Below are 288,358 nucleotides of genomic sequence, written 5' to 3'. Positions count from 1 at the left end.
TTTTATCTAAATGTTCACTAGCATGCAATGTGTTAAATATATTTCAGTATGTATTTTTAAAAAGTTGGCAGATGCTGAAATTTGGTTCAGAATAGAAAAGAAAAATATCTTGGTAGTCAGCTGTACAAAGTTAATAGACCAAATTATAGCCTCATTTAAGCTATTATAAATCCATAGCCACTGCTAGTGAATTTAAATTTAGACTAAGCTTAATGACAGGAAAATTTGGGTAATACAGCAAGGGGAGATGCAGTTCACATGCTAATCAACAGAGCAGGGAGATTTTGACAACTGCTGGTTACATGAAGATGATATCTATACAAGGCTGGAGCTGTGGCAGGACAGGCCATTAACACACAATCCAAAGTATCTGCACATCTCCAGCTATTGAAACTTTACTCCAGACTTCTGAAGTGGGAAGGAATCCTGTGAGTATGCTCGGACTGTGAGTTGTTGATATCCCCCTCCTACTCCCTTCTTCCCTAGGTCCTATATTACAGTAGCCCAACAGTCAGAATTCAGAAAGCTTGGTGTCACCTTCCCAGAACATAACATTTTAAATTCAGATCTCCATCTTTTTCCATCAGCTTTATTTATATACTTTTCCCCATTTTAATGATGGAGGATGAACTGCTAGGGAGTGCTTTGTGGGAGCTTAGGGTATAGGCAAAAGAGGTGGATATCGTCCTTGTGAAATAATGAGGAAATGGGCACCAATTCCAGAAGAAAAAAACTGGTGATGAAGCTAGGAATATCTCCTGTACATTTAGATCAAGAATGCAATTTACCAGCATTTCATTCTAAAGATGATCTTTTCAGAAATTTTTTGACAAACAATTTTTTTAACATTTTGATATTTTCTTTTAAACAAAACTGCATAGATGTGGTGCTTAGGGACATGGTTTAGTGGTTGTACCTGGCTGTGCTAGGTTAATGGTTGGATTTGATTACCTTAAAGGTATTTTTCAACCAAACCAATTCTACAATCCTATAATCAGGCAAATGATTGGGGGTTGGGTTTTTTTTTCAGATTTCTCTGCTCAGTTTTCAGTATTTATACATTTGCAAAATTTGATTTAGCAATATTTTAAAACTTTATTTTTCCTTTCAAAACAGCTTGTTTAAAAATGTAAACTTTCTATGAAAAGAAAGGGATCAATATCAGCCATCAGAGAGAGATAACTTCATGGTCACATTTCTGGGCAGGTACAATTTTTGAATCATCCAAACTGTCCTGAAAAAAAAGAAACTATCTCTCACTCATATTCCTACAGCCAAAGTGCTGGCTAACTTTCTATCTAGTCTTTACTATAACTTCTCTACGCTACAAAGATGATTAAGGACCTGGAACGTCTCCCCTATGAGGAAAGGCTGAGTAAGTTGGGACTGTTAAGCCTAGAGAAAAGAAGGCTAAGGAGGGATCATATTAATGTTTATAATTATCTGAAGCAGGGGATGCAGGGGGAAATGGCCAGCCCCTTTTCAGTGGTCTGTAGAGACAGGACAAGGGGCAATGGCTGCAAGTTAGAGCACAGGAAGTTCCACACCAACATGAGGAAGAACTTTTTCACAGTGAGGGTGACAGAGCCCTGGGACAGGCTGCCCAGGGAGGTGGTGGAGTCTCCTTCTCTGTAGATATTCAAGACTCGTCTGGACGTCTATCTGTGCAATATGAGCTAAGGAACCTGCTTTGGCAGGGGGGTTGGACTCGATGATCTCTGAAGGTCCCTTCCAACCCCTATGATTCTATGATTCTATGATTTAGCAGCTAATTCTATCAAATACATGTTTCTTAGTTTTGTCATTGCAGATTTGAACACCTTCTTCACAGAAAAGGGAAAGCATGAAAATAATGGTAATCTGTGGAATAGTTGTATCAGACATGTATAATCATATCTGATCTAATACAAGAGGCATAGCTAGCAATTCAAAAATCTCATTTAAATTGTAAGGACATTGATATTCCCTCATGTGGATTTTATTAATTTTCTATAATGCTTTTTGTCAGTTCAACAGGCACAATACAAAAACACATCAATCTTTTTCCTGTTCTTTTCTGTCAGGTGAGTTCACAAGCTCATTTTCAGATGGAGCAGGTGGGTGTACATACACTGTGTAAACAACACATCCTTGGCAAGGCTGTGCATTGCCATTATCTCTTCTAGACACCAGACAGAGAGGAAAACCAACTCCTGCTTCTCTTAGTGCCAGACACCTGTTCATTTTTCTTCCATTGCATCTGCTTCACCTTCTGCTGCTCTATCAATTGCTCTTGGGCTGTGGCATAATTCTCTTCAACAGGAACCATTCCAAAGGGTAAGGAATTTCTCTAGGTTTTTGATCAAATGTAGCTGTGTCATAAAAATGATCTTCTACTAAGGTGTCACCATACGAAGATGCCCAGGGAGAAAAACCTTGCTGATTTTCTAAAAGCTGCACTGTTCATCATATAGTAAGAAATCAGAACCCCAAGCCACACAGAGGACTGAGAATACATTCCACTAATACCTAAAGGTAAACATTTGTGAAAAAATATTATGGCTTTCATAAACTATTTAAAAATCCATGTAGGGAAAAACTTCTAACTGTACAACAAGAAAAAGACCCATAGGACAGCTAGAGTAAAGTATCTGATTTAAGTAACATTAAAACTGTGACAACTGTTATAACACAGTTCTTAACAAATTATTCCATCAGCTCTATAGAGGAAAGAACTTTTGTGCAATAAAATGGAAATTTTATCATGTTTGTGTTTTTGCAATGCAATGAAATACTCTTTAAAATGTAACTATTTTTAATCTCCTTTTATGGGTACTTGTGGTAGTGCAGCTGTTAGATTGATAACTTTTTTAAAAACTGGCTGTTGTTTGATGTTTTCCTTTCAGGAAAAAAAAATCTTCCAGCTTATTTTTTCTGATTTAAATTTGCCTAAGTATATTGAAGCCCTCTATAGAAAAAGAAAAAAAAAAAAAAGCAAAAACATACCCACACAAAACCCAAACCCAAAAAAACCAAACAAAAAATACAGTATCAGTATAAAACAGCAATCTAGAGTAACTGGACTGACTCATTCCTGTGTTTTCTTTCCATCCCTTTGGTTTTCTCTTGTTTTCCCAAAGCACCTTCTGTCTGCAGTCTAGGCAGACAGGAGGAGGGGGAAGTTTACTGCTAGTTGTGAGGTGGGCACAGGGTAGCTAGGCATAGCAGGGTAGGGGGTGGATTCAGTAAATTAACAATGAGGAGTAGAGAAATAGAGCAAAGCAAAATGAAACAAGACAGAAAAAACAGCCCAAATACTTTGGGGTGTAACTATTCTTATTTATAAAACAATCTTCTTTCCTTTCTTATATGCATATCGAACAGAGAAAAAATATTTCTGAAGGTAAAATCTATATTGCTTGTGAAGCATTAGATGAATTATGAGTTATGAATGTAATAACAATAAGCAAGCTCATAAAAGTTCAGCACAGGCCTTATACAATGTTCAGAAAGTAAACAAGCCTTATAGGATGGTTATGAGTGATGCAATATTTAAAGATAAAGAGTCTGAATTAAAGTTGTAAAGCACCCTTACTTTTGGCATTACTGGAGTTTAGGAATTTAGGATTTTTGACAATTCAAACTTCATAATGTTCTTTTAACAGACTCCATGGGGTTTTATACAATACTTAGCAGCTCTAGAATCTCTGGAAATTATTTGATTAACATTGTGCAATCAAATTCTTAAAACCAAAGGACGGTAAAAAATCCTAGACAATAAAAAGAAATAAAGCTTGGCCTTCATTACAGCAATTTTTATTTTTAGAGAAAGTTTAACATTTTCAATAAAATAAGAATATCCCCTGATATTAGCCATAAAAATTAAAATTTAATTGAAGCTCTGATTTCCATTATATTCAGAACTTGATTGACTAAGGCTGAGCAACCTAATCTGTTAGTTCTGCTTTAAAACCAGAGATTGAAACAGATGAACTAGATAATTCTTTCTATGATCTGTGAATAGATTTTTTCCAAAGCAAGCGGATTGAACACAGTCACTATTTCTAAATATACCTAAGTAGTGAAGACCAACATTATAACATTTTTATTAGACACCTAAAGTGTTCTTTGCATTGGTGGTTTTATAGGTCTTGAAGATAAAGACAGATTTTTACATAATTAGTTCATAATTATGAAAAGTATCTTTACTAGAGCAGGTTGACATCACACCACAGTGACATAACTTTGTTCTTTCATTTGACCAAAAATAGATGAGAAGGAAACTACTGTGTCTACTGGAAGTAGCTTTCAGTGTCTCTTCTACTGGGATACAAAACCATCTCACTCAGTAACCAAACAGTTGGGGACAACCTGACAGAGAACAGAGATGGCAGAAAACCAGCAAAGAAACAGGTGAGATTGATCATTATATCACCTTATTTTGTTTTTTTCCTCTGGCCAAGTGCAAACTGGTGGGCTACTTTAAATATATTCTGCTTTGCATCATTTCTCCACTACGATGTAATTATGAGTTACATTCATTTTCTTCCCTTTCCATTGCCCACAAGAGACTAGGAATACCTGACTGTGAGGACTGAGCCAGTCAGCCTGTGTCTCCATTACCAAATAGAGAGGCTGAAAATAAGCAGACTTGCAGAGCAAAACACTTGGTGCTTGAGGACTCAATGTCCGTGCTATAAAAGTTTTAGGGGATTCTACTTCAGAATACCTCTGACCCTGTAAACTGAATGCTTGTTAGCAGTTGCATCGCTCTCAGAGCACCCTGAGATCAGACCTTCCCATTTCATTTCATCCAAAAAGACACCCAGTTCATGTGCTCAGAAACCACTCACGGATGTGACACAAAGCACAGTGAGCAGAGATGATCAGGACATCATTCAGAAGTACGTCCATACTCTGAACTAAACCGCTAACACAGATGCAAACAGAAACTATGCAAGCATCATTAGTATGGAACTAAGCCCAAGTAACAGCCTCTACAATCAGGAAGCTTTATTAGCACAGGTTCTGGCTCAGTTCTATGCTGATCACATCCACCTGGCTTCTGGCCAGCACAAAGTGCAGGTGGAGGTCACTTGCCTCTGTTTACGAAGTACTATATATGCATTACCTAAGTATGCTTTTGTCCTTCATATGGTACAATTATGTTTATTGCATTACTGAATGAAAATTTTGCTAGAGTTTAATGTTGCCTAGAGGATGACGATTCAATTTAACAACAACTGTAGAAGGTTTAAATGTATTTGTTTTTCTGCATTACAATTAAATTTGTTTAAACATCTGTTTTCAGTTTGAGAAGAGGAGGTAGAAGATCTAAATGATACAGATTGTTTGAGTGAGTTAAATCAGGAATATGGATGTCAAAGGTCCCTGTTCTCCTCTATGGAGAGCTGCCTTGCTGACAAGCCAAAGACTTTTCTTCAATTTCACCCTTCTGCACTTCAACCATATATGTTAAGCAGACAGCAGTGTGTGGGATTTGTCATTTCTCTCTAAACTCCAAAATTTAGAATGGATGACCTTTAAAGGTCCCTTCCAACCTAGCACATTCTATATTAATTTTATTTATTTCATTTGTAAATGTTAAATAGCATTGACAACCATAGCTGTTTCAATGAAATTAGTTTGTTGTAAATTGGCCCAGTCAGTTATAAAAGAAGCCACCTGTAACAAGCAACCTACTGTTTTAATGCATTGCCCCAAACTATCTCCAAAGAGCTGAAGTACAGTGCTGCTCTATCTTCATTAACAGAGAACATATGTTGGCAGCCAATTTTTTTGTAGCTCCCTTGAGTGGTTCTGTAAGTCAGATTTCACTGATAATTGCTTTAATAAAATCTATTTTAACATAAAGGGCTTGATTACAGAGGTGGCCTACATTTTTCTATGTTCTGCCCTATGCAGGCAAATATCTGTACAGGCACTCTCTACACCAATGGGACTGCCTTCCTGTTTAAACAGATGCTTAAGTGCTTTATTGGGTCAAGGTCCAAAGTGTAGGTATATAGGTAAAATACTTTAAACATGTTTAACTTCTATGTGCAAGTGGAAGAAGGAATGATTACCTGAATTTTCAAAGAATGACCATGGTCATGTCCATGGTCTAAACATACCTATAGATAGAGTCTACTCTTCAAGCCTGATGCAACTTCTCAGTCCTGCATATTAATGTATTGGTCTGGCTGAGATGGAGATCATTTTACCCATAACAGCCCCCATAGCACTGTGCCAGTAGCAAGCAAGGCGTTGGTAACACACTGGGGTTTTGGCTACTGAGGAGCAGTGCTGGCACACATTACAGCTGTTTCTCAAACATTACCCACCACCCGTAGGCTGGGGATGAGCAAGACTTTGGGAGAGGAAACAGCTAGGACAGCTGAACCAAACTGACCAGAGGGCCATTCTACACTATAAGATGACTTCTCAGCAATAGAAGTTAAGATAAAGGAGGCAGGAAGGGAGGGATTAATTATTTGCAACATTCATCTTCCAGAGAAACTGCTACGCATACTGCAGCCCTGACTCCCAGGAAGTGTTTATTCTCTACTTCCCTGCTGATGGGAAGTAGAGAATAAATATTTTTCTTTTCTTTTGCTTCCACCAGTGAGCTTTGCTTTTGCCTTATTAAACTGCCTTTATGCTCACCCATGAGTTTTTTCATCGTAGTTTCTCTCCCCCAACCCTGCTGAGGAAGGAAGTTACAGAGAAGCTGGGTGGGCACCTGGAATCCAGCGAAGATCAACCCACCACAATTCACCATCTTTTTATACAGCAGGTCTGTAGCTAGAAAAATTTAAATGAACTCTGAGCTTCTGATATGCCAGTAACATGAGAATTAACTGTCCCCACATAAACAGACGTAAACTTCATTCATGATTTTATTCCCTTCTTCTCCCCACAACATGGCACGGGGAGGGGCAGGGAATGGGGGGTGGGGTTCTGGTCAATTCCTCATATGCTGCTTTCCTCCCCCAGATCTTAACACTCCTACTGTGTCCGTTCCCTCCCCACCCCCCGGCCCCCCAAATCCCTCCCTTCATTGCAGACTTTATTTTAATCATAAATTCACTCCCTTCTTCCCCCCCGCCATGGCAGTGCAGAGAGGGGCAGGGAATGGGGAATGGAGATTTTCAGTCCGTTCCTCCCGAGTTGTTTTCCTTCTTAGGTGTGTGGGGGGGCATTCCACACACACACACACACACCCGTTCCCCTGTGGAACTGCGGGGTCCCACCCATGGGAGACAGTCCTCCACGAACTCCTCCAGTGTGAGTCCTCTCTACCGGGGAGCCATCTCCTCACCACATGCCTCAGCATGTCTTCCTTCCATGGGGTGCTGACCTTCAGGCCCAAACTCCTCCGGCCTGGTCCCCCACAGAGTCAGAAGTACCCCAGCAAACCTACTGTGGCATGGATCAATCTCTTCACAGGTTGTAGATGTCTCTGCTCCCCATCCTTATCCATTGGCTGCGAGGGGACACCCGCTCTACCACGGTCTTCTCCGTGGGCTGCAGGGGAATCTCTCTCTCTGGCACCCATAGTGCCTCATTCTTCCCCCCTTCTCACCTTTGGGCCTGGCCTTGGTGTCGGCACAGGTTGTTACATCTTCTCACTCCCTTCTCTGGTGGCAACATGTATTCTTTTTTGTGATTCAACATACTGCTGGAGCTTTATTGTCTTTTGGTGGGGCAGTCATAAAGAAACACCCAATGCATCCTCTCCAATATCCTGTTGGTTGCCTGGGGGAGGAACACACACACTGTGCCTTACAATCCACAAACCACATGAGCAGAATGAAGATTTGACAGAAGAGAATCCTCCTTCCGGATACCAATAAAACAGTATTTTACAAACTTCTTTCCTCCAAAAGTGTTTTAAAACCACATACACTTAACATAAAGAGGTTTGTTCTAGAAGCGAGCCTTCTTTTACTTAGGCTTTCTTTTCATAGTTAAAAAGTATAAATAGCTCATTTTTGTTATTGCTTACTTCCCACCCCCGTTGTTCACAGGTCACTGCTTTTCCCCTCTTTCTCCTCTCCTCTCCTTTCCTCTCGCGATGTACTCTCTCCCAGCCAAATAAGGCTAAATAACCTGTTCCATGCCGAGCAAACCCTTTGGCAAGCATATTGTTGGCCTGTAATTTGTTCAAAAGTGGTGGATTGCTGAGGCCCTTTCAAGCAAGCTGCATGAAAATCTTCACAAATGAGCCTATGCCATTAGTAACAAGAGCCCTAAGGGAGCCATTGTAGTGACTGAACGTATATTATGGATCTCTCTCTGTAATTTAATTCTGGAACTGGGAATCTTAGGTAGCATATGAAGAGCTGAAGAACTGCCCCACCACCCCCGCCTCTCTTGCTCACACACACAGAAGGAAATCAATGGGAGAAATGTCCTTGCAGTACTGAATACAAATGCACGTTGGCATTTATGAAAACTTGTGCTCCCTGTGGGGATGAAGAACGTGGCTTAGAGGAAATTAGAACAGCCTGACACTGGTGCAGTCTCCCACCCCGCAATACAGGTCATGATTGACAGGGCCCTTGTAAATAGAGAATTCAAGAAGGAGGAGGCTTTTAAAATTACATATAAGATGATTGAAATGACATTTAAAATGCCAATTTAAGCAAGAATGCATTTTCTGAATTATTCACTTCATAATGTGCCTTTGCATCTCTGCTGCATTTCCAGGACATTCATTATAAGCCTCATCCACTGGCTCATTTAAGGAAATCTGCCGAAGTGGGGTATTTAATATATATAATGGATTTGCATACATAAGAACAGCCTCTCTACAAAGTACTGAATTGCACAACAAATTTACATTAATATTGGATTAAATCTTTGCAGAATGCTTTTATATATAAATACAGCTGGCATATAAAGCCAAGTGCACAACCACAAGATAAAAGAGAAAACGTTATTCCATATACCTATAAAACTAACCTGCATAACTTCTCACCGTTGAAATCACATGCTTCCCAAACTATGCAATGATAGCAGAAACAAGAGATTAATTCCACCAAAGATGTCAGATATTCTTTGTGAGAAAGTTAATCTCTCCTGGACTGACAACATTTTTTGTTTGTGGTAATTACAGTCAGAGGTAATAAAACCAATTTCGATTTGTGGTAGAGATCAGTTATCTCAGTCATAAGAACAAAAATAATCCTGCACCCACATTTGCATAGAACACAATGACTCAGTATCAAATTTGCAGGGCATATGTTACAGCTTTCATATCAGTTGTGTGTCAAAAGGTGTTTTTTCAACCTGGTGTGCAGGGATTTAGAATTCCAATGTATCTAACTTGGACTATAGATTTCTCTTCATTTGTCCCACTGGACAACCACTTGCTTAGGGGATGCAGTTCAGAACTATAGCAATATGAAAGCTAATGATACTGTTTGGAATAATTTACTTATTAGTAGGATTAACTTTTCTTTTTAAATAATTTTGTTGACTATATTACCCCTTGATAAGGCAGATTTTGGAAGGATTTTTTGTTAAACTGGAACTCTGTTTTATGCTGGAATTACACAGCAAAGGAATTTGTGGTTTTTAATACAGTGAGACTAGGAGGTGTCCCAGTAAACTCATGTCTTTCCCTCTGCAGAATTCATGTAGTCTTTAGCATTGTATGTCATGAATAATGTGAGGCAGTTCCAATTTAGGTAATTTTTGGTAATATTTAAAATTATTTAGAGGAAATAAAACATGTTCCAAAAACATTGTTTGCAAAATTTGAATGTAGCCCAAAAGAACATTCTTAGAGATACCATGTAGCTGGCAGGGCTTCACAGCATTTGGTCTGATCCCTCAATCCCTGTGATATAATCTGGACTGCAAGATCCTCCAGAGTTTCTTTTCTGACCTTCTCTCTCTTCTTCTTGATATAACTGGCATATTCTGCTGCACAGCTGCCACTGCTCTGATTCCCCATAGCAGGCTGACACTTGCACAGTGTATAGAAAACAGAGGAAAGGCACTGAAATGCGATGAGCCTGACAGCTTCAGAAGGAACAGCCAAAGAGCATGATTGGAGAGGTTCTTGCCATCTACATCAGGCAAGCATTTTGGAAGCAAAGGCAAGGGGCAGACAGAAGCTGTCATCTTATACACACAGACTTTTGAGATTAGTAACTCATTTGCTTGCTGTTTGCAGTTTAAAAGCTCTTCATGTCAAGTTTTGACAGTACTTTTGAAAGTACTTTCCAAATCACTTCCCTATTTCAGCCTTTTTATCCTCCTCACTAGAGTGAAAGGGAATATCTGATCCCTATAAAGTAAACAAAGACATTGAGTAAAGAGATCCACTTAAGATATGCAAAGAGTGACTTCCCACTAAGACAAGGTTAGCAAAACTCTCTTGTGTTTGGTTTGAAGGACTTTTCACTTTAGTGGGTGTCTTTTGACCAGGATCAAGAATGCTGTCTGGTATTAAGTCTAATCACTGACAATAGATAAATCATCAACTGGATATGTTATCGCTAGCATCTGGAAAAAACTCATTTTTTACTTGGTAATACTCCAATTTTCATTAATTTAATCTTATTTCATTATAAACATATCTAATGAAAGTCATAATTAAAGCACAACTATCATATTACAACATTTAGAATAATATATTACTAATAATTAGAAGATTGTTGTAATTATTTGTTTTACTATTCTTTCTTTTGCTGTACTGTACACATTCTTCCTAGGGATTTTTACAGATTATTTTATTGATTAGTCTTTTAATATAAATTTGTGACCACATGCGCAGATTAAGATCAGAGCTTTCTCATGATAAACACACTATGAACAAATGTGAAAATTTAATTCTCTTCTCAAAGGGAAGGGTGTATAGTCATAGGTAAGTAATGGAGAAAGAATAATAATTGAATAGACATATGCATATTTTTCCATATAATTTTATTTTTAAGTTCATAAAATAAATATCAACTCTTTACTTTGGTCTTCTAGACAGTATTTGTCAGCTGATGTATTTTCTTACATGGGTATTTTTATCAGGGCAGATCATCAACTTTCAGAATAACAGTAGAGCTTTTGCTTTATTTTGTATGGCATTTATCCAGTTACAATTTTCTAAATTAAATTCAGTTCTGAGAAAAATAGCATTGGTACAATGAGTTGGTCCTACAAACAGCAGATTGGAAAGTGTAGACACACTGTAAATCAAGAATTTGTACCTTGTTTTTCTAATTATTTTTGGAGCAAAAGTCTGATTTTTACATTTTGTTGCAAGTAAATTTGCAAAGTGCTAGAAAGGTTAGATCACACACTTTCCACTTTTCATGGAAAGAAAATGTGGGACAGGTACATGTATTAACTAGCCTAGAATTGCTCTGAGGCAGAGAATGATCAGTAAGGGGTGCTAACAACAGGAAGAAGATCTGAAAGTAGCAGGTCTAAAAAAATGTGCTATAGCTGAAGCCTTATGTATAACAAGTAAGATAATAGAAGAGTACAGCATTAGAAAAAAAGAAAAAGGGGGTACATGTCAAAAGTTTGGGCAGAATTGAAATCAGTGAGTGGAATTAAATTCCATATAAATTGTTTATAATGCAAACAATCTCTGGGTGTCAAACTGATGGAGCCGGGCAACTCCGTATATATATAGCAAAATATCAAAAAACAGGAAGAATGAAATCTAAATAATAAGCATGATGGTAGAAGAGTTTTGACTGTCACCCTGGATCTGACAGAAGCAAACATCTAGGCCAAGTACTAAGTGAAAAGGGATTTGGAACTGTGAGAAAGAATATATGCATCTAATCTAGTCTAGACTTAGAAAGATCTTACTAAACAGGATTAGTCTACTTGAAGATCTTGTTGATAATACCCAAAATGGCCCATGTGAACATATAAAAAGGCATGAAAGTGGCATAAAGTTACTTTTGTACTCAGTTATGTTTTTAGGGTATTTCCCACTAAAGTATAGATGTGGGAATTACAGTACAACTGTAAACTTTAAATTACAGCATATTATTACATTACTTGCAGGAATACTGAGCTGCTATCCAGTGAGACCTGGACAGGCTGGAGAGCTGGGCAGTAAGAAACCAGATGAGGTTTAATAAAAGCAAGTAAAGAGTCTTGCACCTGGGAAGGAATAACTGCTTGTATCAGTACAGGCTGGGGGTGACCTGTTGGAGAGAAGCTCTGTGGAGAAGTACCTGAGGATCCTCGTGGACAACAGGTTGGCCATGAGCCAGAAATATGCCCTGGTGTCTAAGAGGGACAATGGGATCTGGGGGTCCCTCAAAAAGACCATTGCCAGCAGGTCAAAGGAGGTGATCCTCCCCCTCTACTCTGCCATGGTCAGGCCCCACCTAGAGTATTATGTCCAGTTCTGGGATCCCTGATATAAAAAAGATAGGGATCTCCTGGAGAGAGTCAAGAGAAGGGCTAAGATGATTAAAAGCCTGCAGCATCTCCCCTACGAGGACAGGCTGAAAGAACTAGGGCTGTTCAGCCTTGAGAAAAGAAGACTGAGAAGGGATCTTATTGTTTATAATTATCTCAACTGTGGGACACAGGGGAAAATAACCAGCTTCTTTTCTATGGTCTGTGGAAACAGGGCAAGGGGCAATGGCTGCAAGTTGGAGCACAGGAAGTTCCGCACCAACATGCGGAAGAACTTGTTCCCACTGAGGGTGACAGAGCACTGGGACAGGCTGCCGAGGGGCGTTGTGGAATCTCTTTCTCTGGAGATATTCAAGACCCATCTGGATGCCTACCTGTGTGATATGTCCTAGGGATCCTGCTTTGGCAGGGGGGTTGGACCCGATGATCTCTTGAGGTCCCTTACAATCCCTATGATTCTGTGATTTTGTGATTCTGAGATTCTTCTGTGTTCTTAAGAAATGATCATTGCTATGCTCATTCTTCACTGCACTAAGAAATAATATAACCTAGAATGTCCTAAACTGTGATTCTTTTAGATCATTAAAAAAGTCATCAGATTTTGGATAAATACTATAACTTAATTTTCATTTGAAGTGTTTGGGCAAAATCTGTGAAGCTTTTATCTATTCCATCTCATTGCTAGTTAAAGTATTCATTCTATGATATTTAGAAAAGACAACAAATTTGCTTAGTACACTTGTTAGTCAGATTTTAGTAATTGACTGTTTTATTGATTTTCTTGCCTTCTGCTTTGCCCTTAGGTGGCTAGTTTCTGAAAAACTGGACAGTCTGAGGAATTCTTTTTCCTTTCCCTTATGCATCAGCTAATGTATCTTTTCTGGATTTAGCTTTTCTTTTCTTTTTTTTTTTTTTTTTTTTTTTTTTGCAGTAGAAGAGAGTTGTGTCTGAAATTTGTTCATCTTTTTTTTTGTTTTAAATTCTTTTGTAGAAAAATATACTTTCATAAGTATAGATACTTACATATTTTCATAGCTTCAAGCTGAAAAGGGTGGGTTTAGATTAGATGCCAGGAAGAAATTCTTCCCTGTGAGGGTGGTGAGGCACTGAAACAGGTTGCCCAGAGAAGCTGTGGCTGCCCCCTCCCTGGCGGTGTTCAAGGCCAGGTTGGATGAGACTTTGGGCAACCTGGGCCAGTGGAGGGTGTTCCTGCCCTTTCCAGGGGGGGCTGGAACAGGATGATCTTTGAGGTCTTTTCCAACCCAAACTGTTCTGTGATTATATGACCCTAAGTACACAGAAATAGTCTGTCCCTGACAGTGACCAGTTGTCAAAGACCATGAGAAAAAAGTGAACAAGAAATGTGCAGTTTATCTCCTCATTTGTGAGGAGGCATCATATCTGTATGGTAGGGAATATTTATCTACTATTTTGTGTAACCATTCTTTTAATCCATCCAGATTTTATCAATGATTTCCCTAGGATAACTTCCTAACTTTTTTTTTAAAACCTACTAAGAAGTCCAGCTGAAGCCCTTTATTTCTTGAATCGTTCCCTTTCTTAATCTTCTCTGTGCTCCTCCCTGTATTAGAACCTGTTTCATATTCCCCTCAGCTATCTGTTAAAACTGAAGATGATAGGTCAGTTAAACTCTCTTCTTGCATTAAATCAGTGACATCATTTGATTACCTTTGCTGTCTTTCCTTTCACCTTTTGCAAGTTGACTCCTATTTTGAATCAGGGGAACTGTATTTCAACTGTGCTGAGGATACTTGAAAGCTTATGGTACAGTTATGTTTTCAATTATGTTCTCTAATTTTTCCATACTAATCCTTAATGTATTCTCCTATTTTCTGAATACGGAAATGGAGGTTTTTCCATGTTCATTCTTCTTCCCAAATTTACATTGATTTTAAGTGAAATTTCATTGCCTGTTATTCTTCACAGGAGAAGTTGTAGGAAGTTAAACTTTCTGTTCATGTATGCACTGATTGAAAAGCCATCTGGAAGTAAAGGAGGGGCAGAATCTTCATTACTTGTACAGGGTTCTTGAATCAAGATCTGAAGTAGCAGTCATTAAATATATCTAGACTGTTGGACCAGATCTTCCGAACATTCATCTTAATATCTCAAGTAAAATCCGTGCTCAGTCAACACAGGCTAAGCTGTTGTTTAAGTCACAGATTAGCAAATTGGATGATATGGATCCAGAAGATCATAGAAAGAGATTCCACTTCTATAGTTTCATGCATACAGAAATGTAGTAATGTGCAGCATGGTGTCCTCCAAAGATGTAAGAAGATGTATTTAATTTTAGACCACTCCAAGGCCCCAGTTTCAAATAGTCTCTTTTGTTCATAGTATTTTGTGTTTATTTTTAAGGCCACCTGTGAAATATATTTGAACCCATGCAAAAGGTACTGAAATCACTGAGACTGTAAATGATATAGAATCACACCCTTATTTTCTAATACAACAATCAGGTACTCTATCAGGTCTACACAATGTGAAGCTCAGGCTGACTCCTCTCATCCTGCAGTACTCCAACTCTGCAAGTCAGATTGTATTGAATCCAGAAAATAGGACTGCCATGGAGAATACAAAAGGTGAGACAAAAAATTGCAGTACTGCCAAAGATAAGAAAAATATATCCTTATATAAAAATATGTGTTTATGTAGGTATAATATATTTTTATATACATAGGGAGTAGCTACAGAATTGCTGCCAGAAATGGCTGCAAACCAACAATATTGAAAAAGTTACTTTATTAAGGAACATATGATTGGCACTCACTTTTTAAAGTTAAATTCTGATTGGTGTCCTTTTGCTAGCTTCACTGCCACCAATTGATTTCAAATAAAGCAACAACCTAAAAATACCATTTTTTCATTTTGTTTCCAAGCAATTTGCTCCTTGCTGCTCAAACTTCTACATTGCAACTCTGCCAGATCTTTCCATAGGTTTCTGAATCTCAGAAGAGTTCCTTAATTCTCAGCTAATCTTGCTTACATGTCTCACAGGTGTTGTAGCCTCATTTATCTTCCCTTTCACTGAAGCAGAGCAACCAGGAACTGTCACACCCACCAATAAATCTAGCCATAATTATGTTTAAAAAACTGGAACATAACTTCTTACCTAGGAAGAATCTTGGTCCTTTCCTTTTCTGCTTTTCTTCTCCCCCCTCCTCTTTCTGCTAACTTCTCTCCCTTTGGAAAAATTACAGACAAGAATCTCCAGAAAACATTATGAAGATGAGCAACATGTCATTTCTCCTTCAAAACCCACAGATCTCTCAGAAGGTTTGCAATGAAGTTTAAACCTACTTATGCCTGTGATTAGAAATTAGAGATTAATAAGGATTGACGTGAACATTTCACAAAGAATCTGTAATTATAGCTGCACAAATGAACAGGGAAAAAATACAAAGGAACTATGATGCCACTCAGACCTCTCCTTTTTTATAAAATTAATGAAATGTTTCCAATTTCATTTTCTGGGCTAATCAGAAAAGTATTCTGCTGGAAAGAAAGCAAATGATGGCAAATATGCAGGATTTCTAATACAATATTTGCATTTTGACAGTCACACGGTCTCCATTCTGATTGTGTGCATTTTTTTCATTTTTATATAGTTTGGATCAAAAGGAGATGTTATTAAACATGAAAAGGCCAAAATGTATGAATAATAGCCACTTAATCAATGCAAATCATTAAGTTAACAGAGGCAGAGCAACCTTGATAAGTTTTTGATATAGATACAGAGGAAAAGACTCTATGTATATATGACATAAATAATCTTTTATTTCTGGGTATATCTTAATACTCATTGTCCTTCACAAGACTTTCGTCAGAATTTAATCTGCTATAGTTGTTTGACCTCACACATTTACCACACAGTATCCCAGCAGTAACCTTCAATGTCAATACAAATGACTCTACATCACTACCCCCCAGATGTCCATTGACTGCAATGACAAGATGGCAATAAGGACTATCAACAATAAATAGCATTTTTCCTTTATACTCACTGATTACAAAGTGAATAACAATAGGCAAAGCTCTCAAATTCTGTAAAAATTAAAAATACCTACCCTAAGTCATGATAAAAGCTTGTCCAAGCCTGTTTCTGACAAAAGATCTCAAAATCCCAAACCCTAATAATCATGGGAAAAAATCCTGATGGACATTGGAACCTTTCACATTTATGTGATATTTTAAATCTCAAGCCACCTACCTTGAATATACTGTTATAAAAACATTTCAGGGATTTCATCTGCAAAATAAAGGGATTAAAAAAGAATTCAGTGAATGGCTTGAAATTATGAATAGTTTTGTATATTTGGCAGCAACTGCTATAGAAACTCTAAGCAGAAATTCTACGATCTTTAATGAATAATCTTTTATCCTTTAGAAAACTATTGTGTAGACAGGTACAGATTCACTTGGTGAGGCTGTGAGAGCATGTCTTCCTGATGTTCTGTATTACAGCAAATGACAATTTTATTACTGATGGCAGTGGGTATTCAACCAAGTTCACACTGGAGACAGAAAGAGAATTACATGCACTTTAAGAAGCCTCAGCATTACATCTATAGTATTTTATATGGCATTATGTTTATTTTTACTGATTAAATGAAAAAACCCTATTATTTACAATACACCGATGTTCATACATTCTATTTTGTATGCACTACGTAATAAGTACCTTTAAAAATTATTACGATCTTCTTTAGTACCTTTAAAAGACTGCCATTTTCAGATTTTGTATTGTTTTGTTAGCTCATTTTTATGTACACCTATAAAAAGAATTGTGGTTGGAAAATACAACTTGAAATCACTGGAATATTTGAGTAGTGATAAAAATTTACTGCTGGGTACCAAACTATCTATACTGCTTACTGCAGGCCACTGAAATTAATAATTTAATGGCTTATGGTTAATAAAGTATTGGTATCGTTAAGAGACAAATTATTGCCAAAAGAAAAATGATTTGTCTTACAAACATAGCTCATGTAATAGTTTACATATTAGGTAGGGCAAAAACCTATTCAGTCCCAAAAGACTTCCACCTTAATATATCTTTTCCCTCAGGATAACTGTGAATGCATTTTGAGCCATTCCTACATGTCTTTTTCAAAATAACAACAAAATTTTTATTATTTTATAGTGCCAGAAGGAATTCTTATTTTGATTGTATGTATATATTAAACCAGCTTTTTTTTTTAATGTTTATGAGAATTACCTTTTTGATAGCATAGCACAATCTTTAACCAAAGTTACATGGGCAACCTCCTTGGCTGTGCTACATCTTTTCTCTTTTCCTCTTCAGGATTTTTTTCTTCCTTGCTTCCTTCACATTTCTTCAGCTCTTCTGACACAGTCCTCAAGTATGTCCTCTGTGGCAGTAGTTTATGTTGTATATGTAGTCTAGACATACTGACTCATATATAGATATTGTACTTATTTATATATTTCCCATAATTCTTCTTTCTTCCATTTCTCTTTCACCCTTTGAGGATTTCAGCCTCTCCGTAGTTCTGACATCTGCTGACAGCTGCTTCAGAGTACCCCTGTCTGTCCTGCTCCCTGGCTAGGGTGCAACAGGCTGCCAGGCTCTGCCCTACTGCCCCTGGAGGGAACCCCACAGTCCCCTGCTCCTGGGTGCAGGGAGCAGCCATTTCCCACTGAACCCTGACACCAAATTTGGACTAGAAATCTTCTGTAGCAATGGCTTCACCTCCACTCCTTTACCACACACTTCAACCTGTCGTACTGGGGGAATCATACTCAGGGGTCCTTGTACCAGACAGGGTATCCACACCAAAAGGTGCCTGGAAGCCTTGGGGCAGCAACACTGGTAATGCATGCCAATCACATATATGTATGGGCATATATATCACACATATATACCTATCTAGACACACTGCTTATCTAATAGAACTATATATATAAAAACTGTATCAATTATGCCATGCTACCTAACTTTAATTTTAATCTGATTTATATTGATGCCATATGGATACACACATGCTAAATAAAAAATAAGGAGAGACAATAAAATGACAGCAAATGAGGCAAAACAAGTATGGACTACAGTATTTGGTCCATAAAAAGGAGAATCTGCCAGACCTTGTCAATATTCATTTAAGAAATCCTGTAGCAGGCCGTGTCAGAAACTCACTGCATCGAACAAGTCTGTGAGTAGGCTTAGCAGTCCATCCATGCGCTCTACACTGCAGGATCGATAGGCAATGAATGCTTACAAAGTGACACTACCAGCAAGGGAAGTATTTGTACTAATGAAGAGCAGAGGGGGTGTAGGCAAGGAAATAGGCATACTTGTTACTCCATTTAAGTTTAAAATTCTTAAAGGAGCTCAGTAGGCCTGGACTGTTACAGTATGGCAAATATTAGGTATAAGAGCGTAAGAATAATTTAGTAAGTGCTAAAGAAGAAACTTAAATGCTTGTGCATTCTGGAGTTCATTCCTGTGCTTTTTCATCAAGAGAGATTTTTACTTTTAACAGCTTTTCTTATTTTTGAAATAACACCTTTTTTTAAGCCTTATCTGGGGACTCTATTCTGGCATAAGCTCTGATTAGGTTTGAGACTACACAGACGTGCAATAAAAAGGACAATGCCTGTACAAAAACCACAACAACCTTAACAAACTGAACCCAATAAAAAGTGCTTCAACAACATAAGTGCCCAGGCAATCATCTGCAAGTGACTGTTACCTAGAAAGTAATATAACCTATCTTACTCGCTTGTGCTTGTTATATATTTATTCTATCAAAGCAAATTGTTAAAGCTCCTTTACTGTAAAACTGTGGTGAATAAGAGCATCACGGAGCTGAGCAGCTACTCTGTGGCACAGTTGCTGAAGAGACCCAGAGAAAAGTGAGTCTCCACCCTTACCCTGTAATGTAAATGAAAAAAGGATCTGAGAACCCTTGTACAGACACCCTGTGTGATTAATTAGTTACTGATTTGAATGGACATCTTGGCGTGTGACTCACTACCAGGCCTGGGGTTGTACTTCACTCCTGAGGTCATCTGCATTTCTTTTCTGTGGAACCTGACTGTGCATTTTCCATCTGTGTGTCCTGCTGCTCTAAGGCTGCATTAGCAGTATTTCAATATCTGCAGAAAAAGGCTATATGCTCATAGATTGGAGATGACTTTCATCTAGAATAAACTAATCTGTGGAAAATGTTATGGAGGATTGACCAGAAATATTCAGCCACTTTTTCAGGCAGAACTGGCATATATTTGTAATGATTTATTTTAATTCAGTAATGGATATTTCCCTTCATTCTTAGCAGAACCTGTTTGTCTGTTTGCTTGTTTTTGCAGGTGATAATGCCAGATCAAAGAGCTAGTACCATCTAAGTGATTTTCAAGGTGAACACCAACTTCATTAAAATTCCTGGAAGTTAAGTTTATGCAGCTTTTATGCTCAGTGCATTCCTGTTGAAGGTGTTTACTATTTTGCACCCACTAAGAAAGTGACCTTGGTTAACTATCTCTGCAATTTTCTTATCTTGGTCATTTGACATTTGCTTTTTCTGTGTGGCTAAAACTGTGAACTTAGAGAAGAATTGACATCAGTTCCAAAACCCTGTTTTTCTCCACAGGAAATCTTGTACAGGGTTCTCATGTTCAAACTGGATAAAAGCACTGTCATTTAAGTAATGGGCAGTACATTTCTTTTAGTGGAAAATACTTTGGGTGCCTATTGCCTTGGGAAACAAGCAGAGAAGCCACAACCAAGAATCAAACAATACTGCTGTGAAGAAGAATATGTTTTGTGCTTCCTTTTTTCTTTCTAAAGGCTACCAGAGAGATGAAGTTTTTGGCAAATAATTGACGTCAGTCTTAACAAGATCTGTGAGATTTTAATGCAAGACCATTACGTCATTAAAGATTTGAAGTACAACAGTTAACGATCAAGTTCTCCATTATTTCCTCAAAAAAAAGCTAGAAAAATGAGCAGAAAAAAAAATCCTTAAAACAAAAAGACCCTTTAGAAACCAGATTCTAATAAATATTGCAAAAAAATTCATTAAAAAGTGAGTCATTAGCAAACATTAGTGCTTTTTTTTTTGTATTTTCTAAGGTACAAAACCTGCAATTGATGTTCATACGGATCCTGCAGAAACAGGAGGATATGAGATGAGAGGATTTCTAAAACTGATATATGAATGACATCTGTAAGACCATATTAAGACACATTAGAGGTAAAAATTTGGCATACCTCTATATTCTCAGCAAAAGGATAATGGCTTATGTCAACACAATTTAATGTGTAGCTTTACTCAATTTAAAGAATACAAGGTAGATTCATAGTAGTTGCTTCTGATTTAATCTTCTATGGTAGCAGGGAAAGAATATGTATTTTTCCTTAAACCAGCCAAAGAGGAAAATCAGCTAGTAAGGAGTGCTTCTTTGTCTACACTGAACTTTGGACTATAACAATGAGTTACTCAAGCTAGCTGGATTATATATGTTTCAGTTAAACTCTGGGCTTTGTAAAATAGTCTACAGAGAGCTTCACACTATTTAGTTTACTGCACTTCACTGCATTGTATATCTTGAGTCAAGCAACATAGATAGTAGACAAAGATTTATGACAGATTTTCTGTGTAGCCTTCAGCAAGTCTTTTGTAGTTTGAAGGAAAAAAACCCACCTTCTTACTTCTTGTGACATAAAAAAATACAATCTAAACTGGTAGATATTGTTTTAACAGTTTAGCAACAATAATTAGATATAGTGGTATATTTATTTATCTATACAAACTTGCAATGCACTCTTCAAATGTGAATGGTGCGGCTCATTAGTTTGTTTGCCTTGCATTCGCTCTTTCTGACAACTGCAGATGTTTTGTTATTTTGTAATTGTGACTGCATAAATTTGCAAACATAAAACCCACTCAGTTTTTGACAACTGTTTATTTGTGAGTTATCAAATGTACAGATTTCTAGCTTTGCAGTTCAGCTTGTAACAGCTTAAATGATTCTGGGACATTTGCTTTTGTGAATCATACCCTTAGCAAAACCTGTGTTACATCAAAGGCTACCACACAAAATTACCTGATGAGGGTAGGAGTTGCAGGTTGTGCTTGTAGATAAGGTTGTGAAAATGTTCCTAATGCTTTGAAGTGCTCTGATGAGCCTCATTTAATACATAACCAAAATCTACAATTTTTGGAGTGGCTGCTGTAGACCTGGAGAAAAAGCGGCATCGATTCTGTAGCACTCTGTGGGGCATAGTTAAACCTGGTGTGTATCTGTGAGCCATGGTGGTGTGTTTTGCTACACTGATATGGTCCCACTGGGACGTAATTTTAATTACCAGATAACTTTAACGTAAAGCAAAAGAGTGATGAGAAGAAATTCATTACCCACCCATTCATTACCCATCTCTGTCTTGTTTAGTGATAGTGGCCAGGAGTTAAAAGCTTTCTTTATCTATATTTCTTTACCTCATATATAACATATTTTAGTATTTTTATTTTTGTTATTTCTAGACATATTGCTTTATATCTATAGAATCATATTTTAGACTACCATCATATCCCCTTTTAATTTAACTAAGGATTTATTAAGTATTGATCTTTACTTTTTGCTCTACCTATGTGTCCTGTTGAATCATCCTTAGCTGCTGTATGTCAAAGTTTAGACATAGAATATGTGCTAGGTAGCTAACACATTAAGGGGGGAAAGGGAGATGGGGATGGGAACCCAAACAACTCCAAAATAAAATTATTTAATATTAAGATGTGACTTTCGCAGACTTAAAAAAGGAAGATATTTGAGCCTGATCCAACTTGGGCCTTGTTCAACATTCAGATGTGACTCTGTAACATCAATTTGAAAAAGCCATTTGGAGTGAAATTCATGAATACGTATTCCAGAAATGTTTTTTTCCTGAACGATATGCAGGCCATACTCACAAAGAGGGCCACACATAAAAGAGCAGTGATTAAAAACATTAAAGATGTGGAAGTTTCTTATGAAAGAACTGAATATTTCACATAAAGAAAGCCAGAGCTTGATGAAATACCTTTTTTTTCCTTGTATCTTTATTCATTCATGTGGCATAAAATTAAGAACAAAAGGGACTTCTTGATTAATGACCTCTGCTAATCATTCCAGTAGAATACACAGAGACATTTCTTATTTGATTCCACTACCAAATTAAGTTTGCGTTAATCATAAATGTCACTTGCACACAAATCACACATAAATATTCAGTGTGATCTATATTTTATCAGTTATAACAGAATGCTTGGCAGCCAGAGTGGGTTTAAACAAGCAATTAGTGAATAAGTTATTAAACATTTTAAACAAATGTGATGCATGAAACCCAAATTAGAAGAGTTCAAAGAAATTTAACAGTGTCTTGATTACACAGGTGCCTGAGCTGGAGGCAGATTTGCCACATATGAAAAAAAGGAATATGCATTAGACCTTAACATGCCACAGAATTTTCTTTCCTTACTTTTCTTTTAATGTCTTTGATAAAGACTAGAAAACTTTTCTTGACAAATCCCACAAAAGCAATTTCTGAGAGTCTTTTCTTTAGATTTGAATTTTATTTCTTTTCTTATTGACTTCTCTTCCACATTGCTCTAAATTACCAAATTTTAATTCCTGTTTCTGACCTTACAAGTTCATAGAAAAGTAGTGTAAAATTGTCCATAGAAATCCTTTTAACAGGATTTATATTTATACACATATATATATGTATAATATATATATTAAAAGCTGCTTCCAAGTTAAGTTACCAAGGCACACTGTAAACAAGGGAGTTCTTTTTTTCATATTCTGACAACCATGGGGTAATGCTTTATACTTTTATCAGTGTTATTGTATGTAGATTCCCAAAAAGGCTTCATAGAAATCTGTTGCTACATAGTGTGAGCAGGGGCTACAAATCTTGGTGTTCTCTCAGTTACCAGACCAAACTTCAGAAAAATGGGCATTGATAGAAATTGACTTTAGGAGAAAACAAGAGGTTGTCATGTAGCATCTCAACCCTGAAGCCTTCAACTCTATATGGAATGGATGATCAGGTGTCTAATCTGGAGATTGTACACATTTTAAACCTGAGAGGCTTTGAGTGCTGAAGGAGGTACTATATATCACTTCTATGTATGTGTATGCAAAGGATATTTATGAGAGAAGTTGCATTGTTTGTTGGATGTCAGGGTCTTACTGACTTAAAGAAAGATATTAAGACTTACAAAAAGTGTGGATGGAAAAATGGCAATTGCATCTATTAAGGTAAACTGTCACATATGGTTAAGGCTTTTCTTCAATTCTCAGTTAATTTCTCTAAAATTGATACTAACCTCAGCCTAGGGCTGTTCCTGGGGATTAATTATTGACTGGGGTTATAGCCCAAAGCATAGCTTTGAGCTATCAGCTCCTCCCAGGCATTCATTAATCTCCTGGCACTGCCCCAATGTGTGTTGCTTAATTAACATTAGAATAAATATGATAGTTTAGACCTATTTCAGTATCAGAATTGAGTAAAGCTGTCTCCTTTCACCTTCTGTCTTCTGGTAGATTTGTAGTTTTGCAAAAACCAAAAGTCTACAAGTGGTATTTGCTTCATATTTGCATTTAGGTAATTAGTTTCTAACAGTTTATAGGTTCTTCAGACCTCTGAGTAATCAGAAATAGGATTCTGGGATGCAACATCCCTGCTCTTATGATTGTCCCTATAGTATGTGGTGAGGACAATCTTTATATTTCTTATCAATTAAGGAAAATGTAAAAACAGTCTCACATCTGACAATATTCCATGCTTAAAATGAAGAGGTAATCAGCAGTGCAAATGAACATGTGGGAAGCAAGTTGGTTTTCAGCTCTGAAACGAAATTAGTTCTGTAGCCCAATTACTTGGTCAAATCGAATTGGCTGAATTTCTTGGTAAACCACTTCTCTAATATTTAATTTTAAATTTCCTTTTAAATCTCCTATTTTTGAAAAGCATGTTCATTTATAAACTAAATTAAAACTTTACTGCTTCCTTCCTTGGCTATTAAAATCATTTACAGAAAGTGAATGGGTGAATAGTTAAACTTTCAGTTGTGACTAATTGAATCTAGAGCTCAGCTAAGAGGATGTGATAGCATTGAAAAATATCGACTGGGGAAGAGCACTAGGACAGAATTGTGATTCACAAAACTGGTCTAGACAGATTTTTGCCAGTTTAACTCTTTCTGGATTGTGCCTATCTTAGCACTGTTATCTGATAGCCTTAACATATTCATTCATTCTTATTTCTGTTATTGTTATTATTGCACAGTATCTCAGAGCTCAGTTTATGAGTTGGGAGCACTAGCATGCCAGACACTCACCAGTACGGAAAAGAAGATTCTTCCTGCTAAGATGAGCTAAGACACACAAACCAATACAAGGGAATACTGAAGAGATAGTAGCCCATAAAATACTTGATGGTTTAACTAATATCAATGTTTGTTAGGCAGCATTATAAATTCAATTGCTAAAGTAGAGATTGGACAAAAGGTCATTAATTGTCCCTTTGAATACAGAGGCAAGGATAACATGAAAGAAATAGTAAGATGTTTGATAAATTAATGGAAAAAAATATAATCACTGCTTGAACATTTGTTGGTTTATTGCAGCATTTGTTCAGTTCTAATGCTAATACAAATTCAGAATGTCCATGAAGGAATTCTCAAGCATAACTGGGAGCTAGCAGAAGGGTTTGTTAGTCTCTTCTTACACATTAGTATTGTACATGGTTCATGGTTTGTTATGTACACTGGAAGAACATAATTGATGTTTCTCCTGTCAACAGACCTTGAAAACTGTCTCGATAAGGATGTGGATAATAAAACTAATAATAGCAAATAATAATTCATTCAAATTTCCCTTCATTTATCAGATCAACATTATGAAATTAAATTCCAAGTAATTGTCTCCTGCATCTACTTATCTTGAAGACTTGCTTGTTTGCTTGTTATTTAAGCTATAAAATTTTACCTCTCCTACAAATCTTGCTTAATTTAAAAAAAGAAAATGTTAGTGATCATTAAACTAAAATTTATCTCATATAATATTACCTTCTAGTTTGGGACAAAATTATTATTAAGCATCTATCGATAACAGAAAGAAAGCAAAATTTTACAGGGGCATTTCATGGATCTCTTCTCATATTTGTAATTTTACAATAAATAAATCCTCAAAGACTGGCTATTATATAGGTACAACCTGCAGAGGACATTGCATATGTTTCTACAGTGACCATGCATATTCTTCTGTTGAAGGTTTTTGGTTTCCAATGTTTCTCCTGCATTAGCAGACCAGACATATAAAATATATAGTCATTCTGAGCTATCGTGCCAAACTGAAAGTTTTTGCATGCAAAAACTTAGTTCTTGGAAGAATACACAAGTAGTTTGTAACATCATATCTAGAAATTGTTCTAACAAAACTATTGTGAATTAGAAAAATAGGAGTACGAAAACCCATGGTAGTCTCAAATAATTATGAATACCTAAGGGTCCTGTTCTTTTTCCATGGAAGCTATTTTGCTATAATTGTATCTGACTGGCATAGAATTAAAAACCCAAATCAAACTAATAGATTAACTGATAGACTGTATTAAGAATATTGTATTGCAGCACTACAGTGAACAAGTAGTTGCATTAGTTCTGACTGATACATCTAAATTATTAGTTTTAAATAATCAGATTATTTCTTTTTGACTGAAGCAATATTCTCATGTGTGTTGGGAGCTATGTTGGGACCCAAAGAGAAATATTGAAAAACATACCTTGGCTTATCTGAATACTCTGAAGTGCTATTACATGTGAATTCCAAGAAACATTTAACTTGCGTTTCAATACGATTATTATATTCAAAGTTAAAGACTAAGAAGGCGGCGTTTTGGAGGAATAGATAACTCTCTAACTCACAAAACATTTCCATATGTAGCTGTATCTCCAAATTTTCAGAGCCAAATTATGTACATTCCCAGATTGTCGCTGAAAGCAAGATCCCTACCCTTCCCAGTCAAGGCAGGTTTGGCAGAAAACAGAAACCCTCCTGTAGATGTTTTAGCAGAATAAAGAGCAAAACAAAAGGAAGCAAGACAGTGAATACATAATCCTGAAATAAATAAATGTGACACAGAAGAAACAATGTACAGTTTTTCCTCACTTCTTAAACTGATGATCTTCATTGTTTTTCAATAGTTTTTGCAATACATTTTATGGATGTCACTTACACAAATCTTGTGGAGCTAATCTGGATAGAGTTATTACTAAGCTTTTTTGGCCTTCAGGCATCTTAGTCTTGGCAGTCTCCTGCTGTTTGCTATCAATGTTCAACCTGCATTACTTCTGTAGCCCTCAAGAAGAACTTTTTAGTATTAAATATTGTGCCTTTTTATTCTATTTTCAAAGGTTTTTAATTTAATTTTATCTAGTTAAGCTGTACTGTAAGTGGTTGATACCACAACTTTCCTTGTCTCAGATGGTTTCTTTTTGTGTGTAATAGAGCATCACCCACAGCAACACTGTAGCTGACATTTGTTAATATTTCCATATTAAACTCCTATATTCAGTATTTAATAACACAGCTGCAAAAATGCAAAAAAGCTGGCATTGAGGATGAATCAATGGGGAAAAAGAGACTGATAGTTTCTCTGAAAATAGATTATTTCCAGTGCCATGCTGCAGGTTTTCTGAATGCCCTTTTTGCTTAAATGCATCTGGGAAAGTTTACATCCAAATTCTCCCTTGAGCTTTATGAGTACTACAGATCCTTTTTTTTTTTTTCTTTTTCATTGTACAGAAATTCTAAATCATATTTAATGTTTGTGGAAGACATTATGCATATATTTTGTTTCCCAAGTGGAATGAAAAATGATCAGACATGCTAATGACAAATACATAATTTAGAATATTAGCCTTCACAGCTTTATACAGCAATTAAATCTTAGAATTAGGTGTTCTACTTGTATCTAGAACACACATACATGCACGGATGGTGATGTGCATTAAAGAGTTAGGATTTGTCAAAGGTAGCTGTGTCACAGAAGCTTAGAAACATAAATGAACTTTTTTAATAGAGGAAAACACTGGCATCTCAGAATCCATGGGAGTAACATTTATCAAACGCTGACTTTTCACTGCTGAATTCTTGTGATATTGAATATGTTCCAGTAAAGAGAACCAAAAAATAAACAAGGTGGAAATAAAAGAAGACCAGAACTTTTTTATAATTTATCTACCCTGACCTACTTGTTTTGGAATGCGAGTCTTAAGGAGGCACTGATAAATGTATTCCTTCTTTTTTCATATCTGATTAGAAGTTTATGTTTGCATCAGCTTTTTGTGGGGATAAATAATGTTTTATAATTTAATGTTTTAATTAAAATGGGAATGTAAACTTAATTAAAGTCCAGATTGATAGGTAATAGGCTTCAAAACAAAGATAGGTAAATAAATTACGTTACTTTATACCAAAACCAGAAGCCACTGAGATAGTTTCTTTCCATCCATGCCTTCACCTCTTTGTCTGTAAGATGTTTTGAGGTAAGACTTTTTACATGTCATACAAGAAATTAAGTTTCCAGATTCACTTTTGGAGATGAATAAAAAAGAGTGCTACAAGAGACTTCATTTTAGTGCTTTCATTTTAAATTTTTAAGTGAAGACCTAACACTATTTAGACAAGTGAAACAACCATTGAATAACACTGTTTTCAGATCCAAAAGAACTTATTAATTAATTTGGTGGCTGTTTGGTGTTTAAGGAGTCATGAAACAGAATTAGAGGCAGGTGACCATTCCAAATGAAAACTGAGAGACTTCAAACTTCAGTTCTTGTCAACTAGACCTTATGTTTCTCGTATTTTTAAGGTTGAAACACTGAAGATTTGACTACACTCCAGTGAAGTTATCTTTGATAAAAATTGGGTATTGATCTCACCAAAACATTCTCTCCAACAGTTTATTTGTTTTACGGTGATTACACACAGCAAATGTACTCTGCAGATGATAAGGAAGTTTATAAGAATAAATGCTTGGTCTTTATGTTGGAATCTTTTAGAATATCACAAACTGGCTTCACAGTTTAGCTAAATCAGTTCATAGCAGGCAGTTACACTGAGAACCAACTCAAATCTTTTCAAGTTTTCTGTCGGAAAACAAGTCAGTCCCACAAAGCTCTGCAATAAAAGTAAGGTGTTAAAGAGCCTCAGGTCCAGTTTGCATGAAGGAGCAGCTTTTGTGTCATTTTCACTTGAGACCAAAATTGTTGACATGTGAACTATGGAGCTGTATTTTACCAGTTTTAGCTATAGAACAAATTCTAGAGGTGCAGCCTGCTGGATTAAATCAATGCTAGTTATACTTTGCATTTTTTCAAACATCAGGCTATGAAACAAAGCAAAGTTTAGTAAGGTAAAACTACTGACAGGTTTCCAAAGAGCTACAGGAAAAAAAATATAATTCAAGTACAAAAACATTATTCTGGGATATAAATGAAATATCACCTGATTTTATCTGAACACAGAGTCAGGGAAAATCCAAATGCAGTGAATGAATTTTCAAATTTACAAGGTCTCAGACAAGTCAACATAAATAGATTGTGATAGGAAATACCTAAGAATTAAATTTCAAATTTAGTTTTTGATAACCCCAGATGTTTTTGTATAGGGCTGGTAGACTGCTGCAGACTTATAGTAAAAGAAAGCATTTCTTTCTTTTGAATGAATTCTTCAACCACTAGGAACTGTAAGTCGAGTTCTGAAATGAGAACAGAGACCATTACACAGTTGCTAGTGTTAAGCATTTTTTTTTAAAGATGAAGAATAAAAGAAAGAAAGAAATGTAAACAGTGCCAAGGCTTCTGTCCTATTTGTGCAAAACGGTGGAACTGAGCTGCCAGCTAATGATGTTTCCTCTTCTTAAGAACATTATATTTTGTAAGCTGCTTCCTTTATGGAGACTTGAAGCAACTACACTTCACTGAAACAAACCATTTTTTTATTAGAATTGTGAATACATTGCACAATCTAACTAGTATTTTATTGCTTTTTCAAGATATTTTCAGTTTAAGTTTTTGAGGTTTTAGCTATTTAATCACACTTCATAAAAGGTTAAATTGTTATCTAATTTCAAAATAATAAAAGGGAAAACAAAAAAATTAAATATATTGACATGAATAATTTTTAGATTTTTTTTGTTTGTTTATTTTATCAATTGGGTGTAACGTGGGGATTTCACTGTTGTTATTTGATTCTATTAGTTTACAATTCCAACCAAATTTTGGTAAAGAAACTATTCCTCCAAGGTTGTTCATATATATATATGTCTTTATACTACAAAGCAACTAAAAAATTGAATGACCAGCCATTAAAAAAAAATTAGTTTATTCTGAAAATGTCAGAGCAGTAGACTTTGACATTAGTGAATTAATATTTCCACCCATATGTTTCTTTCAAACAACATTCTGGTATGCTGGCATTCACAGACTGTTTTGTTTATGATGTGATCACAGACTCTCATCCAATATGCTTCCATCAAAGTGGCACTGCCTGGATTCATTCCAGATTCAGCTGTTTCAGCAGAGAAGCAGCCCCTACAGGGGCCCTGAGTAGGGTCGCAGCTAAGTGCCAAGCCTTTGCCCAAAGGATAGTGAAGTGTGATTTTGATCCAACTTCTGCATGAACTTGGAAGAAATTGGACGTGTGATTGACTTAGTGGGTTTCCTGTGATCCACCATGGGATTCCTCTTCATGTCATTTCCTAAATCTTTGATGTAAGTAACATAGGGCCAGCTCCAATCTGTGATTTTGCAGATATACTTGATTTCTAATGTCAGAATGAAGTCACACAGCTTGAAAAGATGAGTTCATTTCAAATTCACACTTTTCTCTTAAGAAACTGAAAAATGTTTGTACAAATAACAACTTGGACTGGTGCTTCATGTGCATTGAATGTGTTTGTATTTAATTTTTTTTAAGCTACTAATAAAGTGTGTTTGAAACAAGGGTGAGTCAAAGGATGACATCTGAAAAGCACAATACTGCTAACAGCCTATCAGGAACTTAGCTATAAGACAGCTCTGGAAGCAAAAGCAAAGCTGCCAATATTATCTGGAGAGTCAGCCAAGAAGCCAGATGCTACCAAAAAAAAAAAAATCCTCCACTATTTGGCATTTTGGGGTCTCATGGGTGCCATTGAAAAACAAAAAGATCCAGTGTACTTTATAAACAATATGGTAGGCCTCAATTGCCTCTACAGTTCTTAAGGAAAATTTCATGCTAAAGAGTGATAGTGTCAAAAAGCCCAAAAGAATCACACCTGGTAGTGTATGAAAAGGATGTGAAAGACAAAGGCAGTATTCCAATTCATCTTTCTTGTTACATTAAATTTGGGAATCGGAGAAATTCAGGTGTAGCTCAGGATCCTGGGGTGGGGAATGAACCAAGCTAAGAGCAGAATTTCATTATATCTGGCCTCCAGCATTAGTTTTTCAATCAACTTGCCACTGTGTGACTCTGATACATTTAAAAGGCAGAGAATTACTTAGCAAAGGGTCCTGCAAAGAAAACAAATTTTATCGATTTTATTTACCTTTTATTTAGTGCTGAGAGATAAGACCAGGACTGGATATACTTCTAATAAAAGATTCATAAGATTGATCTTGATTTGTGTTATTTATCTATTTCCTCAAATTTTGTTCCACCTTTATTTTAAGGATTGATTGGAGTAATGCATATGTCCTGTTTAATTTTGAATTGAATTAATAGCTTCAGTAAATTCCCTGTGCTTTTTCTCTAGATATTTTTTTTTAATTAATATCAATGTATTCTTAAAGAGCTGATGTATTGTGTTTTAGAGGCAAAATTTGTCTGGAAGTAATAGCAGAAATTACCACAGAGGTGTTTTTAAACTTTATTTAAATTTATAGTGCTTGCCTTGGCAAAAAGTCAAATAGAAAAATATAATGTATAGGCAATTATCATAAATATCTTTGACTATTGACATTACGTTGAAAGAACACTTGGGAGGTTTGAATGAGTTCAGATAAAACAAGTGAGTTTCTAAGTCTGCAAGACTCACTATCCCATTTTTTTTAACATATTTTGGAACACTATGCCTCCTAGCATCATCTTTGTTCTTGAGGGGCTAATGGAATTTTTCCATTTGTTTTGTGTGAAGATAGCCCAGTTTCATTTGACTACATTATTTGAAAATAATAATGATAGTTTAGCAAAGATTATTTTAATAAGCTTTTAATATTTTCCATGTAATATTCATTCATTAAATGCAGTGAAGTTCTTTGAGTTTTAGACAGATGATGAACTGAATTGACTAGAACTGGATACAATGAGAGACCAAATATCTTTTCTTTGTTGTGTTGCATAAAAACACATTTCAAAAGCCAAATATTCTCTTTTAACAAACTGTTCTTCCTGGATAACTACTGGATTCCTCAGAACACCAGTGTTAGAGTGCAGACCAGATTTCCAGCTACCAAAGTGTAAGATATTGAAAGAAGCAATGATGTTTTGAAGGAGAGAGTCCTTAATTGTCAGAAAAGATTTCCCCCAAACCTCCCCCACCCACATAAGACTTACTCATTGGGGTTTATTACAGTAAAATCACATCTTAAATAATGCTGCATTTTAAAAGGATATAAATCCTCTGATAATTAGGAAAGATTCTGGAATGTTTATTTATTCACAATGCATTCACTTTTTTCTCCAGGCAAGAGTTTCCTGCCCATCTCAGCAACTAAAATGGTCATTTCATTATCACGAACACCAAGAGGGCCTTTTCTGGATCCTCATGTTTTCAAAGTGTTAACTTCAGAGACGAGAAAATCTGGGGAAGGAAGAAAAATCCTCATCCCTCTTAAAATAACAAGGTAAATCCCAGTGTTGCACAATATTTTTCCAGTTTTTCTCTTTCTGTCATCTAAAATGACTGAAATTAAATAATGCTGAGATCAATTTCAGTAGGGAGGTGTGAATCCAGAAACTGAGTTTACAGGTAGCAGGAAAAACTGCTACGGAAAATTGTAGCACATCCCACTGTGAGTAATGACTTGCACAAAATATGTTCAGTTACAGTTGAACATCAGCCAGTTACAATTTAACTCTCTTCATGACATTGGCAGCATTCTCTTTCTCATTCCATTCTCTTTACTTTGAAAGAAATCGTATGATTTGACAGTCTTTTCATGAACTGCACAATTCTGCAATAATGCAAAACCAAGCTCCAAGCATACATTTCTGGTTTAACTTGCTAATACTGTTAAACCAGAGCTGGCACTACTAAAATCTCTCCTTTAGATAGATGATTTAGTGTGATTGCAGACACTTAATGGCAGGCCCAAAATTAAGGAAACGAGTAAGTCAGTAAGGTGTCTACACTGGTCCAGAATATGTCTCACGGTGTTTCAAAATAATGTTCATGTGTGGGAAACACAGGTAATTTTGACTCTAATTTTACTTAGCTGTGAGAAAACAGAAGATGGTGCATTGGTTGAATTTTTGGAATTTACAACACTGGGATATGTTATGTATGCCACTGTTCATCTTAAAAGGTGATTTTACTTTCTGAGGGATTGTCTTTCAATAAAGTGATTCAATTCCAGCACAGCAATGCTACGTTTCTTCCAAAAATTTCTAATTCTAACATTTCAGTCAAGAGCATCCTTAAGTGTCCACTCAACAGTCAAGACCTATGAAGAGCCACTGTGATACTGTTTCCCCTTGTCAGAAGTTGCAACTTCTCTGAATGGTACATAGAAATGGTCAAGAACAGAAGGATAGCATCTCTTTGCTGCACAGTGAGCCACTGACACAATAAAGAACAGGCAAAGGAAAAAGAAGTGGTCTGCTACAGATGTGGAATTACATTCTGCTTGGAAGAAAGAAGGAACAATTAAGATTTCCAGGTTTCTATTCAATACCTGATGTTGTGAAAGACTTTATGATTGATCACATCATGGAAGAGTGGTAAAGAATTGGTCCAAAAAATGACAGTAAGAAAGGAGAAATAAGAATTTATTACTTGTGCCTTCAGAATCAGACAGTCTGCCCTACAAAGGGGAGAAAATGCTGACTTGTTAACTGCAGCAAGCAGATTGACCACACTTCAGAATTTCAGGTGAAGTAATGATTTGTTCTCCATGGTTATTTTGGGTTTGATTTGTTTTGTTTTGTTTTATTTTGTTTCTTTTAAAACACAGAGGTTTCGTGACTTTAAAAGCTAGCTTAGCATAATTTATCTTGACTTTGTGATTCCCATGAAAATTATAGCTCAACACAGCATTTGTTGTACCCGTAACAATGCTGTTGACAGTGTCAAAGAATGAACAGGTAAGGTGTGGAAAACACTCTTGACAGCATTTTGGTTATAGAGTTTTATCAATGTTAGCATACTTAGAAAAAGAAAAAAACCCAACAGTATGAGTAAAGAAAGAATTTGCAAATCCTGGATCAGTGCTTAGCATTAACCAGACTCTGCTTTAAAGACACATTCTCTGTGCTTTACTGTTGGTTGAAATGAGTGGCGAGGGCAGGAAGATTGAGCAGGGTGTGGAATTTTACTTAAGCAAATAAATAAATAAGTATCTAAGAGTGCAGAATCTAAGGAGATGGCTACTGCATAAGAGTTTGGTTTAACAGTATCTTTGAAGAAGCATTGCTTTCCTGAACTGACTGTATATATTTAGAATACCACAGCATTTTAATATTCTCTGAGATTGAAGAAAACAGGCTTATTTCAAGTTCTGGAGTATTAGAAAAGTGTCTATGACCAACATGAGAAAACAGTTTCTTCATGCTTTTCAATGTTCAAAACATATTGAAATGTAAAAATCCAATAATTTAATTGCAATAACAAACTCACTGATGTGTGTTTATCTTTCTTTTGCACACAGGGATTTACTAAAAATCACCTTATGGAAAAGTAGTTGTATGTGCTAAAATCCAAACTCAATGGAGCACTACACATAAAAGTTATTAAAATCAAATGGTTGCCTAAAACTTTAAATTCAAACTCAGAGCACCAGCTAATCCAAAAGGAAATTAAGTGAAATGCCCCTCTGGGAAATGGTGAAATTAGTGCACTCACTCAGGAAGAAAGTTAAATCGTGAACCAAACTAAAAACAATGAAATTCATTAGAAAATATGTATTTTCACAACATGTACACATATATCTGTGCACATGCAAATATCAAACCATTAAATACTCAAATTGCTTAATTACTGCAAAAGAATACACTTTTAGAAATCATGTGAGCACCTTCTAGCTTCTTTTTTATTAACTTGTCGAAATTCAAAGACAAATAGCTCCTTCAAATTTTTATTTATTGGTATTTTCTCATTGTACAAAATACAAATGTCAAACCTTTAACAGAACAATCGTATTACCAATATATAATTCTGATTCATGTTTTCTAAGCCCAAGGTCAACTGTTAGGAAAAATCATCCTGCCTCTGACAACCTTTGTAGATCTCACACTCCATCAAAGGCACTTTGGTAATTTATAAGACATGATGATTAGCCCATAATTTCTCCATAAAATTTGAGACCAAATCAAATCTTCACAATGTTTGTTATTGCTCTCAAAGAGGCATAAACAATAGGTGGATTTTAACAGAAATAACTTGATACAGATAAGCAAATACATTGCTATAATGAAATTTGTAGACTTCCTGACCATCTGTGGGTGGCATCCATCAATGTTTTCAGTAGCTGTGGAAACTAGGCTGTGTACCAACAGGTTTTGGATTCCTATAAATATGACTAGACCTTAGGTGTGTGTGTCACCTAAACAGCTATCAGCTACATACATCCTCCTTCACATCTGATTCTTCACCTGAGAGCTTATTTGGTTTTCATAGCAAAATCAGATGATCTAAAGAATAATATCCCTCACCCTACAAGTCATTTTTACTCCTATTTTCTTAGCCTATCATAGGTGTAACAGCATTACATTTAGCAGTGATGGTATTATTCAGGATGAGTGGGCACCTCTCAAAATGCATGCTTCACTCCAGCGATAGGGAGTGGGATACGTATATACTTTTTCTTCTTCAGATAAGCATATTTAATAAACTAGTCTTATTTTATCTATTAAGAAAGAATGCCTTCATTCTCCTAAAACAGTTTTTACCTTCCGTACACATTTTGTTCTATGAAAATGTGCTAAAAATTTTACCAACAAGTAAAGGCAGTGCGCAAATTTTAAGACATTGTCTTTTTAAAGGGACTTGTTAAATATCAGTACTTGAAAAGTCCTGCAAAGTACATTTAATGTATCCAATAAAATCAGTTTTGTACAACATGTTATTGAGTAATTAGTGCTTAAACCAGAAGTTCTACTTGTTATTAGTCATCTTGATGCTCAGATTGCATAAGCTAAATTGATTGCTTAAGGAACCACAAATAGCATAATCACAAATTTTATAGTTTTATGTAGGATGTTACGAAAAAAATTGCCTCATTGTCTTCAATGTGAAACAAGATTACTTTTCCCTAAGCAATGCAGTAGAAGGTACATAAAACCAAGTATGTGAAATCATTGGTTCCCTAATGCCACTGTTCTCAGTAGAGATAATTGCTTCATTCAGTCCATAAATTCTCTTGCTTGTTTGCATTTGTAGCTCTCCTACAGAACCTCACTCCACTGATCTAATGTTTGATGTTGGTTCAGCTCTGTTATTTCTGATTGAATTATAGCAAGTTGGCAGGAGTTAAAGATGGATCCAATAGCATTATTACTGGCTTTTGCACAGAGATCAATCAAGATCCAACAGGATTTCAGTAATTTATTTTCTCATTTATAATGTCTTAATATTGCCTCACTCTTTCTGAGGGCTTTTCTAATTTCTCCTTATTTCATAAATGAAATTTCCTACATTTTTCTACCTATGCATATTTATTTCTTCTCAAGAGACAGAATATATTATTTGTGAAGGCAGCGATAGATAAAAATTGGAAGAATCAGTCATTTATTGTTGTATTTAAGAAGTCACAATCATATCACTGTCCTGAAATGAAAGAAATCCAAAGGCAGAAAGAACTTCAGACATGTTATATGTAAAATTATGATTGCCACCCATTCATCTAACAGGTATTTAATCACCATCTGCTTTAGCAACAGGTCTAATGCTTACTTGTAATCAATCAACTATATATGTTTAATTTTTAACATCAAAGTGGTTAATATTAATAAATTGAAATAATTCTTCTTTGACTTACTACTAAGAAGAATATATATACCAGCTACTTAGAATTTTGGAGGCCACCTATAAGTTCAGATTTTTCTTTTTTTTCTTCTACACTGCTGATGCATTTCTCAAGACCAAACAATAATTTTTATATTAAAAAATTACTTATTTGCTTTCACTAAGCCTTTTTTCCCCAACTTTTCAGAAGATTGACTAATAATCCTGTTTGCTTTTTTGCAATCAAGCTGTCATCAAAATAATAGTTATTATTAATTTATTTTTTAAAATTCCATAATCAATTGAACTGTTTACAGCTTATTATAACTTCTATCTATCAAAACCCGTTATCAGCTTAGAACAAACTTTTCAGCAATCTCCTGTTATGCTGAGGCTGTGTCAGGTTCAGTACACTTCACCTTTTTACTGACTTACAGCATACATATATCAAATTTTTGACCTTTGAGATCACTCTACATTGAAAAAACCCACTTTAATTTTCACCATGTTTGTGTCACAGAGAATTTTTGAGGCCATTTGGCACATAATGGAATAAAATGGTCATAGTATCCCCCTCTTTTATCTTCTTAATTTCTTTTCTGGGAAAAAAAAAAATATTTAGGAACATACATAAACCCAATTTGAACTATCAACTATTTTTGCAACTCTGTTCTAAATAAATTATATTTGGAGGTCTTTTTCAATGGTAAAACAGATCCAAAATTAGTAAAAGCCTTTTAACTTAAGATCTACAGTCTAGTAAACACTCCTTTTTTTATTTTATTCCCCACCCCTCCAATGAACAGTACTTTGTTAATTTAAGGTGTCTTCTGACTTGCTTTGTTTCCAAAGATTACTCAGTTTCTCTCACTATAACAAGCATACAAATTCTTATTTGTACATTTCAGAGTGTCCGGGATGTTATTATCCCTACATTGCTTTTCATAATTTCATTAATATTAATTCAATATAGTGGGTTTTTACCTTTTTTTTTCATTTTGCATTTGATAAATGGTGGTATTCACCTAAACTGCAGGGCTCATAATTCAAAGACATGGCTTTTGAGAAGGGCTTCATCAAAGTCAAGTATCTAGTCCAATGTATCATAGGTGTAGGCATTTGTGATTTTTCTTGTAAGCTTTCTCTTTGCTACTCTATGTCACAGAGTAACCTGTCCTATGGAAGTACAGGAAGAAGCACTTTCCCAAGCAGTGTTAACTTTGACAAGCTTGCAATTAGCCAGACAGTTTTCTTTGGACAATGAAATATACAGGTCTAGCTGCATTTCTGAGGAATAATAATAATAATAATGATGATGATGTCACTTGCATTACTGAAGAGTACCTGAATGTGAAAAAAAAACAAGCGTTGAACTCCTGATTTACGAGATGTCATATTTTTGTTAAGTTGAAATATTTTGTTACTAATATTAATCTGAATTCAATATTTATCTGGATCAAAGTTCAAAAAGGATAAAAAATCCTCTACAAAAGCTGAATAAACTGTGCTAGGTTAAACAAAAATATTACATTTAATTCAAATTGGTTTGGATTTTTTTAATTAAAATATCTTGTATTTTTTTCCCACTCAGAAAATATAGTACTGCTTAGATTTCTTTTATTTTTTCAATAGTCATGGAACTAAGAAAAGAATTATTTGAAAATCTTTACAATCCATTTTTTTATCTTCGGACCTAAAAGTAGGTGGTTACTATCTAGAATTGAAAGTGACATAGAGAGCTGACAATATTTTTTAAATTGGATGCTGATCCTTCACTTACTGGGTATTCATGTGACATTACAGCAGGTCAAAGGAGGTGATCCTCCCCCTCTACTCTGCCCTGGTCAGGCCCCACCTGGAGTATTGTGTCCAGTTCTGGGCTCTCTGATATAAAAAAGACAGGGATCTCCTGGAGAGTCCAGTGAAGGGCTACAAAGATGATTAAAGGACTGGACCATCTCCCCGATGAGGAAAGGCTGAGTGAGCTGGGACTGTTCAGCCTAGAGAAGACTGAGAGGGGATCTTATTAATGTTTATAAATATCTCAAGTGTGGGACACAGGGGAAAATAGCCAGCCTCTTTTCTATGGTCTGTGGAGACAGGACAAGGGGCAATGGCTGCAAGCTGCAGCATAGGAAGTTCCGCACCAACATGCGGAAGAACTTTTTCCCAGTGAGGGTGACAGAGCACTGGGACAGGCTGCCCGGGGAGGTTGTGGAGTCTCTTTCTCTGGAGATATTCAAGACCTGTCTGGATGCCTACCTGTGCAACCTGTCCTGGGGAACCTGCTTTGGCGGGGGGGTTGGACCTGATGATCTCTTGAGGTCCCTTACAACCCCCACGGTTCTGTGATTCTATGATTTCATCATAGACTATTTCTTTGGTTTTGATCAACTTCTACATCAGCAAGTAGTATCTCCAACTTTCTACATCTATATTTGTTCCTTTATATATATAATATATATATATTGTTTCTATCTAATCCAAATTATAATTATTTTATTATTTTGAAAAAATAAATATCGAAACCAGAATTTTTTGGGGGGAAATAAATCATAACCAAACTAACAGAGTCTGGGAATCTTTCAGAACCTCTCAAATCAAAAAGGTAAAGGTTTTTTTTAAACTCTTCTGAGAAAGGCTATGACATGCAGTCAAGAAGTAACAGTAACTCCATTAGTGGTGGCTTCTTTTAAAAATGAGTATAGTATGTAATGGTTTCCTTTCTATACAGCGCCATCTTTAGAGTAATATATCATCTCAGCAGCATCTTTTGATGATGTATTACTCAAATACATCATCAGCCTGAACAGCATTTCAAATGATTTATAAGCCTAGTAAATCATTAGAGTGAGGCACATTGATGATGTATTATTCAAAGATAGTGCCATATGGGTAAGAAGGCTTTAAAAGTATAGTCAACAATAACAGAACAAAGCATAAAGCACAAGTAAATTCATACCATGCAGGAGGCAGCTGTCCTGAGCTTGCAAAAGAGTCTTAATTCCAAATGAGTCCCAGCAATGGTGTAACTTCTCACATAACTCAATCTGAACCACTGGGTAATGTACAAGTAGTAATTCTAAATAAGAGATGCACATGAGAAGACTCCCAAGAAGGATCTCAATGGGCAATGGGATCCTGGCACTTACCCTTACTGAAATTTATGCAGGGAAATGTGGACTTAGACATCTTACATACCCGCCTGCAATAGAGGAAAGAGGGAAAGTGCGTCTGTGCACAAGAGTGGGTGGGTAGGAGTGTGTGGAGAGAGTAATAATGAGCTGGTTTCTGTTGATTTAGTACATAGTTCTGGGTCATCCCTTTTAACTGCACCAGAATCAGCACACTACAAATTTTCTCACCTCTGCTTGTGGTTACATGAATGGGGCAAATCCTTTCAGCACATAGCACAATAGAAGAGTGAAAAAAAAAAAGGCCATAAGAATTTGATGGTAGCCAGGAAAACTAGAAGTAACTGTAATAACACATTTTGTAGCCTTTTATTTCTTGCTATTGTAAATTACTTCCTACCCTACAATAGGCAGACAATATGGATCTAGTTCTCTTACAAAAAATGCTGTCAAGGAAAGAAAAATGAGGAAGCTTAGTATGACTAACACTGACATTTTAGTTACACATGAAGGCAGCAGTTTCAGTATGCACAGAAATGCCCTATTAGGTGTTTCATAACTTCTCTAAATAAAATATACCCTATCCAATTATGTTCTTCAGATCCCCTAGGGGCCTTGAAGTTGCTTTCAAGTATTTGAGAAGAGGGAGCATAAAACCTGAGAAAAAGATATAGGTGCCAGGATATTTATGTACAATTATCTTAACTGCATTTCTAATGGGATTTTTCTGTAATAATTAGATGATACACTGTACAAATTTTAGCGTCATTGCTTCTGGACTAACAACTTCTGTGTATTATTATTAAAATGTTAAAATATTAAAGTATTATTGAAATTACTAGTAAATAAGGTATAGTCCTTTCTGCCCATAAGATTTGTAGTGCAACAAGGTGCACATGGGCAGAGAGTCTTAAAAAAAGAAAATAGATGTTGAGGCAGTGTCGTAGATTTGCGTAGCTGGCTGCTGAGAGAGAGACCAGGGGCTGCAGAAAATGGCTGCTGGAACGCTCTGCTGGCCCCCCAAAAATGTAAATATCAGGCAATTCAAGGCCAAAGTTGTGGCTAGAGATAATCATAGTGCCTCTGAGAATCACATATAGGAGAAAAAATACCGGAAGAAGCTGCATTTTGCCACCGGAGAAGGGAGCAAGAAGATGTAACGATCTGTGCAGACACCAAGGCCGGAGAAGGGTCAGGGAAGAGGTGCCCCAAGTGCCAGAGAGAAAGATGCCCCTGCAGCCCGTGGAGAAACCCATGGAAAAGGCCAAGACCCCACCTGCAGCCCGTGGAGGGGCTCCACACTGAATGGAGCAGGTGGAGACATAGAGAAGACGAGGTGACCCTACATTGGAAAAAGCACCTGCCAGCACTTGCAGACATGAGGAGAATCAGAGACACAGAGGTGAGAGAGAGATATTTGCACCGGTACAGGTTTGCTGGGGGGAGGCTTGGAATCCCGTGGAGGACTGGGACTGAAAGACACTCTGATAAAGAGATAAAGCCCTGTGGGAAAGGATTCGCATTGGAGAAGTTCGTGGAGGACTGTCTCCTGTGGGTGAGACCCCACAGTGCAGCAGGGGGAGGGTGTGGAATGAAAGCCCCCCCAGGCGAGAAGGAAACCAACTTGCAAGGGACTGGCCGAAGCCCCCATCTCCCAGTCTCTGCCCCCTTGTGCTGTGATCGGGGGGAAGAAGGGAGTGAAATCATGACTAGAGTGAAGTCTGCTAAGAGGGGAGCGGGGTGGGGGTGGAGAGGTTAGAGGTGTTTTAAGATCTGGAAAAGGAAAACAGCTCATGAAGAAGTATCTGAGAACCCCATTTTTTTCACAGTCCCTTCCCCCCTGTACTGCGAGCAGGGGGACGAAGGGAGCAAATTTCTCACTAAAGTCTGCTTAGAATGGAGGGGTTGGGGGGGGACGTGTTTTAAGATCTGGTTGCATTTGTTTTAAGGTCTGGTCACTCTCCTGACTCCGGTTTTACTGTTCTTTGTAGTGTAGTGTAATGAATTAGGTAGTTTCTCTCTTCTTCACTTTGTGTTGAGTCTGTTTTGCCCATGTCATTGCTGACAGAATGATCTCTCCCTGTCCTTATTTTGGTTCCTGAGCCTCTTAACTTAGTTGGACAGTTTCTCCCCTGTCCAACTAAGAAGGGAAGTAATAGACTGGCTTTGGTGGGCGTCTGCCCTCCAGCCTGGGCTAAACCACCACAGTCTTATCCCGGACGAGCCCCCATTCCACCCCTCGCCTCTGCAAATCAGATATATGAGAATCCAGAAATTCTCTACAATTATTACACTACCCAGCTATGTTCAGTCTGTTCTGCCCATTCCCTCATCCAAGTAGTCCTTATCTCAAATTCCTCCAGCCCCATGTTGGGCACCAAAAAGGACTTTAGAGAAAAAAAATATATGAAACTGTTGATACACAATGCAGTTTCTCACTGAACCACACAACTCAGGCTGTGCAGCCCAGATCCATCCCAGGACCGGACCGTCCCTGAAAAACAACACGTCCTGGAGCTGCCTGCTCCTCCTCCCACCCATCCCCCTTTATACTGACCATGATGTAGTTGGCATGGAATACCCCCTTGGCCAGTTTGGGTCACCTGTCCTGGCTTCGTCCCCTCCTTTCTCATTAGTAGGGAAATATGAAGAACTGAAAAAGTCCTTGACTGCTTGGCAACAACTAAAAACATCAGGGTGTTATCAGCACTGTTCTCATCCTAACACCCAAATACAGCATTCCATCTGCTGCTAGAAAAGAAATTAACTCCATCCTGAAAGAAACCAGGACAGGCAGTTGTACAGACAACAAGCAGCAGGCACACTTTACAGAGCCCATGTTAGAAAATGCTTTTCCAGAGGGGCAAAGACATATTTGCAAGCATTAAAAGCTACAGTAAAATTATCGTCAGTGGGATCTCAGTTTAGTTTAATTTTTTTCCTCTCTCTGATGTTACCTTTTTTAATCCATTAATCAGTGACACTATAGATATCTCTCTCAACATATTTGCTTGTCCAACTATACATATTATATGTAAAATAGGCTTAAGTATGTCTTCAACACACCAGAATTTGTGAGCAAGTGACGCATAGTACATAATTGTGCATTTCTGTCTAGGAAATCTTGGAAAGAAATACAAACTCTTACCAAATACATTGGTAGGTCAAAGTCATGGTTGTAATATGACATTTTGCAGGTGTGTTCTCAGACTGAAAGGAGAAAAGAATAGGAAAAAAACTGGATAATATGGGTTTCAAGCACATTATGTACCACCTGAGCAAATAGTGAATGCAGGCATCTTCCAAAGTAATAGAAATTTCCAAATCAAAGCTTAGCTGTGCCAGATATTTAATTTCCCCAAGCCAGATATTCAAAGTTTATTTTAGGAAAACCTTGTTATTCAAGGTTTATTTTAGGAAAAAATGTTTTCTCATGGGATCTGTTTCCTAAAACTACTCTAGCTTCTTCTTGTGATATTTCTTTTCTCACTCCAAAACTCCCAGCTAATTCAAAATTGCATTAATGGAATTTTATGAGATAACATCCAAAGCTATTTAAGTACTCATTAGTATGACTAATGTATTGATTTAAAATATGTTACCATATGAAAATGTGGCCGGTATTTAATTATTAAAGCTAATTAAGAAAAAAGTGTAGGTTTTTGTTGAACCTTGTTTTTATTTCATATGTGACATAAGGAAACAGTTAAAACATGAAATAATTGAAGAACAAGTATCTATTTTGCCTTCTGAACATGAAAAACTCTATTAAGAGTCCTATTTTGGTTTAGAAAGAAGAGTGAAATAAAGATATAACCTAATATCAATCCATACTTTTCCTGTTTTGTTTGAGTTTATTGAATCAAAATAATTTGATTCTTCTATTCACGGCACAGCAGGAATCCACCTGCTTTTCTGAAAATCTAATGGTTTTATTTGCTTTGCAATAGCAGCACCCTTCAGCACCATTACATTGTGTCATTATATAACTAACTATGCTTTAAACTATATTAGTCCCAGACCTAGAATTTGAAATCATTTGGTTTTTCTGGAGCTGCTCACATTCTGAGTTAGAAAACCTGACTCCTTATAAATACCGAGGCTCTATGACAAATCTGGGCATATATCTGTGTTTAAATATGAGTTGTTCTTTAAACTTAAAGAAGATAATTTATATCTCTAGTCTCAATGTCTATCTTGTTCACCTCTCTTTGATAGACCTAATGGAAATATAAGTGTTATTTCTACCTTCAAAGTTTTTCAGTCTTCTGCAGATATTCAGAGATAAGAGACCAGGGCACACTGTTGACTCATATTCAACACATCATCAACCCAAACATCCATATCACTTTCATCAGGGCTGCTCTCCAGCCTCTCATCCACCAATTAGTATGTATAACCAGGATTTCCCTGTCCCAGGTGGAGACTCTGGCACTTGTTAAATTTCTGTACACTAGTTTCATACATTTGCAATTGTCACAGTCCAAAAAACAGGTGAACACTGAGGCTGTTGTTAAAAAGAAAAAAATGGTACCGGAGAACATCAGACCAAAGAGCCAAAGACCAACTCTTTCAAAATAAATGGCTGACTAATGCATGAAACAAACTGCTGCTATGAATGTAAAAAACAAACAAACATGAGGAACAGCCAATGCAGAGCTGTCAAGAAGTCATGTTCATTAAACTGGACTGTTTCATTCCCAGTAAGTAAGGAATCATGAAGCAGTAGTTACATTTCTTGATTTTCATAAGACTTCTGTTTTACTTAGAAGGCACTATTTGCTATAACATTGTTACAGGTAAATTGACAAGACAGCCTAGATGAAACTATACTAAGATGAGGAAGAAACATGCTAGTGAATGGCAGTCACAGAATACAGTGTTTTACTGTCAAAAGTGCATTGGAAGATACATCTGAAAGTGTCAGTAGGTTTTTGCAAGGACATGTCCTGGGTTTGATGTTATCCCATAATTGCATATATAATGTGTGCATATTACATTATTTTTATCATTATTAGAAGACAGCATTAGCCAGGCAGGAATAAATATCATTTTTAAGGACAGGAGTGGATTTGGAATGTTACAAAAAATAAAAGAACATGAGCAAAACAAGTAAAAAAATATGTCAGTTCATTATAAACAGCAACCAAATATAAATTGGTTAAACACCTGTACTGCAGGATGCAGGGATTATAAGAAATCACAGACTGAGCATGAGTCAGACTGTCTTACAGTGCTGTGAAAGGGCAGACGTTACACAGTAAAACATTAAAGAGTTTATAACTCTTTAAAAGCACAATTTTCACGTTTGGGTTTAGAAGTCCAGGTTCCCAAGCCCCTAGACTGAAAGCAAGAGCTAATGGATATTTGCCAACATAGAGTATATTTTGTGATTTAAATATATCATACTTAATGCAAATATAACTTACAGCTGATCTGCAGATAAACAATGTATTGAGTACTGTGTATATCAGTAGCTGTCAAGTACAAGCTGTATCCATGGTATTCTGAATTCTGATGGCAGCCTATTCTGTAAGACACAGAATGTAATCCTTCAATTGTAAGGGCTCAGCTGGAGTACTTACACTCAAATTTTGGCAGTAATTCTCATAATCAATTGTAGGGAAGTGAAAGAATTAGTGGAGTAACAGCAATATTCATAATCTCAGAAAGCATCCCTTAAAAGGAAAATGTTAAACACTTTGAGTTTTGTCTAGAGACGACAATACTGATGGGAGACAGCAGTCTTCAAATAAGTGAAAGATGTTATGCAAAGAACTTGTCTACTATGCATAGAAGAAGACTTAATGGTCTTCAGTGTTACCAAGGGGGATTTAAGTTATACATGAAAAAAAAAAAATCCTAATGGGAAGGACAGAAAAGTTGTAAAATAGGTTGCCTAGGGGGATATTACAATCTCTATCATTAGCCAAATAATTATTGGGAATAATTTAAATATAGTTGATCCTACCCTGAGGCAAGTTAACAGACAAAATGCTCCCTTCAGGTCCCATCTAGTACTTTCTGAGGCTGTGTTTCTCTCTACTTCCCACAATATGTACACTACACATTTTTTGTTTGCCCTACTATGACTTCTGAAATTTGATCACGCTCTGAGCCTTATTTATCCCTTTTTCACAACAAGGCTTATCATAAAATTCAAATACACTGTTAAAAAAGTTATCTTTGCAAACCTATAGCTTCATTTCAGCACAGGCAAAAAAAAAAAAAAAAATAAAAAAGGAATCATATTATTACTCCCTATACTCTGTTAACTGTGAAGGAAGAGAGAGACATTTGCAATGTTTTTCTTCTTGTCCAGAAATGAAAAATACCGAACTGCACAGGGAAGTGCACATGGTTGGTGCACTGATTTGCTGGTGTTCTCTGATAGCTTTCACTGTGCAGGGTGTATTATCTTTCTGCACCTTTAAAAAGACCAGTTCTACCTAAAGCAGCAGTCAATACCTTTAGTGAACTGCATCCTTCTTAATTTCCTGAGTTTACCACATTTTCAATATGACGTTTACCAATGTGCTGATTTAACCAGGCATGATATCTTGTATTACTAATGCATGACAGTGAAGCACTGCTAAAAGACATGCAAAACCATTTTTAATACCCTTTTTAAAAAAGTATTATTTTTGTTACCTTAAGCAATTCATATACACCTTGTTAGTAAAGAGGATCAGAGGAACAGTCATCCTTACTTTTCCACTCATTGATAGTCCTCCCTTTCAGTTTTTTTAAAAAATTAAATCCTTAAGAACATCTTTATCCAAAATTTCTGGAAAAGATGAGAAAATGTCTGATTCATTCAAACTGTCTCTGAGTAGATGACAGAAGATATCTGGACAATAAGAAAAATTTATGTCTTGTAAGATGAAGGACAAAGTAGTATGCATTAAGGCTACGATTGTAACATTGACCGTATATTCAATTTGTTTTAAGCTACTCAAGAGACTCTTCTTTGAAAACATTTTGTGTGCACTTTTGGATCTGTTAACATATATTTGAATAGAAGATTATATTTTTGCCTAAACTTTCAGATTTTCAGATTTTAAAAGGAGATTTTGCCACAAACTTCAGCAATATCATGTGTTTGGGGGTATGGTTTGTGTTTTACAAGAGCTAATGCTTCTTCTTCTTAAAAATTCATATATAGAGATTATAAACTTTTGAGGGATTAATTTGATGAACCTTCTTTTTAGAAGATGCTTTGCAACTTTACAGAGCTCTGATAGAATTCTTCTAGAATTTGCCTAATGAAGAGAAACAAGGTGGTGAAAGGAAATTGTCCCATTTTAATATTTTCTAATGCTTTAATTTTTCAGTTAAAATTTTTACTTTTTGCTCTGAAGTTTTTATTTTAAACTTGACAAACTTCTTAAATAGAAAGCGACAAAAATCTTTCAATTAGTACCCAGAAAAAATAATCAACAAAAGGATTATAAGAAAATATCATTATAATACATCCTCTTTCCTTGAAAGTTTGACTTTCTGCTTGACTCATGCACTTGGAGTGGATGCAACAAGTTTTAAGAATGAAAAGGTGAAAATGTCTGTAACATTAAACTACACTAAAACCCAAAATGTTTTAGAATCACATTATAAAACATCATATTTGCTTCTGATCTTTTCCAGGTATTAACATGGGATATCATGTGTATAGACAGATGAAAAAATTAAGAGAATAAACAATTTCACTGAAATGTGAGAGAAGATGAAGTTCAGGGGTTAAGCTGCCTTCAGGAGTGTTGACAGAGATGATGAGAGTTTTCATAAATTAAGGCAGGTTATTTATCATAGAAATTTTAGTGAGCCAAGAATAAAGATAACTGAGTTTAGAAACATGAACTATAATACAAGTAGGAATTACTTTTGAATTTTTTGATGAATGGCAATAAGTATTAACATATTATTTTGAAAAGAGTCATTTTTATTATAAATTATATATGTTTTAATGTACCTTGTCACTTTGAGATATTTTCTGTCAGATTATTATTTGGCTTTTCTTTGGGTTTATTTTTCCATAATCTCAGTATGATTTTTATGATATTATGACAAACTGTAGCGTCTAGTGATGAGTAACTTCTTCTAATTTGTCTGTAAAGTCTCATGAATAACTCTGATGTTAATGAAAGCATAATTATTCATAATAATAAATACCTGAACTAACTCAGGACCTGGTCTAAAGGATACTGTAGATGATTGGATAGAAAAACGATTGGATGGACAAAGACTTCTGCCTCAGAGGATAAAAATAAGGGAACAGGTTCATGAACCTGAAATTAACATAAAATATCAGCACTGATGAGGTAAATATTGCAGGATGATTTAGTAGATTGAGTTTTAAGGAAACTGGGAAATACTTCCAGACCTGCACTGACCAGCTGTTCTTTTTTATCAAATGTAGTTCAGAGGGACTCTGTTACGCAACCCAGTGTATAATTGAATGAGCTCCTATTCCCTTACACTGAACACATGAGCTTTTCCTACTGATAGACAGTTTTATGCACAAATAAATCTTGAGTTTATTCTTTCATTAATACCACCTTTGCCTCGGTTTTCCAGATCTGAGTCATCGAATCTGTAGCATTACCTCCACGCCTTTCTTGAAAAAAATTAGGCTTCAATGGACCATTACACTTTGAAATGTAATCACCGTGGTAGGGAGCATGGAGGTTTTTTGCAGAAGAAAATTATTCTCTGTGGTCTACTTCGGTAGTTCAACCATATAAGTTCCATGGTTTTAATAAATAAGGATGATTCTGTGGTCAAGAGAGAGACGTGGTCTTAATTCCTACTTGTTCCAAGGACTTGCCACCTTGGGCAACACTTTTTCTAACTTTTACATATATATATATATATATATATATGTAAAATGTGTCATTATCGTTTTTCTAATATAGGGGACAGAGAGGATATAATGATATCGTCAGTGTTATTTCCATAATGGCTGCTTTGGGGTCTTTGGAGAAGACAGATTCCAACATTTTCGGACCTATGTGTGCATGTCTTGGGATATACAGTTATATCAGAGTTTAAAAACCCATCCTTATGCTCTTTAAACTTCTCTCAGCAGAGGAATTCTGCTTCTTTAACAGAAAGTTTATTCTCACAGGTTATCTGACTTTGTTTCTGAAAACTCATTCCTTCTCATACCTCACTGAATACTGTTTCTTTCTTTCTGACATGCTTCTTTCATTCAAGCATAGATTGCTTTTTAGTAATGTGCCACAAAAGGCTCATTACCACTGAAGAGCGAGAGTTTTCATTTTACAGTCCCATATTATGGCACACTTTTCCCATTCCCATCTGCTCATGTAAATCTCCTGATAAATTAATATCTCTGCCAGAGAAAAGTTATTTACTTGATCTTTTGGTTAAGTAATTGTTGCCTCATTGAATAATTTCCATTGTGTTCTCTCACAAACAGTATTTTTCATGATGCCTGACTTGCTATTAATTACAGAAGGGCTTCCAGGTGTCTGTGTCAACTTAAGTACTGGTTTAAAAACAGAGACTGTTTTATATACCAAGATGAGAGGTTCTCTCTGTGGAGGTTAAAAGGAGCTTCTGTTTAAGACGCTTTAATGCCTTGGTAATGTACAGATAGCACTTTTCAGCGAGATAACCAAGTTGGAGAAGCTGCTTCTTTCTTTTAACTGACCTAGAAAGAACCCAAATGTACAGGAAAATGTGCATTTAATCAGCTAGCAGTATTTCTCCTGTCAGGATGGAGTGTGACTGGCAAGGAGAAACTTGATTACAAAGAAAACCTGTAATTCATATAAGGTACTAAAGAGCACTAAGGCGTATGGTACTTGCAGCAGAAATCCTGGACTCTCAGGAAAAGTTATATAAAAAACCCAGCAGATTTGATAGCAATGCACTGTGATGATGTGTCATTCAGAACTATTGTTGTGTCTGCCATCAATGAAACCCTAGAAACAGAGAATTTGTAATCAAAAATAAATAAAAAAAGAGAAGAAAGAAAAGATATTAAAGCCCTAGAAAGTCCAATGCAAAACCTAAGTAGTTCATCTATTTCAGAAATAAATATTCTGTTTTAGTCCTGGATTTTAACTTTTTTAATTCAGTTCATTTAGCTGGTAAGACTGTTCCTTTTTTTTTAATGATTTCTTCATTCACAATGCTAATACATTAAACACTTCCCAAACTCTTGTTAACTACTCTTCCAGAGGTTTTATAGAATTACTGAAGTACAGCTGAATATCAGAATAGGAATTCTGGCTGTGTCAGCTTTTGACTAGAGTATGTGAAGTTAGCCTGTCGAGATTTTGATGAGAAAGAATAAATATATATTAACATCCAACTGCATTCTAAAAATATCAGGTTAGAGGTTAATAGATAGTGTTTTCAAAATTACTCTGAAAGATAATATACCTATGCAGTGAATTGAAGATCAGAAAAGCATTACAGATTCACTTTGTGTAAAATCTAGCAACATACTGTGTCTGCAAATTAATGAATGTTTAACCAAGATGAGTTACAGAGGCGCTCTTATGTAAGTCAAAAATGACAGTCAGATTTCTACCAAATGAATTCATTATGGTCAATGAATGAATAGCTAATGAATTTGGAATTGAGGATCTCTTACATTAAAGGTAATCCATAGGGAAATATACAAAGAAAGTCTTGCAGAGATTTTACTCAAAATGCAAATCAAATGAAAAAGGACAAGTAGGCTAAGCAGGCAAAATGCACTGCTAATCCCTTGAGAGGCAGTGCTAGATATAACAAAAGGAAAAGAAGAGTCTTTGGAATTATTTGGTACATAAACAGCAGAACAGGATAGCCTGTCTTTAGCGAAAGTGAGAAGGGGAAGACAGGGAACAACTGATCCCTTTTGATTGCAAGATATGAGGAAGTATCAAATAACCTGTCAGCTTTGGGTTTAGCAAAGATTAAATATAAGTAAAAGATCTGTGACCTGGCTTTCAAAGGTCAAAGTTTAACATTGGGAATCCAGCAAGATTATGTTTTTAGGAGTTCTATAGCTGTGTTTGTTCAGACTGACTGACGGTGAAGGAGATGAAGAATTCCATTTTTATCTTGAGTACTGCTATGAAGATTAAAAAGCAGGACTTCCCTTTAAATTGAGACTATGACAAACCATTTAGGTAAGCTGTTCAGATCTGCCAGTCTGTGAGAAATAATTTCCTGAATAAGTAAAGTACCGAGCAATTGTGATAGGTGCACTCATGAAAAGAGAGAAGAGATTAAACTCATATTAAATATTTAAGACAAAGGAAAAATCCTCCCCAGGAAAAAAAATTAAAAAAAAAGAAACCCCACACACAAAAATTGCATTAAATTTTATATGAGCTCACACAACCACACACGATGGAAAAGGCAGAAAATAAACCAAATGCAGCGGCTTTACATGATCCCAACTAGATCTTCCTTCACTGAAAAGTGCAAATATCTCAGTACTGACCAATTCAATTCAGGGCTCAGTAGAAACAATAGTTTCTAAACGTAGTAGATACTGATTATTTAGAGATAAAAGATTTTACTACAGCATGTTAAATTTAATATCTCAAAACTCTTTGTTTAAAGAAAAAATAAACACAACATACTATTTAAACATTAAGGTTTCTTAAATCAGAGCATGATATTCGAATCTATAGGTAAAAAAACCCAAACCCAAACAACAACTAAAAAAGCCCCAACCAAACAAAACCAACAACCAAAAATCATGCCAAACTAAAGTTGTTTGAAATCTCATGTGGAGGAATATTATAAAGTATTTACTTTTATTTTGTTTCACAGGAATGTAGGACTAAAAAGGAGCTCTCAAGTAGTAGCTACCTCTTCACAAATGTAAAAAGCTCCCTGATAAAACTAGAAAAGCAGTTTCCATTGCTTCAAGTTGTAGTAGAATTAGAAGACCATTGATCTGTTTATTAAAAACCTTCTCTTATCCTTTGGCTAAAGTTTATTTGAGATTTCTTTGTTTCCAGTTGCTGTTACACCAGCACCATCTTTTGGAATACATTTCTGGGGAAAAATAGAAAAATGCATGCCTTTCAGATTAGAGAACAGGGTTTAAAAAAATTCCTCTACTGAGTATTTAAAAACAAAACAAAACAAAACATAGAATGAAGAAGAAATATCCCATAGGTGTAGGTCAATTTAGAAAAGGTAAAATGACTACACGAAGAGTAGTGAAGGAAGTGAAGGTGCCCATAATAATTAGCTAGGTGGCATTAAATGGTTAAATTTAAAATACTATCAGACACTTTTAACAAGTAGTGTAATTGAATTTTAAAGTTTCAGTTTCCTTTTTCTCTTATTAAAACAAATTACAGCTTTCGCCATACCTTTTCATGTCTCTGGAAACAACAGTCATAATTTTCATCTTTTTCTGCCTGAGAACCTCAAACAATAACGGAATACCCAACAACAATGCTCATCCATTGTAGGAGTCTCAGATGACTGTGATGATGGCTGTGACATTTCTTGGACTGAAATTCATTACATTGCCACAACAGTTCAATAAATCAAAAGAAACTTGTAGACCCCAAAGGGTAGAGGAGGTTCTTTTGAATACTGTTCCAGCTGTACTCTATGCATTAGAGCCAAAGGTCAAGGTTTTCCCTCCCCCCACTCAAATGGTAAAACTTGAGGTGTCATTTGAAATGAGCAATGAAAAGCTACAAGCTGTGAGAATGCAGCAAGACACCATACAAATAGACTTAGAGGGCACAGGAAAAAAGTACTTCGAGATACTTTAGCTCTGGAAAAGCTCCAGCTGAAAACAGAGGCTACTTTGTGACTCACTATATAAAATATAAAATCCATCCTAGACTTTACAATGGATCCAGCTGTTCAGAAGTCTGCAGAAAGCATTCCCTGGAAATCACATCATTTTTCAAGTTTGGTATATTGTGCCACGTTTCATCTATAAGGAAACTCAGAGCTGTTAAGATGCCAAAAACGCCAGGTGTATTTAGGTCTTTAAGGAATAGAGCATGTTTGCACTGAAATTGTCGATTCCTCTCTGCATTTAAAATCTCCAGAAATGCTTTATTTCAAAACACAATTGAAAGAAAATAAGCAAAGATAAGTACACCTGGAGCCAAATCCAAACTGTCTTTCTTGAAGTTGAATGAAGCTTGTTGCACTTCATATATTTTGATCATACTGATTTCAAGAGCTGAAATTTTTAGTCTGATTTTGACATACACCTCTAAATTTTCCAATACCAGTTGAATTTACCTGAATAATCCATCAGTTTGGCACAGTTAAGAATATGTAAAACAAAGAGTTTTTGGGATATTGGCTCCTGGGAACTGTAAAAACATATTGCAGACTTATCCCAGAAAGAGCTCTTGGAGACTTTTGCTTCCTAAGTATAGCAGTCATCTGTTAATATAAAGACTGAAATTTTTAGGGACCTAAGGAGTTATCCAAATTTATACAGACCTTTAAGACAGCTATCCATCCTTTACTGTTCTATCAAGTACATTCCACAGAAAATAAAAAAGGTGGTAGAACTTCCTAAATATAGACTTGTAAGGCTTATTCTGACATAGCCTCCCTAGTCCTGTATTTGGAAACTACTAACCCATCATAGAGCTTTTAAAAAAAAAAGAAGTAAAAACAAGCCTGAGGCAAACATCTTCCAAAAAAAAAAAAAATAGAAATCCCCACATATGATCAAAACTTGACAAAGATATAAGCAACCTCTTACAAAATTTTGTAATGGTGTTGGTCAATATTAATTATATTTGTTGCTATCAGCCTCATTTATAATTAACAATATTCCACTCTGTTTTTCAAATGCATATTTTTCCCACATTTATCTAAAATGAGTCGTATAGGAATAAAAATAGACCAACATTCTTAAAGCAGGTTGATAGACGAGGGCAGATGTCTTGGTATTTCCCAAAACTGAAAGACTTTTGACAAGCAAGGAAAACTTGCTCAGCAGCCTCTACTGGTTTTCTAAATTGACCTCTAGGACTGTTCTGAAAAGCACACAATCTTTAGAAGTTTAGAAAGGATTATGGAGGAATAAAAATACTTTTTCTGAACTAGCCTTGGGGGCGTGAAAAAGAACCCTACATGTGCATAATAGGTAAGACATAAGTTGCTATATTATCTATTCAACTACTCAAAAAACAAGAATCATGAAGATAGTTATCTGAACCTTGCTTTTAAGAAAGGTACAAAACTTTTGTTGTATCTCATGACATTTTTGTTCCCTCACCTCTCCAGCCTTTCTAAACCTTCCTGAATACCAGCCCTAGCCTCCGGAGGCTCCCTCCCAGTCACGAATCACCTGTACATTTGCCAAGGGTGAATTCCATCCCGTCATCCAGGTTAACAGGGAGGTGAAACAGTATTGGCTTCTACACTGACTACTGAGGAAAGGCAGTGGTAAACAGTTATCAACTTGACTTAATACTGATAAATTTCAGATAAGGACTTTTCAGGAACACAGCAACTACTTAGGAAACCATCTTCAACAGGTTGCTGAAGAGAAATTCTGTGTCCCAACCTACACGAACATGTGCACTGACAATCTGATTTTACACACATTGTTTCATTTTATTGCAGAACTAGGGCCCTGAAATAAGCTCTCTATTGGTGTGTGGCAAGCGTACTAGCCCCATTTTTTCTTTAATCCATACCTTCTGTTCCTGCCTGAGTATTTTTAAACCATAGCAACTAGATCTAACACTGAAACTATATTTTATGGATAAATACAATATAAGTTACTCTGTCAAAACTCTACCATGGATAGACTCCTCTATATATCCTATCTTTAATTATCTGGAAAGACTGGTGGGCTAAAGAGACTCCCCTACACAGAGTTAGCCTGACGTGTGGTACATATTTGCCATTTGCCAACTCATTCATGACTATGTATATGTACAGTAGTTGTCTGATGTACAGGATTTTTTATTCTACAATATGTGAATAAAAGCTATAACATATAAGGTAATACTCAGCTCTCTTTTGCAAAGGATTAAGGAATTGGGTGGGATCTAAGTCACTATGCTATAATTATATTTAACTTTTCTCTCCATTTCTTGTTCAAGGCTAAATCTAGAACTGCAATGTGTGATTAAAAAAAATTTCATTGGAATGAACTCAGTTTTGAAACTTGCAATTAGATGCTTATATGCATATCATATGTTTGTCCATCACTGGTTGCTTTCGAAATTCAATTAATGGTTGTAGTTGAATGGTTGATCTTCTTTGCATTACAATTGTCTGAAACTTTAATTATGCTTTATCATCTCACCTTCAAGGAAGGCATAAATCATCTGTACAGTATGTTGCATAAAAATTATGCTGATAACTTGATATTTAAGAGGACTCAGGACAGCCTTTACTGTAATGTCACTTAAAACACATAACTGAAATGCAGTAAAATTTGTGTTTCTAAGAAATTTTGTGACATCATCACAAATTGTAATGATGTGATTATACATCATATACTGGAGTCATGATTACATTCTAATTATGCAAAGAGAAGTATTTATACTAAAACAGGCAATTAGATGTAATTACACTAATGCTGTAAACATGCAAGAATTAACTGAAATTGATTTGAAAAGGAATTAGGGAAATGTATACAAATAAACCATTTGACAGAAAAAAAAAAAAAAAAAGCAAACCTCTCTGTTAAGTGTTGTCTTAATCATGTATTAGGAACATTATTCAAGGAAATGTCCCAAGGTCTGTTTTCGTCTCAGAGCACCTACTAAATGCAGCTATTCTCTGCTCCTCAAGGAGAAAGAGAGATTACTGTTTTTCCCCAGATCTTTTCAGCCAGGTGGAGAAGGAACCTCTTAAGAATGCTCTCCAAAAGAAGTATCTGTGGCTATCTATGTAGTTATTACATAGTGCAACTAAAAGATGCTCATGTTGTTCATATTTTCCCCCAAATAACTAAGATTTATTACCTACAGGTACCTGGAATGTAATTTCTTACTTACTTGGTCAATATTTACTTTCTAGCCTGGCAACATTCTTATTCTCAGATCTCTGTTTATATCCTTTGTTCCTTGTTAAACAGAGGGCACTATAGATAAATCAAAATTATGTTTTAAGGAAATCCTAGTCTTGACCACCACACCCATAAAATTACCTTGGGATCTGTAGTAAACCTAGCAGAACTTTCTTCTATTTTACCTGAAAATTCATAAATGTTTTCAAGACAATTTGTGTCAATCAGTTTGGACCAATGTGTGTATGAGAAATGCTTATTAAGAAAGAAAAGTGTCATAGTTTTGTGTAGCTGGCTGCTGATAGAGAGACTGGGGGCTGCAGAAAATGGCTGCTGGAATGCTCTGCCAGCCCCAAAAATGTAAACATCAGGCAATTCAATGCTAAAGTCGCAGCTAGAGATAATCATAGAGACTCTGAGAATCACATATAGGAGAAAAAACATGGAAGCATCTGCATTTTGCCACTGGAAAAGGAAGGGAGAAGATGTAACGATCTGAGCAGACACCAAGGCCGGAGAAGGGTCAGGGAAGAGGTGCCCCAAGTGCCAGAGAGAAAGATGCCCCTGCAGCCCGTGGAGAAACCCATGGAAAAGGCCAAGACCCCACCTGCAGCCCGTGGAGGGGCTCCACACTGAATGGAGCAGGTGGAGACATAGAGAAGACGAGGTGACCCTACATTGGAAAAAGCCCCTGCCAGCACTTGCAGACATGAGGAGAATCAGAGACACAGAGGTGAGAGAGAAATACTTGCATTGGAACGGGTTTTCTGGGGGGAGGCTTGGAATTCCGTGGAGGACTGGGACTGAGAGACACTCTGATAAAGAGATAAAGCCCTGTGGGAAAGGATTCGCGTTGGAGAAGTTCGTGGAGGACTGTCTCCTGTGGGTGAGACCCCACAGTGCAGCAGGGGGAGGGTGTGGAATGAAAGCCCCCCCAGCCGAGAAGGAAACCAACTTGCAAGGGACTGGCCGAAGCCCCCATCTCCCAGTCTCTGCCCCCTTGTGCTGTGATCGGGGGGAAGAAGGGAGTGAAATCATGACTAGAGTGAAGTCTGCTAAGAGCGGAGCGGGGTGGGGGTGGAGAGGTTAGAGGTGTTTTAAGATCTGGAAAAGGAAAACAGCTCATGAAGAAGTATCTGAGAACCCCATTTTTTTCACAGTCCCTTCCCCCCTGTACTGCGAGCAGGGGGACGAAGGGAGCACAATTCTGACTAAAGTCTGCTTAGAATGGAGGGGTTGGGGGGGGAAGTGTTTTAAGATCTGGTTGCATTTGTTTTAAGGTCTGGTCACTCTCCTGACTCCGGTTTTACTGTTCTTTGTAGTGTAGTGTAATGAATTAGGTAGTTTCTCTCTTCTTCACTTTGTGTTGAGTCTGTTTTGCCCATGTCATTGCTGACAGAATGATCTCTCCCTGTCCTTATTTTGGTTCCTGAGCCTCTTAACTTAGTTGGACAGTTTCTCCCCTGTCCAACTAAGAAGGGAAGTAATAGACTGACTTTGGTGGGCATCTGCCCTCCAGCCAGGGCTAAAACACCACACAAAGGAATGCTTAGCTTCATAAAAAGAGTCTATGAACAGAGTAAATGGTATGTCAGCAGATTATTTAGGGTTTCCCAACTATGGGTAGATATGGCAATCATTCTAAAGTAAACAAGTACATAAGCACCTATGTGAGTATGGCTGAAAACATTGTCTATATATGTGTGTATACATCTATATGTACACGTATCTTTCATTCATATGTACGTGGACAATCAGAAAAGTCCTATTAAGCAAGTGGCCAATTTCTCTCTCAATTATAAAAATTTCATCCCTGAATTTTCACAGAATATGCTGCTTACAATAGAAATATTGCAAAGAAAATACTGTTTACTATGATTCTCCTAGGTGAACATCATCTCTGTCACCCTTCTGCACTTCTGTCAGGTCTAGGCACAATGAAATGCTCTTAAATGTTATAGAATATTACAGGGAAAAAAATCTTAATGCTTTTCCAGTTTTACTTTATTCTAAATACAGAAAAAGGTTATGAAGTCATGACATGATCATCAATTCAAAACCACTTCTAAATCTCAGCATGAACCTTTATCAGGCATAAGTCTACAAAACTGTGATTGCATTTGTCTTTGAAAAGTGTAACACAAAGAGACGTGATCTCTCAGCAGAGTTTTCAGATCTTGACCAGGCAAGGCTTTCTGACACAAAATTGAAAACTTATGTTGCTAGTTCATCCCTAATCTCTTTCACTGTCTTACTGTTTGTCAAACCTGAGAAACAGCAAATGCACTATGATAGATAGATGGCTAACCCCTCTTCTGCACCTTTGTATTTCTCTTGTAAGCCTCTACTGCATCACACTGCCTTACGGCTCATAGCTGTACTACAATGTTTATTCTGGATAAATACTTTGCTAAATCCCATGGAAGAAAAAAGGGTTTGTTTTTAAGTCAAAGGTTTTCTCCAATACTAAAATGCAACACTCTGTACACCAGCAAATTGATATGCACAGAAATGTAATAACATCTGTTGCAATGAGTAGCTGAACTTTGCTCAGTAAGAGTTGTTGAACATTAGAAGTCCAGTTTTTTAAGGAAACTGTCTATTCATTGCCCATATATGAAACCTTTTCTCTCTATCCACCTCTGAGCATAGTAAACAATTTCAATGAAATCTGAAAATGGAAAAGAAATTACAAAACTAATTAAATTAAATTATCTCAAAAGTTCTGTCAGCTCGGCTAACACAAGAATCAAAACTTGTCTCCTTACTCCAAAAAAAAGGCAGCTAAACATCCTCTTTTGAATATTCAACTTGGGAACCATGAGTTGGTTAACAGTTATCAATTATTCTCAGAATAAATGCCTTCTATACTTCCCTTAAAAATAAAGAAGAGGAAGGCTAAGCGGCAAAAGACTTGAATCTATAGAAAGCCAGGGCACTTCAGTTCCTGTAGTGTTTCAGTACTGCTTGTGATTCTTGTTATTGAAGTTACTGTCACCTGTAACTTTCCCTTTTCATGGAATTCTCGAGTTTCAATGGTCAGATATACAAATCTATATCTTCAGGGTAATGTTTCAATTCCAGAGCAATACATTTTCTGCATGCATTACAGAGTTTGAAGTCTACAGTTGAAACATTACAGACTGAAGTTTAAAGGTGTAAATTAAGACACAGTGGTGGGTTGTGCTGGCTGGATACCAGGTGCCCACCAAACTGCTCTATCACTCCCCTCCTCAGCTGGAGAGAGAGTCAGAAAATGTTAGAAAAAAAACTCATAGGTCAAGACAAAGGAAGGTTAATAAGGTAAAATCGAAGGTCTTGTGTGGAGCAAAGGAAACACAGAACATTTATTCTCTACTTCCCATCAGCAAGTGACGTCCTGTGGTGGCAAGCAGGCCTTCAGTGTGTGTGGTGGTTGCTCTAGAAGGCAAATGTTGCAAATAATTAACGTCTGCCCATCCTATCTCCCCCCACTTTCCTTCTCCTTTCTCTCAGCTTTTATTGCTGAGCAGACTTCTTATGGTGTGAAATATTCTTTTGGTCAGTTTGTCCTGTCTGGGTCCTCTCCCAAGGTCTAGCCCACTACCGTTTTACTGGTGGGGGTAATGTTGGATAGACAGCTGCGATGTGTGCCAGCACTACTCAGCAATAGCCACAAAACCTGTGTATTATAAACACCTTGCTCGCTACTGGCACACAGCACAGTGCTATGGGGGCCGCTATAGGGAAAATTAACTGCATCTCAGCCAGACCCAGTACAGATACATAAGGGAATATACAGCATGAAAGACAAGTTCCAACCCTTTCACAAACCTCATAAAAGTGACATAGGTCAAACTTATACAGATATATATTTTTATTATTATTATTTATCTATTGACTTTCAATTTGTTACATTAAAATAATTAAAAAAAGGATTCTTATCAACTTGGCTTTATTAACTACCACCAACAGAATTATATGCTCGTGAGAAGTCATTCCCTAGGAGAGGAAAAGAGCAAATATTTCCTAACAGTTCTTTTTATTTAAATCACTTTCATTTAGGAATAATACTTAGTAGTAGACAAATGAAAAGCAATTGTGATAGCAGAAGCTAAAGACAAAGATAATTACTGCATAAGTGTAAGTGGGTTTGAATTTGAAATAACTCTTTCTTCTTACTTTAAATCTGAAAATGTTCTACCACAAAGGTTTTGTTTTCAGTGAAATATATGGCCAGATTATGGGGAGACAAATAATATTTTATGGGAAATCAAGGATGCATGGAGAAGGAACAAAAAAGGTGCAGTGTTTTTCCATATATGCCTCTTCTTCATGGAGCCAGTAGTGCTGAAAGGAATTGACAAGCCTGTGACTCAGGCAAACTAACAGGCTGGACAGTCATTCCTCATTCCAGACTAACTCATATTTCTATGATGATGCAATGTTAAGATTGTGATATAGACTGACAAAAGAATATACTTTAAAAGTTAAGGTTAGAATCCATCCCTAATCAATCAGATTCATACAGTCAGAACTTAGTGCTGCCTTCTGACCTCCAAGTACAGGTCACAGTATAACTGTTAAAATAAATAATTTAATCCATAAGGGAGTGTCAAATCACTGTTCTTTTTCTTAGCTGGATGAGAGTTCTCATTTTGCTCTTTATTTTATATCTTGGCTTCAGTTACCTGGTTTGTCAATTTCAGCCTAAGTTGCTGTAGGGAGGGCTTTGTGTCCTTTCGTTTATAAATGACATATATGCCTCTGCCTTGCTAAGACAGATATAAAATTGACACTACAATAACAACAGTGAGGGACAAAACTGAGGGTATACAAGGTTACGTCATACTACAAATGGATGTCAACAGTTCTGGATGAAGTTCTTGTTCTGGTATGTTCCCCTTCTTTTCTAGTCTTTTCACAGTCAATATCCCAAAAAGATTTAATTACAAAATGATTGAGCAGAAAGCAGTTGCTTTCTTTAGGCTTTATAGAGGTTAGGTCTAGTGTATGGGGACATATCCTGTAGAATTCTTTACTACTTGCAATGTTGGCAATCTTCCAACCACTAAGGAATTTGGTAGCAGGATGTTGCCAGGAAGTAAGGTATGGAAAGAAAATGGCAACTCCATTTGCATGTGGGAACATAGTGTGAACCAATAGCTGACCTGTTGGAAGGGTTTTCTGGGAGGTTAGATAAGTTAGTCTTCAATTTTGGATGACTGAGACCACAGATTACCTCTAGTGAGTGCCAGCTTGTTCACTACTGTATTTTTACGACTTCTGTGCTGGTAATGTTTTTGTGGAATGCAATTAAAACTTTATAATTTTTCAGCATTTCTTATGAGGTAACTTATGAGGATTCCTTCTGTCATGCCTAGTGTATGACATTCTCAGTCTCAGTTTTACTTCTCAGACATTGAGGGACCCAAAGTCTAACTTTGGGTCCTGACGGGTGTTAAGAAGTGAAGAGCTACAACACAGCATTTTGTCATCTTTCTCCCTTTATGAGCTGAGATCAGCTGTTTAAATGTGGTTGCAATTATTTTTTTTCTTTTTTTTTTCTACCAAAACATATTGGTTACAGGGCAACCCTCTCTTTCAACATCTATTCGGCATATTACTCATATATTCAAATTTTCCTGCTCACTCAGCATGTTATAGCTCATTACAATATACTAAATATTCTTCTGGAGTGAGCACGAGGGTTTCACAGGCTTCAAGTCTGCTGGTTTCAGCTACAAATGATTCTAAAACCAAGTCTTTTCATTTTCACAACTGTGATTTCACGTGTGGTTTCTCTTATGTGTAGTTATGCTCTGTTCTCTCAATGAAAAGATGAAGTGGAAAAATAAAGGTTCGCTACATCATGCTTTATATAGTATGTATGTCTCAAGTTCTATTGAATGAGGTAATCTCCATGCAAAGCATCATTACTCAGTTGAGATAATCAACATTCAAGATGGCAGAATGACCATTTTTATTCAATCTTTAGAGCAGTATGCGAACAACAAATCAAACAAATTTTTCACCTATGTTTGGTTTCATGTCATAAGACAAGCTTTGTGTCCATGTAGTCCTTCCTTCTTCTTCTATGTTTTAGCTAAACTATTTGCCAGTTATGACTAATTTTTTTTTTTTTTTTTTTTAAAGGAGATGTGGTCTGAAAAGTAAGTTCTCATAAATAGCATGGAAATCAAAAATTTTCAAGCAGATGAGAACTAATTTTTTTGTTGAAATAGCAGGTAAATCTTTGCTTCTGAGTAGTTGTAGATTGAAAAATCTGCTTGGAAAGAGCTAGCTGGCCAAGCACCACAGACAGATGGCCTATCTAGTTAACATGAGTCACTCAAGCTGCAGTACACAGTACCTCTTTCTTATATGTCTAAGCCAGGTGTCACAGAGAAGCTGTTACCACAGAACACTATGTAGACCTGAAATTGAAGGATTTTCATGTTCATTATTTTTCTTATACATTGAATGGTTTTATATATTAAGTCTCCCATGTAATGTTAATATAGATGTGGATTCAACACTGGCTACTTGCAGGTATTAATTACTATGCAAGTATATTAAAACATACAAGGTGTAAACTACTAGGGGCAGAATCATGTAATGTTTTTTTCTGGAATAAAAATAATTTTCTTCATAGTAGCTAGTACTGGGCTATGTTTTGGATTTGAGAGGAAAACAGTGTTGATAACATACAGATGTTTTAGTTACTGCTAGGCAGATCTCACACAGCATCAAGGCCTTTTTTCTTGTCATACCACCCCATGCCACCAATTCAAACTTCCCTCCTTCATATGCCAGCTTTTATTGCTCCCCTATGAGGAATGGCTGAGTAAGTTGGGACTCTTCAGCCTTGAGAAGACTAAGGGGGGACCTAATTAAAGTCTATAATTATCTTAAGCAGGGGATGCAGGGGGAATCAGCCAGCCCCTTTTCAGTGGTCTGTGGAGACAGGACAAGGGGCAATGGCTGCAAGTTGGAGCACAGGAAGTTCCGCACCAACATGCGGAAGAACTTTTTCACAGTGAGGGTGACAGAGCCCTGGGACAGGCTGCCCAGGGAGGTGGTGGAGTCTCCATCTCTGGAGATATTCAAGACCCGTCTGGACGCCTATCTGAGTGATATGTCCTAGGGGGCTGCTTTGGCAGAGGGGTTGAACCCGATGATCTCTTGAGGTCCCTTCCAACCCCTACAATTCTATGATTCTATGACATTGTATGGAATATACTTTGAGTCAGCTGTCTCAGGTATGTACCTTTCCAAATTCTTGTGCGCCCCTAAACTACTGCTGGGGTGGTGTTAGAAATCCTCTTCAGTGACAAATACATAATTTTATTAGATTAGACACAGTAACAAAAAATACACAAACCTGGGAATCTCTCTTTTGCATACAAGAGAGTAGGATTGCACAGATATGCTCATATATACGTACAGTGATTTTTTTAAATGTAAGACATACTGTAAAAGAGAGATCTGTGAAAATCACAGAATAGCAGAAAAGCTAAATTGCATCCATTTTTGCTTATCAGTTCAGATAATTTCTCCACTAAGATATAGGCTGTAGCAATGAGGTTACAAGGCATAAAAATCAGTCCAAGAATGCTAGCTGTGGTCAAATGATTTACTCATCAGCATTAGAGTACATATGCAAAGCTTTTGGCCATTGTGTTCCCAGCTGGCAGCTACGACTAACATCTGGGCCATTAACATCAGAATTAGTAATCTAGATAATTGTTCCTTCTATCACTTCCAGCTAATACTGGACTCCAATTAGTGCTCTTCCAAGCCCACCTGCAAAAATATCTAACAGATTCAAATATCCAAATGTTACAGTTTGTGGAAGGTTACACAAACAGAAAATAAGATCACAGTTACTTGGGATATTCTGTAGGTTCTGGATATAGGAATCATTCCTTCCATTAAGTCTTTAGCAAATGACTATGGTGATTATTTCCTTAGAGACAGAGCTTAAACAATTTTATCAGACAAAACTTTCCTGTGTGCAGGCCTGCAGGTAAAACCAGAATTTCTTAAAAAGGAACAACTAAAACATAGCAGTTGGATGACTTCCCTCTCCAAGAACCACTTCTACTGTGACAACTGGCACTTAAACAGTGAATGCAGAAACCAGGGATAAGTGATTATTTATATACTGCTTTGCTTTTATTTAGCTAACAGCAACAAAAAAATCTTAAAAGTCACAGGTGACATAGTCAAGAGGACATTGCCTACAAAATTGTCTCTTGCAAATGAACCCATCAGTGCTAAACCCCCTGCCCACTTGCTATCCTTTTTAAGCTCATTTCATTATTAACATGTTTAGTTTTGAACTAAATATAAACATACTGGAAGCACAGTTATTAATTTTATAGCACTGCAGGGCCTAGAGCCTTCATTTCTCTTAGAAATAGTTAGTAATTAAAATGCCAGTGTGGTGCCATAGCTGTAGCTCTAACACATCAGTGGCACCACTGCCTGGCTCTTCTCTGAAAGCATTTACTCAGGTAAGATAGTTGTCTACATTAAAGCTGAAATGGACTTTGCTTTTTTATTTATTTATTTGAGGAATTCAATGTTAAACCCCATATATGTGGAGGAGTGAATAAAAGTATTTACTTCCAGAAGGTTCTGTTGTCTGTACTTGTTCTAACTTTGGATTTTGAAACCATATTCTTCCAACCTTCATCTCCTTTTGTTTTTTAAAATTTTGTCTTCATTATACCTGAATCACTTAAGCATCAAGAGAAAGCAGGTCCCCTTTCAGATGTGTCTTACAGTGCACCTAGATTTCATTTTGGTTGACCAGTAGGATGAATAAGACCGAGCTGTGAACGATGGATAAAATTTATTGGATGTTTCATGATTTTCTGTTAACTTTTAGATATCCTGTGTTAACCATGATATCAATGTTTTCCTATGCTTACCAAGCAATTAATGAACTCAAAGCAAGCTTAAGGGCATGTGGGAGATGTAGATCAGGACTGAATAAACTTAATAACACTTTTTTTCTTTGATATTTTTGTTTAAGAGAGATTCTTTATTATCTCTCTCTCCTCCACTTCAACACAATTTGAAAGGTTCCCAGTTGCATAAGGCTCAGACAATTACATGAAAGCTGCAAAGTAATTTGGTTTCACCTAAATAGTGGAGCTACATAACATGTCTCTCCCTCTGAAATAACAAGATACTTACTCTTTGAACTTGAGACTTGAGTGAAGCAGAACATCATGCTGAGAATTTGAATTCCTGTAATTTGATTTCAGAACAGTACATTCATTTCATTTGCAAGTGTACAGAAGAGAGAACGCTGCAGTCAATTATGGTCAGATGAGTAGGAATTTGTTTCGACTGGTGAGATAAACTGTGTGATGATGCCAATATGCATGAGAGACATGTACAGTACATGTCGCCAGATGTGGCAGAAAAAAGAAGAAAAAAACCCCACAAAACAGAAACAAATTCTATGTAGGAAAACAAATGCACCTCTCATAGAGGAGTCCTGATTTAGACATTCTATGATCTGTTATTCAATGGGATAAGGAAACTCCCACTATTTAGAAAAATCAAATTTCTGTAAACTACTAGTGAAGGTGTCAGAAAACAGGAAGATTTTTTTTCTTTGTTAAAAACTCTTTGTGCTCCTTAACAGGGAAAACATCTTTTTTTCCAACTTGTCAATCAAAGCATTTAGGACTTTAAACTGGTAGACAAATTTAAATGGCCTCATGTTTCTTTATTTTCACAAATTCACATATTTAATATAGTTTTTGTTCTTTTATTGATGATAGAAATGTATTATTACAAACAACAACATAACAGTAAGAAATAAATTTCCAACTGAGATAAATGGATGGAGCTTTACCAAATCCTTTGTTACTACACTGATTTACCAGTTGTTAACCTGGCTTTTTATACAGACAGTATAAAAGCAAGGCAAAAGAATTTCTATAAGAAGGTCAAGTACTTTAACTAATAACTGGCTTCTCACTAGCTTGCTTCACTACTTTGGCACACAGATTCCCAGGGGAATCAGGGCCCTATCTTTCTGAGCAAAATTATTTTGCAGGCGGACAATGCAGCATCTCTTAACACTAATTGACTGGTGCTATAATCAGTCAAATTATAGCATGAATTGTATTAATGCTAATTACAGTGGAGAAAGATGATTTTGTGCCAATAGTACAAGATTGAGAGTTAAAGAGATTCACATGCTTTTCCATCTTTGCCACTGATTTTCTGTGTATCCTTGGGCAAGTCATATAAGTTCCGTTTATCATACATTATGTTTTGTAAACTTATTTACCAAAATTTTTCATCTCCCATTTTGCTGCTTCAAAGGACCAGTGTGAGACTAATTCATTGGCAGCACTTAGAAAGTATACCACAAAACTTACAGGATTATTTTTCTTCATAAGGATGTCGCACCTATGGACCACTATACATGAGAAATAAGGGCCATCTATCAGTTAGTCTATCAACAAAAACTTCTTATTACAGAGGATATGTTAGTGTTGTCTATGTTTCTTTCTCTAGAAAGATATAAAGTGAATTACCCGAACTTTGAAACGTTAAAAAAATATTGAAAGGGAAGAGGAAGGGAAAGACAGATTAATGTTCTCTGTGTTTGTGTACTTGATAGGTTGATATCTCTCATACATCAAAATATGCCATCTCCTTGCACCAACCATTTACATTCTCCAATTTTTACAAGTAGAGTATGTCTCACTTTTATATAAATACCAGGATATGAAAGTGAAGGCTTCCTGAATTCTTCTTAATTCAGCCACATCCTAGTAAGTGCCATAATTTTATCCTGTTTATTAAACCACTACTTGATTTCCGTAAGCAGTTTTTCCCTTTTGTTTTAAGGGGAAGGAAAGACTGGGGCAAGCCCAACTATAGAGCAGCAATTAATTTTTAGTAGCCTTTTTTGTTGAATTCCCTAGCTGCTGAGGACATTCTTTGTGTTTCTATAGAATATAAATTAGAATTGATATTTTATTGCAGAGAGTGCATAGCAAAAATTTTACCCTCTTTATAAGGGCCCATATGTGATAGGATGCAACAGCTTCATTACATTATACTTGGTGAGCAGGAGAAGAATACTAGTGTCCCTTGGAAATGAGGTGCAAATCTCAACAGAACACCACCTGAAAATGTCAGGAACAGATGAAAATTTGAACTGCTGACTTCAGACACCTTGCTTATTTTTGGTCTGGTAATCCTTTATTTTTATTAACTGTTGAATCACTATAGACATCTAAAAAGAATTATAAACAAGTAATGGCTTAAGCTTTTCAAATATGTCTCATTGTGTGTTAAAATCCAGAGAAATTTTAATTCTTCAGTGCAGGATCATTCTTGATAAATAGCTGAACTGTCATATAAAAGAGAACATCATTCCTAATATTACAAATAGTATCTTATACCACAGGGAATTGCCACGTGAACCCTGAGAAAAAAGTAATTTTTAAATAATCTCTTTCTCTAGTATGGTATTATTCTGGCCTGAATCATGTAGTTACTTAATGATGATGTCCATGTAAATATGAGAGTTGGCTTTGAAAATTCACAGAGTGGAATGGCATTTGTTCACCATGTTCAAGATAAATTTGACATGTTAACATATAGAGTATAGTTATTTTTCTTTGAAAACTGTTCTTCCACTTGAAGATTTAATGGATGCAATAGCAGTAAGAGTTTTAAGTATAGAACCATAGACTCATAGAACGGTTTGGGTTGGAAGGGACTTTAAATTTCACCTAGTTCCAACCCCTCCATGAGCACTTTCCACTAGACCAGCTTGTTCTAAAAGAATTCAATCTCTATTTTGCTAGGAATGTTCTCCAAAACAAGATATTTCAGCATAACAAGAAAACATTTGAAAGATATAAGCAAATACACATAATTAATAAGACACTAACCCCCCTAAATAATTATGGTGAAAATAGGCTTGAAGATACAATTGCAAAAGCATAAACTGTCAGATTTGACATACTTTCTGCAAAAAGCAAGCAAAAAGAGCAACAACTACATTTTAGCTATTTCTAATTTTCCAAAATATGTGTCTTTTTGACAAAGTGTTTCTTTGCCTGGCTTCCATTTCAAAGCAAATATGCTTCAGAAGTGTGTGAGAGATATGGCTTTACAGTTTTTTAGATCATTAATAAAAAAGGTCAAAGTATTCAGCCTTCAAAATTTCTGTTTCTGGAGGACATAACAAAATACTTTCTGAATTCCTGGAATTGCAACTTAATATGGACAATTCTGTAAAAAAAGACATAATCTGTTAAATTTTAGAAATCTGAATACAAAATGAAAAGGGTGTGTGAATATGAAACACATTAAGCTCATTCTGGTAAAACCCATTCAGTTATTCTCTTGCTATGTGAGTCCTTTTTGTGCTATTACTCCTACAAGTGGACCTACATGTTTCTAGGTTAATTGGCAATGTAACACAATAGTAACCACAGCTAACTACTGCTAGTCATATACGAAAACATTCAAAAAAGGATGAGTTAATACACACTTTCTCCTTCTCCTTCAGCTTAGAAACACTAAATCTCACATATTTCCTAACAGCATGTGAAGTTCTGAATTCCTTGATTTTGTAAGTCAACAAAGTTTTGGTTTGGTCTCTGATGGGTTTGGTCAAAATATGATCAGATTCGGATGCATATTCTGAATTTAATTAAATCTTTTGCTGCTCTTTAAGTACTATGGACAAATTTTGGTCTGTTTTGTTCCTTATATATATATATATATCTATGTCAAAGACAGAGTAAGTTAGGTACTGATTTTACCTGCTCAGCATCCTCAAGAGCATGAATGTTCTTTAAAGTTTGAAAATTTCTTCACATGTCTTAAATTGTTCTCTCCAAATACTACTGTCCTTTACTTAGGATGAGGAACATGGAATTATCCCGTTTTGGGTTTGATCTTATAAGTATTTAATTGCCAAATATCTTGATCTGTTATTGTACTGATATTTGACTTTTCCAATTTAACTTTTTCTGTTGGGTTTTTTGGAAGGATCATCCATCACGATGATGGTGGAACAAGTGATTATGTTGATTATTGTTATGCACTAAAGAATAGAAAATATGAGAAAGCTTCTTCTGTGTCTCCCAGAAGTTGGTCAAAATCATAACAGAAGAAGGAGGACACCACCTGATACAGGAAAATTTTTTTAAATGCAAAATGGGGGAGATAGTGAAAATTCATCTTGAAGTTAACTGGGATGTGATTGAACTTTTTAGTTGCAAGTACAGTCTCAAACATTATATGTTTGTAATCAGAAATGTAATGGAAAAATATTTAGCCGTTGCGGTGCCTCAGCTAAATTACTGCATTTCTGTCATTAGAGATGCACTTAATTTCAGCAGAACACCCATGTATCTGATTGGTTTTTCTATGTGTAAAGAAACCAGTAATGGCAGTAGGTAGAAACAGTGCTTGAGAGGCAAGATACAGTCTCTTAAAAGAAAAAGAAAAATAAAAGCAACAGCAGAGATTGCAATCTGTCAAACAGGGCCAACCAATACATTAAAATTCTCATTTGTCCATATTCAAGATCAGAAGCTGTTTATACAACTAGCAAGAGATTCAAAGAGCTAGTGTCAAGCACCATCCAAAAATATAAGGAGGGAAATAGGACTCTGAACATCATCAGCATTCAAATAGCAAAACCACAGGCTTTTTAGTTCAGGCTCTCAGCAGGCTCAGTACAGCTGCCTGTTCAGTCTGGCACTTAGTTGTATTAGAATCTGAGGCCATGATCGATTCAAGGTATATGGTTCATTTCACTGTGTTGCAAGGTATTTACAACAAAAGCCCTTCACTGCTGCATTTCTCTGTTCTGTAAGTTAATGCACATGTATGTGTACTTGCCATATGTGACTGGCTGAGAAGTATTTTTCCAATTAAGTGTGAAACATAACAAAGAAAAAATAACTTTAATGCAAAAGGAGAAGTTATGGGGAAGAGGTGGCTGCGATGGTGCCTGTCTTCTCTATCTTTGATGATACTATATACTTGAACACCTCATTCTGGAAGTACTTTTTGTCTGAATCACTGATATTTATTATAAAGTTTCATATTATTAAAAGTCAGGGATTTTTTCACAGACCATGTGAAGTACCAGTATTCACAACCTTTTCTTTCTTAATTTCTGCCTCATCCATCCACACCAATTAAATGATACTATGGCACTTTGACTCAGTAATACTTTATTACATCTGAAGGAATAAATCGATCCCTACAAACTGTATTTTAGTCAATAAAAATGAGGAACACTCCAGCACAAATGGTCTGGAAAAATGTTGTCTTAATCCAAAGCCAAACTAATTAGAAGAATAATGCTATTAAATATTACTGTAGGTCTTTCAGTTTTCATTCAATTATCTTTGCTCTTTAATAAGAGTTTGTCCTATTTGTGTTTTGTTTGTTTTTTTTTTCCTGGAGCAAAGGAAGAAAAAACTCAATCACTACTCTAAATACTAAATTATCTTGAAATCCATTTCCAAATCAAGTTGTCCACTGGCTCTTCATACAGATGAAGTTTCCAAACTTAGAGTGACCTCTATCTAATTAGTAAAGGTAGCATTATTCCTTCTCTATTTGGAAATGTTCACTCTGACAATTAAAAGAGCACATCTTCCTTCTGTTAATACCACTGCCCTTAATTAGGAGTTCTGATGCTTTTCAAAAGAGATCAGACAACAGCCCATCTGTTTAGGCAGAGGTTTATTTAACATTGCATATGTAAGATCTGGATAACTACAGTCATATGATTACCAAAGAACAATCACCTTAGTCAAATAGCTCCAGTGTCCTTGAGTGACTTCAGGTGACTAGGTTCCTTTTTCATAGTCTCCTGTCTACTTCAGGAAGATCCAAAGCCTTTATGTAGTATTTCTTTATTCATAACTGCCATTGTATATGTTAGTGCCTGTTAGCTAACTAATTACTGATCTTGCTTGCTAATTAAGTTAAACATAGGCCTAGGGTTAAGCTATGAAAAGTTAATCACTAAACCAAAACTTTATGAAAAGTAAAAGCCTGTTTTTCTACCCTTTATTTGACATACCAACAGGAGGAGCAACAGTTATATCACTTCATTATTCTGCATATGTGTTGCTTTGATACAAGCTTTCAGTACTGTACTTCCAATGGCTGAGATGATACACAGAAACAATATATCATCTGTGACTCATACACAGCCTTTGAATTAAAATTAATTTTCTAGAACAGAACAGTGTACTATATTTGTTAAAAAAAAAAAGGGAGGGAGAAAAAGGACAGTTATCCATTTATCAAGTGTGATTACACCAACAGAGATACTGTGTGCATCAAGCAGCAAAAGAGGAAATGGAGGCTAGAGAGTAGATGACCCCAGAGTAGGGGTGGCTTTATTTCGGAAGTTTTTTCTGCCTTCAAAAAGCCCAAGCCATAGCACAGCAACATACTTTCCAAGTTTGTTTATGAAGTAATCCCTAACAAGTTAATATTTATATTTAAGAATCATGTATTAGAAGACTGTCTCTGAAAGCTGAACTTGAATTATATCTATGGGTTGTTGTGGTAGTTCAGCCCCAAGCAGTGGTTGAGCACCACACACTAATCACTCAGTCCCAGAGGAGAAACAGACAGAGCCCACATGGGCTTGGATAGGGACAATTACTGACAAGCACCACAAGACCAAAAACCCAGGACAAAGTGCACACACCCGGTGACAACACAGAGTACTTTACTAGCCCAACAAGACAATAACACTGAGAACTGCACCAACAGGAGAACCAACCCAACACCCCAGCCACACTCAGAATAACCTGAAGGCACCCAGAAGGGCCCCTCCCCAGCTAGCCCCTTTTATGGGGGAATGATTTCAGGAGGTGTGGAAAACAGCCTGGGCTGGCTGCTTGAGGAGGTTAACTCTGGCTTGGCAGGACCCAGGACAGTTGGTTAGCAGCATAGTTTACTTTTCACATTTTGGCTAATGTGAGTATTGATCTAATATTCTCATTAAACAACATTTATCTTAAAATACAATATTATACCTTTAGAATGTATAATGATATGAATGCTAAGAATGGACAGACTTATGTGCAAAGGACAACAACATCTTTCCATATGCATGATTCTAACTCCATGAATTTTTAATTAATTAGACCATCAAAGCTCAATGCCTGGAATTAGAAACAGGCCATTTTTATTAATGCAAACAAACTCCTTCTGTCTTTGGAAAACAATCCTATAAGGACCAAACTGTGTAAACACACACTTCTGCTCCTCCAGATTTTGGCTTAATTAACTTTTCCCCCTGCTCTTCACTGATAATTACCCTCAGTTCCCTTTATGGAAACAAGAGGTCTCTGCAAATTGTAGTTCAGGATTGTAGGACCATTATGATTGTATTTTAACAATTTTTGACACTAGCAACAACAACAAAAAAGTGCAAATTCTTTTAGATGGACAATCCAGGTTTACTCATTTTCTATTATCTTTGCATTTATGTTTGCTTTCTTACTTGTATTTGTTTTCCAATTGCCTTCCCATTTACATGTGTATAATCCAGATGACTCCTGGTAGGCTTTGAGGAACTATTTTGTGCTATAAGTAGATATATGACAATGTGGAGTTATCTAAGATTTCAGTATCTTAAAGAGCAAGTCTTCATTCTGTTTCATCACAGGGGCCAAAAACCAACTGTACTAATAAAAATGAGGGTGACATCATGGGTCCAGAATAAATAGTGTAGAGTAGAGGAAATTGGTCCTGTCCAGAAATGTGCATATCAAAAACACAGCCCTACAGTCAGCAACCTCATGACACTTGCGGAGGACTTATTTGCTAAAGGATCAATAGATATAAATCCCCAAATCATATAAAAAAGTGAATTAAAAATTTCGGTGTTCAGCCATTGTCAGAGTATGTCTCCATGCAGGTAGATATGGGATTTTAGAACCCCTTAAACCACAATAAGAACCACATTCCTCTTACTTTAGTCAGAACAAATTTAAACTGACCTATGTTGTCACTACTCTTTAATTTTCTGTTTTCTAAAATGATAACCTACTGAAATAGAGGAAAAACTGTCAACCAATACCTATGTCCTTTGATGGAGTTAGAGCAAGAAAGTTGGTCTCCAGTTCCTAGACTTCAGTCAAGGAGCAGAATTTAAGTCCTTTCACAGCGGACTGCAAATGCTTCAGCAATGTCCATCACTGCTGACTCCTGACACCCTTGTATCTTGTCAAACATCCTCTGAAGTTACCAACTAGAATGTTTAACTGCAGGAACAAAAGGGCAACTATGAAACTATAGAGACAGAAATAAGAACTGATATGTTTAAAGATAAATGAAACAAAAGTACTCACAACAAAGCCTGTGTGCATGATTTTTTTGTTGTTGTAATATAACAAAAGAAGAATTTCTATACTGTAGTCAAGTGCTATTAATATCTATGAGAGTTTGGATAGAATTAATACTTCAAAAAGCCTCTCAGGATATAATCACACTGCAGGCCTCACACAGTGGAGCTTTAAATGAGTGATGTCCACATACTGTATGTCAGTCTGCAGTGTAGACATAACCTCGGTCTGTTTATACACTCAGACTCTATACAATGTTCACCAGTTGTGGTGTCTCTCTTGTCACTGTTGCTTCAGATTCCATTTTCCTTTACACAGCAGTGTCCATTTACTGTAATATTTGTGTTCTTCTATTATCAAATGCATTAATCCCATATTACAAATAAATGCAGTGCTCAAAGTGATGCGTGAAAGCATTGCTAAGAGAAATCTTTCATTAATAACTTGCTTACACTGTGCATTTCAGTTCCCTGGCTTCTTTTCAGGGTGATCCTAATATCAAGAAGCTACATCCTGCCTCCTGTTACAGAGGTAGTTCCCTTCTGCTCCTCTATATTTCTTCCCTCCTAATAGTGATTACATTCTCTTCCAATTACCTCAGTACAAGCTTAAAAAGACATCATGATTTTATCTCCTTTGGAATGAGCTACATTGAAAAGCATGAAAAAGAAACCTATAGTGACAACACTAGGTGTTTCTGTGAAGCTTTTTTTGTGAAACATTTTCACTTTTAGCAGAGCGAAATCCCAGCCATTTAAACCTACCTATTTTTCCCCTATTTATTTTTAGAACAAGTGAAGATAAGGAATTGCTTTGCAAATGAAGTCTTATTACAAAACTAATCTCCATCTTATTCAGAAAGAGCATAAAAAGAGAAAAAGGTAATACTGCAAAGTAGGGAAAGAAGCAGGGAGACTCCAAACATAGATGCATCTCACGCATCTTTTGTGTTTGAAAGATTTTTATTAACTCTAATGTAGGCTTAGAAATGTTTAAGCAAGTCAGCATTTCCTCCATTAAGGATTAGCAAAGGGCAAGCGCGAATGAGGGGCTTTTCAGCCAGATTGAATACATTTGGTTTGCCCTGCTTCTTGTCACAGTCATAGGACATCACACCATATTTTGCTAATAGATTTTCTGCTCTTCAAAAGTTATACACATATTACTTTCCTCTGAGGTACTTGCTAATTGAGGATGATCAGTTTTACTGAAATTACCATCTTATTTTCCTTTGACTACAATGCAGAATTTGATTCCTGAATACTTTCATGTGTTTCTTCCGAAGGCTTTTATCTATTTGATTTGACTGTTTTCTCTCTTCAGATCCATTTACAGAGTGTAAAATAGTACACTTAACTCTGGGAAGATCCAGGCCCATCCAACATGTCCATCACTGCTTTATTGAGGTTTTTTTTAATTCCAGCCCCTCCAGAAACAATTCAGAGTGAACACAGTCTAATGTAAGACCTCAGCTGAAATTGCATGCTTCTTTGGTACAAGTTGCTAATTGTGTAGGTCAAATCCATGCCATCTCTTTCTACATAGCTGCCTTAAAAATTCCTTAAGATATTTTCGTATTAATTCCTGTGCTGTAAATCAGGCAGACATAACTTTGCTAACATGTATCTTTTCTCTCACGCAAAAACTTCTCCAATACAAAAATTCTGTGTGTTTGATTCTTATGTGGATGGATACATTCTGACAGAATTTATAAATTACAAAAAAAAAGAATGGAAATCAGGTGTAAACATAAAAATTAGTATTCACATGTACACATATGTATGGATATAGATGTGTATATATATGTATATACAATCAAATTTATGTTTATGGTATATGACATCTCAGAAGACAGAGTTTCTCACACACTAACAATATATTTGAAATGGTGTAGCTCCATTCCAACCTAATGCAGGCAATTCAGAATCTGAGAAACTACTTTACCTTATATTTGATCATTACTTACTTTAAAATATTTATGGCCTTTTTTTTTTCCTTCTACATGTAAACCTCTTTACCTTAGAATGGGACCATCAGTTTGCTTACAGAATAATAACTAAATCTTAAGAGTGCTTATTAACAATACTGTTTTCTGAATGTAAACTGACAAATTAAAACTTCTATTTATAAGATCCCTTACTGTTCCCTGATGTGTATGTAGGGATGTGTGATCTCTCATCCCAGTGTACAGAATAGAAAAGTAAAGAAAAATAATCATTAAAACTGCTTTTGATCAATTCTGTCCTTGGAGGAGAACTAGAAATAGATTTGCTCACTTTCCTGACAGTATCCCTATGCAGCTATACGTAGTAACATTTTATTTATTGCACTTGCACTGTTACTTACTTGTGCAGTGATATTATCTACTAATTTTGAGCACCTCAGGATACATTTGGCTTCCCAAAATACCTTTATTTGTTGTAGTAAATAGATCTTGCTGGCTATCTGTGCTTATTGTGAGCTGTCTTTTTTTTTTTTTTTTACTTTGTTAATTTCTGTTCCTTCAGTATCATCATTAATTTAAATATAGGAAACAGAGAAGGATGAGGGTTTGCAAGTGATACAACTAAATAACTGAAATACATCATACACCACCAACCACACCATATGCTACAACTGGGTACACAGGATTACAAATTGTCATGGCAATATGGGCAATAACCCATATAGACAAAACCATGTTTAAGACTTCCATGGTAACTCCTGTTTATCCTTTCTAATTCCTGCTGGCAAAATGCTTTCAACTTCTTAGCTCAGGCACTTTTAACTGAATGTGCAGAGTCTCAGTATGATGTACAAGATATCCTTACTGCTTATGCATTTTGAAGTGGACTGTGAAGCTTATGTATAAGGTGGGTAATAGTTTTAAACTAATGCTTTAGTCAACTAGTCAACTAATCAACTACTTTCCAACTGTATGAGTAAATAATGAACAAAGTGCAAAATAGATAATTCCAGGTAATCAGTGCAGATTTTACCAATCCCCTGCAACAATGGAAGCTCTGAGCATTTTCATCATGAATGGGGAAACAATCAAACTAATAAGCTGTGACCTAGTGAGGGTCCACAGAGTGTGTGACACTAGCAGCACCATCATCCAGGAGCATTTTCCATACACCAGAAGTCCTTAAGCCAGATTCTGTAGATGACCAAACTATCAACCACTCCAAAGAGTTGTGAATTTGGGCCAGGGAACAGAAAAAATGCTGAATATAAACTGAGTGGAAAGAAGGGCAGGAGCTGCTTGTCAGATTTCAATGGTGGATCTGAAAATCATTCTTGTCTACTTAAATCCTTCGTTTTTTAAATTCAACTCCTATAGAGATTAATTTCACATAAGGTACCTCTAGAAAGAGTACATGCATATTAAGCCTAAAACACTGAAAACTGAGAAGAGATATTACTGCTTCTTATAAATGAACAAAAAGCCCCTAAAAACAAGAAAAGAATATTCTTCCAAGTAAAAATGAAATATTGACGAAGAAAAAATGAGTACCAGCTTTCATACTAACATTCAGATGGTGCCATATAATACTGTGAAACTTTTTCAGCAGTGGGGATTTGTAACTAAGAGAACAGTGCAAGAGCTGCTGGCACCAGTCTAATTACAGTGCTGAGTAATTAAGATTCAGACAGAGAAGGGAGTATATTTCAGTCAAACTGTAATAGTGAGATTTTTGGGGGATAACATAGGTTACTCCAAAAATCTTGTTTCCTGAGTTAGGCAAGCAAAGACTTGTTTACAGTAGCTGGGGAAAAAAATGGCCTAAACTGTTATCCCTATTTCCTAAGAAAGCTTAAATGCATGACTACACTTAGCAAATCCTTTTATATTGGCCTCATTTTTTTCCAAATCTGTTATAATAATGTTTGACAATGAGCTACAGTTAGTGGACAAGAGTTTGAACCTTTTGCAATGAAATGTAGTTCAAGCATATCATTCTTTGTTCCCTTACCTCCTATCCAAAACGCTGCTTGAAGAAGACGTCAAAGCAAGGAACTATAGGACTAATCTAGACTTTAATATAGATTTATGTCTGTTAAATTATGGAACAGTATCAAGAAAACATCTATAAAGGTATTTTACTGAAAGAGAACAGGACTGTCCGAAGTGAGATAACGACATTGTGGAGCTGCAATAAGCAAATGATGAAAAAACCCAAATGTTTCAGTGCGGGTCAGGTCTGAGCCACTGCAACATTGGCACTGCTTCTGCCATTTTGATCAAACAGTAACAAATCATGTAACTTCTGACTGCTGAAATAAAGACAATCTCCATGCTTTTGCCACAGAGTATGACAACCAATGGCCACTTGTTTGTGAGCAAGATTCTTGGTACCAGTAAAATGGTCCCTGCCCTATCTGTACTGGACTGCATAGACTCAGTTGTGAGTATTTCTGAGAGCTAAGCATGGCCTTGTTGAGACTTGGACAGGGGGACACCCAAGAAAATTTAGGTATCAAAAGGACAAGCCAGGGAATCATGACAAGTCTAGATGGTAAAAATCAAGCAAACTGTATTTGATCCGCCTTGTTGCTACCAATGGAGAAAATGAAAGAATTATCCCACCAGACAGAATGCATCAAGAATGTCAGCCAAGGTGTTTTCAGTACATCTGAGGGTAGCGGTGAATCTTGTTGTTGTTTGATCTTACCCAAAGCCCCAGCTCACTGTCTTTGTAACAAGAGAGGAGCCCCAGGAAATACCCTTGGACAATGCGCAGGCAGCCCACTGGGTTTTGAGAATCTGAGCAAAGCATGCTCCATGGGAGCTGACATGCACTGGTTTTATCTACATAAAGTAGCCTGTCTGGCCTCAAAATATGCAATGAAAATCATTTGAGCAATAATCTGTCCTGCATAGATTTCTGCATCAGTAACCTGCCACAAGAATAATTTTGATTTATCCATCTGAATCAGCACAAAGACCAAATGTGAAAACAATTTAGACAAAAATTCTTCTATTTAAGTTCAAAGATTTAAGTGATGTTCCTTGCATGAAATATATTCATGCAAAGGCTTTACATGCATATCATATATATTTGTGTATGTACATAACAGCATTATGGAATGCATTTTCCCATGGTACTAACCTTTGTTACAGTCATTTCTGTAGATTTCAAAATTGTAGAACATTAAATGCCAGACTCCTGGTGTTCATGTTTTTGTAATTTGTTGTCTTAGGCCAATTCTCTCAACTTCTTCCTGCTTTGTTTTGTTTATAAATCTCTAAGGTAAACTGTTAACTTCAGGTTTTGATTGGAGGTGGTTGGGGAGTCATTGTTAATATAGAAATCATTAGAAAGCCCAATTATGGTCCATTACTCATTTTTAGCACATACATTTTCTGATTTCTGATCACAGAGGGTTTGTAAAAAGAGAATAAAAGACCTTTGAATAGGTTCCTTGGTGGTACATTGTAAACTTCAATTATTTGTTCCCAGAAACTTTTTTTTTTTCTAACAGAGAAGTGAAATCTCTTTTAAATGGAGCATGATTCAGAAACCCCTACTAGAAAGGTATTAAACATTCTTTCATTAATAACAGTAATCTGGAATCCCAGAGTGCACTGTCACTTTAAAATGTAGATCTAAAGAAGTATTTTTTTCCCTGCAGTCCATCATTAAGTTGAAGTCATTTTATAGTTGCAATGTTGTAGCCATCACCTCTTCCTGAGAGGGAGGAGGACAACATGCTGCTAATGCACAGCTGTCACTCACAAACCTGCCTGCAAAGCAATTGGCCAAAACCATTAGTCTGTAATACTCAAAATTTTCTTCCCCTGTGATTTTCAATAGAATTGCTTTTTTTGGCTTCCAAAATACAGTGACCCACTACAACCAATTCATGGTATAACCATGGCATGAAGAGGAAACCAGTCAATTCTCTTTCTGAGAGAGAAAAGCAATTTTTTTTTCACCTCAACTTTTCCTCTATCACACACAGAGACTGGTGGGTTCTCTCCCATACTTTATGACTTTTGACAGTCACTGATCACAGAGGGAAGAGCCTGATAACAGTTTTTCTCTCTCCAAAAATGGTAGTTTGCTCAGGCAGGCAAAAGTTCACAGAGAAGCTGGCAGGCTCCTTATGCTTTGCAATCATAGTTTATAAAGTACAATCACCCAACGTACTCAAAAAAGCTTAACTTCCCCCCCTCAGAATACAGTCCTAGTTCTGAGACTCACAGGGCTTCTTTTTTCCTTATCAAAATGATTGTACATTTCACCAGTGGCAGAGAGTGTAAGGGAGAGCAAGATGATAGGAGGCCTGTCAGCTGATATGTTGACATTGTTGTATACATGTTTGCAACAGACTTGTTCTTATTTGAAAGCCATTTTAGATCTTTGCTAAATTCGACCCCTAAAGATATTGGGTTTGCAAGAAGCAACACACCTGTGATCACCCTCCCACACACACATCCACATCCACACTCTTGTAAAATATCTTATGAAAATCCTTATGCTCTGTACCACTTTCTTTTCTGTGCATCTCAATTTCTAGCTTCAGTGAAGACAGAGTGAGGGGAGAAAGAGAATGAGAATGGAAAGTGGGGGTGGGGTCAGCTTTAGTTTAAAATGCAGACAAATCTGCCTTTTCTGCTTGATGGCCTGTAACATTTCCATGTAGTCTACTTTGCATGGCAGAATAGCTACTAGTAATAGAATTTCTCACAGTGGAGGTTAATTACTTTTCAGCTACAGCAAAATAAATTTCCTGTCAAGCCCAGTGACAGGAATATGCCACTGTCACCACTTTTACCTGCAGTTTTAATTCACTGTTAATATTTGACACCAGCTTGCATTCAGAGGGCTGAACTGAACAGTAGGATTTCCCAAAGGAATAGGACAAACTGGGAGTAGTGTAGCATCAAGATATGCGGAAAAGAGTACCCTTTGCCTCTCCCTCAGTGCAACGCAATGATTAACTGATGTGTCTCTCACTTTAAAGAAGAGAATCTTGCACTTGGTGAAATAAAAATGACATGATAAGGTGCACCTTAAAATACAGGACAGGAGAATGAGGTAGCATATCTGGTCTAACCTTATGCTAAGCAAACCAACATAACAAACCACACCCTTTCTCTTTTCAGCTATTCTGGGATTTAAAAGTCCATTTTTTAGCCTGATAATTTTGTTGTAAATTATAAACTCTATACGTGAGATGGCAAACCTTGTGTGGTAGTGAAGGCTAGAACTCATTTCTGCCAACTGCCTTCATATTCTTCAAATTTGTTCTCATATTTCTTTGTCATTAATGAAACCACTCCAGCTACAGAGAGAATAACGCCATTTATCAAGTGTTGCTGAGGTATGCTTTTTCCTACTCTAATCTTTAGGTAAGTCCTGTGTGAAGGTTACATTAGTAATCTTTAAGGACCCAGAGAAAGTAGGCCTAGAGCTTCCCAATCTCCACCCAGGCTGGTTAGACCAGAAAGGAAACTCCTTGACTCATATGGCTTCCCTAGTCAAAAATCTTATTTTTCAATATATGAGTGATTTTCATGATTCTGAGGAACTCAACATTCTCCTAAATTTGCCTGATTGTGCATCTGGGACTAACAAAGTGGGAAGTTTATTATGTGGCTTATTATTGCACTACTCAGGAAACAGAAGGGAAATAGTGTCTTGCCTTTTACCAAAATTAAAACCAGAATGTAGAAGATGAACTATTAGGAGTTTCATTATGCAGACCTTTTTCCCTGTAGAAGTAGTGTCAGTTGTTTCTCACACCTTGATCTTACTCTTCAGAAGGTGGCCAGTTGAACATGTAAGGCATGGGAGAGCTGTGGGGAGATGGAGGATTAGGTTGGTGGAAACAGTGCAGGGTTTCACTGTGTTGAATTGACAGTGCTCAGTCCTTCCCACAATCATCATAGCCTGTGATGTGCCATTCTTTGACTGACAAGGGCAAGTAGTTCAATAGAAATATCATGGGAGCTTGCATGCATGAGTGTTTTGTGAGCAAAAAGTATATTGGCAATGCTGACAATTTAAAAGATTTCCCAAAGCAAAGAACAGTCAGAATGGAGTTTTCATCAATGCTGATTTCACGATTTCTTTGTTTCAACTGAACTGTCTGAATTTCTACACCACCAAGTCCAAATAGGAGAGCACTAGGGTGAGTTTTAAAAGTTGAGGATCTTATTCAGAAGGATGGCTCCTGATGAAAGAAGTGGATTGAGATAGACTTGGGGAGTGCTTACTGTGCTTAGTAACTGGGTCTCTGATAACACTGCAGACAGTTTACAGAAAAAAAATGGAAGATGAAATCTGGTTCCCTGATTCACTTTAAGAACTGAAAAAGATAGGTCATGGCTTCTCATGTTTGAAATATTTCATTTTAGCTGCAAAGATTAATTATAATCAAGGAGGCATTAGATTCAATTTATTTTATTTTTGTTTAAGGGGCTGGACTCAAATTTCTGTTTGTTTTTTTTTTTAAACCACAGGAGGCATCAGATTTTCCCAGATTTTTAAAAACCCCTAAAATCCTGTCTGTAGTTAGAACAATTGGGCCTACTGAAATTCCCGTTCTTTTAGAGCATCAGGCTCAATTCTGATGGTTAAAGCAGAGATGAACTTTTGGCTTAGAAATGAAGCTGGCCCAGAAGGGTGCTATTCAGCACGGTTTGAATTTCTGATTCACTTTCTGAGCTATTTGAAACTGCTTTATGTTGCTTGACTCATATTATTCACCTCCGTGAAAATCTGTATTAGTGAAATGTCAGCTCCTTTGCGGTAGCATATGGGGCTTTTTAAGGTGTCTGTAGGTTCAACGATATTAAAACAGGCACTTTTCTCTCAGAAAAAAGTTCTTATGGTACAGCTCACAAAAAAGCCCCAGGCAGCACAGTGCAGCTCGTATCTACACCGCTAAAATGTTCCCACCAATGTTATTCATCATTTTAGAATGTGTCCATATATATTTGAGTTTTCCCTTAAATACCTCTTGACAACTCCTAAAATGATGAAGGATTCTTAATCTGCATTTTGTGCTCCTTCCTTTACCTTTTGCTGTCAATCATTGCTGTTAGCTTTTGTACAGAAACAAAAAATCAGTGCTGATGTTCCAGTGCCTATATGGCTTGTAACCTCTTTTCTTGCTTTTGAAACTTTTATGAAGCCTTAAACAGAAAACTACAATATTACATAGAAAACAAGCAACATGTCCAGATAAGCTCTTGAGAAATCAAGTCTTAACTGTGGAAATACACTGAATTCCATGTAAAGTAAAACAGAAGTTGTGTGAGCGTCCTACAGATGTAGGTATGTGATTTTCTTACTAGCTATTTTCATTTTCCTCCTTAAGCTTCCTCCACAGCAAGTGTTCAAAGTAGGAAACTACTAGAGAAAGATGTCATCTCAACTTGTATTGTAGTAAGTTAAATCTTATCTTACCTGGAAGATCAAGCACAGCTTCCCAAGAGATCCTGCTGTTGTTGAAAATAATTGCCTATGGCTAAAGTAATGTGTTATGAAATCATTTAAATGCGTCATGTGGTCACCTAAACAGCAGTGCAATTTACATACGTGCTTTCGTATTTAGTTATTCCCACAATTTTTAAATTAAGAAAACAGCTAATACATGCAATATCTGTAAAAGAATGAGGAGGGGGCACTACATAACTTGTTTGCCACACTGGGCATTTAAAATCAACAAATACATAGCTGTTTGTTTAAGAACAGAGAAAATAACAGAGACAGAGAATTAGCTTTGGCACATGTTCTATAGCTGTGGGACTATGAAGATTCAAAGGTAAGAAAAATAGGCAGTTTTAGCTTAGAAAGATTCTCCCAAAAAACAGTGGTTTATTTTCTTTTTTTTTTCCATTTTCTTTCATTTCACATATTCTGATTTCTCGCATCTAATATATCATGCTACAAAATTATTAACAAGAAACACTATCTTCTAATCTTGGCCATCTCAAAAACATTAGCAAAGGATGCCATTTATCATCATATTTCTTATTAAAGCTTGGAAGAAAGAGCACACAGCAGTACATCTTGGAAGTCATAGCTGTGAAGAAAAGCACTTTCTGCTATTTTCTCACCGATTGTGGCTAATGTTAAAATAATTACTGGTAAAGGGTCTCCCTGCTGTTTGATTGCAAAGTTTCACAGTTCCAATGTCTTCAGGTTCTTCCCTATTTAAAACTTTAGTTGCCTTAGTTCAGGCTATTTTATGTATCTCTGCATGTTTTCAAAATCCCTTAACACCTCGAGCTCCCTGTCAGGGACTTGGCAAAATCGAAGTCTTAGAGAACACATTGTGAAGGATTCTGTGCATTCCAGTGATATTTTTTTTCTTTCTTTTAATAAAAAGGGGGAGTGGTATAGTGTGGGGGTGTTGGTTAGTGTTGATTGAAAATAAAACAGAAATGTGCTGGCTGTGGACTTCATTCGTTGTGGTGTTTCACCACAATAATCCTTACTGGGAGCACTCTGGGAGTAACACTACTTCAGCAAAGGACAGACGAAGTCCTATTTTAGAACAACCTGTATCCACTCGTTTCTGATTCTCAGAATGTTTTCCATTGTACCATGAGGTTTATTTTTTCTTTCCACCTCACTGTATTTGGATTCTTTATCTTAAAACCAGGGAGCTTTTCAAGTTGCTTACCAAAATTAATTAAGTAAATAAAGCCACAGTAATAATATTGTGTGAATGACTATGTGAAGTCTAAAAGGGTGTTTGTAATTCTAAGAATCATGCAAAGGCAGCATCAAGATTCATATATGTTTAGTTAAGGCATGTGATGCAAATACATTTCTCACTCCAAAACTGTGTCCTATGCTGGGGATCATCGTACACAACACCGCTGCTGGATGTTTCCTTATTGAGGGCACTGCTGCTGTGACCCTGCAGCTTCTCACAGGAATTTCTGCTGAAAGAGGACACATTTATAAAACCCCTTCACCTTCCCTCACTCTCTAAATCTGTAGCCATTGGTAAGCCTTAGTCACAAATTGTGTGTGTCTAGCCAAGGTTACCATTGTTTATTTCAATGGGAAAAATGGCACTTTCCTGTCACTGCCTGATACTTTCACATGCAAATTCTTAGCATTTTTAACTGCACCCATGTCGACAGTCATGTACTTTGCAGCAGCTGCTGTTATTTCTAGGTAAAATACCACCACCTATAGAATGCAATCAGCACTCCTGATATAATGCAAAGTGGAAATATAAAGATGGTCGATTATTTTGTGTTAAGTCCAACCATTTCATACTATCATCTGTCTTTTTTCATCACCTCCAATGTGATATCCTGGAATGGAGTTCCTGACACGTAATAGAAAGCTCTGGTGAAAACATTAATATGTTCCCTAGTTCAAGCAGTCCATGTTGTCTCAGAAGTAAATGGAAAGTCTCTCGACCTTTTCATTTACTTCTGAGACAACAGGCTTGAGAGGAAATATTTTGCCAGCTGTTTTAGGTTTAAATTACAATGCCATGATTGGTTTCATTTCTGGGTGACCCATAGCAACCATTACTTGAAACCACAAGAACAGTTCATGCTGCATTTAAAACTCTTCTAGGTTAAAGTACAAACGCTGTAATTTATCTGACATAATTTTTTTTTACAACAATCAAATTCACTGCTTTGAAAAATCCTGTTATTCCCTCCAGTGTCTCCCTCTTTTCAATACATAATTACTTAGGTGCTTGCCACTAAAATATCAGTTTCTGTATCTGGTAAGAGATTAATCACTGCACTGAGATTATTCATGTCATGTACATGCAATCAGTAGCCAGAATAGTATCCTCACTGCAAATGTGTCTTAGGCAAATACAGAGATCAACACGACTGAATTAACTTTGGTCTAATACAGTGGACTTAATTTATTCCAATTTTAATAATACCCATCAAGTGACATGGGTATCTAATTACTGATACTATTGTCTGTAAAGGAATCTGTCTGAATCTGATTTAGGAGCACATCAAACTGAATCTTATATTTCTTCCATTTTCCTGTGTAGATGGGACCACCTATATCTGTGTAACAGTTAAATGAAAGATGAAATAATTATAATGAATTGCCCCAGAAACAGATGTTTAACTATCTTCTGTACCTATGTTGAATCTGTTGTGATTTAACCTGGTAGGCAGCTAAAACAACTAAACAGCTGTTTGCTCACTCCATCCCCTGCAGTGGGATGGGAGAGAATTGAAAAGAAGAAGGTGAAACTCACAGGTCAAGATAACGACAGTTTAATTGGACAGAAAAGGAAAATTGCAAATAATAAAAGCAATAGCGATGATAATAACACGACTATACAAAAAAAGCGTGATGCACAGCACAATTGCTCACCATCTATTCTATATTGAGCGTGACGTCATATGGTATGGAATATCCCTTTGACCAATTTGGGTCAACTGTCCTGGCCATGTCTGATCCCAGCTTCTTGGGCATCTCCTTGCTTCTCACTGGGGATATGAGAAGCTAAAAATTCCTTGACTGCTTGGCAACAACTAAAATATTCCTCTGTTATCAACGTTATTCTCACACTAAATCCAAACCATAGCACTACACCTACTACTAAAAGGAAATTAACACTATCTCAGTTGAAACCTGTACAGAATCCTAATGGGTGTTTTCCCTGGAGCAAACTTTTTCTCCTTCCATTGAAATAGGCAGCGTCTGCTCCTGCAGCTGAGGGCCAGTGACATGGCAAAGCTTGATGGCTGAATTTCCCTCCCCACAAGAGAAGATGACTTTTTCTGTATTGCCAGTGGGGGTCATCCTTTGGCCTGTACTCTTTCTCAAATTACACCCAGGCACTGAAAACTGGGTTTCCAAGATATGTTTTAACAGTTGCAGAAGATCCTATGCTGGTGCTCAAGCTTGCACACAGACCTTGTCTAGTTTGCTAGTGCAGACACAGCCAACCAAGCCCCACTTACCATCCTCTGTAAGGCAAAGGCAGACAGTAGGTAGTATGAAAGAAGAGAAACAGAGAAGCAGGGAAAATTTCCTTCTAAAGTGCATTTAGTGCTACATTGTCTAGGTAAGAGGAAATAAACTATCATAGGCCACCATTACATCACCACACCCTTAAACTTTAGCTTGAAACAAAGAAAGTGATTGGATTAACCCTCTGCTGGGTTAAAAACTGGATGGATGGCCGGGCCCAAAGGGTGGTGGCAAATGGAAAAAAATCCAGCTGGAAGCCAGACACAAGTGACATTCCCAGGGTTCAGTCCTGTGTCCAGTCTTGTTCAATATCTTTGTCAATTACTTCGATGAAAGGGTTGAATGCTCCCTCAGTAAGTTTGCAGATGACACTAAGCTGGGAGGAAATGTTGATCTGCTTGAGGGTAGGGAGGCTCTTCAGAGGGATCTGAACAGACTGGACGAATGGGCTGAGACCAATGGGATGAGGTTTATCAATGCCAAGTGTAGAGTGCTGCACATGGGACATAGCAACCCCATGCAGCGCAAGCCTGGGGGAGACCGGCTGGAGAGCTGTCAGGCAGACAAGGACCTGGGGGTGTAAGGTGACTGCTGACTGAATACGAGCCAGCAGTGTGCCGAGGTGGCCAGGAAGGCCAATGGCATCCTGGCTTGTATCAAAAATAGTGTGGCCAGTACATGTAGGGAAGCGGTTGTGCCCCTTTACTCAGCATGTTTAAGCCACACCTCAGGTACTGTGTCCAGTTCTGGGCTCAGAACTGAGGACACAGAAGAAGGACATTGAGGTCCTCAAGCAAGTTCAGAGAAGGGCAACCAGGCTGGTGAAGGGGCTGGAGGGAAAACCCTATGAGGAGTGGCTGAGGGAGCTGGGGATGTTTAGCCTGGAGAAGAGGAGGCTGAGGGAGACCGTATCACCACCTACAACTACCTGAAAGGAGTCTGTAGAGAGGTGGGCAATGGTCTCTTCAGCCAGGTGAGAGGAGATAGGACAAGGGGAAATGGCACTAAGCTGTGCCAGTGCAGGTTCAGATTAGATGTTAAGAAAAAAAAATTTACTGAAAGAGTTGTCAGGGCCTGGAACAGGCTGCCCAGGATGGCAATTGAGTCACCATCCCTGGATGTGTTTAAAAAAAGGGTAGATCAGGTACTTAGGGATGTGGTTTAGCAAAGGATGAGAATGTTTGGACTTGATCTTAAAGCTCTTTTCCAACCTTGAAATTCTGTGATTCTGTGATTCCTGTCATAAAATGTTCCATGACAGAGGATCACAGGAATAATTTGACAACAAAGGGAGAAAAAGTAGTTCTAAAACCAAAACTAATACTGATACATCTTCTTGTATAACATATTAACTGATGTCAAAAAGCATAGCTTGACATCAGAGTATGTGTTAAATGCTGGTTTTAATTTATTAAAAAGTGTTTAATTTATTAATGTGCACTTTCTGGGTTTTTTTTCATTAAATACTTTATGCTTACACAGTACACTACTTGTTCCAGATAAACTCTGGCTAATATGTCCACCATTTCTTACCACTTACATGGAATTTTGTGAATATCCTAGAGAACTCACTCCCAATTTGCAGTGCTGTATGTCTCTAAATACCATTCAGTATAATCGACTATGGTGTAATATTACATGTCAAAGCCAAGATCTGTCAGGTATAATTTGTTCTTTTTCTGAAATTTAGATGTCTGTTTAGTTAAATAGAGATTGTCCATTTCAAGCAATGCTCCCATCGTAGGACACAAAGCTAATGTCAGCTCTTGCCAAAGAAGAAAAAGGTTTAAGAATGACATCAAAAAGGAATTGATCAGCAAACCTCAACATAATTTCTCTCATCACATCAGCTGCCACAGCCTAACTGTCCTAATACAAGCCACTTGACAAAGTCTACCACTGCAGTTACAGCGATATTTATAGCTGCACTGTTTATGCCTCTAGAGTTAGAGCTGCATCAGCACTTTAATTATAAACCTTATTTTGCAAAGATTTACTACTAAGCAACAACAAAAAAAAATCACCCTCAGCTGCAAGTTTGGATGTGAAGTGCTCTCAAGTCTACATGTGTAATTTGCATTTAGGTTGTGACAGGCCACATTCGGTGCCTGCTGAAAACTGAAGGTAATGGAAAAAGTAAAAACCTATAACATATGTATAATTATTGACATTGTTCAATGTGAATAAAGAATTTTGCATGGAAAAAAATATTTTTTCTTATGCTTTTGATTCTAATGTTGTAATGATTTTTCTTAGCAACAATCTTGATTTAATATTATTGGCATAGCTGAAATGCAAGTATATTAAAAGATTTGTTAATCTACAATAGCAGCTAGATACCACACTATAAACATTTACCATAACTATCAGTATAAAAATCACATCTCCAGATCACCTATTGCTCAGAACTGTGCATTTCAGGACTGAATATTTCAGTAGTTTTCTTTCTGTTTATTTTTTTCCCTACTTTTTACCATCTGGAGACATTTACAGACAGAAACATCCTAATATTTGATCTTCTAACTATATTTACAACACTGAGGAACTGATCTATTCAAGAGAAGACAAGATCTTTCATTATTTCATTCTCTTCAGTGTTCCATGAAGCATTACAAAACCTTCTGAAAAGCATAAACACAAATAGACACAAATGTAAATGAATAAACAAAAGAACATGAATAGACATACCTCTTTTGAATGATCTGCCATGTGTTTATAGCAGAACTGTCTGAATTATTCATTAAAATCATTTATTTGGTTAATTCTGACATTTCTTTTCAATGTAATCCCCCTGAATTTCCCCCTTTTCTGGAAATCAAATAGCTGTAAATCATTAAATGATATTTAAAAGGTTCTCTAAATTATATTTTCTTGTAATTGTTTAGTGCTGGCTGAGCCTAGAAGTTGTAGGCTTTGTTCACCTAGTCATCTATAGATAAAATTACTGTCCATTGAAACACTACTGAAAGCATACATGCATATGCTTTCACATTAAATGTTTTATAAAATAAAATAGAATTTGGATTAATATTTATGTTATTTTTGTGAGGAATTGGGACTGATGAAACTGGGTTTTTTTGATGAGCCTCATACATACTGCGAGATGTAATCAAGTACAACTCAAGTAATGAATGAAGCAGGTCTCTGAAATTTCTGAACAGCATGATTCTGCTCAATTACATAAGACAAGATCATTTGTTCACAAACTACATGTGAAAGTAGACTCTATCTACTTTACTGACAAGCATTTTCCCTTGCCAGTTCCCATATTGCCTCCTAATGTGGTGCCTCTATGCACAGATACCTAAACAACAGAAATTTATATTATCATGTTCCCAAGATAATCAAAACCATTATGAGTACCTCACAAAATATGAGCTTACTGCCAGGGCATCAAAGACACTTAAAAGCACCAAATCTCTTCAGAAATGATCTTGATCACTTTCCTCTAAGATTGTATTTGCAATCCCTTTTGCTGGGATATGTGGCTCACTGGAATTTGCCAGAAACTCACCTTAAGTAAATGAAAACCATTAAAATAAATATATTTTTTATATGTTAATTGTCTTGCAGATTTTGTTTCAACAATTTTCTCTGTGATATTTTAGCATAAAAATAGGTTAGTTGGAGTTTCATTAGCATAGCTTCTAGAGAACACACGGACTCCTGTCCTAAACCAGAATTGCATCCAAGTGCATGCAGCTGAGTCAGTGGAAAGATTCATATCTAGCATTCATGTGATGCCCATTCATTGGCATGATTGGAAAATATTTTTTCCTTTCTCTCTCCCCCTTTAAAGTAACAAAATTTTCCAAGTAAAAAGAAATATTAAAAAATCTAAGCTTAAAATACTAGGTGGTTGCACAGTTGGTGCAAGACCTTTAGGTTGACACAGATTCCTTTAGTCACTGCATATCTTTCCTTCATGTTGGTATGGCTCCAAGCTTCAGCTTTGAGTTTCAGATCTTGTGCCACTTAGGATAACAGCATTAAAGTTATTTGGTTGAAGGTCCATTTGTTTCTCTATAATTTTTTCTAATACTGCATGCAAAGAAATATTTCCAGTGTACCTGACAGGATACTTCAAAGACAAATGGTCACATAGAATGGTTAAAAGAAAGTGAAAGAGCAGTATGCAAAACAGCTATTCACAAAGGGTAAAGTAGTTGAATTGAAAACACTGAAGGCTATTGAATCACTATGGTAATGGATTGTCATTGCTATCAACAAATTATACACTGATCTACTTGTCTAAAACAGTGAGTTTGCAATACTTAATCAGCAATACTGAAGAACACTAATCATCACCTCAATCCAAATTATGTTTCAGAAAATTTCTCTTTAAAAGAACTTCTCCACAAGCGGATGAAATTATAAAACTACAACTTTCATTTGGTTCTTTATATTTAAAACAGAGAATCTATAACTTCTTCGGTACTCCATTCACAATACAACATTGGTAAGACAGTTGTGGTTTGATTTAGCCACTATGTGTATGGCAGAATATTTTTGAAGTTAGAATAGTCCACAGACAAGAAATTAATAATAAAAAATTACACTGGTAACTGCTTAAAACATCAGGTTTTAAAATTCTATGGAGGATCATAAAAAAGGAATTATAAGGATTGTCTCCATTTCAGGACATTTCCAAGCGGTCAGTTTCCATACTGAACTCCCCATGGCTCTCTGGCGGTAAAAGGGATACATGGAAGTACCAGACTGAGACATAGCACTGGGAGCTGGCATAATTTTACCTCTTAAGGATTTTAAGTATTAAAAGTGGCATCCTAAACCAGTATGACCCCTTTTGATCTTCATCTTAGAGCTCACGAACAGAATATCCTTTAAAACACAAAATTCTAGCAGGATGCTCCAGTTGAACAAAGGTCTTTAATACCTTCTTTTAGGGGAAGATGATGTGAAAAAAAAAGGTCAGGAAAAGACTAATCATTCAGGTCAGTGAAGCTGGTAGGCTGGAGGGTGCACACTACCACTAACGTCATCCAGCTTTCTGGACACTGTACACTGTGCTCCCCTTAGACATAAACTTTTCCCAGTTCTGCAAAGACCTGGCCAGGCTCCCCAACTTGAACACACCCATAGTGAAATGGCTGGTTAAGTGCTTGGTAGCAAACTGCAAATTAGGCCCTTGTTCTTAACAGGTGGCCAGTGAGAGACTGGTTTATAATTACTGTAACTGTGATTAACCCTACATTGGAAAAATGAAAAACCAATTGCCTTTATCCTGTGTTATGACAACAGCTAACTATTTGCTTTGCGTGTGTATATTGATTGCTTACAAGTCATTTTGTTACCCAAAAACCCACACCATACCTTTGGACAGTGTCACTGGACAGGTACAGATGTGAAAACCTGATTTTGGGGTTACCTGAGGGATCCAATGACAGAGCTTCTGCACAGAGGTATAGAAGAGCCTGACTTCACATGGGCCCTAGAAGCCCTGCAGCATAAACTCCATCACTCCATGTGCAGAAAACCATTCTCCCTGCTGCCCACTACAGCTGTGTGATTTGTAGACTGTACAAGATGCTCGGGGTTGATTTCTGGTTTGACAAGCTCCAAAGAGCTCTAGCATTTTAACTTCCCAAGAACAGGGTGGTTACAAACATAGGATTTCTGATTTAGATACACTTAAGTAATAACTTTATTACACAGCTTATTAACTACTCATTAAAATCTATCAGTTTTAACTGTGTTACTTTAGTTTTCCTCCTGAAGAAAAAGGGGTGATTGCTGAAAACTCAGGATATCAGACCTCTGTGTACCATAATTGGTAATTCCACACTTTTCATGTCACAGTGAAATAGTGCATTTATGGTAACTTTCTGCCATGTCACACTTACAAGGCAGAAAATCATACTCCCGATGCAAGGTAGTCACCCATAATTCAGTTTATGCTAATAAAGATGCTAAAATATATATTATTGTAATGTAACAAAACAATAATATAAAAGGGGATTTTTAAATTGTTTCCATAACTATTGTTCCTTAATTGAATTTTAAATAAATTTTATTTAGCCATGGGATTCATGAATGGTAAGTACATCCCAGCACTTAAAATTAAATATGTTTTGCAAAATTAAATGCTTTGCAGAAGGAGGATGGTAGTGTTTTATTAGAAATGTGCATGCTTATGAGTGCCATAATGCATTTTTTTCCTATACTCAAACTAAGTCTTTAATTTTTCAAAAAATTTCAGAGTTTAGAGGTGGATTTTATTTTTTACCTTCTTATAAATCCTCAGTCAGAATGGTCTTCAACATGTAAGGTAACTGTTATTGACATATGCTGTAGGCTTTGACAAGTAAAATGATGAGATCTTAAGTAACAGATATATTCTCTCTGAAGAGCAGTTTTTAGGGTTTGGCTATCTTCCAAGAAAAAATCATATAGCATCGTTAAACAATGATACTGACATCTGCCTCTCACACAAAGCCAAGGGAATCTCGTAAAAGTCACAGCACTAACTGGCAGGGTAACTGATTAAGACAAGTCTGCTACATACTGTACTGCACGCAATAGTATCCTGGGCGAGGTGAAACAAAACCAGAAAATTTTACCTTTCAGCCATGTGCACACAGATGTGCCAGTTTCAGTAAGGGATTCTGTGATTCTGTGATTCTGGATGAACACTAGTCTTTAGCTGAACCTGAGTGCATTCCATTACAGTGGCAAAAGGAATTTTTAAGAATTTTTCATATGAATCATAGAATCATAGAATCATAGGGGTTGGAAGGGACCTCAAGAGATCATCGAGTCCAACCCCCCTGCCAAAGCTGCTCCCTAGCTCATATTGCACAGATAGGCGTCCAGACGGGTCTTGAATATCTCCAGAGAAGGAGACTCCACCACCTCCCTGGGCAGCCTGTCCCAGGGCTCTGTCACCCTCACTGTGAAAAAGTTCTTCCACATGGTTGGTGTGCAAGTTCCTATGCTGCAACTTGCTGCCATTGCCCCTTGTCCTGTCTCCACAGACCACTGAAAAGGGGCTGGCCATTTCCCCCTGCATCCCATACTTTAAATGTTTATAAACATTAATAAGGTCCCCCCTCAGTCTTCTTTTCTCTAGACTGAACAGTCCCAGCTCACTCAGCCTTTCCTCATAGGGGAGATGCTCCAGGCCCTTAATCATCTTTGCAGCCCTTCTCTGGACTCTCTTCAGGAGATCCCTGTCTTTTTTATACCAGGGAGCCCAGAACTGGACACAATACTCCAGGTGGGGCCTGACCAGGGCAGAGTAGAGGGGGAGGATCACCTCCTTTGACCTGCTGGCCACACTGCTCCTGATGCACCCAGGATCCCATCGGCTCTCTTAGCCACCAGGGCACACTGCTGGCTCATGGCCAATCTGTCATCAACCAGGACCCCCAGGTCCTTCTCCACAGAGCTCCTCTCCAGCAGGTCATCCCCCAGCCTGTACTGATACAAGCAATTATTCCTTCCCAGGTGCAAGACTCTACACTTGCTTTTGTTGAATCTCATCTGGTTTCTCCCTGTCCAGCTTTCCAGCCTTTCCAGGTATCGCTGGATGGCAGCGCAGTGTTCCTGCGTGTCAGCCACCCCTCCCAGCTTTGTATCATCAGTGTATTTCCTATTCCTTCATCAAGGTTGTCAATGAAGATATTAAACAGAACTGGACCCAACACCGAGCCCTGGGGAACACTCCAGTCAGATTCTGCTGCACTGATCACGACTTTCTGAGCTCGGTCCACCTCACTGTCCACTCATCTATCCCATGCTCTCTCAGCTTTGCTATCAGGATGTCATGGGAGACAGTATTGAAAGCCTTGCTGAAGTCAAGGTAGATGACATCCACTGCTCTCCCTTCATCCACCCAGCAGGTGATGAGATCATAGAAGGCTATGAGATTGGCCGAGCACGATCTCCCCTTGGTGAATCCATGCTGACTACTCCTCATGACCTTCTTCTCTTCCAGTTGCTTGGAGATGGCATCCAGAAGAAGCTGTTCCATCGCCTTTTCAGGGACAGAAGTGAGGCTGACTGGCCTATAGTTGCTGGGATCCTCCTTCTTACCCTTTTTAAAGACCGGAGTGACAGTGGCTATTCTCCCATCCTCAGGCACTTCTGTTCTCCAAGACCTATTGAAGATGATAGAGAGCGACTCAGCAATCACTTCCGCCAGCTCCCTCATGACACATGGATGCATCCCATCCAGGCCCATGGATTTGTGTGTGTTAATCCCTTTGAGAAGCTCTAATCCCTTTGAGGACCACCCCCACCTCAACCAGAGAGAAGCTCTTCATTTCCCAAACTCTATTACTTTCTTCCAGTGTCTGTGGGTCCCAAGGGGCCTTTGAAGTAAAGACAGTGAAGTAAAGAACTGATGGTTTTCTTTTCTAACATGTTTGGCAATTAAATGCAAAGTTCCATGACATTTACATGACTTGATGTAAAAAAAAAAAAAAATAAATAAGGTTTCTGGGGTTTTTTTTAAATTTTGTGGTGTGATCTAAACTTTTCTGCTTCAGATTTCTAGTGAATTAAAAATACAAAATAAAACTCATGGAAAACTAACCACTTGGGTGAGGAGTGGGCAGAGTAAGGCACAGAGACTTCCCAACCTCTGATTTTCGAAATCTTCCTCAGCTTCAGAGGCCTAACAACTATCATTCCCCCTGATGCTTTACATTAGTTTAAGTTCTATAGCATCATCTGTGTCTTACACTGGTATAGGTAGGAACAGCTTCAGGTCAGGCAAGTATAAATAGTGTATGTCAGGCACTGCCTTGTCTGTAGCAAGCCACCCGGAGGGAGATGATGAGTTGTAGTAAGGGTTTCATCCTGCTTATATTGAAATGGATGACTTGGCATGCCCTTTTACCACACAACTAGGAATACCCAGTTGTTAAGCCTTGCACAAAGATAATAAATCTGACCATGCCTTTTGATCAGTCACTTTTAATCAGAGGAACAGAGCAAGTCTTGCATCTCATCACACTCTCAATCATGTCAAGGTACTTTTCTACATAGAGAGAATGATACAATCTTAAACCTCTCTTCTGCCTGTAACCAACAGATAATATTCAGAGGCATAAAAGGTCCCAGATACAGAATAGTCCACAGTATTGTTCACTATTCTTCCCTATCCTTTCTTTATTCTATCCTGAATGATCCAAAAGTTCAAATTCTAGAAGCAGTAGAACCTCAATATTTTAGTTTTAAAACAAATGCCTATTGTACAATTTCCATTGTCCCAGTGGTAATGCAAAATAATAATAGCGTGAGAATTTTGAAGAAAAATGTTTATATCTTTTAATCTCCAAATATTTTATGAGTTTCCATGCTGTAAGGCAAACTGCATTTGTAAGAAAAGTCTCTGAAGATGCATGTGCACTTCTTTCTACTAACACTGAAAATCACTTATGAATTGTTTATATTACTATAGCAATAGAAAGCAGCATGGAACCCTCTGAAAAGGGAAGAAACAGCCCTGTCCCTGAGGACAGCACTGTTTGAAAAGAATTTTTTATTACATACAGTAGACTCTTTTACAGAGACAGAAAGGATTTGGCAGACTTGGAGAGATTTTTGGAAGAAGAGGAAAAGTTTGGCTTAATAAAGCCCAGAGTATTAAATACTTTAGTATTGTTTTCATCAGTATGGGGCCTTTTCATATTAACTGCTTCAACTAAGCAAATATTGTTCTGCAGACACATATTTTTGTACTAGTTATTTTAATTATATAGTCTGCTGGAAATGTAGGCTGAGGCTGGCAGTTCCGTGTGCCAACTTGTTTGTTTTTGTAATTCTGTATTTTATAAGAGAATAAAACAAAGATATGGGCTTCTAAGCATTAGTTTGCATGACTCACCAGGCACAGTGCGATTTGTAGCAGTCTGGGAGGCTTGACACTGTTAATAAGAATGGTAGTTCAAACAGTAGGGATTAAAAAAACATTTTGCTTTGAGAAAAATCACAGAAGCATTTGCAAGTTTGGGTTTTTTAAGTGTTGATCATCAGCATTTTCCCATTACTTAAAGATGGAAAGGCAGAGCAGGACTCATGCAGCAGAACATAAAAAAAACCCCAAACTATCTGTCCCAATTGGAGAAGTTATTTATAGGGAAGGTGGTATGCCTCCAGCCTGCCTAAACCCAGAGTACAATTACAATAAATCTATGGACAGAATTATTTTAGAGATAAAGACAATAGCCATAACAGCAGCATTTTCTGTGTTCTTTGACTGAAACAGAGAAAATCAGCCCTTAACTATCAGCACTTGCTGAAGTCTGTGGTGAGATGAGGAAAAGACAAGACTGCTGCTGAATCCATTTGCTAGATGACAGCAACAAGCTTTAAGAAACAGGTCTACGGTGTCTGTCTTTAGGGCATTAATATCAGTTCCAGTTCTATCATGTTAACATAGGTTTTTTTAGTGTATTGTGCAATTTCCAGTAAATATTTTCACGAACACGAAGTCATGAACTTCCTCTGCTACTGCTCTCCCATTTTTTAAAAAATGGATGCAAAATGAAAAACCATCCTTCCAAACAAGTGAGCTTAGCTGATCTTAGAGCAAGAGTTACAGGAGGAGTTGAGAAATCATTAAAAAGGTCACTTAATTTCCAAAGAAGCTCTCTCATTTAGCATTTTAAATTTGCTACATTCTAAAAATGTAAGTTGATGAATTTTTAAAGTAACCGCTTTATACACAACACTTTATTGATTTCAGTTGGACTGACAGCAAAAAGATAGACCTGTATTCTGAAAGATGTTAGTCAATGAATGGATTTCACTTACTTGAAGGTTTAGTCGTGCTTACTCTCTTTCAACTCCTGAGGAAAACCTGGATTGGATTATGTTTTCAGGCATACACTGTGTGAGCAAAGGAAAAGAAATATAAATATATCTGAAAACAGGGATCAACTGTAAGGTTTCCAATAGTTCAGAATGAGAGATAAATACATGGAGCTATAAAAAAATAATAGTTTGGGTGAAGCTACAAATCTGCCATATTCACATAATGTGCATTTTAAGGGTGTAATAATATATGGTGAATGAATTTACTAATGATGCATGTTCTCTGCAATTCTACTATTTACTACAAAAGGTATAATTCAGCATTTTTCAATAGGGCCAAATTCTCTATGCTCAGAAATGCCGTATTGATTTCAGTGCCATAGGAATTAGTAAAGCAAGATTGGTCAGCTATCAAAGTGTATTACAGCTAAATGGAAGGGAAAACTAAAAAGTGAATTTTTAAATGAAGAAAAATGGTAGATTCAGTGATTAAGGAAAATTAGCTGAAGATTTACTTTGTATTATTCTATTTGGGCAAATAACTGTTCTTTGATACTAGAAACAAGAATGGGCCTATTCAGGGTTTTAGATTTCCGTCTTATTTTGGAGGCTTCGGTTTCCAGGTTTTTGCACATACATTTTTTCATTGTGGAGGAATTAATTTATTGCTTAGTAGGCATTTCTGGAAGACAACTGGAAAATAGATCTTATAGTGTTTCTTGGTCTTCAGCAACTAGGGAATACTCCTGATCTTCACAGATGCAACAGAGAATGGATCCTGGTTATATTTTGAATGAACCAGGAACAGCATATTGCCTACTGGAGTTTTGAGGAATAAATAAAAGTAATGAAAATAAAAGGTTAACCTAAATTTTGGAATGATTAGAACTTTAAGGCAAAATCTTAAAAAGACTTCCTCAGGCATCTCAGAGCTTCAGAGGAAGTGCATAGGTGAATTTACTGTAAAAAATGAAGAAGAGTTCTACACAGAGCAATTATTCTTTCTGGATTTCAAGTTTACTGAACTGAAGATACTCCTTCCTGTTTCTCTTCAAAAGACTGCCTGGCCCTCAAACAGAATCACTTCTGAAATATGCAAGCTCAAACAAGAGCACTTCAGTTTTGATAAACCAAAACCTTTCATTAAACCTCTAGAATTCTAAGAAAGTACTATTCCTGAAAAAACAAATACTATTTCTGAAGTCACATAGGAGTCCCCAGTTTCAGAGATCTCTCTACATATCTTCTTGAGCAATCAAAATCTATTAAATGCCAGCAGTTAGAAAATTTGGATTTGATGGAAATTTCAATCCCTGTCTCATAGAAGCAAGCAACACAATCTGCTAAATGGATGCAGACTCCCAACAGAAGACTAAAATATGCATTGTTATCCTTTCAGATGTTTACCTTCTCCCAGTAAGGATTCACAAATAGTCCATTCATGTCAGTTGCATTAAATTTTTTTCTCATTCATCTGCCAAAGACATCAAGTCATAGTATACCAATTTCACCCATGTAATGTGACAGGTCTTAAACAACATGATGATCACCAGTTTCCCTCCCTTTGCCTTACTTTTGGCAAAGTGCTCAGTCCTGCTTTTTTTAACCTATATAGCAGCTCATTAATGAGTATTCTAGCGCTTTTGGCTTTGTTATCTGTAATGTACTAACACTGACATTTTTACATCTCTTTGGCATAAAAGGTCAAAAGTATCAGTCTTCCTTGCTGGGAAGAAAAGTGGAATTAAATTAACTGAAAACTGCTAATTGGAAAGAGATTCTCTTTTCTGAATACGTCTCTCCTCATTTGAACAGAATAGCTATGTTTGTGTGGCAAGGTAATCCAAGAGTAAAAATTATCTCTGAAAGCAAGAACAATTATGATGTTAGGAATTCTGGTCCATTTCAAAATGTCCTCTGACTGGACAAAAGGATAAGCCTGATCTTTTCCTTTTGAGACTCATTCTTTGTGCAAGCTATTATTCAATATAAGTAGCTACAGAAACATTTTTATTGACTAATTCAAATTTTTAGAAACTACAAAAAAATAAAACATGATAGAAATAATGCTCTGGGTGTCTACCTTCTTCTTCTTCTTCTTCTTCTTTTATTATTATTAATTTACTTTCACCAAATCTCAGAGTAATGTGACATAAGCATACCTATGCATCTGATTCTGCTGCCTGACAAGGCAACTTCTCAAAGGAGTATTTTTCTGTATGCAATAGTTAGGTAAAGGAAACCAAGAGGAAATATTTTAACATAGTAAATTCAATGTTACTTCTACAATCTCTGGGAAGACTTGTTTGACGCAGTTCATGATAGCTGGATTATTTGATCATAACTTTATGAATAATATCGAAGGTAATAGTATGAAGCTGTCAAGACTGAAAGAAGAAGTGCTGTCAGGTGATAAAACAGCATTGCTCACACACAGGACTACACCTTCTCTTCTTCAGCAGGTCTTTCTCTTTTCAAATAACTGTAAAGTAAAAATATAACACTGATGCACTGCACCTCAGTTTGACATAATGAGAGAAAGCAGTTCTGTGCACAAGATTTAGATGTAATTTCCTGATGCAAATTCAGACTTCCATTATTGCCAGCTTGCATGTTAAATTCAGCACCAGAATATTACTTATGGCATCTACAGAGACATGCAAAAATTTCTGATTTGAAGTGGTTTTAGTTCTCTTTCAGCTTTTGTACTCTACCTAATAATCTCCTTCTAGGTTAGTTCTTAAGAAAAATGTTGTTCACCTAACTAAAACAGTAGTAAAATAATTGCTCCTGTATGAACTTTAGAAGAAAAATAACATGAGCCCATGGCTTCTACACAAGTGTTGACAATAAATAATCACATCAAACAAGATTTTCTCTTGTTTGTTGGAACAATTACAGTAAATTCTGATGTGCATTACTTTCAAAATTATAAAAGGTGTTTAATTAGGCATAATTTCAATTGAAACCAAGAGCCAGAATATGTATTCTATGTTTACTACATATATATATCTACATATGTGCATAGATATATATGTAGAAGACATGTCTATCTATGTAGAATATATCTATCTACCCATGTATAAAGCTACACATATATAGATAGATCTGTACATATACATACATCAGTCTTTAAGAACCGTAACTTCACCTTACATACATATGAACCATTCATAAGGTAAACACTTTGGGTTTTGTTTGTCCCAGTGTCTAGGAAAAAGTGGTTTATGTGCACATTTATTATCAGATCAGCTTGGTTTCCAACTCAGTCCATTGGGTAAAAAGAGCTAGGTTACAAGTTTGTCCTAAAGCTTTCAGAACTAATATCTAAACATGTCAAGAAGTCTTGAGCAATTTTCTTCATGTAAGCATAACAGGTGTTGATGTTATTAAACATAATTCACATTATATAGCACAATGGATGTTCAGCCAGATGTTATTACAAATAATAGACAAAGGCTGTACTACTAATTGCCATTTCTAATGGCACAAAACATTCCAGTAGCTGCACATTTTTTATGTCACTTTGCTTGATGACTGTGTGATCTATTATTTGGTCCCAGACCTTGAATATAAAACAAATTATAGATTCCCCTTTCCTATTCAGGACAAACATTGCTTTTAGGTTTTGTCTTGCTTTTTCTCTGCACAATTTTTTGACACATGGACTTTCATTTTTAAAGATATGGGTATCTTCTATTGCTATGTCTTGGCCCTAATCTGGAATCCTCATCCACCAGGGAAAGTGCTTCTATGACCATTCCCAAGGAAAAGTGTTGCAGCCTGCAAGCAGAGTGGCACAACTTTAGGACACGAAAAGCTTAACACACTGGTGCAACCGAGGCAGGGACATTCATAGTTTACTGCAGTAAACTGTACGAGTTACAGCAAAAAAACAAACATCTGAGAAAGAGGGAAATAGAATTTACTCAGAGGTGACATGGATAGTATGAACCTATACTCAAGTGTAAACTCCCTTAGCTGTATGACTTATGGTTCTTTTTGTTAAATGATACACGGTTTAAACTTGTTCACTCTACCATACCCTGCTTGTGTCCATTCATGTTTAGGTAAATGAAAGTTACTGTTATACCAGCAAAAATAATCATGTTAAAAGCATTGTAAGCTCACTCACTCTTGACCAGTTTTTCTAAAATAAGCAATCAAGTGTCGGGATTTTTAAATCTTTGGGGTTTTCCTCTGAAGATGATTCAGAAAACATGTTATTATACTACAGTCCTGAGATACAGAATTTGAAGTTCAGTGTGAATTCACAGAGTAGGGACTAGAAATCACTCCTGGTTTTCTAGCCAAGAAGCATGAGAAGCTTTCAGAGCTAGTATTTTCATTTCAACAACTTCTTAGGGAAAAAAAGTTATTTGGGGTGCCTCAAGACCCAGTCTGCAACTCAAAAAATTCATGATTGTAGTCAAAGAAATGTTGCAGCAATTCAATCCATTTCTAATCACAACACTTTGCTTTCCAGACTGTAACATGAATTGGAAAATTAACTGGATTTTAACTTTTTTTAAAACAGATAGTTACTGTGAAAAGCAAGAACTAAAGAATTCACTTAATACCAAGAAAGCATCTAAAAAAAGATTACCATATTTATCAGAAAAATCTCTGTCCTCTCTCTCTCTCTTTCTCTCTCTCTTACATCCCCCTGAAAATAGTGGTTCCAGACTCTTTTCATCAAGTGGCCTGACTTTTTACAACATTAGTAATATTGTAGCATGGTAATTACAGTCTTGTGGCCATGTGAAAAAGGTTCTTTAGATCCTGACTAAAAAGAGTAAAAAAATATGCTTTGCTTTGCTCCTCTTACTGTCTCATCATCCTCCTACTAACCATCTGACAGTGTACACTGTGGGAGTATAATATGAGACGTATGCAGTGGTTCCTTTGTATACTTGCATTAGGTTAAGAATGTTTGCATTTACTTTCTTTCCCAGTACAGAAAAGAGGTGGTACATTTTTTTTAATTTCCTACCCCCCACTTTCCCCTGTAATGTTATAGCTAGTGATACACTAGTGGGAGCTCAGGACATGCATTACAGTCATTGTTATTGGATGTTTCCTAGTTGTATTGTCTAGGAATTTGTAGGAGTATATGTTATCTCACTTCTCCTCTGTATTTCGAGTACAGGAGTAGATGTAATTTTATTATGCACAGAGATTTTTGCTGATGGTACTTCTATAAACTGAAGGTTGACTGACAACTCAAATGCTTTCTGTCTATGATTCTACAGTATCATTTTTTTGCAGGTTTATGTCATACTTTTATTGGCATTCTGCAAAGGCCAAGAAGAACTATTTTTAGAACATTACTCAGTTAGAAAATCTAAAAATAACTCCAAAGATTTGTTGTGATTGAAAGACAATGACAATGTATTGTTTGTATAAATGTGTTGCTTGGAGATAGTTTCTAATTTCAATAGTGTTCAAACATACATTCTGACATCTGTTCTGGTTAAAGGGGGGCTGGACTAAATGACCTTTAAAGGTCCCTTCCAACCTGACACATTCTATGATTCTATGATCTCTTCAACTTCTATAATCATCAAATGTAGACACTGGTTCATGAGATTGAAGTTTTTGATCAACAGTCTTGATACTTTTAGTTACCGTGTGCAGGTGAGTCTCACAGTCTCACTTGTCAGTAGTCAGACACTCAGACACTTTAGAGATAGCAGAGAGCACAAGGCTGCTTCACCACTCTGGAAAAGGGATCGAGCTATGCTTCCTCAGAATCAATGCACTCAGGTTTGAAGATAAGGCAGCAAAGACATAAAACTCTCTAACCAAGACTTAAAAAAATCCTTTTTTTTTTTTTATTGACTCTGTTTCCATTCTGCAGAACAGCATCCCTGTGAGACCCTTGAGTATCTACATGAATGGATGTAACTGTGACTTCCTCTGCCAAAACTACTGTACTGAAAGTAACCCCTCAAAGCAGTCCATACAAAGATGTATGCAAGTGTTGCTGCTTCTCTGTCTCTTTTGTGAAGTATTATTCCATTGCTAAGACAGTCTTTGCCTGAAATGGACAAGTCACGTTTGAAGTAACAGAGGTATAAATGGCAAGATAAGGGAAAAAGAATAGAGTAGCTCTGCTCACTACCTCAAAAAGATGAAGAAATTTTGTCTTCAGAAATTCTTTCATGGCAAAGGGAATTCTGTTTGATTCAGGGCTTCTGTGACATTCCTCATCCATCATGCTCCACAATCAGCCAGATCAAGACAAAGAAGTAATCACAATGACTAGTGATTGGGGGAAATATTGCTGAAATAGAGAAATCCAATGCAGGAATTGGAGTGTGTAAAGTTGAAATAGAGGAGGAAACAGTAGTGTGTACATTACATCATTTGTCTTTTACTGTTTGTTTGTTTCTTTATTTTATTTTATTTTAATTCTATTTTATTTTACTTTCAGCTATATCTCTTCTATTTTTGCTCAAGCCTTTCAGTCATTCATAACAGTCTCAAACAGATGCACAGAACAATAATGTGACAGTAAAATCTTACATGCATGATTCATTTTATGTTTTCAATTTTTAGATGAACTCTGATGTATTTACAGAAAATATGGCACACATCTTGTCAAGAGGTATAGAAATGCATTATGTTTTGCTTAAATAAGGATTATACACGGACTTTACAATTTGCCATCTCATTTCACAACAGTATTTAAAGTCAATATTAGGGAATATCTTTTAATAAGAACATGAGAGAAAGAAAGAAATTAATGGGTTACATTGTGTTGTTGGTTATTCCTCTGCAACATTATTTTCTCCTGGTATGTATTTGAAACAGAAATTGAAAGTGAAATTGATATATGCCTTTAACAATAGAATCACTTAGAGCTGGCTGAATAGCAATCTCATTTGTGAGTTAAAGGGCTGAGTTAGATTTCCTGTGACTTCTGTGGTCATGCCCTGAATGATTTGAAAGATTGGAGATGTACATACAATACACTGGTGAAAATGTTCGTTAGCATCAAAGATTTTACTGGCATCACTAGAAAAACAGAAGGGCCACGCTGGATGAGACCAAGGTTAGTCTATCTCAGTAGCTTTCCTTTAACCACAAGAATAAGCATATTTCTAGAGAAGCATAAAAATTAACTAAACAAATATGATACTTTTCTCTACTACACTTTGAATTCTAATTTTCATTGAATTCTAATATTTTGTGATTGGGGTTTTTTTTTGTTTCTTTTACACGTTTCAAGATCCTGAAGGATTCCAGGACCTCATCTTATCTCTCCTTGAATCTCTAGCATGCAATACTTCCTTTCACAGGGTATTTCACAGCTCAGCCTGTAAAGGTAAAAGAACCTCTTTATTCTGTTTGGGTTTTTTTAGAGTTTGTCTGGTTGGTTGCTTGCTTTTGTTCGTTTGCTTGTTTTTAACCTGATTCCTATTAACTTCATTTGGCATTCCTAGGTCTTTTAGCGGAAGGTAAGATTACCAGTTGTGATTATTTTTCACCAAACTGTATATGTGCCAGTTATTTTTCAAATATACAGTTTGGGTAGATAATCATACAACACTAGTAAACAGTGACCAGAGGACTAAGTTCCTCCAAATACTTTGCTTACTCTCTTGTAGGCAATCTTGAACAATCAATACTTTTTAAGAGGGACATAACTGTTTCATACATAGCTTGTGGAAGAAGATGACAAACATTTGTAAAAATCTTTTCAAATGTTTCAGATAAGTTCAACAATAAATCATGATGAGCCCTCACAACAACTTCTTACTGGCCTCAATGAGAATATGTGGAGAAAAAGTGAGAGAAAAAGGAAAGGGATTTAGTCACATCTCTTCATGTTCCTCAATCTTGAACCTTTGTCTTATTGTTGCATGGGTCTGTCACTAACTGTTGCCAATTAAAATAGACCTGAATATCTAGAACAGAAAAAAGCCAAGGTTCAAATGTTAATTAAACAATAGCAAAATACAAACAGTTTAAAAAATATAGATGGTGCATTTTCAGGCATTTTCCTCAAACTGAAAACAATTCTATGCTAATTTTTTCAGAAAGACTGAAAACTAACCAGAGGATTCAGAGATTTCTGATGACTTTAAAGCAAACCTAGTAACTCCAAAATCATGAACAGAATTTGCAATTATTTGAAAAACAAAGAAAAAATTAGAACACTTTTATTTCTTATATTATGGTTTATTGAATAAACCCACGTGCCACATCAAAAATGTAATATTGATAGTAATTACTACAACCCAGAGATAAGAAAGGAAAACCAATCTGCCATGTCAGGGTGGATAGTGTTCTCTGAAAATACAACAGGAATCTAATTCTAGAAATCTTCCGAGAACACAATGAATGTATCAGTAAGGACAATACACTTTTTTACCTCTTTGGAAGAATAAAAAGATATTGTATTCATATTTAAAAGGAATAATGAAATTATTTTTATTGGTATTTAAGGAAAAGTTTCAAGCACTGAATACTGAGACGTATAAGCAACCATTTGTATCTGTGAATGTGCAAACAATATGATAAATAATAGATAAAAGGTAAATGGAAAATATAACCCTCAAATTATGTCATGAAACAATACCTGTCCATTGCTGTTTGAATGGTAGATCACAATGTGAATAAATAAATGAAAAACAGTTAATTAAGATGTTTCTGGAGAATGGATATGTTTGGCTAATCCTTTGTCATGTCACAGATTGTTAAAATGTTTCTCTCTTCAAGAAATAATGGCATATAATTTTGGTGTCTATTTGGGGAGGAAGGAGTGACTCTTCCTGAAAACCGAGCAGGATGATCCCTTGATCTCTAGCTACCTCCTCATTTTCATCTTGCATTGCCAGCAAAATGCCAGCTGCAAAACCTATTTTGCATCTAGTTGTGATTTCAGAATTAAATGCAATGCAATTAGTTCCTTTTATATGTTTGGTAATCTTGTTAAGACAACTCATTAGGTATCTTGGCAATTGGAAATTACTAGGTTTCAGAACATGTGCATTTCCTTTGTGAATACCAATTATTCCTAAATGAGGCAATTGTTCTTAAAGGAAAAGGAAAAAGTGAGTCGCAAAAAGTTTTCTGAGTGTGTATATTGGCCTGACCTTTAAAAAACTTAATCTGGATCTTATTGCATTGTCCATAAAACTCTAGATATGTATAAATAATGCAGTGCTTTGTTGGGGTATTTTTCTATCTAATCATGTCATAACCTTGGAAAATAATACACAATATTTTTACGAGAAACATATATTTTCAGCATTGAAAAGTAATAATAACTTGTAATAATTGATAAGTGATGTAGGTAGGATTTTTTTAATCCTATTATTTAAACAGGCACATACTGTTATGTTCGTTAAATATAAATTCATGCAGTTTGTAAGAGAATACAATAATGCAAACCAATTAATAGCAAGTAGTTACAGCTGCAAAAATTGGACTATACAATATTTTTAATATTCAAATAAATTCTTAATTTCCAGTCTCAGGAAACATCAGTGCATTGTTTCCAGAGAATTCATATTTCCAAACCTTTTCTTACAGCCAAGAAACTAGGAACAAGTTGAGATTCTATCAGCTACCCCAAAGATTCAAGGTCTATGTTAAGTACTCTGTTTTACATATACATTAGTGCTGGCTTCTCTAAAAATAGAGGCTTTCTGCACTAAGAAAAGAAACAGGCTTAAAAACATTTAGAAGAATTAACATGTTCAGCAAATGTAGTTGGAAACCAGGAAATTTGAGAATTTCAAAATGTATTTTAAGTTACAGGGTTAATAGAAAGCCAATAATATTAACAAAGAATAAAATTGTAATTTTTAAACTTTAAGATATTTTAAGGATCATTACATTATGAAATAATGAAATAAAGACAGAGGAAGGATGGTGATTGAGGAGCAAGAGTTCTAGAGACATGAGTTTAAATCACACCAGACCATATAACAGTTTTCCTTTCAAGGGAAAATCTTGCTGTGAATCTATGATGATTCCATTAAGCCTGTATCATTAATGATGTAGAAACACAATCTAAAAGCCAACATTAAAAAAAAAAGACAGATATTTTAAGAATATTACTTTTAGAAATGCAAGTTCAGAATTTTCTGGTTATCAGTGTGAACCGTGACCAGCAATCTTCCAGAATAACTAAAAATGTAAGACAGAAAATAATGCACAGCCATAATGCTTGTTAACACAGAAGCCATGGATACAAAAAGTGAATGCTTCTCAAGAAAGGCGCACCAAGAGAACTTTATTTTTGTGATTCAAATACCCCATCAGCAATTTAGTTTTGATGCCTCCAAGACTTACTCTCACTTTTTTTCAGGACACCTTTTTTATATTCTATGCAGCATGTGAATATGAGAAAAATGTATATGGTTTTGAAGCAACTAACTTCTTTCCTATTTTTTTCACTTCTGACCTGCAACACCTTCTTCTGCACAGGCCTCATCTCATTTGTCTTTTTGACTTTATCTTCTCAACACTATGATCTTGAAAAATGCCTTTATTGCCATAGGCATACTGTATCCACCTGACCAGCAGTAGCCTAACTGTCTCTCTGGGCAGCCTGTTCCAGTGTTTCTCCATACTTATCATAAAAAAAAATAAAAATCTTCCTTATATCTAGCCTGAATCTACCTTCTTTTAGTTTAAAACCATTACCCCTTCTCCTATTGCTATAAATCTCAGGTTTATTCAGAACAGATGGGCTCCAATTCATCCATGCTTTGTCTCCACTGCATCCATGCTTTGTCTCCACCGCTGTCAGAGTAGTCACAGAGGGGAAACAAGGAGAATGGGAGGAAGAATGAGAAAGACTGGAGCAACTATCCTACCACACTACCTGTTTGACACAGAATATACTTGTTCTAGCAGCAAATGGAGACTCAGAAGATGGGCAAGGATGGAGGTTTGTGACTTCTTGAAGAAGGTGAATGGCTTCTTCCCCGCCTGCAGAGCTGTAAATCCAGAATAGGTGAAGTATGAAGATAACACCAAATTAGGAAGTGGTCAACATGCTCGAACACAGGGCTGCCACCCAGACAGACCTACACAGGCTGGAGGAATAGTTCAATGAAAGCTTGATTAAAATGGACAAGTACAGAGCCTTTCACCTAGGACAGAAGATCCCCTTGGAATGATACAGGCTAGAGGCTGCCTGGCTGGGGAGCTGCTCTGCTTTAAGGGTCTGGTAGGACTGGCAGAGAGCTGAACACAAGCCCACAGTGAGACCTTGCAGCACAGTAGGCCACCAGTGTCTTCTGTTTTATTGAGAGAAGCTCAGCAAACATCTTGAGAGGAATGACTATCCCCTACTATTCAATACTCATTAGGCAACAATTGAATACTGTGTTCATTTTTCAGACTCCAAATACATGATAGTCATCAATGAACTGGAGCAAATTCAGGGGAAGGCCACCAAGACGGTCAGGAGCTGGAGCAGTTGCCCTGTGAGGAAAGGCTGAGCGAACTGGGACTGAAGAGATGGCTTGGGGGGATTTGAACTATTTCATGATGCTAAGTATTAATTACATATTTATCTAAAACTCTCAACTGACTAAATCTGATTTAACAGACTTAGCCCAGTATCCATTTTCTATATGTCTTCCACTCACTATTAATTTTAGACTTGGGGCTAGAAATTGAAATATTAATTTCAGAAGTTTGTTCATATTGGCTCTGGAAAGCAGTACTTTACCCTGGCACCCAAAGATTTCTATGCTTTTCAACTAGTGGGAGAATCACAATCTGTTCTGCTTGCCATCTACTCTATAAAAGATTTTAAGTGTTCCAAATTCATGGCTTTCTAGCATCCAGGATTTGAGTCTGAGGAAATAGCAGTAGCACTATGAGTTCTCCAGAAGGTTAATGTATCAATGTATTGATAACCTTGCTAAGAATAGAATAAATAAATACTCCAAAAATGTGTCTTTCATATTTTACCCAAAGCAATGGGTCCATATTTTGCATTTACTTTCAGTTTCCCTGCTATTTAGATTGAAGTATGATATGCTTGCAGATGACCAAGCACAAGCATTTTAAAATTTTATCTCTAGGGAGAACAGTAAGATTTACCATTTTTTTCCTGTGTCATATATGTTTGTTATTTTAAACTATCCAGTCTGAATTCATTATGGCCGAAGCAGCACTGTTCTTTCCTTGATGACAGAAGTAAAATATCTAATCCCTTTTTTGATACATGACAGGAAGTAAAAGCCATAAAACTCTAAGATCAAAAGTAATCAGAATTGTCACTGAAGGATATGCTAATAAGACACTGCAATGTAGTACAAGCTTACATAGCAAAAATTATATATGTGAACTCGGTTCTTCCATTCTCTTTTGCTACTTAACCCGCACTCTATTTTCTCCTCACAGAGCTTTTGAGAATCACTACAAACCTATCACGACCGCAAAGCCATTTTCACAAACATCTATGAAAGAAACAAACTTTTTGAATATGGGAAATATGTGATTCTGTAAGAAAAAGATTTGGAATTTGGAAGCTACTTGGAATCACAGAATCATTAGGTTGTAAAAGACCTTTAAGATCATGGAGTCCTGGAATTTAGGTTAGGAGTTTAGGAATTTAGGTCAGATTTCACAATCTTAACGAAGGCAGATGGAGCCCTTATCAAAAGTTATAGTCCCCATTGTCAAATCAAGCTGGATTTTTATATTTAAGCAGATACAACAACAAATATAGAATCATAGAATCATAGAATGGTCTGGGTTGCAAGGGACCCCAAGGATCATAGAGCTCCAACCCCCCTGCCATAGGCAGGGACACCAACCTCCAGGCCTGGATCTACACAAGGCTGCCCAGGGCCCCATCCAACCTGGCCTTGAACACCTCCAGGGACGGGGAATCCACTACCTCTCTGGGCAGCCTGTTCCAGCACCTCACCACTCTTTCTGTAAAAAACTTCCGCCTAATATCTAATCTAAACCTTCCCTCCTTTAGCTTTAGTCCATTCCCCCTTGTCCTGCCATTATCTGCTCTTTTAAAAAGTCGAATCCCCTCCTGCCTATAAGCTCTCTTCAGGTACTGGAAGGCTGCAATGAGGTCCCCCCGCAGCCTTCTCTTCTCCAGGCTGAACAAGCCCAGTTCCCTCATGTTGTTTATTTGCATATAAAGGAAGTTTGGCTATATTATAGTACTTTCCATAAATGCTTAAATGGAAAACCATGCATTCAGATGGCCAGACATTGTAGTCCTAGTGTCATGTAGCTTTACAGCTTTTAAAAGGGCTGATATGCAGTCACTGCCCTCTTACAGACAGTCAACAAATCTTGGTAGATGACTGATCTTTCACAGATGTACAATAGAAATGACATAATGTGGCTTTTAAGCCTAGCTTCTTAAGATTTTTTGAAGTTTCTTTCATAAAGCCTTTTTTTGTCATTGATTAAACAGTGTTAATATGAATTACTGTGATGAAGGTAGTAGCCTGCAGTGGTTACAGTGCTGCTCTAGAACAAATCTAATGGTACTCAGTCACATATGGGTGGCAGAAGAATTAAATCCATAAAAATGAACATGTTACAGAAAATGTTTCACAAAAATCTATATATCATTTAAAGTTTTTAAATGACATAAACTAAAAAAAAACCTTGCTTTTTTTTTTTTAAATCACTATGACAAGAATATACCATAAGAAGGAATCAATTTCAGTATTTTGAACAGGGTTTTTTGAATTTCTCTTTTCAAAGGTTCATAAAAAAACCTTGAAAAGTTTTCAACAAAGTGAAACCTTTCTATTCATAGTTGTGCTGATGAAATTTTGCTTGGTCTCAAGCTTCATAGATCAGTGGGATGCATGGCCTATGCCCACTGTGTTTGAAGACAGTGCTGAGGATAAGGTTCGCTTATCTTCCCTTTGTATTGCAGAAAAAGGCATCTGCATGCTTTCACCCTCCATGTGCCAAAACACGTCTCCCACACATTTGCTCATCTCCTGCTGGAAATGGCAAAGTAAAAAAGAAGTAGGGAGAAGACGGAGCAAAGCTTTCACAGAACCGCTCTGGAAGGCGGCACTCCTTTGTGGTACAGACATATCCAAAAATTTGTGATGATGTAATGGCAGGATCAAGTTCTAGCTGTGCTGCTGAAGGTAGAGATTAATTTATGGTCTATCATTTTGAATTGTCTGTGGTACTGGCTGCTTTTGTTCTCAAGTGTGCCTGCTTCTGCCAGAACAAGATTTACAGTAATAAAAACTATACACACACCTCCCAATAAGGTGCTCATAAAGCCTCTAATTAAGTCATTACTACTCTGCCACTTTTGGTAGTCTATGGCTTGCTGTTTTAATATTGTAAGCTTTGTTTTTGTCAGTGACTCTCCCCACAGCCACACGTATCCATGTCAAAAAAATTATCATTAATGCAGTTTGTCTCTCTTGAGTGTCCTTTGCAAGGCTGGATCTGAGAAAAAACAGGAAAGATTCTTGTGCCAATCTAATTGACCTGAATGCCTCATGCACTACTGGCTGTTTAGATCACTTCATGATGCTACTAGAGTTAAAAATAATGTCTGAGAAAATGACACGCAAGTATTAAATTAACTGGTAATTTTTTGAAAGTTATGTAAGGTAGGTTGTATGCAGCTCTACCCACTATGCTCCACTGACTTTTAATATGGAATGGCTTTTTTTTCTGGCAAAAATTATGTGCTCCCCCTGCAGTGAAACGATCCTCTCAGTGTAGAATCAGATAAAATAATAAGTATGATGCTCATAAACTTTGTGCTAACTATAGTTCTGAAATTTGCATCTATACCTTGTCATATACATTAATGTTATTAAATGTGCCTAGTAAGCTAAACTTTTTTTTATATAATTAACAAATAATTTATTGGCATTGATTTTTGTAGCTTGGTTTTTGAATTCCTTATCAGTATTGAGCAGATGGGACATAACTAGGAAAAATTATATTTTAAACATGCTTACTATATTTGAATTATATTTGAAAAATTTTGTTCATTGAAGCATTTAAAAATACAATTTAACTTCCAGATGAAGCTTCAAAGTTAAGGTATTTTTCTCTTTAGGACAATGATATTTAAATGATGTCTATAGCACATAAGAAGAAATAGGAAACAAAAACTATAAAAAATAAAACAGTGTTTTAGAAAAAGCTCTACTTAACATGTCATTTTGCAATGAAATATTTGATTGATTCTCTATTCAGTATTTAGCAAATCCTTTTCTAATACCAGCCTTAACCATATTGTATGAGGAATGATTTTTTATTGAAAATTTGGATTACAACACAGCAATACAGTCTGGCCATTGCAATTTGTATTCTTAAAGAATAATCTTTCCATATTTAACATCCTTCTGTAGCCTTTGCTATTGAGTTGGGGGAGGGCAGATTCAAATTTTCTGCATAATATACTTTTGTGAAAAAAATCATGTGTAAGTAGGAAGTGGAACAAGAAGAATTGAATCAGAGGTTAAGGATGGGAACTGCTGGACATAAGCCCACCCAGGAGATGTCTGTGTAAGTGTGACTGAGGTGTTATATTATAACTAACTTCCAGATATTTGTCTTTTAAGAACCTATTCTGTTTATTCGTAAATCTTCAGAGAAAATTGTTCTTCACTGAAGAAGAAAACAAGCCCTTGAACATGAGTGTAAATAGTAAAATGAGATTACTGGGACACCTGTGATATGTTTTACAGCACAAACCATATGTTCCCCCACCCTGAATCTTGAATTCACCCTATGGCCTGATGGCTAAACTGCAAGCTGCTTTGTATTCTCCAGAATTCTCCTATGTTTACTGAACCGAGTATCTGTATATGGATTTGCTGCTTTCTGAGAGGCAAGTGCTACACAACATATTTAGTTTCTCTCTCCTTTAGTCTCTTTTGTTGTTTCTTGAAATGTAAAGCTAAGCTCTCAAGGTCCCATTCATCATTGTCGCACAGTGCTGCAGCTGATCACAACTCTGTCTCACAGATCTGAACTGTGACCAAATCAAAGTTAGAGTGTTTCAAACGTTGCATCAGTGTAAATGACCAGAAAAGGAAAAATGAATTGTGATTTGGTAGGATGAAAATGATATAAAAACATAATGCAAAATAAAAGCAAGGGGAAGGGGGAATGAAGGAGTAATTTCTCTCTGAGGAGAAATGCCTATGTTCTCAGGCAATCAGATCCTGAAATCTCTACTTTGGCAAGGATGGAAATGGAAGTCATAGCAAAAACTTGAGCTAGAGAAAGTGACAAGTTCTCAAGAAACCCAGAAGAAATCCAATTAGATGGAGGAAGAGAAAAATTAAATCACAGCAGTTTATTTAATTATTTCTTTATAAAATGCATTTTCTATCTCTAATTTACATTTATTTTCCTTAGAGAGTATTGATAATAGCTAAGGTTTGATAAAGGAGCCCAGAGGACTGTTAAAAGTAGAAATTTATTTACATTTGTATATTTATAAGCTTATAAACTTTTTGGAAGCAAGTAAGTAATACAGAGAGCTACTTAATTCAATGATTTTCTTAATGTTGAAGCACTCGTCTTTTTCTTTCTGTTTCCCCCTTCTTTGCGACTTTGAGACTTGCCTCCTCTTAAAGTAGGCCTTAAGCATGTACAAAGAGCCCTCCAGCCATTCAGAGTTTTTGTTTTCTTTTTTTTTTTTAACCTTCTGGTAGTTCCTTAGCATTCAAAGGTCCAAATCAAAGGATCCAGGTGGGAATGCTGAGTGACAAATCCTTGTGTGTAAATGTATTATCTTTCTGCATAAGAAATGCTGCATTTGTTAATGCGAAGAAAGACAGCATTAGTCCAGAGGTCAGCAGGCAGCTAACCAGTCTGCAGCTGGATGTATACCAGCTTTTTGATCTTAAAACTTCAGTTGTGTATATAGTGGGGAAAGATTTGTTATGATTTGTAGCATCATGATCACTTGCTGAAGAGATTTCAATGAGTTACCAGGAGGACTACCAATGACTTGCATTAGGGTTTAAGTGCCCTTGTTATTCATTCAAGGAGGGGTTTCTCTGTCAATGTTTCAACATGCTCAGCTGAAAGGACAAATCATTTGTGGACTGCCTGACCCACATGCATTGCTACTGAGGGAAAAAATTCCATGTTACATTATCGGACGCTATGTCTCAATAAAGCCACAGTACAAAATAACTTCCAAAGGACTTCTGTCTTTAGTGATGGGAAAACATGTGTTCCAGGACCCTCCCAAGATGTGATTCTTCCCCATAAACAAAGCCTTCAGACTGCTGTGCCACTGCAGTTCTATTTATTTTCAAACAATTCAGATTTCACAGATGCTGGAACAGTTTGTGGTAGAGAGGGGAGATTTGAGACAATGTCTGGATGTCATTTCATAGCAAAACTCCTGCTTCCTTTCTTTCTTAGAGAGCCTTAAGGACTGCAATGGTGAATACTTGAGAGGTTAAGAGAAAGCCCAATTTTTATGTATAGAGCTAATTAGAGGAATGAAAGGAGCAGGCTACTACACAGCACCAGATTTGTTTGTTCTTTTGGAGAAAATGAAGCACCAGCAAGGTTGTTTTAAAAGAAGGGTGGACAGCACTACTGACTCTTCACAAGTGATCAGCAAGGCAAAGCAGACATAAAGGAGAGCAATAGAGACCCTCCTTTAGCAGCTTTTTCAGCTGCTGCTGAAATGCTGAAAAAATGGAGCTGAGTAGAGCGGTGTCTGAGTTACACAGGAATATTCAAGTGTTTTGCTAGACGTGGTAGATAATTCAGAAACTGTTTCTTTGGCACCTTTTGGAAATAAATTCAATAGGCTTTATTCAGGCAAGCACTCCAAGTCTAATATACAGACATCAAAAATAGTACCATAACATAGGGTAGTCTTTATCTCTTTAAAATAATTTGAAGAGTAAAAAGCAAGAAAGAAACAGTGCATTTTTATATAGCTTTAAGAAAGTGGTATGCAGTTGAAAAGATTAGCTGGCATGTTCTGACAATGCTAGCTGACTGCTAGTAGGTTCTTACTACAGGTTCAGCAGTTTGGTGAGCCCCTATTTAGTGATAAATGGGCATCAGGGAGATTTGCTGAGGTGTACCATAGGCAAATGGAGTATATCCCTTCTGAGTAATTTTCAGATCAGAAGTAATCTGCAAGCCACAGATCAATCAACAGATCCCAATTCCCTTAAAAAAGTTACAGTTGAAAACTAGCTAAAAAATATTTTTTTAAAAAAATCTAATGAAAAGTTGAAAGTCACACACCACGGTTCAGCCACACATGCGGTGAGACACACATGCGGGGAAAAAGTTTCTTACGGTTCAGCTGTTCATGTTCCACTGGCAGATACTTATCACTTCTTTTTTATGGTTTACTACACAGTGACTCAACTCAGAACAGCATTTGACTCAAAATTTGGATGAAAGATTAGACTCTAACCAAATAAAACTTCCCTCTAAAGACACAGTTTACAGGTGCAGTGTCCATGCAGAAGCCTGTCTGCCACACATTTTTCTGGACCAACATAAAATCTCTTTTCTGTCAGAGGTTTCAACTTTTGTGTTGCCCTTTAAGCCACTCCTGTAAGGCCACCTTTTTTTTCCTCCATTCCTCATAAAGTATTATTTAATTATTAAAATTAAAATATAAATTTTAAACCACTCTTTTATGTACTTTGCATGTTATAGCAGCTTTTGGAGATGCCAGCCCAGTGGCCTCAAAATGTTTGCAAACCAAACAGATAACTGAAAACAGAGCAATTACAAATTCAGGCAATAATCCTTATTTGAATGCTTGTTTTAAATAGTTTAGACTGAATTTTCTGTTGTCATGAACAAGATATTAATTAATGTGTTAGAGGTGTCCTAGAAACCAAAGTTCTGTTCATCTAGGCCTTAAGAAACTTCTTTGTCCTTTTGCCTCAGTGTCTTTCTTGAAGTGTAATGAGTTAGCAAATGTCAGAGTAGACAGAATCAGGGAATCTCAGTCAGCAGCTTCTAAATCAAGAACTAATTAAAGAATTTAGAATGGAGCTTATTTGCATGTGCAAATTTCAGGTGCTGCACATGTATATGGGCTGTTTCAAAATACTTTAAGCAGCAGTCACTGAGGTTGCAATCAATGAACAGTGAATCTTCTACTATTCCCATAATATCTACAAGTCTAAAATCTAATTCTAATTCTAAAAAAAGTCTTCCTTATTAAAGATGCCCATGAAAAAAACATCTTACAGTTTTCACAAATTTATTATTTTTAGAATGCGGGTTGTTACTTCTATAAGAGACCAAGACAATAAAATATTTTTTCTTCTCTGAGGTTCACATAATCTTATAATACTTTTTGTGATTTTTCTGTAATTTGAATAATTTATTAGATTAGGTGCAATTATATTTGACATCACCGAAGTCAGTTAATGGAATTGCTCTTTTTCAGTTAGTCTACAGACAACACAAACCCCAGTCTGATCCATATTAAATACAAATATAAAAAAGGTGTCCTGTAACAGCAGCCCATCTATCATTGATAGAGAGGAAAGAACTTGATACATCTTTCATTGTTTGTTGAATATCTCATAACTTTTTTTACTTCCTTGCTCTAGCTCTCTAGAGTATTTTCTTTAAACATGCCATGTATCCCTTCCTCCATGTGTTCAAGAACTAACCTCCACCCTTCCACTTCCTACTTATTCCCACACACTTAACTTCCTGAGGCAAGCATCCCTTGTCCCTGCATTCATCCTTCTCCAGCAACAGTTACAGAAAGTTCAGTCCCTCCCTTTGCTACTACAGCACCTGTAGGGAAAGTTTTGTGTGTATTTTTGAGAAAAGAACATCAAAGGGAAAAAAAATAAAGAAAAAGAAGAGAAGTATCTTTTATTGAAAATAGTAATTAAAAAAAATTGTAATTTTTAAATGGCATGTTCCATTCTAGAGATCCCAGATGGAATGTCAAAGGACATTTTTCATTTAACATCAACTTACATTTTTAAAAAAGAATGGATTTGTTTCCAAAGAATCAATTAAATAGTTGTAAATGAAGTTCGCTATTCACCACTCCTGTCACCCTTGTTAATGGCCAATTTAGCAACAAACAAGAACCAGAGAACAACATTTCTGTCTTGCAGCCTTTTTCTAGATCACATATTGGCACGACCCATGCACTAAACTTGTCAGTCACCACTCACAATCAGACAATCAAGTTCTCAACACAGTTTTCATTCTCTGTCTCAACCTTGTTAGACAGCTCTAAACCCTTTTCTTTAAACTATGTCTTTGACAGATTAAGATCATGTACCTGATACATGCACAAACTGCACTGGTTTTCGCCAGCTACAGAGGAAGATACTGAAGTCCAAGGTTGATTTCTTGTAGAGAGTTTTTCAAGCATCTGCTTTTATGATAAGAAAGCATTATGTTCTTTCTGTTTGTGAGAACAATGTAATAAATCTCATACACTCAATCTATTCATTTACTAACACTTTCATGTTCCTACTTTAATAGATTACAAGATTGCTGAGTGAATATACATTTGTGCATTGTCAGCATTTCATAAGATTTTTAAGATATTGTGATGCTTAACATGTTTTCCTTTATATTATTTTTTAAAAAATTAAATTACACTCTTTATCCAATGTTTCAAAAGACATAACTTGCTATGGTGCTAGAGCTATCATTTTTCTAATTAACAAAGACCTGAGACTTTTATATAGAATAGCTTTGTAATATAGCTTATGCTTTAACATATTTCATTATTTCATTGATAATACATAAAGCAATATCTCCTTAGATAAGATAATATTCACATTGATGTTGTTAAATGTTATAGACAGAATCCTCCTTCTGGATACACTTTCCAGGAAATTATGCAGTCTCAAGCACAGCATTATCCCTTCCAAAACAGATATTGTAATTCAAGCCATACAATTTTTTTTCACAAATACTTTATTTACTAAAGATATTATTTTAACAACTGCAAAATGATTTGTGAATTTTAGCCAAAGACACCAGACAATCTCAAGTAATTTTTAAGGTCTAGGCATGAAGAGTATTTATTGCCTTTTGTCTAGCAAAGATGTCATTACCATGCCTCCCAGGAGGCTGCAGCCAGCATCTCAGCTCTCACCTGAGAGAGGGTGAAACTTCTTGCTGACCAAAACTAGGATACTAGGATCATCTCAGTTGTGGTGCTCTCTCTGTCCTGCCAATGACATTCCACTTTGTATAAATAATTCAGTATTCACTGGAAAGCTTGTTCTACATGCATATCCTACATACCTTGTCCCATATGCACGTCCTATATTGCTGGACAGGATATTGTTCTCCATAGTGTGGCTTTCTCTGTTTCTTGCTGATTCAGTGCATAAATAGTTAAAAAAACTGGAACAACAATTGAGATGAGGAAAGCTTTTTTTTATTAAATGGGAAAACAGTTGTTTTCTGAGCTTGCCCAGCTTCCAGTGTTTCACGTATACTTAAAAGCAATGGTAATAGTTCCCTCAGCAAGAAGCTGTTTCTGTTCCCTCAGAATATAGTGTACCATACAGTACTCTGGCTGTGTAGGTTAAAATGCTTTCAAATGGCAAACAAAAGCCTGAGTATAGATGCCTTACATTTAGGTGGATATACTAAACATTGGGCTTTTCCTAGATAAAAGAAGAATATTACCTTTCCCAAACTTTTATATACTTACCCCTACCTTTATTTTGCTTATTCATCAAGTGTACTGAAAATATTTTATTCCTCTTTGATTTTAAATTCATGTTTCTTTGAATTTTATTTTCAATTTAGTCTCTACAAACCAAAATGTTTTTATTTAGGATTGATCTGAACCCATTCCTTATTTTGAATCATACTTTCCAACATATACTCCTTAGTTTTGTTAGAAGTTTTAGACATCTGCCCTCAGTTCTCTTTGGCCCATCAGTTTCCTTCATCCTTCAGACCTGACATATAGTTAATCTTTCATGCTGCACCAGGTGTAACTCTAAGTCTTGTTTTTGGCTTTCCCTGACCATAATAACTATCTCTGTTCCCCACACATGACTCCAGCCTTGCTTTAATCATTGAGTCTAGCCATCCACAAACTATTCTTGTTTCCTCAAAGCTTTAGTTCTATCTCCAACAAAGTGAGAAAAAGATCAGTATCTCTGTCTATTCTAAGGGAATGTGAACAGAGTTAGAATTCAGTTTGGGTTCAGGAATGCAGTGCACTCTGCCACTTTTAATTAAGGCGTATAACATCTTCCTGTAGTTTAATTTCTAGTTCATTTTCCCTTTAGGTTCCTGACTCAACTACTTACTGTGATAACCAAATGATGATAATGGGAACACATCTTGCCACATTCTCTTTCAAAGCCAGGGAGTAGTAGCAGGAATAATCTTTTTGTGATAATGTTCACGGTGACAAAATTTTAGCCAAGAGGTGTCTTGTTTGCTGGAGTTTCAGCAAATTAGGAAACCAAAGACAATAAATGACCAATACTAAAATCCTAATATTTACATTCAGACAGGTTTACTGCTTATTATCATGGTCATTAACTCTAATGAACATTAAATGTACTGAACATCAAATTTAAAAAAAATATTTCTGAGAGGTCTTTATATAGAGGATTAGAGTTAACATTAGAAATGAACAGAGTTTGTGAGATCATGGTTTATTTAATTAAATAAAGTGGTTTGCCACACCAGGAGGTTCTGATGAGGGGTAACTACACAAACAACCGAGTCATACAGTTCTCAATGGGAAAAAAAGAGATTCAAAACAATGGTTGGAAACAAGATTTCAAGGCCTGTGTTGAAGAAACAGTGCTGAAAAGCAGTCAGTGGCTATGTCCTCCAATAGCTTGGTGGAAACATTTCTCATATACTTTTATAGTCTCTTTTTCTTCCTTCTTCTTTCAAGGTTCTGGCTATGTGCCTGTGTCTGCTCTGATAGCCAGCATCCCCCTGGGATCTGTGGGGTGCTCACAGCAGTCTTGGCAAAAGGGCCTGGACAGCCACAGCTGCTGAGACGGGAACCCAAGTGTGCATTGCACATCTCAACAGGACACCCAAAACTCTCCAAGAGTGTTTGCCCAGAACCGATCATGTTAAAGAGGAAGATGGCCACCAGCCAGATTAAACCAGGGAACTGCCAAGAGGGTGCTTTTTTTTTTTTAACAGAGGAGGCAGATTGAAAGGATAAAATAAGTTAAAAAATGTGTGACAGTGAATAAAAACCTTACAGTAGAAACAGCAGCAGTCAACGCCAGGCTTGCCAACTCTGGAGGTCTCACCATAAGAAGGACATGGTCCTCTTGGAGTGGATCCAAAGGGGAGCCATGAGGGTGATCAAAGGGATGGAGCACCTCTCCTATGAAGACAGGCTGAGAGAACTGAGCTTGTTCAGCCTGGAGAAGAGAAGGCTCAGGAGAGACCTTATAGCAGCCTTCCAGTACCTGAAAGGGACCTACCGGAAAGCTTGCAAGGTCATCCAGCAATACAATGAGGGGCAATGGTTTTAAACTAGAGCAGAGTAGGTTTTCATTAGACATTAGGAAGAAGGTCTTTACTATGAGGGTGGTGAAATACTGGAACAGGTTGCCCGGAGACGTGGTTGGAGGCCCTATCCATGGAGACATTCAAGGTTAGGCTCCTCTCTCGTGGATGTGATGAACAGTCTGTGGAATGGATGTGGTGCAATGCACAGGGACCTGCCACGGATGTGCCAGAATAAACCTGTCTGATTGTGGGTTAGCAGCTGTGGGGAACAGCATAGATACAGTTAAAAGGAGGGGTGGGTGCCTTGGAGGGGACATGGTTGTCACCCATGTTTTCTCAGGGGTGGAGGGCATTTGACTCTGGGGAGTGGGAGGGTAATGCAGTTAGAACCTTCTTGGATCAAACACAGAAAGCTGTTCAGAAATGTGCAGATGTAAATTAATATTTAGTGTCTGGTATTGTGTTTTATCTGTTGAGTTCTTGGTATTAATTCTGAAAGCACAGATCGCTAATTGATGGTTAATTACATGTTGCTAACAAATCAAATCACTTTTATTCGACAGATGGACCACTCTGTGGATAAGGAACTGGTTGGATGGTTGCATTCAAAGAGCTCTGGTCAACAACTCAATGTCCATGTGGAGGTCTGTGTTGTGGTATTCCTCAGGGGTCAGTACTGGGATCAGCATTATTCAATGTCTTTGTCAGTGACATGGGCAGTAGGATCGAGTTCACCCTCAGCAAGTTTGCTGATGACACCTAATTGTGTGGTTAGGTGAACATGCTGGAGAGAAGGGATGCCATCTGGAGGGACCATGACAGGCTGGAGAGATGGGCCAATGCAAACTGCACAGAATTCAACAAGGCCAAGTGTAAGCTCCTGCATGTGGGTCAGCGCAATCCCAAGCACAACTACAGGCTTGGCAGAGGATGGGTTGAAAGCAGGCCTGAGGAGAAGGACTTGGGATGCTGACAAGCCCAACATGAGCTGGCAGTGTGTGCTATCAGTTCAGAAAGCCAACCATGTCCTGTGCTGCATCAAGAACAGCGTGGCCAGCAGGTCAAGGGAGGTGATTCTGCCCCTTTACTCTGTTCTTGTGAGACCCCCCCACCTGGAGTACTGCATCCAGCTCTGGGGTCCCCAGTACAGAAAAGAAGTACAGCTGTTGGAGTGAGTCCAGAGGAGGGCCACAAAGATGATCAAGGGGCTGGAACACCTCTCCTATGAAGACAGGCTAAGAGTTGGACTTGTTCAGTCCGGAGAAATGAAGGCTCCAGGGTCACCTAATTGCAGCATACCAATACTTAAAGGGGTCATACAGGAAAGTGGGAGAGGGACTGTTCACCAAGGAGTGTAGTGATAGAACAAGGAGTAATGGCTTTAATCTGAAAGACTCATTAGTTTAGATGTTAGGAAGAAATTCTTTGATGTAAGAGTGGTGAGGCACTGGCACAGGCTGCCCAGAAAGGTTGTGGAAGCCCCATCCCTGGAGGCGTTTGAGGGCAGGTTAGATAGCACTTTGGGCAACATGGTCTAGTGAGGGTGTCCCTGCCCATGGCATTCTATGATTCTATGATTTGATTCATGAAAGGATAAAGGATAGAAAGCAGGGCAGGGAGAAGATTTCCATTATATAGGCATTAATACAGATACTTCTTTTTGCTAGGGATTTCTCAATGCATCTAACAGTTTCATGTAACAACTGTATAATTTCCTATTAATTTGGGGGGGAGGGATGATTTGGGGAGAAATACTTCACATCCATGAAAGGTCACTCACTTATAGCTTGACAAATATGTTATTCCCAGTCTGCCGAAATATGAATACAGTAAAGAAAATGATACCTTTACCACGTTATTGTAAAAAACCTCATTCAAAGATTGTATTCATCATTTCTGTATTTTTTTTGTGAACTATTCAGCTAATTGAGCTGAGGTATTCTTTGGTCAATGTTTTCTGTGGGAATTCTCGAGGAGCTGAGAAAGAGGGAAAAAAAAAGATTAAATTTTGCCACAGCAAAAACGGCTCATAAGTGTTTTACGCATCAAAAACAGAGAATTACTTGCCTACACCATATTTTTCTGTCACATGAACCCCCGGTCCAATAACAAGAAACCAGAATCCTCATTATATTATGGAAACAAAGTATGAGTCTATGGGCTAGTGGCAAAAATCTGAAAAGATTGGGGTTTTTCTCTCCTTTTTTTTTCTGCATTTCATCCTGTAATTAGTTAAAATCCATTTATAATAAGGGATTGAGCCCCTGACAGTGGCTAGCCAATGATATCTGCATTACAGTTAAACAGCCTCAATTGCTGACAGAGTGGTACAGGTGAAGGTGCTTGTGTTTTGTTGATGATGCATATTTTCAACTTTTCGAGGGAGCAGTAGAATCACTTTCAGATCAGCAGTGCAAGAAATAGGAAAAAGTATTTAGATACAGCAAAATATTTGTGAGGAAAGTTTTTCCTATCATTATCTAAAGATAAGATATATGTATTATGGGGGCTTTTGAGGGCATCAATATTCTTACAGCTTTAATATTTTTAAATCACAGGCACACTTATTTTTTTCTTCTAAAATTATTTGCACCCCAAATTAAGTCATTTAGATGTCATGGGACCTGACACAAATACACAACTGCTACTTAGATGTTTAAATTAGCTAAATTGAGCCTGAAGTTAATTGCACTTGCAAATTGCTTGCCCAGTAAAGGCCACTTTGACAACCCTGCTACATGTAATATTTGCACGTACATAACATCCAGTATTCACACTTCTTCCTAATTCATCCCTACAACATATGCATCCATACCCATTCGTCCATACCAGCTCTGTAGTTATACAAATGATCGTGTTCCTGCCTCTGCCTCTTTTGCTTTTCCACAATCTAGTAGAAATTACTACACGATTTTCAAGATAATTATTATACATCATCTTTCCAACTTCTGCAGTTCTTGAGTGAGCACTGTAGCTATTTATACAAATTTCCATTTCATCCAAGCAAAATATTGTCGATCACATCTCCCGTTTTATGATACTATACTGTAACAACAGAAACAATGTATTATTAAATACAAGATAGAATGCCATCATCTTGACGTACTAAAGTATTATGGTGGGTAGGAAATGGTTAAAATCACACAGTTACACTGTATACAGAGTAATATTTATTACTTTTTACCAAAGTTAAGTTTTGAAAGCCAATTTCTAATCTATGTATGTATGAACTTCAAGAAAATAACATTCTTCCTGGAAAAAAGTTTCATCAGATTCAGAAATAATTCTATCATAATTATAATTCCTCATGAAATGCAGGACTAAATAACGAAATGTAGTTACATGCTACCAAATTTTTTGTTATAGAAAGGAGCATCTTTTTGCATTGTAATGTCTCTTTTTATAGCTGTTCTATGGTTTTCTGTTGATAATCACCATATTGTTAAATATACATTGAACAGCTAGAGCTGTTGATTTTAAAAACTATGTCAAGATTATTATGAAGGGTCCCAAGATACTAAGTTTTCACCATGAAAAATTAAATTGATGCTGTTGAAGACTGATGACAGCCTGGTGATCTCAGAGTTTGGGGGATTTCTTCTTTTTCTTTAGTTTTTCTCTCTTTAATTGGTTATCCCAAGGCAGAAGAAGACAGAATGACCCAATTCGAAAAAATGAGTTGTAATCACTAGGGAATTTTTTTTTTTTAAGACACATTTCAGGAGATAGTCTGAAATCCTGATGGAAATAACAGTGAATAGCTCATCAGCCTCCAGGAGGATGTATCTGAAACATTTTCTGAGACAAAGACAAATCAGGTATGTGAAAACTTGCACTGAGCTGACATACCTGCTAGGCAAAATGTCTGTTATCGCTAACTGTAAAGTTTCAATTCTGAACTTCATGTACTTGATGTAGGAGTTTAGGGGGTTTGAGATGTAAAACGGATCTGAGGTTCCTAATCTTTAAGATTAGGAAATAGGTTGAAAAGACATCTTGTTCATACAGTGATAACACAGAAATGTGCTGTTTCCTACTACAGGCTTGATCCTGAAGAAACCCTCAGATGGAAGTAGGTGATACCGCTACTGTCAAAGTAGGAACCAGGAATCAATAGCAAAGTTCATCTTAGCAAAGTTCATCTTGATATATCTAGATAAACAGACAGAAGAGATGAACATAAATCCTTTCTCTGGGTATCTATTTATATCCAGGATTCCAACCCTAAAGATTAAATAATTTGTAATATGAGAAATCTCACAAGTTACATCAGGATTTCTTTTCTAACCTTAAGAGTTACTATTATATTACCTAATGTTTACAACATTGTTGGAGTTTTGTTTGTTGGAGGGTTTCTTTGGTAGTTTGGGGTTTATTTTGTTGTTGTTTTGTTTTGTTTTGTTGTGGGTTTTTTTCTGGAGTCTAATTCTACAAGAAAACAAAAAGAAATTTGGCAGTTTAGTGTGCTGCTTGGTCATTTTTGTATTTTATTAAAATTTTAAAAAAGCACATCTATGCTTCGCAACAGCAGTTGATAACAAGGAGTACCAGTCATTAGGCTAAAAGACGATGAGCAGAAATTTTAATAGATACTGTAAATTAATTTCAATCCTTTATTTAACTTTGTAATTTACTAAATTGACACTGGCTATGTTGCTAATGGTTAATTATAAACTACCTGTTGACATTTGCACAGACCTCAAAATATCAAATACAGACAGTTCTATGGGAGCATTCACATAGTTTAGTTACCAGGTTACATAATATGACTATACTGTCTCTGCTTCCTGATAAGGCAAACTTTGAGGTTCTGAATATCTTTCCAAAGGTTTTTCCAATTATCCATACACAGAGCCCAGGGAAAGTAGCTCCCTAAGCATGTCACGTGAAAAATGTGAACCGTATAGGCTGAAAGAACTAGGGCTGTTCAGCCTTGAGAAAAGAAGGTTAAGAGGGGATCTTATTAATGTTTATAAATATCTTAAGTGTTGGACACAGGAGGAAATGGCCAGCCTCTTTTCAATGGTCTGCAGAGACAGGACAAGGGGCAATGACTGCAAGTTGGAGCACAGGAAGTTCCACACCAATATGTGGAAGAACTTTTTCACAGTAAGGGTGACAAAGCACTGGGACAGGCTGTCCAGGGCGGTTGTGGAGTCTCCTTCTCTGGAGATATTGAAGATCTATCTGGATGCCTACCTGTGCGATCTGTCCTAGGGAACCTGCTCTGGCAGGGGGATTGGACCCAATGATCTCTCGAGGTCCCTTCAAACCCCCTATGATTCTGAGATCCTCAGAAGGTCATCCTGGTTCTTGGAAGTCATCACTCCTGCTGGTAGTAAAAGGGCAGTGACTATATGTGAGGAGAACATCATTCACATAACAGTGAAGAAAGCCAATTTCTGCCAACAGACAGGAATAACCAGTCTTGAGGTTTCTCCCAACCAGTACTTGGATAATGGATGTACCCAGCAGCAAGTCAGAGCAACAGGACTTTTCAGAGAGACAGATACTGCCACAACATGTTCTAAACTGAAGACCTGAAATACAGTGGTTTAACTGCATTTAGAATATCACACAAGGATAATATCTGTTATGGGTTACCTAACATTTCTAGATGGATAAGTTTTTTTTTCATTAATTTGTATCTTTCCCTAACTGTAGAAAGCTCTATGTTATACTACAGTTACGCAGTATGAGTGAGATTAATGTCATCTGCCATGAGCCATCAAAGTCAGAACTCCAGCTATCTATGGCTTACCTGGATAGACAATGAAAAGAGACAAGCCCTTGCACAAGCTTATCTGGCCCGTAAAATATATCTTAGTTGCCTAGAGATTCCTCCAGAGCTATCTCTGTTGATATTATCACGCATCAATGTTAACTTTGTTCCTAAATGACTAATCTGGTCAGTATGACAAATACAGGAGTATATGGTAGTTTCCTCTTCACTGCTATCATAATAAACATACCCAGATACACTGTGGACAACTAGGACCTGGGCTGAAGTACAGAAAATTTTCCTCTGTTAATATCATTGAACTGCCCATTACCACTCCAGATGAAATGAGATTGAAAGCCCAAGCCTATTAAATGGCAGCGCTACCATTGAAGTCCCTAAGTCCTTCCTCTGCATGGCAGCTCTTGTGTTTTCCTAATCATGTTTCTTAGCATCTGCTATCCAAATATGCTAAATCACACAAGCACTTTAGCCTTTATATAGTACTATATAAGCAATTGGACAAACAACCCTGTCTTTTTCTAATCATGAAAATCCTTTCAAATTCCTTTCTTCCTTCCTCTCTACAAAGAGGACCTGATCCAAATAAACAGAATAGCTGTGTTTTATATTTGTGAATTGTCTCATCAATTTTGTTTTATATTGCTCTAGTCTATGAATATTGTCACATAATTACATATCATTACGTTGTTGCTACCCTTTTTCTTATGCATCTGTGCATTTTGAAGTGCAAGTTTCATGTTTCATTTATTTTTCTATCTTCTCCTTTCAATATTTTTAAAATCACTGTGAGTTTTTTGAGGGCTGCTCTGAGCTCTCTGATTTTTTACTACGCAGCTGATTCAGCAATTAACTTTGCTTCCACACTGTTTTAGCTTCCTGTTGAACCATTTACAACTGAAATAGCACAAGACGTTCAGTCCAAGACAGCTAGCACAGCAACTTCTACTCAAAGTAAAACTGGTTTTCTCTTTCCTTTTCTTCTTTTCTTTTCTTTTCTTTTCTTTTCTTTTCTTTTCTTTTCTTTTCTTTTCTTTTCTTTTCTTTTCTTTTCTTTTCTTTTCTTTTCTTTTCTTTTCTTTTCTTTTCTTTTCTTTTCTTTTCTTTTCTTTTCTTTTCTTTTCTTTTTTCTTTTCTTTTCTTTTCTTTTCTTTTCTTTCCTTTCCTTTCCTTTCCTTTCCTTTCCTTTCCTTTCCTTTCCTTTCCTTTCCTTTCCTTTCCTTTCCTTTCCTTTCCTTTCCTTTCCTTTCCTTTCCTTTCCTTTCCTTCCCTTCCCTTCCCTTCCCTTCCCTTCCCTTCCCTTCCCTTCCCTTCCCTTCCCTTCCCTTCCCTTCCCTTCCCTTCCCTTCCCTTCCCTTCCCTTCCCTTCCCTTCCCTTCCCTTCCCTTCCCTTCCCTTCCCTTCCCTTCCCTTCCCTTCCCTTCCCTTCCCTTCCCTTCCCTTCCCTTCCCTTCCCTTCCCTTCCCTTCCCTTCCCTTCCCTTCCCTTCCCTTCCCTTCCCTTCCCTTCCCTTCCCTTCCCTTCCCTTCCCTTCCCTTCCCTTCCCTTCCCTTCTTCTCTTTTTTTTTTCTTAGTCCTAAAATTACATCTTGTTTGGTTTCTTGGGTTTTGGGGGTTTTGGTTTTTTCATTTAATTTCAAAATGTGCAATTTCTCATTTTATACAATCAATCAGCACATTTTCCCTGAGCAACATCTAACAGAAATGTATCTTACGAAAGAGTAGGGAAAGAAGGAAGGCACTTTGGGGAGTTCTTGATATAATTACACAGTCTTTTATAAAATTAATAGAGGAGCTAATTTAGGTAAGACTTAAAGGTCCTGAATTTTGAGTTTTGATTTCAGGGACAGCTCCACCCTCAAATGTCTGCGTTAGAGTTTTAACATAATAGGCTGGAGCCAGCACTAATGCAGCTTATAACTTCCTGCTGAACATGTGAATTTCAGGCCTTTCCCAACATTGTACTTCAACTATGTCAACAAGACATAGCCATGATCCTTACCTATGACACCTGTCTCTCTACCACACCAACAGTACCATAAGAGGCCGTACATTGGTACAGCATATATTTCAGGGTGGTTTTTTCATTGGCATTTTATTGAAACAATACTTTTTTTGAAGTGATAAACAAAATAAATAATAATATCAAGCTAATAGAATGCAGGTATGTGTTTCAGGCAGCTGTTAAAATTCCTGTTTCTCTGGGGGGACTTGCTGATGTTAGCAGAAGTAGAGACAGTGGAACTACAACAATATGCAATTCCTTCAGCACATTTGCATGTATTTTCAGAATGGCCAATATCCTTTGAGGAGATTTGAATTGCAGCTGGATGGTATTAGATTAAAAAATATTCAAATATACTACAGAAAAAAAGCTAAAGTAACAGACAAACCTGGGTGCTGAGGGGAAAAGAATATGACTGCCTTTTGTTGTCCACATATTAGAAAATATTCAGAGCTTTATTCTGCGTTTATTATTCTGCATAATCTTTTATTATTATTCTCAATTATATCTTAGAATTGTGAAATAGAGAAAGTTCTTCTAGCACCTTATAAAATCCCTGGGGTTTTTTTTTCCTTTGTTGATATGAGATGAAGTTTACTGTGTGCTTTTCTCTAAGCTTGGTAGGGTACTGCAGCTTTACTAGTCCTGTAACACATGGAGGTGCAGCCTCCAGCCTCCCCTAAACTTCTTTTTCATCCAGCATGAGTTTCTGGTGCTCCCCAACACAGTAAGATCTGCTAAATCCAAAAGAAATCTTTACATGAAGAGAATGCTTCTTAGAGCTGCTTGTAGCGCTGAAATACTGTTGGTCTGAGATGATATAATGGATATATCAATAAAGGGATCTGTGGCATTATGCCTGTCTCTGATACACTCCCATCTATTTGAATCATCCCAATACGGGGCAGAGGAAGAAGAGGGAGTGACAGGTTGTTGAAATGGGATGGATACTGCAGCTGCAGCTCCTTCCTTCCCACATGCCTAGTTTCACTGACTGATAACAATGACAGGAGAATGGCTCTAGCTACATATATATCATTTGTTTAAGGTAAAAATGTAATCCCAAATCACACTAAGTTACTCCAAATGTCACTGTGAGTAGGAAAAATATAAAAATAGGTGCCACAGAAAATCAGCAATGATCTGGAAGGAGGCAACAAAAAAAATACATTGCTACACAAGCTCTGGAAAAGGCTTGGAGGGATACAGAATCTGTAGCAAAAGTTAGGCTGCTAAAATACCTGTAACACTTCAGTGAACAGTGCAGTACAGAGCAGGTGAAAACAGAAAAAATCTTAATGCATACAGAATCAAAGGGAATGACTGGACGCAACATCTAATGTTTTCTAATAAGGTGAAAAATTAGTAGTCCTTGTTGGGGAGTTGTTTTTTATTCTCATGACAATATCAAGCAAAACATAATGATGACATTTGTTCATACTGCTGGACATATTATCAGAATGGCTAGCTTTTTTTTTTTTCCTTTTTCTCTGTCTTCACCATTTTGAATGAAGAATTTGAACAAGTGTTTCCATTTATGTCTGGTAAGTACTATTTCACATGGAGCATTTTTCCCCTGCTTTGTAATTCACCCACATCAAACTAAAAATACAATAAAGGCATGCTGTTCTTTTAAATCACATTGTGAGGCTGGGATAACTCCCATTGCCATTTTCTCTTTAACACAAGTAATTATACTCTTCAACTGCCCTTTGACTCTCTGTGGACCAAGGGCAGTCCTGCGTGGAAATGAACTTAATTAATTCTGTTCACTGGAGTGGAGTCTCTTAACCATGGTGAGGCAGCTTGTTTCCATAGGTTTATATCATTAGCTGTAAGCAGTTAGATCTATCTTTCCTTTCTAGGTTGCTCCTGTTAGCTCTCATATCTTGTTTTTGCAAATGGCATGTTTGGTATGTAGAATGAGTCCAAAACTTCATGCAGAACCAAGTGTGACCCCACAAGGAAACAGAAAGATTTTGCAGGCAAAAAAACTCAGATTTTTTTGAATCAACATATGCAAATGATAAAAACCAGGGCCTGAGGCACAAGTTTTAGCAAAGCACCAAAGCACATGTTTATTTAAGCATGTAATTAAGACTAGCTATTTCCTTTTCAGAGTGTTTCACTGAAGAATGAAATTGTACTTCATTAAGTTACTTGTGAATGCACAAAGATGTGAATTATTTACAACAAATAGTATTAGCTAAGGACAGAAATTAAAGAAAACCCACAACAGACACACACACACACAAAAGTTGTTTTGACACTGAAAAATACAATTATAATATTCAAGCTAGATCTACTGATATAATCTGATACCATATAGATGTGGCTATATGGTTTTAATATGTATTAATTATCCCCCTTCACAAAAGGATGGGGATCAATTCACCCTTGTCTGTATATCCTTGATAGTTAGTTTCAGGTTTTCTAATTGAAAACTGGAATTGAACCTTTTATTTTCTGTACAACATATAATACAGTACATATATATGCATATGTATACATATATATTATATATATAATTATATGCAATACAGGGACCATAATGTACATGCTGGTCACAGAGCATAGCGCACTCATAAAAAATGTCTGGCATTAACTTATTTACTTTCCAAAGATCAGAGAAAACATTTAAATTAGTCTTCCTTGTCAAACAACAGGGCTACTTCTGCTGCTAAAAAAATTGACAGGTTTTAATTTTCCTTTTATTTTTTTTTAATTTTTCATCAGGTTCTATTTTTTCCCAGAAACAAATACTAGATGTGATACCACCAATAGGAATCATAGTAGGAAAGTCCCCAAGAAAAGGTACAGAATACATTGCCTAGTCTTTCAGTAGTGTCTAAAATCATGAAATACTTTTAGAATTCAGAATAAGTCGGGTCATTTTCACATTTCCTCATGCCTAGCTGCACTTTGGGATTCAGAGAGGAAGAGGAAACATAAATCCCAATTTAAAGCATGAGCAGTTGCTCTCATAGTATTTCAAATCCAGCCAGAACTAGAAAGTATTGGAGATCCCCTCGGGGAAGCCTGTTCTCAGGAGACTTCAGTCAAGTTTTGAGCCAGTTACAGCTGGGTATCTGCATGTTTTTTAGGATTACCTGAAAGGTATCAAACCTGCTCAGGTCCCCTATCTAATATACAATTTCATTTGGGTAATAACTTTCTGATTTCTCCAGCTATACTCTGTGGGACTTTAAAAGAAATAGGACTTAGTCTGCTGGATTTTTTACTGCATATCCATATGCATGAAGTGCGTTTAGGTGGAAAAGCCATCATGCAGATTATGACAGCCTAGTAGGCTATATAACTCAGTTATGTTAGGATAGGTGGTCCTCAGTTCCAGCTATAATCAAACTTCTGTTCTATTGCAGAGCAATTAACGAAACAGAGATACACACACACACACACACAAAAATCTGCTAAATTAGTCATTTAATAGAAAGGTTTCTTATGAAAGCTTTTTTTAGCTGAAAAGCCAACTTTCAGTACTGTCCATTTAAGTCAAGGACAGTGAAAAGCAAGTAGCATTCAATACAGGAATTCAAGCTTCAAAGGGTTATTCTGAATTGGTTCACTGACAGAGAATTATCCAAGCAAAGGTCAGGCACTCATTAAACCTTATCTGAAGCCAAAGTTATATGTTATGGTTTATTGCCTCAAGTACCAATTAATAAAGAATTAAAGAAATGAAAAACCAGTGATTCATACCTTTGCCGGGAGAACACTTATACTTCAGCATAATGCTAAAATATTAATAGTCATTTTAGTCATGTAGTATTTTATTAGGCACTTAACTCTGTAGGTTTTATCAAAAGATATATGACATTCATTTTTAACAAAATGCTGAGGAGATTTGGGGAACATTTACTCAAAATCTAATAAAGTAGATTTGAGAGATATTTTCAAATGGAAGCCTTAAACACGGGCATCAATTATTAATGAAGAAAAAATGCTTAATAATAGGGGTCTGGGTAGAGGCCATAAAGAAGTGTTGAAATATCACTGTGATATCAAGGGCAATTGTCTTCTAAGGAAGCTGCAACAGAAAACATTAAGTGCTGTGGCAGTGTACAAGACCACTAATGCATTTTGCTCACAAGAGGACTTCTAGCAGCCTTATTTTTGTCATCACAGGCATTTCATTAGTTTGACACAGTCTAGACATTTCTCAGTGTTCAGAGAGTTAAATGCTTTACACACACTTGCCTGCAAAACTGTCTTCAAAATACTCTTATTTCTTATTATTTTCACCAGTAGCATATGCTCCAAACCACCTAAGGCTCTGAACTAATGCCCTTTAGCATGCTAAACTGAAAATATGTTTGCACCTGCAGATGCCAACAAGGTTGCATCTGTCACAGAGCGCTTTCCATTGTCCTTGTTATCTGTCACATTAAGAGCTGGAAAACACAAGTCGCTGGTGATTCTGAATGAAATAAAAGCGGTAAAACTAATGTCCAACCAGAGACAGAAAGTTGAGAGTGCAGATAATCTCCTAGGTCAAATAACAATAACAATAAATGCCTGGCCTTGGCATAAACAGAACAAATCTGTGTAGAAAAATAAATTCTGATAACCGAGTCTTCGAGCCTATGCACGAGTAATCTTGACTACTTAGTCTGGTAACAGTGCTGTTAGACATCTTAAAATTATTCTTCTCTCTGTTTTCCCAAGGAGAGAGTTTTTCATCACTGTAGTGATAGCTGAGCTCATCATGGAAAAGTTTATCATCTGCTATTCCACATCTTTAAACACCTCACGTAGAGTCAACCACCGTTGCCTCTTTCTTCTGCTCCTCTGTGAGGCACACAGCCCTTTGCAAAATATTCTGCACATTTCCATGAGCATTTGACTATTTCTTGCTTGGTCTGCTATATCCCTCTAGTAATTACCTAAGGAGATTTGAGTGACCAACTTTCTGAAATGCCTTACATTCTTTTCTTGCATATTCCATACAGGAATTCTTCTACAGGACAAATTACATGAATCAAATTATGCAGATCCTTGAGGTCAGCATGGGAATTTTCAAACAGCTTTAAATCAGGTTTCTGAATTTTATTTAGATGGAGCTTATTGTTCTGTATATTGCAATTGTTGCACTGGAGAAAGCATATTTTTTAAATAATAAAAATAATAAAGTATTACATAACTCAGATTCAGTGTACTTTTTTGTAGGTAAGATCTCAGAATATGTTACAAAATACTGTGATTCTGCTTCTATTCCTGAAACACATTAATTGGTTCCTGCACTCAGACTGTGACTCCTTGTCTAAGTATTCTGTAGGCAGAATAGGTCTGCGGCAAATCTGGAGTCACCTGTCCAGGTGAGAATTGACGAACTTCAGCTGATCCAATACAGAGTTCAGACTAATTAGCCAGCGTATTACAGTTGCTTGCTTTGTATTGCCCAAGGTGTAGAGGTTTGACAATGTTTCACAACAAAGTTAAATTACAAAATTGAAAGTATGCTGTATTACAGTGCTTAAAAGCCGAGTGAGATACATGCCTGTTTCACACAACTACATACTGATACGCTGGAGTACAACTTTCTGTTGCTGTACTTGGGAGCTGAGAGTCCGGGAGCAGGGAAAGGAGAATGAGAGGGATCTTTGTTGGATATATATACTAACCCCTGTGTTTAGCCTGTGGAGAGATTCATGGGGCCAAGGACCAGACGAGACGGTTATATAAACTCATCTGACCTGTAACAAAGACCACGGGAATCCCTACATCAATCCTATACTAAGCCCTAAAATCTCTTCCTGAGCTAGAAAGCATTATTTCAACAGATAAGCAGGGTTGGTTTGGAGCTCAGTGATGGGGACCTCTGCATACCTCTGCATAGCTGCCCCTTGCTGTTAAAAAAAGCACACATGATTTTCCATTTGAGTCTGTCCAGCTTCAGTTGCTGAATTTTGCTCTATTGCTTGCTGCTAGACTATTGACATCAGCTTTATAAATACTATGTCTGTATAATCTCAACAGCCTCTGCAGGCAAGGCCAAGAGCAACTTACACATTTGGGGGCAAAAACTGGAATAAAATTTCTCTTTTCAACAATTCCTGCAAGCTGGGGCTCATCACATGTAGCTGAGTTGTTTCCATCCCTGTTTTCCTAAGAAGGAGAAGGCACAGAGACATATTTACTTTTTCAGGCACTAGGTACAGTTGGTTCCTTGAGAAAGCTTGTCTTTATTTTTTTGTAGGAAATTAAAAAGGTTTACTGGTCTCTTGAGGTTTGTATTTTTATAGATTTCAAACAATAGGAAACAAATGTGCCTTTAAAGAGAGAAACTAATTGTTATAAATTAACCTCTGAAGTATGTTTAAATATTTCTCTTTCAATTTGTGCAATAAGGGAACAATTTAAAAGGTATAGCAGGGTGCCTGCCACTTCTGTCCTCTGTAGGAGGAAAATGCATAGTAGCATATGCCAAGCCTTATTCTCTTCCAAATGCTAACATGAGCGGATGTCAAATCAAATCTCTCACAGAAACAGAAACGCAGCTGCAGGTATTATGTTTGTCAAAACCCTTCTGCTAATGATCTTCCAGTTTCTGTGTCTGTGTTTAATTTATTTCCTCAAAATAATTAACAGAACTTTGCAACCCAAGACATGGTGGGGATGTGTGCATCTATGTGTATGCATACATGCCTACATGCAGACATCTTTTAATCCCCTTATTATAGTATTTGACTATTTTCCAAAAGTGTCTTCACTGAGAAGAAAAAAAAATAGGAAAAAAATGCATATGATCCTTGATTTTTTTAAATGTGTTTCTGTCTTCTTTGTGTATATAGAGACATACCTAAGGAAGGAGAGAAAAAAAAGAGAAGTTAATATTGTTATAACCTGGTCTCTGTAATAGGTCTTATTTCACACCATTTCCAACTGTATGCAATTCAGTATGCTGTAGTGTGACCTCCAGGAAGGTACACATCAGAATGGTGATTTTTTATATTCTCTTTTCCTTCTGGCTTGTATTTACTAAAACCCTAGGTTTTATTCCACGATTGTTTATAGAAACCTATCCAACAAATACTTTTTTCGTCAGACTATTCTGTTAATATATAAAGGAATGCATTTTATCTGATTTACAAAATAGAAACCTGTGGAGCTGAAACCACTGAACACAGATGCATTTACCTTCTGGACTTCTCTGATTAAATCCTAAAAAGGGAACTCAAAAGTGCTATATGGTTTCAGAGTTCCTCTCTGAAGACAAAGGAATCCCTGACCAACAATTTAAACTTGGATATTTAGCACCAGGTATTTGCAACAGCGACAACTGGATTTTTGTTCTTGTGCCTCATTCGTATATAATTCCCTGCACATTCAGAGGATTACACACTGTTTATGCATCATGCAATCTCACTGAGTCCTGTTTCTTTACAGTACTTACTCCTGCTGCTAAAAGGAAAATAGGCTCTAACAATCCTCTTTTGGTGCCAAAGCTGCTGCTACTGAATGAACACATCCTGCCTGCAGTAGTCTGATTGATCCCTGCGATCCCTGTATCCAACAGGAGTTCAAAAGAATTCTGCTGCTCAAAGGAATAAAATTGGTATTCGTTTAAGATTTACTGGCAAACTAAAGCTCCTTCATGTAACAGCAGATGCTGTTCTGCTTTTTAACTACACAGCACACCAAAGTGACACTGAACAAGTTCAAACTTTGGATGGCCTTGACAGCACACTACACCTTAAGACTGGCATTTCCTGGCTCAGAATCCTCCTTAGCTCATGAGCAATAGCTAATGTCACTGAACTTAGCCACAGCTTGCAGCTCCGCTTTGAGGCAGGACACGTATACTTGGGACACATTCAAAATAATGAATTCTAAATAATCTAGCACATGGCAGCTCTTTGCACAGTTACTGTTGAGGCCACCTTTTGCAGCTTGTCAAACCCCATTGCCTTTAAAAGCTCCGTCCTGCTGTTATGAAGTACAATTCATACATCCATATATCCCCTTGCAGTGCTTGGTAGGCTAAAAAGATAGGCTTTAATAGATTGCTTTGAAGAGCAGAGAAAGGAAAGGTTTTCCTATAACAAAGACCTTTGTAGGCAATACACGAAGCCTGGGATTGTAACCAACCTTGAGACAAATAAGGGGTTAGAGCAGAGGGACATCACTTTTATAGCTTACTTTATAAAAGAATCTGATGCTCCACCCATGCATTAAAACGCTTCACCTTCTCTTTTTTAATTGTTTCTTTTCTCAACAGAAAAGGGACTACAAAATATTTTATTTGCTATGACGGTCAAAAATACTTCAAGGCTGCAAGATCAAATATTTGCGAATTTAAACCTATCTGTTACTGAAATCTTTTGACCCTGTATTGGTGGTGTTACTAGTTTTATGTAACACCCTTCCACAGGCTATATTAGCTGAAATCAGGTGTTATTCTTACAGCATAATCAAGGCTGATTTTATTTTAAAAGGAGCGCTACATCACTAACCCAATGACCCACATGTCATTTATATCTGCATTTATATCTGTCCATATATGACATATTGAACTGTAATCAGCCCAAACATAGACCCTATTAGCACATTGGTTAGTTCTACCCAGGTACTCTCTGGTGAATTTTGAACCTTCAGAAGCCCAAGCAGACAGAAAAGATTATTGGTGTCATGAAGTTTCCTCTGCAGAGAACATTTCATTGTTATTTAAGCAGAAGGATGACTTTGGGATATTCAGGCCAGGCTAATTTAGAACAGAAATGGAAAATTGCTTAGGAAAGCATTGTCTTTTTATTCATAGAAAGGTAAAACATGATTTATATTTTTTCATTATTCCATTCCAGGCAATACCACAAAGCTCACTGCTTTCCTCCATCATTTACTACGCAGTCACAGGTGCACTTGCCCCATGTTCCATACAGCTTGGATGCAGTAATGGTGTATTATTTTCTCATTCCCCATAGGAAAGCTGATGATCATGATGTCCACTAAGACACATATCTAAATAGTTTCTAATTAAATAGTATATATTACTCAACAGATTCTTTTTTGCAAGTCTGTTAGATTTAAAAAAACTTTCAGATTCACAGATGATGTCTTTTCAAGTTCTTCCACAGCACTCTTCAATGATTTCTCTAGATTGATTGATGCCTACTGAATTTTTCTGGGAATTAATCAGTTACCTTTGCAAAAGTGTTTTCATCTAGTCACTAGTTCTCAACAAGACATGCTGGACCAAGGTCATTAATGCTTTTGTATTTGTAATAGTAGGGCAAAAAACTAAAGTCTAATTTCTGTATCTCCTCCCACTGTTATACTGAACATTTCTATTAATTGAGAGAAAGTGGAGAAATTTGCCTCAGTTTTGGTGGAAGATACCCCTGCTTTGGAAAAAGCTAAAATAACCCTTCACTGATGATTTATAATAATAAACACTCCATTTATTAGAACATAAATTAGTAAAAAGGGAGGTCAGAAGCATTAGATGCACATTTCCAAGAGAAAAAATGAGTCACAGAGAAAATAAAAGAATTATTTAAATCTAGTGACACTTCTGGGACTATATTTCAAGCTTCCAGATTTTATCTACTAGCCACTGAAGTCCTGTGTACTAAGATTGGGGAACTGCAGGCTGAAGTCTTGAATCTGCCAGTGATTTTCTGTAGAATGTAAGACATTGCGTGTCCGTTGTGATTGCCTCAAAAGTTTTTAGAATGTATTTGAATCTGTGAAATAGCCAGAAAAGCAAAAATTTGTGTTTTGGTCAAAAGTCAAAGAAGAGTTAGGGGTTCTGACCTCCTAAACAATAGTTTGATGTCTTAAAGTCTCTCTTGCAATGTCAAACTAAGTTCGAGTCTCCTCACAAATGGACTTTAACGTGGAGTGTGTATTTCTGAAGGGAATATGATAATCAAGAGGCTGTAGAAAGAAGTTTTCTTCATTTCTTAGAGCTATTCATATAGAAGAAGCCTATCCGTTGTTCATTGGGCCTATTAAAATAAAAGAATGACAAGAGACTGGTGTTCCTGGTACTCATGTCCTGGTACCAATCTTGCTATTGGTGAATATGGATATAATAAAGACATGGTCTGAGACAAAACCAGAACAACTCACTTCTTTCCCCTAACACGCTTTCACAGTATTCAGCCTCATTAAGGATGAGTAACCTAACTTAAGGATGAGAACCCTACACTAGCTTCAGTGAAAAACAAGATTTGGGCTATCTGAATCCATTGTGCAACTGCTGCCTGTGTCAAGCCTTTTGTTTCTACTGCTTTGAACTTTAAAACGTGAATCTCCAAATCGAAACTCTAGGCAAAAGCTCACTTGCACATCCCTAAAGCAATAGAGTAATCTTTCAGATATCCACTTTTCATCAGGGAGACTTTATTTAAACAAACACAGGGATCTTGTGTAGGATATCTAGCTTTCCTGACAATTTCTAATGTTAATGTTTATAATTAGCAACAATAGTTTACTGCTTACAATCTGTTGCCCCAACCACTTTGGAAGTATTGGAAGTAGTTGTCCCTTGCTGAATGTGAAGCATAAGGACTGGGATAATATACAAAAAGGTACATTGTGGCAACATAAAGGCGATGCTGAAGAAAATTTATTTTTCCACTCTATCAAATAGGTTATAGAGTATTTTATAGCACATCATAAAACTGTATTCCAGCAAAAGACAGTTACCCCACTCCTCAAGACTGGCATTAAAAAAAAGACTTTAGTCCAGTTCTATCTCCATAAATTACTTCAGTATCATGAAAGTCCTGTACGTCAACCCAGTAAAAGTACATTTGGCCTTGCAAACTTGGGAGGGGGGAAGTGTGAAAGTTGAAAAATGATAGATCATTTTTTAAAAGAACCCTGCATTTCTGATTTCAGAAGAAGCTGCTGACTGATGGGGATATCATCACTGACCAATAGTCATGGAGCTTTCAAAGTGTCCTCTGATAGGAACAAGTCTGGAGATGCTGAATGGGTCATTAAAAACGTGTTTCTCCAAGTCTAACTTGCCTTTGCAGGTCCTACAGCAGTTCTGGGAAGGTCACCACCGTACAACACACTGCACTCCCACTTTCCCTCCTCAGTGCCCATCTTCTAGAGATGGACAACTTTTGTTTGGGAACAGGCCAATTTCAGAGAAGCTGAACCCACTCCTCTGCCCTTTCTGCAGGCAGCAGCTGCTTCAGAGGATGACTGCAGCAACAAAACCGCACAGTGACCCGTGACAACTCTCAGGAGATGCTGGGGTACGTTCCCGATGCCTGAAACACCCTGGGAGGTAGCCATCCTCCCCGAGGGCTGCCAGGGGTCAGAAATATGGAGTTTATGGAGCTAGGAAAGGGTCAAGCATCATGTCCTTGAGCAGGGACCCACGTTACCGCTGTTACTTACCTTTCCCTCTTTCCTTCAGCACCATCGGCCCGCGGCAAGGCGCCGCCGGGGCAGCGGGACGGGGAGCGGCGGCCCGCTGCCACTTCGGGGGTCCCCGGCCAGCCGCGCCCCGCCGTCCCCGGCCCCTGCCCGCCGCCCGCCTTCCCCCGCCCGGCGCCGAAGGGATTGCTCAGAAATGCTGCCATCGCGCGGGGGAACGGGCGCACAACGAAGGGGAGAAGGGGGAAGCGGGCAGCGGTCACCCCCTCCTACCTCCCGGTGCCGGTGGGGTCAGCGTCAGCGGGCTGAGCGCTCCGGCCTGCAGCCGCTTGGGCACCTGTCCGGCACAGGCGGTACAGGTCCTTAGGTATACGCGCCAAGCATAAAAACTAGACGCTGTTTACAGGTTAACAGCCCTTCGCATACGAGGTTATCACAGTCTGATGCTGCTGCTCAGTTCAGTTTATCCATGTGATATTCCATGCTCCTGTATCCTCTGGGGCAGCCTATACAAATGCTAGGCAAGGGCACACCTGCATCCAGGTCTATTATTAACTGAGCGTTCAGAGACAGGTTCTGAATCTGAAAAAAATATTGAAAAGGAAAAAAAAAAAGTCTTTATTTTAGATTTCTGGAACCTGAAAGTCCTTATGCCAGACTTTGGCAGTGTCTATATACACACAGACTCATGTACATTTAATATATAAATAATAGGAACTGGGATAAATAGCTGGGCTACCAGGAAGAATACATTTAATATATAAGATAATAGAAACTGGGATAGGTAGCTGAGCTACCTGGAAGAATCAAGTAAGATACTGAAGTGGGACTGTCAGTACAAATGAGCTTTAGGAAGTGGTCTTCACGAGGACTCAGTGGTTGGGTTTGTTGGGATTGATAAATAATTTACTAGTCCTCTGCTAAAATGTGGATGTGTTATCCACTGGAATTTTTCCACAGATGTGGAAAGTGTGTACATCTATGTGTGCATCTGTGAGCAAAGAATAAGAGAGGATTCTCAAAAGAATGTCCAGGCTCATGCTTATGTCACCTCTGCCTACGCCATGCATGTGATACATTTAAGGCACCTTCTCTCTTCAAGCAAGACTATGAATGTAATTGAGCAAGGGAGCTGAAATCCATTCTTTCCATTTTTGCTTTTCTCATACCTTACAAATTGAAGCTTTACAGACACTAACGACCAATTTTGCCAATTGCTTTTAAGTCACTTCATTTTGTCATGACTTGTTATCCCCGTTTGCTAAACAGACCTAATGAAATGTACCTCATTTGTCAAAAGTTCTTAGCGTTACCTCAGTAATTGTAAAAATACGGGTAGGACACGATCTGAGACATAACACTTAACTGGGATGTAATCTGACCTCACCAAATTCAAAGCAAGCTCTAATTGAATGAAGGATCAAGGCTGTATCGTGCCTGTGCCAAACAGCTAATGTAATTAGTCGTTCCTTGTTTAATGCTTTGAAAATGAAAAGCACTTCCGTTGCTCAGCATTCTTACAATAAGTGTTTTTCAAACACAAGAAAAATAAGATTGGAGGAAGAAAAAAACCAAACAACCCAAAATATTCAAGCTTACAGTTTCATTCAGAAGCAATATAGAATAATGCTGAAGGCAACTAAAATCATCATTAATTTCTACGCTTTTCCTGGAAGAAGAGAAGTTCTGTATGTTCATGGTGAAGTACTATTGCAGCAAGAATAATTCCAAGAAGAAAAAAAAACAAACACACAAAAACCTCCAAAATACTGTTTAATATTTTTAGGTCAAAGTTCCATGGAACAGATTACTTTTAAATATTTCAGTGGCTCACTTCAGGAAAGATGCAACACAGATAGCTGTCTAACCTACCTGTGCCTTAAATGAGTTGTTAGCAAGCCTCTAACAGTGTCTACATTTTCCTCTGTGTTTCATTGTCTCAAATCAAATATATTTGTGGAACAGCTAGAGAGAAAAGCCAAGTGTGAAGCACTAGTCTTGCGTAAGGTTAGTTGAACCACTTCAGTGAGCAAAGCAAAATCTCCCGTTACCCATCCCTGCATAACATTTAGCCAATTTTCTAACAAAACCCATTTGGAAATCCAGTAGGCTCTGATTAACCCAATTCTGCAGGTCAAACCCTGTGATTGTTTAAACAGGCTCCTGACTGGTCTGCTCAAAGGAATTTCAAGTACTCACCCTAGCAGCGAGTCTGAGCCCACTGGTTACATTCACCCCATCCGGAAACAAACCCTGTGATATTTCAGCACAAAAAATGAATCAAAACAACCTTGGATTTTCATTGCCTGCAATACCTGTACAAACCAGAAATTTCCATGGGGGGAGAAATAAAAATATCAGAGGTTGAATAAAGACCAAAAGCACCCCAAAAAATTCAGGAAGATGGATAATTTGTGAAGAGAAATGTGTTGATTTCACTGGCAGCAAATGGAACGTCTGTATGTTGTCTATGAGCTCTAATCAGCTAAATATTGAGCCCACTGGCACCAACCTTTTCTAGCACTGGAGTGTAGTTTTACTCTCCTGAACTATCAATGTGTGGGCTGTTTCACAGTCTGTGTTACTGCGTGGCATAACCAGCAGTGACTGGTGTCGGTAGACATTGCAAATCCCAACAGCCACACAACAGAGGAGATTAATTTAGGGCAATACTGTCAAGGATTCAAGATTATTTATTTTTTAATGTACCCTAATCTGAGGGGAAAAAAAAAAAAAAAAAGCACTAATCCCCCAAAAGATTTTGCTGGCCCCGGTAATAGCCTGTCTTTACCTTTAAAAGAGCAACAACATTTATGTTTTAGGCTCTTGTATCAGATTATGATACAGTAAAGAAGGAAGAGGTTTTAAGCCCTTTCTTTGAACAAGTATCCTGCAAACCTAAGATGTTCCATTCGGAATTTTGGGGGTGGAAGGAGGAGAAAGAGGAGAGAAAAAAAAAAAAAAAAGAAAGGAGGAATTGCTGCACTGTCCATGAAGAATAAGGTGTAACTTCACCCTCCTTGTTTTTTTGCAGAGGAATTTTTGGAGAACAGTTCGTTGTGCATCTGGTTTTGGGGCTGGCATCTTCTGCATTACTGTCACTCTACTCACTGTAGCAGAACATCGATTTCTGTACAGGGAGCTGAGTAGGAAAGAAAAAAAATAAAAGAACAAGAAAGCCAATATTCTATTAGACAAAGAAGAGTTGCAGTGGAGGATCTGCAGCAAGCTTAGAACCTTTTTGATCTTGTGCATGTGCCTGGGTTATGGGAAGGGCAGCTATTCATTGGCTTTTCTTCGAAAGCATGAAGGACCCTGCACCTAGAGTAGTGTCAGAATGAGATAAAGGCACAAAAAAAGTAATAAAAGAGATATGAGGGAAACAAACCACAGACAGTGACTGATTAATAGCAGAGGAATGAAGAAAATGGAAAACAGGGCAAGAAATAGGAAGAGAGTTTGGAACCTGAAGTAGAAAAAAAAAGAAGGTAAAAAAATTAAGTTAGAGTTTCTTGGAAATTTTAAGAAGGAATTTAGGGTTCTTAAAATTAGAACTATGTATTTTCCCCATTTGAAATGCAGTACTCATAAAATATTTTTGCATTCCTCACTATTAACAAATCAAGCAACATCATACAATATACAGATTTCTAACACTCACAGACATACAGCTGTTTTTTGATTTTAAAAGTTCACCATAAATAACTTTCAATTTCAGGATTTTTTTTCCCAGATATACACATAGATTTAATTTATGTAATCCAGAAGAAGAATCTTAAAAGTATTTTTTCAAGTGTAACAGGACCTGTGTTTGGCAGATTTAGATTCCCCAAACCCATCAGTTAGTACTTCAGCATTTGCTCATCAGAGTTAAGTGGGTCCTGCACTAGAACTTGGTCTTAAAAACTCAGCACAAGCTCATTTCTGAGATTGGAAGGAAGCAGCTCCATCTCACACAGGTTGGCTGTAAGAAGAACTCTCCACCAGGTGTAAGTTCTCAGGACAAAGTGAATTCATTTGCACCTGCTTAAGGCGTTGCAAGCTGTACAGCAGCTATGTGCTGCTTGCACTTATCATATTTACATTCAGAGTAGCTAAATTGTTTTGAAAGTGCATCACAGCGTGAAGTCCTTTCCAGCTCTGCTTGCTACTCAGAAACATAAAGTAGAAAAATGGTATGTATTTGTGACAATTGGTAAAGCACAAAACAAGGAAAAATATTTCTTTAAATAAGACATATGCAGTCATGGCAAAAGGAAAAATATATTGATGTGTAGATACACATACAGATAAACTTCTTAACCTTAAGGGTATTAGAACATATGTTAACAAAGGAGCTAGAATATATATTTAATCCTCGAGGAACTAGAAGTAAAAAAATGCATGTTTAGGGCTGATTTCCAAGTCTGAACAGCAATATATCGGCCGTTCAGCTCTGCTGGATTTCTCTGGTGCCGTACTTGAAGTACTCCAAAATCTCTGAGGAAGCTTTTATACTCCAACTTGAATCCATCAGGTTAGATGCCTAAATATCTGACAAAGAGACAATGATATGGATTGCAACTTCTTATACATGTAAATGAGCTTGTAACAGAGATTGCAGGACAGTCTCATCAGGTTTGCTCTTTCCTGCAGAGATGCTCACCAATGTCCTAATGGATTTGTAAAAGCCTTTCTCCTCAGGCACTCTGCTAGCCACAGCCATAAGGGCCAGTTACAATGATCCCATCAGTTCTCATGTGCATACTTAGTCTCCAACACTGGCCAATAGTAGGTGCCTAGGAAAGGTGGTTGGAACAAGTCTGAGGTTTTATCAGAAAGATATGTTTGTTTGCATGCACAAATAAATGAAATAAAATATTTCATCCATAGAAGAAACCTTCTATGTCTGTAGGATACTGAATCATGATGAGTACTAGTTGGAATATCTTCTGGGAAATGAGGCTTTTCTGGAAGGGAGGACTGGGATCTCGGACAGGACAGCACTCAGACTGCACAGTAGGCTTTAAGTGGAGATGTTGTGGTTTCTTTTGCTGGTTAAGAGGAAATCATTAACTGTGTGAAATGTAAGGCACTGTGAGGGATGTTATATCTAGACGCACACACATATAAAAAAAAAAATTAGAAAAAAATGGCTACAAAAATGGAAAAATCAAATTGTTAGGCGGTTCCGTAGGACTCCTTTTTAATACTGATATTTTACAATTTAAAGGTTTATCTGTTTCCAGTCTTGTCAAGACTCATGCAATAATTAGCAGAGATTTGGAATTTATTTGTATCTCACCACTCAATATTAAAACTTTATCTCACCTATTGGAATCGGAGTAACAAAGTCTGCCTTTATAGAGCAGGCCAGCCTAATACATGTGGCTTGTCAGCCAGGCTTGCCTAGTGAATAAAGTCAGGATAGATGCATCCATATAAAAATCTCTGTTAAATTGAAAATCAAACTTCTTTAAAAAAAATCAACAACCTTGACTTTTTTTTTTATTGTTCCTAACCACAATGTTTCATACTATCTAAAAATGCACCTTCGTTTACTGCTTCATTTTTGTCCCTCTACTTTTAGAGATTTCAATATCTCAAGCCATAGTGTCAATTGATGTCAGCTTGAACAGCAGACGCTCAACAAGGAGGCCATATACTTCAGAGTCTAACTGAGGATTTAGGTGTCTAATATCGGAAATGTCAAACATAAGACTCTTTTTCAATGCCCTTGTTGCTAAATCCTGCATCGTATGCAAACTCTTAGCAATTTACAGCTCCCATCCTCAAAAATCGGAGCAATTTAGAAGTAAAACTCTAAGCATAACAGAAGGATAAATCAAGCCTGCTAAATGCAAAGGGATCTCTGCTTCCACTGAAACAGTCAGAGATCACGGGAAGAGGAGCCACCCACACACAGGTAGCATGTCACAGATTATTTTATGTCACATAGCTCACACAGCCTTAACCCACTTGTGAATCATATAGAAGAAAAAAGTGTAAACATGGGTCATCTTGAGAAACCTCAGAAATTCCAGCCCATTTCCTGAAGAGATTTCTCTCACAGTATCTTAGGTTAGCCTCTGGAATATTAATGTTTGCAGGTCCCAATGCAGTTGAACAGAATAGTGAAACATCTTGTTACACCAGATCCGAAATCCTCATGGGGAGTTTGCTGAAAGATGATGTAGAAAAAACAATTTTGGAGAACACCAAATTTTTTTGAAAAGGAAAAAAACAGAGATGATGAAAAATGTTAAGATAGTACCTGCAATGAAACTATGAAAAGAAATAGCTCTCTGGATGACCCAGATTTAATTGAGCTTTACTGAACTTCGTAGATTGTTTAAGTCAGAGGACAATAAAATGCTTGTTAAAGTACAAATGAATTGATTTTATAGCTATTTCTATTTATCCGTTAAACAAATCATTCTCTCAGAATGCTGAGACCTTCTCAGATATTTAAGTGATTGACTTCATTATACAAATGTATGCCAACAAGCACAATTAGTGCATGATTGCACCATCGTATTGTACTGAGTGTAAATAAATTCAGTAGCATATTTTTATGTTACTTAGGGTGGTCTTGTTTCAGCCTTTTATTATTATTTTTACATATTTCTACATCTGTATCTTCAACAATATTTGGTAAAAACTGAAATGGCCTCAGTTCTGAAATACTTTTATACTAACTGAGATATTGCACCATTTACTTCATGTCTAGGTATGTGGCCAACAGCTGGAAATGTAGTTCCTATAATGGGAACCAGTATCCCCTCAGATCAGCTGGCAGGTGATCTCAGCCTTGTTTCAGAATTTCCAGATATAATTACAGCAAATTTGCTAAGAATGAATACATGTCAGTTTAGTTTAATTCAGACATTTTAAGTCCTTAAATCTTGGAATGCATTTTGCTCAGCATGCTTTCTCTACCCCATTATCCTGTTTAAACTGTTAAAAACCTTGGCCACTCTTATAGCATAAATCAACATGCCAAAAGGCTATTCAAATCTACTAAACCTATTGTTGAAATTCTATGTAACCTTTAGAGTGGTGAAGTCCTTTGTTCATGGATTTTTATAAGGAAAAACACACAAATATTAAAAGTTTGTGCTCACACCATGTTCCTAGGAGAAGACAAAAATGCTTCACACGCTCTAACAGGTAATTTTATTTTGGGGAGACAAAAGAAATGAGCTTGACCTGGTAATTCCATTGTTTCTATTTAAATGAAACCCTATTTTCACTGTGTTAATTTTTCTGTCTTCCTATAACAAAACCTTCAGTCCTGCTCTTCTGACAATTCTGCTGTGGTTTTTATTGGGTTTTGTGTGGAAAATATCAGCGTAACTTCCCCTGATTCTGTCATGGCATCTATAGGTATCCAGCAGCATTATATCTAGGAGTTTAACAAAATATATTAACTATCAACAGCCTTTGGAAAACTCCAGGTCTTAAAAACTTGCTGTTTGACCATTGTACTACTTTGATGTGCACTATGAGGAAAAGCTATAAATTGGGCTTCTAACAGATGCTCCTGGTTTAAAAAAAAAAAGTACTAACTACTGCTATCTTTACAATTTAAACCACATTTTATTGGGCTTCCTGTCAAAGATATTTTTCATGTGTCTCAGATGTATGGCTTTGAATTAGGTGTAAAAATATCTGTGTGGAATCCAAATCAGCTATGGTTTAGGAATACAAAATTAACTAAAAAATGTGAGTACCATGTAGTTTTTGGAAGAATCATCTAGACTATCTAGATAGGGCAGGCAAATAATAGTACAGATGAAATAAAAATACCTGGTTAAATAGCTTTTCAGGACAAAATTTTAACTTTGACCAATTCATCTTTGATACAAACAAGCCCATCCATCTGTTTTGGAGGAAATTCAGTAAAAAACCCCTAGAATCTCTGAAAAAAATAATTTGTGATTTGTTGAAAACTCCATTATTTTTTTGTTGTATTTTTCTCTGAAAATTTTGTATTTTCAATGGAAAATAAACTTCATAGTCTTTACTAAATGTAAACATTTTCTCTCCCATTGGGCATAAAATGGGAAACACACTAGGAAATGTAGCTTTCCATGGAAGAGAGAAAAAATTTATAAACTCAAAATTAAATTAAAGCTTTATTAATAAAAAAGAAATATGTTTTTTTCTTCAACATTTTTTTTTTGTCCCAGAAAACATGAACTGCACTAGCTGCCATCTGACAACATAAAATTTGACCTAAGAGCTAGCAGGAGTAAATGCTTGGAATGCTTCCATGAGAAGTAAGAATCAACAGTATTTATTTTCCCTTTATTTTTTCAAAATTTCACATTTTGCCATTGATAGCTCCTTAGCACGTAGTTCTTTTTAATTTTCAAAGCATATCCACAAAAAGAAGGTTGATACCCATTTTCATTTTCAGGAAAACCATTAATAAATACCACTTTCATTAAAGATTTGTTTTGTAACAAAGGAAAAGTAACATTTGAAAGCACATTCTAATGTTAGTTTAGTGTTTGGAAGAAATAAATCTCAGTGGAAACTTGTACTGTTTAAGAAAATACATTACTTCCAACCTGCCACTACTAATCCAGTATTTTGAACACTAGTAATCAGTTGATTAAAAAAGAACTCCATAGAAAAAGTGAATTAGTATTTATGCTCTAAGATAGTGCAGAGAACTTTCTTTTTCTGCCCACCTCCTTCTTTGTATTCACAGAAAAGCTCTCTCTAGTCAGCTCTGCAACCTGTTTTTCAACACCAAGGAAACACTGGCACAGGGATACTCCCAGTAGAAGATTCAAGGAGTGGATCCCCCTAGACTGACCTGAATCTTCTACTGGGACTTTTCTTGTCCCTCCCTCATCTCACACTTATGGGTAAAAAAAACCCAGAACATTTTGGACTGATGTTTTTTCATTGGGAACAGACCTGTTATTTTCATGAAAAAGGGTTGCAAGGTTACTGATGACCTTCCACTGCAAATGGCTGTTAGCTCTTCAAAAACAAGAAAACAAGGTGACTTAACATGGCATGACTTTAGGTCAGTGCAGTGTTCTCACAAGGGGTAAGCTAGAGAACGTATGGCTGTAGTCTGTTGTCTGAGTGCTAGGAGGCAGAATGGCTGGACTGGGACAGGAGTTGTGGCTACTGGGCTTGATTCTGGAAAGGGCTGGACTGGGTGGCTCAGACTACAAGTATTGGGAGCCAAATACCAGTGAATCAAGAAAATGTTTGAGCAGCAGTGATATCAGCAAAGAGTTGTTTTACACTTTGCAGAACACAGAGTGGTCTAAAACAGTCTACTGGCACTATTAACCGCAAGAGTTGCTTCATTGGAAACTGCAGTATTGAGCTCTTGCTGAGGAATGGGTATGTACAGCATGAAATACTCTGTCTTGCCAAAGTTATTGAAAGCTTTGTGTCAGCTTTAAGCCCATTACTTTGTGATGCATGCTTATTGTGTAAGTAGTTAATAACATGGGCTAAGCCTACATGGGAGGAAGCTGCAAATAGCGGCTCTTCAAATCACAAATACAATTTATGGTACATAAATGTCTCTTCAAAGGTGCATATAATGCATAGAAACTGGTCCCTATGGCTCTTTCTAACTGACCTGTGGGAAGAATTTAAATGCTTGCAGTGTGTGAACAGTAGTCAGACTCCACGGCAGCATGAGACCCAGCATGCATTTGCTCCACTGTATTATTCCCTGCTGTGGATGGAAAACTAAACTTTGCAATGCAGGTTCTAAATTTAGTTCATTAAAGATCAAATGTCTTCAATGTGAACCCCACAGACCAGCCAAATCTTAGCCATACAAACCAATAGCCATCAACTGCATACCTTCCAGAGGCTGTCCTGTAAATGGTATGGGTATTCTTGAAAAGCAATCAGAGTGGCTAAGCCAGTGATGCATGCAGATGTGATCAGTTACAACTATAAGGCTCTGGGCTAGTTAAAAATAACAAATATAGGATAAAATATGTTATTACTAAGAAAAACAGTTTTGTTTATTTTCCACTATCACAGAGCATATTTACTTCACACTAACAGTGTCTGATCTTTCAGAAAAGGCTTTATTCTGATTTCTATTGTTATGTCGCAACGACAACTTTGGTTTTCTGTTCACTTTTAATAAACTGTTGTCTCCCAGCACTGCATGTACTAGGTGGAGAGAAACAAAGCTGCACCAGTTATGTCTTCTGCCTGATCTGAAATTGCCTTGCTCCTTTTTGGTACACTTTTACAATGCCAAAGTTAAATAGTAGTACCGCCAGCACATGTTCACCATCACCTTTTATGCATCCTAGCCTGCTTGGGAGCAGCGAGTGGACCCTTTTCTGCAGATGATCTGATAGGAGTCCTAACAGAGGAAAAAGCAGATTGTTCATAGAAGAAAAAAATACTTTCTAAACACAGCAGGTATAGGTGTTACAGGAAGAAATAAAAAGTGCAAAAAAGGGTATTCTAATTTCTAGTTGATTAAGGAACAGTAATTCTTCTGAGTATTTAAACTACTGTATTGCATTGAAATCTTGCAGCTCTTTTCTGGAGTTCTGTCATGTTCCTGCTAGCAACCTCTGTTTCTTTGTATACTCACTAGTGTAATGAAACAGTCTGGGGACTTTGAAGTTCTCACTTCAGGTTATTTTCTCAGGTAGTCAACCTGTTGTTTCATGTTTAATTCCCTATGCAAAACTAGCTGTAATAATATACCTCTGTGTCTCATAAACATAAATTTATGTTTTCAACACTTGACTGAGTAAAAGAATATTCCATCTTAGAAACATGAAATTAAGAACCACAAGTTTATTTTTTTAACGCAATTACATACTGCTTTGTTCAGTACTGCAACTCTAGTAAATCCTTAAGCTCTTAAGTAGTATTTTAATGTTTACAAATGAAGACTGATGTCAAATGGGATTCCAAAAGTCTCCCCAAAATCAAGGATAATCAGGAACAGAAAGTAATGCTACCAAAATGAATTTATCATTTTAAATTCCTAAGATTTGAGGATTACCTCACAAAAGAATAAGGTATTGGAACAAGGTGATGTAACACATTTCATGAGCCAGATCTATGAGTCTTTTGACAATATAGTTTTCATTGAATATTTTTTTTTAATCTTTATAGATATCTTCTGTTTTGTAGTGGAATATTTTAACATTAAAATACATTACATAAGAAAAAAACAGTTTTATTTAAAAATAAATAGCTTGTGGTTTCCAAAAATATTTTTCTCAAATCTGTTTTGCTTTTTTTCCCCCCTCTGTTTTTCTCAATACTTGAAAATTAGGGGAGAGAAAAGGCAATGTAATGTATCTGATATTTGCTATCAAGTCATATTTTAAAACTTATTCCAGTATTGTTTAATCTCTTCTGTGCAGTGTATCAGCTTCCCATGTCCAGGCAAAAAACTTCAACCCCAAACAACATTTCCTATTCACAAGTTATTTACATCATATGTTTAGTTAAGCTACACCTTGCATTTTGATGAAGTTCTGGGTAATTTACTAAAAGTTAATTCCTTCCCTACCCTTTTCTATGCTGTCTGCCAGCCTGTACTCTTAATAGAGTTTTATGCTCCTAAGAGTGGATTTAAACATGTCACATCTCTATTACACACTTTCTTCTAACTCTGAATCACTTTGCCCCCAATTTGAGGAAGATAGTCCCTTTGAAAGAAGATTAAGAAAGGATATTAAGTGGAGAGAAAAATTACTGTCTCGTGTGCTCCAGCAAAAGAGAAGAAAACTTCTGTGGCTGCCAACCAGGGAAAGGACTCAGAATTTTAGCTTAATTTCAAAATTACCTAGTACAAAATATGCATTTGAGTGATTAGTGGCACTGAAAGCCTAATTATCAGTACTGCTGTAACACACAGCTGTATTTATATTCAGTACACAGGTGCTTACTGTGTGTATTCTTTTGTTTTTTAAGTCTTCTCATGCTCTGCAAAATCAGTCGTCTCCGGTTTGAAATAGATACTGTTCTTCACTTCATTTGCAGACCATTTAGTTTGCTCTTTATTTTTACTAGAACAAACATATGTACATATATTATTTCTCCAGTGATGACATCAGTACTAGAGGATACAAAGAAAGAAGTCCTATCCTGTTTCACTCCAGAGTACTGAGAATGGTACTCCTGTTCTGCAAGTCACTCTACAAATACAAAATTCAGTTCCCAAAACTTCTCCAGGATGCACTCTGAATAATTCAGTATTGCCCTCTTCAATTCTAACAGAATTCACCTACTACTTAGCTGGGCTTGAATTTAGTGGCAGTTTGTAGGAGCTCTGTAGTTCTGCAAGCTAACTTATCTTCTGGAAGATGGAACCCACTCGTAATTAACTATAGAAAGTGTATCTTTGGCTCTATTGTTTATTAAATACATACCTGATAAACTCAACTTTTTTAGGCAATAGCTATAATCCTCATATATATGTTCATCAAACCATATATGATGCCTACACAGCAATAGCAGTGAGGGTCTAATGTCTGATGACACAATGGAGTATCAGGATTAATGAGGGTGATGAGGGTGGTTTAATCTTTTTTTTTTTTTACTAGATCCTGTAAGGGCTAGGTCATACAGAATTTTAAATCTTTTGTGAGTGATCTTTTAAATATATAAAGGCCTGGGTAAGTATTTTAAAATCAAACTGTTTACACCATTGAGGGTATTTACAGGAATACGGGAATGGAAAGAGCCTTAGGAAGTTGTCTCACCCCCATTAAATCTACTGATAAATTTTCAAAAAAAGAAAAACACCTGTCGTGGTTCAAAACCTTCTAATTCCTACTGTAAAATTATCCAGACCTACTTTTCAGCCATTAAGAAGTACTTCAGATGTGCTTTTAACTTAAAAAGTGGAAACCTTTTTGTTCCCCTTCCCTGATAGTCTTCCTTATTGATATTTTTTAAGAGTCGATAACAATATCTGGTATTAGAATGCCTGAAGCATTGTGTCTCAGTTTCTTACGTGATACATGGTCATACACTCCTTCCATATGTTCAAGTATTGAAGTGCAGGATTAAGTTCATAAATGTGTCGACTTTCTCATGTGGCTAGATGTGAACTAATCATATGCTCAGATACAGATGTGATACCCTAGAAATCTGACTCACAGATGTATCTCATTTTCCCACATGCACATATTCAAGAGAAAGCAGGCAGGAGAATGTTAAATTTAGGTCCTGTAGGAAACCCATATAAACTACAACCTATTCTCCACTCCCCAAGCCAGGAATGTGTGAGCTTATACATTTTGCTGGCTGGTCCTGGCTGTCCAGCGTGTCATTAACTGACAGTGTCTGCTATAAACCTGGAGAGGTTCTGCCAGAACATCGAAGTTCCAAGACCAAGAACACATCACAGCCCAGTCAGCACACCCATTAGGCCATAACCATCCACACAACACAGCAGAAGAGGAGTAACTGCTGGCCTCCACCTTTTGTTCATTAGTGCACTGGTTACACACGATGCTTAGGCACAATGTGAGTGGCCACAGCTCAAATAGTCCTCTTCTACCTGCAGTAATTTCAACCATATTGTTCCTCAGTTCCCTGAAAAATGTCTTGATTGTTGAGAAATGCTCTTCTAAAAAGGAAATGTCTAAACTTTTGCATGGAATCAACAATTTGTTTTGCACAGAATAACTCACTATCCACCAAACAAAAGAAGAATATGTAGGCCTACAGCACACTCAGCTGGGATATAAGAAAAATTAGGTTTCGAACTTCACTTCAAGAGTACTGAAGTATTTTATCTAATTAATGGTTTGTAGCAGAGACTGGAATTCAGGCCTCCCTTCCCCTTGCTTGGTCAGACTACATGACAACTTCATGTCATCTTGTGAAGTACAAGGTAACAGTTTTCTCCATCTCTAAGGGATCTCCAGGACATCTGTGGGACTTGTTTCTTTTTCCTATGACTTATGCAGATCCTTCTTTTCCTCTCCCTTTACAGTCTGTGCAAGCCAGGCGGCCTTTAGATGTAGCACACCTGCATTTTGTATCAGTGGTTTCTGTTACACTTTTAATTTAATTTAAAATAATGAGAAGTTAATGATCTGATCGTCTTATACAGGGGTTTTACAATATTGTGAATGTATCCCTCATTAAGTTATACAGAAAATGATCCACCAGAGCATGACATAACCTAGGCAACCTGCTTTGGTGGGGGTTTGGACTCAATGATCTCTGGAGGTCCCTTCCAACCCCTACGATTCTGTGAATCTGTGAATCTGTGAACCTTTGGAACAGTTACAATATGCTGCATATTTATGATTATTTTAATTTCTATAAATATTTAGATAAATTTAAGATAACTTTGTAGACAAATAGCTTTTCTGAAACAATAGTATCTTTTTTTCTAAGTATATGTTTAAACTTGTTCCAGTGGACTAGTTGGCACTATGTTTTTTTAAATATTGTTTTTTTTCAAGAAGAACTCTGAACTTTTAGTGTAGGTGTCTGGAATCAAGGTTAATTCTTATTTAGCTGACTTTACTCCATGTATATGAAAAGAAGTGACACATTTTTGAAAAATACCTTCTCTGTCATCATTTTCCACTGGTACAACTTATGTATGAGAACCTTCTTAGTCAATAATAAGTCACATTTTCTTTTATATGACCGATTCTAATCCAGTTTCTCAATTCATGTGGCAGCAACAAATCAGAATTTGTTTTCCACTCATTTCCAGAGGTCTTGAAATGACCTTCTTTTGGCCTATTATTGATTCTCCTATCATTGGCATTGCACCGGTCAGCTGGTAAGGGGGGGGTGGGGGGGGGGGTTAATGTGGATGCCTGAGATATAACTTTCTAATTTAATTATTCATACTGTCCTCTGGCCATCTTTTATTTTGTGTTTTGACAGTCCAGTCTTATCTGTTGCTTTGAAGGCATCACTAGATTTTATTGTCACAGCAGACAGTCCTGCCTGTAATTTCAATCTGTGGAATCAATGATACATATAAGAGCAGATTTACCTTTGCCTTGTGTCCCTAACATTTTCCAGTTATGATATGTTAAGTAGAGATAAAATTGTTTTGAGGCAATCCGTGGCCCTCTGTGCATGTCAAATATCTAAACTGTTATAGCTGAACCTTCACGACTACTGCTTTTTTCTTTTCAGGCACATTATTTCAGTCTTTCTAAATCTGAAGTAACTTTCTTTATTATCTATGTGACTTCGTTTTCAGTCATATTGTTGTGAGACAGCAGGCTGCTGAGGTAGTAGGATTTGCCTATAGACTTAAATGTATCATTGTTAATGCATACCAACTCAAGATTTTTTCCACAGGGGAAAGGTGAAATGCAATCTCTGCTTTTCATGCTGATTTTCTGGCTGAAGCATAATCAAAACCGTCAGTAGTAACGGGCTGTTGTTCTTCTGATACACTTGCATCCAACACGCATTCAAGTTGTCAAAGACAAAGCAGGGACCACTTGCTGTGAGGCCTGAGGTTTTGAATGGAGTCTAGGCAGACTGGGGATTCTGCCATTTATATTATCCTGAGTGACAATATATGTATTATATGTATTGTACAACACCCGAGTCTTAAAATGCCAACAATCACATATACTGTTTTATCTGACAAAAACCAGGGTGAAGCAACAACGAATTATACTGAAAATAGAACTTTTAAGAACTTAATTTCAGGTCCTTAATATGATCATGCTTTTATTATTGTTTTGTGTGATGTAAACAAAGTGAACAAAAATTAATAAATTATTTTCAAAAATTATCTTTTTAAAGTGAAAATTCTGATAAACTCTCCTTTTGTGATTCAGAAAAAGCAAACACTGCCTTACTGCTTTAACGGAATGTTTGTTTTAATGAATATATTCATGAAATAAATCTCATTGTTAACACATTTGTTAACACATTTTAAATGTTGATATGTCAAGGTTAAAAAAAAGCCTAAATTATGAAACAGTGTTCAATAACATATATGAAAATACATCACAAATACCTTAAGTCCTTCAAAATGATACCCGAGAAGGGGTATTATAGAGTTTTACTGCTGATTCTTTCAAAAATACATATGAAATATGTAATACAAACATGTCAGGCTCAACACACTAGCACATTTTCCTCTTCCTTCTTGCCATCCTCTTGCTTGTGGCTTCACTTCCTCGCCAGTAATAACAGCACTGTGAGAAATGCTGGAGAAAGCTTCTGAACAGCACGTTACTGTTTGTTTGTCTTGCAGATTTACTGAATGATGAAATAACTCATAACTATGTCATCCAGCAAGCTGATACAATTACTTGCTTCTTTAAGCATCAGAGTGAAAACAAATAATTCAGAATTTTTTTTTTCCAAAAAGTTAAAACCTTCAGATTAAATATTTCAAAGGTACTTAGCCAACCGTTAAAAATCACTGGTGAATTTGCCAATCAGAAGAGAAAACTCAGTGAGACCTAAAATAATTAGGATTCTTTGTAAAAGCAGTCCAAATTAATAAGTGGTATTTGCTGTTAGGAAAAATAAACAGAAGAACCTGTAACCTAGAAAAAAAAAAAAAAGTTTACCAGTATAATAGATATCACAGCCATTTCCATGATTGTCTATTAAACTATCTTTGACAGAGGTAGGTATGGTTATACAAATTGAACATTTTTCTTCCCAAAATCAGAGCTTAAGTATTCTGGAAAATGTTCCATGACATCTACGTTCTTTTATTTGTATCAATTTATTTGAACGAATGCCTGTTTCCAAAATAATGGCTGATAGCTTTTTCCACCTGAGCCATGATATATGCTGCTCTCTTGACATGGATGTCTCCTTCCATTAAATAGTAGGCAAGTATCTCCTGTTGAGGTAGGCAAGTATCTTCTGTTGAAGAACTGAGCTTTAGTATTCTAAACATTGATCATAATCTTTTGAGAAAAGAGCCTTTAATAGCCATGTTGAATCAACAATTTATCTTCTACATATAACTGAGGTTTTGTTCACCTGCAACTGTTTACAGAATGCCATTTCCACTGGACAGCATATTTGGAGTAAACACAAAACGAAATATGTTGTAGCTAGAGATACCTCAAAGGTATGGATGACGAAATGGAAAGAAAATTTTCTGATTTTTCAGAAGAGGAACTACAAATGCTATGAAGAGCCTGGACCCTTCAGATGCTGGATACAGTATAATCCTTTTAACATAGCCTTTTAATGACTGTTAATGGAAGAAGCATCTGAAAAAGATTACTTATTTATAGAGAAACATGTCTTTTATGTGAATGTTGACATAGCCATTCTTGTACTGTCAGGACAATGGTGCACCATATGTCACTTGAAAGCTCACTGTAGAAAGAGGGTGTAACATGAATTTATTTCTTAAGAGAGAGTCTGTTGGGGTATTCTGGTAGCTAGAGAGCTTTTTATGTTAGAGTGAAATATAATAGAGTGATCACTTAGACGGACAAAAAATTACTTTCCAAGAGACATTTCCCATAGGTGTTGGTACACTTGTTCCCATTCGTACTGAGCGTTGTGAATGATCAGTTCAAAGGACAAGAATTAAAATATGTTCTCTGGGTTTTTTCCACTGCTGCTTGATAGAAAAGACATTCACACCCTTCTGTGCTGCCACTCAGCAGCACATAAAGAATGTTACGGCTTGTGTAAGTGTCAATTAGAGATAATTACAACCTCAGTGACCTGTCTTGCCACTAAAACACTTAGCAGACTTTATTCTGTCTTTACAACGTGGAGAGTAGGGGTACAATCCTGATCCCAGTGACACTGTAATAAATTAAGAAACACTGCACCAAAGCCAGCCAAATTACACCCTCATAGAGAGTAATGCAGGAAAGGAAATCAGATCCTTTGCCTATACATTTGCTCTGACTTTACAAATCTCTGAATTTTGTATCTTACTATTGAGAGTATTCAAATGCAATCATAACTGGACATAAGTCAGCCGATAGTTGTAATAAGATTCCATTGCTCTTCAGGCCAAACAAAAAAAAAAAGAAACTTTTGTTCTCTTTGAGAGAAAACTAACAGGAAACAACTATGTGGGAAATTCCTGTAATTTTTAAGCACTAAGAACTTTGAAAAAATACCCATACTTCTGTCATCTGAAGCTGTACTGAACTGTGGCTCATGCCTGAACTTTCAGAAGTGACACTGTGCACACACTGTATTGCTCCACAGCCTCAGGAGCTGGGACTGTCTATAAAAACAACCACCTAGATTTTCACTTAGCTCGGGTCCTGTCCTTCAGTGAAAGTACCCAATTCAGATATCAAGGATCAAAAACGTGTCCTCATTTTGTTCTTTATTCTCTGCAAGCCAGTGCCTCATAGTTTAAAATTTTCTATGCAGCAGGCAGTCCTTTCTCCAAATCAGCAAGCAGCCGTGGTCGTTGCCATTCTTAATTTCAGACAGTTCACTTGGCATTTCGTTGCTTGAAACCCAGAGGATGGTTTTTTCACTATAAATTAAACCAAGTGAATTTCCTGGCAGGTGTGTATAGTTCCTGTGAACGTTAACTGCCTGCTATTATTAGTGTGGCCATTATATTAACCACTGCATTTCTTTCCATTTGCATTTCAGACAGGAATAACTTCCTTAACTGGAAGTTTAATGCACAGAAGATTATTTTAGAGGAGGAGTTTGGGCTTCCTTTACTATTTAACAGTAACATTTCTGAAAATTTTCCTAACTAACATATAAATAAAATAAAATGAAGGATGTTAGCAGATTCATGTAGTCTTTCAGATGCATTTGCACCTTCCTCCACCAACATTGCTATTGTGTTTTGCAAATCAGTAGGCAAGGAACTTAATTTAAACATTTGTATCATATAAACATGCAGATATCTCTGAGAAATGGCTCTGAGCATTTTCACACTTCTACCGATTTCACTTTTCTGCAAGCCTAAGCTCTGGATGATGAAAAGGCCCCACAACTATAAGACACCATACAGGGCTGCCAAAGATTCACTGTATAATGATATCAAGATTTAGAAATAGCAAGAGAGCGATGCACACTAATAGCTAAGGACTATGAAGTGGAGATCCTCAATTCCTGAATTTTTTATATTCCTCTGAATCTCCCTTTTGGTTTTGGTTATATCATTTTAAGATCTGATAGCCTAGTTTCCTTCCATCCAGCAGCCTTTCTGTGCTCACTTTATATTCCTGTGACCTCATTTTCACATGTTGTAACTGAGTTCCCACTAACTTTGGTCCAAGATGCAGGCCATTAGTACCATGGAAAATCAGGAACCAGGCATTTACAAATGCACACTGCCAGCAACATTTTTGAAGTCAGTGGACATTCAGCTATTGTTAACGTTTCTGATCTCCCGCAACATTTTCTTCGGGTAAAAGGAGGATACGTTCTGCCTCATATGAATATTACATAGATTAATTAATGTTGCAGGCAATTGGAAAAGTATAAGGATTCAGTTATGGTTATCACAGTTATTATTCCCATTTAGTAACAACAAAGTGATTTAAAACTGACTTATAAAACATTCCCTTGCAAAGTGTAGCAGGCATTCAGTTCAAGTACACTTCAGACTCACTATCATAGTGACGTACGGAAATAGACTCTGTAGCTCGGAAGTTATAAAGCAGGTATGTTTATTGCGCGCAGATGCACGGGGGATCGCTCCACCAGAAACGTGCATACCCGAAGTAGCAAAACTGACCCATATTTATACAATCAAACAAGGTATATTCAATGAATGCCTATACATATTTATTACCTAAACGCCACCTACTCCTGCTTCACATGCTAATTAGCTTATCAGTTCTTCGCGCTTGCATAGATCCTTCCAAAGATTTTGGTCAAATATCTTCAGAATATGAGTGGTGGTCCCCTGATCTGGAATGCAATGTTTTCTGCAAGCTTGTGGTGTTCTCATTGGTCTGAGCTAATTTATGTCCCTGTTAACTATCTGTTTTCCTCTAGCAAGGAGATCTAGGGATGTAATTTATATCCTTGTTAGTCATCTGTTTTTCTTTAGCAAGGAGATAAATGACGTATCTGTGGTGGATGTCATCCCGCCCTCGAATACTTGCTCTTTATCTTTTCCTCGAGATAGTGTGAGACTCACAAGTAAGCCCTTCGTTGTGAAAAGAAAACAGACTTCCTCCTCCATAAGTTGTTTTCAATGGTTACCTGACTAAATTCTAAGAGCTACTTTCTATGACTACATATATAGCTGTAATTCCATGCCTGCATATCAATAGCTCACGGCTCAACATTTTCAGCATCAAAGTAAGTCACAGCTTAATACTTTAGCTCTCTTCTAGAAGCATTTGTATTTATGAACACAAGGTGAAAATGAGGGCTTTTTTCTAGGTAACGACCACTTCTGGATGCTGAATTGGCAACCCAGATAGTTGTATATGTGGCAGGAACACAAAAGAAAATAAAGCCAGGCATGCCTGCTGTTAGAGCAGTCTGGCTATGGTTTTCTAAAGTAAGGCAAGGTAGCCAGGATTCACATTAAATCTGCTTTTTAAGCCCAAAGTTTCTGGTTCTCGTCCTAATTCTGACATCAGACTGTTTTGTGGCTACACACTCAGCTTTCTGCATCCCTGTCACAGGAGTCAGTCACTAAAATGTAACTCACCACATTTGCAAAACATCTCTGGTCTACTTCAGTGAAAGACCTGAGAAAGACATAAAATTATTCTGAAGGTTCACACACATTTTCTACATGATACTAAGCTGAAATGCTAAAATTTAGTCTCAGACTTCAGTCAGAGCATCAAATTTTTCTACGGAAATATTGTAGGATGAGGGTCACAGCTGTTCAATGACAAATTCAGAAAAGCAACTAAAGATAAAAAAAATACTTTAAAAATTATCTTTCTAATGTTATCTGCCTGGTTGGCAGTCATCTTTATGATTTTTCTTAATTCTTCTCTCTCCTTCCATTAGCTCTTTCCCAATTTTTCACTGTAAGCCACCTCTTCTAAATACTTTCAATATACAATATGAATTTCAGCTTACAATAATATATCAAGAGATATTTTTTTGTCATTACGTAGGTCTGAAAAAAGAGTCCCAGAACATGGTGAACAGTGTTTGTCACATTCAATCATATTTGACAACGTCTCAGTTAATGACTGTATTTGTACACTTTTTATTGAAATTAGAGAACAAAAGGTATCTCTCTGACCAAGCATACTGAAGAAAAGGCTAAATACCATCCTGGATAAAACCAGTTGATGGGATAAAAAGAAATATTCAGTAATCTCAATGAAATAGGATCATTTTCTTTCCAAAATTAAAGTCTTCTGATAATTTGCAAAATTAACTGTAATGACAGTCACACTCATACACCTGCAGTAGAAGATGCAAGTTGTCCGAAATGCAGTGGGCAGCTGGTAGGTGAAGTCATGGGAGAAGTGCTAATCATATAAGTAACAAAAGCCATGTATGGGAATTTACCATAGGGACCTTGTACAGAGCAGGCAGTAACTGAGTAGGTAAGGACTGGCCCTGTCCAGGCTGGAATTCCAAGAGTAGATATTTATTATTTCTTACATAACTTGTTTATTATTTTATCATGTTGTAAATAGTCTCTTTTAAGAGCGCTCAGTCAGATCTAGAACACTTGACTACATTGCAACTAATTTGGATAAGAAAAGATTCTGATATTTAAAACTTAAACTCAATCTGTTTTCAATCATCACTGTTTAAAGGATTTTAAAACACATTTTCCCTATATTTTTTCCTTCACCTTATTGTTTTGGATAACAATAAGAACAATAAAAAGGTAAAGAATAATCCTTTGCAGTTTCCAGCCCTCTTAACACCAGAAAGGAGAAATAAGGCTGATATTTATATAGGAATTTCTAGCAATCTCAGTCTGATGAACAAACTCTTATGGTAATGATTGCTAACACTTTAAAACCAAGACATAAACAAACAAAAGAGTTAAGAACCCTCAACAACAAAAGGAAAGTGCTCATTAGGGAAGCCATTATAAAATGGCTTGTCCAGGATTGCCATAGTTCACAGCTGCACCCTTCAAAAAAGGCTAGTTATCTTTAATTCTCTCCCTGCTTTCAAAGGCGTGCTGTCTGAGGTCTCTGTAAATAGGCAGCCCTCCACTGGATGCAAATTAACAGGTTATAGCTAGTGTCAGAGAAGCTTATACAGTTAAGTACTGTTTCATATCAAACGGCTACTTTTCTAGGTGCAAAAATGAAAGCATCAAGAATTAAATTAAGGCCTTACACAGAATGCAATAGCAGAGAAGACAACCAAGAAAAAACCTGAAAACAAGGCCAGGGTTGTAAACACTGCAAACACTTAAGATCCAAAATGGTTGCAAAAAGTGCTGCAGAACTTTTAATAAGTGTAAATTTAGCCATCTTGTTAAACCAAGGATATTAGAACTATGGTTTCTAACTTGAATAGTTTCAAAAGGCATATACCGTTATTTGTTTGAGACAATGTCTTTTATGGCAAGTTCATAGTACATGTCAACCTGAGCACAAAAAAATTATCGTGACATTTTGAGAGAAAATAGCTTTTTTAAATGGCCATTTCTCAGTTCAAAAATCTCAATAATTTACCAGTTCCAGACTATCGCTTAAAACACCTGCTTTAAAAACAAGTATTTAAAAAATAATTTCTTATATATGTGAATTGTAGAGAGACATAAAGAATGAAAACAAATAGCTCTATTAATTGAAAATGGAAGTATGAGCTTTCACTTATTAAAAGAGGAATTTTTTTTCTTGCTTTGGTGATTTTTCAGAAAATGTGTATGGAAAAAATTTCTTTTATTACCACAGTTTTGGAACATTAGGAAAAAAAGAAACTCTGCATGATGGATCTCCTTTCTGAAATTCCTTTCCTACCTATTTCAGTCAGTCTAACCAATTGTCTCAATTATCTCTAGCGGAAAAAACACATAAACCTTTCCTGCTAATTTGTCTGCTTACATTTATTAGTTGTGAACTTAATAGTGATAATGTTAAATGTAATACAACCTTAAAAATACCTAGTTTCTCTTCTGCCTTTAAAAAAAATTAAGACTGACATTTAAGATTATTAACAACCACAAATAATCATGGTGTATAGGGAAATACCTCATAAGAATCAAAATGTTGTTTAACCTAAAAGCAGCAATTCTGTAGAGAAATTTTCCAGAAACCCTAGCCATCTTTTAGGATTAGCATGTAGTAAAATGATGTCAAACACTGGCTAAATATTTTCAAACGTTATCTATTTAAAGGAATTCATTGTTTAGTGTACAGAAATTTGCTTACAACATTAAGTTGCTGTGAATGGCAAAGTCCCATTGAACCCGATGGGCACAGGAAAAATAGGAAATTACACATATGACTTTAAGCTGAGTTTAGTCAAGACAAAGATCCTCTGTTAGTGCTTTAAACCTCTCCTTTCTTTGGCTGACTCAGTGTGTGGAGTCTTCTGAGGTTTTCGTCACTTAACACTCCAGGGCCAGGTGGCAAAACAAAAAGGGATACACAGATGTCTAAAGAAACAGACTAGTTAGAAAGAGGCTGGTTCAGCCATGCAAATCCTCTGAATACGAGAAGACCAACTTCAGCAAAGCTAATAATCAAGTACACAACTGCAACGAAGTGAGAAGGAAATTAGAAGGGTAAAAATGGATTTTGAAGAAAAAAAAAGATTTCTGAAAACCAATACCATGAAAATACATCTGGAAGAAGACGACTGCAATAGAACCAACAGGATCTTCTAAATCTTCACAAAACAATGAGAGAAGATAAGAATACTGCTGACAAGTTAAGTGACTTTTTGCATTAATTTTCACTCAAAAATTTTGGGAAGATTACTATTAAAGCTGCCCTTTTCTGATATATAACAATGAGATTTTACTAAAACCATACATGCTAAGAAAAGTTTCCTGCAACTTCACGCATTAAAAAAAAAAATATGTTTGAAACCTCAAAACTGCAAAGCACCAAATTTTCCCAATAGGTATTCATTATTCCATAAAAACAGAGGAGAAAGAAGCAGTACCTCATATATTTAAAGAAATGGAACTGGAGATCATTCAGGGTTTTTATCTATATTTAGAAGCTTGTCTGAAATGTGTTATTGAAAAGAAGAAATTTCACAATACAAAAGTGCTCAGATCGTCATATTTTAAAACAAAAAAAAAGCTTCAGGATTCTTTACACATACTAAAATGTAAGTAAACCAACATAATTTCTTTAGACTTTGGAAGTTCTGATTCCTCAGGAAAGGAAGCTAAATAGTTTCATACAGGTATGGGATTAGGATCAAAAAGCACCTAACAGGAAAAAAAAAAACAAAACTACAAAGAAAACAAACAAAAACCCAAAAACAAGTGAATAAAAAATACCACAACAAAACTAGTTTAGAATAATACAGGCAGCCTCCATTATGGAAAAATATGTAAAACGATTGACTGAACATCCTTAAGGTTTCACTTGCTCTTACTAGTGAACTGGAAGGGAGGGCAATGAAGCTGAAATCTGAAAAGTACAAGAAAAAAAATTCTGTAATTCAGGTAGAATGAGGACTATGAAGGATCTCTGAGGGAGTAAATGAACTAGATGAATGAGTAGCATGACAGTAAAATTTATCAGTGCTGATAACACTGGAGGGGACTACCTGAAAAATGCAGTGCACGATGCAGCTCTCTAAATTAACTATATCTAAATTAACCAATGGAACACTTACCATTCTTCAGGTATCTTAGCAGAGGTCATTGTTAATGTGCTGCTGCAATCATAAAAAGTAATGTTACAACAACCTGAATGATGATGGAATGGACAATATAACACCTTTATTTAAAGCAATACTATTCACCAGGATACTGTCCATAAAAAAGTATAGTTTAAAAGGAGATGTGACAAGTATGGTGAAAGAAAAAAAAATCAGGTTTAAAGATTGGGAAGATTGGAAGAGTTGTATTCAAAAGAATATAAATAGCAGAAAGAATCCACATAAAATAACAACCAGGTTTAGACACATGTGTTACAAATAGCAATGTGAAATATAAAATTGTGTTTTTTCTAATATAATCTGAGAATAAAGAGACACTCAGTTTTTAAGTGAAAGAGTCTGAATTTGAAAAGCACTTCTTCATATACTATGAGAAAAACCAGAAAAAGCTTTCCCAGCAAAAATCAGTAACTCAAAAAAAAAAAAAGGAAAGTTTTGCTAATCAAGAGTATTTAATGATACTAGCAATTTTTAAAAGGGATATTTATTATTTCCTTTGTGCATTAACTCAGACTGTAACTCTTAGAGATCAGTGAGAAAAGGAGGCTTCCTCAGACTAGTCAACCTCAGAGCTATTTTAAATTTCTCTTCAGTATTTGAGCCAGCCACATTCAGAGATGTATATGACCTTTCATGGTCATTCCTACATTCTGATGTTTCATTATAGCATATAAATAACAATGGATGGAGAGGAGAATCAAAAAGAAGAGATAGAAATCGCAGAAAAAATATATTTATATTGAACAGTAGCATTTTTCATTTTACTGAATGAAAACTAGTTCCTCTTTTCCAGAGCACCATGAAAGTTAATGTCTTCTATCATAAAGAATAGAGGCCTTGAAATGTGCCAAATTAAGGATAAGGACAGAGTTTAAGCATACCATGCTCATAAGGAAAAAAAAGAAGTTTTATTTAGTTGCTATTAAATTGTGGGGCAGTGTTACGGTATATATTTATGTTTTAATGTTGGTTTTCATAGCATTAAAACCCACATATATTACATAAAGCAAAACAATCAAGTATTAAGACCTAATCCAAATCTACTTAACCTTCACTGACGTTGTATAAGTGAAATAGTCTTTGTATCCAAGAACATGTGACCATACCACCAACAGAAACTTTTCTTTCCAGCTAAGAGCTTTAAAAAAACACAAATTCTTGCTTCCACATACTGAGATTATTTGTTAGTTAACATCTGAAATGTTAATGAGACCTAAGTCTTTTTGAAATTTAGACCTCTATGGCAGTCCTATTCTAAACTGCACAGTTTTGTGATTGTTTTTGCACTGTAGTGATGAGCCTCACATCTTCTTTAAGACCAGTTCACTCACATCTGCGTGGATTGCCAAAGACCCCATACACCCAAAAAGATTACTAAATCTTCTTTACTAGCACAGAAATATAAGCGTTCACACCCATCAGCCCTCTGTTTTGTTGTTGGGGAAACTATGAAGAGTTAAGTATTTGCTGTGATTTAGCTAATGTCCTTTCACCATATAAAATGCAATCCAATTCATTGTGTATGTGCTTGTAAGGGAATGAGACGCAAATGATTTGGTACTAAGACTTTTTTCTTCATTTCATGTTGCTAATGCTGTCTCTGGAGAAATAAAGAGGTTTTTTCTCTTATTTCTTATAATGGGAATCTAATGAGAACTTTAATTAGTATCATGAATTTTCCCCTTACTTTCTAGAATTTAAAGTCATCATTCACTATTTCTCAGTCATGGTTTCCTATTGTATCTCTGTCATGTTATTTCTCTAATTTACACAGTACTGTCTTGTTTTAGATTTTGGTTAACCCATTTTATTGCCATAGTAACTGGAATCAAAGTGACCAAGAATCATCAGATTCTTATTAGTAGCAACATAGATCAGTCATTGAGTGGAATATTTTCTCAGTTACAACTGTGTGTAAAGGCAATAGTAGAGAGGGCTTGTCTCAATTCAGTGTATACCTGAAATGGCCACTGAAAAATAGTCTACCTCTGCTACCTTTAGCCAATTTGGAAAGAATAGTTTTAGCTTTCTTCCTGCATTTATTTCTATAAAATGTTGCATTCCTTTTGAGATCAGATTTAAACATTTTTTTATCAGAAATTGTAAGATCCTGATCTTTCTGATCCAGACCCTGTTCAAGTTAAGCTCTTAACATTTACAATAATCCTATTTGACGGCCCTAGTCCCACAGACACCACACAGCTTTCTGGAAGTCTGGACTATATTTTTATTTGTCCTGCAATACACGGGTGTGGTGGTTTGACCCTCTCTAGAAGCCAGACGCCCCCCAATATCAGTCTATCACTGGACAGGGAAGAAAATATATATTGGGGGGATTAGGCATTGAGACGAGGACAGGGAGAGATCATTTCACAATCAGTGTCATGGCCACAGACTCAACACAGAATTAAAAATAATTCCTAATTTATTACACTCAACACACACAGAAACCAGAGTAGGATAATAAGAAGTGAAATCAGATCTTAAAACACCTCCCTTCTTCTCAGACTTAACTTTATTCATGATTTTCATTCCCTTTCCACTCCCCCCCACACCCCAGCAGGGTGTCATTGCAGGGGGAGGTGGGGGGCACAGAGGGAAATGGGGGTTTTGGTCAGTTTCTGATGATTTGTTTTCCTTCTTGGGGCTGGGGGTGTGGGATTCTTCACACCCTTTCCCTGCTCTAGTGTGGGATCTCACCCATGGGAGACAGTCCTACATGAACTTCTCCAACATGAGTCCTTTCCCATGGGGCTTCAGCTCTTCACCAGCTGCCTCAGTGTGGGTCACTTCTATGGGGTGCATCATAAAATCATAGAATGTCTCTCAGTTTCTTAGGCCCAGACTGGTCCTCCACAGGGTCACAAGTTCCGCCAGCAAATCTTCTCCGGCATGGGTCTCTCTCTTTCCATGGGCTGTAGGTTCTCTCAGGGGCTTGCTCCAATGCAGGTCACAGCATCTTCCATATGTCTCCACCTGCTCGAGTGTGGGGCCTCTCCACAGGCTGCAGGTGGGGTCTCTGCTCCCCATCATCTTCCATGGGCTGTGGGGGGACAAGCTGCTCCACCATGGTCTTCTCCATGGGCTGCAGGGGAATCTCTCTCTCCGGCACCTTCAGCACCTCACCTCCTCTCGCTCCTTTTTCACTGACCTTGGTGTCTTCAAAGTTTCTTACATTTTCCCACTTCCTTCTCTGGTGGCAAAAAGTAGCTGCTTCTACTTTTTGAAGAAGAAATAAAATTTCTTCTAAACGTGATTCTCAGAGGCACTGTGACCATAACTGATAGTCTCGGCCTTTGTCAATGGCCAGTCCATCCCTGAGCCCAGCTCATGTTTAGGCTGTCAGGCCTAGGGGAAGCTTCTAGCTGCTTCTTGCAGAAGCCACCTCCACAGCCCCCCTCCTCCACCAGAACCTTGCCACACAAATCCACAACGAGACACACCTTATATTCCCATCTTTTGTGCTGTATATTTCATTATGCTTTTGCAAATATTGTACTGCACATCAAAGCCCTGTCCCAGAAGATGCTTTTATTCATTTCCCCTGTTTGTTTGTTTATTTTTATTATTATCTTCCTGGCACAGTATGCCGCTAAGAAACTTCAGAACGGAAACTCTCAGCAAAACGTGTGTGTTAATGAGTAGGATTCAAATAGACCATGGTTCCCAGCTCTGATATTGGCTTTCTGAAAGATCTTAATTTATGTCCTCTGCTCCTCTAGCTGCAAAATGAGGGCAAGCATATTGATTTCTTATGCTGAGCACTTGAGATTTACTTAAGAAAAATCACCATTCGAAAGGCACTTGATGCTGATGATGTTAAACAGTATATGAAAGAGTGCCAGCATATTGGGGATCATGTACCTGACAAATAAGCTCTACATTTTTGTTGTTACTTTTCTGGAATATATATTTCATAGTCACTACAGAATGAGAAGCCACTGCTAGTAAGTCCAAGAAAAACAGTACAGAGTAGCAGATTTTCCAGTGTTGTGTTGCAATTTTAGAAATTCTATGTACTGTTTTCCACAGGGAGGCTAGCAAATAAAAAATAAACTGAAGCTGGCAATTAGAGAAATTTAGCTGAAACTTGTTCAGCTTATTAAGCATTTAATTTTGTGTATAAAGTGAGAAGTCATTAGCACTTTTATTATCCTGAATGTAAGAAGAATAAATCTTCTGGAAAAGAGGCTGTACTACTGTCTTTAAAAGATTTGGTATTCCTGTGCTTTCCTGAAATGTTTATACAGCCAGACTAAACCTGCAGTTTGACTTCATAAAACAACTACCAATTGGTGAGATCAATTGCACAGGTGGCTTGAAAAAACCACAGTTTTTCCTCGCTGTTCACTTTGAAACAAAGCTTTTGTTTCTGTTTCAAAGGTTGGACTGACTGCTGTAAAAAGGATCTCTGGTAAAACACTGTTTAATGGAAGGTCTGAGAGAACAAAATCAACTGGCATCCTCCAGCAAGGAGGGCTTGCTCTAGTCAAATGATGCTACCCACCTCACTGCTGCCTTGGCCTCCCAAGACACTTGATTTATCTCTGAACACACAACAGGCTGATCTCATCTGAACACCGTTGGGCTGTGGTAGTTGCCTTTACATCAGAGTGGGGTTGTAAATCCCCAACTATGCAAGTGTTGGATAGACTTCTTAGTTACAAAATACTCAGAAGACCAAATTAATTTTTAAAGCACACTAAAATCTGTAAATCAACATCAAAAATCTTCAAAAACATTACATTTGGATAGAGAAGGGGTGTATCAAGAAAAATGTGGCCAGTAGGTCAAGGGAGGTTACCCTCCCCCTCTTCTCTATACTGGTGAGGCCTCATCTAGAATATTGTGTGCAGTTCTGAGCTCCCCAGTTCAAGGACAGGGAGCTACTGCAGAGGGTACAAAAAAAGGGCTACAAAGATAATTAGTGGACAAGAACATCTTTCTTAGGAAGACAGGCTGAGGGATTTGGGACTTTTTAGCCTAGAGAGAAGACTGAGGGGGGAATCTTACTTGAGGGGTGGATGTCAGGAGAATGGGGTCAGTCTTTTTTCAGTGGTCATCAGTGACAGGACAAGGGGCAATGGGCACAAATTTGAATATAGGAAGTTCCACCTAAACATGAAGAGGAACTTCTTTATTGTGAGGGTGCCAGAGCACTGGAACAGGCTGCCTAGAGAGACTGTGGAGTCTACTTCTCTGGAGACATTCAAAACCCACCTGGATGCTGTCCTGTGCAACCTGGTCTAGGTGGACTAGAGGATCTCCAGAGGTCCCTTCCAACCCCTGTCATTTTGTGATTTTTGTGAGACGTATTGAGGGTTTGAATTTAAATTATATTAGATTAAGTGATTTCAAGTAGATATATGTTTTAAGAATATAAGAAAGATGGTCTAAAGACTGGGATTTTTTTCCTCTTGCTACAAGGTGTTTATCATTTGAACTACAGAAATGAGCAAGCTGATGCAGAGTCTGGTGTCTTATCCTAAAAAGCCACAAAACTTCTGTTAATAAGGTGCCTATAGCAGTTTATTCCTTCAGGTAAGAAATTTGAACCTAGTCCAAGCTACTAATACTATGAAGTTACTAAGTCTGACTCTTCATGGGTCACTTCCATTCACATACAACTTGTTAAATGGTGGAGTAAATGAAAGGAGAATTGGATGAGCTGCCATTTCCAAATTATACTAAGATCAGCTTACTTTGCAGTAGTCGGTTAGAAGTACTATGATAGTTAACACTTGGTCTCTTAGATCTTGGTCTCTTAGATGTATCAGCAAAAAGGAAAAAAGAGTTCAGGTCTTCACAGCAATTTTAAGGAGGTAAATAGGGACAAAATATGGTTGTCTTGGTGAAGCTGTATTTTTTCACTGTCTACCCTTTCACTCTGTAAGGCCTTTCTTACCTAAGGCTGTCATGGAGGCATGTTGTGTTAGCACACAATTCACTTTAAAGTGGAAAAATAAACAATGCTAAAAGCTTTCCCTTCAGGTATTTCACTCTGTAGTTCAGAAGCAACAGATCACTAATGATTTCCTGCTGTGGCTGCACCCATGGCCATTGCAGAGTGACACCAGGAGCTGCAATTTGCAGCTTCAGCAGATTGTGACAGGTGCAGGTCTGGTAGTCACATAAGAATGTATTTGCACTTGATAGCCACAACATGAATCCCTCCTTGCAACCTGGACAACACTTAAAAGGATCCCTGGCACAAGGAGGAAGGAACCTCAGAACATTGTATATACCAATGGTGAAACTGTGACAAGGACTACCTTGCTGACAGCTTATAATCACTTCCCCTAATGCGTTTTCTCTTTTGCTAAGTCAAAGTTTCAGTGCACATGCGCCTCAAAATCTCCTTGGAAGGAGATTGGATTATTCCACCAATGAGCATATTTGCAGTCAGAATTTCATCCTATTTTACCTCTCTATAAACAGGAATTTATTCTTTTTCTCTTAATTGTCTCTATTATTAAACAATTATATTTATGCAATTAGACTATAGAGGACCATTCTTAGTGCCTCTGTAATTCCACCGTGGGACATTCTCCTCAGTTTACGTGCAGAATATCATATCTTTCAGCTAACAAGTGGCCCATAACAGTGTAAAAGGTCATTCACAGCTCTCAGAAGTCACAGTATGGACTCCTATTGATTTCAGAAAATTTTATGTTGATTAAGCCCTTGGAGAAGTTTATCCTGCTCTCATGCAAATCAGCAGCAAAGCTACTGTGCATCAGTGTCAGGCTGAGAAGCAGATTATTTTGCTACTCTACAACTCAATGCCTTTGCAGGCAAAAAGTAAATAATATTTTTTTCCTTTTTCATACAATATTACAATTTCATATCTAATCAGTGATCCATCCAATCTCTAAAACTCATCTTGAACACCTGTCTACTGAAAACTCTCCTCTATTTACTGTCTATACATTTGGATTATCTTCCCATGGATGTATTTGACTGTCCAAGCTAAATTTGATTTTTTCTTTTTTTCTTAGCCTAAATCCTTGGCATTTCTCTTCTTTCATTGCTGTTCACAATGATCAGGAAGACTATATTGTAGTATTGCTTTACAGAGCATTCAACTGAAATCACAACCAATTATTATACAAGAAAGTATTTTAATTTATTAGCCTTTAGGAACAATTTTTAGGCTTTTGTGTGCATTATGATGTTCCATAATTCACTGACTTTTAACATTTCCCTCCTGAAGGAATCTGGTCTACTCGACAGGAAGCTTTAATTGGAGAAGAAGAATCTGCAGAGGTAAAAAAAACTTGTTCTAATAGGAGTCAGATTTTACAATGAGAAGGTTGAAATAGTGCAGGGAGAAAGCTGCTCATTACCGGAAAAGTGTCTGAATCCCAAAGTGTATGTATTTCACTGAAAAAAAAAATGTTGCCAGAGAAGAAAACTCAGAATTTATGAGCTACTAATTGCAAGTTAACAGCTAATAGTAGTTTTCCTTTGAAAGTATTAATGAGAGCATGGAATATTTATTATCCTTAATGTTACTAAACTAAAAACTGCAGATAAAATTATTATCATAAAAGCTAAATTGTTATAATTCAAAAAGGGTTGCAAATCTTTAATTTTATGCATTGGTATACATCTGTGTAATTTCAAAAAATTCGAACAAGACCACTGACTCTCCTGGCACTCATGGTGTCATAGGAGGTTTGGATACAACGCGACGTTTTGCACGATTTCCAACTTTAGATTTCTGTTTGGATGCCTGAAGCCTGAATCTGATTTCACTTGTGTAATTTTAACATAACTTGCCACGCAGTCTAAATATTCATGATAGCAACAGGAGCTCCTGCTGTACTGGTTGTAGAGTAATATAGTATCTTCAGAACATCTATTTAAAGACACTTGGCATGTTATTTTTTTCCAAGTCTTATTCCTGGTGCTTGTTAGAAAATATTAACATTCTAGGATGTACTGGACTAATGGCACTGATCTTGTCCATCTCCAAAATCCCAGGTATTCTAGCTAGATTTCTTTAATGTCTCCCTCATGATGTTTTCTATTAGATCATCTTAGGAGACTTCATTACATCAAATAATCCGTTTAGTTCAATTGTAAAGAATAAAATGCAATTCCTGTTAGCAAGATCAGGTAGTGCAGTAGGACTGAAGGAATATGAGTGTTCACTGTGTGCTATCTGACCTTCCCTCTCAATCTGACTCATTTGGTATATCACTTTTTCTCCTGCATCTCAGAGGAACAGCATCTTTGAGGCTGGCACTGTCATTCACTATGGACAGTGTCCAACACACTGAGATCCTCATTTATCTAAGGCCTCTTGCCACTTCAACAGATAAACAGCACATTGTGATAGGTCTGCAGTTTAAAAGTACTTGTATGAAGGTGCAGGAATCAAGGGCTGAGGCAAGCACCAGAGTCCTCAACAAAGAAAAAGAACTTTTTTACCAAGGTGAGGTCATGAGCATACAGAGAACATTTCTCAGAAACTAAAGAAAACAAGGACAGAAACAGTGGAAACTCTGCACCTAAAAAATTAGAAACAGATAAAATAAAAAAGATTAAAAGGCCACTATTAGTAGTATTCATATAAAAGCTGAGACTAAAAGTCTCAGCATCAGAGAATTGTGTTCCTTCCATAAGGAAGTACAAAAAGGAACCAAGTGTAGCAAGTCTTAGCGAATTGTAATGTTGCATACCTGTATTTCCGTATGTTCTTATCTGTGGCCTGTCTGCTTTCAGAATGCATTAATGAATAGTGCAGCGTCCATACCTATTAAAGGAAAGCAATAAATAAGAGCAACTCAACGTAGGAAAAACAGTCATCCCCAAAAAGAAGGTCAAACAAAAAAAAATTCCCTTGGAAAATGGATTGTCCTAAGTTTACAAGGCAAAAACTAGAATTTCAACTGCTTAGGTGAGATCAGGAGGCCATTCCAAGTATTCTCCTCCAGGACTTTCCCTGAGGCAAAACCTTCTCATTCCATGCATGATCCCATGAGTGAAATTTCTAAAAGGTTTAGATCATCCTGTTCTACCTAACACCTTGATTTCCATATGTATCCCAGCAAGCCTGAAGAAGACCGGGGTGAGGGTTGCTGGCAAGAATGTTTTCTTCACAGTATCGACAGCCAATTCAAACGCATGCTTGTGCTGCCAGTAGTGTGTGCCAGGAAGAATGCATTTACAAAAAACCACCACCATAATCTAAGAAAAGACTGTAGATTAAAAATACAGAATATTTTTTTTCTGGCTAGTCTGTTAATTCCTCTACAAATATTTTATTTTCTCTATGGACAAGAAAGTATTTCCTTACAAGAGTTTTGGGGCGACTGTTAACTCCTACCAGGCACTGCTTCCTAGTTACTTAAGCTGGATAGTTTGTCATACCTTCATATCTGCTCTGAAGTAAAATAGAAATTTAACTAGACAGATGGATGGTTAATTTAAGAAACATTCATCATTCATCATCAACACTTACTCTCAAGGTTGAGTAAATCGAATAATTATTAGAACAGACATTCCAGGTAGATTTGTGCAGTGCTTACATACGAAAGCAATTTATTTTTTTTTAATGAGTGGAAGGTCTGTTCCATCACTTACACTCTCCACTCTTATGGCAACAAGATCCAACATGCTCTGTTTCTAATGGTATAAATCCATATACTGGGATGTTGTGACTGTACTGAGACTGCTACAAAAATTTCTCAGTATAAATCCTATAATAAAATTTCTAAAGTTGTTAAACTCATATGGAAGGAAGGTACATGCCCATTCTTAGCGTTTTTTTCTGTGTTTAGACACAGATATGAACTTTTTTCAAGATTCATCAAAAGCTGAAATTTTCCTGCAATGGAAACATGAAAAGGGGAATATTTTATGCTGGTTTCCATTTAAGAGGAACTCTTTAAAATAAATGCAATATCATTCTTACTATTTTCTCTAGGCTCTCTGGAATCTTTTACTTCACATGTCTCTGTTCCCCTTCTTCACTGAAGAGCAACAACAAGCCTTTTCTCAATGCCCCATTGTGTTATACTTCACTGTTGGTTCTTTTCACATGCTTTTCTCCCTATTCTTTTATTGTGCATAAGCTTCCTTCTGAAGAACAGTTGTTACAAAAGGGAACAACAGATCTGGAAAGACAGTTAATTGTGCCCTGAACAGATCAATTAATTCTGACTGAATAGGAAAAGATCTGGCAAATCTTGCACTTTAAATAGATGGTTTCGCAAGATGTCTACTGGGTAAGTATAAATCTCGACAATCTTCACTCTTTTTATATAAGAAAATCTTTAGTTTTTACTGTAACACAAGCAAACAGGAAAAGATAAAAATATTTAAATAGTGGTATGATAACTTTAAAAATAATTTTAAAAGGAGAAATATATGATGGACATAGAAAAAGATTCATTTGAAATAGCTGTTTACTCTTCATACTGTTACAAAATAGTCACTGAAAATTAGATTCTTGCTTCTTTAGCCTGTTATTTCAAACTAAAGAATTATGCATTTTATCTTAATCTGGTTTGTCATTCTTGAGTTTTTATTTTTTATCTGTAATAAAAGCATTATTTTCATGTCCCTCTACTCTGCCCTGGTAAGACCCCAGCTGGATTACTGTGTACTGCATACTGCAGTACTCCCCAGTACAAGACAAACATAGAGGTGTTGGAACAAGTCTAGAAGAGGGCCACAAAGATGATAAGAGGGTTGGAGCATCTCTCCTATGAAGACAAGCTGAGAGAGTTGGGCTTCTTCAGCTGGAGAAGGCTCTGAGGAGACCTTAGAACAGCCTTCCAGTACCTGCAGGGTCCTACAAGAAATCTGGAGAGGAGTTCTTTATCAGGGTGTCTAGGGATAGGACAAGAGTTCATGGGTTTAAACCAAAAGAGGATAGATTTAGATTAGACATTAGGGGAAAAAAAATTCTTCCCTGTGAGGGCGGTGAGGTACTGGCACAGGTTGCCCAGAAAAGCTGTGGCTGCCCCCTCCCTGGCAGTGTTCAAGGCCAGGTTGGATGGGGCTTTGGGCAACCTGGTCTAGTGGAGGGTGTCCCTGCCCATTGCAGGGGGGTTGAAAGTAGGTGGTCTTTAAGACCCCTTCCAACCCAAACGATTCTGTGATTCTATGTTCTGTGTCCTAGTCTTGTTATTCCAGGTTTTCAAATGTGGTATTTCTGTTTCAAAATATGTGTTATAGAAGTAGAGGGTAGAAAAACAATGATGGTGTGAATTAATGTACACATGTAAAATGTTTGCTATGTTTTCTATAGGTTTCTGTGGATTATGCTTCAATCTCAGATACGTGTGGTTTCATATGCTGTTTAAGCTATTTCTAAATCACTTTTGAATTACTGTTTAACCACCTTATATTGAATCTGGACTCCTCATAGTTGTTGGTGTATATACACTTCCAAAAGAGCAGCTGAAAGATGCTATCACAGTTGTTTTTTTATGAATGTGAAAACACAGCTTTGGGGATGGATTCAAGGCATTCAGTTGCACAATTAGACTTTGGATGGTGTGTGACACATTACAAACACGAACAGTTGGCCATACAATTCCTAAGTATCCGCTTGCAAACTAGTAAATTAATTCCTATTTATTGGCAGATGTTTCTGCATACCTCAAGAGCAACATGCATAAAAGTTTTCAAAATGAAAGAAAGGATTAGAAAATAGGGAGAAACATCTAAACGTGAGAGTGGAAAAAATAAGGACTTGAGTATTGAAATACTCATCTGAATAAAATTACTATGATTAGTGCAGGAAGCACTCTCCTTTAATACAGTTCCCTCTGGCAATTTTCCAAAGTCAGGTGTCTTAAGTTAACTGCACCACTAGGAATAGCTCTAGGACAAAGTATAATTCCAATGTTCTTATGAATCACAATTGGTTGGTTTTATTTTATTATTTTCTCTTGTCCATGGGGTGGAGTAATTTTTTTCCCATTTTCTGTGAAATGCTTTGCTTTTTTCTCCATTGTACTCTAAGTTCCTTTTTGTCAAGCTATGCCTTCTCTTGGTTTCCAGCTACCCCATTTACACTGGAAATTAGTGAATAATTTGCCCTAACAGCTTGAAAAAAATCTCTGCATATAGGGACTGAAGTCCAGCCTGTATTTTCTATGTAACAATTTAAAGGCTGGAGTAAGAAAAATGGTATTGTGAAAAATAAACAATAAAATATTATTTCAACTTTTTTTAATTGAGTTGGCACAGATGTAAGAAAACCCACCTAGGTAATGTGTAATAAATCAGAAACACTGTGTTTCAATCAATGCCATATACATTGGCCTTTGTCCTGCTTCTTTTTTCCCCCCCAAACCTTCTGGAGATGTGTTATTCATGCAAATCATAGCTGATGTATGTACATGGTACTTGAGAGAGTTCTGTTGAAAAGGAAGTGAATGAACTAGGAAGTGGGATCTTTATGAATTATCTAGATTCATAGCAGTGACTAGAGTAATTGAACTTTTTGACTGCAAAAGCATTGACTAGAGCTATACAGTAAAATCTCTCATAACCAACCAGAGTTGGAAGAAAATGAAATGGTATAAAGAACTTCTGAAATATTGATGTTGAAAGTGGGGTAGAATCCTTTATGTAAAGGCAGGTAGATGATTAACTGAACAAAAGAACTATCTTGCATTGCTCCCTGTATTTGAGAACTGAGAGGAAAACTGACACATCAAATTTATACAACAAAAGGAAAAGGTTTATCAGTATTTAAATAAATTATATAAAGACTATTATTAAAGCTTGAAAAAAACTACAGTGGTTAAAGGAAAAATAGTCATAGCATAAAGAAACTAAAAATGGCCAAGTTCAGCACCTAGTTAAAGTAGTCAGAAAAAATGAAAAGCAGAATTATGTTCAATGAGACAGCTCCCTTTCTTCTGCTTATAGATGTATATGAGTTATACTAAGATCTATATGGTATTTGTGAGTTTTTATTATTCTTTCCAATTGAAGCATTGCTGCAAATATTTAGACTTTTGCTACATATAATACTGTACAAAAAATTGTGTTAAACTCACCATTAGTTGCACACAGAAAAGTGCAGTACTTGGAGAAAGGAAATGTAGCTTCTATTTCTGTGTTTCCTTTAACATGTGGGATCTGGGACTTGCAGATCATCTTCTATAATGACCTACAGCTTACAGCACTTACCCATTGAGCAGGAGACACCGCTTTTCTTCCTTTGGGACAATATCCGTATTGAAGACAAAGTTGTCTATTCATGAGATTACATTCTTCTCTCCAGACACTATTAAAAGTAAGATAGAAAACACATTCTTTGAGACGAGGATCAGAATACCCAACCCTCCCATTTGCAAGCCCTAAGCACTGTAATGCAGCCTTCCATCAAGGCTCTTCCATTCCAGCCATCACAGAATATGGCTTGTGAACTAGGGCACTCCCTAGGAAGTGACAGGTCCTCATCTGTATACCTCAAAATAGAAGGGTTATATGGAAACAAATCTCTTTCTTTGTTGATTATTGCTTTTATGTAGAATTATTAACATTTTTATCTTCCTTCTTTAAAAATAATAATAAAAAAAACAATCTGTAATTTCTTACACCTTAAACTGGAGAACAAGTGTCCTCCCTGGCTGCCTGTTTGTGGTGGGTTGACCATGTCTGGCGAACTGGTTCCCAACATACTGGCCATATCATTCTCCCTTCTCAGCAGGACAAGGTGAGACAATATGATGAAAAGCTCATGGGTCAAGATAAGGACAGGGACTTATGAATTATTGTCACAGAAAAAACAGAATTGAGGAAAATAATTAAATATATTTCCAATAAATTATAATAGTGGGATAGTGAGAAATTAGAAAAAAACCTGACTACTCATTACCCTCCCTTTTCCTAGCCTGAACTTCATTCTCTGTTTCTCTACCTCCTCCCAGCAGCCATGCAGGGACACTGGGAATGAGGGTCATGGTCGGTTCATCACATGTTTTCTCTGCTGCTCCTTCCTCCTTAGCGGGAGGTCTCCTTGCACCGCTCCACTGCTCCAGCATGGGGTGCTTCCCATGGGCTGCAGCTCTTCATGATCTGTTCTAGCATGGGTCATTTCTAGGGCGTGCAGTTCTTCAAGGCTAGACTACTTGAGCATGGGTCCCCCATGGGGTCCTGCCAAAAAACCCTGCTCATTTCCACAGGCCTCAGTTCCTGTCAGGACCCTGCTCTGGTGTTCACTCTACATGGGGTCATAGCTTCCTTCAGGGCACATCAATATGCTTTGGCTTGGGGTCCTCCATGGACTTCAATGTTTCTGTTTGTGTTAGAGCCTCTACAACCTTCATCTCTCTCTTTACAATCAGCTTTTTCTCAAAGCATCAGCAGTGCTCTGCAAATTGTCTAAAGTTTCAGGGACAGCAACAAACTTTCAGATATCTCCCCTCTAGTAGCTTCTCCACAGGAGGATTGCTCAGTGTCCTTTTCAAGCTTCTCAGTAATACAGTATATATTAAAAAAAATCAATTTGAAGAATAAATACATTTTCATGTTTCATATAGATAGAAAAAAGAGAGATGAGCTCCACATAAAGGTGATTGAAAAGTACCCAAGGTGATTAGGGCTCAGTAGTGCTTGAATGTTTTCAAGCAGCTCTGACCCATAAAGGAGAGTTGGTCCTTCACAGAACTTCATGGAAGGCAGGTGGCTATAATACTGGTGAAATCTGTAAAACACAGCACATGCTTATCTAGGCTGCTACTGATTTCAATAGCTAGCTGGAGTTAAAAAGAAATGATAAAATCATGTAAAGATAGACGCTGAAAACAAAGCCATTCCTATTTTCAGAGATGAGCGGTTCATGATAAAGAGTTATATAGGAACTTACCAAAACAAAATTTCTACAGCTCAGTGAAGTATGAATAAAAACTTGGAAGGGAAAGCAAGGACAGAAATGGATAACAAAATAGGAGGGAAGGGAAGGGAAGGGAAGGGAAGGGAAGGGAAGGGAAGGGAAGGGAAGGGAAGGGAAGGGAAGGGAAGGGAAGGGAAGGGAAGGGAAGGGAAGGGAAGGGAAGGGAAGGGAAGGGAAGGGAAGGGAAGGGAAGGGAAGGGAAGGGAAGGGAAGGGAAGGGAAGGGAAGGGAAGGGAAGGGAAGGGAAGGGAAGGGAAGGGAAGGGAAGGGAAGGGAAGGGAAGGGAAGGGAAGGGAAGGGAAGGGAAGGGAAAGGAAGGAGTTGTGTTACTTTAAATATGTATTAGAAAAAATTAGTATAGTTTCAACCCTAGATAGAAAAGGCATATCCTGATCCATCTATTTTGCTTTAAGCACATTACCATCATCACAAATGGCATTCAAAGAGCAAAGGTTACACGCAGTTATTAAACAGACACTTGATTTTCATGGTGCACTTCATTATCACTTCATTACTAATGGAAGTTTATTTTTGTTTTTAATTATCTTTTTAACCAAGTCAGAATTTAGGAAGTGCTAAAATAGCAGGATTTATTGTCTCAAGGACCACAAAGGGGAACTGTGTACTATTTCCAGCATTTGCTTTCATTTGTGTTTCATTGCTTTGTATTGCTTTGTAACATTTCTTTGTTTTGAATAGTTTTCTTATTATAAATAGGCACTTTCAACTTCACCAGTCTTTTCCAGGAAAAAAAAAAATAAATTAGATATGACACTCTGCACCTGGAATACTGGAAACTACGAAAATGTTTTTCCAGATGTTTATTAAAGAAGTGATTTGTTTTAATTGCATCAAAAAATACGCAAAGCATACAAAAAAAATATCGATGTGTCTCATTCTGCAGAAGATGCAAAGCCTGCCTTGTCCGGGGGGGGTGATAGAGTATGTTTCAGAATGTTTGGATTGTCTAGTGACTAGACAATACCTGCAAGAGACCTTGTATGCTATGGCATGCATTTGTAATGGTGCTGGCTCCAGCCCGGGGGGTTTCACCTCAGAACCATAATTATTTGTGAACAAGTTCATTTAGTAGTATAAAGGAAAAAAACCCCTATATTTGGCTAATGTCTGTGGTGGTAGCAAGTTGCCCAAATTTTCTGACTGATCAATTTATTACCATCGTTTTCACTGGCATTGAATTTAAATAATCAGAAGTTAGCTGATACAGAAAGAAACATGGATCTATCTTCTATTCTTAAAGCAAATGAATACTGTGAGCCAAGAAAGGCTGATTTACTTGTCAGCATCTCTACAGTAGATTCTGTGGCATCTATTAATACACTCGCTTTTTCAACTGCAAAATTGTAGTGTTCCATTTGTCTTCCCCAGGTGGTCACAACTACTGTGGCATACATCCTATTGACTATTTTTTATTTCAAATACCTCGTCTTAAGCCGACTGGCACCACACTCCAAGGACATGGGAAATGAACATATGTCATCTGCTGCTTCAAAAGCAAACAACTGGGGAAAAAAATGCTGTTAATATTCCAATACTTAAAGCTTAGCTTTTCCCTTCTTCTGTGAGAAGAAGCAGGTGGAGGGATTGCATGTGTTTTCTGATTAGTATAGGTTGGGCTTGAGTAACATTGCCTAATACACATTTAACATGAGTCAGAAACAAAGCTATTGCTAATTCCCTTCAGATTCTTTTACTATGGCAACCCAGCAAGATAAAGATTAAAAGAATTCACTATCTTCTGCTGTTGCTCTACAAGTCTGTATGCAGTTTGCTTTTAAATGCTTTCAATTAAAGCACCCTGACAGGTATTTGAAAACTTAGGGCAAAAAAAATCTTGGAAAGTGAGATAGTACAGATTACATTTGATGAAAAAAAAAAAAGAAAAAAAGAAAAAATTGCAGATTTTACCTCTCCTTTCTCTCTTCTGTCAGTCCCTTTTCACTCCTGCTCTCCGGTTGATTAGTATTTTGGTATTTAGCATGTTGGTTACAGTAACTTAACGTTAATTTGTTCTTTGGCATGTTACATTGAGATGAACCTGATTAATTAAAACAGGAAGCACCATCCCTGAAGCACCACGACCGGTGCATTGGTGTTGATGCCTCAGGTTCAGTATATAATGAGACTGCTAGCTGCAGGCAAAGGGAGACTGCATGCTTTCCCATCTCCACCGCGGAACTGAATTAAGCATTAACTCTGTAGCAGACCCCTGCTTATCAGCAACCTTGCTATTACTACACCGACCCTGATGTGCATAAGCAATATTTTCATCCACTTCCCATGAGATTTATCTAGCTGTTGAAGTAGAAAATGAATATTTTACAGTTCACTTGTCTGATCAATTACCTACAAGCTGCTGCAGTATTTTATAGCCAGTGGGAGAGCTGTGTAGGTGATGATAGAGAAATCTGGTGGGAATCTGTTAGCCAACTACAAAAAGGGACTAAAACTGTGAATGAGCCATCAGTAAGAGTCTTTTTGTTCATAAGGGTCTAGCCAGAAATTACAGTGTAACCAATTAAAGTACATAAATGATAATCAGCAGAATGTGAATTCCAGAGGTGAAGAAATTTGATTGCTTGATTGGAGGATAATGAAGTGCAGAGATGATTCAAAGCCAACCCCTTCTCAGAGAAACATCTCCCTCAGTACTTTATTTGCCATTTTTGTCTTTTAGATAATTGGAAGAAATTCTTTCCTAGAGACTCTTTGGAAATTAAATGAACTCAAAGTTAAATTGTGTACACTTTCTAGACAAGGCATTACTGATCATAATACAGAAAGTTTCAGCAACCTAAGTTCCCAGAGGTTTATTTTAATAGAAAAAGTTTGTGTTGGCAATTCAGTTTAAGAATGTTATACATGACATCTTGAATAAGTTAGTGAAATCTCTCTTAACTGCACATGAATTATGCTTTGTCCCTAAAAAACTGTAAGGAATATTATTCTGTTATTTAAAGAACTAACTGACATACTCAAATTCTTATTAAAAATTGTGAAAGCATAAACAAATCACCTGGAAGATCATAAGACAGTTTGCGTGTGCCTGTTTAAAATTCCTCCAGTTTGGCCCAAGAGCTTTAAACATATCTTTGTTCTTTAATTTACAGACAACCCTGTGAGAGAGATAACTTTGTATTTGTAACAAGAAAATCAAATCTGATTTGTTTAGTGATAACAACAAATATCACTTAGATTAAAATGAGTTTCAGGCCTTCAATTCTGAAGTAGAAATAAATCTTGGTTCAGTTAAAATTCACATATAGCATTGAATGTCTGGCCTTTTTTTTCCTTATTCTACAACATAAACACTGTAAATATATGTTGCTGCCTGAATACAGAATATTTGCCTCATTTTACACACTTGATTTACTGCTGCTACTTTTAGGTTATACTTTGCTTTTATGTTTTAGGAGAATGTGTCTTCCCCATTGCAAGCTTTTGATAAAGCTCTTCATTGTGCCTTTATCAGTGTTTATTAAATATGGAAAAACAGACTGAGAAATTAATTTTGTTTTTCTATAACAAGTTCCTTTTTTAACTAGCCTTTGAACTGGAATTATTCAAAATACAGAGAAAATAATAACTTCTTTAATATATTAAAATTTTAATGTGTGAAGAGATACATTTATTAATACTATCTTTCACTTTTTGTTATTCTAAAAAATTTACTTACATTACTTCAATGACGCAGATTTTATCCAAACAGAAGAACAAAATTGTCTTATGCCCATTTTTAAAAAGTCTTCTATTCATTTTACCAAGTCTCCAAAGCTTCATGCTTCAAAGATGAATGCTACTGTGTTGGCCCAAGAGCAAACCACTGCAGAAGTTGAAAACCTCTTTCCAAGGCACATTTTTTCTCAAGTAAAGCATCTGAGACAGGACAGGACATTCTCTGTGCGTCACCTATGCTTTCTAGTAGAAAAGTGATCTCTTGATGTTTTACTTACATTAAGTGTATGTACTTACATTAGTATATCTAATACTAATAATGATCCAGAAGCAGCAATTATTTAAACAATTGTCAAAAACTTGTCTTGATATGCAATTTTAATGCAAATGATTTGTATCTTTAATTGCACTGATGACATAGCCATTAATTATCTAGATAGAGGTTTGCAATAGTCAAGAGAAATCCCGTTATCTTTTTAAATTTATAGTGCTTTTAAATCAACTTACCTATGGGATTTAGTCTACCTACGTCCCCCTGCAGCTGCAAGGTGAGCACCAAAACTTTTTGGTGTAGAAATGGCTCTTCTGACTGGAAAAGCTCCATTTTCTGCAGCTGCTCAGCTCTCAGTTATGTAAATTCATTGGGCTTCAGTCATATCTTGAAAATTGTCTTACTCCTTTAAGTATCTTTTCTTGTGCATGCTCTGAAAATGTTGAGATTGGACAGGCTCCTGGATTTGGCTAGGATACAGTTAAGTTTCTTTCTAGCAGCTGGTGTAGTGATGTATTTGGGAGTTAGGATGAGAGCAGTGCTAATAGCACACTGATGTTTTTAGTTGTTGCCACATACTTTTCAGCTTTTCGTGCTGCCTTGCTAACAAGAAGGCAAGGGGCACCCAGGAAGCTGGGAGGGGACACAGCCAGAACAGGTGACCCAAACTAACCAAAGAGGGTATTCCATACCATGACATTGTGCTTGGCATAAAGGGGGGCTGGTGGAAAGGAGCGCACGGCTCCAGGACGCACTGTTTGGGCACAGTCTGGCTTCAGGACAGGTCTGAGCTGTAAAGGCCTGTTAGTGTTATTTTTTCCCTCCCTTTACTGTCCCAGTAAACTACTCTTATCCCAGCCCACAAAGATTGCCTTTGCTTTTTTTCCCTTTCCTCTCCCCCTAGAGAAAGCGATTGCCTGGTGCTCAGGTGCTGGCCGGGGCAAAACCATGGCAGGCAGCTATACTTATGCCTCCTGTATAAAGCTCCCCATATTTAGGGAAAAATCTGCCTAAAGGTCTTGAAAGAGTTAGTCATGGTCACTGGAAAACAGGTCTCATCCAATATGGTAGACAAGGTTTATACAATGTCCATAGAGCTGAGTGGACTCCATGCTGGCATAATGCAACGTCCCCAAGAGATATGGTCCCAAACAGTGACTGCAGAGGGGTAATGCAAACACTCATCCTCCACTGTAGCCATGAAGCCAGAAGAAGCCACCAGCCATGGCTGGCACGTCAGGCAGGCTGTAGGCAGGAGGGACCGTGGCTTCATCCCACTACTTGGAGTAGATTGCTAGCAGAAAGCCTAAATTTATGGTCCCTCTCACCAGGCCTGTTTTCACTTTTTCTGCAGTTACATTTGAATGTGAAATGCACGAAGTCCAGCAAGGAGCACAAGGCCAGGTCTGCTCAGAGGACCAATTCCAGATGAATTAGACATCCAGATTTGGTGGAGGCGGATTATAGTCCCAAATTTCGTAGTTTATCTGTCTAGCTACAATGTTTCAGTAAGATACCTTAGTTGCCAAAAGGTAGTTAACGCTATGCTACTGCCCAAACCAAGAGAAACCTCTTACCTTCTACATTTCAGACAAAACCCCCATTTTTTCTTTTTAGATGTAAACTGTATTTCATATGTAGCTGGTAGTGTTTCCACACTGGATTATTTTCAGTGTGGAAGTGTTAGCTATCTGGGAAAAAAAAACAAAATGAAAGGATATACTGTTGTGTGGGGTACTCAGCATCACAGAGGGAGCCAGTAGAATATGACAATAAAATACATTAAAAAAAAGAGAGAGATTTCTTAGAACCAGCCAACTGTATATCCTACCTGATATGGAAAAGAAATAAGGGAGAAAATACTGTCTTTCAGGATTGGTGGGAGACTAAAAGTTTCACCGTTAAGATTTTAAGAATCCCTTTCTGTATTTATTTTGTTTTAGTCAAAAAATATCTGTAGCCATTTTATTTGCTCTTAGAAAATGTTTCATGTAAAGGTATAACAAATTTCAGAACTTTATTAAGTTGTTAATGTGCTACTAATGTGATATTGCTCCTTTATTTTAAATGGTTAGATTACCAGTAGTCTAGACTACCAGCAAAACTGCATCATGAAACTAGATGGTTCTATGAACAGAACATACGTTGCAACTTGAAATTATTCTATCATTCCCATGGTGCACTTGCCTGATTCCTTTGTGTGTAATCTTCAAAAACAGCTGCTTCACATATTGCAACTGGAAACAAAGGCAAAAGCCATAAAACTCGTGGTTTCTGACACTTATGAGAGAATGCGGGGCTCAGGGTTTTATAGACTGTGGCTTTTCCTGGTGAAAAACTCATGTCCACACAGAGTGAAAGTAAAGACTGTTTAACTCCTTTACCAGAATTAAAACCTTACCTCACACAGATGTGTAAATGATTTAGGAAAAAAGTGAAGTAGGCAATCAGACAGGGATCTTCAAGCACCTAAGTGGCAAAACTGAAATGAATAAACAATGTTTAATCAATATTACAAAAAAAGGAACAAGTGGATCTAGTGGAATAAGAAGAAATTTGAAAAGCACAAATATAAACACCTTTTTCACGTGATACCTAATGAAACTGAAGAACTTACTGCCACAGGCTGTTTTAGAGGTGAAAGGTTTAAAGATGTATTGGACAAATTCATGAAGAAGAGGTGATATTAATAGCTGCTAAACACAACAACCTGGATGCAACTAATGCCCCAGGAAATCCTTAAAATACATATACGTGTAGTTGAGTAATATTCTGTGGAAAGGATCCTTCTCTACCCCTGTCCTGCTTCTTTAGCATCCCCTGTTGGCCACCGATAAAGATGAGATTCTGGGTTTTTGATATAATTCATTCTGTTAGCTCTTAAAAATAAGTGATATGTAATGATAAAAATCTAACTGCTGCTCTGAGCTCATCTTGTTTTCAGTATAGTTCTGCACCTGTAGTAGCAGAGCCAGTTTTTAAAATCAATCCAATCTTTGTTCCCCTCCAGATTAAAAAAAATGTTTATATAATATTAGCTTGACCTGTAAAACAGAAAATAGAAATAATCTACAGTTGTGATGCATTTCCAGGGAGTTTTTTTTCGATTTCACTATAGATAGTCTTGGACCAAAATATTACATGACAGTATTCTCCAGAGATGCTCCAGCTATGGCTGAAGGACTGTTATTGGAACTTGGCTATCAATTTTATGCTTTTCAAACTCTCCACCTCTTGTATTTCTCCATCTTCACCATTCCTATTACTTCCAGGATTCTTATTTCTGCAGTAGAAAGCTTTGTATGCTAATAATAATAACTATTATATATATATGGCATTAAAACAGTGGCAGAAAAGCGAAAATTACTTTATCTAGGGAAATAGTCGTTGCTGCAATTGCCATTGTTGTGTGCATTCAACATACAACATCCAGCCTGGCAAATTCATACAAAGCTAACCCCAGAATTCCTTCACCTGTCCCCAGTATCCAAAGAAACACAGGAAGAGCAGTGCCAAGGCTAGCCCCACATCCTGTGCACAAGACCAAATGCTTAAAAAAAATTAATGAGAATTCATTTATTCTACATTTTGCCATATCATTATTTGCTTATACAATAATGAAAGAAAATTGCTAAAATTAAATAAAATAAAGTATTTTAAAAAATACAGCAAACCTGTATTTTTCTATGTCTTTGGTGGTTCATTGAAGTGGGCTTACAGAAACATCTACATTGGAATTTTATGTGACAAGAGTGGTGAAGTTTGGTGATAAATGCCCTCAGCATGCCTATTGTTTAGACTTTTGTTTGATGGTGGTTTTAATGAACACAAACCAGGTGAAAATTTAGCAGGAATCTCACATGTACCAAATGCACACCAAATGCTGCCCAAACCACAGAAGACGTGCAACAGTTGAAAAATTAACCGGCTATTTAAATAGCTTCAAACCAGAAATGTTGTACAGTAAATCAGGGAAAACTTTGGTACAATGTAACCTTTTTTTTTTCCCAAATTGCATGTAATGTAGGGGTCTGTGCAACCACTGGTGTGCTGATTTGCTTCTAATGCATAGGCATTGCACTGTACTTTCTTGGGATGATTTGACTGACACCATACATTCATATACTTTCATTATCACTATCATTTTACAAGTAAAATATAAAAATGTTTTTGTGATCAACATAGTATTATCAATGGAAGCTTTTCACTGGAACATTAAACAGCATACCTCAGGACAGATGAGAGCACTGGCGCTTAGCTCAGCTCCGGCCATGCTCTCACCAACACTTTGTCTGGGTTCCATATCATAGAATTTATAAATTCTGCCTCTGAGTCTAAAGGCTGAATCCAGGTGACCAGTGAAACTTCAGACTCATTGACATGCCTTCTTTAGTTTCCCATTGCCATTCAGAAGGCTGGTTGCACTCCATGCCTGATTGTACATATATACTAGGCACATGTAGCTGTTTGAGAGACATTAAAGCATCTCAGAGTGCTCTTAGATACTAACATTTTAAGGGAATTTGATTAATACCACACTTCCATGAGAGAGTCAATCTGGATTTAAGGTACCTAAATGCTCTAAGCCATGAATACAGCACTGACATAGTTCAACTTTACTATTTTACAGTTGTTCAGAGCAAAAAATGTAGGGAGATCCTATCACACACTACTTCAATCAGATATGACTAGTCACTATAGATTTATGCCAAAATAGATATTTGTCTTCTCATAAACACAATGCTTGCATAAATATTGCTTTGTATATCCTGGGTAATTTAGCAGCCATGAGATCACATGCTCATACCTGTTCTGGATTAACTGTGCATGGATTTCTGTTTTTTAGTCCACATGACATTAAAAATAATGGAACTTCACATTTAGTTTCATCATCACAGAACCTTATTTTCAAGCAAAATTCAATCTACTCTCATTATACTTCTCTTGGTAAAAAGATAACATTCCTCATTCACCCAAACTCTTCTGGTACAGTCACAATTTTGATAATATCAGTTCCTAGTTTCTTCACTGTTGTCAAAGACAGAGCCAAAGGCTGGTATGGCACAGCCATCATTTTGACTGGTAGTTACAACAAAGCTTTTTTCCAGCTTCTTCCCCACCCCACCCCCACCAGATTCATATACTACTCTTCACAACTTTTTATAAGTCTTAGAGACAATTTTTTCCCAGGTGTTCCAGATACATGCAGAAATACCTTCTCAGAAACAATCATACTTCAAGTATCAGGTGCAAATATTCAGTTTAAGCTTGAAAAAAATTTTGGCTCCTGTACAGGTATGAAACTGGTGATTTTGCTTTCATTTGGCAAGAGTTAACATTATACAGAACAAGGATGTTTAAGCATTGACTTCAATCTTTCAGATGCTCCTTGGAAAATACTCAGCACAACAGATCACTGTTACCTAAAAAGTAACTTCTATTTCGTGGATTTAGAAGCTTTCACTAATTGTGAAGTACCGATATGTAGGCTGCTGTAGTATCCAAATTATTGGAAAATGTAATTATATGGGTATATTTGTAATTTGGAATGTTTTACAGTGTGCATAATTTTACTTTGGTAGTTAGTTCTGTACATTTGCCTAGGTACTACCATGTTGCTGGTAATTATTCAGAGAGGACAAATGTTAAACAGCTGAACTTAACTGAGATACTGAAAGTAAAAAAGCATTCACTGAACACCCATGTCAACTTACAATCAAATTTCCAGAAATATTTTCACACAATGAAATTGTATTCCTACGAGACTGCCTTTGAAAACTCATGTAAAATGAGACAAAAAATGTATCGATGTGTCAGCATCCAGTTTATTTAGAAAGCCAAAGCCATACGCAGTGTAAAGCAATCCAAGAGACAAGTTATTAACCTTGGAATAAGGCAGCATATTTTCTGGCACTGTTTCTAAGTATACTGGCTATTGAACTTGATTTTTTTCTTTCTTATTCTACTTTCTGTCCATGATTTTTACTTAAACTGTAAGCAATTGATAGCTGCTACTTTCTTCCACAACACATTTTACACATTTCCTAGCACAGTGAGGCCTTGATCTCTGTAGACACTTTATCAGAGACTCTAACATATCTAAGAAGACTTTAGAGAAGCCCAAAATTTTGTCAAATGTATCACTGAAATCCCAATGTTTAACTAAACCAAGTTCCTTCACAGTTTCAAGCTCATGATAGTCAGTAAGAAGTCTTGACAGCTTTGAAAGATTAAATATAGGCACAGTTCCATGCATACATTTTCTTCATTACAGAAAATATGAGTTTTCTATTGCCTGGCTCCATCCACATTCCAAAATTGCACTTGATATGAGAATTCATAAAGTTTCACCTTGCTTATTAGTTCTGGAACTTTTTTTTCTTGCTCAAAAGTCTTTTGCATTATGAATGCCCTTTGGACTGAATTCATCTCCCAGTTTCTGTCAAGAATTATTACCTCCATCCTGGCTGTTATCCCAGGAGCAGTGCTTCATGACATTGCTGTGTATGCCTTCTCTATCAGTCTGAGCTTTTGCTCTCACAGTTATTTTAAGAACTTTTATGGCAATCACTGCAATTATTAGTTAAAGCTGTTGAGATACTTCCCACCCCCAACAGACTCTGGTGGTTGTAGTGTCCTAGGACTGCACTATAGTTTTCACAGAAATTGGATCTTTGAGATACCATTAGCTACTTCTTTTCTAAAGAGATACACCAGAACTTCATTTTACAACTTGATATGCTTCGTAATCTACCAATTGTGTTGATGCATCTATGCATGATATATCTAGTCATACCCTAGCTGTCTTTAAGTTCAAAGTTTAGATGGTACCTAAGAAAAAAAGTTAGACAAGCAGAAGTCTTATTGAACTGAGGTATTCTGGCTTTGAGTCTGTACTTCAGCTGGGACAGCATGCTTAAGATGGATAAAGCAGACTAGCAGCTTCTTGACTGGAAAAATGTATATGGGGAATGTTATAATAGAAGTCTATGAAATCACAATAGCCATAGGGAAGGAGTGAATGTTCAATGTTTCAAGAACTAAACAGTATAAAATGGCAGGTGGCAAGTTCAAAACAAAAAGAAGGAAATTTTTCAGTGCTATAATTAGGCTTTTAAACTAAAGAAGTTAATGTGTAAAAAATGTTCAGAAGACAACACAGTCAAAATCTACCAAAATTATAAAAAAAGCCCCAACACTTCAGCAAAGCTGTGGAGGTTGGGAGAGTTTCATTGTAAAGCATGCTTAACCTGTTTGTACACCTTTTCTAAAATTGTCTTTCTGGGTGCCTCTTGGAGAAATAATTTTTTACTAGATAGACCTATGATGTACAGGAGTGTATCCACTTTTATGTAAAGAATGATAGCTTTTATGAACTTCACAAGGCTGATCTTCAGTCACTTGGCATCTGCAGAGCAAGAACTTAATTTTTGCCATTAGCACAAAGTGTGTTACAGTTTGTGACAGAACAGGTGGAAAGGTAATTGCTCAGGACTGGAGTGCGAATACATCCTTTAACCCCTCAACTCTGCTCCTGATATTCACCCTCTGTTATCACAGATTGTCATTCAGATCAGTAAACTGAAGGGAGGAATACTAGATTATTTCCTCTTTTTTTTTTTTTTGGTTTTTTTTTACAATCATTTTGATTATAGAAAATTAGTGGAAAAATCTCCAACAGTTTGGCTCCCTGCACAAAGTGATACATAGACCAATCATCTATTGACCCACAAATGAAACATCTTGAAAGATTGTGATTGCAGCAATGGAAGCTGGTACATTCTTGCCCCTTTCTGTTCATCATGACTAAAACAGCTAGAAAGCAAAGGGAAAGAGAGTGAAAAAATGGAAATATAATAATGAAAGAAATCAAATGGACTGTATTATTTCATTTATAGCAGGGTCCAATTTCAAAATTAACAATGCCTCCTGATATGTGAACCTATGATATTTAGAGAATAAAATAATCAATAGAAGATTATCAGATTGGTCAAGCGTGACTTGGTGAATCCACACTGACTGCTCCCATTCACCATCTTTTCTTTCATGCACTGAAATTGTTTCCAGGATTTTTTGCTCCATCATCTTCACAGGAATTGAGGTGAGACTGACCAGCTCATAGTTCTCCAGGTCTTCCTTCTTGCCCTTTTTAAAGATAGCAGTGCTGTTTGCTTTCTTCCATTCCTGAAGCACCTATCCCAGTGACCATGGTTGTTCAGAGATTATTGAGACTGATTGCAAAATAATGTCGGGCAACTCACTCAGTACTTATGAATTACCTTGGTTCACGCTTTTCCATGAAGGAAATATGAATCATCCTACCTCACAGCTACTTGTTCATGCAGCCTGTCAGGGAGCCATCTTCTACACTTCTGAAATTCCTAAAATGACCTAAAATGACCTAAAAACATATAGTTATGTTGTAACTAGAACTAAAAATGTTCCGAAGCTGCATAAACTAATTCACTCTGACTTAGGAGCTTGTTGAGAAGCTTGAGATTCTTGATCAATATTTGCTGGCGGGTTTTGGGAAAGATGACATTTACTTAGCAACAGTAGAGACTTTATACTGTATACTTTACCTATTGAAGGTACTTGAAACTGTACAATGGTGTTTGCCCTTACAATAATTTCAATATAATGTTGACCATAGAAAATGAGAAAAGCAAGTAGAGAAGATAGTCATACAGTCATAATTCCAGTGCATTACGCTCACAGTAGGAGAGTGAAAACAGACTAATATTTCTGTAGCACCCTTATTTAACTTCTTAGTCTGTTCCCTCTATTTGTATTGCTTCATTTCTTTTGTAGTGTGATGATTTATGAAGTGTATTTAAAACTGTAAAAGAATACAGGTTTAAAAAGACAGATTTCTGGAGTAGATTGTCTTTACCGTGTGTATTTTGTTTATAACTTCCATTATCATTAATGGGAAATAGAGGACATTGTAATATATATAAACCCTTTCCTGTATAAAATGCGTGGTACATGCAAATATAATTTAAAATTTTGCACCTAACTTTGAAATGCTTCTCAAATATCCAGCTATTAAAAACTGCTGAAATTAATTGTGAATGAGAATAGAAATGGAGATTTTATGTCAGTTATTTCTCTTTCCTTTAACAGAGTTTGTTAGTGGTACTATAGCATCAATATTCTTGAAGGAGGATTGCTTTACTTAAGAAAACTTCTTCCATGACCATATTCCTCCTGTAGGGCTGTGAACACTTTGGAGAAAAGACATTCTTTCTGCAGTGTATCAAGGCATATCTCTTGGTGATCCTTGTTTGGCCCATCATAAATAACAATTTTCAAAATCTTATATATTATCCCACATTGTGGAACATTTAACTGCAGAGGAATGAAGATTCTGACCCAGGAAAGAGATTTCACCATACTCAGATTAGTTAGGTGCTGTTAAAACCTAAAAATCCTTAATTTTTTGGGATATCTCAAGCATAATACTCTTCTTCCCAGAAGTCAGCTCTTATCAAGTATCATTATAACTTATTTTGTTTAAAAGTTTAAAGGCATCAAACAGCCCAGGCTGATCAAAAAGATGATCTGGCCCAACTTTTCAAGTGAAAGTGAGCCTAAATGAGACTGTCAATAGATGTATCACAGAATTGTAGGGGTTGGAAGGGACCTCAAGAGATCATTGAGTCCAATCCCCCTGCCAGAGCAGGCTCCCTAGGACAGATCGCACAGGTAGGCATCCAGATAGGTCTTCAATATCTCCAGAGAAGGAGACTCCACAACCACCCTGGGCAGCCTGTCCCAGTGCTCTGTCACCCTTACTGTGAAAAAGTTCTTCCACGTATTTGTGCAGAACTTCCTATGCTCCAATTTGAAGACATTGCCCCTTGTCCTGTCTTCACAGCCCATAGAAAAGAGGCTGGCCATTTCCTCCTGTGTCCCACACTTAAGATACTTATAAACATTAGTAAGATCCCCTCTTAGTCTTCTTTTCTCATGGCTAAACAGCCCCAGTTCATTCAGCCTTTCCTCATGGGGCAGATGCTCCAGTCCTTTAATCATCTTCGTAGCCCTCCGCTGGACTCTTTCCAGGAGATCCCTGTCTTTTTTATACCAGGTACCCAAGAACTGGATACAATACTCCAGGTGGGGACTGACCAGGGCAGAGTAGAGGGGGAGGATACTTTCCAGTTGCATCTGGAAAAACCTCCAGCGATAGGGACTCTACCACATCCCTGGGGAGCTTGTTCCAGTGGTAGAGTGTTCTCATTGTAAAAAATTATGGTTTTATATTAAGAAGAAACATCCCATGATACAACTTGTGCCCATTGTCCCCTTTCCTCTCCATGTTCTCACTTAGCAGAGAGCTAAGTTGCATTTTTTTGATGCAACATCAAGAAAAGTTAAACGCTCTCTTTCTTTTCTTTCTCACTCTTCGCTGAATAGTATATATATATATAAGTGACAAAAATAGGCTGTGTTGGTAGGAGTGCTTTAAGCAGGTGAAGATACTGAACAGAATTTCCCCCTCTTTCTGCAAGGTGGAAAGAGTGGAGAAAGCAATCTTTCAACCGAAAGGAGAAATCTTTCCATCCTTTGATAGATATCTTCAACAAAAAAAAAAGGTGAAGATGGCACTTCCCAAGCATAGATCAGGGCCATTTTCCAGGTAAACTGGGCAGTTTATTGACTGGAAGATGTGGTGTTTAAAATCCATTTGTTCGCCGTTATGTCCCTCAGTTGATCCATGTGCAGCAATGACTGAAGGCTGTTCATCCTACTCTCTGGGCTGCAGACCTTAAAGATAAGTTTTGGAAAAAGCACTGCAACTACTAAATCCCTCCATGAATATCATCTCGGGACACAAAAAAATAGTTGTCGAAATGCTTGCATTCTATATTGACTCCAAGAGTGTGATACGCCTAGCTTTGGAGTAAGAAACCAACTGAGTTCGTTATCCAAAACTGTTGACCTAGCCAAAATATTTTTCCTCAGAATTAATGTTGTTCTGTCTTGCTAAACCTCATTTTGAAAATTTGAAGAGAAGGAAAACCAAACTGTTCTATGAGGAAAATATTTACAACATTATATTTTCAACCCCAGGACTATCAGTTCTGATAGTTAATGCTTTCTTATAGCCTCCCAGAACAAATTTGTTTCACTCATTTGATACCCACCCACACACAAAGTACCCTTACAAAATGTGCCTTTTATTTTATCTGTAATCAAGCCACTGATATTATAGTTACATTCAGATTGAGGAATTAATAAGTTTATGATCATGCACCAAACATTTTTTTAAACTGTACTTCCACCAGCTCCAAATAAACTTCACTGATGGACTTTTTTTACACTGATTTTTTTTCTAGCTACCTCTAGCTGTAATTAGTCACTGAAAATTGTCTCTCTGTGCCTGGAAAATGTGTTACATAATCTAGCCACAGTTGGGTTTTTTTCTTGCTAAGGAAAAACCTTCAACTGATGAAATCTTAGTAATCTAATGATCAGAAACCCATCGAGGAGCATCCATGGACACTATTCCTCTTAAAAAACCTCATAATTGAGTCACAGCAGCCAAATTATTAATGTTTTTTTAAAGCAGAAAGGAATCTTTAAGAGTAAGGAATGATTAGCAAGTATGAAAAATGTGTGTTCACGCAATTTTACTAACAGCTCAGTTGTCATAAATAAAATGCAATAATTTATTTTAATAAGTACTTCTAGCTCATATGCAATTGTAAAACTAACAAGCTACCAAGCATGATAAAATCAAAGGCAATAATCTGAAAAACTTTTGCAGTCAAATTAATAGTAATTTCCAGCAGCTGGTCCAGTTACTCTGTTAATGTTCGATCTTTCAAATTTAAGAGAAAATGCTGCATCAGTTTTACGTTATTTCAAAGTATAATAGGATTTATTTTGATGATGTGAAGCCATAAAATAGTTAAATGTGGAAGCCATAAACACAAAATTGTTCAAATTAACTTTTTATCTTTGATTTTTTATTTTTTCTTGTGACTTAGGAATTATCTAGCAAAGGCTGGACTTTTCTCGGCAGTAAAACTTTCATTGAACTTGAGCGGCCACAGTAGACTCATATTTTACTTCTCTTCCCTGAAGAGTTTTGCAGGAAGGCCATAGCACAGAAAACAGCGGCAAAGATGAAGAAAAGTAAGTTGCATAAGCTGATACACTGTACAACTGGGGAGTCAGGAAAACAATCATCTTTCTTACAGATACCTATACATATTTTTTCCTGATTTTCATTCTTTATGTTCACTTACTAGAAATCTGACCGCTCATATTATTCCTCTGAAACTTCATCAAAAAAGTTGAATATTTAGCAAGTGAAAGCAAGTAATCTCTTCTTCTAGGCATGAATATATATCATGAAGAAAATTCAAATGCCTAGTATTTTGTCTGTTATCATCTTGTTAAAATTCAGAACTACAATTTTACTAGGAAATCAAAATGAGGAGAATGGAATCCTAGGCTCTCAAGAGCTTCTTAAATAATTGTCTTGTAAATATTTTATGGATAGCCTTTATTGTAACGTTTTACAGTACAGTTTACAAGAGATTTTATGGGTCGAATTTAGAATCCATCTAGGCAAAGACTGGTAAAATGGGTGTTAAAAAGGCGGTTACATTTGCCTTGACACTGTGCATCTGCTCACATAACTGAACAGACATTTATTGTAACAAAAATAGGAAAAGAAAATAACATTCAAAAGCTCCAGGAAAATAGAGCTGCATTTTCTTACTAAGCTATGAAAATCTAAAGTAAACTGGTGTGGCCACATGAGAGAGCACTGAGGAGCAGCAATTCTAGTTCCAGTGGCCAGATAGCTACAGTAACTGGGAAGCAAAGTGTAGTGCTAGACCAAGGTGTTTCTAGTTCTTAACCCAGCTCTGTAAGAGCTAGTTCAACCATGTTCACCCAGCTCTGTTCCAGCCTGAGCGCTATGATGGACAGTTCTCAGAAGTTAAGGCAATTAACTGGGAACATGGTTTATGCCAGTGCAGGTATATCAGAAGTAATCAAATAGTACTTGTGAGCAAATCAGTTTGTACCTCTTTAGCCTCACACTTTCAGAGTCACAGAGGAAATATGTCCTTTTAAAGCAAAGCTGGAGAAGACACAAGAAATACAGGTAGACTGGAATAAATTGCCCAAAGTTAATTCATTATTATCCACTATCAGCGTGATGCACTTCCCTACTGTTAATAGCCCAACCTTTACCATCAATCCACACAGCCCTACAACAGGCACCCAGAGGCACTTCATAGAGTCATACAATCATAGAATAGTTTCGGTTGGAAAAGACCTTCAAGATCATCGGGTCCAACCATCTATCCAGTCCTACTAGGCTCAAAACTAGACCATGTCACCAAGTACAACATCTACTCTTCTTTTAAACACCTCCAGGGATGGTGACTCAACCACCTCCCTAGGCAGCCTGTTCAAATATCTAACAATTCTTTCAGTCAAGAATTTTTTTCCTAATATCTAACCTAAATTTACCCTGATGCAACTTCAGACCACTCTTCATATGGAGACTGTAAGAAATGAGGGAGGCATCTGAATGACAACCCTAGACAGCCAGTTTAAGTTTAAAGGCAATAAAGTTTTGTTACCACATTGGTTAATTCTTGTTGTTTATACCAGCAAGGGCGAAAGAAAACAAATGTTATCACATGAATTCAGCTGACTCAGACACTTAACACGGAAATTTAAGGCCAGATGTTTGTTTGGCAAACCAGAAGGAGAACGCTGGGAAAGAGTCACCTTGATGATTTTTTAGCTGTGTTTTACATGCTGGTTTGCTAAGTGTTTTAATTGCATGAATGTCTGAAAAGTTGGGGGAACAGCCTATTCGCTTATGTGTTTTGGGGAGTAAGTCTGCTATGTTGAAAGGAAAAATGTAGCAACAGTAGAAATATGCAGAAATTATGTCAGGAAAGACGCACGATGGTTAAATAATAAAGAAGCTCTCAATAAAAACAATGACAAAGCTAGGAAGAACACAGAGAGAACAGCAAATACCCAAAAGCATCTAACACTATCCTGTTTTATCTGAAAGACATGGCAAACAGAATGGCACTTATGTTTACAGGAGAAACTATGGAGCAGAGAGAAGCTAACCCAGCTGACCAGGAAGAACACTGTGACATAGTCCATGTCAGTGTTGCTCACCTTGAGCACCAGACTGGCAAAGAAAGAGTACTGAGTATCGTATCTGCAAAAGCAAGGTCTATTTGCAAGACTTCATATACCTCCTGTTGTGTTTCCCTGATGCTGCTGTGCTTCATTCAAACATTCAGTTTGTACAGATTGGGTAAAAATCCTACTGCAGAAAACATCATTATTATGTACCATGGGACTCTGGAAATCCATGTACCAATCTACTTAAAACATTGTTAAATTCAGCTTTTAGAAAAGCCTTCAATACTTCCTACCCCATGCCAGGTTTGCAAAAGTAGCTATGTTGCTGTTGATTTTTGTGATAATGTGCTATTTCTTTTCTTGACAAGCATAAAAATGTGATTATTTCAGTATTCCATATAAGAAAAATAACAAGTTTTTAAAAGCACAAGATTGTGTTCTTCAAGTTTAGTTTCCAGTGGCAAAACACAGGCTTCTCTGATGATAAATACGGCTTACTGGTAAACTTATTAGTACACATGGCACTTTTTACATTGAGTTTCATAAGTTGGCACAGAGTTGCACAGAATTTATGAGATATTTTATCTATACCAAGACATCATTTTGGTGAAGAAAGATATTACATGGTCAGACATGGGCCAGTAGCTAATAAGGTATAAAGACACCTTCACTCTCTTTGACTTCACTGAAATCAACAAGGACAAATGCACTTCTTTCTGTCTGAGAATGAGGTCATTACAACAATCCATTTATAAACAAGTTAAGCAAATAGTTTATAAATGATTATGGGAGGAGTAGAAAATGAGCTTATTTTTGAGCAACCAAACAGTACATGCAGTCTAGGCAAAGGTATTTTCCTTGATCCAAACAGATCTGTGCCTTCTCCTGCTTTTACTGAGTTTGGCAATTTTGCCACCTATGTAACCAGTTGAAAATATACAGAAAATCTTACAGTGCTCTTCTAGAGTATTTGGCAGAAAAACTAATAAGGATTTCACTCTCCAATGTGTTTTCCAATTAGATAGAAAATACCTGAGCTGATCTTGGTTTTCAGTCTACTGATGGAAAGGAATGAGGGAACTTCATTTTCCAGGTATGACAGCAGTGAAATATTTATACCTTTTCTAACACAGATGACATATACTGGATTATGTTACTGCTTTATTTAGAGCAAGACTAATTTAGAGCAAGACCAATAACTATCTAAACAAGTTTATAGAGTTGGCCTCCTCTTCTGCCTCTCAACATGCCATTATTTTCAGAGCACTACAGCTGCTACAGGAAAAAAAATAGTCCTAGCCCCTGTATAACCATGCATGAAAAAGTATAACCATTAATTACCAGTGGTCTCTTCTGCAAGAGGCATCCCTCACTACTTTTGACTAGAAAGTCTATCCTGAAGTGTAAATGTGTAGAAAGAAGCAAAGTTGTGAAAAATTAGTACTGATAAAGATATTCTGTCAAAGTTCTCTGTCTTCTCTTTTCCTGGGAATAGGCAAAATGTATACAGCCTAAGACATTTAAATATTTTGATATGAACCATGCATCAAGAAGATGTTTATATAAATCTTTACTATCTTTGCTTTTAATACTATTAGCGGATCCTTTTTGAGGGAACAGAACAGAGAAACAAACCAACCAAACAAAAATTCTTTTCTCACAAAAGGGATTCATTACTGCTGCTGAAAAGTGGAGGCTTTCTTTTTTTCTTCTTTCCCCCCTCATTTCTACTTTTCTTGTGCAGCTGTGGTTGGTTCACCCTGACTGGAGGGGGGTGACAGCCTCATTCAGGTGCCTCCAGCAGCCTTGGTGTGGGGTCCTCTGTGGGCTGCAGGGGAATCTCTGTTCCACCATCAACGTCCATGGGCTGCAGTGGGATAGCCTGCCGCACCATGGCCTTCTGCACAGGCTGCAGGGGAATCTCTGCTCTGGTGCCTGAAGCACCTTTCTCCCCTCCTTCTTCACTGACCTTGGTGTCTATGGGGTTTCTCACATCTCACCCCTCTCTCCGAATGCAAAAAACCCCCAACCCATATATCCCCAACCCATATATCTCCCCTTTTTTTTTTGCCTTCTTAAAGATGTTATCCCAGATGTGCTACCATTGGCTCTAGTGGCTTGGCCTTGGCCAGCGGAGAATCTGTTTTGAAGCCAGCTAGCATTGGCTCTGTTGAACACAGGGAAGGTCATAGCAGCTACTTACAGAATCCACCCCTGTACCCCCTCTGTACTAAAACTTTGCCATGAAAACCTAATACAGAAATATCTTGTGATCTGAAATGGAGCATCACGGAAGAAGAGTATCCCATAGGTTATTTAAAACACTACTTGAAAAAAACAGAGGAAAAAGCTCAGTGGACAGGGAATGTTACATATTTTGGATGCAATCAGAAAATATTCTGATTGTTCTGGCTGGGCCTGATCGCATCAACATGTGTATGGAGAGCCACAAATAGAATAGGAACCATGCTTGCTATGCATGTTGGAATCAAGGCAGGATTTCTCATTTTCATTCATGTGCAATATTTTAAATCTCCTGCATCCATTCCAAACCCCTATCCTGAAGCCAGAAAAGTAAATGCAATATTTTTAAAAAGTTACTTAAAATTGTTAAGGGCACTCTGGTTCTGTCACACTTTTTATTTCATCTCAATATGAAACTTGGAATAATAGAACAAGTTACTTATCCAACAACTTAAAAACAAAATAAATAGGCCAATCACAGTTTGTTCAACCATTCTTAGGAACACAGATTTAGAGGGAACACAGCTTATCCCAGAATCACAGAGTCATAGAATGGCTAGGTTGGAAAAGATCTTTAAGATCATTGAGTCCAACTGTACCTGTCCTTTACTATACCATATCTCTAAGTACCTCATCTACCGATCTTTTAAACACATCCAGGGATGCTGACTCAACCACCTCCCTGGACCACCTGTTCCACATCCTGATAACTCTTTTAGTAAAGAAATGCTTAATTGTAAACTCAGATTATGATTAATTGTAAATTCAGATCTCTGCTATCTTACTAAAAGACTGTTATTAAAAGACAGAGATTTTTGGAATTTAGGTAGGAAAAAAAATACTATCACAGATATGCAGGTCTATGAGGTTTTATGCACTTTAGGTGCCATTGTTAATGCCTAATAGCCACAAGCCTTTCATATTCAACAATTAAGGGAAACAAACATGACTTATTGTGGTTCTGAGGTGTCTTTGGCATTGTACCTGCTCAGCTTGCTGTCACCTCCCACAGATTGCTGTGCCGTTGGAGTACTGCAGGAGCTGGCAGGAAGATGAGCTCTCTGAAACCATGAAGCTGTTTCCCTGAAGCTGAAGAGACAGACGTTCCTGTTTAGAAAGCAATTTAGAGGTGATGTTATACAACTATTCATTAGAATACCCTTCAGACACCCTAGAGAACAGACACTGACCTGTTCATCATATAGCAATTACCTTTCTCCTACTTGTAAACTAAGAATCAGGTTGTCGGCTGAATGTCAAAAGATTATCTTCAGACTTCATTTTTTAATCCTATTCTGAATGATACCTATTGCCCCATTGAACACTAAATCCCATCTCTCTCTTCTGGAGGCTATTAATCTGCCTCTGTACTACTTTGCCCCACCCAGTCCATGGGCTGATATATAACTTCCTTCTCAGAAATGCCAAATAGATTATAAAGTTACATTAAAACAGCAATATCCTCTCACTGTTTAGGAATGTCTAGATTTGGGATAAAAGGTCAATCTTATATGCACAGAAATAGATACTTGTGGTTTTCTGAAGTTGCTAATCTCTAGAAAACCAACACACATGCTATAAAATAAATCATTACCCCCCTGTCAAAATAAAGAATATGCAGCTTAGGCTACTAGGGTTTCTTTCTTGACAGTGGTATTTTAAGTCTGATGCAACTAAGCAATTTGGAGATGGGGTGGCATGATTTCTTATTGACTTATTTTTCCACTTTCGCCTTTTAATCTATTGTGAACTGTAGAAGACAGAATAAAGAAGCTGGTACGCAGGTTAGAAAGCATGTGCTTCATTTCATATGTGATTGACTTCCTATTAGTACATGATTTTCACCTTGTTAGATTTAGTTCCTTACCTATGAATTGTGTTGGGACTGACTAGTCCAACATCTGTTGGAATGGCATTTTAAATCTCATTTGGGAGATGGCTTACTCATTTTCCCTGTGTATTCAGGATTTTTAGTAACCCCTCTTTTCCTAAGAGCTGTGAAATTATGCCTTACTTTTAAATTATGCACCTGCTAGCATCATATAAAATGTTTTCTGCCAGAAGACCTAGCAAGGCCAGAAAGCTATGCTCCTGCTATCTCTTGCTCATAAAATATTCAGCTTCAATTAAAAGACAACAGTCATCAAGGTGGAAAAGAGGGCCTATGTGTTACTACAGCTCAAGTGTAATGATAATTCTCACCTATTAAGTTATACAGTATAAAATGGTGATTTTTAATTTTAAAAATAATGGGGGTTCTGCCACCATCTTCGCGATATTTGGATTCACTTCTGTTTTGCTTTGTTTTCTTTCAATGAAATGCAGAACATCTGGTCTGAAAAGCTGACAACAATATGTCAGATGAAGATTTATAGAATTACAGTCATTAAAAAGGAAATAAACTAACACATCTGCCAAGTGTCAATATTTACTTACAGGCAGCTTTTGATGTCTTATAGAAAAATAGATTATTCTTCTTCTCCTACCTTCTTTTTGACTAAAATCAATATTGGAAAAATAAAAAGGAGAGAAATTGCATTTGGCTGTTCTCTTTCAAGACATTGTTGCAGTGGTTCTAGGTAGCAGTAAAGGAAAATGATGACCTTTTCCTATTTATTTCAATATTGATTTATCTACGCTTCATCTGTTCTTTCTGTGGTCAGTTTTTAGCTGTCGATAAGGCATTGTCCCTATAGCTCCATTTGATTGCTGTGTGTATACAGCTGTGCTTGTTTAAACCATGTTAGCGTGCGCTACATATCTGTCGAAATTAGATTTTGCTTTTAAATTAACCAGAAAAGCTGTTCCACCCCTCATTCTATAATCTGTGTTTTCAATGGATATAAGCATTTATTTTGGCACAAGTATAGAATCTTCATTCAACACAAACTGCATAAGCAATTGGATTACATCAGATTTTAAGAAGGAAGAAAAATCAGTTGTGAGTCTCAACTTTTATTTTGTCTGCTTCCTTTTCTTTAGAAAATGTGCCAGCTGAAAATAAAAACAGACTGAGAAAAGATAATATTCATTGGAATAATATACAAAAAATATTCTGCTTGTTAAAGAGGGGGTTGGTTTTTTTTTTCCTTTCTTGGAATAGAATATTTTCTCAAGTAAGAGAACCATAACTATTATTAAGTATATCTTTTTAAAGGATTGAATAGATTGGATGCTATAGACTTCCTAAATTAACTTGAAGTCTACAGTGATCTCTGTTCAAGGTGTCCCTAGTGGGGAGCTCCCAGACGGAGTCTTAGCGAACAGAATAATACAGGTTGCCTGGAAAGTGGGATGGCTGCTTACATGCCTTCTATTTAGACCTTAAGAGAACATTTAATTAACAAAAAGCCAACCCCCCCCCCCAAAAAAAAAAAAAAGACCCCAAGAAAGAAACCCACAAACAAAAAAAAACCCAATAAGAAAGAAATTCTAAGGGAAACATTCCATAATTACAGTAGAAAGTATAAAAATATATTTCCTTGGAATAAATGCATACAAGACATTCATAGTTCTGAGGATCGGCATAAATTAGCCAGCTTATGGATACCTCATGATTTTTTGTGCCACACCATAAACCAAACTTCTCTAAAATCCCTTGCACCTTCAAAATATTCTGTCTCCTGGAGAAGATATCGACATATCTCTCTGCTGTATGCAGTCTCCTATTTTCATGAAACTTGCAGTGAGATAATTTTGGTGTTTTTCTTGGGTATCTACAGAAGGTGTACAATGGGTTAGAGACCAGAGAACAGACAGACCAGCTGACTGAGAGACAAAGAGGCAAACCGTGACATTCTTCTTTTGCATGGAATCAGGTAAAAGATGCAGTTTCATTACCAAGTATGTAATTAAGCTACTCAGGAAAGAAAATGGTGCTAGAAGACTGTATTCTGAAAACATCAGAGAAGAAATTACATGTGAGTTTATGAATCTGGTATGGTGAAAAGTGGAGATAGCACACACAGAAGAGAAAGCAGAAGAAAAATACACACAATTTAATGTACTGATTATACTTTTAAAGTTTCCAGGCAGTGATTTGCCATAGATCCCATTTTAAAGGATTAAATATATTGGCTTACTTGAGAACATCCAATTTAGCCTAAGGAAAAATGGGTCATAGATTACTGCTTTTCCAGGAATGACTTTGAGGAATATTAATGTAACAGCAGACAGGAGAGGACAGAGTAGCCATCATACAATATATTTAAGTTTTGAGCTTGCTGGAAAGATCAGGTAGTTAGTATAGGAAAATCTGAGCAACCTTAATGCACTGCGTACTGATGCTGCAATAAAAAAAGGCAAGGAGAACATTGGATTGTACTGCTAGAGGGCACACAGTATAAATCAAAGTAGTTGATATCGTATCCATGTAAGCTATAAATTGAACATTACTTAGAATGGTGTATATAGCTCTGTCGCCATATTTTAGCAAGGGTATAACTGTGCCTGACGAGAGACTGTATATTATATTAACATGTAGACTAAAGTCATGTGCTAAAGATTTATGTAATAATTAGAAGTGCAGAAATAAACTTTAATAAGCTTCTTTAATTAAAGAGTATTCTTTTATAGGCTTGTCTTACAAACGAGCTGTTGGCAGCAACTGTGAAACTTACTGCAAGTTAAACTTGAACTTGTTTTAAATATGAGGACTCCAAGACTACTATTTACCAAAACTGCTATATACCAGACGTTATTAAAGGACAGAATTCAGACTCTGAGCAGTGTTCAGTTTTATGACTTAGGTCTTGGAGAAGGTAGCCCAACTCAATAAAACATGGCACAATAATCCAGGCAGTGAGTGTGATCATAAGTCCAAAGCCACACCCCAATGTAACAGCACAGACCTATGCTAAGATTCCTCAGAGGAATCCTATCCAGATAGGTTACAACTGGTGGAGTGGGATATTCTATATAATTTTACAATATATGCACCTACCCTTCCTCAGGAACTGGATGAGATTTGTTATAACTTAAAGCCAAAACCCAGTGTTAGTCTTGCTTTATACTTAGAATGGAAGTCTTCAAAAAGGGTGTCAGGAAATACTGCTTCACTATATTTCTGAGAGAAGGTTTCTATATATGAGGAAAAAAAGAAAAAAAAAAACAACTGGCTTTTTTACCCTCCCTTACGAATGAATATCAACCTGTTTTGATGTCTTCTGTTTATTATGTTTTTGCTCTGGGAATTTGAAACTGAAATCCACTTCAATATTATCTCATTCTGAAAAATAAATTGTTTCATTCCTCCATCCGTCAAGTAAAGAACACAACACTGGATTAATTTACATTAAGGGAAAGACGAGACGACGAAAGAAAAAGATGAAGAGAAAACTTCAATCAGGCAATGTTCTGAGTGCCTTTTCTGTAGAGGTGATAGCAATTTTTCCAATCAAAATAGGCTGAGAACTCTATCTGGAAGAGAAGCTCGGAAATTTAAGGATGTAATAGATAAGCAAATGAGTGTCATTTTACAACATGAACTGCACATTTACAGTTACCATTTTATTCTTGTTGGCTTGAATAACAGTGAAGGAACTGTTCCCCATTATCCATCTTTATATTTTCCTTTTCTCTTGAAAAGAATTTAAGTGTACGTGTGGTGGAAACAGACTAATTTGTAGAATTTGTGGAGAGACATAGAAAAAAGGATGGTAGCTTATGCTGCATCCCAGTAGCATTGACAATGACCTTTTTTCTCTTAAATCTGTCTCTGTCTCAATCTATTTGTTGTTAGCAGTTTAACATATGACTTTCTTACTGCGGATCTTCTATTTTTAAGTACAAAATCATTCTGAAGTACCTCATGTCTTCCTTTAATCTTGGCAACAGGGAAAAAACTTTCTAGGCGTCATTTGAGACATACTTAAATAACTGATAGGAAAAAAAGTGAGAATGTTAACATTAGAACCATATGAGACACAGTTAAGCACAAACTGTAAAGTTTTTTTCCCTTTTCTATAGGTTATTTCACCAGGATATAGTTCTGTTAAGCTCCTGCAGTATTACTGGTACCCTCAACTGTTGAAAAAATCTATACTCATAAACTTGGCAAATACTGTCTCAGAAGACAAGTTCTTGTGGCACAGGTATCTTAAAATATATGTACAAAATGATGATTTTACACAAAGGGTTTGATGCAGGCTTCCAAAGGACATTGATCTAACATGCTGGTTTCAGTGTGATATTTTAGCTGATTGAAATATTCATGTAAGCCATTATAGAGGGTCCCACAACTGGGAATACCATGCTTTTCTGATCAGCATTTGGAATTTATTCATTTCTAGTTTGTATGACACTGATATTGCAGAGTAGATATTTTATCCTAGCATAAATGAATTCTTAAGAGAAATAAAAAATACAGCAGATGTATAATAAATATATTGTTTTACCAGCTGCAAAACATACATACTACAATCATGAGGAAAACAATCTGATGCTAAAGCAGAAACCCTGAATCACTGACAAATAATTACTTCACTCATCATAAAACTCAGTTTACTATATCATGTACTCTTGACTTCCTTTTTTCATCGATGATTTTTAATTGCTACCATATAACACTAATACTTGCACTTTTCTATGGGTGGTATTAAAAAACCCCCATACTTTTGTGCAATACAATGCAGTTAGTCTGTGAAAAATGCATAAATGCATAAATGTAGGTGCATTTTTTACACAAGTCTCTCTTTTAACAATTAAACTGTTTGCAAAGCTGCAGCAAAGGTTGTTGCAACTCAGTTTATAACATTTTTGGTGTACTTGGTGCTCTATTTCTAAGAATTTACCAAGGTTTTTATTCTGAAAGTATGAAAATCCTTTTGCAACCTTGAATCTCAAAGAAACAAAACAAACAAGGAAAAATAGGAATCCTCAGTTCATTCTCCAGACAAGTGAGACTTGTATCTAAAGAAGAGTAAATGACCATGTGCAACCATCAGTTCTATTTAAGAATGAAAGCATCTACCTTATAAATATTTGGAAACCAGCTATCTTTTAACTTACTGGGAAAACTTTAAGATAAAAATCCTAATCTAAATATATGAACCTTCAGCATGTCACATTTGAACCTAAAATTAAAGGAAGATCTGACTGGGCAAGGAAAAGGTGTTTGTCCTTTCTGTGATGAATGTTTCCTTAGATGTTGGTCTGGTTGTTCAAATAGTGTTATCCTTCATTTTCCAGCCCTGGAAGTGAAAGAAGTTTGGTGAACAGGCATGAACAGAAAAACTTGCACAGTCAGTTTTTCATTTTCTGTTTTCCAATAGTTAAATTTAATTCACAATCAGGCAGAATTGGGGAGGAAAAATTAAAATTAGAAAGTCTTAATCACATTGATAGAAAATAAGTCAGTGAATGTCAGAACTAGGCTCAATACACCTGCAATGCAGCTATGAAGCAAATAATGGGACTTTATTTTCTAGGTATAGTTTAAAAGAACTGTTCATTTTTTCTAGCTCCTCTTGACATCTCTTTTTGCATCCGTAGCCTATAGCAGCCACCATTGGACTGAGGTCAGTGTTTAGCTACCAGGCACATAGAGTTTGACCCTTTTCCCTTAAAAGCTGTAACATATAAATCATTCATGATGCTGTCTGTTGCAGTTTTTTGTAGTGTGCTGCTGAGATGGTTTTTGTAAGCAGCAGTTACAGTGTTCTGCCAGCCTCAAACTGTAAACAACGGGCAATTCAAGGCCAAAGTCGCTCCTGACCAGGGCTGAACCAATCAGAGATGGATTCACAGCACCTCTGTGAATCACATATAGGAGAAAAAAACCTGAAGTAGCTGCATTTTGCCCCCAAAGAAGGGAGTGAGAAGATGTAACGAGTTCTGCAGGCATCAGGGCCAGGGAGGGCAGGTGAGGAGGTGCCTCAGGTGCCGGAGGAAAAACAAATGTCCCTGCAGCCTGTGGAGAAACTAATGGAAGAGCAGGTGTCCCCCTGCAGACCATGGAAAAGGCTGAAACCCCACCTGCAGCCTGTGGAGGGAGTCCATGCTGGATGGAGCAGGTGGAGATATAGAGAAGATGCTGTGACCCTACGTTGGAGCAAGCCTCTGCCAGCACTTGCAGCCCACAGAGATGAGTGAGAGATTTGCACCGGAACAGGTTTGCTGGGGGGAGGCTTGTAACCCTGTGGAGGACTGGAGAGACATTGTAATTTATTGCTGCCCACCATAGCAGTGATCCACGGTGGGTCAGCTGATGAAAGAGAAAAAGCCCAGTGGGAAAAAGACTCACATTGGAGAAGTTCGTGGAGGACTGTCTCCCGTGTGTGGGACCCCACGGCGCAGCAGGGAAAGGGTGTGGAATGAATGCCCCCACAGGTCGAGAAGGAAACCAACTTGCAAGGAACTGACTGAAGACCCCATTTTCCCAGTCCCTGCCCCCCTGTGTTGTGATCAGGGGGAAGAAGGGAGCAAATTCATGACTAAAGGGAAGTCTGCTTAGAATGGAGGGATGGGGGGAAGGTGCTACCCAGAGCTCCATTTTCCCCAGTTCCTGCCCCCCTGTGCCACAACGGAAGGGAAGAAGGGAGCAAAATCCTGACTAAAGTCTGCTAAGAAGGGAGCGGTGGGGGGAATGTGTTTTAAGGTATGATCACATTGTTTTAAGATCTGGTTGTGCTCCCCACTCCAGTTTCACTGTGTGCAGTGTAGTGTAATAAATTAGATTGTTTTCTTTCCTTCACTCTGTGTTGAGTCTGTTTTGCCCATGTCCTTGATGACAGGATGATCTTTCCCTGTCCCTACACTGATTCCTAAGCCTCTCAATATATATTTAGTCCCCTGTCCAACTACAAAGGGCAGTGGTAGACTGACTTTGGTGGGCATCTGGCCTCCAGCCAGGGCTAAACCACCACATTGTCCTATACAATGCATAAACTGGCATTAATCATTAAGCAGTGCCATCTATCATTAGGGTTTTTTTGTATTTTTTTTCTTAAACATAAATTAATTAAATTTTCACTGGAACAAACACACATCAAAATTAGAATTTTTAAAAAATCAGTTATTTTAGCTCTAGAATATTGCTATGAAATATTTTTTTCCTTTTAAATATAAATACATCATTTTCACTTTAAGGAAAAATTCTGAAACTTGAAACTGAGATGGAGCATGAGCAGCCTTATTTCCACTGTAAGATATTAAAGGTAAGCAGTTCATGATCAAAATGTCATGTCCACCATAAGCTTAACTTAATTCAGTATTATTATCACCACATGAAAGTTATTGTAAAGCCCAAAATGTTCTATTCACTGTATTAGATGAAAAGGTTGCTGTAGACAAGATAAGCAGTGATTCTTTGTTGCTCTAGGAGATCCTACGCTTGTATCATGTAGAAGATTAGATTAGATTAGATTATTTTAATGACTCCTTACAGAATACAACTGAAAAATTACCATACAGTCTTCATTGTCTCAGAAATTTTCTTTTGAAATTTTCTTCAAAAAGCTTCAGTTTTTCATAAAATCAGCTGATAGCAGAAGTATCTTCGATATGTAATATTTGCTAATACCTTACTGTCAAAGAGCAAAATACTGTACAACAGCTTGTCAATATTCACATGCCATTTCCCAGAAAACACATAATCCAAAACCCAGAAATACTATGATTCAAGTTTACACTTCATGAGGATTTTCTGTATTTCTTCTCTGAATGCTAGATGCCATTTCTTTATTGCTTCTTTTTAAGACTCCCTTTATGACTTTTTCAATTGCATGTGTGGTCTTCAATCCCTAAATCTTATTACCACATTTATTGAAAGAAATCAAATCCAAACAAACAATTAGAAAAAGAAGGCAACGGATAGATTACTGCTGTATCTGTAGATTTCATTTCCCCAAACAGTCATCATTCAAACTTGTAAGATTTTCTTGGATCCAAATTCTACCAACTGGCCCCTTCAAGTCTAACAACACATTTGGGACAAATTAATTTTTATGAAAGCTTCTTTTTCTTTTTATAAAAAGGATCTGAGACACATAAAAGGCATCTGAGAGCATCTATACACATGATTACCCAAGAGAGCCAGGTACTTTTAGTGTATATATAATGAAATATCTGTGTCTCTTGAGTAATTATGTGTATACCAAAATGTTCACTGGTAATTGGGAAATCTGACCCACCATCTACTTAAAGTGTTGGGGTTTTGTTTGGTACATGAGGAAATTACCTAGAAAAAAAATTATTGTCAAGGGTTACACAGAATGTTCTTTCATCATCATTCATTGCAGAAGCAGGATGGAGGAAAACACAGAAACATAAGGATATGAGATGAAAGGAGGATTGCAAAGGAAACCAGACTTCTAAACTGAGCTCTGTGATCTCTCTGTCTTTCTCTCTAATGGGTGTCCTCCCTGACTAGCCTAACGTTATGTTAAGTAACAGGCATGTGGCATTTTCTGCAGCCAGAATGCAGAGAAAGGCAAAGAAAGCACTGTACTATCCATTAGGATGAATGAGCTCATTAAATAAAAATCATCTCCAACTTTCATCTACAACTTGAAGCAAACCAAACTTTTTTGAGGGCTGTATATGTACGTGTGTGTGTGTGTGTGTATACACACATAAATATATGTAAATACTTGTATATACACAAATAATAGCCCTTAATAATGCTTCTGAAAACGCTGTGAAGGCTTATGTCACAGATTTTTATGTTTATCTCCTTGGGTGTCCATTTTCTGTGGATCTGACTAAGACAGATATGTCTCAAGTCATTCATCACAGCTGACAAACTCAATGGAAGTTTTGATGGAAACATTTGAGTCATGAAAGGATCCCTTCAAGCACTCTAGATTCCTTCTGGGCTATTTTCACAAAACCCCTCATCAGTATTAATGTTGCATTAAATATGAATGTCTTTACCAGATAACAGTGATGAAAAATTGCCTGCGGGTTTGCCCCTATTTTTCCAGTTACCTGCCTCCCTTACCACCTCTGGTGACATCAGACAGAGGTGGATTTAGGCTAGTCACCTTAAAGGCCAATTGTGAAGGGATCCCACCTTTCCCAGGTGGCACAGTGGTGTCAATTCTCTCCTCTCTTTGTGACATCAGGCACAAGTTGCAAGCAGCTGCTTACCCATTTCAAAGCAGGATAGTAGTAGCCACCATTGCTCTGTTTTACCAAGGTGCAATATTTATTGAGTCTGAAGTGTCTCTTGTAAAATTACTTTTTTTTGCCTGATATATTAGTAGCCTTTCTGCTGTGACTGACGTGTTAGTTATGACAGTCAGCATTGGCTAGGACATCCATAGAAGGAAAGGGGCTAAGATAGTTGGTTTATACTAAAGGACCACTTCTTTCAAGCTCAAGATAAGAGCATCCCAATGGGTAGGAAATCAAGAAAGGGAGCCAGAAGAGCCAGATTGTTAAACAGGGCAAACTCAAGTGGAAGAAGAGAGTCTGCAAGTCATGAAAGGAGGCGATGGAGGTATACAAGACTGTTGTCAGAGCATGTAGGGAAGCAATTAGGAAAGCCTCTTTGGAATTAAACCTTGAAGGGAGGTCAAGGACAACAGAAAGGACTTCTTCAAATACATTGCAGACAAAGCTAACAGTAGAGACAATGTAGGCCTTCTGCTGAATGAGGTGGGTGCCCTGGTCACAGAGGATACTAAGAAGGCAGAGTTACTGAATGCCTTCTTTGTCTCTGTCAATACTGCTGGAGAGTGTCATGAGGAGCCCCGGGTCCCTGAGGCCCCAGAGGAGATCAGTATAAAGGAGGTTTTCCTTGGTTGATGAGGACTGGGTTTAGGATCTATTAAGCAAGCTGGACATCCATAAATCCACATGTCCTGATGGGATGCACCCATGGGTGCTGAGTGAGCTGGAAGAAGTCATTGCTAGGCCATTCTCCATCATCTTTGGTAAGTCATGGGAAACAGGAGAGGTGCTTGAGGATTGAAGGAAAGCAAAGGTCACTGCAGTCTTCAAAAGGGCAAGGAGGAGGAGCCAGGTAACTACAGACCAATCAGCCTCACCTCAATCCCTGAAAAGGTGATGGAACAACTTATTCTCTGTGTAGTCTCTGGGCATATCAAGGATAAGATGGTTATTAGGAGCAGTCAACATGGTTTTATCAAGGGAAGGTCATGTTTGACCAAGATGATAGCCTTTTATGAGGACATAACCAGGTGGACAGATGATGGTAGAGCAGTGGATGTGGTTTATCTTGATTTCAGTAAAGCATTTGACACCATCTCCCACAGCATCTTCATGGATAAACTGAGGACCTGTGGTCTGGAGGATCAGATAGTGAGGTTGGTTGTGAACTGGTTGAAGGAAAAAAGTCAGAGAGTTGTGGTCAATGGGAGAGAGTCTAGCTGGAGGCCTGTACCTGGTGGAGTCCCTCAGGGATCAGCACTGGACCAGTACTTCAATATATTCATCAACAACCTGGATGAGGGAATAGAGAGCACCATCAGCAAGTCTGCTGATTTCACAAAACTGTGAGGAGTGGCTGGCACACCAGAAGGCTGTGCTGCCATTCAGCGAGATCTAGACAGGCTGGACAGCTGGGCAATGTGCCCTCCTGGCCAAGAAGGCCAATGGCATCCTAGGGTGTATTAGTAGGTCATGAGAGGTTCTCCTCCCCCTCTACTTTGCCCTGGTGAAACCATATCTGAAATATTGTGTCCAGTTCAGGGCCACTCAGTTCAAGAAGGACAGGGAACTACCTAAAACTCCAGCACAGTGCCACAAAGACAAGGAGTGGAATATCTTCCTTATGAGGAAAGGCTATGGTAGTTGGGTCTCTTTAGCCTGGAGAGGAGGAGAATGAGGGGTGATATCTATATATATATCTATAAATATGTAAAAGGTGAGACTCAGGACGATGGAGACAGGCTCTTCTCAGTGATGTCCAATGATAGGACAAGGGGCAATGGGTGCAAACTAGAGCATAGGAGGTTTCATGTGAACATAAGGAAAAACTTTATAACTGTGAGGGTGATGGAGCACTGGAACAGATGGCCTGGAGAGGTTCTGGAGTGTTCTTCTCTGGAGACAATCAAAATCCACCTGGACACATTCCTGTGGGACCTCCTCCTGATGATTCTGTTCTGACAAGGAGTTGGACTAGATGATCATTCGAAGTCCCTTCCAATCTCTAACATTCTGTGTGATTCTGGGATTTGATGGCAGTGTGAATTATTTTGTAGGGATTTTAAATACAAGTCTTCTTGCAATGCAGCAGTCCATTGAGATCAAAGAGGATATGAGAGAGGATACTGCCTGGTGGCTAATGATGAGGAATTGAAGTGACTCTGGCCCATCCCACCAACTGCATCTGGGAGTGTGAGATATGTGTGTGAGTTTTCCACTCTCTGCATTTTACTTCCCTGTGGTTTCACATTACTGCACATCAGGGTAGTGTCTCGATATGTTCCAGATAAAATAAAATGTTGTAGCACAGTTTCCAGGTGATTCCTTCTGTAACATCCATGCTGTACTCTATACAGGGCTGGAGTATGGACTTGAGCTTTACTATGTGATTATGAATACCATCTATTTGTGAACAGATTACCAAGCTCCATTCTGGTCTTGCCAACTTGCACTCTGTAGACACTATTTGGACAGATTTCAAGGACTGTACAGATCAAAGAGTGTTCCAAATAGGCAACCACACACTCTTGCAGGAAGTTTTCCTGCATATCAGGGAGCTTTTCCATTTCACACATTCCTTCAGGACTGAAGAACGGACTGTTGTCCTTTTCCATTAATCTACTTGGCTTCTGTAGTCTCAGGGATTACTTTTTATGTATAGGAAGCAATACCACAGCATAAGGCTCAGTGACCACAGTATCTGTGGAAAATCTCCACCTCTATTCAGGTGCTATCCTCAGTTTCCCTCTCAGAGACTGTTGAGCTTTCTAATCAACTCAGTTTCTGTCCGTGGTCATTCACAGTGCACTACACGGAAGTTACTCCGAGCCTTTTCTTCTGAACCATAAAAGCGAGGTCTCCTATCCTAAGGAATTGCATCATCTTCTTCAGTGCACGGCAGGATGCAAATTCAGTCTCTAGGCTTGCAAGAAGAAGGGCCCAGGTCTTTCTAGCACAAGCCCTTCTTCTCACTTAATAAGAGATTCAAATTTCTGTGGTGGGTTGAGTTGTCTCCATAGTTTTTCACTGCAAAAGTATACATGTAACTTAGTTTAAAAATCCTGGCTTATGGCCATGAACAACAGCCTCTCTATAGCCAGGCACTGATGCACAAATCCACCAATCTTTCATTCATTTAGTCCCTCACTTAACTTTTCCTCATCTCGTTTCTAAAGATTCCAACTGTTTATTGTATAGACATCCAGCATCAGAACTAGTGAGCATTATACAGTGTTGGATCACCTAGGATTTTACTGTTTTGTAATAAATCATTCACCAGTGTTGACAAAAAAAAAATAAACTTCATTTTCTTGAAGAGCACTCACATAGAAGTAAGAATAGAACAATGTCCAGTAATCACAAGCCAACACAAAGAGTTCAGATTTTTTTTTTGGCCTGATTTTTTTTCTTCTCTTCTAAGGGTGCATATATAAAACTGGAAGATACAAATCGAGGCCACAGAATCCCTCAGCTTGTAACTACAGAAGCACAGTGGGCATTATTCCTTTTTTTTTTTTAAATTGTTAGAGGGAAGCACAGCCTGATTTTCCAGGATATATTTTGTAGCAATGTGTCTTGCACCTATCAGAAGACAGAATCAACTCTGTTGCCTTTATTGACTTTAATTTGAGCTTCTTTTTTTTTACAGCTGAGATAATCTTGCTATCTCTTCCCCATAGAACTGGAAGTAATTTCTTCTTACTTAGTGAATAAAATTGGTGCTTTGATGAAATGAGTCTTCCTTACTCTTGCAATCTCATCAGTGCTGTCTTTATAGTTACAGGAACGGTAAATCTTCTTTCAGACTATCAGCAGTAGCATTATGTTGTACTCCTTTTAAATACAGTTGAAGCAAATTTCTCATCTTTGTAAATTCAAGCCAAGTTTTTAACTGTTTGCCAGGAAAATGTACATGTTATTTTCATAAAGCATCAGGATAAGATGCAGAGTTAAATTAGTTGAAAAAAAAAACCAGCTTGGAAAAATACTACCAGATACGTATTGTATGTGCTATGCTGTCCTATTCTAAAGTACAGTTTGAGAATTGCTGTACTTTGATTCACAGATAAAAAAACTATGAAAGATATTGTCATAGCTCCATCAATAGGAGAGACCTGAATTTATGACACTTAGGCACTACTGTGATGAAACTTTAATAGACATCTGATGGATAATAGGAGATAGTTGGAAGGAGTACGGATGAGCACAAGAAAGACTTTTCATTTTCAGTCCATGTTCCATTTTCAGTACATATGTTCTTGTGGTTTTGGTTGGTGTCTGTTTTTTCAGGAGAGGGGAATTCAGGGACATTTACTTAAGGCCAATTATGCAAAGCAACTGTTTCTTCAGAAAGTCAGCAATCAGCTGTAGACAAAAGGAGGGTAGCCCACTTTTGTGTAGCATTGCCTCCAGTGCTGTATCAACTCTTTCACTGAACAGAACCAAGGAAGGAGAGGTGAGAGAAGGCTGTTCAGACACAAACACTTTCCCATGCTTACAATAAATTTGGGAGCTTTCTACACTTACAGTGATTAGTAACATAATCTACTGATTATTTAGTATTACCAAATAAATTAAGTATTACTGCCAGAGCACAACCTCGTGCATGACCATCAGCACTGAGAGAAGAGACATTGTCTCCGATAGAAAAGGAGTTCCGAAAGTGATGGAAAGCCAGTCTGGGTCAGTAATGCCTGAGGATGAAAGCATCAAGCATGGTAATAACCTGACAGCACAACCAGAGAACAAAGGTGCCACTGCAGGGAAAAAACAGAGAGGCATGGGATCTATGCAAAATGAAAGCCTGACACTGTAGCTCTTAAGCAGCTTGTTTTCAAAACAAGCTTTGCTGGCTACAGACTGTGTGAGATTTCGGTTTATAAATATTCCTCCTTTCTCTTCTTGGTAGGTCAGGTTTCAGACTCTTCTTACAATCAGCTCCAAAAACTCAGTGTGCCAGTTTCTGCGAGCCTCTGGGAGCATATGACCATTACTATTGATTGCAACTCACCCCAACAGAGGGTCTAACGTTCCATGGATTCCTCTCTCACCAAAGAGTTCCAAGCCAAGAATAATTTAGATCAGAAAAAGACAAACATGTAATGAGAGACATCAGTGCCTCACAAACGTGACTGCTTTGGGAATTAAGTGAACTTATTTTGCAAGGGTATATGCTCATTTACTGAGAAACTTTCTACACAATAAAATTAATTATCAAAATATAAATTTAAAGACAAAAGATAAAGTCACGAAGGTTCAGTTGTCATCTCTGAACAAGTACTAGCAGGGTCCTGAACATGTATTTCCCATAATGTATGTGATTTTCTGTATTACTCCATATGTTTCATTCCAATCCAAACCAAAAATAACTTCCAAAACATAAAAAAAATCCCACAAAATAGGAATCTTATTTTCTTGATATGTCTATTTACAAAAGCATTTGTGTTTTCTTCACTTCTAAATTATTTTTTGTAATTAATTCAAAACCTGTAACTGAAATAATCCCCCATAAAATATTGAAATTGCATCTTACTTGCCAAAAAGGTGTTTCCTTATCCTCACAGATTATTTTCAATGAATATTTATCGCTTTCTCTAGAGCCACTAAATTCCCCATACATCATTTTCATACCATGCTTTATCTCAGAGAAGATGTAAAGTCCCAAGTTTTTCATTCCATAGATAATAAATAGGTTTGCTTTCCTGACTGCAGTCAAGAAACAGCACCCATTTCTTCTGCCCTGAATTTCCATGGGTACAACTAATCCCCCCCGAGGAGTACACAAAGTGTACAAAATTGTGCGAGTCCAACATCTGTAAATAAAACTTTTAGTGGCATCCACTAAGCTCCCCTTTGAAAAACTATAGTGGATGTTCCTATCAAAGGCATATAAAAGAAGAGAACTTATGTTTCCCTTTACTCAAGTTATTTTGATATCATTACTTGTTTCCGCCTATATGTTAGTAATCTCCATAATCTAATGAGCTCACTATAATTTAGTTGTAGCAAGTAGAAAGGTCACAGCATGATCTTTGTGGAAAATAAAATGCTTTGTGTAGGCACAATTCATGAATCCATGTTTGTAGAATATCAAACTTAATAAGCCATGTGGAACTGAATTCTGGGTTTCTTACGTTAAAAGAAAAACCTGTTGAAGTGATAATAAAACAAAGCAGATATTCCTTTTATTTTTGCTTCCTATTGCACTTTCTGGAGCCAGACATGTTTTCTAATAGTGTATATCATTAAAATATTGTAAAAAATCAGGTTCACAGCATTTTGGAGAAATTAGGGTGATCCAAGTTTTAAGATGAAGTTATTTCAATGATATAGCAGCATATAAATTTCAATTGACAATGAGAATATGGATAAGTTTTCATATCCCTTTTGTATCAAAAATACTTGTGTCAAAGAAACTAACCTAGGTGTGTTCCTTCCTGCTACACAGTATTAGATTGCCCCAGTATCTCATATTGCTATTGACCATTGACTGCTTTATTTTCAAATTATTCTGTATGCATCTGATTCTGATATTGAAACCTATCATGATGTTGAAACCTACCACTTCAGTTATTTCTATATATTTGGAAACTGACTGCACACAGAACTGTAAGCAGAAAGAACTCCAATGATTTTTAGGGGTTTGGATATGTTTGTGACAGTTTTCAAAAAACCCTGAAATACCCTCTTTATTTTACAACTCATTTCTATGTGTGAAATATTAGGTGAAGAAAGCTTGTTTACTATTGGATGTCAATAAAGAAATGTTTGGTCTTGCTAGGTGTCTGAATTTTCTTGTCCTAAATATCTCAGGCACATATTTTAGAATTAAACTAATTGCTCTCTGAAATCCATGGCCTTAATGGTATTCAGATGCCTAACACCCAAATAAATCAATGAGGGATGGGTACTAAGATACCTTTCAGATTTAGATCTGAAGAGCCTTTGCCCTCTAAGAAACTAAGATCCAAGCATTTTATTTAGGTGCTTTGATAATATAATCACATATTGTGTAAATAAAGCTTGCAGAACTATAAAAAATAACTGAAATAGAATTATAACATATATATAGAAAAAAATCCACATCCATCTGATTAGAATTTCCATTTCCTTCATGTTCTGTACAATCTTAAAAGAATTAGAAAGCCTGAATAACTATTTGTGTTTTTAGAGGTATAATAGACCCCTAAAATCTTTAAAAATTCACTACTATAAAAACCTTACTTTTAATCAGTCTTTTTGAAAGCATTTGGAGCATGAATTTTTACACTGAATCAGATTTGGGAAACAGTATGTTTGAAATTTGAAAATTACAGACGCAAAGAAAAAAAAATTAAAAGTAACTTCCAGCAACTGCTGGGAAGATTGCTTAAGTATCTGTTAAACAGTGGAAAAGTATATATAGGCATTCCTCATGTATATACATGCATGCATACTCATCTTTTGAGTACCCGTGGGTAAAGAGTCTTTTCAAAGGATACACTGGAACAGACAACCTTTTTCCATATTTTGGTTACTCTGGACACTTACCAAACCAAACTTCATTTAACAATTTGTTTTGTTGGAGCAATTCAGAGTTTGTGAAGGAAAGATAAACTGAGTGGTGGTAAGGCCTCATCTAAAGACAAAAGGGTCACTTTTTTGGATGTTAACTTAGATGGCTCATTCACATCTCTGTCATCCTTGATAAAATTAGATATAAAGTAAGGAAAACGTCTCCAGGACAAACACGTTTAAAAGGACTCTCATGCAGGCAAAGAATTATTGTACTTGTGAAGTTAATGATATGAACAATGCAAACCCCAGTGTAAGTTGTTTTGATTATTTCATCCTTTTTTTCTCACATAATTACACATCTTCTACACAGCTCGTAAACATAGTCACCACAAAGACATGCAACTTTTTATGTTTTCTTTTTGACTAAGTCTGCTGGATATGGTTAGTAAACACTGCTAGGAGAAAGCTGAATTAGGTAAATACTGACTACAGCGTTTCATATTTTCTCTTTAAGCTATGAAAACATTTATATTAAATTCTTGTAAAATTTCTAGGGCTCATATTCATGTCAATGACAGTTCTGAATGCATAGCAAAATAGAAGAATAAGCTTCAAATTGGATGCATGAATTGCTTGCATGAAAACGCTGAATTCTGATTTAAAATTATTCTTGGGAGAAAGCTTGCGTTGAATTTGGCCACAACAACTTATCTTTAGGCATCTTTTGGTCAGAAGAAAACTGGTTGCACATTAAGGACATTACATATTAATTGAAAAACACATTATGCATTCATAAAATAACAATGGAAAGTATAAGATTCATTCTGTGGCTGTCAATGCAAACATTTTCTTATGCATATGTTCATAGTTACAGCAACAGCAGCCTACATATTTATATGATTCCTATCCATTGTGATACTGTAGAAACGCAGAAGCAAACACTCATCCAAAATCTGCCTTGTGATATGCCAGGGAATTGTACGAATTACAAATTAAACCTCTTTTCAGAATGCACTGCAAAAAAAGCTGATAAAAAGATGAGGTCCTCGTTTCTCTAAAAATGTGATTTGTAGTTCCTCTAACATTGAGAAAAGTTGCAAATCTACCTCTCAGCCCAAGGATTTTACCTGTAAGACTACCAGCTTTACTTATCATAATTCTACCAAAACTTCTCTGAGACAGAGAACCAATTTAACATGTCCCTAATCTTGTTAATGCTTAGGAACAATTAAACACAGGCATAAAACATAACTTATTGTATTTGATGACTGTACCTGCCTATGCCCATGCTGTGGCAGCCAGGATGTTCACTGGCAGATGTAGAGTGTTTGTAGCTGCCAGCCAATTCAGGCACAAGCTTGAGCCTGTGCTACACGCTCAACTAGGCACCAGTCTCTGGGTTCAGGTTCTTGCTTTTAATTCAGGCTTATCTGTTAACAACAGGGGGAGAGGATGGTTCTTTAAACAAGCTTTCGTGTATACCCTGAGAGTGCAGATCACAGGAGGGGGTAACAGTTTAACTGCTGTGGTTTTGCATGTCAGGGTTCTGGTGGAGGGGGGGGTGGGGCAGGACTGCAGGGGTGGTTTCTGCAAGGGGTAACTAGAAGCTTCCTCTAGGACTGACAGAATAAACACCAGCTTGGCTCAAGGATGGGCCTGCTGCTGACCATCAATGACAGTAATAGCACCTCTGTGAATAATATTTAGGAGAAAAAAACTCAAACATCCACTTTTTGCCACCAGAGAAGGGAGTGAGGAGACATAAGAAACTCTTCAGACACCAGTGTCAGTGAAGAAGGGGGGGAGGAGTCTCTCCAGGCAGCAGAGAGAGAGAATCCCCTACAGCTCATGGAGAGGACCATGGTGGTGCAGGTTGTCCCCTCACAGCCCATGAAGATGATGGGGACCAGAGATTCCACCTGCAGACTTTGGAGAGGCCCCACACTGCAGCAGGTAGAGTCATAGGGTAGATGATATGACCCATGATGGAACAAGCTTCTGGCAGGATGTGCAGCCCCCAGAGAGAGAGAGAGAGTCAGAGTAGGTTTGCTGTGGAGACTTGTGACTCTGTGGGGGACCAAGCTGGAGCAGTCTAGGACTGAGAGACTGAGAGACACATTCTATGATTTATGACTACATCCTGTAGAAGTGACACACGCTGGGGCAGTTAGTGAACAGTTGAAACTCCATGGGAAAAGGACTCCTGTAGAAGTTCATGGAGGACTGTCTCCTGTGGGTGGGACCCCACACTGGAGCAGGGGAAAGGCATGAGTAATGCACCTCAGCTAAGAAGGAAAACAACTTGTGAGGAACTGACCAGAACCCTCATCCCTGTCTCCCCCTGTGACACCTCAGTGGGGGGAGTGAGAGAAATCATAAATTAAAGTAAGTCTACAAAGAAAGGGCTGGGAGGGGGTGGTGGGAGGAGGTGTTGTAAGATTTGGTTTTACTTCTCATTATTCTACTGTGGTTTCAGCATATGTGTGTGTAGTGTAATTGCGTAGTTTGTTATGTGTTGAGTTTGTTTTGCCTGTGACACTAATTGCAGAATGATCTCTCCCTGTCCTTATCTCGACTTCTAAACCCCTCAATATATATTTTCTTCCCTGTCCAGCTGAAAAGGGGTGATAGAGTGACTTTGGTGGGCATCTAACCTCCAGCCAGGGTCAAACCACCGCAACAGACATGCCCCTGCACACAGAGGAAACTTCATTTAAACATTACTAGATCTGGGAGACCAGAGGGTTTTTCTCAGGTGGTAAATGAAAGCTAATTGTAGGAAGGGAAGACTTAGGACACTCCTAATTCTAAATGTCAGAAAATTGGGTTGCTATAAAATACTTCTGAAATATGAGAGTGGTACACTGAGTCCCTATTTTAATTTAGGCTGAACATGAATGGAGTACAAAGCAGTATCCCCCTCAAAGGTCCGATCATTTAGCTATTGAATGTTATGTCATGGATTTTTTCCTTATTACACTCTTCCTGAATTTTCTGTTGAAACTCAGTTCATCTTTCCCTGATGAGCACAGTAGAGTTATAGCCCTCAAAAAGATTTTCTAGGCACACCACAAATGCTTCCATCTTGCCTGGATTAAGTTTTAGACAGATCCTTTTCATTTAGGTATTAAACCTGCTGAAGAGCCCACAGAGCTGGATGAGGGTGCTGTCTGCAGATAGTGACAAATAAAGCCGAGTGTTATCTTCATAGAGCTGAAACTAGAGTCCATGTTAATTTTATAATCTTCCCAATTTTAATGCACATAGGACTCTACATGTAAGTAAGATCAAGGTAAAGGATTAACTGCCTGGTGGGTCCTTTGAGATTCATTTGAGAAGAGAGTATTTATTAAAATCTTGCCACTTTGGAAACACTTTTAACAGTACCATTTTATTAAGAATGTATATTTGGGGTCTTCTTTATACATATAGTCTCAAATTTGGTATACCTAGAGAGCTCTCTATTGATGTCAAAAATTTTGTCATTGCCTGAAATATAAAGAAAGGTATAAATCTCTAGCCCCTACGTCCAGCATTTCAAATACTCAAGAAATATCAAAGCAAAACAGTGTAGACATTTGCCACCAGAACAGAAGAAAAATGTTCATAAATCAATCATTTTTTATTTCAAAGATAACATTCTCCTATTAGGACAGCTTAATGCCATTGCTGCCATTCATTCATGGGGTCAGTTTTATTTTGGGCTGCTTTTCTGTATTCATGTAAAATGTGAACATTTTCCCCTATGGTGCTATAAAACACTCATTTCACCTCTCCCATCAGGAACTTCAGCAGACACTAATTAACCCTCTGGAGAAAATGTTTATAAAAATAACACAGAATTATTACCAATGAAGCACTTTTGGGGTTCCCCCACCCCCCTCCGAAGAAAAAGTCTAACAGAGACCTGATGTATTATCGCTAATTTGTGAAGTGAACTCATTGGTCAAAAATTTTAATGAGCTGAAGCACATCACTAGAAAGCTTTTTGGAAGAGGTAATGTGTGTGTGGGTATGTGTGTGTGTTCCCAGATGGGAATCTCTCTCTTCTGCCTAGGATTGTCAGACCATTAGAGAACAGTTTCAGAAATATAGACACTTGTAAAGGAATTTTGAATTTTTATATTTATGAAGAATAATATGATTTTTGGAAGGTACAGATTTTGACCATGCCAGCAGTAGTTCTGATTCAGTACAGTTTTATGATGGCTTAAGTAATATTTGAAAAAATCTTTGCCCTCATTTTCCTTTCAAAAAGAAATATGTATATCTGGATTATTTTCTTTAATATATGGGGTTTTTCCTTACCTATATATTTTTTTAATAGAAACATTTTATAACAGTTTTTATAATTGAGTATTTTTCATACAAAAACTTTCAAAACTGGAGCTTTATAAAAGTTTTTCTGTTCTCTAATATAGCAAATATTTGGACTATAAAGCTTTTCAGATCTGTTTTGTGCTACCATCAAACCAAGTGGATTGCTTTTAAATTTCCCCTTATTAGTTCTCAATTTCCTGATCTCTTCATATAGTACTTCCTTTTTTCTGTTCTCTCTCTCTCCTTACAAAAAAGAAAGAAACAATGGAATAACATAGCGACTCTGACTCAGCTGCACAAACTAAAAATTGGAACACATGATTTTTGAGAGCTATGTGAATTAAACATATTTTGGCATTTTGATCAATCACAGATGAGTACTCTTTTACCTGAAGTGTTAAAATTTTATCTTGTTTGGTTTTTAGCAACAAATAGTAAGAAACCAATCCACATCAGCCTTAGATGTTTTGCAGTACTAACAAAAGCTAACATTTAGCTCTAGTGTTTACTTTGGTTCACTTTACAGATAATGACCATCTGTAAATTGGTTTCCTGTGCCTTTGAACTTTCTGAGAGTTTGGTTTTTAAAATATGATGGATAGTTTGCACTAAGGAAGTTAAATACATCTTCCTACTACACAGAAGACACATGAACAATGAGTAATACACAAATCACTTACTAAACATTTAGGAGATAATAAGCATGAATTGCTCTTTTCTTACAGCCCCTTGCCTCCTGCTTCTTTTAAGTTGAACTATTTGTAACATCTTAAATTCTTAACCAAATTAGTATCCTTTCTGGAAGGCAATGGAAAAACGTTAGTTGTATAATGTCCAAATACCTTTTATATCTTCAAATAAAAGAACTCACTCGTCATTCTGTATAATATGCTAGTGGTTTTCCTAAGTCTATGTGGAAAACTGTTGACAGAAATAAAGAAAAAAACCTTCTCTGAAACATATTTTGTAAATAAAATCAAACGTTTATATAAAATTATAAGCAAAGCAAACTGTGCACTATTTCTTTGAGAATTCCATTTTTATGTGACCATCTTTCTTGAATATTGTTTAGTAGTTACTTTATTTCTCATACAAGCTATCAAAATCACATGGTTTGGGAAAGGAGCTCTCTAGCTTCTGTACTATCGAGTAGCTTGAGACCTGTCTGGAGGAGAGAGACCTAGGGGTGTTGATCAACAGCCGGCTGAATATGAGCCAGCAGTGTGGTCAGGTTGCCAAGAAGGCCTATGGCATACTGACCTGCATCAAGGCAGACAGCTACTCATCCTAAAATTGTTTGGACAGGCTTAGAGATGCTGTGACAGCTTTGCATCTAGCCGGTCATCCTGGTTCCCACACTTAAAAGTGCGTATGTGCTGTATAGACATTCGATAAAGTTGTAAAATACATGCATCTGCTCAGCTCCATTGCCCCAGGAAAAGGAAAGTAGATATAAGGCCCACCTGGAAACCACTTTATATCTCACCTAATTCCCAGCATGTACATTTAGGAGACCAGGATACAAAGGAGTTAATGTGAGATCCAGCCTAAATTGTTAGGAATTAATCTAATACTAGATAAGCTTATTCCTCCATGAGAAATAACAAAGAAAACAACAGAAATAAGACTTAGAAAGCTGGATTTCACGTGTTTGTTTCCTTCCTGTTTACCAGGAAACACTAGACTCCAAAGAGTGTAAAAGTCATGAGCATCACCTCTGATTTTTATATTAGAAAACAAATTTGCATTTAGGAATGATTACCTTTTGCTGCTATTTCTCTGCATTGAGCTGGTAACATGTATTTGATTAGATCATCTACAAATATACATAAACTAGAAATGAAGACAACATGGGATGAAGAGTCCATGACTTGACACTTACAGCTAAATGAGTGTGTAATTTCCTTCAGATGCCTGGGCTAAATGGATACCCAGTAGCTCTCTGTGCACTGAAGTTTCTACATAACGATTAAGGAGCACATTGGAATGTTCTTCCCATTAATAAAACTTCAAGAAATAGGAAATTACTGTTTCTTTAAGATAAATAAATTCAGCACTCACTGTCTCTGATAGACATTTTCTAACTGTTGGGGGGCGGGGGCAAAGAGCTGTATTATCTCCACTTTTTTTCTTTCAGTTCATGAGGTTTCAGAGTTCATTAATTCAAATAATAAATTTTTTCCTGAGCAACTAAGTTCATCAGAAATTGGTATATAAATTAATATAAATTAATATAAAAAAGAGACATGCTTTTGGATAAGTGATCACAGTGCAGTTTCACTGAAATCAGGAAAGATGTAGGAATTCAGGAAAACTATGAACAAAATTACAAACGCAAAACTGCAGTGCTCCCTGCTCCCCGACTCTTTCAAATACAGTGCACAATGTGATTAGTCTTTGGCAACCCAGTACCATTCAAACCTATCCAGACAGTTGTTACATGTGTTCCTCCATTTAACGTCTTTTCCTGGAAATGGATTGATCCATCTTTCACTAGTCTCTTGCCAAGTCTTCTTAAACTTCTTAAATGCAACACAGAAAAAATATGAGTTCATAATTTTTCCTTCCTGCCCTTGTCAGTGCCTTGATTCCCTGTTACATTTGGCCATAATATTATCTTCTTTCCCTATCAAACCTTTAATCTTGGCATAATCATCAGTTTTGTGACAACAAACATGTTTTGAGCCACTTTTCTTTCTTCAAAAAAAAATTAGGTTCAAGACGAGCCCACTTAATTAGACTATATTCCATCTAACCACTTGACTGAGCCCTTTTATCTTCCACTAGCTTTACTAAAACTTCACTTTTTGCTCTTTCTAGCTCTTCCAAAGAAGTTCCATTATCTTTTGTGTGATCTCATTTCACTGCATACAACACTCAGATTTCTTGTACTCTTCAGCCCTTGTCCCATCTTAGTATCTGAACGTGATCTATTTTGTTTTCTTAGTCTTGATTTTTTATACTATTTTCCTTTCCAAAAATTTGAGATCTCCTCAGAGTTTTCCAAGCAGCAATATAGGCATTTATCATCAAGTATCCCCAAAACTCAGCAGTGCTATGGATTAAACAAATATCAAAGGCAGAAAGACAGACTCTAAGTAAATGTTCTATGCTATGTAATTTTACTGAGGCCAAATTCTATTTTAAATATGTTACTTTCTTTTTACTTAATTTTATATACATTCTACATGTTCCTTACATGTTGAAAACCAAACCACACTTTCTTCAAAGAAAAAGGCAGAAATAGTGTTTTCCTAAAATATTTGGAAAGAATACTATCCTGAAAGCCATAAAAATTATTATTCACAATCTGTGATTCCATACACTCACCATAATACATGAGCTTTTAGTAGGTGTTACAAAGAGCATTCGAAGATATTAAATTAGACAATTTAATGTGTCCTGAATATATGGCAGGCAGTAGATTTGGATGCTAATATGCAATTACAAGTTATTATTTAATAATCTCCTTTTTTAAAGTCTGTATATATTTGTATGTGAAAAAGTGAATAAATTGACAGAACTAGAAATAAAATCCCCTAATACTAAAAAGTCCAAAGGAAATGAGACTGATTAAAGGAAGAAGGATTAAACACTTACTTATTTTCACTCCATCAACTGTTAAAAGAGTAGGATTTCACACTGACAGAGTCCCAAAAGAGCTCAGGTCAGGACTTCTATTTTTAGGGGGTGTGTTTAAGATGGACTCAAAACAAAAGCAAAGAGAAAAATTTTCCAGTATCTTCCTTCTTGAGGAACAACCTTGCACCTGACTCAGCAAGGAAAATTACTGACAGTTTTTTGACTGACCCGAAGTTTATCTTTTCATAATGTTCTTACATAGTAAGAAAATAATATGTCTGCACTTCATCCTCCTTCTGTATCTCAGGGGCAAAACTGGCATCATAGTGTACCCATGTAGACATTGATTCTTGTAAAGTTGTTCTCATAAACAGAGTGCTGGAGGCATTCACCATGGAGTCCATAGGGAGGGCAGGTATATCTCATAAACTGGAACTTCCTCTCACAGTATCAGGAGTTGAAAGAAACTTTAAAAAATATTAGCAGCCACCACATACTCATTCGTAAAGACATATTCTTACTTGACATAATGTTAGAATTTTTGCATTACTTTTTAAAATTGGATAGTGTGGTTTACTTGAAAACTTTGGGCAAACAACACATAATAAAATTGCATATTTCTGTAATGAAAGGTCCATGTCACATATTAGAAAAACCCTGTAATCTATTCTTTAATGTAAAAAAATGACACATTTTAGCACAAAAAAACCCTCATTCTTATAATACTCCATCTTACTTTCCCATCATTCAGAGAACATATAAGTGTGTTTTTACAGTACTGGTAATGGACAGTAGAAAAGCATCAGATTTCCCAACTACAGTCTCATATGACCTTTGAAATACATTTGAGGAATATTTAGAAAACTACTGGTATCAGAGACTATATTAATAGTTTGGATACATACATTTCTTGACCAGTATTAAAATTACTAATATCTGTTGCAATGAGAATATATTGTGATAAAAAAAATCATCTCAAGTAATTCAATGACAGACTGCAATGTGTATAGTCATGAAGTGTTAAATTTTAAGACAAAGACCTGCGAATTCAAGGTTTCTCCTCCAAGATTTAAAATATTTCATTAAAAATCAGGAGAAAGATATACAATTATCAGAGGAATATTTGTACCAAGCCAACAGTATTACTGTGTAAATGCCAATTTCACTGCTTCACGTACATCAGATAGAGATGTTCAATGAATTGTAATCAAAATTGATACATTTCCAATATAACACTTTTTGGTTTTTTCTTTTGCCTAAGTAGGAAGAGATTAGTGGAGAAGGTTATTTTACTTTGGTTTATCTTTGCTAAAATAAACCATTTTAAGAAATTGCCAACCAGTTCTAGTTTTCTTCCTTTCCCTGTCCAGTTTAGATTTCTGGATGCACACTGCCATAAAATATGGGGTTTGGTCATATTTTAAAAGCAGGAAAAAACATTGTGGAGTGATGAAACATTTGTTATGATCCTACCAGTAATGGAATAAAAGCATTATGCTCTAGAGGTTTGAAGGATAAATGGGTAGGTTTTACTAAGTACATTTATTCATTAAAGTTCCTGCTATTTGTATGATATCCCTGGCCAATTTACATCTCCTTGTAACTTCTAAGTTATTAAGCCATCCCTGGAGCTCAGTGTCTGATGATAACAGTTTTAATACAGTCAGTCCTATTTGCTCATATAATTTTGCACAGAAACTACAAAATACAAATCCACAATCACTTCTGTCCCTGAAAAGGTGATGGAACAGCTTGTTCTGGATGCCATCTCCAAGCAACTGGAAGAGAAGGTCATGAGTAGTCAGCATGGATTCACCAAGGGAAGATCATGCTCAACCAAATTTATAGCCTTCTATGATCTCATCACTGGCTGGGTGGATGGAGGGAGAGCAGTGGATGTCATCTACCTTGACTTCAGCAAGGCTTTCGATACTGTCTCCCATGACATCCTGATAGCAAAGCTGAGAGAGCATGGGATAGATGAGTGGACAGTGAGGTGGGTTGAGAACTGGCTGTCGGACCGAGCCCAGAGGGTCGTGATTCGTGGAGCAGAATCTGACTGGAGGCCTGTTACTAGCGGTGTTCCCCAGGGCTTGGTGTTGGGTCCAGTCCTGTTTAATATCTTCATTGACGACCTTGATGAGGGTATAGCATCCACCCTCAGCAAGTACCCAATGATACAAAGCTGGGAGGGGTGGCTGACACGCAGGAACACTGCGCTGCCATCCAGCGAGACCTGGACAGGCTGGAGAGCTGGGCAGGGAGAAACCAGATGAGGTTCAACAAAAGCGAGTGTAGAGTCTTGCACCTGGGAAGGAATAACCGTTTGTATCAGTATAGGCTGGGGGATGACCTGCTGGAGAAGAGTTCTGTGGAAAAAGACCTGGGTGTCCTGTTTGATGACAGGTTGGCCATGAGCCAGCAGTGTGCACTGGTGGCTAAGAGGGCCAATGGAATTCTGGGGTGCATCAGGAAGAGTGTGGCCAGCAGGTCAAAGGAGGTGATCCTCCCCCTCTACTATGCCCTGGTCAGGCCCCACCTGGAGTATTGTGTCCAGTTCTGGGCTCCCTGGTATAAAAAAGACAGAGATCTCCTGAAGAGAGTCCAGAGAAGGGCTATGAAGATGATTAAGGGCCTGGAGCATCTCCCCTATGAGGGAAGGCTGAGTGAGCTGAGACTGTTCAGCCTGGAGAAAAGAAGACTAAGGGAGGACCTTATTAATGTTTATAAATATCTTAAGTATGGGATGCAGGGGAAAATGGCCAGCCCCTTTTCAGTGGTCTGTGGAGACAGGACAAGTGGCAATGGCTGCAAGTTGGAGCATAGGAAGGTCCAAACCAACATGAGGATAACTTTTACACAGTGAGGGTAATACAGCACTGGAATAGGCTGCCCAGTGGGGTGGTGGAGTCTCCATCTCTGGAGATATTCAAGACCCACCTGGACGCCTATCTGTGCAATATGAGCTGCTTTGGCAGGGGGGTTGGACCCGATGATCTCTTGAGGTCCCTTCCAACCCCTGCGATTCTGTGATTCTGTAATCATCTGCAATTTTCAGGACCACCAATGAAGTTGCAAATACAAATAAGCTCAAAACAAAAAAGAACATAGTACTTAATATTGTAGGATTGATACCTTTATGAGCTGAGTCAATTATCTTTGGAAAAGAGTGAAAATGAGGGGCATTCCCCTCATTAAAGAAAATTAAACCAATCAAATCATCTTTTCTGGTATGTGAGGTTCTGGATCAGGAATAGCTAGGCGTTGACATGGTATGCTGAAAGGATGATCCAATATGTTTGTTGACATACACTGAATAGTGACAAACCCTTATACATTATTAACTGCTCTGAAAGAAAATTATCAGTGGTTTACAGTGCTTGATTTAATAGATGCTTTCTTTTGCATACCCCTGGCAAAGAAAATCATAAATTATTTGCTTTTGAATGGGAAAGTCAACAAACAGGGTGCAAGGTACAGCTGACATGGACACAGCTATCCCAAGAATTTAAAAACAATCCAAGCATCTTTGGCAGCCAACTAGCAAAGGAACTGGAGATCTGGACAAACGAGAAGACAGTGACACCATGACCAGAACATAAACGTGTGTGTTTATACATTAGTTGAGACAGTTATAAAGTGGGTGAAAAACAAAATCCCTCATCTCATTTTTGCAGTATTGTGGGAAATCTGTGTGAAGAAATGTCTAGAGCGAGATCAAAAGGGAAAGTCAAATGTCATAGCTCAATGTGGTAGAGAGATCTTTCCTTTGATAAAATACTGTCTACAACAAAGAAAATGCATTAAGAAGGTAAAACAAAAAAGGGAATTGGGGAGCTACAGAAATTAATATTCAAAGAAGAAAAAGAATTAGATACACATATTAAGCAAGCTAATTTATCTGGTTATTTTTCTAAGAATGCTATTGACTCTCTTGAAAAAACCTTAAGCAGTAATGATTGAGTGCTTGGCATTTCCAAAAACATTTTTTGAAATACATCACTACAGAGCTGTATAATAGGCAGAACTGCATTGGTGTTTTACCTACTAAAAGGTCAGCACTTCTTTTTCAAGCTTCTAATCTATTTTATGTCATTTTCGATTGGTGGTGTGGACTGATTGCTTAAAGATATCCAGTTCTGCAGTAGTTTTACTAGTATACAGTGCTTCTGTCAGCTCAGAAGTTCAAAGTACCTGGGAATCTGGTCCACTCTAGTAACCCTGAAGGTACAGACTGATTTAATTTGAGAACTGTGGCCAAAGACAAAAACATATGAAATCTATTACAACATTCAAGGTGAAACACAAGAAATTAATACTGGACAAACGGCTCTTGAATAAAAGAAAATTAAGAAAGAACAAGCTCAGAAATTTTCAATTAATGTTTCTATTTGTTTATTCTGAATAAGAGATGGCACAAATGAAACAAGGAGATTCTACCACAAGCAGATTGCAAATGCAACAGAGAAAACTGCCTCACGTCTCAGATTGAACTGTATACAACAATTCTGTTTATGTATTCATTCATTCATTATCACAGATTAAGAGATTATACGAGTAATTTTAATAACTGTTGACTCTGACAAAACAACTGCAGTAAGGACCTACCAAAAGAATTTCCTTGCATGAAATATTAATTGGAATACATTTTCTTGAATTTATAGATTCCACATGTGAAGAGTAGCAGGCGGCTATAGTGACATAGAGACATACCTTTTTAATAGTGCCCATGCAGTTGACAGAGTAAAAGCAGACTTCTTTTCGAGGGTATAACCCACATTTACAAAAGTTCTGTTCTCTAAATGAGTGTCTGAAAAACTACAGGGTCAGAATTATGTCAGATAAATAGAAGAGGAAGAAATAAAGATGGGACTAAGGTAAAAAGTTTAAGTTTTGGTGGTTCACAGTCTTGACTGTGAAAGGAGTAGAAATAGTTCCGTTCTACTGATTACACTACTGTCTAAAGCTAAATTGCCTGTAGTTATGTATCTACTATCTAGTATCTACTGAAAATCTAAGAAACATGCAGGTATAAAACCAGAAGAATCTAGTATATTCTTAATTTGCCTGCTCTCCAGTAACTCTCTTAAATGGTAAAAAAAATTATATATTAATTAAGCTAATTTCTTCATTCAATAGTCATTTCTGTCCTACTAAAATAAGTCTTTCTGTAGCAAATGTGTTAATATTGCTACAGCAGAGAGAAGAAATTAGCCCAATACTGTATTAATAATGTTTTTATAAAATGCAATTTAAATGTACAGTTACCACTTCTCTATTCTTATTTAGGAAATTACCTACTGAGATTCTTCTGCTTTATGAACATACTTTGATCCTTGATTTTCAGGAAAACCTATTCTACACAGGTCTGGAATTGAAGTTTTTTCATTGTCCTCTGTCCCATTTATTGCTATTGTCCTTGAGGATTTATAAGCACCTCTAATATCTTGTATACACATATACTATAATAAATATAGATAATATTTAGACAAAGGGATAATACATAGACAAAGGGTGATGGTCAATGGGTCTATGTCCAGGTGGAGGCCGGTGACAAGCGGAGTTCCCCAGGGGTCTGTCTTGGGACCGGTGCTCTTTAACATCTTTATCAATGACATCGATGATGGAATTGAGTGCACCCTCAGCAAATTTGCGGATGACACCAAGCTGAGTGGTGTGGTTGACACACCAGAAGGAAAGGAAGCCATCCAGAGGGATCTTGACAGGCTGGAAAGGTGGGCCCAGGTGAACCTAATGAGGTTCAACACTGCGAAGGGTAAAGTGTTGCACTTAGGCTGGAAGAATCCCAGACATAGATACAGACTGGGAGAAGAGCTTCTTGAGAGTAGCCCTGCTGAGAAGGGCATGGGGATTCTGGTAGATGAGAAATTTAACATGAGCCAGCAGTGTGCTCTTGCAGCTTGCAAGGCCAATGGTATCCTGGGCTCCAACAGAAGAGGGGTGTCCAGCAGGGACAGGGAGGTGATTGTCCCTCTCTACTCTGCCCTCGTGAGGCCCCATCTGGAGTACTGTGTCCAGGTCTGGAGCCCACAATACAAGAAAGATGTGGAACTGTTGGAGAGGGTTCAGAGGAGGGCCACAAAGTTGATTAGAGGGCTGGAGCACCTCCCCTACAAAATGAGGCTGGGGGAGCTGGGCTTGTTCAGCCTGGAGAAGAGAAGGCTGCTGGGAGACCTCATTGCAGCCTTCCAATACCTGAAGGGAAAATACAAACAGGAGGGGAATCAACTTTTTAAAAGGGTAGACACTGGCAGGACAAGGGGGAATGGATTAAAACTAAAGGAAGGAAAGTTTAGATTAGATATTAGGGGGAAGTTTTTTACAGAGAGAGTGGTGAGGTTCTGGAACAGGCTGCCCAGAGAGGTGGTGAATGCCCCATCCCTGGACGTGTTCAAGGCCAAGTTGGATGGGGCCCTGGGCAACCTTGTATAGATCCAGGTTGGAGGTTGATGTCCCTGCCTGTGTCAGGGGGGTTGGGGCTCTATCATCCTTGGAGTCCCTTCCAACCCATGCCATTCTATGATTTACATAAATATTTAAATCTATTTCAGGAAAACAAATCTAGAAAGAATTAAAGATGGTCATTGTACTACAAAGACAAACAATAAAATGAGATCTAACATAGAAATAGGATTGGAGTAGGACTACATCTGGATTGTCAATCCCTACTTCTTTGATAAGATCACCAAGAAGGAATCAAATGTTGTGCAAAAGATGCTGATAATGACTTAAGTGTGCAAAGAGTTATATGTGGGTCCATATCTGATGGCTTACGCCAACTCTAATGGTAAAAAAAAAAAGAAATGAAAAAGGAAAAAAAAAGTGGAAAACTACAGTAGCCAGCTGGGAAAAGAAGGAATGGGGCTATTTCCAGACTGCACTTTTGGACATCCTTTCCCGTGCAGTAGGTTGTTCCCTGAATGCCTGAATACTTAAAAATAATCTTGATGTTGCCTTACAGGTTACTCGTGCTCATTACATGAGTATCGCTGACTGGAGCATACTCTAATCAGGTGCAGAGGATGCCCTTGACAGCTGTCTATTAAGCTTTGCAAATGTATATTATTAGGAAATGTTTATTGGTTATTAACATGCCTATTGTTGCCAAACATTGTCTACTAAATTCTGAGTTTATAACTTTATGCTAGAGAAAACAATATCTACAAAGCAAGGTATGAAAACTGGGGGAGATCTGGGCATGAAAGGGCAACTCTGACTTCTCTGGAAATTGTTCCCCACAAGAAAATCCTTTTAATAGGCATGGTAATGATCCACACAGTCTAAATGTTTGCCTGTGAGACACCACAAAAGTAAGAGTGCTTTGGATCACAAATCTGTAATAACCTTTGGAGAGAAAGCAAACCAGAAAACCATGTGCACACTATGCTACCACTATCTGAGATAAACTGTGAGTAAACAGAGAGCAAAATACAGGTTTGTCTTATAAGTAGGCTGTGTACATATTGCAAAACTGGTTCCACAATAAAGCATAAAGCTTTTCTTTGTAATTCATGTCTTGTCTAGAAAGGTCCTGTTTCAGGGGACTTTCTTGCCTGTTTTTTCTTTGCCTCTACTTGTTCTTTCTTCCTCTCTATTTCTGTTAGACTCTGTGTTATTTGAACCTATTTCTTCACTCTCCTTTACCCTGCTTCAACTACTTCAGTGTTTCAGCTCTTCCCTTTTTCTCCCTTCTCATTTCCTTTGAATTCTTCCCTTTTCCTCACACTTATGTCTTCACATTTTGATCCTCACATCTTTGTTCTGTGCTTTGAGCATTTCCTCTGAAATGCCAAAGATTCATTTTCTCTTTGCCATTACTGAATCCTGCCTTCTTCTGTTCCCGCCTCCCTGTATGCTCTTTGGCCCCTCAAATAATTTTTGTCTTCATTTGTCTTGAGCAACCCTGCCCTCAGCTGTCCCAGTCTTCTTTCCTCCTAGCCATTCCCTTCTTGAACATACCTCAGTATCCAGAGATGGGACAACACAGTTTTTGAAGTAAATTGTTTCTGTTAGAGGAGTAAAAGTCAAGAAGTTTAGACTTTGAAGAGGTGAAAGAGCAGGTACCATAGAAAGGTTGTGAGTGTTTCTGGAAGGATAAAATTATACTTTTTCAGTCTCCTTCACAGACAGTATAGGAATACAGTAAGAACCTTCAGGTAAATTTTATTTTAAAGAGAAATGGGAAACATAGTTAATAAGTGTGTTTTCTTATTTAATAAATCAAATTTTAAAGGTTGAATGTTGTTAAAACCCAGTATATCCCAAAGGCCAACTCCCTGAGCCTGTGATTAAATCATTAGGTGACAATGGAGAAAAAAATCTGAAAGAACCTATGAAAGATGTACTAAGGGTGGTTTCTCAAGCAATTGGCTTAGCTGGCCTAGAGGTAGCACTCTGCAGTGTGGATTAAAAAAAATAAGAGTGTCCCGTTCAAAAGCTGAAAATGTAGTTATATAGGGACATGCTACTCTGCCTACAGTGATTGTCTAGTGTCCCTGGTATTTAGATAAGCGCTAGGAAACAGCTGTAATATCCACAGATATCCACAGCCTTTTCTGCTCTTACCTTCTATACTCAGAGCCATGGAACTAGGAGAAGTAGCACGAAGATGAGCTGCTGCACAGTATTACAGATTTGCTCTAATGCCCTGTCTCTCAGTAAAACACAGATATGGGACAACTACTTTTTTTTTTTTTTTTAATTTCCCCTTAAACAACCCTAGTTCCCTACTATCCCAGATTCGCAATTGTGGTAGTTTTGTGTGGCTGGGTTCTGATGGAGAAGGGTGGGCTACAGGGGTGGCTCTCCTGCAAGAAGCAGCCAGAAGCTCCTTGCAGGCCCCAGAGAGTAAACATCAGCCAACTCATGGCTGGAGTCATTGCTGAATGAGGCTGAGTCCATCAGCGATGGTCACAGCACCTCTGGGAATCACATTTAACAAGTGAAAAAACCTCAAGCAGCCACTATTTTCCCCCAGAGAAGGCAGTGAGAAGATGTAAGAAACTGTGCAGACACCAAGTTCAGTGAAGTGGGGGGAGCCAATGGAGAAACCCATGGTAGAGTGGATGTTTCCCCGCAGCCCATGGAAAAGGCCAAGACCCCACCTGCAGCCCATGGAGAGGCCCCAGGCTGGAGCAGGTGGAGACATACAGAAGACACTGTGACCCACATTGGAGCAAGCCTCTGCCAGCACTTGCAGCCCATGGAGAGAGACAGAGACACGGAGATGAGCAGGAGAAAGAGACCCACACCAGAGCAGGTTTGCTGGGGGGGTGGGCTTGTGACCCAATGGTGGACGAGACTGGAGCAGTCTGGACCTGAGAGACTGAGAGATATTTTATGACTGCACCCCATAGCAGTGACACATGCTGGGACAGCTGGTGAAGAGCTGAAGCCCTGTGGGAAAGGATTCACGTTGGAGAAGTTCATGGAGGACTGTCTCACATGGGTGGGACACCACTGTGCAGCAGGGGAAGGGTATGAGGAATGCCCCCCCTGCCAAGAAGGAAAACAACTTGTGAAGAACTGACCCAAATCCCCATTCCTCCATTCTCTGCCCCTCCCTGTGCCACAATGGGGGGAAGAAGATAGCAAAATCATGGCTAAAGTGAAGTTTGCTAAGAAGGGAGGGGTGGGAGGATGTGCTTTAAGATCTGGTCGCGCTTCTCATTATCCAACTCTGATCTCATTGCAGAATGATCTCTCTCTGTCTTTATCTCAACTCCTGTCCAGCTGAAAAGAGGCGCGATAGAGTGGTTTTGGTGGACATCTGTTCTCCAGCCAGGGTCAAACCATCACAAGAGTCCATATCTCTAGAGAACTATGTGCGCAACCTCCATTAAGTTCACTTACATTGTGCACCTAACTCAAAGGCACATATTTTTCCTCTAGGTTTGTGAAAATAGGTATCAGGCTGATTTTCATTGAGATGCAAATATGAACAAATCAAAATAAACTAAAAATCCTGTGTGTAGGCTGCCATTGAGCTGAGAAGGGGAAAAGCAGCCCCTTGTTGCCAGCTGTACAAGGGAAAGGGTTAAAATATGGTGAGGCAGACCATGTTGTGATATTTTTAATATAAAAGGTCACTGTTCTGCTAATTCATCACCTTTTTTTTTTTGAGAGAGAACTGCAGAAGGTTGTGTCAGGGAAAGAAAAGTATTATACAGGAGACAAGAAATACTGCAAAGCATTAGGGAGACAAAGAAAGCACTTAGTGACTTCAGAGGAGTTGCATGGATATAACCTGGGGCAGAGTTTGGCTCTGACTGCTTCTATCTGCATATCACTTCACAGTATCCAGTGCTAAGTGATGGTTTTACTTACAAGGTTGTAAATCCCAAGTATCTCTACTGAAGACAACTGCCCTGAAACCCATGGAGGTAATCCAGATTGATGCTGGTGTAAATGAAGTCATACTCTGACCTTAAGCACTTGCTCTGTCTCAGGTAATTTTTTTTTTTTTCCTAACCCTTCCTGATAATTAAGATTTCTTCACAAAATCCAGCTTCACTGATTTGGTGGACTTGAATAGATGTGCTCTGATACTGCATTGTTTCTTTTGGAGTTCTTCAGTTTAAAAGAAAAAGGCACTTAGCCATTTACGAAGAACCCAGGTCTCACGCCAAAAAGAGAGTAAATTTATCTTCTTTCTGTGCATTTCATCAGGGAATCATTGTTTTGCTGACAAACATTCACATATTTAAAACCTTTTTGACATGCAGTTGTCTTTATAAGGCTGACCCATTTCTTGCACTTCTCTCTCAAGTTGACCTGCCCCAGATAACCTTCCTGGAATCCATCTCATTTCAATGGATCCTGTCTCTGACTATCACAATTACGTTGCTTATTGGTCAAGCGAGATAACGAAGGCAGCAGACGCAGCACTGCAAGAAGGTACTGCTGCTGTCAATAGCACTCAGAGAGCTGAGCAGACAAAAAGCAAAATAAAATTTAACCTTTTTTTCCTGAAATATAACTTCCGAAACCAAGTCTCAGATCATTTAAATTCTCTCAGTCTGAACAAAAAAGAGTGACCTATTTGCCAAAGATGGTGACAAGTTAGATAGAGCAATAGCATCTCTTATTTTGGCAGGAGTGGTAACAGGTAGATCCATCAAGTCACTCCAGAAAACAAGTCAGCAGCAAGGAGATCTCCACACCTGGTACTTCTCTTACTAATGCTCTCAAAGTGGTTTCACCAGCTTTCAGCGCTGCCACAGCTGCTGCTTCATGTACCAAATGTTTTACCTCCTTGGCAGCAAGAAGCCAGGTGATGCTATTTATGCAATTTACCTTGCTTGTGACATACGCAGTAAATGACCTTCTTTTCTCCCTGTTACTTTTGTTCCTCTGAAGGACTGCTCCAGCTATGAAGGACCTGTTTCCTGTTTATTGTTATTAATCTGAATTGCAGTGCTTCAGGATGGGTCAGTCAGAATCCTGTTGTATTAAGTGTCCTACATAAACAATTTGACCTCTTTCAGAGATTAAACAAGATCCTTGGGTTTCGAGTCCCTTTTTAATATAACTCTCATTCTTATATAGAGATTCTTCCAGCTTTGTCTACATGCCAGTCATCAACCTCACTACTGCTTAGCTGCATTCACTGAGTTGCCTTCAGTGGAAAAGCCACAAGATTGCACACTTTTTGGAAAAGCAGACTTGCTATTCCTCTGTATTTATAAAGCACCACGAATCTGTGGTGTTTGAAGCTATATTGATTACCATTGTAAAACACATGCTGCCATATAATTAGCTGGATACAGGTCATTACCCTACCATTGTTACCGTAGCTCCTCTCCACTTCTCTTCTTTGCAAACACAGGAGGAAAAGTATTTTGGTGTCATACCTGTCCCAGAGGTGCAAACATTTTTGCTTGGTTATTAAATGCTTTTCTGCACCATATAAATATAGCTTTTCTTCACAAACATTTATGTTTCTAATTCCATTTTGTTACAACCCAGTAAATTTGGAGTCCAGTCCATTAAATTCAATGATGTTAATTCCGAATCACCAGAAGAGCACATTGTGTGGTTCATCCCATCTCCTTTTACTAATACCCTTAATTACTTAGCATCATTTAAGGACAATTTCACTCTTCTCTTTGGATACAAAACTAATTTTCTGACAACTAGAACCACTTTATGAACATAGGGAAGGAATATAGTTTCAAGGTGAGACACTCCACTTCTGAAAATTCACTGTGATTCTTAAATACTTGGGAACTATTTGCATTTTTGAATTAGCAAATCTGTAGCTGACTATTTCAACATCTGATGCACAGCCAATGTACATCCTGGAGAGGGTTGAGGAAAGAGACTAGTCCAAAGAACTACCTTCCCATTTTCTTAGTGAATAAAAAAAGCACATAGGGTATTATCTGTCTGAGGCATGTGAGAATAAAATAAGCTAAAATTCAGATGTTATTTACATTAAAACTTTACAATCTAAAACCATAGCATATTTGTTAACTATCAGCTTGACACTTTATATAAAAAAAAAAGTTGTGTGATAGGACTGGCAAAATGAGATATTAATGAAGTCAAATTATTACTTGTGATATGAAAAATTGGCCTACAAACACAGCCTTTGCCACGGAAAACACAAACTCTGAAGTACTAAGGTATACAGCACCATTGGGAATCTCACTAATCTTAGAATAAACAAGCATATAAATTGCTGTGCTATGTATTCTGTTAAAAATCACATTTTTATTACATCTGTTTGACCCTTTCAAATATGAATCTTATCTATGCAAATGAAAATGTTTTCCCTTGTGTTCATTATATTAATGTGCAGTATTCTTTCTTGGTACTATTTATGTGTTAAATACTAAAACTCACATACTGAGGGCCTGAAAATTAAATCAGATAAGATTTTTAATGGTTTTATATTTCTCCTATCTACACCATTAGACCAGTGTATTAAACGTCCTTTTTATACAGTTAAGCTGAATTTTGTGTAGTATTAGTAAACTTCTGATGGGTAGTCGCATGCAGCGAGACAGGTACTTTCTTACAACTTTTTTTTTTCAACAAAAGGCACATCCAGACTATTTTCACTATATGGAAGCTGACATAAACTGCAAACAGGCATCATACTTTTACTGTACTTGTATCCCTGCAAAATCAAATTTATTGAAAAATATATCAAATTATTAATTTCTTTTTTCTGTGGTCTGTGAAGTCTACTATCTCCTTATTATTCAGATTGCCTAACATATTGCCTCAGTATGTGATCCAAACCTGTGCACACCCTTAAAGTAAAATTTATTCTTGTAATTTGAATGTAATACAATTTTTTGATCAATCACGTTTCTCAGTACATCTTCAAGTTGAGTTGTATGAAGAGTCTTACTTTACTTTCATACACAAAATATTTTTCAAGTTTTCCATTATTTTATTTATCACTGAGTGGGAGTAGGAAATGCGGCTCGTTAAACAGAAGGATGAAATTATAATTTATTAAACAAGACTTAACAAGTCTAGATACTACACAAGATTAATTATAAGTAAATACAAAATTTTAACTTGATATGTTATTCATTCTCTGTAAAAGCAGTTAGACAGCTAAGACAAAACTTGCTCAGCACTGCAGGTTTTGGTTATGGTTGGTAATTGCTCCAGTACAGATACCACTTTCCACCACTGATCAATCGCTGAAACCGAGATTCATATTTCCTTTATTTCCATTAATCTATCTTTTAAAAATAATTTCATCAATCATTTTCTCATATTACAGTGTTTATAGCCTGTACATGCAGGACACATTTAGAAGCCTCAAGAAGCAAAGGCTAGAAGATGATCTCGTTGCAGTCTTTAGTTCCAAATAGGACAGTACAGAGATGACAGAACCAGGCTTTCCTAGTGGTGCACAGTGACAGGAAGAGAGATGAAGGACACATATTGAAACAAGGACAATTACAATTAGGTATAAGGATTTATTTATTTATTTTTAATGATAAAGTTTCTTAAATATTGGAACAGGTTCCCAGAAGGTGGTGAATCTCCATCCTTGGAGGTCTTTGGACATAGTTTGAGTGGAGGAGTTGGACTGGATGACCTCCAGGGCTCCTTCCAACATATTCAGTTCTCTGATTCTATTCATAATACTCTTGGCTAGGAAAATATCTTCTAATCATTAATCTTAGTATTTCTATGAATTAATACTGCTTTTTAATTCCACATCCAAGATAAGCATTGAGCCTGTATTCCTACTTGCTGCTAGACATTGTTTTGGCAAAATCTTCGTAGTCTCATATCCCTCACATATATACTGAAGCCTTTTCACAGGAGTTTAGCAAGATCTTTTCCCTTTCTTCTGGGTCTTAGCTCTGAGTCAGAACTAAATGAGGTTTGTAAGTGGGCTGGTCCACTGCCCTCTTTGTGGTACACATTAGGAATCTAGAGCAATTTTTCAGGTGTTGGTTTTTTGGGTTTTTTTAAATAAGGAAACAGCATTTTTTCTTGACTTAAAATCAGTGGCTAAAATTAGTGAATTAGTTGGTAAAAGAAATGTTTTTCTTCCATAATTAATATCACAGAAATTCTAACTTACCACAATAACAACAATCTGAACATGTGCCAAAAGACAAAGACACAAATGAAACCTCTCAGCTAAGTTAAACTGACAGCTCGGAGCTTGACATTCACTGTGCTATGGAGAAATACTCTACATTTGAAATTATTATCCTATGAACTGCACAAAGCCCCTAGAGTGATAGGAATTTCTCTTTTTCTTTGCATGTCTCTTGTATTACACTTGGGCTGGGTTCCAAGAGCTCCTATTATTGGAAATAATGAAGATTGTCATTATATAGACTTGAATAGAAATGAAGTTTGTAATTATCTTTGCCTTTAAGATGTTCAAGCATTTTTGGCCACAGAAAAATACTACTGAAGTCAATCAATTATTTTCTGAAAAGACCAAAGAGACATGTGGTAACAGCACAAATTCAACACCAGCTGCTTAGTTCAGGATCAACAAACTCAATCACTTAATCTAAATAAATATCATATTGACCAAAAGCAGTATTGCTTATTGGAAGAAACGTCAGATAAAACTTCACCAATAGCTTGAAAGAGACCTTGCAGATCAACCCCCTTTCATTGAGGTAAGATTAGCAGTACACAGACAATTACAGACAAGTTGACTCAATTTCTGAAAATGCCAGTGGACTTCCACGCTCTTCTCATATAGTCTTATATGTAACATCCTATACTCAGAAGTTATTCTAAATATGCTTATTTCACATTCTACACACAGAAAACACGGAGAGGAATGTAGTCTCTTCCTTTTGCCCTGTTCACATTTCAGGGCTTACTAGGAAAAAATCTTGCAAGTTCTCAGCATCACTCTTTGGGTTTCTGCAATACTTAAAGTAGCATTTCACGGGTGAAAGATGTCATTCAAAATGCTTTGGTGACCAGCCTTTAAGACAATATGGATTAAATTAGACATGCCTCTCATCACTCTAGTTCCAGAATAAGTACAGAATGACTATCCACTGATAAAAGATAAAGAGTTTATTTTACATCAGATACTTCCCTTTGGCATACCAAATAGTCAAGAATGCCCTGAAATTCCCAGAGATTCTTCTGGTTTTCTTTTTTCCAATTGGAGTGAGGAAAAGCACAAACACAACTTTACTTTCAGCTTTGGAAATTCTTTGTGATTTCCCCAAAAGACACAATAGTTTTTGGTTTGTTTGTTTGTTTCTTTTAACTTCTGTTCTTTCTTCATGTTCTGGAAATATATCACATGAAAATCTGAAAAATTACATTTGATTGCTAGACCAACAATGCCCCTTGAAATCTCATAGTAATGTGGGTAAGATTTTTTTGGCATTCAACTGCACGTATCAGACTATAACTGCTTTGCTAGTTACAATAGTAACTCAATGGCTATAACTTTTTTCTCTCTTCAGAAATTCATTTAAAATCTGTCTTTCCATTACTGTATGCAGACTTCATGTGCTTAAGAATGTCTTTTTTAATTAAAGTTTTTCCTAATTGAATCTTGAAGACTGAATATACGTTTGTAATATTTTCCCTTCCACAATATTGTTGTCAATGCAAGCGTATTAATGACATTTTTAACTCTCCAAATAGCTACACAAGCAGATCCTTGTAGCTACAGCAAATGTGTGAAGGCCTTAAAACTGTTGGGCAGGGTTTCTAGATCCTAGTCCAGAAGTCAGCTGCCTATTTAAGATTTAATATGTGCTCTGCATTAGGTGCTGGATTTTGATCAGTGCATCTAGCTTGCACAATGTCAAAGCCCATGTATTAATTTATTAGCATCTTCCTGATGCTGACCTTTCATCTCCTCTGACCCCACATAGCAAAGTTACTATCCTCAAAAATCTACATTCTTATAGCTAAAGTGTCTGCAACGTAGGTTGTGTTTATTATGCATGGTGTATAACGTGCTAGCTCTCAGATGAGAATACGAGTGTCCAGAGGCTTGAACTACAGCATGAAAACTGAACACCAGTAAGTAGAATTTTTATGATAAAAATATTCATTTACCCCCTTAAGGAAACCTGATAAATTTTGCTCCATTGGAATTCCAGTTTCATATTTGCCTGTATATATTTGAGGATTTTAACTACTGTTAAAAGTTGCAAAGAAGGATATAAAACTTAAAAATATGAAAAGAAAATTGGGAAGAAAATTGATTGTTTTTTAATTGGTAAAATTTAGATAATTCATATACCAAATTTTGAATCATACAACTTCAGTCTTTGTGCAGAGGAGGCTATGCGGGGCCATGTGAGGCCATATACTTAATTTTTAAGCCAGAAACATGTAATGCTCCTAAATCATTTTAAACTTCGTTGGGGAAGTCATTAAAGGTTGAAGACAAAAACCTGACATTATTATAACATGTCCAAGCCTCAGCAATGTCCCAAGACAAGATTTTCATACTCTCTGAATATGCTGCATCTTGTTTACTATGACTTTGGGAATAGATACAGTCATGGTCTTTGCAGCTCATCTCCGCTGGTTGGTGTCCTGATTTTACAGCTAGCCTGAGAGTTGTATCAGCATGAAGAAAGCAGTGATTTTTAAAATGTATTCATACTACAAAGCCTCCTCATACAGGTACATGTGAGGGTCAAACTCATAAGAGCCATTTATTGTAATTATAAATTACTACAGAAAAGCAGCCTAGCTTCATGGCTGAAGTTCATGTGACCTCAGTCTTCCCCAAATCGCAAACTCTACAAATGCTTGAGGACTAGTCCTTCAGTGTACAGCGATGGGCTTCAGACTAAACTCCTGGTTATTCCAGAACTCTCCTTTGAAAACCTTCTTGCATCATCCCTTGCAGCAGTTAGGACTGCCAAAAATTTGGGTGCTGGCAAAGGCCGATCATATGGTTCATAGCTCCTGTCAAAAGTAGGTAGCTATTTGTTTTGAGGATCTGCAAGTTACTGCACACATAAAATAAAAAAAAATCAGTAACAAAAAAAAAAAGATCAGTATCAATCAGAATTTACTTGATGACATTAAGAACTATACTAGGTAGGAGCTGAAAATTTTCATTTTCCTGTAGTGATTCATTTTTAAAAGTGCAGCTGGATTTTACCCCACTCCTTCTCCAAGCATATGAACCAGTATATTTGAAATATATATTCAGAGTTATTAGTCAAAAGGACTACATCCTAAGGTTCACTGTAATAAAAGGTCTATCGACAAAGAGAATTAAAAATAAGATGAAGCTCTGGAAGAGAAAAAAAAAAAGGGAAGTAAACAATCCAACTAAGCAAAGAAAAGTTTGAAAGGTATTAAATTATGTAAAGTAGTTGATTGGTCCTGACTTTTGATTCTTTCCCTCAAAAAGAAGACTACAATAAGGCATGAGTATCATACTCAGACTGCTAAAAGCACAAAGTCGTTGAGCTTTAAAAAGCACTGCAATTATTTGAGCTTATAAAGAAGCCAAGACATTTCCCCTTCCAGAGAAATTATTGGTGCAAATAGCACAAACGAATGAAGAGACTTGAGGGGAGAAGAAGCAAAGGAATTAATAAGAAAAACGTCTGTGGGAAAAAGCATCTGTGGAAAAACATTTTACATCTACTAGGATATTGTTTGAAGTGAAGTTCAAGGGACTGTGCAGGTAAGAAGGGGCAGATGACAGCAAGGGAGAGATTTATACATAAAAACATGTGATAGATATTACAGTGACAAAACCAAATACTTACAAGTAAAAAATGAGTGAACTCAACAGTCTTTGCGGCCCTAGTTCTTTTCCCCTGAGGATATGCATTATGACACAGCCTTTTAATACATAATCGCACACTGTATTTTTTCTGCACAGGACCTCTACCCCATTGAGTGAACAGAATGGATGGTGATCAATTAAAAAAGAACAGCTATTCAATGTTTTGTTTTACCCTCATTGTTCATTTTGTGGACTTAAGCCTTATCTAGTGCACACTATTCAGAGGCTGCAATGAAGACAGAATTATTAATTTCCTCATGGGCTTTTCTCTGGCACTCAGCACTGTGATGCTCCACAAGCATTAATTTATCTTCACAAAGTGCAATGTGATGTGAGGGGTTACTGTTATCCTCACATTACAGATAGCAAGCTGAACCAGTGAGACAGTGAAAGTAAAAGTACCTGCTTATTTTCAGTACCCACTTTAGGATTTAAAAACCTATTTCTCAAATTACATAAAGTAGCACTTAGCCTGTTCAAGACAATATTCCCAAAGACTTCAGCTGTATCTAAAAATGGCCAGAACAACCCAGACCAACAAATAATCAGAAAAGGGAGAGCAGTGCTTAGCTCCTTCTACCATAACACCAATGCAGACCTCTGCAGAAGCAAAACATCTAAATTTCTGTTTCACTCACATCCAAACTTTGGCAGTAAAAAGCAAGCTTGTATGAAAAGCAGCCCAGATTCACATCCCCGGCAGGTCCAGATAATGCTCTGAATAAAGCATGAAACGTGCACTAAGTGGCCATTGAATCAAAGTGACTATGCATATGCAAGAGAATTTGGAACTGAAATGACAAGGTAATATGTCATTCCATGACCTTATAATGCTTAGTTTTGCAACAACATCAGTGCTTTGTAAAGTCGGGCATGTGGTTGTTTCTATGTTATTTAAAAAACAGACAAACAGAACTTACTTTACGTGACACTATTGCATTGTCCTTTGGCAGGTCTAGGACGTTTGTATGGTCTTTGACCACTTCTGCTCTGTATGTGTTGTTAGCAAATGTAGGATATCGAAGAAGCCAGTATTAGGGGAATGAATCCCACTTACCCTACTTGTCTCAGACCTAATGTCAGCCTGTCTTCTGACTTAGCCATTCCAATAACGATGAAGTGACCACAAACTTTATTGAATTGTCTTTGCACTGAATCAATTACTTTCTTCTCTGTGTTGGTCTTAACAGGAGAGCCCCAAAGATGATGCAACAGGCAGACTTCAGCTCTGTGGTCAGCCCTCATTCAGGCTTCCTTAGAGAAGATGTCACCCTTCACAAAGTCCAGCTTCATCATTTCACTGTTGGGCACAAAAATTATCATTTTTGCTGTGATTATCAGATTTTCTGAGGGGCTGGACTAAACTTATTAAAAACAGAATCCTCTTAGACTTAGCAGCTTAAATGTTCATATTTATTTGCAAGCTGTTTACCATTTTCTAAAACAGAGCCCTGACTTATAAAAATTAATGGTCTTATTAAATTCCATGTAAATTGGGACCAAACAACAGGGAAAATTTAATTTAAATTATTAAAGTCTGATGAAAATTCGCAGCTGAAAAGATCTTTTTATGAGAAAATTCTACAGCTCTAACATTAGATAGTGCTCTCCATTCTGATTTTAATAGAGTTTCAAGAGTAAAAAGAGAAAAGATAAAAACATTGCAGGCATTAATCATATCAAAGATACAATAAACAAAAGTGAGGTGATAGTTCCAGTCAACTTCCAAAAGATATTGCTCATATGCTTTCTGTCCCATAAACACACATTATTATAAATCAAGCAAGCATTTTAGGATAACCTGAATGCTAATATATTTTCAGTAATCAAATAGAAAAATATCAAAAATATAGTGGCAAATCTGTGTCTTCTTTGTCCTAATGCCATGTTTAAAGGAAAGGTCTCTCTTCTCTTCCTGTGAACTGAGGAATATCAGATCAGTACAAACACAATTTCAGAAGGGACCCCTAATGACCAGGCTATGTGAGTATTACATTACTTCATCAGTCCCTCTTCCCTTCCAGCTCTCTAGAACACAATGAAAATAGAAAGCAGAAAAATGCATATTCAAAAGTAGGTTTCAATAATCAAGATCACAGAAAATGTAGTGAAAACCACAGATGAGAGTTAACAAACTACAGAACTACTATTAATAACTATAGAACATATCTTAGAGATATAGAATGCTTAGACATACACAATACTCTTAAGTAGTCTCCTTTGCCACCTTCTTATCTAAGGATGCAGATTATCCAAACCCTAAATTTTTAAGCAGCACTTAGTTGGGCTGATGATTATATATACAAAGATAGGATAAGATAAAATCTTGAGTTTAGTGCAGTTGTGAAACAGACTCATCCTGACCCACATCTAACCATTAACTAGTGTGCAGACAGGTAATGTGCACCTTTTCTTCTGTCTTCTGCATAATTTTTTTGAGTGTGACTACTACAAAACTGTAAGTATGCATAGGAAGCAAAATACAGAAGAAAAGAGTTTTTAAAAAATATTAGTATAAAATGAGTATGAAATTACATGTTCTTGTCCAGATGCAAAAGAAAGAAAACAGGAATCACGCAATGTCTTTGCAATTATTTAAAGACAGAGAAGAATTAGAGTACAATTACTAGACATTTTCAAAGTAAATCAGTAATAAAGTCAGACTGATAATTTTATACTGCGATTCTCCAGTAATCATTAGTTCTTCAATTCCTCTGTGTAAGGTCATGCATCCATCTGCCTCTCGCACTGCCCACCTTCTACTAGCAGCAGCAAAACTGAGTATCGGTGTATTTTTAATCACATCACAAAACAGTGTAACAGAGGAATGGACAAAGTGTATCCCATTTTGAAAACATATGAGTGCAATTTAGTATAAAAGGAGAAATTGACAGACAGGTATATTTATAACAGCTTTTCTTTGAATGAGGTGCTTTCAGGTGAATGCAACTTGTACTTGTGGCTTTCTCTGACTTCCTTGTATATATGGGTGAGATAAGAAGAGTTTAAAAAACTTTTTTTTTAATCTCACAAGTGCATTGCAATGATGAGAAAGCAATGCCATAGTCAGCTCAGATGTAATCAGAAGAGATTTTTGAAGGTGAAACTGACAGTGAGAAAGTAGAGGTTAAGTGCAGGACTCAACTCTGCTGGCACTGTTGAGCACCCAAGAATGGAGACTCGTCTTTATCAGCAAACTTCAGTGTGGGGTCAGAAGTAACAGATTAACTCATTCACTTAAAACTGTTTTCACTCTAAATGTAGACCATTGATCTTTAAACCTTCCAGGGACAAATCTTCACTCAACTCCCAGTTTCTAAAATAACCTCTTCCCTTAGAAAGAACTTGAGCATGCAGAAAAACTAAGTGATTTACTTCATCAGAGCAAACAGCAGAATCTTCAGCCCTTCAGTCCCCTGCTGTAGCAGCTGAAGACTGTGTGCCATATTTTCAGCAATTGTTCCAAAAGCACCTTGACCTCTGCTGGTGAGATCCTAAAACATTCTCAGAACTCTCCTGTTTCTCCAGCTCTCTGCTGATGTCCCTATATACAGTGATTCTTGGAGACAAAAAGAATAACTTAGGATAAGGAGGTAAATGAATATACACCCCTATGAGTTCGGACTCCACTTTGTACATGGGAGATCACTAAAAATACATTGCATTTTTTTTTTCAGTTTTTATTGAGATAATCTCCTGTTGAGGTTAAAAGTAGGAATGATGCAGAATGTCAAGGATGTCACCAGACAAGGAAGAGCCTCAGATTAAATGTAATTAATTTAATTAATTTTGAAATGAACAATTTCCATGCACTCCCATTTGATATTAAAAATAAGATATTGTTTTGATCAGCATTGTCTTTTTAACAATAATGAGATGAATATCTACCTAAGTGAGAATCACACTTAGATTCCCTTTTATATCAATAAAACAGTTATTATGAAATTTATAACTTTTTTTTTTTTTGACTAATTTTATTTATATGACCACAGCATCTTTTAGTATTTCTTTACTCTCTCTTTCAATGCTCAGCTCTCTTTCCGTTTGGCAGTTCTGCAAGACTGACCTTCAGGATGTGATTTTCTTGCTGATTATTACTACTTCTTTTTTTTTTTTTTTTTCTCCATTTTGTAGAATCTTGACTCACTCCGGACAATCTCTTTAAGAAGTTCATTATACTGAATGTCTTCCATAAAAGGATGGACTTTTTTTCTTTTATGAAGATAGAGCTACAGATTTTTTTTTAATATATATATACTGTTGACCTGAGGAAACTTCAGCTTTTCTCTACATTCAGTCGTTCTTATTTCAACTGGCTTAATAAAAAACCAGCAGGGTAGGTTTGAGATTTTTACCCAAAATGTGCTTGCTAAGTAAGACCAAATCAGCTATTGGTCTTTTTTCTGTTTATTCTTCCTTCTACTTTAATTCAATGTTTTCATGCTATTTGCCAAATCTGGAGGTCTCCATTTCCTGTGCACCCATCCATGTTCATACAAAATCTGGGCAAGTTGTAATTAATACTTTTAAGTGCCCTATAACATTTTACAAAACTTTACCACACTTCTGAACAGAAAAGTTTTTTTTCTTATTTTTAAGATAAAACTTATCATATCTTTTCCCAACTCCTCTTCCTTACTAATCTTTGCATACCATATTCCTTTTTTATTGGACTTTAAGTTGCATGTGCCTTCCTAAAAAACTCTTCTCTGTGTTATATCAACATGTCACTTCTAGCAGAAAATGCTAAAATCTTGTCAATCTTAGACATTCTACCTCTCTGTAGGATAACAGAATAGTCTATCCCTCACTAGTATTTGACAATACATTAAATCACTAAATTCAAATTAACCTGTGTTGCACCAGTACTTTATTGCTGAATTGATGTGACTCAAGTGGCAATAGACAAACACTGATGAGCAACTGTAACAAAATATTGTGGAATCATACTAAATGCTTAAAAAACTAATGCATTTGTAGTTTAGGTTTTTTGGTTGGTTTTTATTTGTTTGTTAGGGGGTTTTGTGGGATTATAAGAAGACTATGTAAAGAATTACCTCAGTACCCTGCAACTTGTAACAAACTTAATTTTATTTCATCTCACAATTATATGTTGGCCATAAATATTTCTTCCATCTCCTTGCCTTCAAAAGTCTAATTTTTCTTTTCATACATAAAAAAGAAGAACTTTAACAGCAAACAAGACTAAAGGAGGCCTATTCTAAATTTCAGTATTACACTCTACAAAAGGTGTTATGGAAAAAGGCTGAAGTTGCCAAACTAGCACAGACAGAACAAGGATTTAGCTTTAAAACCTTCCCACTTATTTAGTGCAGTGACTAATATTAATGTCAGCAGAAGCCCAGATCTATAGCTTACAGATATATCATCTTACTGGCTTCTTTCATCAAGATCTACATGGGTTTTGATTTTGACCAGAAATTCCATCTTGAGTGTAAGAAATGTTTTTGCGATTAATATTTTGCTAAAACCAATTTATCAAATCAAATACTAAAGCAAATCTTCAATATCAATATATTAAATGTCAAAATAAAGCATGTCATCATAGATTTCTAAGCCAGATGTTCTTTTTGAGCATCTTTAAAGCACAGGAGGATCACATCAACTCATTCAGTCACTCATACTATGGCACAACTCTATATTTCCTTCCAGAAGGATACTTTATGGTTTGAGAAACCTTTTCCTTCACAGAATGCACAAGGACACAAGAAGTCTAATACATCTCTCATTGAAAAATAGCATTCTTACTAATGAGATAAGTGCTGTCATCTTTGAAAACTGATCTGTATCTCTAATGAAAAAATATTGAGTCCTTCAGAAGGAAGGGGCAGGTTTGCTGACAAACTTTGTCCTTCCTGTTGTCAGTTTTTTCTAGTTTTTTCTCTGCTGAGTTCCCAGCTGTTGTGTCCGTAGCTGATGCCAAGACAAAGTAAGGTATGAGCTGTTCCAAAGTCAACAGAATGTCTTAAAGCACCAGGAAAAGGGGAACGTACATGTAACAAGGTTGTTCTGTACTTCCATGACAATCATGTGTTGCTGCACAGATAAGCCAAGAGATCTGGCAGGGTTAATAAAGTTTGGTTGTGTTAGAGGAGCTTTCCAAAGTCATCTTGGAAAGATTACATGTAACAAATGTAACAAAAGCACAGCCAGATAGATGGATCTTTAAAAGTAAAGTGACTTTGCAAAATCTTCATTCAATTCTGATATTATTTTCTTTCCTATGAACTTCTCTGGTGTAATATTTATTGCCATGGTTCTTTTCTGTAAAGGCTTTAATTAAGACATTTTAGGAATAAATATGTCCAGACAAAAAAAAAGCACATGCATACTTAGCACAAAAACAATTAATGAAAAAAATCCCAATAAATTTAATTAAATTCACATATTATTCATTAGTGTCATGAGAGTGATGTAACTATGGCTTTGTTGCAAAATAAAACACAGTACAAAAGATTACTGAATATATCTAGCAACAGATAAGGTCATGATCTGTCCATGTAAAATTTCTGATAAGTAGTTAAAATTACACATTTATCATGAAATAGTCTTCTAGCAGTTTGGTATTTCATCTGTCCTTCTTGTTCATGTTATTTTCCAAAGAATAGACCTAATTATGGTCTTGGCTATATTCATTCATTTTCCTTGTTACAGATCAAACTGATTATGTAGAATCAAATCAAAACATACTCCTGAGAATACTTCTGCTTTTGCTCAGATGACATCTTGATAAGAATCCGTTTATTCCCATGTTCTCATAGAAATAAAGACCATGTATTTTATGACACTTCTTTTGATTTTTTTCACGTGTATCTGTGCTGCAGAGCATTATTAATGCCTGCTTTGGGCCTACCAGCAAAGGGAAAGTCCTAAAATATGTATTTCCTTGCAAATGTAAAAGAAGCATCTCTCTTCATATGTATAATGTGTGAATGTTTTGCAGTTATCATTGTCATACATACATAGTCTTGAGGTCTAAGGTACAGGCAACTCCCATGGCTCTATTGCAATATTTTCCTGCTGTGCTTTTGACGCATCTCTGGACAGCTTGACCTCATTCAATATGTGACGAATTATTGATGCTATCAGTAAAAACTTCAAATTCTGTAAACTCATTTTCTTCGTCATACCTTTTCTCTTTCTTTCAGGAAGATGCTTCTTAGATGAAATGTCTGAACTACATGGCATGAACAGAGATGGAAAGAGGGATCATTCGGAGTATGTGTGTCTTGAGACATACAAGGAGGAGTGAACTAAATCGAGGTATTTGTGGATTCATTATCCACAAGTTTGTCTATAAATCTTTGGCTGTGCCTAAAAATAGTTTGGAATTCATCTGAACTTCTTCCACCATTGTATACTAGACAATAGCTAAGAAGCAAATCAAAGGCTGGGAACTGTTAGGAAATATGTGATGCCCATTTTCCATTCCCCCATCTCAGATGAGTTAAAACAGAAAAAAAAATTAAAAAAGAGAAAATGTTCAACGTCCATTTCAAAGTCCAGCTAGATTCAGTGTTGGATTAGGCTGTTTAAAGCTTTGTCCACTCAAGTTTTACAAATCTCCACAGATGGAGATAAACAGGTTCTCTCCAGTGCTTGACCACTCTCACTGTGACTTTTTTCCTCTTATGTACAGAGGGAATTTTTTTGTTGCAACATGTAACTGTAGCCTCTCGCCTTTCACAGTCCGTGTTGGAAGAGAGTCTTCTCCATGAACCACCTTTAGATACTGAAATACTGCAATTAAATCCTTCTTTGGCTTTCACTTCTCCTTCCAGTTCACACAGCCTGTCCTCAGATGTCATAGTTGTCTTAGTGACAGCTCCAGACTGGTTACAATATGATGCCTTCTAAGTGCCAAATAGAAGGGAATAGTTGTTTTACTTTATTTTATTCCACCTCATGTGTTAGGTTACACATGTGAGCAGCCTCCAAGAGGATCTGGTTTAGCCTGACCGGTCTGTAGTCCCCTAGATCTTCATCGTCCTTGTCTTTCTAGAAGAATAACCTCAAACTTGCCTTTTTCCTACTACTACGGGCCCCTCTGAATTTCCATCACCCTTCAAAGTTACTACAGTGGCTTTACAATGCCAAAGGCCAGCTCTACTGCCCACTCAGGTGCATGCTGTTTGGTCACATGGACTTGTATATATGCAATGATAAACGCCTGACTTCCTCCCCTATTACAAGTAGCACGTATCCCTCCAACTCTGAAACTGGATTTGGAGACCAGGTGAAAAAGAACCTTGTCAGTAAAGACCAAGATAAAGACGGACTAGGTATTTCAGACACTCCTTTGCCAGTATGTCACCCAGTCCATTCAAGAACAGGTTCCATTTTATTTGATCTTTTTCCTGGCGCACTTCAGGTGTGGATGTGCTTCCAGCTACCCTTCACACGCCATACCTCAGTTTTAACTCTTTAATTCTACCAACTGGTACTTAATATATAAAGCTAACAAATATTTAGATAAGGGCAATAAAGATAGTCCAAAAAAATGTTTTCTCTAATCACTTACACTCTAGTAGCTGTAGGCTTAGGAAATCCTGTGTGCTGACAATAGTTAAGGAGAAAGTGTCACATAGTTAGATCTGTTCTTATTTATCCCCAGCTTCTATTGATGACTACTGATGGGATACTGGGGTGCACAGATCCTGGATCTCAACCAGTAGGTACTTTGTTATGTTCCAGCCCTATATAATACATCCTTGAAAATTCTTTCGACTGCTATGTGCACCAAGAGGAAAAAAAACCTAGTAATTTCAGAGCACTAACACAGTGATAGCTTTCTCCATTCAACAATTTCCACAGTTCTGATTTATGAACAGAATGCCACTCATCCTCTTTAAATTATCTTTACTGTGTAGGACAGAAACAAAAGATGAATGTAGGAAAAACGTGCAATGAGATTCTGAATATATACAAAAATCAGATGATTCAAGTAAGAATATACAAAGTTAGGATAACGTTTTCAGTTTCAGATTCAGAAGATCACATTTCTAAGAATAAAGATGTGCCAAAAAGATACTAAATCTATAATGAGTGTTTATAGAAGAATCTGATTACTTACCAGATTATTCATCAAATGCTTTTTTTTAAAAGGCTAGCCTTCTTTTTATGTGTATACTTTGGTATTCTCTTCTATTTAACTTAATGAAATATTTGTTAAATAGTTGATTAATGAAGATTAACTGATAAAATACTAAAAATGTTAATATATTCTTTTTTCTTCATAAAAAGCTTTTCAGTGTTCAGCATTTTCTACATAAAAATGCTAAATAATTCATGAAGTATTCAAAGTAACGTTTGCAAGTATATTAGTAATAAGCTCTGACGTAATGCACTCTCAGATATCCGATTAAGCCAATCTAGAATTTTTTGCAGTGATCTCAGTTTACCATTGGATTACAAGAGCTTTTGTACAGTGACTCCTTGAATCTTTTACTTACTAATACTAATTTATCTTTGACTATTAAAATAGAAGAGATGAAGTAAGGGAAGAATGTGTCTCTTATCAGTTTTGAATGACATAAGCACCTCTCTTTACATATGAGGTTAAGCTTTTGAATTCTAAAGGATTTGTAGGTGAAGTTTCTTTAAGCAGGAGATAAAGAAAATTAAAGTAATCTTTGTGTAAACGAGAAAAATATTCTGAGAACATATGGAGATAAAATTGATCCAATATACAGCCTGTACTGAAATGAAATCATGGGAAGTACTTATGTTTTACTTCTTTCCCTATAGCCTTCATCAACTTGGGAAACAATTCTTTTTATTTTTCAGTTTCTTTCCCTTGTAATGAACAGCCACATATTCCACTTTTTTTTCAGAAAACAAAGCCTGCACTTCAAAGGCTTCTACCTGAGCAAGAAAGCAAAGACATTCAAAATCATAACATTTTCATTTATCTAGGAATTGAAAAGGTGTCTTGGGAAATACAATTGAAAAACACCATTTCACAGTTTTGATGTGAATTTGTGTGCTACATTGCATGAATTCTCACATGGCTTTGGGACTCACTGTAAGGCTGTGATCTGCTTATTTGCCAACAGAATATTTAAAGCAGCTTTGAGGGGATTGCATTTGTAGGTGACAGTGTAAATGTTTGTAATAGCAAAAGTCCAAGTACATACCTATACTTTATGTCAGAACAGCAAAGATCAAGACAGGCTGATGTAAGCATTTGAAATATTCTTTCATTGTGCCAATTGCTGATGTGTCTGATTCATTACAAAGAGAGGAGAAAAAGAAATGGCATAATATTCCAAATTCACAACCCTTGGACATATCATGTCTTAGCAGTCATAGTAATAAATTTGTAGAAAGTGACAGAAATGCTGTCTTACAAGGAACCTGTGGACATTTATTATGCCTTGAATGAGAATTAAATGCCACTTGCTGTAATCTAATACACCTCAGAAAAAATAGCTCTTAGGAAATATCTCCATGAGCCAGAGATAAAAGTTATCATTAGATGCACACAGTATCAACCTTCATTTAAAAGAATGGGCTTTCCCAGAAGAAGAGATTATTTTTCCTTCACCCCTACTAAAAATCCTTATCGTGGTTCAGCATATATCAAAATAACCAGGGACTCTCTTCCACAGATTGAAGAAAGCGCTAAAAAAAATAGCAGGCTCCAAAAATTCAGATTTCAGTGTGAAAAAAAGTCTGTTTGTCCAGTTTTAAAAAAAACAGCAAAATATTTCTACCTCAGTAACAGCTTCCAAGTGATCACCACCTGTATCTTTATGTTCATATGACTGACACAGAAGATGCAAAGAGTTAACTCATTATTCAGTAAAAAAAAAGAAAAAAAAAAAGGATATTGTCTGTACTGCATGTCTTGCACTGAGCACATTGCTATAGAATTTAATTTACCTTAGATCAATAGCTTCATTTGAACTTTCTCAAAGGCTGTAGCTCTTTGGGCTCTCCATTATATCATGAAGCTCTTTCTAAAGTAATTATGTGGAATATTTGGCTACAATCCTAAAATGAGACCTCTTAGAAACAACCCCAGGATCTGGGTGTAGCCTCATTACTATTAACTTCCTTATTCTACAAGCAAGCTAATATGATTCTGATTTATCTTTATCTTATAGAAAACTTACTAAAAAGGATACACTAGATGTATAAGAAAAGCCTGCTGTGACAATTCTAGCTTATTTGATTAGCATCTGTGAATAAAGAAACAACAGAGCTGGTGCCACCTTTTACGGCTTTTCTTTTTCTCAGGTGGATGTTAATAGATTATCTCTTTTCCCTGAGCTTTTCCTTTCTATGTGTTCTAGGCCTGAATTAACAAGTCATTATTTCTTGGGGTTTTTTTCAGGCTTACGATGCACAATATTAATTGCACAGGCCAGTGTGCACATTTTAAGGCCTTTTTTGGGGTGTTTTCATAGACAAACAGACTTGACTGAGATGTGTCATATCACATATTACTGTAAATAAAATTGCAGGGCCATTACTAACAAATGAACCAACATGAATGATGCAGACTTTAAAATGAGATGGAAGATTCCTTTCTTGACACATAACCATTGTTCATTGTTCCATCGGAACACTCTAATCTGATCTTGACAGCTGAGGCTTCAGGAGACACTGGTCAGTAAGACTTCTACTTACCTCCCACATTCATCAGCGGTACATGAATTTCATCTAAATGGTTGTCATTTGCTAGGAGTTTTTGTACAAAACATAAGTCAGAACAAAATAAGCAAGACTAAGAGAGCATGAGAATATTGAGCCCTTAAGGGCAATACATATGTTAATTAATTTTAATTATGTTTCTAAATCCAATTATTTCTGTTAAGGTGTCCTGCTCATCAATAAACCAAAATTAGTAATTATCACTTAAAGACAATTATTTAATGATTATAAATGTTGAATCAGTGGATCTCCTTCAAAATTAAGAGTGAGCAAATTGTGCAGGATGAAACCAGAATCAATATAATCTTTGACCTGAAACTGGAAGTGTAGGTAGGTAGGGCTAAGTAAAATGTAACAATACATCTCAGACATTGCCTTGTAAGGCTTCAGAAGCACTTAGGACTCAGCAGGATTTTATCCCATTACAATTCCTGCTTAATAAGCCTTTTTTTGTTCTCTTCTTTCTTTTTGTAGGAGCAGGGTCAAGTGTTAAATCTCAATATTTAAATTGATTTAATACATGTTACAAACATTCATTACTAATATCCCTGGTTGGTTTGAGGTCATATTTTTTGTTTGTTTGTTCTGTTTTATTTATTTAATTTTTTAATATGGCTTCTCTCTAGTGCTGATTAAAAGAGCTCTATTACATAAAGTTGAAATAGCATGGACACTCTTGGATTATTTGGACTCACGTACAGCTAGATGAGCCTAAGGGTAAGGCCTTCCACTCAAAACACTGTGGGTTAGGTTTTAATTAATCACAGTTTTGCATTTCTTTTCCTGTGCCCATTATAAATGTGAATTTCAAGTACTGGAGAGTTGTTTGTGACTCTATGTGTGGTACACTTCATCAAAAACCAGTGCTATGCATTAACCCATCCACTTACAGACACCTTGAGTGTTAGCACAGTGGAATTAAGAATTAGCAAGAAAAATCGTTCTTTTTCTGTCTCTGAAGCAAGAATACTTTGTATTTTACTTTATGCTAGTGTGTTTTTCAAAAGATTAGGTTGGGGCTTTGCTTCCTTAGGTTTTAGTTGTTTATAACCACCCTTCCCAAAGTAAGATCATGAAAAGTGTCCCATAGTGTATTTGTACTCATGAAGAAACCATCCTATCACATACAATGAAATGCAGATGTAAACCTTTCAGCCTGATTTATCTTAAATTTGCTTTATAATGCCCACTTCTGTTAAAAATATGAAAGGCAGAGAAAAGAGAAAGAAACAAATATCATCATGTATTAGTAATAGTTGGAGTTCGGCTGATGTGAACTATTGAGTAAATATGTTCATAGTAGTGCACAAAATCATTCCTCACTGAAGATGAGCATTATAGGACATTAACTGAAACTTTTTTGGACCAGAAGCTTGACTCTCAATAATTGCCTTCGGGTACTGAGAACTCTCTTTGAAACTGTGATTGCTTTTATGCATTTGAAAGCATACCCAAATGTACTTTCATGTGAAATAAAGAATTTATGTTTTTCTGTAAAAGCATTTGTTGCTTCTACAATAGCGATCTATTAATTTTAATAAGCAAAAAAAGTAATGACCAGTAGAAAAAGTGCAAAAGTAATGTGTACAGAAATGACAAAAAAGAATGTTTTCAGGAAGCAAAAGTAATATATTAGCAATAGATTTCTAAAAGAGGAACTGTATTTTGCTCATTATATTAAACTTAGAGAATCCATAATTTTCTTTTTTCCCTGTTTAATTGGATGGTGCATGAAAATGTAACCAATTGCTACCAAATCCAATCATTCTGTTACAGCCAAAGACTTTGGTGATTATTAAAATCTTCTGGCACATCCTCCATATTCAATATCAATTTATTTCCAAGGTAGTAGGCACTTTCACCAAACACAGTGTCTTTTTAAAATGTTGATCATTTGTTAGTTTCATTTTGCACACCATATTACAGTGATGATAGCTCTGTTCTGGAAGAGTGCAAACTGCCTGAAGAATTGCCCAGGTAGAATTAATATAATCTTTCCCTCCAATATTACCTGATACTTAAAAAAAAGAAAAAAAAGGAAAAGAATTATTTTGATCACTACTAGGATGAGAAATCATATGTCTGAAGGTAAAACTAAGTCTGTGTTTAAAAATACTTAAAATTACTTTGATTTTTTGAGCACCATCTTCCTGCATTTACTTGTATACAGTATTGAAGAAAACAGGGCAGCATGGCGAAAAAAAATAATTAAAACCAAAAAGCCACTATCACCTTTTGGCCTGAATGGCATTTTCAGTTTTAACTTCATGGTTTTTCTAGTGTTTTTTTACAGTTTAAAGATTTTTTGTTTTTACCTTCAACAGGAAAAGACCAAAACAGGATTTTCAGTTCTCCCAGCAAACAGAAGGCGAGAAATACCACATTTCCTTTCCACCTCTTTGGAAGAGGACTTCCATCAAGAATCAAGCTGGGTAAGATATCTCACATAGACACTCTGATGTTCTCACTTCAGGCTGCTTACCTTAACTTACAGTCTTGTTTATCAGAAGGATTTCTTTGACTATTGTCACTAACGCTACTTGCTAAAATTCATGTTGAACTATGCTAGGTTGTTAGGAATCCTCATAATTTCTAAGCAGGAAAAAATAAGGCTAAATGATTTCTTTTTAAGTTGCCAAGAATGCACTGGGGCTTCTGAAACTGTCATCGTCCTGCAGCCTAGATACCCTGAAGACTGTTTAACATTGCAAGGAGGAGAAAGTGATAGAATATTGCCATGATGAGGTCTGAAACACCTGAAAAGAGAAGGCTGGTTCCAGCTGGATAGTACTGTAGCTTAACCAGTAAGAGCTAAGGCAAGGAGCTGAAAAAGACACAAGCTTTCTCAAGCCAGAAACATCTAAAATGGAACTAGAATAGCAGAAAAAAAGGCGTCTGGCAGCCAGAAGCTTGTGTAGAACTGCTAACAGATCTGGTACAACCAAATTAGATCTGTACAACTGCTACTTTTATTTAATCTCAGTGATCTCTCCATGCTAAAACAATCCTGCTGAAAAAAATAATTAAGCTGAAATATCATAAAACCTTGCTTCCTACTCTATTAAGATTTTGTCAGTGTTGCTTGAAGGAAAGTATGCATTTATTTACCTGTCAGACTGCGAGAGCTGGTTTGCAATAAGAGAAACTGCTGAATGAGACAAAGTGATTGATGAAGGAAAAAGGAGGCCAGTTTCTTTATGGCCATTATCAACAGAGAGAAGGAATTGCAAAGAAAATTAAGCTTGTGCCACATTGCAAACAAAACTTATAAGCAACAATTTTAATATAAAGCTAGGAAAAAAAAAGGGGGGGGAGATACATTAATGTGTATTTATATTTTGTGTGTTACAGGTTTTAAGTCACAGCAGTACTATAGAATCATGTTTGAGATACTGGCTTACAACATTTGACCACACTTACAGTACAAGTGTAAAATCAATTTTCTGCACTCCCATTTATCTCAGTACCGATGTTAGCTGGCTCTCTAACAGAATGACTCTACTGGAGAGGTTATTTTACTTCAGAGTGGCATTTCAGAAGCCTTAAATGGTCTGAAGAGATGGCATGTGACCTTTAGGAATATTTTAGCTCTGCTTTCCTCTGAAGAAGAATTATTTAACCCTGTGTGGTTGTATTACCATGACTCCCTCACTGTTCTCTTTGTGCATCTCAAAATATATATGGCATTGGCGTATTTCAGCACAATTGGCTGTTGACCATAACAAGCATTTTAATGGAAGCTGGGCATAGAAAACTAGATTGAAAGGACTTTTCTGCTGATTTTTTTGTCAACATTTTGAGAATGTAATTTCATTTATAATTTTGCAAATCACATCTCAGGATTTTCAAGCTTGATGATGTTTTTAACACTGTTTCAAAGATAGTGTTGGTGTTCACTCAAATGAAATTATGACAGAGGTCTTGAATTGCAGAGGTTACTGATTAGAACCTATTACTGATTAGTAACTGTTGTTTAGAACAAAAAGGTAGAAATTAGAAATTCTTCGATACACATCAATCAAAACAATCACCAGTCCTTTAGAATAGTTACTAAGACAAATGAATGGCTCAAAAGTAAATTCAGATCATGGAAAATTTCTTAAAGCACCTGATGACAATAGAGATCAATATCTAATTAACCCTGTGCAATGTACTATTTAAAAATTGGTTCCTTAGCAGAATGTAATGGGCAGCAAAACAAAAAGAAATAGAAGCAAGTACTTGATGCATATGAATAACTTGAAGAAATATAAAAACAATGAAATGTAATTATACACAAAGTTTGTTAATAATAACTGAGTTAACAATCCACCAAATTTGAGAAAAAGAGTTAAAGATTCAAAAGCAATGCAGAAACTAACCACAGTAATGAGAGAATTGCTAAGAATTCCTTGAAGTACTCAAGCCATAACTTTTGATATTGAAGAAATTCAAACTCTATTACTAATAGGATAGTTAAAGAAGTTAAAAGTCTTTGTCTTTTCCAGCAGTGTTGCTGTAGAACCAATAGTTTCAAGTATAAATAGCACCTTGTTGAATTCTCAGTGTTATCAAATTTCAGTGAATTGCACAGATCAGCTCTGATGTTACAAAACGTAAAGAAATTAAATGTAAAATCCCCACTTATTGTTTCATCATTTTTAAACCATAGACTCCATTATTTTTACAGACCTAATGTAGGCCCCAAATTAGGAAACTGGACTCCACCCATAGTCTGCAAAAGAAAGGCTCCTCCATAGGTTAACTCAGGAGTTTAACTTCGATGTGCTAAATTTTTCTCTGGGATATCCCCTAGACAACTGAGTATAAGACAAGTTTCCTAAGAGAGACACCTAAATTGTATGCCAGTAGCTACACCGTACAAATATCATTCCACTTCCTGATTAAAGCCTGAATTGAACTAACTCAGAGAGTCTTTGTAAGGTGATAATTTTATTCTGAAGTTTCTTTCTTATCCTACAGAACACAAATTTCCATTTTCATAAAAGGAAAGAAATCTCCAGTCATAATGTTTGCTGAGATAGAGGAGTCCTGCGTACAGGAGCTTACCTTAAACTCAAAGTCCTGTACTCAAGTTCATAAGACTGCTTGTGGAAGGAAAACCTCATTTAGGGAAAATACGTAGCACAGGATGGGTACATGAAAGCTTCTCCCTACTTGCCATGCTTTTTTGAATACGGTCAAGACCCTAATATCATTAGGGTTCGTCACAGACCCTCACATTGATATTTATAAACCTAATTGTTCATTTAAGCACTTTTGTGAATAGTTTTCCCATTTATTCTTTTTACATTACAGATTTCTTCCTTCTAATGAAAGAAATGATATCCCCCATTTAGCATATTCTTTTTCAGATGTAACAGTTTCTGTAATTTCCTTCCTCTTAGCCCTCCAACATTTTTCTTAGCTCTTAAACAATTGTCCTGTGTGAAAGGAAAGAAAAACACTTTTTCACTTACTGCTACACCTAAATTGTCTTCAGTCTTGATCTCATCATTTGTGCAATGCCGCAAATCCTTACATTTCTGTTTATAGATTTCTTACATTTCTAATTTATTTGTATTGAAAAGGCTTTATGTCTTGATTTTACTTGCTATAGGCATTTTACAACTTTAATTTTGGTTAGTTTTATATTATCTCTACTTTTGACTTCTAGATTGTAGTATTCTATGCTGATAAACTTTTTTTTTGACTCTTCACAGGCTTTTTACTCACTGTGAGCTAAACACAGGCTTGCTACAAATCTCTATCAGGTAGAAAACAAATGGTATGGGATGTCAGAATGTGTTAAATATACATGAGAAGGTGCTTTTCCATTACACAAAAAAGTAGTAATTTAATCATGTTATGAAGATCCGTATTCCATCCTCTAAGTGGGTGACATTTCAGTAACAGAAATTTTTGTGCTTAACACATTTATATTTCTTTTAAAAGCGGCTTGTGAAGCCAAAAAAAGAATCAGAAGCTCAACTTGTGATGAGGAACACCTGACATTATACAGGACAATCAACAAGAAGTTCAGAAAATTTGGTGAGACTGTCCACTTTAAAAATTAATTTTAATTTTTGTATCTTGCTGAACATTGTTTGCACCAGCTTAAACCAAATGTCCCTCTAGCCTGACAGTCACTCTCAGACAGTGGACAAATGTGGCTGCCCAAGACAGGGTATAATAATTGGTTAACCATATATGGTCTTTTCTCTTAACTATTCTCTCCATCACCAATTGCTTGCAATACAGTTACTGCCTGAGTTAGGGATAGTCAGTAGGTTTCTATTAATCCTCTGTGGATACCTATTCCAGCCTAGAAAGCTGTTTCAACACACTCAACTGAACACACCTAGTTAACCTAAATCCCTTAGTATCTAAACTCTAGTTAATCAAGAAGCTATCCACGTTCCTAAACTTTGGCACTGTCCATGTTCATTAATTCCCTGCTGGGGAATTAGGTACCTATCTTCTAACCATCCAGAATTTAGATAGTGAAGGAGGCAGTGACTACTTTTTGCCGAACAGCCCAGGGTTTGTATCTGCTGCCATGGTTCTGGTAAGGCTCTCCTCCGAGGATGTCAAAGTTTTGAGTAGGAGGATCAGAGGATGACAGATGGAGGAAGAGGAGTCCAAATATTTTCTCACACTGTTGAAATTGCACATTAAGCAGACAGAGAAGAGTCATAAAAAGTCAGATGGAAAGCAAACAAGCAAACAGAAGATAGTAGCTTAGGGTGTGGGACAGGGAAGTGGAAGAGGTCCAGATCTGTGGCCTATTTCCAGGAGTTGGTCTTTCTTTTAATCCAGTGACTGTGTATTCAAAATATATAAACATTTTTTGGTCTGACAAGGTGAAATTCCAGGTCCTGGATTTGGGCCTCAGGCTTGGGGAAGAGTGGCTGGAAGGCTGCACAGGGGAAAAAGATCTGAGGGTATTGATCAACATTTGATATGAGCCAGCAGTGTGCCCAGGTGGCCAGTAAGGCCTACAGCATCCTGGTTTCTATCAGAAACAGTGTGTTCAGCAGCGCTAGGGAAGTGATCGTCCCCCTGTACTTGGCACTAGTGTGGCTGCACCTCAAATTTTGGGCCCCTTACTACAAGAAAGATGTTGAAGGCTGGAGCATGTCCAGAGAAGGGCAATTAAGCTGGTGAAGAGTCTAGAAAATAAGACATATGGGGAGCAGATGAAGGAACTGGGTTTGTTTAGTCTGGAGAAAAGGAGCCAGAGGGGAGACCTTGTTGCTCTCTACAACTACCTGAAAGGAGATTGTAGTCAGGTGAGTGTTAGTGTCTTCTTACAAGTAACAAGTGATAGGATGAGAAGAAATGACCTCAAGTTGTTCCAGAGGAGGTTTAGATTGGATATTAGAAAAAAATACTTCAAAAGGGCTGTTAATCATTGGAACAGGCTGTCCTGGAAAGTGGTTGAGTCACCATCCCTGGAAGTATTTAAAAAAATACTTAGGGACATGGTCTAGTGGTAGACTTGGCAGTTCTAGGTTAATGGTTGGACTTGATGTTAAAGGTCTTTTCCAAGCAAAATGATTCTATGATTTTGGAATTATGTAATATCTGCTCACACCATTTACTCGATGCTACCTCCTGTGGCACAATCTAATGACACTAAGTCATAGTAAATACATGACTTTGTATAGTATTAATTACAGTATGTTTATGTCTGTCAAAATCATCTTGCAGCTCAGAACGCATTTTTCTGGAAATGCCCGCATGGTAAAACTAACCTCATTTTCTAGCCCTCTCTATCACACTAGGAAAGACTATCTTACATATTAAACTGTATGCCAGAGCCTAGCAAAGTAATAACCATGTTTCATAGTATTTTTGGGGAAATATTTCTTTTGTGTATAACTCATTTTGGTCCCCTCCTCCCATAAAACAGGAATAATGGAAAATTAACTAATAAAAAAATTCAGCTAAACCTGTGAAAATATGTCAAACACTGCGTATGCCTACTTTATTAAAAACAGATTGAGACATTTTTACCAAAGTAATTCTAGCCATATGAATAAACTCTTCTAGAAATATGCTAACTATGTTTGGTGGTAGAAATATAGCTCTTGGGTTTTTTTACAATTCATACAGGTAAGTTATACGAAGTCAGTTTGTAAGAGCTGATAAAAGTCATTAGCAATTACTGATTCCATGTATTGTAGCCTCACATTTTTAAGCACAAATAATTCTAAAAACAGTGGCTAACCGAAATGACCTGAATTATAACAGAGTCAATAGTGTAAGTGGAATAATTGCTCAATTTAGCATGTAGTTCTCCTTAGACTTCTCAATCAATAAGATATCTGTGATTTAAAAAAAAAAAAAGCCAAAAAAACCCAGCTGCTACCTCACAGGTAATGAAAATAGGAGCAACATCCTACTCAGGATGTCTAGATTTGTGTCATTAGGGGTCACTGAGAAATCCATTTTGCTTGTGCAATAATAGTGTGAAGTATCATTTGCCATCTTTCAACTGTTCATTGCATTTCAGTGAAAATAATAAAAGAAGAACCTCAAGGTCTACATTGAGAAGAACATAGCATTGTCAGTAGGTACAGACTTGCTTTAACTATCAGCTTAATTTGTCTTAGATATTAGATTGGGATTCATTTATTCTAAAAGTCTAAATGTTAGCTACACTCCCTTCGCAGTCAATGGAGAAAGAGATGGGGGATCTTCAAAGCCAAATTAACTTAGGACATATTTAGCTGCCTGTGAAGAAGCCTATCTCTCTACATTGACTATAGAGCAACCCTGAACAACTAAATGCCCAGCTTGGAATATTTTTAAGTTAGGAGAGATTAGACTCACTCTAGGTACAGGCATGGCCTGAGGGTCATCATTTTACGTCCTGTCCCATTAGCCTTTTACTCCAACAGTATTTACACTGACATATTTCTAATGGTCCAAATGAGTGAGGAGATCAGAATCTGGGCTGGTGTTTAAAAATTATTGCAGAGGAGTCCTTGGGAAAGCACTGATTTTGTACAGGTCAGTGGCAATTCTTGCCTGATCCTTCCAGAGGTGATGCAGAGGAATGCTGTCCATAACCTTATTCTGTGTCTAAACAGTACATCTCAGCCCCTGGGTAATAACAATAGCAGATGCTTATTATTTTAATTATTAACCATCAGCTCTTTGAACTTATCACCTTAGTCTCTCAGCACCTGCCTGATGGATGGCAAAATTCCCGTAATTTCAACTTCCATCAGTCAGTAAGTAAAAGGTGAGCATCTGCTAGTGCTCACCAGTCCCTCAGGATATATACAACTATCATTATGATTGTTCCTAATGGTGTTTTACACAAAATGAGTTAGGTTGAAAAAGGCACACTAGGTTATTTCACACATATACAATGTCAAAGTTTTTGTTTTCCTACATATGTCAACTTTTAAATATAAATAGATAATACCATTAGAACATAATAATTGCATTTAATATTTATGCAGCAACATAAATTTACATTTTCTTTTAAATGTTTTTGTGGTTTATTCTTAATCAAAAGCTTTAGTTAAAAAATGGAAGGAAAGATAAGGAAGCTGTACTCTACCCTCCATTGTTATTTCCATGATTAAAGTTATGTCCATATCATAAAGTGAAGAAAATTATCTTTGAAACTGGAAAAAAACAAGGCAGATTCTCCTACTGCTATAAAGCTGGTATATTTTGCTCCGAGGAAGGGCTCTGTAACTGAAACACAGGACCTACAAACATGGATATGTTGCCTTCAGAACTTGAATTGTCAACACACATGTACTGACATCTAAGGCACATGCACTGCTTCAGTGCATCTCTTCAGGTGTTCTCCTTCATGAGAAGATTGGCAAGTACTTACAGCAGCAACCAAAGAGCCTCTTCCAGCTGCCCACTTCCACCAAGCTCAGCCACAGGGGAAATCTGACTCCTATGTGAAATACATTAGCAACTTTATCATTTAAAATGTGATTTTCTCTCAAAGCATTTTCATAAATTAGGCCAGAATAATGAAGCATTTAGTATCAGAGTCCTCTGGGAAGCTTTCAAGGCAACTACTGCCACATTCTCTCCCAAGGCTACCTCCCTAAAGAGATCTCATTTCTTAGAGAATATCATATTCCCTTGCCTCGTACATTATGTGAAAATTATCTAGAAAGTCTCATCTCTTATGTCTTGCAGGACTTAGTAATGAAGCTTGGAATTTGTGTGACTACAGTTAAAAACAGCAATGTAATGGCATACAGGTACACCAAAGGAGTGTTCCAAAAATATGGTGAGTTATAAAGAGTCACCCATCATGCCTGATAAAATGGAAATAACAGTCTCATTTAAAATTTGAACAGTAATCTCTGAATATTCCACCTAAGTCAGTGCTGGGAATAGAAAAAAAATGTGTAGTCTGTTCCTGGGGCACAACAGATGTACAAACACACACACACACAGATCAAAGCTGAAGAGAAATTTATGATAAGAAAAAGTGTAGCACTAGGAAAACAGTTTTACAGTATTTTTCCTCTTGCATGAAACCTCTGTGATTGCCCACCAGAGATGCAGATACATAGAATCCATATTGAAAATTCATTATTGGTGAAGAACATATAATTTTTGAAAAAACTTGATTATATATATTGTTAAATACATGGATATCTGTGGGGAACCTGATTTTTGCATTTACAAGCATATGAGAAAAGTGTTTTTCCTGTTTATTAACTGGCAATTACTGTAAGTGGTACAACTCTTTATGACTTGTTTTGTCCACTGTAAACAAAAATTTCACAAATTCAGAAAAATGAGGACAGTGTAATTGTCTTTTCAAGTGCTAAGAAGATGCTTGGAAACCAGATAATAAAAATTGAGACTCAGGCAAGGACCTTCTTCACAGAAAAAAAAGGACATCTTTCTATTTGAGACATTTTTACTTTATTATTTATTTTGGGCCCTTTTTTTGTGCCAGGTTTCTCCTGCAATTTCAGGAAGAGTTGAATGAGTCTTCAGTGGAGTTTCTCTCTCCTGTTCAAGGACACCTCAGTGATACAAAGGACCTTTTGTGGAATAACCTCCCTGGGGGACGCCTGGCTGCAAAACTTCTGTTCTGTGTCTTGATAAATGCAAATTTCTTAATTTCTAGCAAGTTTTTTTCTCTAGCTGCTGAAAGAGTAATAGAGAATACTTGAAAGCCATTCTTTGCATTTTAGAAGGTTCCTACTAGTTACAGTTCAATTAACTTTATGATAATGTTTCAGTTTCGGGTTATGATGTAGTCTTTCAGAAGCAATTTGAGGGCAATGTTCATTTTTTACATGAATATCTGGGACAAGTCAGGCAATTAAAATTGTGACTGTAATACAATAGCAAATGTATATACCAAAGATCGTCTAGATAAGAGGATTTTTTGTTTTTCAGATCTACCTCTGAAACTTCAAAATGTGCTCGTCTGCTCTCATCAGTTATCCCACGTTGTAGCCTACTTTGAAAATGTTGTGTGAAGCATTACATATTGGGAAAACCTTGTCAAATATCTTACGTGATATGATAGAGCCATACAGATTTTAATTACTTTTGTTTAAAGCAATGGAAGCGATACTGAGATTCTTCTCAGATCCATTTTGATTTCTGTCAGCATAAAATCAAGAGGAAAAATGTTTTCTTCTTCTACAGTATTTCAGTCACTCTTTGTTTTGTTTCTTGTGTAGCAAGCTGAATGCAAGTGTTTGCTTTTGTGTTCTGTAATATGGTCAATGCATTTTGGAATCCAAGAGTTTTCAGAACATTCTGATTTTCTAATTTTATTTTTCCCATGTTGCTCAGTTCTCTGAGGATTTCCAAGCTAATCTCCAAATAAGTGACAGTGAACCTAAGTTTTTCCACAGTACAGTTGATGCTGCAGAGGTATCTCAGACTAACCAAGGCTATGTAGATAGATTTGCAGTTTAAAATTTAATGGATTTTTTTTTTTGCAGTGGCTGACTGCATGATTTAAAATGATCATTTTTTCAGCAGTTTTTCTACCCATCTTTCCCTGCTACTGCTGAGTCAGAGAGTTCAGACAGTTTAATTGAAAATGGAATGACAAGTCTTTACAGCCTGATCGAAAATCAAGAGTCAATGGGAAGACTTCCATTGACTTCATTTGACTTTAGAAAGCTGTATCAAAAGCTTGATATATATTCAAAGCATATTTATTAACATCATTTAAAACTCCTTCTATCACATAATCTTAGCTATACATAAAAATGGAGAGCTTCAGCCCTTCCTGGCTAAGAAACTAATCTTATTTTCCCTTGGTTTTGCTAACATTATTTTTAGAAAAGTAATTATGTTATGGCAAGAAACGTTTGCCTTTATTAAAACTAAAATCTCTCAGGCTTATTAAAAGTAGCAACAGAGAGCAGCACACTAGTGATGGGGGCCTGGTGCAAGACTTGAAATGAGGTTCTTTTCCAGACAGTCGCCGTACCTGCTTGCCCTTTCCCACAGTTGGCAGCCTGGGAACATCACTGCAATTATACTGCCAGCCCATTCAGTTGCTCACCACTGAACTGCAGAACATCCAATATTTATTTGCAGTATCTGCATCCCAGATGTAAAAGAGAAATAGAGCATTGGCCTTAATTGTTTGCGGCTGTTCTGGTGGACAGAAGCAAATCGAAGAGTTAACTCAGGACTAATTCTGCTTCTTCTCTGTGCTCTTTATCCTCAAATCAGCTCTTAGGGACTTGTAGTTAATATTCCCTGAACAGAAATAGCTTCATTTTTAACACAAATTCATGGCCTGTTTTCTTGCTGCCTAAATAAATAACTGCTCTGGTGGGAATGCCCATTTGAGCCCAGATGAAAATAAAACTTCCTCTGGATATTGGGCTCTTGGTAGGCATCTCTGCTTCAAGGTGTCACAGTTTCACTTTGGGCTCTCTACTTCTACATGATATTGGATATCTGCATAGCAACATTCCTCCCAATCACTTTTAAAAGTAGGTTTTCTAAACAGTTGTTGCCACAGGCCACCAGTCAAATCAGTTGACAATTATCATTTTCCTCTTTCTGGCTGATCCATGGTCTGTGCCCAGGCTCGTTATGCCAGTAGTTGTGTGGTTCTGTTTGTTATGGCTTATCATACTCAGATACTGTCTCTGTAGCATTTGGTTCTGTGCCAAGCAATGGCTGGGCTAATCATGTGTCAGGCTTCTGTCTTCCCCTCATGCCATGTGGTAGTTTAACATAGCCAATGTCAGCAAAAACAAAACCGTAGTCTTCTTTCCTAGAACCTGATGACTTGCTGATAGATTAACGGTCTTTAGGAGAACTCAAATGTTCAGGCCATTCTCAGTACCACAACCAGTGCAGGCATAGCCATAAAACCTCTTGTGAATACTTTTAGTCCAAAAAGTAAATATCTCTGTTGACGCAGAGGACTGATAAAGACTGAGTACTTCTACCTGGTCTTACTGGTTCTATCTACTCCCTATAGGCACTGTCAAGCCCCCTCTGCCATCTATAGGAGACATTCATTAGGCATGTGAAAAGTTTCAAAATCAAGCAATCAAGTCCTACCACAGTGGTAGAGTTATCAGTAAGGGTGTTCGGTATCCTTCTGATATTGTAAAAGATTCAAATGAGATCATGGTAAGGAGAAAGATAAGTAGGTTTATAGGAATCGAAGAAAGGAAAAGGTTGCAAAAGGAAGAGAATGCAGACAGACTTCCCTCCATTTATGACCAAAACCATTTCTATACAAATCATCTCTGCTTCACCATCCAAGGACTGACAGAAAGTAAAATGTCATTCTTCCATTTTCAAACAGTAGAACTAGATGATAATATGACAAAATAAATAAATCCAATGTTCTTAACAATACTGACCTTTATTTTTTTTACAAAAAAAGAGGCAAAGTGAGATGCAAATGCATTTTTGTGTACAGTCTATATACAGTAGGCCATTGCTTTGATCCTTCTATGGGCTTTTTTAATGCAAAACCCTGAGGCATCTTAGCAGCTAGAATTAAACAAACAGATGGCTTCTGGATTTTATTGATGTGTACAATAGAACCTCACTGATGGGAAGACCCATTGTAAATGACAGAGTAAATGAACACTTTTCAGATCAGAATTTTATTCATTTATTTTCTAATTGTTATTTGTTTCCAACTATTTGTGTTAATAAATCATTATACTGTTATTGTTTATATTAATACTGTTGTTTATATTAGTACTGTTGCGACCTCAGGTAAGTCAATTCTTAAAACACCAAACCAAAACAATGTTTTACTTACTTGGATATATTGCTGCCTAGAAATAGACAAGGACTAATTAATGAAGGAATCCTTTCTAGTGCATAGGTCATTTTTACAAGCCCATTAGGGAAAAGAATGTTTGAAAGTATGTTGCTCAGATGTCAAACACACTGATGTATACTTTGGAGAATGGCATGTAAAGTAATGTCATATTAATAATATTTTGTCTCAATAAATTGGTGTTACTAAATCATTACTGGGATATAAGAAAGAGATATGTAGTGTTTTAGACTGAAAGTGTACTTTTTCAAATTACTATTTAAGGCAATATCTACTCATATGTACACACCCATAAGTGAAATATTAAGATTGTTCCCACTTTGACCAACAGCTAGCACATCCAGTAGCTAATTTTTGAAGTTCTGAAAAAGTGAGTCACTGAATTAGAGAGCTGTTAAAAAAAATTACTGTTTCTCTATTCTGACCTTTGCCTAACCAGGAAGAAATGTTTTTCCCAATAATTATAGTTTTTGCATCAAAATTTGTACCTCCACTCACTTTTTTATGAAGCAGAAATGGTTAAAAATAGTGCCGATACCCTGGACTGTTCTGAATTACATGACTAATGTAAGAATAAACTCATATTGACTTTTAGAGTGCCTCCAGATAGCTGTACAGTCCATGTCCAGAAGATTTAAGAGCCCTGCTCCTCTGTCCTCTTTTAGTACATGTTATCACAGTAGCAGAAGCTACCGTGCGTTGCCTATTAAAGTTCACAGCCCAGATTATTAGAGCAAATCAGAATTAATGGCAATTAAAACTAAATTGTATACATATGACTTGGAGTGGATTATGAAATTGTGTGTGTTTGTCATTGTTACCTCTGCTGTGGTCAATGTAGCATCTGCTCAAAAACAAAGGTATATCTGAGGGCAACTTTTTTAGTAGTGGCCACCTGAAGGCACCATCCAAGATATAGGAGTCCAGAAAAACTTTTCAGACTTAGATTTCTAGTTCATTTAAAATAAATCCAACTAGTTTTTATGCTTGAATATTTTAAATTCTTCCTATGTATTCTATTAAATGCTGTCTGAAGGCTACTGAAGTCTGAAGAATCATTAAGGAAAGCAACTTCTTCAACATATGCTACACTTTTCTTCCTCTTCTCCTATAAGCCCAGATATAGCCTGGAAAATATCACATCTGTACAGAGATTTATCAGGCCTTGAAAAACATACTTTTTTAAGCCAGGCAGCACAGATGAAAGTAAGTTCTATGAAGAGTTTATTAATGAGGAAATGAAATTTCATCTCAAGGATAAAAAATCAGTTTCAGTTTGTGATGAGTCTAAGCCAATATTTGCAACTTCTGAGTTAACCTCAAAAGATTTGGAGTTCCAGAAATCATATTTATTTTCAAAAATATTACATTCAGAAGTCACAATTTTGCCTAAATGAAGAATGAATAAACTGTAGCCATGAGCTGAAATGCTAGCAAGAATCCCAGACTGTCTTATAGAGAGACTTACTGCCTCTGTTCAAGTTCTCTTCTTGGGTAGCTCACACAGTCACTACAGCGCTTGCAGACAAAATACCTAGCCCTAGGCCACCCTGCATTCTGTAGATTAATTTTACAAATCCAACTAAAGAATTGAAAGCCAAAAGAAAAAAATAAGATAATCTAGTCAACTGCAGCACATCAAAGTCTATTGAATATACAGTATGTCTTGTATTGACTGTATTAATTTGCACTAAAATCTAACTTTTGTATAAAATAAACCTTCTAAAAAATGTACACTCAGTCTTAATTTCATGACATCTATGGATGGAGAATCTGCTTGGCAGATTTGTTCCCATGATTAATCACTTTCTCTGTGCTTTACCTCTCTTTAGCAGCTGCTTGGCACTAACTACCAGCCACTGGTTCTTGTTATGCATGTCCTTACTGAATGTCATGTTTTCTCCTTGGAAGAGACTTATCCACTGCAGTTAGGTGCATTTTCTCTCTTTTCTGTGATGTAGATAAATACAATCTATTTAAGACTAAATGGTGGGGAGTTTTCCAGTTTCCATATCAATTTTACAGCGCTTCCCATGGTCTTGCCAGCTTTTCAAGCTGTCTAGAAGTATCCAGTCTTAGTTTCCATCTACTTATCCCTCTTGGAACCATATCAGAGTTCTGTACCATGGCACTGCCCTCAGGAATTAGGAAATCATATTCTACTTGAAGACCATCAATTCTCAAGACTCAATTCACTTTTTTGTCCTCCAAGATTTAATTTTAAACACAAATTTCTGCATTTGTCAGATTCAATATCATCATAACATCCCACTCTTCCCTGTAGTAACACTACTATAGTAGTTCACCACTTCTCTATTTCACACTAATTGTTTTTTCAGAGCTGGTAGTGATCTAATTTAGATCCATGTGTTATTGACACTAGATAATGCTGCAGACTTCTTTATTTAGATACAACAAGGTATTTACTTACCCACATTATCAGTCTAAAGATCTATATTTACCATTTTCAAACACAGTTATAATGTTATGATACAAATGAGTTTGTTTGATGAGGCCTTTTATCTAAAAAACCAATATTAGCTACCATTATATCCTTAGCTTTAAATACTTTATGAACTGAATCATGTCTCATCTTTTCCATTGTTTTTCTGCGCCTGGTGACATATTAATTTTACTTTCACACAGAAGTGATCTCATATTTTCGGAATCTTCCAAGGACTCCCATATTTGAGAAAGACTAATACTATCAATCCAGAAACATCCTTCGAAGTGCAGACACCTTTAAAGTATTTCTTTGCATCTAATGGGCCAGAAAATACCTCATTCTATTACATTATATTTGTTTCTTTGCAAGCAGTCATATTTGCTGACTATTTATGTGTTCTCTGTCTCTCTACTAATAACTTTGTCATTTTCTGTTAAGAATAGAATACATGTCTGCATCTTCATCTTGAATAATTTCTTTCCTTTCCTACCATTCCCTGTGTTCCTAATACAGACTGTAAACTTTGACTGTGATTTCATTAAAAAAAAAACCTACAAAAACCCCCTATTTCTTCAGTGTCTTAATCTTTCCTCATAAATTTTCTGTATACATTTCTTCACTTTTCTGTTTAATATCCTTCCTTCTGGACTGTAATTTCTTTAGAGAATACATAGAGGTTATATATATATGTAAATAAATGTTCTAACATTATCCAAAGATAATTGACGTAATGAAAGGGAGTGACAATAACTTTGTAGGATCAGTTTTGTGTGTACACAAATTACTGGGCGTAATTATCAGTGATGGAAGAAAAGGTTTAGAGAAACTAAGAAACATATCTCTGTTTCATTCATCCATCCTTCATATGTAGACTTTCCTCTGAGTCCATGAGAGACCCTCACATGGTACCAGCTTCCTCTGGGGTTTTGGAATCTTTCAGGTCCTAGTAGGCCTAGAGTAACTTCTCTTTCCTTCTCCATCAGAGACTGGCATCTTCCTCTGCCTGAATGTAATGCAATTCCTACTTGAGTTCCCAAGGTGAAGCTTTCTGAATATCAAAAGCAAGTGCTTAATTGCCACCATACCTTTTGCAGCACAAGAATGTTCTACCAGAGTTCAGAGGCCTGATAGGACATTTCCATTAAAAACGTGCAGTTTACTCACATAGATAAATTGTCAGTATTTGTCCTCATCTGTGTGCAGCTGAAATCTAGTCCAAGCCTCTCAGATTATGCCTATTACACAAGGGTACTTTTGTTTTACTTCCTAACTGGAAACCATACAGTCATAATAGCTAAATTCTAGGTAAGCATTTTTGCTTAGGAAGAATCAGTGATTTAAAAGCAGTCCACTACTAGTAGAACTATGCTAAGAGAATTCAAACATCTATAAATATCCTATTATCTTTTATTTGCTACATTTTGGGGGTAAAAAGATGTTTTCCTCATTCAACAGATGCCAAGGACAACAGTAATAATACATTTAATTTCCTTTCACAATTTCTGCTTGTGAACACTGCCCTTTCTTTGCTCTAGATGAGTTCAAGAATTACCACATGCTTTTGAATAAATATTCACTTTGGCTAGAGCTGATATATAAATCTCTCCTCTATGATACCTGTCTAAATTCCCGTCTAATTTACTAAATTTGAGGACTGCAAATCACTGGAGAAGGTCTTGCCTAAAATGCTTAAAAAGAATCAGTACTTGATATGTTCCTGATATTGCATAAAATTATGCATGGATAGCACTTAGTAATTATATTACAATATTCTGACTCTGTGTAACTTAATACCAGAATACGACTGACAACCTCTAGGCACACGAGCATCCTAATTTATTCTTGCCATTTGCTACTGTTAATCTACCCCTGCCTGCCACATCCATCCTGGCTTCAACAGGTTCTACTTTGAGGTTTACAAAAAAGTCAAATAGGTAGGACACAGCAAATTCAGATCACCAGAATGTCTAATCAGTGGGCATGTCACAGCAACGTGGAACACAAGGTGAAATTTGTATAATATACATTTAGAAAGCATCCATATACCATTCCTGAATTTAAAAAGAAGGATCTCACTAAGAACAGACTTAAAGCAATACAGCTATAAGATTTTCCATACCTGTACCTGTTCAAGTACTTCTCAAATTAACATTCTGCAAATGTTATTGCCAACCCGAGAATATAGGATGTAGGAATATTACAGTGATTGTGTTTAAGAGTGCAAAGTTTGTTAATTATTTTGCATTGGGACTGGAAAGCAATTGCAGTTCCATTTGGTGAATTTCCTTCTTAGATGGCACTACAACAGAGTATGGAAGCCTCAAGGTATTTCAACATAGAGGTTGTAGTTTCAGGTTTTTGTGACAGCCAGTGTTAGTGTTTTATTAACACCAGCTGGATTCGGATATAAATTTTGGTGGGAATATCAGAGAGCTCAAGAGATGATTTGTCACTTACTAAGAGAAGCATTTTATGCAATAATGGAAATATTTCATATAATAACAGAAACATTTTCACAAAAAGACTTCTGTGCAACATGAAGCCATGGCTTCATTTCAGCAGCTCAATTAGCAACAAGTGAGTTAATTAACTCCTCCTAGGTGTTTATAGTGTCAGGACAAAAATGTCAGTAATAAGCTTGAACCAAAAGTACTAGATAAGCCCCTCCCTTTCAAAAGGCCTAGTTGAGCTGCAGCCCTTCCATGGAGCTGTGGAGCAGAAGGACATTTTCGTCTGCACTTAACCTTCAAATCCTAGGCACAACTCCTTCTGCTATTGCCTCCTTGTCAATGACCTCTGACAAGGCTTTTATTCACTGTCTTCTGCCCTATTTGAGAGTGCTGGAATGCAAAAGAGAAGGATATCTTTCCAACTATAATAATTACGATGAAAGTTTATTTTCTGATTTAATGAACGCAATGACAAAAGGAGAAAGAATTTTGTAAATCATCATCACTTTCAATACATTCAATATGTGAGAGTCTCCAGAGGACTCAAAAGTTCTTCCAGATTTTTTTTATGGAAACATCTTTCAGCCAGCCATGAGAGAGACACTCATTTCTGTAGTTTAATCTCCCATCACCTAGTTCCTCACCTTTGATTGCAATTCTTTGTACTTTTATGCCTTATAAAAATTGTAAGCACCTTGGGGCACAAATAAGTCAGTTTAATTTGTCTATAAAGCACCATTCTTTCCTAAGGCATTGAATGAATAATATATGATAATTTATAAAGAAGGCATTTGCAAGTCAGAGGGCTTGACAGCAGGCCAGTGAATTAAAAAGAAAGTGAAGTGAAAAAGACCTTCCTCCTTTAAGCCAAGCTGGTCTTAGCAGCTTGATAGATACAGTTTTTTCTCTTTGTAAGTATTTGGTACGAGAATGCTGTCCCTTCCAAAGTACGTCCTCCAAAGAGAGGGAAGCTGATTGCACCTTTTGAGCTTACACTGAGGTTTGTGAATGCTGTGTAGTGCACAACTAGGTTAAGGAGGCCAGCAAGTGCATCCTTCAGAGAAATATCTAAAGCTAAAATGTAGTCACTTTTAAGCTGCAGGATTGGGAAGAAAACAGAAACAACAATAGAATGGTACCAAATCTTTTTTTCCTTACTTTTGCTAGAAAAAATTGTTGTACAGTTAGTGTGATGTGTATTAAACACTCCTGAAGTACTTATTTATCAAGCCTATGCTCAAAACAATCTGCTAAAATACATTTACTCAGCCCTGCATCAACATGAATTTTCAGAATTTCTTCCCATTCTTCTGACTATATTTCAACAGGCAACATTTTTATTAAAGCACAAGAAGACAAAATTCCCTTACTTCCATTCAAAAAGCACTGGATTTGTTGCAGTGACCATGTGTACAGTTCATGCTCAAAAGCTCCCATGTATCCAGAGAGCATGTCCCATATTGCTGATGAGTCATGTGAAGGGGACATTTGTCCTGGATTTTTGGACATCCAATAGCCTATTCAGACCTATAAATTTTGATTTTAAGTACTTCAGGGCAAAAATCTGTCATTTTAATTTGTTGAGAAAGCACCGTTCTTTCCTAAGGCAAGGTGTGAATAATACATGACAATTTAAAAAGGAGCTGTTTGCTCCTATTACTGTTTCTGCAAAACCTCTAGATTCTCATACAAATGACAGAAGTACTCTTAATGGACTCAGGCTATATTTTTAGGTGCAAGGAGAGGACATATCCTCTAAAATCCAGACTTACGGCAAGCTAAATATTCAGTTACCAACTAAAAAGTCAATCTCAAGTTATTTGGTTCTCTATTTAATGTCAGGGCTTGTATAGGCATAGAATTGAACTTCTCCATTTAGTTTCTTGTAAAGTGCCTAAAATCTGTTGAAAGAATAGGAGTTTATATATCTAAATGCTTTTGTAGATCCAGAGTTAATTTTCCAGATGCAAAGAAATCTCTGAAAATAAGACTTCAAAAAGCAAGGAATCTAATAAGACTGGAAACAAAAAAAAAAAAGAAAGAAACAAACAACCCAACAAACAAAAAAGTCCCAGCCCCAAATTTTAAAAAGATAAAACAGAAACAAAAATCACACTAAATAATTCAATTAAAAAAAAAACAAACCCACAAAACATTAACATATCAATTTCTAAAATGTCTTCAGTTTTCAGATGTCTTCAGTAACCATCACCCCGTTACTTAAAAATACACTGCAAAACCCTGGCATGGATATGGCATGCTCTTCGAATTTTCATATGTATGAATGATAATGCTCCAACTTCTAAAGAATGATATAAATTTTGCCTCTACGGGTCTGTACATATGTGTGTCTTCTAGAACATTGCTGTTTTTGTAAAGTGAGCCATTAATCATTGTTATTATTACGGTAATTAATAATTAATCATTATTAATTATATGTATGCAATGTGGAAATGCAGAATAAGGAGTAGTGCATGTTGGAATATGTATAAAATAGAGAAACAGACCTCAGAGTGAGTAGAAAGAAATCATCAATGTGAACGTCATTCTCCTCCTGGCAAAGAAAAGGAAGAAACCCTCACAACTAATGTAGTTCTCCTGGTGAAGAGATTTGAATACTGGTTAATCACCATGAAACCTTCCTTTCTTCTTGTTGACAAACCCAGGAAGCATACCACAAGAGAAAGAGGTAGTTCTTAGGAAGTTTGTATATATCAGTTTTACCTCTATTACTACACCAATGAATAGAATGGGATAATTCAGACTGTATGTGCTAATGCCATTACACTTAGATTAATAATAAATCCTTGATTAAACAGTTAACTCTTTAATTTAAATCTATATGAATTCATTTAGATGGTGTGGTTTTTCAGCTCAAATAGATCATGCAGGTGTTTGGATTGGATGCTAGCTCTGGGTGCACCAATGTTCACAACACCTCTGTTTATGAACAGTCCCTGTTTTCATTATAAACCTTTGGAAAGGCTTGGATATACTGTGTAATGCCCAGGGTTGTTTACAATCTTCTGAGAGCTAGAAGTATCACTATTTGTGTGGAACACATGAGAATAAAGAATGAGGAAATGAATTTCATAAAAAGGCTTTTTTTATTTAACTTTCTTTTAGGCATTGGCTGTCAGACATGTATTTTATGCATCTTCAGATCAAACCCATTGTAACTGCTATCTAGTCACCAAAAGATAATAACCTCATTGTTCCAAGAGAAATTAGAAGAAAAAGTGGTGCTTCACTTTCTTAAGACAGCTCTCCAGAAGCCCCAAAGGACAGAGCTTCCAGAGGAAAAAGACATGTCCATCTCTGTAGATAAAAGCAGAAGTATCTCCAGTCATACCTGTGTGCGGTCTCTACCCAGAATACCCAGAATGGCAGTGATCTGGAACAAGTAGGTTATAAGAACAGAGGATAGAAAAGCATCACTAATTTCAGGTAAGATGTTAACTATGGGAGGGATACAGAAACAGTATGCCACTATTCCGCTTCTAACAACAACAAAAAAGTAAAAATAAAAATATTATGTGGTATTTTTTTACTCAAAACAACGATTAGGAAGGTTTCTGTTAAAGGTGAAGTTGACAGCAGCAGAAAAAAACAAGATGAGTGAGGGGCTGAATGTACCAATGCATTAAAAATGTTCAAATCACTCTGGCTGCATTAAATAATGGAGTACCTGAACTGGACCAAGATGTGCTTTGCAAAAGCTGGCACTCAGGCCTGCCCACCAACACAAGTCATGGCAACAGCTAGGAAAATATGGAAAAAGAAAGCCACGTGGCAAATGAATCCACGTGGGTGGGATGACATCAGAAGGCTGGGAATTAAGTTAGCAGCCAGTTACTGAAGTCACTGTCAGGGGAATGTTTTAATATCATTCCTAGACGTTTCCAAGACGTTACTAAGCTGCTTCTCTCTTTAATAATATATTTCCTTGCTTCATGTGAAGGTTCAAAAATTGAGATTTGACAAATAAGGCAAATGTTAATGTATGTGTTCAGGATTCCTGGGCAGAGACTTGAGTATCGTTAGATTTTTGTCCACCAGAAACCTTATAATAGGAAGCAGGTTACAGTTTGGATATGTTCTGTCATGCTGTAAGCTAATACAAAAGTTTACATTTCAGTTTCATGATTGGGCTGTAGCAGTAAATTATTTTAAAATTCCTATTAAAATTCTGTATTTTTACATATATATAACCAGCAGGAAAGTTCTTCTTTTTGACTTAGAATTTCTCTGCTGGGTCTCAGCCCAAAGGTGAATATTTTTAATTTATTTTCTTTTTTGCAATTTTGAGCAAAATCAGCTCATTTCCTTTACCTATGCAAGGATTAAAAATGTTCTATATGAAAAAGTTAGATGTTTTATGTATGCAGAAAGAAGCTGAACTTTAAAAGCTGAAGCTTACCAGGTTAACATACAGGATTAATCTGCAGGACAATTGGCAAAAGTGAAATATTAACAAAATAAGAGGAAAAAAAGTCAACTAAAAGCAATTATTCAATGTCTCAGTTACTTGTTGCAAATTAATTTATTCTGACTTTACCAATTAGCTTAGAATTGCATCGGTTTTTGTCTGTATTCATAATCACATGTATGCCACTGATGTTGAAGAGCAGTCTGCTTGCTTGGTACCAGTCCTTTCATTGAAGTCTTTTCTATTTCAGAAATACAACAAAATATGTTCCTAAGTGAATTCCAAAAATAGTACTAGTGTTTGAACCTCAGTTATTATTTTTCCTCCTTGAGAAGGGAAAATATGAGATTTGGAAGGCTTTGAATCCCTTGGAGTGTGTTGGCAGGTATCTCTGGGCACCACTGTGGCCTTTCATCATAGGTATAATTGTTAAATTCCACCACCACACTGTGGGTTTGGGAAAGTGCAGAGATCTGGAAAAAATTTATTTGATGGCATATGTAGAAAATTAGTATCTTACTGAAATGGAAAAGTAAGGGTTTAAAAGTGATGATTCTCACCATCTTCCCTAAACATAGAATTAAGATGTAGAGCAGAGCAGTGGCATCTGAGATACTGAGATTCTTTTGTAGCCACTGGAGCACTGAAGTTTAACACCTAAATTTAAAACAGATGAATAACTGGCAGCACTGGTTCAAGAACAACATGAGCACAGACTTGGCCAATAATGCATGGGATGTTTGTGACCTACAGAAACCTGACCAAGGATCTCCTGCACTCTCGCCAAAGGATTTACTCATCCCAGTTCTTTCACCTACTGCCATAAACACTGGCTCCTTCTCCAGCTCTACAACACGTCCACCTAGACTGTAAGATTTACACTAAACATTGCCTCAGGCAGGCGGACCTTCCCTGAAGGGGTGTTCTCATCTTTGTTTCCCTTGCACTTCCCATGTCTCTGAAATAGACTGTCCCCAGAAAGCTTGCTGCAGATAGTGGTCTTCTATGAAGAGCTCTTGTGCACGCTGGGTTGTTTCTTATGCAATATCCAATGTGTACAGTATGAAAGATGTAAAGCTACCATTCTTAAAAACACCATCTATGAATGTGTCTCCACACAGAAATTTTCTTACCTGCAAAGTACACTTTCTCCCTAATACATAACTTAATATCCATCCTTTTATCTTTTACAGGTCATTGCAGGACTGGGTGAACCAACTTACCTGGACACAAGAACAAGCATTATGGGATAAACTGAGCTGTCCAACTAGGTGTGCATTTAGACAGATATAAGCAAGGAAATGAGTTCAGGAAAGTCATCAGAAAATATTATATGCCTGAGTTGACATTGCAAAACAAGTTTTAGATGCTGCTAAACATCACCTCAACATTTTTTTCCCAGAAGTGTCCTGACTCACAATCATCTGTTAATTCATTCTTGAATGTCTTCATTTCATTTACATAACACAGGCCTTGTCACAGTGTGAAGCTACCTAAAATAGTTATTATGTCTTTGGGCAAAAAAAAAAAGGCAGACAGCAGCAGAAAGAAAAGGCTGTGAGCATTTAGATCTCCTACCGAGACAAAGATTATATGTCTGGCTTCCTAATATCCAAAGTGAGACTAGGCTAAAGCAGGAGTATTTTGAGACCTTCCTAATTTTGCCTGATGCCTTCCAAGTTAAGTTGCCTGATACCAATACTGAGTTTACCCCAGCGTGGTTAATTTCACTCTCTGTCACTGTTCTTGGTGGAAGTAGGCTGCAGTGTTCACTCTAATTCTTACTGATTTTTCCAAGGTTATGCATTATAAGTGGTTTCAAAAGTGGATTTTAATTTTGCATGCCTTGATTTCATGTTGTTGGAACAAGGGTCTGCAGGCGGATGCAAGAAACTCAGCCTGCCTATATTTCTATTGTTATATATTATACATATATATGGTACAAACAATAAAAACATATTAATAGTTTAGAAAAAGCAGCTTTAGTCATTCTCCCTTCCCAGAAGTGAAGTATGTCTAATAAGTCTTGCCATTCTCACAAAGATATTGTAAGACTTAATTAATTAATGCTGTTAAGTACTTTGAGATCCCTCTATTATTGTGTCCTGCTAGTCCACTTCATGACTCAGTACTGCCAGAGGCTCTGTCTCCTGCCAATTACCAACAGGCAGGCAGCCAAAAGAGCACTGACAGATACAGGGGCTGTACTGAGAAAGCTTGAACAAGGAAACTTATTGAATAGTCCAGAGCAAGGGTTAGGAAGGGAAAAAAGACAAAGCTGAGTACAAGAGAAGAGCTAAGCACATACTCTAATCCACTTTCACCCTACACACAGAATTTTCCCCAACCATATTTCTCCTCTTGTTTGCACTTTATCTCTGAGATTTAATGTGACACTCTAATACCTTTCCTTCAACCTTCAGCCTCATAATGCTGTTCAGGAGACCTTTTCGGGAGTTGAGTAGAATGCTATTGGTAAGACTCACTGGCATTTAAATCCCAACTTCACCACTTGCTTGGCAAAGTGCTTGCTGGAGGTGCTCTTTCTCCTTCCTAGTCTGCATTCACCTAGGCCAAATCCAAAGCTCATTGAAGTCATTGACAGTCTATCCCTCAATTATAGAGGATTTGGTGTCTGTGCACTCTGTGGTGTTGCTAAAATTAGTTCAATAGTGTCTGTAGAACCCTCTGGAAAAAAGTAGAAAAAAAATGCTGTCCAAAGAGAAACTGGCATTACTATTTCTGGAGAGCTGACTGCAGACTTGTTTGTCACCAAACTAGGCACACAACTGAACCGCCACTGCAAGGCACTGCGCCAGTCACAGGGTGGCAGGGAAAGAGTCATGATCGCTTTTCAGTGAAAAGAGTTTACAATTCGTTTCATCAAAAGTACCTTGACAAATGCATTTACTGTTTATGGACCACTGATTACATATCCCATAGTAGACAAGACAGGTAGTAAGACAGAGCTTATCCCTCGGCACATACTAATGAGGCTGTCCTGCCTGCAGCTCCCTCTGCCCAGATGCTGTAAGTGGATGGGGCCCTGCTGGGATTCTTTGTGGGTGCAAACAGTCAGTTGCAAAATCACAGTTTAACATCATCTTTGCTGGAGAAAGCAAGGAATGAATTTCAGAAGTAAATGATTGTGGTGGCTTGGCCTTGACTGAAGGCCAGGTGCCCACCAAAGCCACTCTGTCACTCCCCCTCCTCAACTGGACAGAGGAGAGAAGATACAATGAAAGGCCTGCAGGCTGAGATAAGGACGGGGAGAGATCATTCAGCAATTATCTTCACAGGCAAAACAGACCCAATAAATTAATCTAATTTATTACCCAGTCAAAACAGAGTAGGATATTGAGAAATAAAACCAAACCTAAAAACACCTCTACACAACCTTCCCTTCTTCCCAAGCTCAATTTCACTCCCAATTTCTCTCCCTCCTCTCCTCCAAGCAGCACAGGGGGATAGGGACTGGGGTTATGTTAGTTCATCACACATTGTCCCTGTTGCTCCTTCCTCCTCCAGGTGAGGACTCCTCACACTCTTCCCCTGTTCCAGCCTGGGGTCCCTCTCATGGGAGAGAGTCTTCCACAAACTTCTCCAATGTGAGTCCTTCCCATGGGCTGCAGTTCTTCGTGAACTGCCCCAGCATGGGTCCCTTCCACAGCATGCAGTCCCTCAGGCCCAGACAGCCCCAGTGTGGGTTCCCCACAGGGTCACAAGTCCTTCCATCAAATAAGCTCTGGCATGGGCATCTCCCTCCAAGGGCTGCAGGTCCTGCCAGGAGCCAACTCCAGTGTGGGCTTCCCACTGGGTCACAGCCTCCTTCAGGTATCTCTACTTGCTCCAGCATGAGGTCCTCTACAGACTGCAGGTGGAATCTCTCCTCTGGTGCCTGGAGCACTTCCTGCCCCTCCTTCTTCACTGGTCTTGGTGTCTGGAGAGGATGTTTTTCACATCTCAATCCTTTCTCTGATGGCAAAGCCCTGCTGATACTTTTATTTTCCTTCTTAAATGTTATCACAGAGGTGCTACCACCATCAATGATTGGCTCAGCCTTCGTCAGCAGCAGATCCGTCTTGGAGCTCACTGGCTTTGGCTTTGTTGGACCTAGGGGAAGGTGCTAGCAGCTTCTTCCAGAAGCCACCCCTACAGATCCTCCCTCCCCCCGCCCAAACCTTGCCACACAAACCCAAAACAATGATATGTTGCTTTGTTAATGATTCCACATCCCACTCTAATCTGTAAATACAATAGTATATTACTCTGCTAACTCTTGCCTAAACACTAAACTTTCAACACTTGTGGGTACAGGTACATGATAGGGTGTGCTCAACTACCTCAAAAATCCAATTTCAAAGTCTACTGAGAATGCAAAATCTCAGAGACCATGCCCCCATGCTTGTGGCATCAACAGGCAGCACAGCAGGGCCCCAGATCTAGCTTAGCCAATGATTTCATTTGTACAGAAGTAACATTGCCTCTCTCTGCAAAACAGACACTGGCACTGGCACTGAACTGCTGCCACTCCTTGAAGCATCTCTAAGGCTGTCATGAAGCAATCTGGCAAGGTTCTGCTGCCTTCCCATTTCCCAGGAAAATGAGTGACATGGGTTCCCCAGCCAGTTTAGACTTGTCCAGAGAAGGGACAAGTAATCATCACATCCACTAAATGCCTCAAATACTACAGCATGGATTACTCAGTCTCAGCAGACTTCAAAAAGCCTTTGTCATCCATCAGAGGCAGCTTCGTCCTTCCCCACGTGCCAAGCAGTGCTGTTGTTTTGTAATGAACAGCTTCCATCAGAGCGCACAATTTCTCATCCTGTCTGACTCCGCTGATCATTCTTGTAATTAAGTCTCTTTTGATTCTCTTTGGCAGCGCACCATCTGCACAAGAAGGCACACCTGGAAAGCAGTTTTCCTCTGGTTTTGCTATCCTTGATTAAACTCTGTTTTAAAGCACAGAACCTTAATCAAAAGAATTGCCTGACTGGAGGTAGCTGTGCCTGTCTCACTTTTGTCACAGATTCCTTCTGAAGGCTGCTGGATTTGGATTTGCATAACAATTTCCAAAAAAAAAAAAAAAAAAAGGGGTCCACTGTGGAGGGGTAATATTTTCAGAGGTTTTGGCTCTTAAGACAAAAATCCAATGGAATGAATTAAAGAGGAAAATAATAGGGTACCAGAGACATTTAATAGGTTTCAGTAGTAATTACTATAAAATCCTATAGAATTTATAATAAAAAAATATTTGTATTTGTAGTATTCTTTTATAACTCACAAGAATCTCATTCACGAGTGAGTTCAAGAAAATGTAAAAGGAAATACTAATCTTCTAATGATGGGCAAGCTTAAAGTGATGCTACCCCCATAATTTCAGGAACCAGAGGCCAGGTTACTGCTGCACCTCATATGAGACACAATGGCTAGGCAGCATGAGGAGAAAAAAAAAGAGACATCTTTTATATTCTACTGTCTTTTATGGGGGGCTGAGGATCATCAAAACTTTTATGTTGTTTATTCTGTGTTGAATCAAATGCCAAAAGGAAGATCCACGCAGACTCAGATGTATCAATGAAAACACACAGGCATATATTCCAAACAGTTCCCAGTGTCTTCTTCCAACCCATTCCTGAACAAAGCTACACCTCATTGCTAGCCTAACATCAAGCCCCATGCTGCTGCTACTAGCTTATTACAGGTCTCTAATGGCTTCTGTTAGAGTGTAACAAAGCTCTGAGTCCCTGTACCTGTTAACAAAATGACAAGCTGCTTCCTGTCTCTGATCTCCCATCGTGACCTCTGCACCGTGTAGAAAAGACAAGAAACTTTATCTTTGTCATGGGAAAACTTTTTCCCTGGTCATTTACAGTACCCAAAAGCAACTAGATAGAAAGGTTGAGACAGGAGCCAACAGGTTTAAAAATAAAAACTGCAAGAAAAAATAAAAGTACAGTTTCTGAAGTGAGCAAATTACACAGAAAGGGGTGTTTTCTAAGTTTGCAAATAGTTGGTGCCAGCCAGTTTGAGCTGCTTAACAGCAGTGATACAGCTTTAAAAAGCAACAATAAAAAAGCACTTAGTTTACTAAATAACACACTTTTTTTACCCTTGATGAAAGGCTGCTTCTTATCACACAGATATCAAGGCGAGCCACCTAATGGCACTAATTTTAAAGCCCGCTGCTGTAATGTTTAGTGCATGGGATACAAATTACAATGGATTCAAAACAGTTAGTGGTACATTTAAAAGAGGAATAATACTGAAATGCTAATTCATTAGCCTCTGAAGTATGTGTGCAAATTTTCATAAAACGTCTGCTAAGAACTGGCAAAAACCTGTAACACTGATAGCTGGGGCTGGGCAAGGCTTAGAAATAAAAGTAAGAACCTGAAAGACTTGTCACATTCTCGGTGGGAGTTACGCTATTTACATGGTCTGTAGTTCACATTTATAGCAGTGTGGGTTGCTCTTTATTTCTCCCACTTTGCATCCTTTCGCCACAGTTATCTGTTCATTTAGCAAACAGGTTTCAATTGAAACTTCCTTGACCCGATTTATATCTCAGAAAATGTACCTGTAACAAGCACAATTGAATGCTCAACTCCCACTTCTACATCTGACACTATTTCTTTTCTTCACCCTTTCCTGGCCAAGTCTCAATATAAACTTTCCCTTGCAAAGCTCACGAATAAATGGCTTTTTCTAGGAGCAAGATCCTGTAGAAGGAAGAAACTAGAAATCAGAATGATTTGCTTACTATATTAACAGCTTTTTAAACTATCTTCTTTCTGTAGACAAAAAGGAAGTAAATCCAGCTCCACTGCTTGCACAGTGCTGACTCACACAATTATTCTTTTGGTGAGGACCTGCACAAGCTGGAAAATTTTAGCACTGCTTCTGTCCCACTGAAATCATGGTGCTGGCATTTCTAGTACCACATCTTCTAAACCTGCTATGAAACTCTGGCAGGGCTCTTAAGATCAATTCCTCCTCCACAGTATCACTGCTGTGCAAACAACTATGCAGTGGTGCTAGGAAAACATGCAGCAGGTACATTTATTACCCAAAGGTAACTGAAAATGTTGTGTGTGCCTACGGCTGCTGCAATTTGTTTCATGCAAAATTGTTTAAAGACTTCAAGTAAGCTGCTTAAAGAGCATCTCTTCATTTGGGTTACTTACTGTAACAGGAATACTTATAAATAGCTATCTGGGGCTTTTTGTTTGCATACATTGCTAGCTAGCAACTGTGAAAGCCATCTTGCATGCATCAAACTGTACATAGGGTATTTCACTGAAACATAAATAATAGAGCTGCACTGACATCACCTTCTGTGAAGGTTTTTACCACAAAAAAAGGTCCTAAAAGAGCCATCTCCTGTGAGCTGTTCCATGATGTATTCTCCGTTCTCCCCAACAACTGTTTTTCCTAACAAAGCATGGTGATCCTGGCCAGGAGACCATCAAAGCCCCAGGACCCAGTGATCCACATCAGTTAACCTGAGCAAGTGCAGACCTGTGCTGCTCTGCGCTGCACAGCCAGCATTGGGCTGCACTGTGCTGCTCAAACCTCCTGGGTGCAGGACAACCTCAGCCAGCTTTTCACAACCGAGGAGCCTGACGGCAGCTCCCACTTGGCACCCACAACTAGGCCACCCCCATGGCCTTATCTTTATCAAGCAGTGCAGCAGGAAGTTCTCAGGAGACCATCCCTTCTGATTGATATTAGAAATGATGGATAGAGTTGTTTTCTTGTAAGAAAATAATATATTGGCTCAGATGACCAAAAAGAGGAAAATGTCTGCGTGGATGAGATCTGTGCAGCAGGCCATGGGAAAATCCATGTGGGGTCCATCCAATGATGCACAGCCACGGGGTGCCCAGCATCTGAAACAATGTATAATTCACTCATTCTCTGTGTCCTTCTTCTCATTCTAAAAGATATTTTATTAAGCTTTTTGTTGCTGACATTAATCCTGGAAAGAATCTCTTTCTGTCACTTCCCTCCTGTGGTGCACAAGGAGACACTTTAGCTGAAACACAGTGGACCACACATTCTGCACATAAGAGTGAAAGACGCGAGAAGTGATTCTGGTGCTGCTGGGGTGCAGCTAGGCTTTACTCCGTGGTAGCTGCTAACACCAGGTATACACTGAAATTAATATTGCAGGGGTCAGTGGCTCATATTAATGACTGGTAGAAATGGGACTTAGAATGGGATACAGCTACAAATGAAAACATCTACATTTAGATGTTTAAAATATGTTTCTACCTGTGATCCAGTAGTCTGAACTTCATAAGAGACCTAGAAAATGTAGTCACCAAATTCTAGAGAGCAAGTCACTGCACACAGCCAGCAAGTTCTCAATTCACATGCCTTTTGCACTGTGCCATCTGACATGCCCTAAGGTATCAGAGGCGTCCAAGTGGGGATAGCAGATACAAGGAGATAGACACTTTTCTGATAGGTTAGAGCTCAGCTGGAGGTCAGAGTGTGTTGAGCCTCCACCCCACTCCCCAACCCATGCATTAGTCTGGTTTTAACATTAATTTGTGGAATAGATTCAGAGAACATGAGAAACGCAAGCATTGTGTTCACTTGCACAACGATGTGTTAGAAACAAAAGGAAGAGTTCTTATGGATCCCCTTAAAAAGCCTGAGTTTCAGAGGAGGTAATTCAACACTAGAGTTTTGCCTGCAAATTCACTGACATCATATTCCTCTATTTTATTTCTTCACTTTTCATAGCATATTAATTCTCAGTTTGACATTTGCTGCATGAACACTTGATTCAGAGTTAAGAAAACAGCTTAACAAAGAGAATAGATATGCAAAATTAAAGGTTATTTATATCATCCCTAGCAAAGTCACTTAGATGCTTAAAAGACTATTAAAACTGATCTGAATCTCAAAACTTTTTAATGCTACATTCAAAAATGTGGCTAGAAGCTTGCTTCATTAAAGAAGCATTACTAACTTTGGGAATATAAGATCTGGAAAAAAAAAAACCTAAACAGTGAATAAA

This window comes from Gallinula chloropus (genome assembly GCF_964237585.1).
Source record: "Gallinula chloropus genome assembly, chromosome: 2".
Taxonomy (NCBI): Eukaryota; Metazoa; Chordata; class Aves; order Gruiformes; family Rallidae; genus Gallinula; species Gallinula chloropus.
The sequence above is the reverse complement of the archived record's forward strand: the minus strand, read 5'-3'. Positions refer to the sequence as shown.